This window comes from Ambystoma mexicanum, chromosome 9 (genome assembly GCF_040938575.1).
Source record: "Ambystoma mexicanum isolate Mex_15411 chromosome 9, UKY_AmexF1_1, whole genome shotgun sequence".
NCBI classification, from domain to species: Eukaryota; Metazoa; Chordata; class Amphibia; order Caudata; family Ambystomatidae; genus Ambystoma; species Ambystoma mexicanum.
This window is the reverse complement of record NC_090931.1, coordinates 261,483,934-261,772,291: the sequence shown is the minus strand read 5'-3', so window position 1 is coordinate 261,772,291 and position 288,358 is coordinate 261,483,934. Positions and strand designations below refer to the sequence as shown.

The 288,358-nt window shown below is 46.8% G+C and overlaps 1 protein-coding gene across 1 annotated transcript; it reads right to left on the bottom strand.

The window, feature by feature from the left end:
* Positions 1-66,410: 66,410 nt before the first annotated feature.
* LOC138487941 (RB-associated KRAB zinc finger protein-like) lies at positions 66,411-286,121 on the bottom strand. The gene is made up of 7 exons (XM_069614586.1): positions 285,763-286,121; positions 240,633-240,759; positions 211,629-211,736; positions 173,188-173,298; positions 151,737-151,847; positions 111,881-111,973; positions 66,411-67,754 (listed from the first exon to the last, which is right to left on the bottom strand). Exons 1-7 carry the CDS (start codon positions 285,784-285,786, stop codon positions 67,138-67,140), a joined length of 1,191 nt encoding a protein of 396 aa, XP_069470687.1. The 5' UTR covers positions 285,787-286,121; the 3' UTR covers positions 66,411-67,137.
* Between the last annotated feature and the right edge of the window lie 2,237 nt (positions 286,122-288,358).

The following is a 288,358-nucleotide window of genomic DNA, read 5'->3' as shown; positions in this document are numbered from 1 at the left end:
CATTCTCAGCCTGCTGGCAGTTTCCAAGAACGGTTTGCTGAATAAATGCACTGTGGTTAATAGAATCTAATACTTTAAAGTCAGAGCCTGATTTAACAAAAGTTAGAAGACCCACAGTTGGGCGGCCTCGGACAGCTGTAATGGCCGGATTAAGGAATGTTGCAAAGCCGTCCAGTATATATTTGTTAGTAAGCCAGACTTCTTGCAGACCAATAACTCGGCCACCGCCCAAGCTGTCGACACCGTTTTCATCAGATGAGCCAACCTCCGCGTGTTCCATGAAGTTAGCCTTTGGGAGGACAGCTCTGAGGTTACCCTTTTTGGCTATTGGGTACTTTCCGGCATAAGCGCCGCTGCGAGCCAAGACCAAGAGCTCTCCTCCGGTAGCTCCAAGGGTTTCATTAGCTCAGATTCAGTAGCTTTATCAGGCACTGATTTCCAAGGCCGAGTTATAGTCAATATAATATTCGATTGGGAAAAGTATGGGGGTATAACCGTAAATGGGTGTGCTATGACCTTCAACCTCTTGTTGTGTGGTATGCTGCAGGTCGGCACTATGAGATATTCCCCTTCACCTCTCATTCCAAAAATGTGCAAAGTGTATGTGCTGGCGGCTTACGCTAAACCACTCTAAAATAAGTACACTTGTGTGTCAATTAAGATTTGCAAAAGTCTATAGTTCTGGAGTCATTTATTGGTACTTTCGATCACAGCCGACATGTGTTTCAACACTAGGTCGTTCTCATGGCTGTTTGTATGCGTCACGTCAGAAGATGCATTCATACAGCATAACATTGTTAAAAGAGTTGCATTATAGATTATATGAAACATTGTGTACAAAGAAATAGTTATTACATACACAAATTATGCAGGTGGATGGAGCAAAGCGGTAACAGACAAGGGGCCTCATTACGAGTATGGAGGTAGCCATGGTGCTATTAGCGCCATAGCTACCCCCATACCGTATACTGGGTCCGGGTTCTCGGTATGGGGACTTACCGGGTCATTCCAACCTTGGAAGACCTAGTAAGTCCCCATTCTGAAAACCATTCCCCATTCCCATTCGAGCCCCCGTATGGCTCAATGGGAATGGGGAAGGAGCTAATAACGGGCCCGCAAATAGCGGGCCCGTTATTAGCTCCCTGGTCCCTTAACGGGTCCCGCTAAGGGCGGCTGGTAAAACCAGCCGGCCTTAGTGGGACCGGCTAAGGGACCTCGGAATGTGGCGGTAGGGGGTTAACGCACCGGTATCCTTACCGGTGCTGTTAACCCCTTACCGCCAGCCTCGTAATGAGGCCCATGGTATGGGGCCATATTATGACACTGGCACTCCCGGAATAAAGGGGGCCGGTACGGGACCGGCCCCCTTCATTACAGGAGCGCCGATTACAAGCTTCTCTTTGCGGGACCCGGATCAGACGCCTGGTAAAACCAGGGGCCTCATTACACGGTATGCGGTAACCATGGTGCTGTTAGCGCCATGGTTGCCGCTGGTATTTTACCGTGTCCGCCTTGGTGGATGGCGGAATTACCGCCCTACTCCAAGGTGAGCGGGGGCGGTAATTCCCCATTCACGAAGGCACTTCCCCATTCCCATTTTTGCCCCCATAGGGCTCAATGGGAATGGGGAAGGAGCTAAATACGGTACCGCAAATTGCGGTACCGTAATTAGCACCAAGCTCCCTTTACGGGCCCGTTCCTTAACGGCTGGTAAAACCAGCCGTTGAGGTCGGGTCCCGCAAAGGGACCTCGTAGTAAGGGTTTACTGGAACCGGTGCCCTTACAGGTACCGGTAAACTTTTACCGCATTCCGTGTAATGAGGCCCCAGGTGTCCTTTCCGGGTCCCGCGAGGGGAAGAAGGAGGTAATAACGGTCCAGATGTAATCTGCCCGTTATTACCTCCCTCCCCATTCCCATTAACCCCTATGGGGGCTCAAATGGGAATGGGGAATGGTTCCTGCAAGGAGGAATTACACGGTCCTCTTATGTCGGAATGACCTGGTTATTCCTCATTGCAGGAACCCGGTAAAGGAGCCCGGTTTGGAGGCATTCTTGGGGCCTCATTAGGAGTTTGGAGGTAACCATGGCGCTATTAGCGCCATGGCTGCCTCCAAACCCTTACCGACTCCGCCCTGGTGAATGGAGCTATTACCGCCCCATTCCAAGGTTGGCGGGGGCGGTAATTCCCCATTCACCAGGGCCCTTCCCCATTCCGATTTGAGCCCCCATAGGGCTCAATGGGAATGGGGAAGGCGCTAATAACGGTATCGCAAATTGCGGTACCGTTATTAGCTCCAAAGTCCCTTTGCGGGTCCCGTCCTTAACGCCTGGAAAAACCTGGCGTTAAGGGAGGACCTGCAAAGGGAACTCGTAGTAGGGCGTTAAGGGATTACCGGCACCCGTGCCCTTACCGGTGCCGGTAATCCCTTACCGCCCACCTCGTAATGAGGCCCATGGAACTAATAGCTCCATGGCTACCTCCAAACTCGTAATGAGGCCCATGGTTTCATTAGATTGTTCACACAAAATTAAATGTGCATTACATCATTGTCAGTGTTAGCGAAAGGGCGCCCCTTAGCCCCTCTTAGTGAACAACAGCGTTGTGTGGTCCTTTAGAGTGTCGTTTAGGGCATTGTAAAGTTTTGTGAAGGGGGCCAATGCAATTGTTACCACCGATATGTGGCTAAAGACATCCTTGCCAGAATGTCTATGGGTGGTTGTTCCACTTGGCTGCGGTCTCAATATAGATTCCTCTTGATTAACGTGTGATGGGTCCAAGAACGCGAGGGTCAGCACTTGCTTTCTCGCAGTTCGTGATTGCTTTCATTTTTGAGTCGTCTCTCCTTGATTTCGGAGTGGATGTGTTCTAATTACAGAAGTGGTTTCCATTGCAGTATTCCCAGAGTTTATAAGATCTTCCTCCAACACGGCCCCTGCGTTTGGCATCAATCTCTGGCTTTTTACAGTCTCCATCTGCTTTGTGGAGGCTTGTGAGCACGTCTATCTTTTTATTCAGCACATTAACTATTGAGGCAAAGAGCAGCTCTTCTCTGCTGTTGGTTGGGCCTCGCAACTCCACGGGCAGTCCATGACTTCATCACTGGGGATTGCGACAATGGTTGTGAGGGTGGGCTGGTTTTCCTGAATGGTTTCCGATGTTAAGGTTCTTGAAGGTGTTGAGTCTATACGTAGCCTTTTTTGTGCAGGGGCTCTAGCCCCCATAGAGTCTACACCGCATTAGAGTCCAGAAGTTCGCCATCAGTAATTTCCCTACCACCCGCTCCTTCAGCTGGAATAAAAGTCCTGGGGACCTAAATCTACTGGATGCCAAGGTGATTTAGGAAGCACCCCACTCAATCGCCCAGAAACACGTGTTGAAACCCCTTTCCATCTCCATTTGGCCTGGGGTTTTCTGTTCTTATCACTGACAAAAAAAAGGGAACATTTTGTTTCCACACTGGGCATACCAGGGGGTCTGTCCTTTTCTTCCTGGCTGCAAAGGAGGTTAGCTCTAGGACTCCACAGTGCTTTGAAGGGGTTGCCATCCTCTCTTCAATTGTCGTAGCGCCTGGATCTTCATGTATAAGGGGGAGCACTGTTGCAGTTTGAGTCATTAAAGCTTCCTCCACACAGGGGAGATTATCAGATAATTGTCTGCCATTATCGTTTCCACTCCGGGGTTTAGGCTCTTTATTTAACTGCAAGTCACCCGGGCCTATCCTCAGCTCCTTACAAGTGGAGACCTGTGCTTGAAGATGGAACAATTTCGGGGTGTTAGGAGCGGCCCCAGGAGAGCCGTCGCTGGGGTGATAATTCGAAAGCCTCGATACATTCAGGGGCATAGTTACTGACCCGAACGGGGGAGGATTTGGAGTGCAGGCACTGGGAAAACCCACCCCCACTCCTAAGACTTAATCGCAGGGGACCGTAGACTGCATTTTGTACCCCGCGCTCTCTCCTCCTGTTCCATCAGGTGTAGATATAGGTGGCACCGCTATCTGCAGCGCCATCGAAGTTATGACTTCGACAGGCTCATCCGCCGGATAGCAAAACAGAGAGGAAGTAGAATCGCCCATGTCGGGCGTTTGCCCGACTAGGGTACTCTCCTCAACTTGGGGATACAAGTCACCTACCTCTACCACATGCGTGTGTTGGCTGCGCTGTACATGGCCGCTCCAGAGGCTCCTTACACGCTCTGTGTTCTTAGTCATGTTTCCCACTTCCCGTTCCTATCTGGATGGCTTTCTTAGATTGCTGGATGGCTTTCTTAGATTGCTTGGGGGGGTTCGGGTCCATGGCACCCTCTACCCGTCTACTCAGTGACAGTCGGTTGACTAGCGAGTGACTAGACTCTGTGAAGGACTCACCGTGCAGGTGCTCCGCACCTCCCCTGTGTTGATATCGTTTTTGTAAAAGGGGTAGCGTTCAATAGCATTCTGCAGCATTCGGCATTCAGTGGCAAAGTTCAATAGTTTCCTCTTGAAATTGCATTACTCTCGAATTCTAAAAAGTAGTAAGTATTATGTTGTCTGTTCCACTACTGGGGTAACCTAGGAGTGGACCTGTGCTGCTGAGTCATTTTTAGTGGTAGTGGCTATTCCTTTGGGGTTCGTCCTCTATCACAACCTCTGCCACACCTGTATTGAGAATGAGCTCCTCAGAAGATTGTGCTTTGAACCCTGACTGCTATACGACATATTGGTATCTATTGGGTATGTTATGTGAGACAGGCATGGTATCAACAGAGACATAGACTGGAGGATAACATTTTGAAAACCTTTTATTATGAAGATTGTTAGGGTTGGTGTAATGCCTAACTAGCCCTAACTCTAATGGGGTTGTTTCCTCAACTGATGTTTCTAAGGAGAGTTGATGTCCGTAAGTCCAAAACCAAAGTCTGTCTGTGTCCAACCTATGCCTGCCCTCACTCTTAAAATAAATGTGATGTTGGGTCTTCTTAAAAGAAAAATGGTGGTTCAAAAGGAAATGTGGATCAAGGCTGGATTTCAATAGCCTTTCCGTCAGAATTAGTTCTGCCAGTTCAAAAATAGTTCAATTTAAAAGATTTAAAAGGGGTGCCCCTGGGATCTTCCAGGTAGGGCTTTGCAGCAAAACAACATAGATCACAATGAGGGTAATTCATGGAATTAAGCGCAGAAGTGGCGCATGCGGCTGGCCCATAGAGTGTGCGTGCAGCAGCTTGTGCCAGCCGCTTGCGCCAAAACCCATTTCGACGCACAGCGTATTCATGGATTTATACATCCATGAACAGAGTGGCGCAGCGAGTCTGCAGCAGCGCCAGTTACGCCCCCAACCCCGCCCCATGCACCAAAAACATTGCACAAATCCCCTACATGGCGCAAACCAGTATACAGCCCCTCAACCACAAAAATGCGCTAAAAACACCACACAGCCCTCATGTGCGATCGAAATCGCGTTTAAAACTCTGAGTGCACCCCTCGGAATACGCATACCCCGCTAACGCCAACGAAATCGAGTGTAAAACTCCTTGCGCACCGCTCGGAATACACGTACCCGCTCGCGCCAGCAAAATCGCATGAAAAACTCCCTGCTCGCGCCAGCGTAATCGCGTGTAAAACTCCCCGCGCACCCCTCGGAATACGCGCAACCTGCTTGTGCCAGTCCTATCGCGTGTGAAACTCCACGCGCACCCCCAGAATACACATACCCGCGATAGGCCTGGCGCGAGCGGGGGTATGTGTATTCTGGGGGTGCGCAGGGACTTTTACACGCGATAGGCCTTTCGCGAGTGGGGTATGTGTATTCCGGGGGTGCGTGGGGAGTTTTCCATGCGATAGGCCTGGTGCGAGCGGGGTACGTGTATTCCGAGGGGTGCACAGGGAGTTTTACATGCAATTTGGCAGTGTGGGCCCTCCCGGGTGTGCCCTCCCTCCCCATGTCCCGCAGGCAGCCCACCCCACAGGGGACCACCCCTGGCCATGCCCTGCAGGCAGCCCACACCACAGGGGACCACCCCACACCCCTGGGCATGCCCTGCAGGCAGCCCATCACCCCATACCATGCCCCGCAGGCAGGCCACATGGCACTATGCACTTGGGAGCCCTGACACATGTCCCCCACCCCACCCCCAGTGACGGGCACCTGCCAGCAGGCCCTGACTCATGTCCTCCACTGCACCCCCAGTGACGGGCACCTGCCAGCAGGCCCTGACGCATCCCTGCCGCTTTCCTCCACAGCACCGTCTCCGCCCTCTTCTTAACTCGCTGCTGTGTAAAGGGAGACATTGAACACAAGCATCAGGGTACTGTACAATAGTCCCCTAGACAGGAATCAATAGCAGGTGAGTGGCACTGTCAAACGTCGCTTCCATCATGTCCCTCCACAACACATGGGTCAGTGCAGGCAACACACATGCAGAAACAGGCATGGCACATGCAACGAACATTTGCTTCCATGTCCAAGGCACCATAGATGCATCCAATGGTGGGCTGAAACTCACATGCATCATGGGACATGCTGATCACATGCACACATATCACCGGAGGGTCATGCATCTGGCCCCGTATACCCCCAGACACAGTGGATACAAGGATGACTAGGCTGTATCAGTGAATCAACACATTGTCACGGTCATGTCATGCATCCATGGCGTTGACCAGTCACTCACACACTACTCAGGCATTTACACCATGCATGTCCATGACAGCAGCACCCATCTCTCACACCCCAAACATGTCCAAGTACAGACACAGGCATGCATACATGTGTGCATTTCGCATGATGCATTGTAACACATACACCATCCATGTGGGTCACGCCTGACTGGACTCACATGCAGCGCCATCATGTCCCTGCACACACAGATCCATACATGACCCATGTCACACATACAGCCATGTAGCTAACTACCAGCACACTGCAACATGCACTGTTTAAAATGGGAATGCATGGGCACTTACCGCTCGACCCCAGACGGGCCTGCATCCTGAGGATCTGCTGATGAAGCACTGGGCGAATGCACTCCAGAACCCTCATCTGCTGGGTGGTAAGGTGGACCCGGCGCCCCACTGGATCCACTGCGTCCTGAAGAGGCGCCGGGCCTTCTTGAGGGTCCTGCACTTCTAGTCCTCCCAGCACTTCTGGACGTTTGATGTCACGGGGTGCCACCCCGTCCGTGTTGATGGCACCCACTATGTCCTTCCAGATCCTCTTCCGTCCTTCCTGGTCAGCGCGCGATGATGTGAAGAGGGCATCATAATGCCCCAGGACTTGCTCCACCAGGATGCCAACTTCCTTATCACTGAAGCTGGCAGCCCTCTGCCTCTGTGCTGGAGGGTTGCCACTGGTCCCGGATGGTGTTGAGTCAGACATGGCAACCCCCAAGGCAGGTGTGGGTGGGCAGCTGGGTCCTGGGACTGGGCTGTGGAGCGATGGAACTGCAGTGGGGAGTCTTCTGTTCCAGCAGGGGTGGTCACAGCAACTGGACCCCTGCAGATGGCTGATGTGCAGGCACCAAATGACAGGGCACTGTTGGCAGTAGGCAGGCAGCAGCAGATGGCTTGTAGGAGGCTGCTCGGGGGTCTGGGGGGGCAGTAAATCAGCCTCCTGGGCAGGAGCGTGGTTTCCATGTGTTGTTGCTTGGCCAGCTTGATACAGAGGGATTTGGCATGTGAAAAAACAGCACGTCAGCGTGTAATTCGAGGAAAGGCCCCCAGCGTGTAAGCGCGTATGTGACGTAACACACACGGGCATTTCCCTCGGCACGGGTTAAAGGTCTCACGTGGGTTTCTATCACTCTGTACGTGTTTTTCATGGAGAGCGGTGCGTGTGTTTTCCAGATGTTGGGGTTCACCAGCGATTACTTCACATCGGCTACAGTGCGTACTTCTTCTTTTGTCGGGGGTGTTGCCTACGCATTCTTCTTCTACACGCAAGGCAGACGGTGAGTCGTGCATGCTATTTTTCCCACTGCAGGTGTCCTTGTTTGTCGCATACCCCTTTTTTTCGGTCATACTAGTCCGCGTGTTGACCACGTATGCATTTTTTGTTTTCCTGGCTGCCACAGCGTGCTGCGTGTGTTTTTTTACACGCACGTGGGCTACAGGGGTCGCGTATCTCTTTTTTTCTTGCTATGTTGGGATACCTGAGCGTTGCGTGACCCGTCATTTTTCCTAAGGGGCCACAGGCAGCCTTGCAGGAGCACAGGGGTGCTGTTTGCATCACGTTCCTTGCCCCCCCCACCTAAGTTGCCCAGGACAATTGTTGTGTGCACCTCCCATTGGTACTAGTACATCTGTGCCATGGTTGGGAGGCCACAAAAGGTGAGGGGCACCTCAGTTGGGCGGCCGCCATGTGCCCTTTCCCCTCACATGCGCAGCGCATGTGCGTGTGGTTGGGGATGTCGGGGCACCACCATGTCCACCGGTACACCCCGCCGTCTTGCAACATTGTGCAGGACACATGCTGCCACAATGATCCTGCACACTACTGGGGGTGAATACAGTAGCTGCCTGCCAGAGCGGTCAAGGGACCAGAAGCGTGACTTGAGCACTCCAAATGTGCCCTCCACTATGAGCCAGGTTGCAATATGGGCTGCGTTGTACCTTACCAGGGGTGGGGTGGTGGTGTTCCGTATTGGCGTCATCATGTGGGTGCTCAGAGGGTAGACTCTGTCCCCTGGGGAGGTGATAATGATCGTCATTAGTTTGGTTTGTGTATTTGTCTGTGTGTGACATGCATGCATGTGCACAGGCATTTGTACTCACCAATAACCCATGTGTCGCCATGCTTCACAGCTCCCAGGTCCCGGCTCAGGGCGGACATTCTGTATATGAAACTGTCATGGGTGGACCGAGGATAGTTAGCATAGACAGAGGTGATGATCCCCTGCGAATCGCATTCAACCTGCACGTTGATGGAATGCCAGTGCTTGCGGTGGATATTTTCCGTGGACGTAGGGCCACATGGGTGCAATATAGGGCGCCGTGTACTTTGGGAAGTGTGGCACCCTGTAAAAGTCCTGGTCAATGTCCTGCCTTTCTGCGGGTGTTCTGGGCATATATATGTGCCTGCAAATTGAGGGTCGCCCAGTCATGATTGCCAACACCTGGTGTAGGCAGCGTGACTGTGTGGGCTGTGAGACCCACCCCCACTATGGCAGTTGTCCGTTGAAATGACCCAGTGGCCAAGAAATGCAGTACAATGAGAACCCTTTCCAAGGGGCTTAGTGCTTGGGAGCACAAGGTCAGTGATGTGAGGTCATCCTCCCACTCCTGGACCAGGTCTAGGATGATATGAGGTGGAAACCTATACCTTCCATAGACCTGGTCATCAGGCATCCCAATAAGACTGGTCCTGGACAAAAAAAATGCAGGGCCTGGCTATTCTCCTCCTCCTGCGGTGTCCCATGATCAGTGCTGCGAGAAATGGGACATTCATCGTAGCTGTATATACGTGTTTGTTGTTTGCGCACACTTTTATAATGCGCGAAGATGCTATCGCCTGCCTTCTTGTGGCAAATGTGTTTTAGGCCTGTGTGTCTTTTGCCGTGCACGGGGTTCCCCTATTAGATTCCATGAATACGTGTAGTTTGCGTGCGTGTGGGCGTTCTGTGTACTTCCCAGCAGTACTTCGCCAGTTACGCCCTTATTTTCACGCGTTGTTCCCCATTCCGCGTGTTCCGCCCCCTTTTTGGTGTGTGCGCTAACGTTGTGCGCGTCGCGCACGGTGTTCGGGATGTTGCAGTGACGTGTGCGCCGCGCGTGGATTTGGCACACATCCCGGGGAAAACACGCGCAGGGCCTTCCATGAATCGCACGCATGCACTTGCTTTTCCACGCTTGCACCAGCTTGCACCACAAATTTCAGCGCACATTTGTTCCATGAATCGGCCCCAATGTCTCTGGGCCTCTTAGGGTTCGGTTTCACAGGCTTAGGTCCCTCTGGTTCCAAAAGAATATTCCCAGTTAGTTCAGGCCTTTCAAAGCTCCCTTCCACAAGCCTAGGCCTTTCTCTTTACAAGCAATTTCTCTCACAGTTTCCTTTGGGCCCCTAGGAGTTCCCTTCCCAAATCCTAGGCCCCTTCTTGTCTCAAAAGATTCAATGAACAGTTAAAAAAAAATCACAAAGCACCAAACGTTCACCCTGTTAGGACGCACCTCTCAAAATACAGTTCCTTCTGGTGGGGTTTCAACAGCCTTTCCTTCACTTTGGGGAATGTCACTACTAATTTGCTCTCAGTTTAGCTCCCCGTTTTATTACCTTCTCTCAAGTGGCACTGTACACCTTCTTTGTTCACCGCTAGGGCAATATCAGAAACTTCTGAGATTGCAGGGCTTTTACTCCTCCCCATGCGCGACCACTCTGATACATGGCCCCCCTCCTCTCCTTGTACTCTTTATCTTCCTTCTATTTCTTCAGGCACCTTTTTCCTTTCCGTACTCCAAGCACACTCCATTGGCACCTTCTACCTTTCCCGTGCCCCCTGCACACTTCCTCTGTCTTGTCGTGCCTCTTGTACATTTTTTCTGTCTTTTCCTCTTCGTGCTGCTTACATGCGCTACTTTCTTTCTCTCTCTTTTTGGCTTCGTGCTGCTCACACCTTTCCACTTTCACTTTACTTTCTTCTTTTGGGTCGCACGCACCCTCTTTTCTTTATTCTTTTCACAATTCACACTATTTCCTTACTTTCCTCGCGCATCTTTTCCTTCATTTCTTTCTCGCTATCGTGCTGCTTGCTTGTTTCTCTTTAAATGCTCCCGCTCCAGCCTCCCGCACGCTACTGAGATTCTCCCCTTTCCTTTGAAACTCACTAGTGGCGCTGGCAGGTTAGCCTCTTCAGGATGTATGTGTTGAGGTCAGGGTCTCGCCACCTGCCCCTCAGGCACCCCTGGGACCTGGACACGTCCTGGGGAAATGAGCACTGGCCTAGAAACGACCAACAGGACCAAGCACAGCCCAATCCGGCTCCATAGAGACACTGCTCTCCCACCACGCTGCAACCCCTCCGACACACCGGGTCAGCATCCCGTTTCCCTACGGATTCCCCGGTCTCCTCCAGCTGCAGCCTCCTATCCTTCCAGCAACCCTAACTCGCTCCTTTACTCTGGCAGAATTGGAGTCAGGTGTTTATGGTTAGTGTCAAGTGCCAGACTCTGCTTGACTTTATTACATGGACATGTTAGTGTAGAATGTAGGCCTCTCCACTCATCTTCCTCTTCACAGTACCTTTCCCAGAGGAAATATTTATACCTGTCGGTTGCCTCTTCCTTGTCCCAGTACATGTTGGAAATGGGGAGGGGGGAAACAGGATGAGACTGAAAATACCCTATAAAAGCTGAGGGAGAGTGTGATGGCGTACAATTGGGAAAGGGGGAATACCATGTCTCACCCTTAGGCATGCTCTTCCCAATCCCCTGAGACCCGCCAACTCAGGTGATCCTCCCTCGCTCGTCCATCCCCAAAGTAGGGATCCAAAAGCGATGGCCCATCCCTGGCCACCTGAATGGAAGATCCTGGGGGAGTAGGTCGGAGAATACCTTCAGGTTTCTCACAGTGTACTGAGCTGTGGACTGTGAATACTGCTGTGGAAAAAAAGTCAGTTGACTGGAGGATACTCCTCTGTGCTGAAAAGGTTTACTTGTTAGAGACTCTTGATTGCCTCATGTCTTGATTGTCTCATAGCCGTTTCAAATGCTTCATCCACTCCATTCCAGAAAAGATGACTTTCCTCTACAGAGGTGTCTAAAATAATTGCCTTTGCTTTGGGTGTGAAACCAGAGCTCCCAAGCCATGCATCCCTATTTATGCTGCTAACAGTCACCCATGTATTTCAACAGTCTATTTCTTTCTTAATGACTCCATTTGCAGATTGTTTCCCCTAAAACATTGCCTTATTCAGGGCTGATCTCAGGAGGTTCAGGGACTTTCTTTACAAGATCATTCATTTGATCCCACTGTGCCCTATTATACCTTACTATTTGTGCAGTTGCATTAGCAATGCACACATCATATGAAGCCGAATTGAATACCTTCCTTCCAAGAGCATTGATCTTGTTGCTCTACTTATCTGCGGGATACAGGTTGGTAGACAATGGCATTGCACCCCTTTGTGTGTTGTAGTGACAACTACAGAATCCGGGGTTAGATGTTCCTCAATTTAGACTGGGTCACTAGGTGCAGGCTTCTATTTTCTTCTCAATACAAGCATGGACTACCTTGTTAAGAGCTGGGTTAGCCAGTAAAGGAATGTACATGCTTTTTTCTCTTTAGGATGTCTTCAATGAAATCAATGGGCCTCATTACAATTCAGGTGGTAGCCGTGCTGGGAAATAAACGCCACGGCTGCCGCCGAGTTGCATTTTTACCGGCACGCGCGAATAGGCAAGAACTGGGTCATGCCGAGTTTACCGTAATTACCCATTTGCGGGTGCTGGCAATAAGGGACTCCCCATCCCCATTCGGCCCCACAGGTCTGAATGGGAATGGGACGTTGGATGCACCAGCACCATTCAGAATGGTGCCGGTGAATCCGACGTGCTGTGCTTGCGGGTACCGCTCTGCCCGTCAGGTCTCAAAAAGATGCTGTATAGACACTGATCATCTGTGGTGGGGGATGACATCATAAGTGACTCCACCACATCTGGAGAAGGTGAAGGGTAATCCTCAGGTTGTCCTGCTCTACATCCAGAATTACTTCTTCATGAGTATAATCTTCCTCGTGTTCCAACAGGTCCACTTCGATCTTAGTTTATTTTTATGGGGACACTACCCTCTGTAAAATCTTGTTTCCTTTTTAGGGGGTGATTTTCAATTAATTTTGTCAAGGGAGACCTCTTGTCCCTAGTTGTTTGCATATTTTTTCTGTGGCTTTACTGATGGACCCTGATCCCCGTGCTCTATGTCGTCATCATTTATAAGGCCTTGTTTCCTGCATTGATGCAAAAAGGGATCCTTCCCCTTGAGACGTACCAGTTGAGTGTGATGTCTGATGTTTTTGATTTTCATGTGTTTTGAATCATCTTACCATTTAGAATAGATGATTCAGCCCAGTGTTCATAAGTCTGCTTCCAGCAGATGCCATCCAATTTGTGTTTTGGCAACGATGCAGAATTGGCTACGCTCGCCTTCAAGTGACTGTTGTCCATCTTAGATTTCACAGCATGCTTTGAGGCTTCAGTGCTCAACTTCGAATGTACTAAGTCTGTTTGTGTTTTATGTGCAGTCAGATGCAGTCTCCACAGCAAGACTTGATGTTTTCCCTACAGAGCTGCGGGCCGGCTTCACTTTCAAAATCGATGGTGGTTTCCGTGACTTCAAGCATAGAATACGCAGCCCAGACTCTTTTTTTCTACTATCCTCTAGTGTTTTAGGTTTGAAAAGTCCAACAAGTTTCCTTCGTATAGTCCTGCAAAAGAGGACTATTGTACACATGGTGCATGCCTTTCCAGGGAAATTTCTTATTACAGATGGGGCAGAACTTAAAAGTTGCATTCTCCCTGAGCGCCGAAGATTACAAGGGAGCTAATATGCAGGGAATTTAGTGGATGTAGAGGTATTCTATAGACTGCCTGTATGAATGTGAACTTATTTCTTGCTCTCTGCATACTGTTAGCATTTTGGCGTGCAGTCATCAATCTTAGTCGCCAAGATGCTTTAGCCCAGGGTTGTCCAACTCCAGGCCTCGAGGGCTGGAAACATGTGCATTTTCAGAATACCCCATATTAATACTATGATATAAATTTGCTTACAATGATTCTAAATGTATGAAAATGTGTCCTCAAGACTATGGAGGCATATTCTAAAAACCTCATGCCGGTTGGTGAGTGGAAAGAGCAGATGCAAAAAACATGTTTTAAAATTGATTGACCCCCCTGCCCCCCCCCTTAAGAATATGCTTTTGTTTGTCCACATTTGTGTGTGAAAGTGTGCCCTGAACTCCATGTTGCTGATTTTTTAAATGGCTGCCAACTGAAAATTAGGATGGAAAGCTAAGGTTGCTCCAGTTTCCTGGCTGGAATGTGCCTTAGGGGTAAACAGGAGTTTTTTGTTTGCCAGAGAGTAGCACATTTGAATACACCTTTCCGACCATCTTGCAATAGTTGCTTTAGTTACTGCTTCTCCTCTATCTACTGCCATTGATACAAAAAATGTGCCTGTCTTCCGTAGTTCTTTAGTTTTGGCTAGTACAGGTATCTGCAACATTTGACTCTTCAGATGTTTTGGACTATGACTCCCATGATCCCTCACCATTGACTATGCTGGCTGAGAATTATGAGAGTTGTTGTCCAAAACATCCGGAGAGGCTAATGTTGCAGACCGCTGGTCTAGTACATAGCTGTCTGATGAGCATTGAGCATGTGTAAAGCCCTTTCTCCTCTGCTTTGTGGATTTTGAAAGCAAGCTGATAGCTCAATGGATTGATTTACATGGAATTGAAAGATGAATTTCAGTGAAAATCTAGTAAGTGTTCTTAGTACTACTTTGTTTGTGTAAAGTTACAAAGGATTCAGTCACTGACCATGTTTGTAACCCACTAATCCTTCCGATTGAAGTGATGGCAATAAGGAAAGCTACTTTATAATAAAGTTATTTTAATGGGTCTTTATGCATAGGCTTAAAAGTGGGGGGGGGGTGGCGTATAGCTCAGAGTACAATGTTTAAATCCAACCCTTGTAGTGAGTGAGTCACCAGAGGATAGATATGTTTAACCCCTTACATGATGGCTTTAACTACTGGTACCTTGCTCCATGATATCTTTTGTTGTGATGTGGTGTGCACTGTTAAAGCTGCTAGATGAATTTTAAGTGAATTGTAAACTACTTTCCACTTGTTGAAACAGCAGTATCTGGTGTTTGGTTTTCTTGCTTCCCACCATATATCCATAAATCATGTGGGTAAATGGCCAAATTCTCTGACCCCAGAAGTCAAGCTTTAAAGTTGGTTGTATGTGGACTTGGATGTGTTATCTGCTTGTGTCTCTGTGTAAGCAAATTCTGGATTGGATGTAGTTGGATTGGTGAGCAGAGCGACATGTTTAGTATGTGTGAGTACCACGGCTGTCTTGCCCACATTGGTGGGATGAGAATCATTGTTAGACTCTCCTGATGTAACTTATGAATTATCTTGCAAATTAGTGATTTCAGGGGGAAAGCATTTGCAAATATTTACATGTATATATTTATATACAGGAAGGAATAATGCTCTTTTCATCACACAATAATATACAATAGATAAGAAATCAGATTTGACGGGAAGCAGTGAGTTTCTTACACTGGGGTAAGTGTAAGTGATATTATGACCAGGTTAGGGAGGGTAGTAAATGGAACAGTCACCAAGGACAATACATGGTTGGATTTACATATAATACAGACAATCAACATTAGACATTTTTAAGTGCAGATAGGCAGTAGACCAACTGTGTTAGGGATGTGACAATGGAGGATGAAGTGCTAGAGTGAAGGCAGAGAAAGTGAGGGACAGAGGCAGGTTAGAGGCAAGGGAAAAATGTTAGCTAGGAGGCAGAGAGGTAGGTACGAGGTTAAAACTCAGTCAGAAGCGAGGAGGTAGGCTTTTAGTTTGGTTTTGAACAAATTGGTATGGACTGTTTCTCGGATATCCAGGGGAAGGGAAGTCCATGGAAGTGACGTGAGAACAGAGAAGAACAAGTTACTTTCTTACCTGGTAACGTTCTTTCGATGGGATGGTCCGACGACGTATTCCATATCTATGACATGTAATCACCACAGCTGTGCTGCTTCGGAAACTTTTTTCGGCGTCTGCGTCCTGCGTCGATGACGTCGATGCGCCGTCGTCGAGGACCTCCTCCGACGTCCAACGTCATCCAATGTGATAAGTAGGACGCACGACGCCCGTAGCCTCAGTTGTAGTTTTTTCCCCCAGAACGTGTGACATTAGTCAACTGCCAGCCAGACACAAATCCTTGCGGAACGTAAGCTGCAATCGCAAAAGAAATTCTGCAGCGGGGAAGGAGTTGATCGTCCACTCTGACCCGGGACATGCGTGAAACATAAAAGCTTAAAGCTCTCCTAGGATCAAGCCTATGGAGCCTCTCCTCTTCCTTACCAGGAAGAATGCCGGAAGAACAACCTTCTGGGCCAAATGAAATTCCGTCACTACCTTCGGAAGAAAAGAAGGACGAACTCTAAGGACAACCCTGTCCTTGTGAAATACAGTGAAGGGTGGCTTAACTGAAAGTGCCTGTAACTCACTCACTCTGCGAGCGGAAGTAACCGCAACTAAAAACACAGTTTTCAGAGTCAACAGCCTCAAAGGGCAAGAATGTAAAGGCTCAAACAGAGCACCCATAAGAAACTTAAGAACAAGGTTTAAATCCCAACCGGGCACCAGGAAAGGTGACGGGGGGAACAAATTAGTGAGCCCTTTCAGAAACTGTGAAATTAAAGGGATTTTAAAGTAAGAACACTCTTCAGACGAGCGGTGAAAGATGGACAGCGCCGCCAGGTAACCTTTAATGGTACCCACTTGCAAGCCCCTCTGGGCCAAAGAAAGTAAAAAGGACAGAACCATGGGGATGTCACAGGCCAAAGGATCCACATTCTGAACTCGGCACCAGTCGCAGAACTTACGGCAACGGTACAGAGACTTAGTTGCTGGCCTTCGGGCTGAAAGCAACACCTCCATCACGTCTTTAGGGAGGTCCCAATCCATATACCTCAACCTTTCAGAAGCCAAGCGTGAAGGTTGAGGGATCTGACCTCTGGATGGAGAACCTGACCCCCCTCCCGTGAGAGCAGATCGTCTCGGTAGGGAAGACGACGCGGAGGGCAGATGGACAAGTCGAGAAGGTCCGGGTACCACGTCCTCCGAGCCCACGCCGGAGCAATGAGGATCATCCGGGAACCGAACTTCCGTAACCTCCGCAGCACTTGCGGGATGTCGGGGACTGGAGGAAACGCGTACAGCAGCGGGAACGACCACTCCACCACAAACGCGTCTCCCAAGGCTCCTTTTGGAGGAAATTCCCTCGAGCAAAACCTTTCGCACTTCCGGTTGACACTGGAGGCGAAGAGATCCACTTGAGGGGTCCCCCAAAGGGCGAAGATCTCCAGGAGAATCTCCTGAGCCAACTCCCACTCGTGAGAGATCGTGCTCTGCCTGCTCAGAGCGTCCGCCGTCACGTTTTTGTCTCCGGCCAGATGAACTGCCGAGATCGAAACTTCCTGCTGGATGGCCCAGAACTCGAGCTGCATCGCCTCCCTGCACAGAGGAAGTGACCCTGCCCCCCCCTTTTTGTTGAGGTAGTGCATGGCCACTGTGTTGTCCGTCAGGATCAGGACACTCTTTCCTCGCACAGTCGGCAGAAAAGCCTTCAGGGCTAGCCTGACGGCCCTCAGCTCCAACAGATTGATATGGAGTCTGGACTCCGACGGAGACCAACGACCGCTGACTGTCAGCCCGTTGGCATGAGCTCCCCAACCCGTGAGGGATGCATCCGTCACGATCGTCACCTCTGGCCAGGGAAGCCAAAAAGGAGCCCCCTTCATCAAGTTGCCTTCGACGGCCCACCACAGAAGGTCCCGGGCGACCGAGGGCGGCACCTGAACCGGGTCCGACATCCTGCCGGAGGACTGCGACCATTGCGTCTTGAGCGCCCACTGCAAAGATCTCATCCGCAGGCGAGCCTCTGGCACCAGAAGAATGCAGGATGCCATGAGGCCGAGCAGCCTCAAGAACTCGAACGCTGGGAGCGTCTGGGCATGCTGAAACTTGTGCACCATCTGCTGAATGTGAAGAGCCCTCACCTGGGGAGGAAAACACTGCCCCAGGGAAGTGTCGAGCACTGCTCCGATGTACTGGAGCCGCTGTGTTGGCGTCAAATGGGACTTCTTTAAATTGAGGGAGAAGCCCAGCCTGTGAAGGGAGTGGCAGGCGACGGACAGATGATCCAGGACTTGCTCGGGAGAGCTCCCCCTGAACAACCAATCGTCCAGGTAGGGGTAGACGTGAATCCCCCCTTGCCTGAGATGCGCTGCCACCACCACCATGAGCTTGGTGAAAACCCTCGGGCGGAGGTCAATCCGAACGGCAGGACCCGAAACTGAAAGTGCGAGTCACCAACCGCGAACCTCAGGTACTTCCTGTGCTTGGGATGGATCGGCACATGGAAGTAAGCATCCTTGAGGTCGAGTGACACCAACCAGTCCTGAAGCTGAAGGGCCTGGAGGACTTGAGAGAGAGTAACCATCTTGAACTTGTCCTTCCTGAGGAGTTTGTTCAAACCGCGCAAGTCCATGATGGGTCTCAATCCCCCGTCTTTCTTCGAAACCAAAAAATAAGGGGCATACCATCCCATGTTTCTCTCCGCTACAGGCACCAGTTCTATGGCGCCTTTCTCCAGCAGGGCTTGAATTTCCTGCGCAAGGAGATCCGGACTCTGCAAAGAGAGGTTCCCCGGTGGATTGTCGCGAGGCCTGTGCCGAAAAGGAAGACAGTAGCCGTGGGTTATGATCTCCAGAACCCACACATCTGAAGTAATGGCTTGCCACTCTACAAGATGCTGCGCCAGCCTTCCCCCAACCGGCGAACCATGGGACATGGCCTCATGACTGAGTGGGAGCGGCCGCGGCGTTACCTGAGGGCAAAGAGGCAACTGCCCGAGCGGCCTTGGCACCACGGGTACCCTGTCGTCCACCTCTGGCACCCCTGCGTTGGCCTCTTTGACTGCCAGTTCCTCTCGCTTTACTGAAGGACGAGTAATAGCGAAAGGAACCACACCTCCACTGCTGTCCCCTAGGACGAAAAGGCGGAGGTTGGCGAACTGCAGCGCCCAACGACTTCGCTGCAGCTTTCGAGGTGTGCAACCTCTCAAGGCTCTCGTCAGCCTTGCGGCCAAAAAGGTGTTCACCGTCAAAGGGCATGTTGAGGAGCCGAGACTGCACATCAGGAGCAAACCCCGACTTCCGCAACCACGCAAACCTGCGTATCACGGTGCTCGCCCCCATGGACCTACTGACGCATTCAGCTAAGTCCAAACCCGACTGAACGGACTCACACATGGCATCCTTACCATCCTGGACCATAGCAAGGAAACCATCCCGTTCGTCCCCTTCGGGAATATGTTCAGCCGCTAACGCAACACAGTTCCACAGAGTGTGTGTGAAACGAGACAAGGCACAAATGGAGTTGGCCGCCTGAAGCGCCATACCACCAGAAGAAAACACTTTCTTCGCCCAGCCATCAACACGTTTGTCGTCCCTATCAGGAGGGATGGTAGGGTACGACGCCTGCTTTGCCGGGGCCGTGGCCGCCTGCACCACCAAACTCTCCGGAGTAGGGTGCCTGGTCAAGTAGCAGGGGTCGCTACTGGCTGGACGGTATTTTCGCGACAAGGATCTGCCCACCGCCGGGAGACTCTCCGGAGCAGTCCAAGCCGCCGCCACCCTTCTCTGTAAAGCCATATGGAACGGCAGTACCGGATCAGTTGGGGGACCAACATCAAGGATGTCCGTCAGATCATCCTGCACAAACTCCCCTGGGGGAGCAGACCATCCCAAGTACTCAGAAACCCTAGCCATAAGGCGCCGGTACGAGGAATCGGCATGAGAGCCAAGCTCAGGCCTACAAAACTCCACCTCCGGAGAGGTGTCCAGTCCACTGGCATCATGCAGTGACTGTCTCAAATCGTCAAACTGACTATGGCCCGAGACAATTTCATCTGGAACCTGACTAGGAACCAGGCCATCAGAATCCTCATCCGCCTCTGAAATATAGTCCAGGTGGCGAAAAGAAGGCACCCGAGAGTGCTTGCTCTTAACCAGAGCCTTCCTAGGGGGTTCTCCCGTGCCACGGGGTACCTCCGACACGAAAGGCGTCGATGGCGTCGAGCGAATCGGCGCCGGTGTCAAGAGAACCGGCATCGGTGCCGAGAGGATCGGCGTCGAGGAAATCGGCGTCGACGTCAGATGCAGCGCCTCCAGCAACGGCGGCGTCGACACAGCCCTCGAAGCCGGAGCCTCGAGCGTGTCCCTCGACGACCTGAGCGTCGATGGCTTCGACGACGTCCTCGGAGCCGGAGCCTCGAGAAAGCCTGTCGACGCCCTCGACGCCTCAGACGTCGATGTCTTCCTCGAAGACCTCACAGGTGCACGCGGTCTCGAACGCGTCGAGGACCGGGACCTGGAACGGGTACGTCGAGAACGAGTCTCCTTGTCCGAACGGGACCTCTCCCGTGACCCGTGCCGACCACTCTTGCGAGCGGTGTCTATCGACCTCTCACGGCCGACCCCACTCGGGGGGCGCGGACGGCATTGTACCCTGCGACTCAAGAATCGCCAGCATTTTATTCCCGAAGGAAGCCCATTCCTCCGGCGTCGCACGGCTGGTGGGGTAACCGACGCGCCGGGCAGAGTCCTCCGAAGAGGACCTGGAAGACGACCGGTGTCGGCGCTTCCGAGAATGCCTCGAAGAGGCTGAGGAGTGGCGAGACCGACTTCTAGAAGGAGACCCACAAGACTTCCAACGATGACGCGGAGAGTCACCCCTCGAATCATCCGTCGAAAGCCCCGCAGACTTCGACTTCCTGGGCTTGGACACCCGACCTACCGACAACTTCTTCTTACGTTCGCGTAAGGCTTTGGACGTGAGCGACTGGCAGTCGATACAGTCATCCGTGTCGTGGGCCTCCCCGAGGCACCAGAGGCAGGCGTCGTGCGAGTCCGTCACCGACATCTTGGACCCACACTCCCCGCACTTCTTGAAACCCGGACGCGGGGTCGAAGACGAAGTAGAAGACATCTTCACACGAAGGATTTTCACAAAACGAACAGGTTCGAAGAACCGAGAAGAACAGAACTCCAAAGAGTCGAGGCGTGAACCGAGAATCACGAAGCAACACGTTCGCGGAAAAAACGTAACTGAGGCTACGGGCGTCGTGCGTCCTACTTATCACATCGGACGACGTCGGAGGAGGTCCTCGACGACGGCGCATCGACGTCATCGACGCAGGACGCAGAAAAGTTTCCGAAGCAGCACAGCTGTGGTGATTACATGTCATAGATATGGAATACGTCGGAGGACCCAATCCCCTCGAAAGAGCAAAATGAGAGGACGCACAGTGAGGGTGTGGTGGCACAAGAATAGTCGCGGGTGAGTGGAGATTACGAGATGGTTTGTAGAGTTGGCTAGCGGATAGATACGGTAGTGCCTTACCATGGATAGATGTTTGATTCAGGAGAAGCCATTTAAATATGGCCCTGTTTTGCATCATCAGCTGTTTTGGTGTGTCAGAATGACAGAGATGAGGGTCTTCCATTTCAAGGGGTTTTATATATAAAATAAACTCCTAGCTATCCCTAAACTATGGGTTTTCCCTACCTAACACAAACTAACTAGGGTACTCATCAGTCGTCGTTGAGTCCAAAAAAAAGAACTGTCCTCTGTCCAAATCTATTCTACTATGTCCCTACCACTATTCAGAAAAGAAATAAGGCACAGGAGAATTACTCCCTTGTCCTGTGTTCTGCTTCTCAGCAAAGTCACTTTAGTAGTTGATCCTCATGTAGTTCTTGGCAACTACTTTCACTAGTTCATACAGTTCAGAAATAGGAATAATTCTTCAGCTTTTCTAACATCCCTTGATACTGTGCATTTCCCTTCTAAGGTTCCTTCTCGGGTTTCTATATGAATTACTTTCTTTTTACTTAGGGCCTCATTACACGTTGTGCGCTAAAAACCGCATATTAGCGGCATGGCGTTATTAACGTGTCCGCCCTCGTAAGAGGGCGCTAATTACGTACCATTACGAGTACGCGGACACGAGCATAACGCCATGCCGGTAATGACCCTACCGCCATGCCGCAAAAGTCCCAAAAAAGTCCCTTACCGGCTTTGACGAAAGTGCAGATAGCACCTCCGCCCTCACGCTACATGCAAATTGCGGTGACCGCCATTAGCGGTGACCGCTATTAGCGGTGACCGTAAAATTGCGGAACCGGAAATAGCGTCATCGCGCCGGAACGGGAAAGAGCCCGGCGGCCATCTTTAAAAACACAATCCATTGCCATCCTCTGCCCCCTGGACCTGTATTGATTCGTGAGCCGTGCCAAACAATTGTGGACACCTGCATCATGCCTAAGGCACTCAAGAAATCAACTGACAGGCAGCGCAAAGAAAAATACACCAATGAGGAATTGGTGATGTTGACACAGACCCTTGCGGAGAATGCTGAGGTGGTCTTCGCGAATGACATGCGCCGGCCAACCCTGTTGAGGAAGAAAGCCATCTGGGAGGAGGTCGCTGCCAAAGTCAGTGCAGTGGGCACCAGCACGCGCACTGTGCGCGAATGCAGGAAGAGGTGGGACGACCTCAGGCTGCGGGTGAGGGGCATCCTGGCTGAGAACCACCGCATTGCCAGTGCTGGTGGAGATGGATCCCCAATCCGGATGAAGGAATGGGAGGAGACGTGCGCTAACATGATTGCCGTCGAGTCAATAGAGGGAGTAGGCAGCATGGAGCTCGGCGTGGGTACCACTTCTGATGGAGGTGAGTGTACACATGACAGGATGCGATGTGAATGTACTGTACCCCCCATATGTGAGCACAGACTCCTCTCATGCATGGACACACATCCACACATGCATCCATCCCTCACCATGCCTGTGTCAGACCCACACACACACACATGCACACAACACCACAGACAAGTCCCAAACACAACCATGCATGGATGAGGCACTGAACTGGCACATCACCTGCATCCACAACCACTAAGTCCCAATTGCCACAACTGCATCATTCATGTAATCTGCATCAAGTATATTGAAACGCAACCAATGCCATCCCCCGTCTCGTCCCTGACAGGATCACATACAGATGGGGAGGATGCCGCTGATGCAACACAGGCAACAGCTACATGCAAGAGGCCAAGGGCACAGGAGCCGGCGGATACCCCAACAACATCAAGGGGCAAGGGGGGCAGGCCCCACCAGACGAGTGCCAAACTTCGTCGGAGTGCCACTGCAGTACTAGCTGCACCACCAACTGCGGCCCCACCACCGGTGGTGAACCCACCCGCACCGATGCCAGCCACCGAGGGCCCACCATCAGCTGCGGCAAGCTCCACTGGTGAGGCAGCCGCCACTGCCCCCCTATCCGATCTGGAGGACACCCTAGACCAGGCCATGGAGATGCACACCCCAAGCCCCCCTGGATCACCAGAGCCAGTGCCATTCCAGACCCCTGCGTCTGATTCCACAGTTGAGGACACCAACCCTGCAATCATGTCCCCCATGTTGGCATCACCTGCTGTAGTGGATGCATCCGAGGGCACAGCCTCAAGTGCACAGTCACCCAGCACTGGCCTCAAATTGACCACCATCCTGCAGCGCCAACAAGAGCTGTCTGTGCTGGTTGGCCAGCATGTTGAGGAGGCTGCCAATCGCAGTGAGAACATCGTGGAGGCGTTGAGGCACTCCACAGAGCGGATGGACGCCAACACCAACAGGCTGTGCGATGAGATAGGGAGGCTCAGGGAGGTCCTGGTACGCATGGCTGACACTATGGACCGCCACATTTCCCAACAAGGCCAGTCTGCCCCATCCTCATCTTCTGGGTCGAGACAAACAAGCCCCCTCCGTCGCTCAACGCGCACCACCAGGCGCACATCTGCCAGCCCTCGGAATCCCCCAGAGGACTATTGAAAATAGGGGGTCGATAGAGATCCCTATGTGTGCATAGGCCAGGGCAAACTTGGCAAACACATGAGGGACTGTTGTGGGGGGGGGTGGGAAGGGTGTTATGGGTCTGTTGTGGGGGTGGGGGGAAGGGTGTTATGGGTCTGTTGTGGGGGTGGGGGGAAGGGTGGTGGGATGTTTTGGGACTTGCACTTTCACACCTTAATGTTACTTAATACACTGGTTACTGATCTAAACACTGGCTTGGACAACTTCATTGTGTGTGTGTACTTTATTGGGGACAGGGTCCATTGTGTGCTCGAAAACATACACCAGTGCATTACTCCCCATTACCATGTGACAGTACGAAAACATGTTCCTCAGAATATTTGGTTGATCAGATGCTGTCTCACAGCACGTCCCTCCTGCCCATCCCCTCTTGCAAGACCTGCATCCCCTTCACCTCCGTCCTCATCACCATCATCAACCTCATCAGGTGCTTCTATTTCAACGTCAGGGGGCAGTGGCACATTCCGTCTGATACACATATTGTGCAGCATGACACATGCCATGGTGATCTTGGCCACCTTCTCATGTCCATACAGGAGAGCACCACCAGACCTGCTAATGCACCTAAAACGTGACTTCAAAAGTCCAAAAGTCTGCTCGATCACGATGCGGGTACGGGTATGTGCACGATTGTATTCCTCCTCTTGCCTGTTCTGTGGGTTCCGTACAGGTGTGAGGAGCCAGGTCTTCAGGGGATAGCCCGCATCACCTGTATGGGGGAATGAACAGGGTCCTGTTACTGTTCACCTCAAGAGCGGCCTGTTCACATCACACTAATTGACATTGCATTGTGATTCAAGTACTGAATTGACAGCATACATGCAGATGGTCTGTGTGGCAGCAACGTGCAAGGGGGAGGTTGACCCTGCAAGTAGTAATGCAACATTAATGCCTCCAACAGTATTTGACATGTCCTGGGTGAGGCCAGGTCTTAGGTGTCCCTGTCCCAGGCAAATTTGGTACCACACTGCGAGTGTACTGACATTCTGACACCAATGTGGCCATGCTGTGAGGCATCACTTCAGTGGTGCTACAGGTGTGTGGTTCAGTGCTATGTCTAGGGGTGATCCCTTTGCATGCATTCAAGTGCGCATTGCTGGATTGATGTTGTGCTGCGCTGATTGTGTATTACTATCTTGACGCCATGTTGCAGATTCGTGTGAAATGTGGCGTGGTAGGATGTTCAATGTGGATGGATGTGTGATATTTAGCAACCTGCATTGTTGTCGATGTTGTGCAGCTTCAAAGTGCATGTGGGTTCTTCTCAAGTACATCGTGGCCTTCCCGGATGCACATTGGTGTACATCTGTATGTCCATTTCTCCTACGGACGACAGTCAACACCCAGTTGCAGTATGTATCCCCCCCCCCCAATCACTCCCAGTTGCAGTATGTATCTCCCCCCCCAATCACTCCCAGTTGCAGTATGTTTCTCCCCCCCCCAATCATGTTGCCATGTGCTTGCCCTGCTACTCACCGAGTAGCCACAAACGTTGTCCGGGGTGTCGCTCCATGTAGCGTGGGATAGTTGAGTTCCGCAGGACCATGGAATCATGTGTTGATCCTGGAAATCTGGCACAGCAATGTGTGATTATCTTGTTGGCGTCACATACCATTTGGACATTGATAGAGTGGAATTGCTTCCTGTTTCGGTACACTACTTCATTGTGATGTGGGACCACCAATTCCACATGTGTACAGTCGATGGCCCCAATGCAACTTGGGATGCCTGCCAGTGAATAGAAGCCAACTTTTGTGTTTGCAATCTCCTGGCCAGTCCGTGGCATGGATATGTGTTCAGGTGCATGCTTCAGGAGTGCATCGAGTACCTGGTTCAGCGTGCGTGAGAATACTGGTTGTGAGATGCCATGCATGTGTCCCACTGTATGCTGGTAGGTGCCTGTGGCCAGAAAGTGGAGCACACTCACCACCTTCAGTAGCGGGGGGATGGCAGTTCTGATGTCTATGAGGCTCACAATGTCGTCGTGGATCATGTCCACGATGCTGGTGATGGTAACCCTGTCCAGACGGTACAGGGTGTGTATCTGCTCAGGGGTTAGGTTGAATGGACTGGCTCTGATCCTGGGGATTGGTGGGTGCCTCTGTGGTATGAATAGGTGCCGTTGTGGTGCTTGCTGTGCCTGTCTTGCCTTCCTCCTCCTCCTGCGTCTCCTTTGTGCTGCCTGTTGATCAGCTGCGCTGCAATGAGGTCCCCCAGGCCATGTATTGCTGCCAGTATTGGAACCATCTTTGTGTGGGAAGGGGTGTGGGAAGGGGTGTGGTGTGCTCCTTTTGAGCTGCCACAGTCTCCATTGCCTCCACCTGTGCTGATTGTGTCCACCTGTGGCAGGTGGGAACACTGCTCATTCCTCTTAACGGGTGGTCCGCGATGCCGGTATTAGCACCATGGCGGTAAGGGGTTTGGGTGGATTTACCATGCCGCTATTAGCATGTCCACTGGCCTTGTGATGCTGTGCTAATAGCGGCATGGCGTAATTTACGGGATGGAGGGTCGCGCGCACACGGCCTGCCCGCTATTAGTGGCACCGTAATTTGCGATGCCGCTAATAGCGGTGTGCCGGGTCGTGATCCGCATGGGGATTTAACGTTACCGGTATTCCATTACCGGTAACGGTAAATCCCTACCGCCATCCGTGTAATGAGGCCCTTAATGTCTTACCTTTCCCCTGGCTGGGACAGTTAACAACACTTTCAACAAGTTTCTTACTTTGCTTCTATTCTTCTCTTTTACTGGGACGAGTAGTGAGGTTCTAGTAAGGATTCCCACTTGGGTTCCGTTCTTCACTCTGACTGGGACAAGTACGATTGTGCCAGTAATGATTATCACTTGACTTCCACGGCCCACTCTTACTGGGGCATGTATGATTCATATACTCATTATATTCATTATCTCTCCTGGGATTATCACTCAATCACTCTTCTTCTTCCCAGTATTGGCAACATAAGTTTCTCTACAATTAACTACTAGTGTTATATCACAATAGCAAACAGTAGTTTGTTCTTCTTGGCTTCTTTGTGTTGCAGCTGTAAATGGTGGGTTGCAAGTGACTTAGGGAGTTCCTCTTGGAACCAGAGTCCTTGTCCCCAAGGGGGAGTCTCTCCCGGTGAGGTCCCGCTTGCATCTACCCCTAGCGAGTATATTGCATAGCGGGCTCACCTCCCTAGCCTCATAAGGAATGGCTCCCCACACCAGAGAAGTGACTGAATCCCACGTTTCATCAGACCATCCAGCCTGGGGACGGTACGAGGAAGTATGTGTGCAGTGAGGGAGTTCAAAGAGAGCCCTGGCTGTGAAGTTAATGATCACATTGAGAGGGCAAAAAAACATAGTTGGAGAGATCAAAGAGGATGCTGGCACAGTAGTCCCGCTTAGAGAAGATAAGAGTGGTTAAGAGATGCTTGGTGGTGTTGAAATGGAGGAGGTGCCTGATTTTCATAATATTTAGGAGGTTGAGGCGAGCTTAGGAGATGAAAGTAAAGAAGGTGTGAGAAGGGTCATAGATGACGCAGGGGTTTCTAGCTGAAGAAGAGTTTGGGGACAGTGTCAGGTGGGAAGTGGTGAGGCAGGGCAAGAGATGAGAGAATATTTGGTAGGGAACAAGAGCACCTCTGTTTTGGTAGTGTTTAATATCAGAGAGTGCAAAGCCATCCAATATTTAATGGCAGTGAGACAGTTGTATTGAAATGTTGATAGAGGGATCAGATGAGAGTTCAGGAAAAAAGATGATGATTTGGGCGTTGTCCACAAAGAGTTGGTACAAGAACCCAAAGGAGGAGATTAGTGCCCCAAGAACAGGGGTGTATAGAGTAAAGAGGAGGGGACCCAAGACAGAGCCTTGTGGAAAATCAACAGTTAGAGGAGCGAGTTGAGAAGTGTTGTTCCAGGAGATAGAGAATTGCTGAGGCACCAGCTAGCATTCATTCCAGGCAAGGGCACGATTGCAAATCCCCCAAAAAAGAGAATATTAAGGAGATCAGAGTGATCGACTGTGCCAAAGGCAGCAGACAGGTCAAGGATAATTAGAATAGAGGATAGGTTGGAGTACTTAGCAGAGGCGATGAAATTGGAAACATTCATGAGAACAGTTTCTGTAGAGGGACAGGAGCAGAAACCTGTTTGTAGGGGGGGTCTTGAAGGTGTGGATGTCTAAGACATGTGTAAGATGGTTAAACACAGCCCTTTCCAGTAATTTAAAGTAGTGCGGAAGGAGCGACACAGAGCGAAAGTTAGTTGGTAGGTTTGTGTCAGCCCTTTGCTTTTTTTGGAAAGGTGGGACCATGGCTGTTTTGAAAATAGAGGGAAAGCAAATAGAGTTGAAGGACAGGTTGAAGAATTCAGTGAGGTGAGAGGCCAAAAAAGGCAAAAAAGGGTAGTCGGCTTGACTAGCTGAGGAGGAGGAGGGTCGCGTGCGGCACAGGAGGGGTTAGCCTTTATCAGTCGAGATGGGACTTTCAGTATTAGTCTGACTAAAGTGGGAGATAGAGGTAGAGGATGATGGTTGAGTAGGCAGAGTGTAGGAGGTAGGAAGAGGGTGTGCAAGGAAGGTCAGCAGAGTATCTAATTTTGGAAATGTTTATAGCAAAGTATTCTGCTAGGTCATTGGCTGTGAGAGTGGAGTGGATAGCCATAGGTTTAGGAGTGAGTTTAGGGTGCTCTGTAGCATGGCGAGTATGGTTAGGTTGGGAGTCAAGGAGGGTGAGGTACAATCCTGTTTTTGCTCTATCAAGATGGGACTTGAGAGAGTTGAGGGCAGAGAGGCAGAGATGTCCCATCTCGACTGATAAAGGCTAACTCCTCTTTTGCCCCACGCGACCCTCCTGCTCCTCAGCTAGTTGCAGGTTGCCATGTGAGTAGATACTGTGAGGGCATCATGAAACAAGACACAGACAACCGAAAAACTTAGAAATAAAACCGCAGCTTAAAAACGTTGTATTTATGTTTGCGGTCGCTTTTGAAGCGACCGCAAACATAAATACAACGTTGTGTTGGAAAACGCTGCGGTTTTTCTTTCCAAGTTTCTCAGGCTCCTCCGGCTCGGAGGAGCCTGAGAAACTCAGAAAGAAAAACCGCAGCGTTTTCCAACACAACCGCGTTGTTTCTGCCTGAATCTGCTTTACCATTTGGGGCTCCCCACGGGGAGCCCGAGAGCCCCAAATGGTAAAGCAGATTCAGGCAGAAACAACGCGGCATTGCGGAAAACAACCGTGTTGTTTCTACCTGAATCTGGGAAAGCAGATTTAGGCAGACAACGCAGCATTTAGCATTTCCCATTTGGGTCTCTCGCAGCGTTTTCCAACACAATAACGTTGTATTTATGTTTGCGGTCGCTTCAAAAGCGACCGCAAACATAAATACAACGTTTTTAAAGCTGCGGTTTTATTTCAGCCCGGAAAACTTAGAAAAAAAACCACAGCTAGTGCTTATTTTTTTAAAAAAAATACATAGCACTTACCGAGATTCAGCTGCAGCTTTCCTGCTCTGGTCTCCGGTCCCCGTCCTCCGCCTACAGCACTAATGAAGGGAAAGCCACCCAGCGGTAGCCTTTGTTTACTACAGCTGGCTGGCTTTTCCTTCATTAGTGCCGCAAAAGCAAAAGCCAGCACAGGAGGGCCTCCATTTCACAAAATGGATGCGCCCATGTGCTTGCTTTTGCGAATGTTGAGCTTGAATAGCTCAAAATTTTACATAGGAAGTTTTAAAACAGAGAATGCTAGTATTTTTCTTTTTTTATGTTGCCTGTCTATTTTTTAAAACATTTTTTTTACTATACCATCCCTTTAACTTGCCCTATGCTAAGGTGGAATTTCCCTACCTAAATAAAACTAAGGAAAGTCTGAGTCAAAGAGTTCAACTAAAGAATCTGTCTGTCCAAAACATATACTTGCCCTCACAACTAATCTAAACAATGTGTAGGGATGTCAGCAACTAAAAGAAACCATGTCCAACATAAAGCTCTGGGCCTCTTCCAGCTCTCGGCTTCCTTCCCAAAGTCTAAAGCAGTTCCAACAAAAAGTCAACATTCAGGATAATACAGTTTTAACCAGTACTCCGGGTTCCCTTCCCCAAACTACAAGTAACACAGTTCCAAGCACCAAAAGAACCTTGGTCGCAAGTCAATAAAGGGTTTAAGTCTCAGGGTTTTCTTCCCCAAGACCTAATTTCAGCACAAAAATATCCTTTGTCTCTTTAAAGTTCGTTGTCACTCTTGTGCCTTCTTTGTATGTAGAAATTGTGACTGTGTTGAAATAATCTTCAAGGTTTGTTTCAATATTTCATGTTCCTTTCACTTTAGGATACAGCACAATTGTTTTCACTTGTATGTAAAGTATCATTCATTTTTAGTATACAGTATCTAATGGTTTTACTTGAAATTTGAGTACAATTTTACTTCTGAACTTAGTATGCAACAGTTCTGCTCTTGTGTGAGGTTTCCACTAAGTTTGGTATTAAAGAAACAAAGATTGTATTCAGTTTGGTATTCAATATGCACGGGTTATCCTTGTTAAGATTTTCATTCAGTTCGATATTAAAAAAGAAAATGGTTTGTATTCAGAATGCCTTTCCTTCAACCCATGGTATAATATTTCCCTAACTCACTTCAAAAGTAACATACAACCTTCAGCGACTTTCAAAAACATGTTTTCTCCCACACACGATCACTCAGATACAAAGTAGTCTTAGTTATTCAATATTGAACAGTTCATTCAATCGGAGATCTTAGAAAACATGATTCCTCAAACACGCGACCACTTCGATAAAAAGTATTCCTCAAATATCCCAGTGTAATGCTCGCGCATCTGGTTTGTCATTGGATAGACACTCACTGGTCATGGTCAAAGGTTTCACAGCATCCTGGATCATGCAACCTTCTGTTCCTCACGTCAGGGGTCTCACACCTGCCCCGGAGACACCCCTGTGTCCACATCTCAGCACAGGGGAACAAGCATCTTGAACGCACATAAAAGGGACAACCTCTCCATATGGCTCCCTTCTTAACATTTGGTTTGCTGAACAGAGTCACAGCACTCCCACGCCACACTTGCACTGGCCTTCCTGCTGCTGCTTCCCCACGCATAGGCTTCCCCGTTGTCTCTTATACTGCTGGGCTGGTATCCTTTTATACACCTGCAGCCCCTTGACAGGCTTCAGGTGTGGATGTCCAATCAGCCCTGCCTGACCACAATCAAAGCAAAATGCCTGACCTTTACAGTTCCTAGCAGGCATCTTCTTCGTCCCAGTACCATAGTGGTAAATGAGTGTGGTCTTTATTGTTCCTAGTTGCCTCGTCTTCGTCCCAGTACTGTTAAGTGGGTAGAAGGGTTGGGTTGGTCACTAATATGAAAAGGGGGATACCATGTCTCACCCACGGGCACCCCACTTCTATTCCCCAAGGACCCTCCACGCAGGTGATCCTCACTGGCTTCTCCCCCCCAGGGTTGGGATCCAATAGTGCTGGCCTTTCCCTGACCACCTGCGTAGAGGAGCCAAGGGTTTTAGGAGTAAGAATACCCTCATGTTTCTCACAGTACGTCTCCATTTGCACAGCAGCCGACGCATATCTATGTGGAGACATATGAGTGGGGCGGACCCATGGTTGAGGATGCAGAGGCTTAGGGGTGAAAGATAGCACTTGGAAGTTAGAGGAGAATGTGTTATACAGTAGGGATTGGAAGCTGGCGAAGGCAGCGTTACTGGAAGAGATTTCAGGTGTGAAGTAGGAGAGTGAAAACTGTAGGTCAGACAGTAAGGGAGGAACAGCAGGTTTAAATTTCCCTCAAGTAATAGGTGTGGCAAGTGGTAAATTGAGGTCAGTGGGTGGAAAGGAGATAGTGGTAGAAATAATGGAGTGACCAGATAGGGATGGTGCGATGGTAGTATTAGTGGCTGAGAGGTTGAGATGAATAAGAGATCCAAAGAGTTACCCCTGGTGTGGGTAGGTAGGTTATAAAGTTGAGAGCTGGGTCACTAAGAAAAGACTGAAGTAGTTGGGGAAAGGAAGGTTAAAGTCACCTAAGAGAATGAGGCGATTTTTAGTGGAAAGAGAATCAAGGAGTTGCCCACGTTCATCAAAGAATGGTTCAGCAGGACCAGGAGGACGATAGATGGAGATGATGTAAACCAAGTGAGGCAGAGCAATAGTAGAGATGGTGAAATCAAGAGGTAGGAGAGGACACGGCATTGGAAATGTGTGAAGTATTGAGGTGGGAAGAAAGTAGGTGAACTCTCCCACCTCTGCCAGTCAGTCCAGGAGAGTGAAAGAAGGATAATTTGGAGTCATGTAGGGCCACCGGAAGGGCAGTGTCAGAAGGAGAAATCCAGGATTCATTGATAGCAAGGAAGTCTAGGTGAGGAGATCTGGCGTGAACTTAGTCTGTGGTAAAGGATGTTTTGTTGCATATAGACTGAGCACTCCACAGTGCAATGGTTCAGTTGATGCTGTAAGAAAGAGTAGAGCAGTTGAGTCTCAGAGGAAGAGAGGTGGGATGGATAGGCGTTAGGAGAGGTCTGGTTAGCTTGTGGGCTTTATTTGTTGATAGTAGAAAGTGCAAGAGCAGTGAAGTAGTCAGAGCTTCAAAATGTATGTTTTATGATAGGAAAAAAAAGTTGTAGCGTGTGTAGAGAAAGCGTAGGGAGAGGCGAGTATGATGAGCAGCAGGAACTAATGCATAATAGGCGAGTTCCGTAGAGTAGAGAGACAGCACAGTAATTAGCAAGCTAGGGGTACTCCCATGTGCAGCAGGAAGGAAGGCAAAATCAAAGGCTCATAAGTGAAGAGGCAAAGAGGCTGGTCAATGGCTGGTCTTCACCCTTCACTGTTCCACCCTTAACTGGAACGCCCCTGGCTGGACGCCCATACAGAGTTAAGAATTGATGACACATGCTCTCATCACCTGATCACCTAGTCCATCAGTGGTTGATCTCTCTGATTCTGTCCCTGGTGTTTCTGGGATGAGGAGATTCCTTCCTGCTTGGTGTTCCCATAGGTGTCTATTGTGGCCTACAGCTGGAGATTGGGCCAATTTAAGATGGCCACAGGCAGTGAGGACACCAATCCAAGATGGTGACCAATCCAGGATGGCCACAGGAAAGGATGTCAACAAAGAGGGCCACTGGAAGTGATGTCACCAATCCAAAATATCCACAGGATGTGATGTTAGACAGAAAGTGAAGCCTCAAACCAGAAGTGATGACACACACTCTCATCACCTAGTCCATCAGTGGTTGGCCTCTCTGATTTTGTACCTGATGTTGCTGGGATGAGGTGATTCCTTCCTGATTGGTGTATCAGGACCTTCCTGATTGGTGTATCAGGAAGGAATGACTGACCAACTTATCCAGAGTGCACTGCCTAGGGACCCTGGTTGTGGGAACCTGGATGCAAAGTGTTAGTCGACTTGTTTGCAAAAAACGAAAACAAAAAATGCTGATGGGTCTCCCCATGTTACAAAAATCTGAGTGTATTGGTGTTGAGTTCCATTCTTGTTCTGTCAGAACTCTGCTTAGTGTTTCTGCTAGACATTTGTGTACCCCTTGAAGATGTTGTGCTTGGATGATTGTTTCTTTGTATACACCAGTGCCAAACACTCAGTGCGAGAATGGGCAGTTGTTTTGAGCGTGTTCCACCTTTTTTGTTGATGTAAAACATTGACGTTGTTTTTTCTGTTTGTAGGAGGATGCTCCTTCCCTTCAATTTGATTTGGAATGAGCTTAGGGTCATCTTAATTGCCGGTAATTCTAACCAATTTATGTGCGCCTGTTAGAGATGCCTGTTATTGTCATCTGTGCTGGTGAAGTAGTGAAGGTTCTTCCCTTTAGCATATTGTTTACTGACCACCACTGAAGAAGTTTGTGAATTTTGAGAGACTACCAATAGATCATCCTACGGGCCTGTCTTTTGAGACCACTACTGTGCTAGCTACTGCTGTATTGGGCGCATTCTGAGGTGGTCATGGGGTATTCTTAAAATGCAGTATGCCATCATATCCAGAAGTGACATCACACTTCTGAAAGCATTTGGCCTGCCGTGTACGGCAGGATGAGTTCTTGCAATACCTGTATCCTTTTTGCTGGTTTGTAGGCTGTTGCTGATTGAGCCTCTAGGACTGCTCCTAGAAAAACCTTTTTTTGGATTGGTACCAAACTGGACTTTCTTGTTGATTGAGAAACTCAGGCTGCGGAGTAAATGTAATGTCTGTTGTGTGTACAATAGGCACTTCTGTGCATCCTCTCATGTTATCAGCCAGTCATTTAGGTAAGGATACACTGGAATTGCCTTGCAGCGCAAATGCGCTGCAACGACTGCAAGCATCTTGGTGAATACACGTGGTACTGACACAATCCCAAAAGGTTAAACTTTTAATTGGTAATGCTTGTTCTGTATTTGGAGGTACTCACAATGACCTGCGAACATTGTATGCATCTTTTGTATCTAATGTCCTCATGCAGCTCCTGCTTTTTAGGAGAGGGATGACCTCCTGTAGGGTTGTCATCAGGGGGTGTTGCTAGGTCTGGAAAAGATCTGGGGCTACGGTAATTTTGGGACTGTCGGGACAGGGGGCCAGCTAGCCTTTTTGGGTGTAACCCCTGAGCTTCTATCCGGGCATACAACCAAAAGACCCAGGGCTAAAGCCCCTTCAGAGCCCCCCCTAGCAACGGCTCTGGTTGTCATTTTGAACTTTTGCATATTCGTTTGCCAGTCTTAGATCAAAGAGTGGTCTCATGGTCTTGGGTTTTTTAGGAATGAGAAAATAAACAAAGTAAATTCCTAAGGTTACCTGTTGGACCTTGTTCTATCGCTCCTTTAAAGAGAAGTGCCTGGATATCTTCTTGCACTTGCTTTAGATGTTCCTGAGGTGCTGATCTTGTTCTTTGCAGGTGATCGCATAGCAGCTCAATGCAATACCCTTGCTTGACTGTGTTTAACACCCAATTGTCTGAAGCTACCCCCTCCCATGTGTGGTTGTATGATTGTTATGTGTCGTCCTACTCCAGTTACATGGGAGGGGGGCATTCACCAAGCAGTCATTTTGCAGAGGCAGCTGCCCCTGTTGAGGCATGCCCTCTTTCGCATGCACGACCTCTACAAGGCTGGAAATGGCTGTTCCATGTGAAAAAGCTCTGGTAAATGTAGGAACCTTGTGAGAAATTAGAGTGGCTTGCTGACCGATTTATAGCGGAACCCAAAATGACAATCTCACTGTTAAAACTCCCCTTTGCTGGAACGTCTTCCTAATAATCTGGTCTAGACCTTTAATAGTCTCATGTTATTTCTTAGCCTTTTTAACAGCTTAATCAACAGCATACAGAAACAAACAGCCTTCTTCCAGTCTAGTTAACTTGCTTGAGTCTCACATTTCAAACCTGACCCCCAAGTCATGTATGCCTGGTTACTACAGTAGACCCAGCTATTAACCTTCCAGCTGTATCTGCTGCATATAGAGCTTTTTATGATACCACTAGCAGGTGTACCCGTGCTTCACAATGTAATTCCTACTTCAGTCCTAGTTTCACGTTTATTTAATAAACTAAACCAATGATACTTTGTAGACAATATTGCTAGTCTTACCTGGAGGAGCTAGTGTGAACACATTGTCTGTTTCCAGCTCTGGAGCAAACCACATAAGGCTGAAGCACGAGAAAAGCATGAATCCCGTAAACTGTTTCCAGTTACTTTGAGCTTGAGCGTTGAGATTGCACAGCAACATTATTGGTATCCCGATCTACAGCAGTGACCTCAACATAAGTGCTGTATGTGTAGGGCTGAAGCGTGTAAGCTTCGTACTGTTGAGATGGCATACATTCATCAACTTCTGTGGGAGATGAAGTTTCTGTAATTATCATGAGAGATTTGTCACGATGTGACAGACGTAGTTATGGCAGACACTATTGAAGAGACATGCACCATTTCCTTCACCCGCACCACTACAAAATCACTGTATTGTGTCACCCGCATGACTTCAAAAGTGAGTGGAAAGTTTATTAACAATGAACAACTGAACTTTAGGAACAATGAATGTAGAACTACGGCACTAAGAGCCATATGGCAGGGGTAATCATTGCAGACTGCTTTAAAAAATTTTTTTAAAGAATATGAAAATTTATATTTTATACTTGTTACAGTGTCTACACCATGGAACCTATTCACATGCCAAACTTCAAGTTTGTAGCATGTGGGCAAGTATGCTGAACATTTCAAACAGACACACATATCCAAGCATTGCAGACTGCAAACATGTGCTAAATGTAAATGTTTTACTTTTTACATTGTCTGCACCATGGAACCTACCCACACGCCAAATATCAGGTGTATAGCATGTTGTGAAGTATACTGAAAATTTTGAAAAGAGACACACACGTATCCACAAATTTGCCTTTTATATAGAGAGAGATTTGTAGAATATTTCCCTTGTTATCACTTGGATCATGGCTGATTTGAGTATTTCAGCTACTTGAATAGTGAGGTGTTCTATTTCATCCCACTGATCCAGACTAGATCCTGCCATAAGGGCAGAAGCGTTAAATTCTGAGCGTGTGCTGCCGATTTAGCTACATTTCTACCGAAAGCATATCTTTTTAGCCCCTCATTTCTTTCTAGCTGTAGTGGCTGTTAGTGAATCTACTTTGAAGTGTCCCTTTATGTAAAGTGGGTCACTAGGTACTGGCTGCACAGGTTTACCGGTTTAGTCTGTACTGGGTTGACTAATGAAGGATAACTCTTTTGATTACAGTTTTGAACGAAGGTATGGATTGGGGAAATATCTTATTTCCTTTAAAATATCAACTAAGAAATCTGTTTCCGCTTCGGACTCATGTGTCTGAATACTAAAATGTGCAGCCTTTTGAGGAAGACCGTGTAAAATACTTACATTTTCTGTAGGTGAGCATTTAGTGGGAGGTCTGCCATATCTGGTGATGGTAAGAAATAATCATCCGGATCAATGTTGCCCTCATCCTCTAAGACAATCTGAATACAATTCTTCCTCAGCCATATCCTCTTTCTCCCTTAGGACCTGCTTTACTTATTCAATAATTGTTTTTAGCTTTTTACCTGCAGTGGACTCAACCAATATGTCCCCTTTTCTCTTTTTAGGGAGCTTATCACAAAACTCCACAAAAGCAATATGGTTTCTTCAGGCCAGGGTGTTCCTTGTGGTTTTTCTTGTTGGGTAGATTTTTTTATAACTAACCCTTCTTTCTCTTCTTCTCTGAAGATAATACAGTACTCTTCTCCTGCAGTGCAGATGCTAGAGATCCTTTACCATCTACAGGTGTTTTAGACGTCAGAAACTGTTTGGAAATAGGCATTTCTACACTTCACTTTGAACATTGTTCTTACATCTTGTATTTTGTTTTTGACACAAGCATTCATTATTCAACTGTTGGTTTTCATTTCCGTCTACCCTTGCCATGTTCTACTAGGTGTTCAGATGTCTTGTGTTTCAATGTTACAGCCAATTGTTGGGACGTATGTTTATTTCAAGTGCTGTGATCACCCAAGTGCTGGGGTCAAGCTGTGGAGACACCAGAGGTTGTCTCCATAGCTTGACCCAATTCAGACCTATGCAGTTGGGGGGGATGGCTGCACAGAAACATTTTACTTTTCCTCTATGTCCTGCTCTTCAGTATCACTCTTAAAGCCAATGGCTGCTCCTTCAATCTCACAATCTTGCGCAGTAGGTGTAGATTTGCAGAACCTCTTTTAAGCTTGCATTGCATAGGCTATCCACCAGTCTGTTCAACACTCAGTTTTAGGTTTAAAAGGCTCATAAGCTTCACATTGAGGGTCCTTGTGATCACTTGGAAGACAACTATTGCACAACCAGTGCATGTCCTTCCAAGGGAATCGGATGTTGCATGATGGGCAACATTTAAATGGAGTTTTCTCCATGGGATGGCAAGAAAGCAGGCAAGCTTACTAGTGTAGTGAGGTTAAAGGTATTCTCTATGCTAAACGGACTGTATGTGAGACTTTTTGCTCTCCCCCACTCTCCCTACTGCATCACTTTTCGACGTAATATCAGTGTCGACTGCTGCTGCCTTCAACGATTCTTCTGAAGCGAAATTCCTGATCTCGAAGGAATAACAGTACATTTGTGTTTTGCATCCAACCTTAACGGCAGCAAAAACAATCTGGGAAGGCCAACTGGTCCCCGCACACGTAGGGTAGGGATAATGTTGCAGGTACACCCCGCTCAACATCAAATTTCGAATTAAAAAAACAAGCTGTAATACTCCGCACCAATCAGTAGATGGCGACCTACGCAAAGCATGTGAATCTAGGCAGATTGAAAAAGAGCCCAAATATTGGGCCTCATTAGGACCCTGGCGGCCACAGAAGGAATGGTGCCGGTAAGGGACTGGCACCGTTCATTCCGGGCCGCCCTATTACAAGGTCTGCAGCGGGTCCTGCTAAGGAACGCCTGGTCAGACCAGGCGTCTTTAGCGGGACCCCCTAGCAGACCAGGATGCTTAGAACGGGCCCGTCATTAACAGGCCCATTGTTAGCATCCTCCCCATTCCCATTGAGCCCTACGGGGCTCAATGGGAATGGGGATTAACTTTTACCAGAGCCCAGAAAAGGCCAATTACCGGGTCCACCAAGGTCAGCATGACCCGGTTATTGCCCTTTTCTGAGCCGCAGTAAAAAATCATTACCGGCGGCAGCCGTGCCCTTAATAAGGGCACGGCTACCGCCAGGGTTGTAATGAGGAACACAGTCTTATTTTATTGTTATGTGGTTATCTAAGCCTTGACAAAGTGCACACATATAGGACAGACATTACATACCTGCAATCCTCTTCCTGATGCTTGTATCTCCTGAGATTCACATGCTTTGCATAGGCCAACATCTACTGGTAGGTGTGGAGTATTGCATGACTTATTTTCAAAATTAAATTAAAAAAGGGACATCAGCTGGGCATGTTTGTAATACAATGGCTAGTGGGACGTGTACTGTACCCATGGTCCTTCACACATCAATGTGCTCAGATTGTTTTGTTTTTGACATGAGGGTGCATGAAATGTAAGTGCGAGTACAGGAAGGTGAAGAAAGATGTAAGTTGTCTACATAGCTTCTACTCCAAGAGGGGAGGAAGGGTGGGTGCAGGTGAATCTAAGCCGATACAAGCATCAGAAAGGCTATTGCAGGCATGCAATTTCTGTCTTTTGAGGCTTGTGGATCTGCTTAGAATCACATGCTTTACATAGACTAGCGAGCAGCACTTGTAGTAGTTGGATTGTGAGAGGGTACAACAGGCAAAAAGATGCCTTAGCACTGCCTGACACACTTAAGCATCTGCTCTTGTAGGAGTATCCACACAGTAATGTGTGAAAGCGTGAATGGAACTCCATGTAGCAGCTTTACAAATTGCTTCTACAGGTACATTTGCAATGAAGGCTAGAGTAGCCCCAGTACTTCTTGTAGAGTGTGCTTGGGGTGTCAATGGTAATGTTTTCTTTTAGAGACAGGACCCCTTCCCCTTCTAGCAGCTGAGACACAAAATTGATCAGTCTTCATGATAGAACGCAGGAAGGTCTATGGACTGATTAACATGAAATTTAGAAATATTTCAGAGAAAAATTATGGAGTGTTCTTAACATACACTACCTGGTCTTTATGGCTGGTTACAAATGAGTCTTGGATAGAATAACATGTTACTTACCCTTGGTTCTTTCGACTGGATGTTCCTCTCACATATTCCTCCTCTTTGCTATATTAGTCTCCAGCTGCTTCTGAAAACCATTTCTATGACCAGAGGCTGACTCTGGTAGAAATTGTCAGATTGGAATATTCCAGCTGATTTGCTCTCCATGGTCATTGCCCTGCATAAGAGCACACGGGTTAAGGTAAGACTGGATCAAAAAGGCAGGACTTCTACCTGGATTCCCACCTACCAGGGATGCAACTTTGCTCCCCTTCCTTTTACTCTGTACCTTGCAGACATGGGAGCAGCACTGGCCAATCGATCTCAATGTCACCAAAACTGGGGATCACTCGCATGCAGTGGCTTGGCTACACCGATGATATAGTATTGATGTATCATACGCTGGCGGGCCTCCAGGCATCTTTGGATTGCCTGAGGTCATACTCAGAATTGAACTCCTTAGCCATCAACATTAGTAAGATCAAGGCAATTATCTTTAGCCCTCGCTTTAGTAAGCCTAAGCGGACAAGCTGGCGTCTTGGAGGGAGAGAATTGGAGGTGGTAGAAGAGTATAAATAATTAGGCATTCTATTCGACCATCAATTAACAGGGCAGCGAGATATGGAGGCCTTAAAATTGAAGAGTGTCCAGGTTATAGGCCGCCTAAATCTAGCACTCAAGGGCAGAGGCTATTCGCTGGGAATACTAGCACAACAATATTCTGCTAAACGCCTTCCCATTCTCATGCACAGGGCATAGAGTTGGGCAAAAAAAAATTTGAACGATCTGGCTAGCCTAGAGGGATGCTGGAAACGGTTTCGCCTCCCAGCCCATAACCTGGTTGAAGTGGTATATTTGGAGTTAGGACTGGTTACATGCACGGCGCGAGTACAGTTGTCCAAAACATACAAGCACTGGAAACTGGCTAATGCACCAATCGGAAGCCTCAACCAATCTATCCTTGAGGCAGCTCAAACCAAAGGGGCATGTATTAAGAACAGTAGCCTGACTAATATCCTTTCTGAATCCCTCAACTGGCATTCAGAATTTCGGGAGAATCCATTGACTTATAACCACTCACATTAGAAGCTGGAAATGAAATCCAAGGCTGTTCCTTTCCATCAAGTTACACAAAAGCAAACTCTGCACCAAGAGTAATAGTCTCCACTTTGTGGAATACATCGCAAACAGGCCAGGGGTTCCAGCTAATATCCAGCAGTTTGTTGGAAACCAGCTGGTCTGGGATTACCTAAAACTAATAATCACAACTCGAAATCATGGTGTCTTGGTTCAATATCCTGCATAATGAAAGAATTTGCTGTCTTTGTGGGAATGAGGAGTTGGAATCGGTGAAACACTTTGGATGGATTGAGAAACCTTGTCAGCCATGAGACTGAGTGCTGTGAGATCGGCTGGTAACTGTGATGGTTTGGGGGCTGGGGAGCGATGGGCATGTTTGATGAATGGGAATGACGAGCCTCATATCATATTATTCACAGTTATGTGGAGGAAGATAGCATTGCTCCTGAAAGCGCTAGGAGGCTAGGAACATCTACGGCAGGGGGGGTTGGAGATGTGTGGGGCAAGGTACAGGTTGGTGGGATGACTGATAATGCTATGATGTAATTGCGATGCTGTATGCTCTTCCTTTGGCCAGGCTTCTTTGGTCTTTTTTTTCCGTATGCATTGTGTTAAAAAGCTGACATTGTTCTGCTGTATGGCACGTTAAAATAAATTAAACATTTTTTAAATAAAAACCATTGTCAGCAGAGGGCGATATGCGTCGATGCGGTCAAGTCGATGTCCCTCGAGGGCCTCCGCCCCGATGTCGACAACATCCCTGGCACATACAGCATGCACAGCACCCGTTAGCTTCAGTTCTGTTCTTCTTGCAGAATTACCAGCATTAATATTCACATGGCCGTATAAGACTTGGAAAGAGTAAGGTGCAATGCACGAATATTCAACTGCGGGGTAGGTTGGGGCGATGAGGAATACATGGGAGGAACATCCAGTTGAAAAAATGTAACCAGGGGGTAAGTAACTTGTTCTTGGAATGGATTGTGTCCTCCCACATATTCTTCATCTTTTGATAGACTCCCAAAGCAGTGTCAGATTTGGAGGAGGGAGTGAGAATTTCAGATGTGCTTTTAATATTTATCTTGGACAGAGTGAAAGACCGCCTTCCCAAATCCTCCCTCCTGGGCAGAGAATGAATCCAGACAGTAAAGTTTTGTAAAAGTGTGAATGGAAGACAACATAGCTATCGCACAAATATCATGTATCATCAACCCTCTTTGTAAAGCAGAAGACGTTGCCATGCCCCTTGTGGAATGGGCCCTAAAGCCTTAGGGGGATCTTTATCAGCCAATCTGTAGTATTCCGTAATGCCCAATATAATCCATCTTGACAAAGTTTGTTTTGTGTCTGCAAGTCCTAACTTGTGACCTGTATACCCAACAAAAAATTGGTAATCTTGACACAACACAGCCATCCTAGAGATGTAACAACTAAGTGCTCGTCTTGGATCAAACCTATGTAGCCTTTGCTCCTCGCCGGGATGTGGGGACAGATAGAAAGATAGTAACACAATTTTCTGGGATAAATGAATAATACAATTTTCGGCAGAAAAGTTGGTTCGACTTTAAGAACTATCCTGTCCTTGAAGAAGGTACTATATGGAGGATTACAAGAGAAGGCCTAAAGTTTGCTCACTGTGCGGGCTGACTTTAACGTAACAAAAAGGTATGGTCTTAAAAGTCAGCGATCTTAATGGACAGGAATGGAGTGGCTCAAAAGGAATGCTTATGAGGAATTTTAAAACCAGATTAAGATCCCACTTTGGAACCGGAAACTGAGATGGAGGGAATACGTTTGCAAGGATTACATTCAAAACCCTCTGCATTGTCCACAAGGCTTTCTGGGGCCTGGGTCCAACATACCTTCAGCTATCCCTCCACAAATACCTCCCTTCTCGAGCACTCCGCTCCTCTACCTCTAACTCCCTCAGGGTCAGTCATTTCTCAAAGAAACGAGCTGGGGGTAGATCTCTGTCTTCGGCTGGGGCCTCCCTCCAGAACAGCCTCCCTGCCACTCTAAAACTTGAGGAGAACCATCTCTGGTTCTGAAAGCACCTCAAGACCTTCCTCTTTGCTCCTGCCTTTGCCTCCCTCCCCCTTGCTGATTCTACTCTCCCTCAGCACCATGCACCTGGCCACCCTCTTTCCTCCGGGCCCAGGTACCTGCTCCTCTTGCCGCCCGCACGCACTGCCTCCGGGCCACCCCTTGCACTGGGGTCTGTATCTGTACCCATACAGCCCCCACCCCTTTGTTTTGTTCTTCCTGCACTTATCAGACCTACCCAGCCTGCTGCCTTAAACCCAGCACTGCCACTTGCTGGCTGCACTCCCTCTGTTTGTTGCCTTTTTATTTATCAATTAATTTATTATTATTTTTTTTTTCGATCTTTGCTCCGCACTCTCCTTTTGTTCCCCCTTCCATGCACAACTCCCTCTACCATGCACTTGCACATTCTTAATGTCACTGGGCCTAGTAAGATCGTTGTTTTTGTTTCTCCTCTGTTCCCCTTCCTTTGCCTTTTCGCGCTCTGAAACACTTGTGTATGAGCGCGATAGAAATAAAATATCAATATCAAGTCCCTTTAGAAATTGTATGATTAGCATATGATATGATAAATGTTATTTATAACATGCTTAATACCCAGAGGTTTCTAAGCGTGGACCCAGAGATCGAAACCCGTGTTGCTCCGTGTCGTATGGCTTCCAAGGCGAGCATGTTGCCACTGAGCTATCCTCCTTTACTTTACTTTATTACATTTGTATAGCGCAGCCATGGACCCTAGGGCGTGAGGGCGTTACAAGACATAGGCAACACATAACAGAGATCATCAGAAAATTCACAATTGGGTGCCAGAAACAAAGATTAAAATCATCCTGAGACTTTCCTCCCTAGCAGCATCTTGAAGTAAGACACCTCCTTCCGACGTGCACTTGAAGATTGAAAGCCCCGCCAAGTATCCTTTAATGTTCCTAATCTAGAGCCCCAGATTTGCCAAATGTTACAAAAAAAACAGACAACACCATAGGTGTACTGCACTGAAATGGACCAGGTACCGCATCCTCCAGGCCCAATCCGGAGCAATTAGAATCATGGATTTCTCAAACTTTCTCAACCTCCTGATCACGTCATGAATGACAGGAACTGGAGGAAACGCATACAGGGGTGGAAATGCCCAGTTCAGTACACACACGTTCTCTAGAGCTCCTCTTGGGGGGACTTCCCTGGAGCAGAACAGTTCATACTTCCTGTTGACGATGGTCGCAAACAGATCCACTTGAGGTGTTCCCCAAGGGGTGAAGATCTCTTGAAAGGCCTCCTGAGCTACCTCCCACTGGTGGGAGACTGTGCTCTTTCTGCTCAGAATGTACACTGCCGTGTTCTCTCCAGCCAGGTGAACTGCTGATAGGGAGATTCCTTCTTGAATTATCCAGAACCACAGCTGCATCGCCTCTCTGCAGTGGTAGTGAACCTACGCCTCCTCTTTTGTTGAGGTAGTACTTGGCCACTGTGTTGTCCATCATTATCAGGACATTCCTTCCCCCTACAGAGGGCAGACAGGCCTTCCGCACTAGTCCGATTGCCCTCAAATCCAAAAGTTTGATATGCTCCGATGGAGACCAACGACCGCTGATTGTCAAATCGTTGGCCTGGAATCCCCACCCTATGCTGGAGGTGTCCGTTACTACTGTTATATCCTGCCATAGTTGCCAAAAAGGTTCTCCCTTCAGAATGTTGTCCTTACAGGCCCACCACACTAGGTCCTGTGCAACTCTGCTCGGAACCTGAAGGTCCGACATCTTGCCTGAGAATTGAGACCACAGAGTCATGAGAGCCCATTGAAGGGATCTCATTCCCAGGCGAGCCTCTGGCTCCAGAAAATCGAGGGATGCCATGAGGCCGAGCAACCTCAAAAAGTCAAAAGGCAGGAAGACGCTGGATACTCTGAAATTTGGTGACCATGTGCAGAATGTGTCTCACCTCGGGTGGCGAGGCTTTTACCAAGGATGCATCCAGTATTGCTGCAATGAACTGGAGTTTTTGAGATGGTAGCATGTGGGACTTCTTGTAATTGAGGGAGAAGGCCAGTCTGTGGAGAGTGGCAGGTGATGCAGAGATGTTCCAGAGCTTGTTCGGGAGAATGAGCCCTGATCAGCCAATCGTCCAGGTAAGGGAAGACATGAATTTCCCCCCCCCCCCTCTCTCTTGAGACTCGCTGCCACCACCGCCATCAGCTTGGTGAAAACCCTTAGGTGGAGGTCAGCCCGAATGTCAGAACTCTAAACTGATAATGAGTACAGCCAACGGCACACCTCAGGTAGTTTTTGTGTTTGTGATGGAATGCATATGAAAGTAAGCATCCTGAAGGGCCAATGACACCATCCAATCCTGTAGTTGGAGGACCTGAAGGTTCTGAGGAAGTGTGACCATCTTGAAATCTTCCTTCCAGAGGAGCTTGTTCAAACATCTCAAGTCCAAGATGGGTTGCAATCCTCCGTCCATCTTGGGAATTAGGAAATAAGGAGTACCACCCTTTGTTCCTCTCAGTTCTAATACACCTTTCTCTAGCAGGCTCAAAATGTCCTCCACAAGAAACAGATCTGGAACTTTGAATGAGTGGCTCCCCGGTGGATGGTCCCAAGGCCTTTTTAGAAAGGGGAGGCAGTAACCCTGGGCTACTGCTTTCAACGCCCATGCATCTGAAGTAATAACCTGCCATTCTTGCAGATGCTGTGAGAGTCTGCCTTCCACTGGGGTTTTGTGTGTTAAGGCCTCAGAGAGGTTTTGAGGCAGCCAAACCAGCGGCTGATGGCAAAGTAGTCATTGCTTGGGCAGACTTGGCACCTTTCCCTTTTCCACCACAAGGGAATCTTCTTTGGCCTCTTTGGTCCCTTCGACCTGCCAGTCCTCTTACTCTTCCAACTGAGGAGTAGAAGCAAAAGGACTTACCCCTCCAAGATGATGCACTGGGCTGAGAAGGCTGTGGCTGTCTGTTAGCGAAAGAGATTTGTCTGCAGCTTCTCTAGGTTTTCATCAGCCTTGCTGCCAAACAGCTGGATGCCGTCAAAGGGCATGTTGAGAAGCCTGGACTGCACATCCGGTGCAAACCCTGACTTCCTCAACCACACAAACCTGTGCATTACTGTGCTCGCCACCATGGCTCTGCTGATACGGTCAGCAGAGTCCAGTCCTGATTGAAGAGACTCACACAGTCTCCTTTCCATCTCTTACAATGTTCAGGAAGCCACCTCTTTCTTTCCATTCAGGAATATGGTCAGCCATCATGGCTATACAGTCCCACAAGGTGAATGTAACTTTAGATGAGGCACAAGTGACATTTGCACATTTAAGAGCCATGCTCCCAGCAGAAAACACTTTCCTTGCCCAAGCATGCAAACGCTTATCGAAACGCTTACTATCCCTGTCTAGTGGAGCAGTTTGTTAAGAGGTGTTTAGAGGTGGATGTCGCAGCCTGAACAACCAGACTCTCTGGCGTATGATGTTTAGACAAATAGTCAGGATCGCTACTGGACAGCCTATACTTCTTGTGAGGTTTTTGACTTGCCTCAGATGCCTCCTAGATTGCATTTACCCTTTTTTGCAGGGCAATATAAAAAGGGAGCACCAGATCTTTCTGGAGGCCTTTATCAAGGATGTCGGTCAGGTCATCTTGCTCGAATGGGGGGAGCTGGCCTCTCCCATCCTAGAAACTCTATTACCCTAGACATAAGATGTCTGTATGGGGCATCTGCGCATTTTGTGTTTTGCCCGGTATCGTTTACCAAATTCAAGCTCTGGTGAAGTGTCAATCCCACTAGCTGACTGTGACAAATCAATTTCCGGGTCACCGGTGATCCAGGGATGAATATCTGTTTCTAAACCATCAATCAGCCCCACAACGCTACTACAACAGAAGGGTTCCGAACAGATTGGAAACACATGGAAGTTATAAACCTCCTTTGGTAGAGGGCACTATAGGGCCAACCAAGATGGCGGCTCCTCTGTTGAGCTCCTGTTAGGCCTCCCAATAAATCCTGTTTCATCGCCGCTTCCCTGACAATAATTCATCCTCAGCCGACCTGAAAAGAATAGCAATAACTTATTGCCTCCAACGCACCCAAAACTACTTCTAGTTTTGCCCCCTGCACCCGAGCTCCAGAGCTGATGTACAATCAGACGACGGCCTAGCTGAGGCCACACCTCCTGCGACTTGGAAGAGCCCTCCTACGCATCCAGAGCAACCAACACAGCCAGTACCATCAGTAGACGCAGGAGCCCGAACGCCCGTGTGTCACCGTGAATCTCCTGCCACCCTCCAGACCTCCTCCACAAACACGGTGTTAAGGCAGGGAGACCAACCGTCGCTCCCGTCAGAGAGGCGGGTCGCTGGTGGACGGCGAGGGCAAGCCCACGCATAGACCGCCGGCCTCGGGCAGCCCGGCGCCAAGCATATCTTTCCCTGCAGCGGAGGAGATGGTGGAGACCGTCCTAGTCCAGGACCAGCGGTCCCCCGCACCTACAGCAGGCAGAGGGACGACAACACAGCAGCGACATCGGGAAGGGGAGCGAACGCTCCAGCCCAAGAAACCTGCCAGCTGGGTACACGGCGTGGCTGTGGTGTCCCACACGTACCCCCCCACACCCCCAGGCCGCGCGAGACCAGCGGCAGTGGCGCTAAGATCTGCCCAGTGCATCTCAGCCCCCGACCAGGGTTGCGCGCAACGCGACGAGTGAAGTAGAATAACAGATCCCTGCAGGGCCCGCCTACCCGTTGCTGCACGCCGCCGTGGTTCTCCGGCTCCACCGGAGAGACTGGATGTCACGACCCTGCAGCCCGAAATCCACAAAGACCGCAAAGACGCTGGAAGTAGCAGAAGGCTCCACTCGGCAAACATGATCAAGTAAGCTGTCTTTAAAGTGTTAACCGAGGGGCTAGACCCTCGATTTGTGTGCACAGAATAGGCTCCCCCCCCATACTCCCCTTGCCCGAGGGACAACAAACAATTCACTTTGTAATCCTGCAGTAACTCCACAAGAAATGACATCCTTTTATGGGCTAGCTACGAAAAACGCATGCAATTCCTTTTAATACCAGAACTCAACTACTGCATTTCACATCAATGAATAACAAGCTCAGGGCACAGAGCAGAGAGGGAACTTGACTCCACTCGCGCATTCCAAGTACCTCTCTAATCCCTCGAGAGTGCAAGCGGCTAAGGGGCCACAGCACACATCATTTCCCAACGGGAAGACAACCCACCGAACACAGAAACAATAACATGTGGACAATATACAACTCCAGTGGCAACCTTCACGTGAAGTGAAAGGTTTCAAACCGCAAAGGCATACCTATGACCCCATAGCGGCCACCCATTTTGGAGGTTTGAGCAGAAGCATTAGCTACTCAAACAATTCAAATTAAAACAACGTTGAAGGCCAACAAATCCAACAGCTCCCAAGTTCCAAAAGGCAGGAATTAATGCCCCCGTCTGGACCATCCAGCCAAGATGTAACCAGGCCACCTGTGATTAATCCATCCTGACATCGCCTGAATCCTTCCAGGGTGCGCTTCTTGACCACTTTACGGAGCACCCCGGCAACGCTGTCGGCACCACTGACGACACCATCTCTATCTCCGACCAATAGAGGCGACTCAGTGCCTGCCTGCCTGCCAGACAATCTCATCTTCTCCTCGGCCTCTCACCTGCGAGCTACCCAGCTCAAAGCCAACTGGCCCAGATAAAAGTCAGCTTCATCTCAAAACCCCAAATTACCGGGAACCAGGGCCCTAGCCCTCTACACCATACCATGGGAAAATCTAACAAATCCCAATGCAAATTGAACTTTGGGTCTGGGGCTCTGTCCAAAACCACAAAATCTAGCAGCCAACCCGAATCCCCACAGGGAGAAGCGCCTCAAGAGGACGGGGATAGGTTAGATACAGTGGAACAAAGGGTCTCCAACCTCGATGACAGCACCACAACACTACTGGCAAGAGTGGTGACTCTAGAAGGGCAGATGAAAACAGTCAACGCCAAAAATGAGGACCTGGAAGGGCGCTCCCGCCAAAATAACAAAAAACTAGTCGGGGTCAGAGAACGGCAACTCCAAACCAAAATGGAAGAACACGTCAAGAAAATATGCAAGGAACTCTTCGGGGCAGCGGCCTTGTCTCAACTGTTTCTCATGGAGAGAGACCACAGAATCCCAACCACCAGGCCCATCCCAGGAGCAGCCCCACGGCCCATCATTGCTAGATTGCTAAATTACAAGGATCGTGACACAATCCTAAAACTGGCCAGAGACAAAGGGGAACTGCAATTCAACAGAGACCATACCCAAATCTACCCAGATTTCTCCCCAGCCGTCCAAGCGCAAAGGAGATCCTTCACAGGCGTCAAACACTGGTTGCAAGACAACCAGATAACTTACTCAATGCTCTTTCCGGCTAAACTGCGAGTCCAGCATGATGGGAAGATCCAATTCTTCAACTCGCCAGAAGAGGCTAACTCTTTCCTAGACAGAGTTGGATGCAGGCCCCCCCACCAAAAACCCAGGGTTCCCACAGAGAGATCGCGCAAGAAGGAATCCACCATGAACACGAAACTGCAAGATAAGGTCCACCACAATCAGGGTTGAATCCAAAGCCAGGGAATCTCAACTCCTGACATTACGGGAGCCTCCACCCTTGGGAAGACGCTAGCACTCCACGTGCAGCATTTTTACCACTGCTTAGTTGCTGGTTAATTGAAGGGAAGGGTTGTTTCAAGAATGCGCATGTTGGGAGTTGCCTGTGTAAAAGGGAGGAAGACAAGGGCGAGTTGGGGGTTGCCCAGTCGAAGAGGACTTACAAATTCAAACATGCACCGACCGTGGCCCGGTTACCCGATACCCGACCCCACCAGAAATCTGTTTCACGCCACATCAAGTCGCCAAAGGGCCATCAGCTGACCGACAATAAGGAGACGCCACATCACAAGCACAGACACAGAAGGTACCAGAAACTCCATCAAGGGGATAAGGATCAACCAGCAAATTCAATCTAGCCATATGGAACATTAGGGGAGGCAATCAGCTAACGAAAACAAGTAAAATTACACAATTCCTGCGAAGGCACAAAATTGACGTGGCACTGATTCAGGAAATGCACCTTCTCTCTAGTTCTGAAAATAACTGGGCCCGGGCCTGGGACTGCCATAGATATTTCACCTCCTACTCATCCTTTGCCAGAGGGGTCACCATCTTAATCGACAAAAAAACAAAGTTCAGACTAATATCAACAAAAAAAGACCCGGAAGGCAGGACACTTCTGGTACGAGGGATCATAGAAGACAAAGAAGTCACCCTTGTCAACTTCTATGGACCAAACACTGACGGACCGAATAACTACGACTGGGTGATGACGCACCTAGAACATTGGCCACGATCATCTGGGGAGGTGACTTAAACACACCATTAGATCCCAAGAAAGATACATCTCATAACTCAAAGATCCCTCCCTCCAAAGCCAGTCTGCAAATTACAGAAATATGCGATGCCTACAACCTCAAAGACATCTGGAGGCATAAACATTGGAAGACCCGCGAATATACCGAACATTCATGGGTCCACAAAACCAGCTTGCAACTCGGTAAGGGTGTCCTCACACAGTCAATTGAACTGGGGGCCGTGCCAAATCCTGGCCAGAACTCTATCGGACCACTCTGCAGGAATCCTTGAATGTAACACACAAGTGGCAGTAAAAACAAACCCCATTGGAGGTTCAAGCCAAGAGCCCTCCAAGACCAAGTCTTCACAGACGAGCTGTGAGCCGAGGTACTGTCCTTTATTTAAATAAACCAAGGTTCCGTAGCATCGGCAGGCACATGTTGGGAAGCCCGACTAAAGTACTAGAACACGATTGCTCAACGTCAACTGATCCCCAATCCCTGGCAGCACTCAAAGCAGAACTAGAAACTTTCAGAGTCACAGCTGAGAGAGAAGTGAAATTCCTGACCAGAAACCACAAAATACACCAATATGGCGAAGGACAGAAACCCAGAGCCCTCCTGGCAAGACTTGTGGCGGCTGAGAGAAAAACCTACCCTGGTTGAAAGGATTCGCAATCCAAACGGCAATTTGGTGTACACCAAAGAAACTGTCGAAACCTTTCGCAAATTTTATCAAACGCTTTACAATACCTACTACACCGCCGATCCAATCGACCAGGCCCAATACCTAGACAACATCGAACTTTATTGGACGAGCTCCCAACTCCGTGAACCACTAAACAAGCCTATTACCCTAGAAGAAATCCTCGAAGCAATCAAAGAACTACCCAACACAAAGGCTCCTGGCCCAGACAGCCTAATAGGCGAATTCTAGAAAACCTTTGCACAACTACTGGCCCCACTCCTACTACAGGTATTTGAAGAGGCCCGACTACCGGAAAGCTACCACCAACTCTCCATATGGCCAATATAATCCTTCTACACAAGCCCAGTAAACCAAAAGAAGAATGCGCCTCATACAGACCTATCTCTTTAATAAACCTAGACAATAAGATACTGGCGAAGATCCTATCAAGGCTGTTCCCCCTAATGCCTGCCATGGTACTGGCCGACCAAGCAGGCTTTATACCGGGCAGAAATAGATTGTTCAGCATAAGGAGGTTGTTTGGGGTTATGGAATCCCCCGACCCAGAGTGCCAGCGATAGCGGTACTGCTCGATGCCGAAAAAGCCTTCGACTCTGTCGAATGGCCCTTCCTCTTCACCATCCTGGAATGCATGGGCCTAGGCAAATACTTCATTAAACTAATCGCCCTCCTATACGAACACCCGACGTCCATCATCATCTTGGGAAACTCACGATCAACTGACATTTGCCTACAAAGAGGGACAAGGCTGCCCACTGTCAGCAATACTGTTTGCACTAGTAATGGAACCCCTAGCCTCTGACCTCCGCTCCTGCCATTTGGATAGGGGCCTCTCCCTGGGCCCATACAAGCTGATCATATCCCTATATGCCGATGACGCTGCCCTCTTCCTTCACAATCCAGCAGAGAACTTGAACCCAGTGATGCGTGCAGTGCTCAAATTCGGCAACTTCTCGGGACTGAAAATTATTCACTCGAAATCCATAATTTTTCCCCTGGCCAACAACAATTAAGAATTCACGCATGACTTTGGTTTCCAGTGGCAACAGTTGAAAGTCAGTTATCTGGGTGTTTTCTTGTCCAGGTCCAGCAGAGACATCATGCAAGATAACTACGAGAAAACAGTGGAAGCGATCCAAAGCAAGGTAAACAGGTGGAAGCTCCTCCCCGCTCACACTCGGGGGAATAGTCTCCCTGGTCAAAATTGTCATCCTACCTAAATTCCTATACCTATTTTCGAATGTGCCACTGCTGTTAACACAGCAGTTCCTTTGGCGTATCAGAAGCCTGATCCTCGACCTACTATGGGCAGACAAGGTAGCAAGAGTGGCCTACTCTACACTGATCCAACCCGTGACGCAATGTGGACTTGCTCTTCCAGACCTAGAGCGCTACTAATAGACTGCACAAGCCCAATTCCTCAGCCATTGGCACGCCATGCACTTTATCAGACCCTATGTCCAGATTGAAAGAGGCCTGGCAAACCCCTACCTCCTCAGAGCCGTCATCTTCGGCCAACTACAGGTGCTTCTCACACCGATGAACATTGTCTTTACCACATACACCATTTGGAAAAAGATCGCTCTAAAGAGTAACATGCAAGTCAGATTCTCTCTTATCCCAGCAAGGTTCATACCAGGAATACCCATAACCACAGAAAGAATCTATCTACAATGGACCAACAAACTGCAAATAAAATCACTAAACGACCTCTTCACCGAAGGCCCATTTCTGACACTGCAACACGCTTGAGACAAGGGCAGCGACAATGCCCTGGATATGTTCATCTATTTTAGGCTATGCCATGCTCTCCAAATGAACCTTGCCACTTTCCCTCGACATCCACCCACATGGCAGCTTCTCCACGGGTGATACAATCTCAAGGTGATGAACGACTGGTCTCCAAAATCTACAAGTCACTCCTGACCAAAACGGCACTACCACCTGCAAACCCCAGAAGGAGATGGGAGAAAACCCTAGATACCACAATAGCAGATGACTGGGACTACATACTGCGACTTAACCAGAAAGTAGCTATCAATACAAGATACAAACAAATACACTTCAATTATCTCCACCAAGTATACCATACACCAGCGAAACTCCACGCACAACGCCCAACAATATCGGCAGCCTGCAGCCGCTGCTGGGCCCCAGATGCAGATTTCATACACCTAGTGTGGGCATGCCCAAGCATCTTGTCGTTTTGGAACCTGGAACTTCTTGAGAAAATCTCAGCCATTATAGGAATGGAACTGGAACCCAAACCCATTTTAGCACTCCTAGGCCTAACCAAACACCTGCCAGAAGCCGAACGAAGACTGGCAAACCTGCTAGTCCTAGCACGCAGAAGGATCGCAATCAACTGGGGTCGAGGGCTCCCGCCGAGCCTACAGCACTGGCTAAAGGATGTGACCTACGGCCAAGATGTAGAAACGTGCTTCATAAAGACACTCCCTGTGCATGCCCGCCCACTGGACATCTGGGGACCCTTCCTATCATACTTGATATCCAGTGCAGACACATCTTCACAGACTTCGTCCCCAGTTTCAAATCGCCGTTCTCCTCCACACCGAGAATATGTGACCCTGGTTGTAGCCCAGACATTTGGACACAGATCTAGCTACAGAGATGAAGAGAGGTGGAGTGGGTGTTTTGGGGACTTTACTTCGGCCGATGCGTGGCCCATTTGTATTTTCATGTAAAAAAACAAAGTTTTAAAAAAAATATAAACCTCCTTTGGTAACGTGGACGGAATGGCAGGCTTATCGCCACAAGGTCGTGGATCGTTGGTTAGTTGCAAAATAGCAAAAATACAATTATTACCCAATGATAAAAGGGACTGTCCAGTCAAGGTTGTATACACAGATCTACTTTATTATTATAACAGACAGTTCTAGCACACTAAAAAAATACAACCAACCCTGTAAAGGAACACAGAGGGCAGACAGTTTCACGAAGAAAAGAGATGCACTCTGGTTACTGACAGGAGGGTGGTCGGTAAAGCAATCAAACTCAACTGTTCAAGGTTATTTAGTTTCAGCACCAAGGGAGCAAGGGGTCGTAAATGCCACTAGGGACCTTCGGAGAAGGACTAGGGGGACAGAACCACGATGCACCTGATGCTTGAGAAGATCTTGATGCTCGACTGCGTCGAGTTGGTTCCAGGACGTTTTGCAGCTCCTGCAACAGAGAACAAGACAGGAGACAGCTGCGGGTATCAGGCAGCTCAGCAAGCGAGGCTGGACGTACCGCTGCAGGCTGGCTTACACAGTGGCTCAGGGTCAAGAATCGTCTCTGTGCTGGTTGGCGGATCTGGAACGCTGGTCGAGGTGTCTCAGACGTCTTTAGTGACTGCAGCATGACAGTCAGTGGTGCAGCCGGTCGCAGTTCGAGGGCTCGACTTCCTCAAAAAATGTCCTTAAAAGATGGACGCTGGTTGATGCTTGTCGCGGCTCTCGTCCTAGCTTCTTCGCAGGGCTCATGTCGTCCTTTAAGGTGGACGGCCCAAAGCAGAGTAGAGTGTTTGCAGGCAATGGCCTTGTCCTGTGTTCAGAGACGCTCTGGCACTTCCCACACAATTTCTGGAGCTACAGGACGGGTTCTTTGAGTCCGATATCTCCCTCTGTTCTCTGGGAGATGTTTAGGGGAGGGATCTTGCTTCCCTCATGGAAATCCTGGCCTTCCTTCACTGGCAGAAGATGTAAGGTAGACTGTACTTTCAGCCAGGTATCAAATGAGTCCTTCTTACTCCTTTCAAAGTCGTCGGATGATCTGCTAAGTGAGAGGCCAGCCCTATTTTAAAGCCAAATGGGCCCCAGTGATTGCTGCATGCTAAGTCTACCTTAAGGAATCAATCCTGGGTCCCCACCAACATACTTCTGGTATGCGTGAGGTCAGGACCAGAGTGCTTTGCAACAGGAAAGGTAAGGGGCGACAACATGATATGATAGGTTATTCATAACACGCTTAATACCCAGAGGTTTCTAAGCATGAACCCGGGATCGAACCTGTGTTGCTCTGTCGTCTTGCTTCCAAGGCTAGCACGTTGCCCCTGAGCTATCGTCACCCGACCCCTGAGCTGTACTCCTAAGTCCCACCCCTCTTCCTGTCTGTTGTAGATCAAAGTGTTTCTCTGGTTAACTGAGCCCTCTGTGACGATTGATCAAAGCGCAGGTCTCCCTTGCATTTTTGTAACGCAAGCAGACTTCCTGTCTCCTTTAAATCACCTACTTCTTTGCTCTGAAACGGGTCCTCTCTGCAGGGGATATCTACTGTAAGTAGTGGACCCAGACATGCCATTCACTGCCGTTCATCCAGAGGGGTGGGAGCTAGCTTCAAGTTGACACATTGCATATCCAAGCAGTGTTAGTCCTGCCTCCCTTCTGTCTGTTCTGCGACCAAGCCTAGCGCAGACCTGTTTCAATTAACTCTTATCAGTATGCGCTGCCACCAGCAGATTTAGATAATAGAGCGGCAGATCCACAGAGCTTTGATATTTTAATTAGGCTGGCCATGGCCGGAGGAAGGTGTCACCTTCCCCCTCTGAGATGCTTTTGATGTACCCGTGGCTGTCACATTCCATCTGGACATGACAGGGGAGGATGGTGCCTGTAGGCCAAGTCCTCCCGGAGTACACTTGACTATGCGCTTGTTGTGCGGTGAGCAGGGAAAATGTGTGGGTAATGGCCCCCCACATTTTTGGAAATTGATCTCCCATCATTTCATTTTCATTTCCAAAATTCAATAAAGCCCAGTCGAGCGCACACTCCCCATGCCAGGAGGATTTACATGGGGGTTCTCCCTCCTCTAGATCAATGCACTTTTGTCTTATTGGATATTTTCCCATAAAATGTACAAAAGAGGAAACTTTATCCATGGTTTGTTCAAACCGTTCTTTTGTCCAAATACCTGTTCTAGGTGCATCCTTTAATGGAAAGACTATGGACCTGATTCATGGAACGTTTTCCTATGGGATTGCGCCATTATAAAACACTTCCATGAATTAGGCCCTATATCTTCAGGATGGTGCCCTTGTTCAAAACTTAATGCCTCCAATAAAGGGGCTGAGGCGACACAGGCCAAAGTTCACAATTCCATACGAGTGTGGCACATGCCAGCATTCAGAATCCTGTCTAGATGCGCCGCAGGCTAAGGTTCACGATTTCATCTAAGTGTGGCACTTGTTAACATTGACACGTGTGTTAGTATGCAATGCAAGGCAACATTTACAATCCTGTCATGAATAGATTTAGGCTGATGGTCACACATCTTTCTAAGTATGCCTGGTGTAAGTCTATGGCAGTCTATGTTATGGAAAGGTAAGTTAGAGTGGCGGGGGCTTTCTGGAGTAGAGTAATTGCTCTACACCCCACCCATGCCACATTTAGTTTTTGTTGGTGTCCGTTAACTGCTGGCTTCACTGGCTTCCCCTGCGGACACCTGTAGACCCTTTCTGTGGCCACCTTGTAGGAACCGCCCTTTGCCACAGGGGGAGGGGGGGGGGGGGAGGGTGGGAGGGGGGGGGGGTGTCGGGTAGAGGGCTGCCCTGGGAAGGTGGGTTATGAACAGTGAACCAGCCAATCAGGAAAGGGGGTGGGATGGTGGGCTGGGAGGCGGGAGAAGGACACAGGAAAAGGCTCGGGGAGGCAAGGATGGCGATCGGGGTAGGGGGGCAGCCACAAATGCCCAGATGTCGCCCCCCAGGGCCCAAGAGGGTCCTGGCGGGGAATGCACTCACCTGCTCCTCCAGGTGAGCATGGTGCGGTATGGCCACTAGGCCCAAAAAGACAAAAAACAAAAAGGAGAAAACTCCATCAATCAGGGCAGGAGGTTTGCCGGGAGGAGGGAGAAGGACACGGGAAAGGCTCTGGGGGGCAAGTATGGCGAACAGGGCAGGGGGGGGGGGGGCAGCCAGAAATGCCCAGATGTCGCTCTCCAGCGCCCAGGATGGTACTGGGGGCAGGGGTGGGTTGGGGTGAAATGCACTCACCTGCTCCTCCAGTTGTTAAGGCCATTCCAACTCAATACCTGCCCAACACATATCCTCCTGGGATCTCTTTGAGCTTGTTATATCAAGCAGTAGCATCAAACAATAGCTTGCTAGTGTTCTTCCTAAGCAGTGTGCTTGGAGTTAAATAGATTAATTGCAGCTATAAAGGGCTAATGGTGTAATAAAAATGTCTTAATCAAGTGTGCCTTTAGCCCTTTGATTTATATCTCCTCCATGCACAGAGGTCCTGCTAAAAAAGAAGCAATGACAAAGCCAACAGTTTTGGCTTGAGGTGTTAGATGGGCATTTGCAAGATACTGCCATCATATGCCCAGGTTGAGGCATTAGATGGGCATTTGCCAAGTACTGCCATCATATGCCCAGGTTGAGGTGGTGATGGGCATTTGCCAGGTACTGCCATCATATGCCCCGGTTCCGGTGGTAGATGGGCATTTGCCAGGTACTGCCATCATATGCCCGGGTAGTCGCTCCATTTTTCAGCTGTTGTGATCCAAGGCCAGGTAGTACCATTATATTAGTGCTTAGCTAATGCTATGTCATATCTACTGTGGGAAACCAGACAGTATTCTCCTACCCACTCCCCCAGGAGCTTCCATTCAGGTGGCCAGGTAAGCGCCATCGTTTTTGGATCCCGACCCTGGGGGTGGAGAAGCAAGGGAGGATCACCTGAGTGGAGGGTCACAATGGAATGGGGAGGGGGATACCCAAGGGCAAGACATGGTATTCCCCCTATTACCAACACCACCCCCAACCTACTCTCCCTCAGCCTTTATGGGATATTTTCAATCTCACCCCATCTCCCCATCCCCATTTCCAACAAACACTGAGAAGAGGAAGATAAAACTAAGAACAATGAGGATTACCCATAGGAAAAGCATTGAGAAGCAAGACAGGGCCTACTACAACCTACCAATAGGTTGTCCCACTAATGACTCCTCTCTCAAAGAAGCCTACAAAGCCTGCCTTTCAACCCATCATGCTCATATCAAAACTGCAAAAACTCAGTACTTCTCCCATAAAATCAGTGAGTCTCTATGTCAATCTAATGCTTTCTTTTGCATTGTCAAATCACTCTCCTCTTTTGACACTTACTTACAAAGTTATTCCTACGCAAGAACTACGTAATAGCCTATCCCAATTTTTTATAACTAAAATTGGTGATATTAGGCAGAATATCGAGATCTCGACTACTACTTCCTTGAACGATACAGTCAGTTATGTACCCAACCCCCTCCACCCCACCCACCCTGCTAGAGGGCATTAAAGAATGGTCCTCTTTTCCTATGTTTTCAGAGGACACAGTTATAATGGCGATCCAAAAGATTAAATCATGCTCTCCTTCCGATGCCATTCCGGTGGACATTGTGCAGAAAATTTTCCCCCGATCTCTTGACACTGCGGACTGTGGCAGTGAACAATTCATGTCAGTTGTCAGCCGAAATAGTTTACACACTGAGTAGCACTTTTCAGAGTGATCACTAAAAAGTTTGTGGTTACGCACAGTAGGAGTGTCCCTTCACAGATATTTTCTATTACAGGAAGGGCAACATTTAAAAGAAGAATTTTCCATATTCTTCTGGAAGGGCAGCCGTGACACAGAGTAAGGGGAGTATGTGAATAAAGGCATTCTCCAAGAGAAAAGGATTCTTGGTAAATATTTGGGGTAGTACCCTTCTGGTGCACTACTACAACCTCAGCCTCCTGGCAATAGGGACCCAGCCTTTGCTATAAGTCTGAACTATACAGGTTGGTAGTGTGGCCTATCAGCCAGGCTTATCACAAGAGGGGTCAATGTGAGCAGTAGTGGAGTTACACAGAGATTCCCAGTGACGAGTATTCAAATAAAACAATGATATTCAAGGTTTCTTGATAAAAACTACTATTAATTTGTTTACCAGTCATTTAAACAAGCCTTCTTCAGAAGGAGCAATATAAAAGCAACACTCAAATACACTTCAGAAATGCTCACTCTTAGGTTTCTCAGAATCAGTAACGACCCACTGGGGATGGCACACAGACAGTTCCTACACCCTAAGGTGACTTAACCTTTTAACTGCCATGGGTTCCCTCCTACCCCCCACCGCCCCCCCCGTGCCAATGACTTTTTTTGGTGATTTTGGTATTTCTGTGGTAATGTGGGTGTAGAGGAGCACTCCTGATTAATGATCGATCTTGTTGACGTGAACTTGTAGGGGTTTTCAAGAAAAGGTTATTGTCCAGTTTCTAGATACAATTTAGGTGCTGACAGAGACTGATTCTGGGCTACAGAATCTAATCTAAACAGACAAAATGAAAAGGGTCGCTCAACACCAGAGTGGCCTTGTCTCCGTGCACACTCTTGTGCATATCAATATGCAAATTTGAATATTACATTTCAATTATGGTGTACTCTTATGTAGTTTGGTTAATTTTTTAATGTTACAAAACAAAATACATTTCCAAACCAGATTTTGGTATTTCGCATTCAATGCCTTCTAACGTTTTCTGTTTCATTAACCCCGTAAGTGCCAAGGACGAGCTATCTCGTCCTTGGCAACAGGGAGGTAATCCCAAGGACGAGCTAGGACACTGTGGACATGAATATATTACTGTACATTCAGAGTAGGCTTCAAGAGTGTCAAACAAAAAGGGCTATTAGAACAAACAAGAGATGACAAATATTATTTAAGCAGGCAAATACTTTTGGCCCCCCTATGCAGAGTAAGTTAACTCCTTCATGGAAGGATAGGTGCAACACAATAACAGAGGAGAGAAGAGCCATTCAGGGAACGAGGCTAAGCCAATGGGCAAAAGTCTATGTGGACTGAAGCACTTCTTGCAGCGGAGTAAAAGTCTTTGCACAATGTATTTAGAAGTCTTTGGTGAAAAAGAAGAATCAAATGTACAGCCACAAGCCAGGAGACTTGTGAAGTAGAAGAGCAAGCAAATCTACAATGAGAGCTAAATTCTCTCAGACTTTACAGTACCTCTAGGTTGAAGACAAGATGCAGCAGATGACCTCTGTTCCTGTGCAGCTCTGCAGATCCTTCCTGGGCCTCAGTCGTGGGGACAATAGGGAGGACTTCTGGGGACTCCTGCACCACAACGGGACGGTCACCGACGGCAACCGGCAAACTTCAAACAAGTGGCACTTCGGTGTTTCAGCGTCTCACGACTACTGCAAACAGCAACAATGCAATTCCTGGCTGTCGAGATGGGATTTCCTTGCTTCTGGGGTCCAGCACTCTGTTGAAGTGGCTCAGGCTCAGTCAGTCCTGCTTCCTGGGAGTCCGGAGGATCTTCCTGGAGCTCGGTGTTCCTCTCTCTGGCAATTCAGTTCCAGCAGCGACAGCAACGGAAATTCAACCAGCTCTGTGAGGATGTCCAGGTGGCTTACTTTGGAGTTGATTGGTCCCAACAACTCAAGGGGAGAAGTCGTCTTCGCAGAGCTTCTCCGTCAACACGAATTTGGAGTTTCAGCACAGCAGCAGGGCTTCACCGGGAAAACCAATGGTCCAGGAGTTGCAGCAGGCGTCCTCTTCAAGTTCTTCTTCAGATTCCTTCGTCCAGTGGTTGACTATGCCTTCTAAGCCAAAAAGCCTCACCTTATGCAGCTCGCTCCCATTAATTCCAGCCTAACTGTCAGTCACCCGGACAGCCAGCAGGCCAATCACATAGGAGTGCATTCCTGTCTCCTAGGAGACTAAGCACTGGGAGTTTCGGGTACCTATCTCACTTCCTGCCCCCACCGAACACTCTGGAGCCAGAGGCGGGTTTCACTCGTGAAGCCCGCCAAAGACAAAACAAACAAAGGGACCAAACCTGGTTTGGCACGCAGAGTAAATCTCAAGAAGGACCTAAACAACAAGAAATGGTGAAAAAAGAAGACTGGAGCCATTTTGACAAAAATGGACTGTGATTTCGAACGCAGCCCGCAGTAAAAAGTAACCACTGCCACCAGCCATTAATTGTGTAAAGGGTAACATCAAAAATGTTACATTAGAAGCTAGACAAAGGGGCTACTAAGTAACCCCTCCAGCACCCTATTGTAAGATGTGCTGTGTCTAGAAAATGTAAAGTAAAGTTAATTTCACTTTACTGCTCTTGGAAACAGTAGTAAATCCAAGAGTAAGGTATTTAAACCTTGGGAAATCTAAAAGACTTCCCAGTGTCACTGCACTGAAGGTGGTGTGTAACACAATGCAAAAAGATGGCAATGGAGTTTGTCAGACTCCCAAAATACGGAGTTCAAATCACAGAAAAATACATGAGTGCGAAAATAAAAAAAAAGTCTCACTCTCTCCAGGTCCAAAATTAAAAAGTCCTAGAGTCCAGCAAAAGTGGGTGTGTGGGGGTCTCTAAGGTAGAGAGGAATTAGCAGATTTCTGAGAATTCTCCCTAAAAAGGTTATATAATAAATCCACCACTCTCCCTACTGTGCAGGCATTAGTCTGGTGTAGGCCAAAACCAGCAAGTCTGCAAAGACTGTGGCCAAATTGCTCGGAATTCGTTGAAAGGTCAGCCAGACACCACTTGTAGCGTCTAACGATGGTATGGAAGCGGCTGGAAAATAAAAGTAAGTTATTCATAACTATAAGTAAAGGCTAGAAGCCAAGAAATCTGCATAGAGTGACCAAACACAAGGGCAAAAAAAAATATCTGACGACTTTGAGGCATGAAGGACCATTGTACAGTACAGGTCATACTAGGGATAGTACTACAAACATGCCCCGTTGATGTCCCTTTTCAAATTTCGAAAACAAGTTATGCAATACTCTATACCGACAACTATTGTCAGCCTATGCAAAGCATGTGATGCTAAGCAGATACACACGTCTCTAAAATATTTTTACAAACACAGGTCATCCAACAACTTTGTGTGATTTATGTGTAAACCTACAATAAAGAACATATATGTTTGAAATATCAGCATTTGTGTTACCTATTGGGACCAACTGTCCCTATTCACCAACCTTTTCCCCCTCCCTGGAGTGAAGCCTGACTGCTCTGCTATTGCTACCCAAAGAGTTTGGTCTATCTATTGGTTGAAACCCTGTCTTGCCTTTAGGATAGATGGTTTCACACACCTCACTAGAGATTACCTTTAACACAAATATTATTCACAGACCAACGAAGTTTGAAATTCTGTGCTCTACCATTTCGGAAAACACCGACCCGATAACCGCACTCAAGCTCAACGAACGGTGCAAACCAAACTGAAGCTACCAACAGGACACCACAGCTCTCACTCTTGTATTCCGACTACACCCTACTAACCCCCCACTCCACAACCCCTCCTTTTTCCATCCACCAGAGAATCCGGAGACCACTCCGGTGGTGACAGTGCACGGTACAAATACCTTCATCATTAACATGGAGGGGAGTCCTTCCAGCTTCTGCTAATCCTCCATAGGTGTCCTAACACCTTAAAGACAGATCCAAGGCATGGCTTCGACTATAATGCGATCTATGCTGGGCTCTCAGGGAAATGTGCTGCACTGCCTACTTGTACCACATATTGCCACAAAGCCGACCTTTGGCATGAAACACTACAATCACCCCCAACTTACTTCATTGGCCATCTGCAAGGCAGCAATCTTACTTTCAGATACTCTGGCTAACACAAAGGATTCTTTGGCCCCCACACAACAGCAGAGTATTCCCACTTTGCCAGGCACCTCAGGGCAGCATCCCAGCACCAACTTGCTTTCTGCCAGCTAAGGTACAATATGTTTGGGGCTCTGAAGCAGTCTGCATGATAAACAAAACCATTAATAAAATTAAGTAGCAGAAATCCTGCAAACTGAGATTTAATTTTGGTGAGTGGAAAAAACCCAGAAGCATAGTAGTGGCAGGTTGAATAGATGGGGGACAAAGGAGGGACCTCCCCATAAAGGACAGGAGGTGGTATAGTTTAGAAACAAAATTCAGCCAGCGGTCATGTGAAAAAAAAACAAGAAACAATTAGTAAGAGAAGTAAATTGTACTTTTGTTATTTTGTGGAATGGTCATGAATTTTCTGCCAAGCTGAACGCAATAGCCATACTGCACTGCATTGCGCACCCAATGGTGTGCTTTCCCAGATGGAACTATGTTTCATCACAACTGTAGATTTCACCCATAGTTGAACTGTCACATGGAAGAGTATGGAAATCTGTGTTTTGACAGGAGGGTATTCTTGCCTGAATCGCCTCTACCTCTAGAACAGACACACTCAAATGATTCTCTATATATGCATATTGCTACAATAGTTGTAGTTGCATCTGAAAGCAGAGCCCATACGACTGAATGCTCTGTCTTTACAGAGGGTTTTCTCCCAATTAAAGTAGAGATATCTTGGCGTTTTAAGGTACATTGTTATAAGAGCTGCCACTACCTTTATTTATTTGTCCTTGTTTGACCATCACTGTGCCTTCATTAGAAAGCTTTGTCCACATTTCCAAAGAGTACAATGCTCCCACATGGAAACGTAATGATTTGTGCATTAATTCTGTTACAAAACAAGACTGAACAACAAGCTTGCAAGATGTTCTTGCTGCAGTTTCAGCAGCATCTAACACTAATTCCAGTGGTAGAGGTATTATGACCGGCAAATGTCCTCTGGAAAAATAATTGCTATGTTTTCCCTTCTGTTCCACTGAATCCAGTTTACCCAGCTAGTAAAGGTGGTATGGTAGTATCTTAAGAAAATGGACTACAGCGGTAACTATCCTTCTGCTGAAAACCTTTAGTCTGTGGTTCTCATCGTCACGAGGCAGGCCTATATGGTGCTATGTTTGGGTGGTTGTGAAGTTGAATATGAAAAATGTACCTATTCTTTGAAGCAGCAGGTGTTGTGTTATACATATGTCCTTTCCATCGGACACCAAAACTGGCAGAACCCCAAGTAGGTTTCCTTTGAAACAATTTTCTCAACCAACTGGAGAGAGCATGCTCTCAAGAGTTGGATGAAGGGTCAGGGCCAAACATGGGGAGGTTGATCTTTTGGAGATAGTTAATTTTTAGGTGTCTAACAGCAGAAGTCACTGGGCCCTTTTAGACACTTCAAATGACTGGTTCCACACTGTACTGTGTTTGACTGAACCAGCACCCCCTTTAAGTACTCCATGCTGCAGAATTCTTGATAGTGACACAGTTTTGTGAAGATTGCATGGTGTATGAAACACAAAGCAAGTTCAGTTGTTCCCATTTGTGTTTCCTACAAGTGATGTTCTGTTCTCCCTGTAACTCCAGATTGCAGAGTAGTTGTAGTTCATTGATCAAAGGAAATCTGCAATTTCAAATCAGATAAAACTTTAACGGAATCTCTAGATTACAGAGAAAAAGCAAAGGGCTAGTTACTACTGCACAATGTGCTTCAACGCTTCAGTTTTGACAGGGAAAGTCTTCTCCAAGCCTGCTTCTCTTCCGTGCTTAGTCACCTACCAGACTTTCCTCCACATTCATTTCTGCAACAGATCCAAAGGTGGAAGAAACAATCTAAAGTTGGCTTAAAACACCATTATAACCCTTGGAATTACTTAATTTTCTCATTGAGCAATCTGTGGGCTACACAACCCAACATAGCCAGCAGATTGGTTTGCATGTTTCACAGTTTGTGCAAAACACAAAATTCCAAGGCTACCAGCAACATAGAGCGTACACACAACCAATCCCCTTCTACTACTCAGACAGGTGTATGAACTATATGCTTAATACAATCAACAGCGGTGCAGTGTCGGTTATAAGAGCTTTACGATTACCACCATCTGGGCATTAATCACCCATAAACATCATTAAACATTCTTGTGGCACTCAAGCCTTTAACCTGATCTTTAGGATCCATAACAATGGTACAGCCCTCCGTCCGAATCTACACAGCATAATTATATTGGGCACATTTGTGAATTAAATTAATCTTTTTATAAACCTTTTTCTATTAATACTCAAGGAAAGGTACTTACGTGGACACTTCCAAAAGTTACACCTAAGGCAGCTTTATATTTCCATATCAAAGCTTACAATGCATTCTAAAACTATGTGGGAAAATTGCACGCATCAGATTTCAGTAGCGCAATAACATACCAATGTTTTAGTATGCAAACTTTAGGGCAGTGGCTGACGTAAAAGTCTCTAGATGCTCAGGAGTGTTTTTTTTGTGAAAAATTTAGAATTGGGGTAGGGTTTGTTAGGCTTGAGACAATATCCAATGTCATCCATCAGGATCAACATAAAAATAAACTTGTGGTCATGGTGAAACCCACTGGTTAAAGTTTAGGAAGACAGCCCAAGTTATGGTTGTGCTTTGGTTGCACCCAGTGGTTTCCAATTAGGTAATGTTAGCCAACGTGACCAACAAGGGGAAATCATCTGGTTGGAAGTAACAGCAACTGTTAAAATCAACATGCAACAGGGGAGGTGCATGGCAAGCAGGTAGGAACCTCAGTTCAAGTTCACTGGACTACATTGATGAATTGCAGAAGGCTGTGGGATAACACGCAGCTTCTTCAATAGTTGGGAGTGCAGTCTTAGTAATCAAAGCGATGTAGGTGTTGGCCCAGGTAGATTGCAGTTACGGATAACAGATCCTACTTAGTGCCAATCATTTGCAGGAGCTAATTGGTTCCAAACATGAGGTGGGCAGGGCACCAGAGACCAAGTGCTATTCAATGCAACTCGTGGTCCTGAAAACGGATGGCTCACCTGTGCCCACTGATTCAAGCATGGCTCACAATAAATCCACTGCCTTTTTGATTTTTCCCTCAAGGCTCGCCAATCACCTTTTCCCATCGAGTGCCCATCACAGGCCTCATTGGATAAGCAACACGGGGTATGTGCACCAAGTGTCCCAAAGGAACCATGTATAGCAGGTCACCTGCTCAGCTCCTTGTACAACTCATTGTGTTCAGAGGCAGGGCTAATGTGTTTTTAAAAGACGGCCCACTGATGCAGCCAGTTTAGGCACAGGGAACAGAGGCTTGTTCCCTGCTGGTCCAATTGCCACCTACATTTAGAAGTCCTGTGAGACTACACAATGCCATTGTGTTTACCTGAAAAGCAAAGCACTGAAACATGTGGGTGCCAATGCAACTCAGTGCTGTCAACTACGGCCTGACATCATTCTATATGTAAAACTGTATTCAATGTATTCTTGTTGATCAAAGAGCCTACCAACTGTAATCAGTTGCTTCGGGATTATAGTCATGTGTCAGTTCACTGCCATAAGAGTTAACCACATTACGAGGCAGTACTGTTACCCAAATTCGCGTTCTCCTGCCAGACATCATTAACTGACAAAATAAAAAAAACACACTGCACGGTTCTCACATAACTGGTAAAGATAATGTTACAGTACTAGCTATGTGCTGCACAATTGATCATATTGCCTTTAATGCATTTTTTTCAACTAATGGAAAACGCCATAACTTGAATGCATGGCTTTGCAACAGGTAGCCGAGTCTCAACTTGCTTGCTCCACTTTAAAGAAGCACCCTCCCATAAGATTCGCAGAATCGCATGACCACATTTTGTTCTTATGCCTGCAAGCATGAATCTACTGACCTAGTGAAACACAATGTACTCCCCACAAAACAACTGTTAAAGGATATGTTTATAATGCTAATCATCTTTGCAAAAAGAGTTATTTTTCTGCAATGTAATGCGTAGTTCAACTTCTTTGCACGCAATGTAACATTTTATCATGTGATTTCCAGGTAACATACATTGTATCAATAAATGTTTAGCCTACAGGCTACTGAATTCCCAGACAACCTACAGCACTTCAAGGACATAATGCCAGTTAGGTGCTATGCAAGTGTCGCATAACTCGTTAGACAGAACAAAGGAATTCAAAATAGTCTAGTCTTTGCATATTTTAGTAAACAAGGTATGGGAAACAATCAGTAAAGCTGATAGTAGATTGTACACTGCATTGAAACTGCGAAATCTCAGCAGGCATAGTGCTTGTGCATAAGAGAAATGCACATTCCAAAGAGGTTAAGGGGCCACAATAGCCTACTTGGCCAACAAAACATTATTGGATATGTGTAGAACAGCTACATGGAAATCTATTCATACATTAACCGAACATTACTGTGTTGATACACAGACACACCTGTGGCACAGGCAATCATAAGAAACATATTTTACACTGTTGCAAACTCAGGCGATTAACCCAAAGGAGTTTAAAATACTACTTTATAAACATTGCAGAGCATGTGAACATATGGCAGATTCACACTACAAAAATGCTACTTACCTGTTACAGTAGTTTTGCAGCAGAATATCTGTTATAGATTGACTTATGAGCCACTCAGCATCCTCTTGATGTAAAAAAATAAATAAAACTACACATCTTCAAAAACATACGTAAAAAATAAAAGCCAGACATAGTGTAGAGTCATTGTGGAGAGTTAGCCGACCTCAGAGGGGTCTAATTTCAGACAAGCCCAAGTCAAATCCTATGGTTTTCAATTTAATTAGAAAAACAAGAAACAATTCCAGGCCTGGCAAAATCAGATGGCAAGCTATGCAAACCATTAGAATCTCTATCAGATGAATGCTGTAAAAACCTCCTTTTTAAAGTCATGGTATATGAAGATAGTCTTCCACATTTTTTGTAATGTGTGTTCTCTGATGTCTATTGAGAACTCCCTTCTGGCTGAAGCGTTTGTTGCATCTAGTACAGTGATAAGGTTTCTCTCCAGTATGTGTTCTTTTGTGCACAACAAGATACTCCTTCTTTCTAAATGTTTTTTCACATTCAGCACATTGGTAAGGTTTGTCTCCCATATGCGTTCTTTGATGCCGAATAAGATATTCCTTTTTGCTGAAATGTTTGTCACACTCGGTACAAGAGTAGAGTATCCAACTGTGCTGTAGGTTTTCCGGACATGTGAGAAGATTTGCATAATCCAGATCCATGTCCAAGTTATTATATGTTTCTGATCTCTCTACTTTGAGGGCTGGAGGACTTAAAATGAAATGCGCTGAATTACTAAATCCTTGTTGATTAGCAGTCTCCTGTTCAAGTTCTTGAATAAGTTCAGACCATAACCGACCACTGGAATGCATTCCCTTTTCAGAGCTATGAATCATCTCCACTTTGCCATCATCTTCTAATGATGCATTACATGATGTGGCTTCTGAAGTAGGTTTTGCAGCCTCTTTGACTTTACATTTTCTGTTCATGGATTTCTCACCTGTGAGAATAAAAAGAATCCTGTCAATGCATTCAAAAATAGCTAACACTTAAAATTACACTACACACAGCAGAAGAGACCGCTTTAATGAACACTCATAGCAGCTTTTATGCTTCCAATTGGCTAACAGCAAGCGTCTATAGATATATAGTGTGGCGATCGCAGCAATATAGTTTACCAAGTTCAGGAAACCCAAAAAATGAATTGCTAATAACTTAACTCGTACAACGGATTTGGCTGGCATTTTGCAAACAAACTTGTACTTATGCACCCCTCCCCCCTCCCCTCCCCACTCCCCCTCCCCTCCCCTCCCCTCCAGTTTTGGCCTAGTCAGTGGGATATCTGGAAACCAAGTTCAGAACCTGAAAGGTTTTGCATTTTTTTTTGGCAGCAAACTGCACCGGGAATACAATTATTTCAGATATCCCAGTGAGAAAGTAAAGGGTTTGAGGTGCTCGATACTGGTCTTTTCATTCTAGAAAAAGAACTGATTCGCCTGTCAGCGCCGGATCCCTGGAGGATATCACTGGATTGGAGTACCCTGGAAAGACCCCTGAACCGAAGAGGGGTGAAGTTGATGACCCTGAAATTTGTGATGATGATCCGAAAGAAGTTCCATTAAGTCACGAAATGGAGGAGTTCCACCAAGAATGGATTCCTGTGTGATTTTTTTATTTATTATCACAGACTTTTTTTTACTCTTTTTATCATAAACTATTTTTACTGATATCATGAACACATTTTTACTGGTTTTTACATCTGACTGAGGCTAATGGCACAGTTTTATGGACTTATGTTTTCTGGAAATATTAATGTTTTTCTTTGTTTAAAAAAAAAGAAGATAAAAACCATCACCAATTAAAAGAAGATAAAGGTGATCAAGAGAAGATCCCAAAACAAAATCACTAAAAAAAATGAATAGATCACCAGTTACAAAAAAAAAGAGAAAGGTAATCAAGAGATAAGAAAGATGTACATTCTTAAAAAAATAACGATTTTTTTATTCTTTTCTTAAAGATGTTTGTTTCTTTTGATTAAGAATCAAGACTCTTTTGCTCAAGACTAGTGGTATATACAGAATATTTCTCATGTATGGAGATTACCATTTGTATGTTATTTATATTCGATTATTAAGATGTGGTTACTTGGAAATTCGCTTTAGAGCATATGTGTTTGCTTTTCCTGCACTGATTTCGGGTTATATATCCCAGCAGTAAATTGATTCTAATTTCAACATTATGACACTACATTTCAACAGTTACTCACCATTTCCGCATGCACATTTTAGCGAGGGTTGAACTTCAACTGGGGTCCATGGTGTGAAACTCATTGATGGACTCAAGAGTGTGAGTCACAGTGAGAATTAAATAGATGCCAATGCACAGAGCACATGCTTGCTTGAAATTGCACTTTGCTTCAGGATATTATTCCAATGAACTGAACAGCACTGAATATAATACTAACCTAAATTTAACATATTAATTAAGCCAACCCATTTAACATGCAACAGATTCCCATAGTAATATTTAGTTAAATTAGCTCATAAAATAAGCTGCATGCAGAATGATGAAAATGCATAATGATCTCAAAATGGGAAACGTGCAGGCTGAACCTGCGCTGTGTGGTAGCTGAAAAATGTGAAGTTCCATTTTCTAAAACATAGCTTTATTTTGGAGCAGGGGGCGCAAGAGACGAATGAAACCGGTTTCTCTTCAGCAATGCAGTGAGCACAATAAGGAAGGCACAGAGAAAGATCATGTGATGTGGGTAGGTCTGGACAAGGGGAGTGTTAGGCAAGAATTGGAGTAGTAACCCTGTGGGAGACTACACCACCCTTGTCCTCTTGGTGTCAGGTAACCCACCTATTGGTATAGGTCTGTACTACACAAGTTGGCAGCGTGACTGAGTAGCCAGACTTAACTCAAGAGGGGTAAATGTGAGCTGTAGCCATGAAATCCACCAATACAAGTATCCAAATAACACTTAAATAATACATTTACTAGAAAACCTTGAGTTTAACGGTCAGTTTTAAATGAGCATTCTTTACAAAGGTCAACGTGCAACAATAAAAACACACTTAAGATACTCTTCAGAGAAACTTCATACACACTTCCTACACCCCGAGGTGATTTCACCAACTAGGACAATATTGGCATTTATATATCACTTTTGTACTTGGTAAATTCTGAGGTTGGTAGAAAGGAAAGGTTAAAATAGGGGAAAGCGTTGGTTCTCAGAGCATGCATGCACTTCAAATCTTCCAATGAAGTCTAGATAAAAACCTTTCCCAACAATATCAGTTACAAATCAATGTATCACCTATGAAGGACAGTAAGAATCAAAGTCAATGGAATAGAAGAGTCCGCAGGGAGCCAGGAGTGCCAAAGTCAATTGAAGCAAAGTCTATGGAGCTGAGGCACTTCTTAGATAGTAAATATCTTGCAAAGTTAGAGTTTGTTGAAGAAAATCCCTTTTGGGTCACAAGCTGTTTTTAACACAAAAAAACGGTTCTTTGGGAGAACAAATCTATGTGGTCTTTACTGTGAGTTAACTCCAAAAAAGAAAATGAAGAAAGAATAGCATGGCTGTCCCTAGTGGAAGAACACCCTGTCCCCGACACGAGTGCCTGGCCCTAGGCGACGGATGGTGCACCGCCTATCTAATAGGGATAGGAAAGAAGGAACTGTCTCTCAACCTTATTGCTCAATTTGAAAACAAATGAGTTCACATAGTTGAAAAAGAAACCGTAGAAAAACACATTTGCGCTGTGTATGTTGTTCAACAGGCAAGACTGGATTTTAGATCTTGTACCCTAGGGAATTGCTTGAAACCTGAGGATTTTATGCTACTTTTATTCACCCATATAGGTCAGACTTCCCAAAGCACAATTGGTATGTTCCAACGTTTCATGAGTAAAAAGCCCATATACTCTCACAAGGTGCGAGTAGATCTTGGTGTTATGATATAGTATCCCCTTTATTTATCTGATCTAGTGGGCTATGACCCCCTTCCAGACAAGGGATGGAATGCGCACAACTCCTGCGTAAAATCAGGCTCAAACTATTTCTCATATATGACGTTAGAGAAACAAGATGGGATTGGTTTACGCCTACCTTCACAGTTCTACCCTCCGCCATGTACAAATTCTCCTGGATCTATTACATTCGAACAGGCACTACAAAAAAGGATTGAAGAACAAGGCGTCCCATTTATCCACAATAATTGCTCTAAATTCCAACGGACAGCCCTTGCAGACCTGGCAAAAAATACTGAGATTACCATCAAACCAGCTGATTAGGGGGGCGCCGTAGTTGTCCAAGACACTTCGGGCTAGAACAACAGGGTACATTCCCTCTTAGATGATCAGATGAGCTAACTGATCTTATCAACCGATCCCACTGCCAACATACAAGCACTCATCGCACACCTAATAGAGGAAGCAGAGGGGCACATTAGCCCAAGAGAAGCAGCATTTCTGACCCCACGCATCCCTGTCTGCCTGCACTATATGCACTTCCAAAAATTCATAAAGGCCTCACCCCTCCACCTGGTCGCCCTTTAGTTTCTGGGATCAATTCTGTTCTGGAACCTCGATCACAGTATGTGATTCCAAAAATGGAATCATTTGTAAAAGAATTCCACCACCATGCTCATCCTCCTCAACACCTTGGAGTTTAATCCGGATGAAGATTGTCTTGAAACGATGGACAGAGTCCTTATATACTAAAATTCTGCAGCAAGAGACTATCAATGGTCCAGAGATTGTTAGAATCCGGTATTGACCTACATGGCGTACCATCTGGTTTCATCAGCGAACTGGCCCACGAGGAACTTTTTCCTATTCAACGATACATTTTACCAGCAGATATCTCGAACGGCAATGGGAGCCACGTTTTCTCCCAGTTGGCAAACCTTTATATGGACTATTTCGAATGGAGCCATATCTACCCTCCCACCAATCCATTCAGGCAAAAGTCGATAGTCTGGCGAAGATATATTGACAACATTTTTTCAATATTTAAAGGATCCAAGGACGATCTTATCTTTTTCCACCAGGGGCTTAATGAACAAAATCCCAACTTGAAGTTCACTTTGGATATGGACAGAAAGGAGATTCACTTTCTTGAGCTCAAGATTTCAGCATGCAATGGAGGTCTGTATTCAAAAGTTTACAAAAAAAAGAACTGACGCAACTCCTTTCTGTGCTATTCCAGCTATCACCCTCAGGCACTCAAAGATAACCTCCCTTTTGGGCAATTTCTACGATACCAGACATTGTGTACAGCCACCATGGAATACACCACTCGGGCAAAAATCCTCAAAAAACAACTCATCGAACGGGTATATACCACCAGAATAGTGAGAAATACAAACAAGACAGCTAAAAACATTCGCAGAGCAGTGACCCTGGAACAGTGCAACAATAAACCACATCAAAACAATGGGATACTGCTGTATTCAGTTATTCACCATTGCTTAATAAAATCAAAAGGGAAGTTAAAAAGCTTTGGCCTATCCTTAACACAGGCAAAGTGAATCTATCTATATCACGCTTTGCACTAAAAAGAAGACAGAATCTCAGAGATAAGTAGGTGAAAACGCTCCCACACTGGGACCCAGAAAACCTAGATACAGAATATGCCATGGAACACCAATCCAACCACGGGGCATTCCCCGTGTGGCTTGTGCTCCCAAACTAAAAGAAGCACCCAAATTGACATAGGATGGAAAACACTGTGGGTGCAGAGAAGCTTTACAAATTAATTCTAAAGGCGTCATTTATATGATCACATACCCGTGTCATCTCAAATACATCAGGATAACCACAAGGGAAGTGAAGAAACATGATCAAACACAAATCTTGCCTCAGGACTGGAAAATTAACTGCCCCTCTGGTGGCCAATTTTTCATCTTCTCCTGAAGACTTCAAATGGACGATCATAGAAAAAGTGAAGTGCCCCAAAAGAGGAGGCAATTACCACAATATACTACTAAGGAGAGAACAGTCTTGGATATTCTGTTTAGACATCTGTCAGAAGGGTCTAAACAAATCAATACAAAGCAAGAACTGGCAGTCATGCCACGTTAGGAGGTTTACCACTTGAGGTAGGCAGGCCACAGTCCATAGCATATTTCAGCTCCATCAGCTCTTTCACCGCCAGTTCTAGTTCCCTTGATGTACAGGGATATGCAGCCTGTGTGTTGCACCAACCATCATTTTGTGACGACAACCTTCGCAACCAGCACTTAGCATAACCACATGCATAACTATATGCATTGTCCTCCCCCCACCCCAAAAAACAGCACCTTGTAAGATAAGTAGGGACTTCCTTACACACAGAGGACATGATCCCCTGCCTTTGCAATAAAAGAGTATACATATCTGCAATCGCGGGATGACACTTTTAGCCTGACAATTTTGCCAGTAATGAGCCCATTGCATATATATTGCTTGGTCTCCTTTTTCAAACAGACCACGTAATAACATACAGGGTACGAAACCTCGGTCTTTGAAAAAAATGCATTTCAGTGACCTTTATTCCACCAACTATCTGGCACTAACGGACCAAAAATATGCCTGTTTCACCGACATGAGCTATATTCATTCCGCAATATGCAATACTCCTTTTAGTTAAGCATAACCGTTGGAATATCGGAATTCGTTTAGAATAAACTTGTAGATTATTCCACATCAGCTTTTCAATCACACACAAATTAGAACTTTACCAACTTTCCAAGATGGCCGCCCGCAAGATACACTGCTGCAACATTGCCATACCAAAACCACGCCTCTGTGACGAAAGCGGAACGAACAAGTTATTTACCTGTAACTGTTCTCCAGCATGGGTCTGGCATGGATTCAAATGCTCATGAATATTCCCCGTCAGGCTGGGAATCCTCGGTAAAGAAAAAAATCAGTTTAGTTTCTGAACTGTCTTTCTACTAGTAACCAATCACTGGTCTCTGGGTCATACTGCCCCCAGCCAATGACTGCCCTCTACCTAAGCCCCTCCTCTGTCAGCCATCTTCAGATTTGATAGCACATAAGTGGCAGTATGACCAAGAGAAGAGCCGCAGAGGGGGTGGAGGGAGGGTTCACATGTGAATCCATGCCAGACCCATGCTGGAGAACAACAGTTACAGGTAAGTGACTTGTAACTTCTCCAGCATGGGGTCTGGCATGGATTCACATGCTCATGAATCCAAGAATACATAGCAGTACACATGCACAACCACGGGAGATGGCAAGGCTGAACATTAAGCATTTCAACAACTCAACATTAAGCATCTCTTACCTACTCACCAGTCTCACCTTCAAGCGAACAGATTGCGCAGCACTGCCTGGCCGACTCTGGACTCCTCCCTGGGATCCCGGCCACGCAGTACAATCTTGTGAAGGTGAGCGGTGACCTCCATGTAGCAGCCCTGCAGATGTCCAGCAGAGGTACACCAGACAGGAACGCCATAGTAGCAGAGATCGCTCTGGTTGAATGGGCTTTCGGCCTGCCGGGCAACAGTTGGTTTGCCAACCGGTGACAGTGCATGATGCAGCCGGAGAGCCATCTGGAAATTGAAGCCTTCGAGAGGGCCTTCCCTTGGTTCAGAGGGCCAAAGATCACAAACAGCTGTGATGTCTTCCGAAAACTGCGTGGTCCACGTAGAACTTCAGCGCTCTAGCCACATCCAGCGAGTGCAAAGTCCTCTCAGCCGGCGACAGGAAGAAAAGAGGTAACACCAAAGGCTCATTGAGATGGAAGTCCGACGGCACCTTGAGCATGAAGGAGGGGTGCATCCTCAGCACTACCCTTGTCTCATGGAATGTCAGATATGGAGGTTTACAGGAGAGGGCCTGGATCTCTCCCCACTCGTCGTGCGGAGGTGATGGCCACAAGAAACACCGTCTTCCACGATAGGAACTTCAGCGGTGCTGAAGGCAAGCGCTTGAATGGGGGACCCATTAGCTTGGTCAGCACCACGTTGAGCTCCCACGCCGGGGCCGGAGCCTTCACCGGCGGGAACAAGCGGAGGAGTTTGTTTGTTTGTTTATTCATTTGTTAAGCGCACCAGACTCGTAAGTAAAAGGGCGCAATGACAAGGAAATGCAAGGCTTACATGATTACGTATACACAGGTTACAGACAGGATATATACAATATGAACAATAGGACTGTGGCAAGTTTGCATGATTACGGGATATATACAATATGAACAATAGGACTGAATCAATATTGCATGATTAAAGGATATATGCAATATGAACAATAGGACTGGAGCAAGGGTGCAAGCACTAGGATATAAAACTTATATGGTTACAAATGCATGGGCTGCAGTATTTACATAAAGAAAGAGTATAGCAAGATATACTGTTTCTTGATTGCAGGATAGTGTCCTCAGGGAGAGGGTGCTGGGGAGCTAAGGATTGGTGGCAGTGATATGCTTTATTAAGTTTTTCCTGAAAAGTGGATATGGTTGGTCAGCTCTCAACTCCTGGGGCAGTGAGTTCCAGCTTCTGGCTGCCTTAACAGTGAAGCTGTTGCCCCCGATGGTAGTAAGTTTGTATTTGGGGATATTTAGGCAGTTAGTGTCCCCCGTTCTAATGGGTCTGAGAGAAGTTCTTCTCTGAAGTTTGTCTATAAGGTAACTGGGGGCTGCGTTGTTGTGTGTCAGAGAGAGTGTTTTTAGAAGTATTTTATTGGATGTGGAGAGCCATTTGTGTTGATGTCTCAAGGCAGAGATGTGGGTTTTCTTATTTATGCCAAGGGCTGCTCTTAAGGCATTATTCTGTAGCGTTTGGAGCTTATTAGTGGTGGATTTGTTAGCCCCAATGTAGAGGGCATTGCAATAGTCGATTCTAGAGAGTATAAGAGCTCTAGCCAGGATCAGACAGCTATAGTCAGAGAGGAACGGTTTACCAGCTCTAAGAAGTTTGCATGTGTAAGCCGTAGACGAGGTAAGGGATTTGACCTGTTTGTCAAAGGATAGTGTGGAGTCCAAGTAGAATCCCAAGGTTTTTACTTCCTTGGAGACTTTAATGGTGTTGCTGTCAATATTGAAAGATGAGTATTCTTGACCTAGTTTTTTAATATTGGCCTGCGAACCCAATATTATTAGTTCAGTCTTATCATCGTTTAAGCATAGGCCGTGTGTGGCCATCCATGCTTGGATGATAAGGTAAACTTTGTTCACTAGGCCCGTGTCCGTACCGTAATCCCAAGTTCTTTCATGAACTCCTTCACCAGGCGGTGAGACCACAGCAACGACCGCCCCGAAGTTCTGGTGTAGCGGGAGATAGCCGCCAGGTGGATTCTTGATGGAGGCATGTGCCTGCCCCACCTTGTTTTATTTATTTATTACATTTGTTACTCGCCCAGACCCACAGGTATCACGGCGAAAATTCAATAAATTGAGGCATTTTTATACAGTGTTACAGTTACCATCACACAGAACAAATGTAACTACAATACAAATAAAACATATGATCACATTTCTTATACTCAATTCAGTTGGTCAAGGTAGCAGGTCACGTGTTATTTGAAAACTTGTTACTAGAGGCGAGCCCTAGGGGAGCATGAAGGACATGGGTTACGTTTGCTCTTTAGATTCAGGGAGTGCGGTGACCCAAAGCATTCAGTTAGGTTAATATTTATTAAATAATCATGTTTTCAGAGCTTTTTTAATCTTAGTAGGGAGTCCTCATTTTTGATACTAAAGGGTAGTGCGCTCCAGTGCAATGGGGCTAGGACTTTGAAGCTACTTCCTCCTGCTCTACTATATTTGTATTGGGGAACTTCCAAGAGGCCCAGTTTATTGGATCTCAAAGTCCTGCAGAAGGTTTTTTTTCTTGATGGTGTGATTGAGATAGCTAGGCGCTTCATTGGTGATGCATTTATAGACGGTGCTGAGTGTTTTGAAGATAATTCTAACTTCAATTGGCAGCCAATGGTTTTCTCTTCTGATGCTAGATATATGTTCTCATTTCTTTAAGCCTAAAGCCGCTCTAAGGGCTTTGTTTTGTAGTAGTTGTATTTTATTTAAGTTGGTTTTGGAGGTTCCTAGGAAGAGGATGTTACAATAATCCAGTTTCGTTAAGATCAGCGCTCTGGCCAGAGTGATGCAGTTTGTGGGGGTGAGGAATTGGCGGCTGAGTGCAATAAGTTTTGTGTAGGAGGAAAGGGCTGCTATTTGTTTGTGCATAGTGAGGTTGGCATCTATATATACCCCAAGCGTTTTAACTTGTTTGAGTACTGGGATCTGTGTACCGTCAATGTTGATGTGAGAGTAGTTAGCATGGAGGGTGCTTATTCTTTTTTGGGAGCCCACAAGGAGGACCTCCGTTTTCTCATCATTAAGGCAGAGGCTGTTTAGTGCCATCCAGTTTTGAATTATGGAATACACTTTGTTGATAGTGTCCGTGTCCTGGGTGTAGTCACCTGTGATGCGGATGAGGATCTGGGTGTCATCCGCAAAGTTGGTTTAGATGACACCCATATCGTCAAGAGCCGAGAAAAGGAGTTTAGTATATGCATTATAGAGGGTGGGCGAGAGGCAGGATCCCTGGGGGACTCCTATGGATACTACTATATAGTCTGCTGCATGGTTACCGATGGCAACTCTGGATGTGCGGTCCGTTAAAAAAGATTTAATCCACTGAGTAGCGTTAATAGAGAAGTTGACGTCTTTTTTTAGGGTGTTGCAAAGTTTGTCATGGTCTACTAGGTCAAATGCTGCTGATAAGTCCAGTAGCAGAAGGGTGGCTAGTTTGCCCGAGTCTCTGATGGAATCCAATTGGATTTTCAAATCCAAGAGGGCTGTCTCTGTACTGTGGTTGGGCCTAAATCCAGATGGTCTGGCTCCTTGTAGGTTTTTTTGTTCGAGATGGGTTTGTATTTGGTTGTAGGCTATTTTATCTATAATTTTAAGAAGGAAGGGGACAGTCGTTATGGGCCGGTAGTTCATGGGTACTAATGGATCTAAAGTTTTTTTTTTTTTTTAGTAGAGGTGTGACCCACGCCGCTTTAGTGCTAGCTGGGACCTGATTGGTATGGAAAGAGGCATTCACGAAATTGGTAATTATGGGTGTGAGAGTAGGGGCACATAATTTGATTAGGTGTGCTGGAAAATTATCTCCTTTGCAGTTTGAAGCTCTAAGTTTAGTTATGGTATTAAGTACTACATCATGTGAGACTGATGAGAAGTTAAAGAGTGGGGTGGTGTCTACTATGTTCATGGAGATTTGGTTGGACGTGGACGGCTTATCGGAGAGGAGCTTTCTTTTGGAGATGATTTTATTTTGTAATAGTTTGATTTTGGATGCCAGCGCATCTTGAATAGTGGTGCACCATTCTTTACTTGGTTGGACTCGGTTGATTATGGGGATCGGGTTCACCAACTCTAAGTATGGTGAACAGTTCTTTGCTGTCAGAGGATGCATTACTGATTCTGGTGTTAAACGCATTTGCTTTAAGGGTAATGATGGCTGATTTATAGATTTTGTTTAGTGTTGAAAGCTTCCAGTGCTTCTAATGTATGGGTTTTATTGAGCTGGTGTTCGAGCGATCTTTTAATCCATCTAAGAGCGACTAGTTCCTCGTTGAACCAGAAAGAGGATTTTTTTATCCTTGCGTTTGGTTTTGTTGGCACAAGGTGCTAGGGTGTCAATTGTACTGGTAAGACAATTGCGGTAAATTTCAGCTATGGCAGAGGGGTTTTCAGTATTGATCTTTTTATTATTGAGAGAGGTGGCTAAAAGAGGGTTGAGATTTTCTGCTGTAAGTTTCCGGATGTTTGTTACATAAGATTCCTCAATGATAGGTTAACGTGGGTCTGGTTCGTTGCACAAGATAGAAAACTGTATACTGTGATGGTCTGGCCAAGGTATCGGGTTAATGGAATCTATGGATACTGTGGTATTGAGTGGTAGTATCCAATCTAATGTTCTCCCTTTTGTGTGGGTATGGGCGTTCACTAGTTGTGTGAATGCCATGTCATTGAGTGCACTATATAGTGCGGCTGCTTTATGGTCTTGGGTGTCATTGAATCCTAAGTTCAAGTCTCCTAGGACTAGACATTTTGTATTTGGTTTAATAAGTGGTGTTAGTAGTAGACGTATATCTGATTCTGGCTGAGATTCAGCATTAGGTGCTCTATAAATAGTTATGATGTTTATAGTGGTCTTATGATTGGTAGCTAACTTGGCTAGCAAGACTTTGTAACCGTCTGGGTTCTCGATAGGGCAGGTTCTTATTTTGAGATGGGTTTTAGCAATAATAGCTACTCCCCCCCCCCCCCTACTGATTTTGTTCTGTCTGTCCTGAGGATGGTGTAGTCTGGAGGAATGGCAATGGAGAGTGAGGGTCCTGATGCTTGGTGGAGCCAGGTTTCCGTCACTATAAGTAGGTCAAGTTGTTGTTCAGTGATATAGTCATGTATTTCTGTGGCATGTGCAGGTATGGACTGTGCATTAATGAGAGCTGCTTTGAAGTGTAACGGAGGGGGTGGTTCTTGTGGTGGTGTGTTGATCTTTTTGGGGCATTTAGTGTGGGTTTCTAATGGAGATGTGTTTCCTATGGTGGTAGAGGATGAGGAGGCACTTATGCTAGGATAGTTTAAGAGTCGGGATCTTAGTCTTTGGGTTCTTAAGAGTCCTAGTATTAGGATTTGTTTTGTTTGCTTAACTTTAGGGCAGTTTCTGATCGGAGGGCATAACGTGGTGGCGGTCCGAGATCTAAGTCTGTCACGTCTAAGTGAGCTGAGGACAGGAATTGTCACTTTAGGTGGTTTATTGGTAGTAGTTGTGAAGGGTGAGCTTGTTCTTTGTGGCTTTTGGAACCCTATGTGGTCTGTATAGCCATTAATCAGGTGGCGATCTTGGGGAAACGGATTGGTCGGGGCAGGAAAGGTGTGGGACAGGGGGTGGGGTGATGGCGGGGGCATGCTACTCTGGAGAGGCCATTAACCTGGATAAAAAAGTGGGAGCCTGTGCAGGGTGTATCATATGGTACAATGCAGAATGGAAACATCGTGAGTAGTAACCAACCTGGCATGGTTTGGTTAAGTGGGGAAGACTGGCTGGGTGTCAACTAGTCGTAGTGTAACTGGAATGTCACACTTATACAGTCCAAGCAGTCTAGGCGACTGTGCAGCTATGTGCTGGATAAGGCAATACTAAACACCTCAGGGCAGTCTGTAAACGACTGTGCACTGGATAAGGCAATAGTGGGATTGACTAAGCACATCAGAGCTATCTAAGTGCGACTGTGCACCTGTGTGCTGAGTAAGGCAGAAATAGAACTGGCTGAACACATTAGAGCAACCTAAAAGCGACTGTGCACCTGTGTGCTGAATAAGGCAGAAATAGAACTGGCTAAACACAATAGAGCAACCTAAAAGCGACTGTGCACCTGTGTGCTGAATAAAGCTAAAATAGAACTGACTAAACACATTAGAGCAGTCTAAGTGCAGCTTAGCACCTATGTGCTCGAGATGGCTACAGAAACATGGCTTACTTAAGACCTTGCAGACATGCTGTGTACTACTGTGTATAACGCAATTGCATACTTTAGCAGTAACATAAAGCGAGATGGCGGTGCTGTATTTAAATGTAGTATGAAAGGCTAAGCGGCACGCTATGGCGTTTGTAGTGGTAGAGAGCATGTTCAACTAGTGAGTACACCACATCCATGCCTAGGGCGGAACACATATGGGGTACAGAGGAGGTGGAGCAGTATAAGTAGTATGCTTAGTTGAAGAAATTTGAGTCACTGGTATGAATGGAGAGGGTTTCTAATATCATACAGAGTTAGTAAGCATCTGGAATTGTTTGTTGCCATTACGGTGAGACACGCTACAGACCTGGAAGGGGGAAGGTCAAGGCACACGGGAGCTTAGACCTGAGCACTCCGCAATTCGGCACGCTCGGTCAGCTCAGTCAGGTGCCTTTCTTCCTGTGCCTTCCTTCGTGGGCTGGCGTTCGGCTGTTGGCTGGTTAGTAGAACTGGCTGCCAATCACAAGGCTCCTAGATCCAAGGCATTGGCTGGAGTGGGTGCAAGAGGCCTGGGCGGCCATCATGGAATATGCAAGGTCCTCGTGGTGCACAATGGCGGCTGCACTCGATTTTGCAAAAATAATGGAAAATCCGCGTTTCTTTTTAAAAGGCTGCAGATGGGATTTGCAACAGCAGCGAATGATTATATATTTATAAATTGGGTCGCAGAAGGGAGAAACATCCGCGATGTTCGCTCAGGCTCTGTAATGGTGCCCAGAGCTTACCTTGGCATCCGGAGGGATGAAGGTGCTGGTGGAGCTGCTCCTGCAGCTGGATGGGTAGACAGAACTCCAGCTCTGGTGTGGAAAGGACTACAGGCAGAAGGCTCAGTCAGGTGCCTTTCTTCCTGTGCCGGCGTTCGGCTGTCGGCGAAGATGATTGGCTGGTTAGTAGAACTGGCTGACAATCCCAGGGCTCCTAGATCCAAGGCACTGGCTGGGGTGGGTGCAAGAGGCCTGGGCGGCCATCATGGAATATGCAAGGTCCTCGTGGTGCACAATGGCGGCTGCACTCGATTTTGCAAAAATAATGGAAAATCCACGTTTCTTTTTAAAAGGCTCCGGATGGGGTTTGCAACAGTAGCAGATGATTATATATTTATAAATTGGGTCGCAGAAGGGAGAAACATCCACGATGTTCACTCGGGCTCTGTAATGGTGCGCAGAGCTTACCTTGGCATCCGGAGGGATGAAGGTGCTGGTGGAGCTGCTCCTGCAGCAGGATGGGTAGACAGAGCTCCAGTGACAGCAAGTACGGCAGCACTTGGGGGGGGCCGTAATCCGTGGAGGGTTGATCTTCTATGCACGGCACCAGACAGAGAACCTTTTCCACTTATGTCCATAGCACTTAAGAGTCGAGGACGCTCTGGCCTTTGCAAGTACCTCTTTCCAGTCTGCTGGGATATTGTAGCCTCCAAGCTCTAGTGCTACAGGAGCCAGGCCTGCAGGTTCAGCGATCCCGGGTCGTGATGTAGGATGATGCCTCCTTCCCTGGCGAAAAGATACGCGTCTGTCGGGAGTTTGACTGGGGGTGGAGGTTACTGACAAGTCCTGAAGGTCCGGGAACCACATCTGCCTCGGCCACGCCAGTGCGACGAGGATCATCCTGCACCGGGACCGTCTGAGATGACTGATGAGTCGCAGAAGCAACAGCAACGTTGGGAACGCGTACAGGAACAGGCCGTCCCAGGGGACGGAGAATGCAACGCCCATGCTCCCCTGCTGGGGAAACTTGCTGGCGAACCTCCAGCACCTGGTGTTTTCTGCCGTCGCGAACAGGTCAATCTGGGGACTGCCCCATCGTCGGAAGAGGAGATCCACTTGATCCTGCCGAAGCTCCCACTCGTGGCAAGAGCGCAGCTCCCTGCTGAGTGAGTCGGCGACAGTGCTTTTCACTCCTGCCAGATGAAAAGGCACCAGGAACGTCCCCTGGGCGAGAGCCCAGTGCCACAGATCCTGCACTTCCTTGGATAGGGCTGGGGATCTGGTGCCTCCCTGCTTCCGGATGTAGAACATCAGGGTGGTGTTGTCGGTGAAGATCCGTACCACTTTGCTCTTGAGGGACGGAAGGAAAGACCCGAGGACCCAGAACACGGCCTGGAGCTCCAGGACATTGATGTGCAGGGACCTCTCCTCCGGGAGCCAAAGGCCTCTTGCGTGGAGATCTCGGTGTGCGCTCCCCAACCCTCCATGGAGGTGTTCGTCATCACCGTTTCTTGGTGCATTGGGGTCTGGAAGTCCATGCCCGCCACGAGATGCGCGCGGGTGCCCCACCATCGTATCGCTTGACGGAATGTCTCGTTGAGGGAGATCTCATCTTCGAAGCTCCCCGTCACTTGCTTCCAACGGGCATCGAGGAACTCTTGCAGTGGTCGCATCCGCAGCCTGCACAGGAGCACGAGATAGATGCAAGATGACATCATGCCGAGTAGGGACTTGAGGGACCTCATCCTGGCCACTTCCATGGTCGACAGCTGTTGGACCTTGCCCAGGATGGCCTTCGTCCTCTCCTCCGACTGTGACACAAACAGCGCCACAGTGTTGAGTCTGGCGCCCAGGAACAGAGCGTCCTGCGACGGTACCAAGTGGGACTTACCAAAGTTGATTGAGAATCCCAGCTCTGTGAGCAGGCGGACGGTCTTCGATCTGTGTGGTCAACGGCGAGTTCTCTTGACTTTGCTGGGATGAGCCAATCGGCCAGGTAGGGGTAGACGTGGATCCCCTGCAGGCGCAGCCACGCCGCCACTGGTGCCAGGCACTTGGTGAAGACCCTTGGGGCCGACTTCAACCCGAACGGCAGGGTCTTGAACCGGAAGGGCTGCCCTTGGACCACGAAACGTAGGAACTTTCGATGTCCTTTGTGTATGTGGATGTGACAGTAGGCATCCTCCAAGTCCAGCCACGATAGGAAGTCGCCTTCCTCCAGCTGTTCCAGCACATGCTGAAGGGTAACCATCCGGAACTTCTGGGCTTTGATGCATTTGTTGAGGCGCTGAAGGTCCAGGATGGGTCACCAGCCGCCAGTCTTCTTTCGGACGAGCAAGTACCGCGAGTGTACCCCGGAGCCCGGGAGCCTCTTTGGGATGAGTTCTATCACGCCCTTTCTCAGCCTGGCTCGTACCTCCAGAAGCAGCTGTGGAACGTGGTTTTCTTTCCTGGCCACAGGAGGGAAACGGGGGCACCTACTTTGAAACTCCAGAGTGTGCCCATGGGCCAGGGCATCCAGCACCCAACTGTCAGTGGAGATGGACTCCCACACGCTGACGAAGTTCGCCAGCTGGCCTCTCACCATGGTGCTTAGGTGGGGGCCAGACGTCATGGCCAGTTCAATCCTGTTTCGCCAAGGCCTTGCCACCCTGGGCTCCTTGGCGACAACGGCAGTATCCACTGGTCTTGCTGCAGCCTCTGTAAACTTCCTGCGACGAGGAACGGGCAGCTCTGTGGTATGACGATAAACTGCCACCGAATCCTTTGGAGGTGCCTTGAGATTTGCCTACGGAGGTCCGAAAGGACAGCCGTCGTCGATGAAGAGTGCCTAGGGCACAGGCCGTCTCGGTGTCTGCTTTGATGGCCTGTAGCAACTCGTCCCCAGCTTTCCCGAATAGGTTGTTTTGGTCGAAGGGCATGTCCAGTACCCTGATCTGCACGTCCTGACGGAAATCGGTGGCCTTGAGCCAACCGCACAGGCGTAGGCAAACGCTGTTGCCCATCTGGAGAAAGCCGGTGTCAGTGATGTCCGTGGCCACAGTGATGGCGTGGTTCCGACGCCGCCTCCTCTTCCTGCAGGATTTCAAGGGCTTCTGCCCTTTTGTCTAGGAGAAAGTCCAGGGGGGGGGGGGGGCGATCTTGAACCACAGCTCCCTGTCGTAGTCTGCCACGATCGCGAGGGCCGCCTTGATGGTCGTCGCTGCCGACGAGATTACCCCGTCGTCCCATGGCGTCCAGCTTCTTCCCCTCGGCGTCCGGTGGGGAAATGGAAGTTGATGCCGTCGCCCCTGCCGATTTCTTCTTGGCCGCCACTGAGACAACCGAATCCGGAGACGGCTCTCTGAGGCACATAGGAGCGGAGTCTGGGACCCGGTACTAATTCTTGTATTGGTCCCTCTTCGCAGGGGCTGTGGACGGGTTCTTCAGCAGGGACAGTCCTTCGTCCCAGATGTCGTCCAGTAACGGGACTGAGAGGACGGTCTTCCTCTTGGCCTCCCGTCGTTGGTAGAGGAAACCTTCCTTCTGCTCTTCGGGGCATAACTGGAAACGCTCTGATGCCCTGGCATATCATTAAAGGAGCCAATTTTGAGGTGGGGGGGGATTGTCCCGTCGTCGCCACCATCGTCGTCCGTCCCCGCCGTCGGTGGAGGGGATGGTGGTGAAGGATGGAAGGGAGAGGGGAGGGGAGGGGAGGGGAGGATGGATTCGCCTCCGCGCGTTCGGTGGGCTCCCGACGGTTCAGGCGCTGCTGGATTGTCCACTGGGGGTAAAGTCAACCTTGTCCTCATCTCCGTACACAGGGTCTGCAAAGCCATCAAGATTGCTCCTGAAATGCCCTGTGGCGTAGGCATCGGTTGCGACGGCAGCAACGGTTGGGGTGCGGAGTCCTCCGCTTCCTCCATGGCCCGCGCCTCCTCGTCTGCTCCACCGTTGCTCTCCACGTCCGCCTCGTCGGGATCCCTCCGGTAGGCCTCAAACTTCTTGTCCAGGATAGCTTTGACACCAGCCAGCTCATCCTCAGAGGTAGTATCTGTGTCCGTTATGGCTACCGTGCCCCGCCCTGCCCCCTCTTCCTCGTCCCGGGGTTTAACTGGGGTCTTCTCGATATGCTCGAAAGATTACTCCCTCCGGGGTGGCAGGAAAACTCTAGGCCCAGAAGTCGTCTCCACTGGGGTAAGCCAGAGCCGCCACAACTCCTTCAATCGAGGCCTTCGCCGGGTGAATCAGGGCCTTCACGATCTTGGGCACGTCTGAGGCCTTCACATTAGGGGGAGGGTCACAGCCCCCCCCCCCCCCTTGGCTTTCTCTGTTGGGATCGACCAGGGCTTCTCCCGAAGCTTACCCAGGTTCTCAAACTTCCTTTTCCCCCCCCCGAGCCAGAGCATTGGCTCGTGGATGATGGCGTCGGTGACATTGCGCCCTGCTTGGCACCCGAGGAGCCCGAACCAACAGCGCGTCCAGTGCCCGCGGACTCGCGGTGCTTTGCCTTTTGTGGGTGCTTTGCCTTTTGTTGGGCCCCCGTCGCCAGAGCACCCTCAAAGGTTGTAGAAGACCGGTCTGACCTCTTCTCCTCACCTGCTGCTGGGCTCTTCGTCTCCAGCCAGTCAGCGAGTCGTATACGACGGTCCTTCATCGTCTGGACGGACATGTTCTTACAGAACGCAGTCCTCCATGTGCGACTTGTCGGCGTGTAGGCAGTACAGGCACCGAGAGTGGTCATCCTCCTTAAAGACGTTCTGCAGTCCACATCCTGGGCAGTACCTGAACAGTTTAGATCCAGTAGGCGCCGAATCTCCTTTGTCCTGGGCCATGTCCGAATGAGGGTAGGCCTCAAAGGTCTTCTGGAATCCTTCAAGAATTATAATTCGATGAAATTCCGCCCTTGAGGTGCATAGAAAATTCCGAAACGGAAGGAGAGGAGAGAAGCGAGAAGCGAGAAGAAGAGAGAGAAGCGAGAAGAAGAGAGGAGAGAGAAGAGCGAGAGGGGAGAGAAAAAAAGGAGAAGAGTAAACTCTTCGAAAAAACGCAATACGCAGTAAAAGCTCAAGAGCTACAGCACGAGGACTCCCAACACTTGAACGTGCGGTAAAAATCTGAAGATGCTGCCAGAAGAGGGGCTTAGGTAAAAGGCAGTCATTGGCTGGGCAGTATGGCCCATACACCATTGATTGGTTACTAGTAGAAAGACAGTTCAGAAACGAAACAGACTGTTTTTCCATTACCGAGGATTCCCAGCCTGACGACTGGGAATATTCATGAGCATGGGAATCCATGCCAGACCCCATGCTGGAGAACAGTTTGTATACACTGATCGCAGCTTCTAAGGGCAGAACTCCAGCGCCACTCCAGGAGACTAGCAGTCGTACGCATCACGGCCAGGTAAGCAGAAGGTCCTCAGCAGTTGCTTTTAGTTTACTCGTCTGCTCCTAAATCAAAACTAATGTAGTACCATTCTGCAGTTCGGCACCCAACAACGTGGCTCTTTCTTTATCTCCACAATGCAGAATCGTGCTAATTGGTTATTAAACAACAAGGAGCACTTTTGCTCTGCAACTGCGCTGCCCTTGCCTCCCTGTCAGCAGCACCCTTTGCTCTCAGGTGGGTGAGTAAAAGGTCTTTCAACAACCTTGTGTTTTATGTCTACTTGTTTTCAACATAGGCACCCAAGCTCCTCATGGGTTCACAACACGACCCATAGGTGCGATCCCACCCTACTTTCTCCCAGCACCTGCAGCGAGTGCCCTTCCCTCTAACCCCCCCCCCCCCACACCCCCACCCCCCATCCTCTTTAGCAGCACAGAATGTGTTGACACCTTGAGGCACTAATAAGTCATCTTTATTAGTGACACTTTTGCACCACAGAAACTGTAAAACAATGCAGCTGTTATGGGCATATGGGCTTTTTACTCCTGAAACAATAGAACATACCAATTGTGCTTTGGGAAGTCTGACCTATATGGGTGAATAAAAGTAGCATAAAATCCCACGGTTTCAAGCAATTCCCTAGGTCACTTGTGATCCAGGCAATATCTAATATCCAGTCTTGCCTGTTGAACAACATACACAACGCAAATGGTTTTTTCTACGGTTTCTTTTTGAACTATGTAAACTCATTTAGGTTTTCAAAAAGAGCAATAAGGTTGAGGGACAGTTCCTTCTTTCCTATACCTATTTGATAGCCGATGCGCCATCCATCACCTAGGCCAGGCACTCCTGTCAGGGACAGGGTGTTCTTCCACTACGGACAGCCAAGCTATTGTTCTTCTTTCATTTGTTTCAAGTTAACTCACAGTAAAGACCACATAGATTTGTTCTCCCACAGAACCATTGTTTTTGTGTTAAAAAAAGACAATAACGTAGTGAATGCATTCACGTCCTATTAGATATTCAACCTAGCTCTGTTGCAACTTCCAGGGTCACAAGCTGTTACACTTGTGAAAGTTAGAGCTCAACTCTAGAAAAGCAGTTACTGCAAGTCAACTGAGGAGAGCAAGCTACAGACATTGAGGCAAGTACCCCAAAGTCAGAACAGTACCTTTGGTTAGAAGAAGAGGATGCAGCTGGCTTCTGTCTGGTTGCAGAGATGCAGATCCTGGGTTCCTGAGCCTCAGTCGTGGGGACAAGAGGAGGGAATCTGGAGGACTCCTGCACAGCAATCCAAAGGTTGGCGGCAGTTCTGGGCGTTCTTCGGACTAGCATCACTTCGCAGTTTCAGCGCTCGGTAAATAGCACCACTACTGATCTTGGACACCGGTTGGGCTTCCTTCACTCCTGGAGTCCAGCAATCTGGTGAGGTGACTAGAGTTTGGGTCGTCCTGCTTTGGGAGGGTCATCAGGAGACTCCTGGAGCTTTTGGCCAGCTTACAGACGTTGCACTAGACTACAGATTTCTCGACACCTGGCACTCGGCTCCAGCAGCAGCAAAGAAGTACAGCCAGTTGGGGGAAAGTCTTCGAGCAAATGTTTGTCTCAGGGTTAGTTGGTCCCACTAACCCAAGGGAAGAAGTCTTCTGCATGGAGCTTCTCTTGACGATCAGAAAAAGGAGTGCTTCTCCGGGCATTTCAACAGTCCAGGAGGATGCAGCAAGCTTCGTTCATGGTTTCTTCGTCAGTTGTTCTTCCCGGTGGTTGACTCTTCCTTCAGTCCAAGAAGCCTCGCCTTGGTTTCTCCCATTCATGCACAGCCTAGCTGTCTCTCACACAGCAGGGTGGCTGTCATCCAGCCAATTTGGACTCGGTGTATTAAGGTAACCATGGAGAAAAAGGACAGGGGAGTTTCAGGCACCTCCCTCACTTCCTGCCCTTCCAGACACACTGGAGCCATAGGCGGGTTTCAGTACTGAAGCCCGCCAAAGGCAAAACGAACAACGGGCTTAAACCTGGTTGGTGCGCAGAGTAAAACCCAAGAAAGACCTCACAAACAAGAAAAGGTGAATTAAGAAGACTGGGGCCATTTTGACACAATTGTCACCCATGGGTGCTATACTGCAGCTGAGGATTCAGCATGCGGTAAAAAAGCACAATGGTAGGAAAATTAAACCACTGCCACCGGCCATTTAAAGTAGTGAGGGTAACAGAAAAAATGTTACATGAGTAAGTAGGAAAAGGGACTACCAAGTAACCCCCACCCCCAGCACTCCACATAAGATGGGGTGTGTTGGACCTACAAAGAGAAAAAGGTAAGTAAAGTCAATTTCACTTTACTATTCTTGGGAACTGTAGTTCAGCCAAGAAAAGGTATTTAAACCTTATGAGAAATCAAAAGGATATCTCTGTGACACTGCACTGAAGGTGCTGTGTGTCGCCATACAAAAAGTAGATGCCTATGGAGTTTGTCAGACTCCAAAAACAAAGTAAACAGATAATCCAGATCAAAATACATGAGAGAGAGTGAGAAAAAGGGCTCACTCACGCCAGGGTTAAGAGTGACAAGTCTGGGAGACCACCAGGGGGCACAGACGCGATGGCAGCCTAAGCCATTGTCCCACTCTCCAGGCTAAAGAAAGCAGAAAAATTATCTTAAATATTGTACAAGTATGAAACTCGGACCATGGATTATTGTTCTACAACACTTCAGGCACCTCGAGAGAATGTTTGAAGGGAAATAGCAATGGACTTCAGGGTGAACTGAGCTTTGCAAGAAGGGAACCTGATCCCGAGGAGGCTGCCTCAAGATGGCGGACAAGGGGAACGCTCTGTAGTGCAAAGGAAAACAGAGCATATATGCGAGTTACAGCCCTCCCGAGTGGAGCAGACAGCCCGGAACGCCACTGCGATGTGGGGCCTCGCTGCACACCAAGACGAGTATTGCGGGTAAGGAGAGGGGAGGGGAGAGGCACACAAGACCTGCATATCGCTGGGGAAGCAGTGAGCACACCCCCCCCCTTATCTCCACACTATGGACCCCACATCCTACCAGAACCAGTCCAGCAGTTACCCCGCTTGCCTTGGGGGCTGTGAACAAAGGACGTCTGAATATCGCACCCAGCCCCACCCCACGACCTACATCTGCCACCCAACACGCAGTCTCATTTCCCCAGGGGCCATCCCTTAAGCCACACGCGGCAGCCGAAAAAGACTCCTGCTGGCCCGGGATAAGAATAAAATGCACTTTCCCACACGTGGTGCGCACAATACAGCATTAGCACAAGACTCCAGTACAGGCAACAGGAGGGGCGCATCAGCCAACTTACATCATCCACGGACATAAAGCGCTCTGAAATCCACCGAATGTACACTCATGCAGGATCCTGACTACGCACACCATGCCACCACATTAAAGTCATGTTAAACCAGACACAGCAGCATTGGCACGGGCTAACCTGCCCAGACAGCAACAACTCATCCCCATCCATTTCTCACCTCAGATCCATGCCTGTACTAGTTATGGCAGAGACACAAATAGTAACAAACCTGCAACTGGTGTGAAAGCACTTCAGAAAGGTGCCCTCAACAAGCCTATCACCAGCAGGACCAAGGCAGTGGGCTTGGGGGGGTGGGAGGGAACAAAATCGTGCCCCTCCCACCCCCACAGTGGGGAAACACCCTGGACCAGCCAGTGAGACCCAGCTTCAGAGGCCTGCAGCCGAGTATGCTGTGCCACGTGCATAGGGGAGGGAAAGCTAACCAAGGCACCACAGGTCAAGCGGGGAACAAGGACAAAAAGGGCAACACAAGGTGCAATGACAGAAGAGGATTCCCTAACCAGTGAAATCCCAAAGGCAACCGCAAAACTCACGGCCCGCCTCCCCCCCACTGCACACTGCGCAGTGCGCCAGGTCTGAACTTGGTGATCCTGACACCGTAAACATCAGCCTAAGACCAGGACTCTCACAGGACACCAACGCTCGTACCTGCCTTCTCCGGAATGCACCAGGACCTGCGCACCCCCAACAGGCAGTGGATGCCCAACCAAGTATCTAACTGCGGGGTCTTGTGCTCTTGCAGCCGTGGGTGGCCCTAAGACATCATAAGGGATCACAGCACCCATCAACACACTCAAGCACTGCGTAAGGTCTAGCTCGAAACATCATCCTACCTCCCAATCTTCAACAGCCAGCACGGGAATAAGACTTTACCAGGCACAGCGAGAGAGGGTCAGAGCGAAAGGCTACATAGAGTGCAACCACAAGAAACCAATAAAGGGGAGGACAATCCCCAAGAAGCAAAGCGGGGTGACAGGAGTACAGTGAGGGACAGGAGCCCCCCAATCTGTGGCATTCCCAGAGCCATAATCCACACTAGATTGAACTGTGGAACACTCCACCTCACACTGCGTCATCCCAGTACGCCACCGCTTCCTACAAAGAATCAATCCGGGCACCAAGGCCAGTCCCCTCCAGTACCAGGTGATCCTGGATCCGCGCACCCTGGACAGGCTGCGGTCGTTCAGCCACACGCCCAAAGCCATGGAACAAGAAGAGATCCAAAGCGCCACAGAGATTCCAGGGAATGATTGCAAAAGTGCCACAAAACCGGATATCCGCCTCCTGCTGGGGGAAATCCGTTCCAACAAAACTGGCTTGACAGACTGCCACTGACTTACAGGCAAGAATGGCCAAGATGGAAGATTGAATGGAAGCTGTGCAGCACAACAAGCAGTCCGTAGACATAACGGCGATGTGGTACGAGATTCCAAGATTTGGAGCAAAAAGAGCACAACATGCATCTCAAACTAGACGACCTGGAAAACCGGGAAAGGCGGACTAACATTTGCATCATGGGCCTGGCAGAGAACCAGGGAGAGGCACCGGCGAGCTTAGAGATCAGAGCAAAAGCACTGATAGCCTCACCTGAAGCCTCCTCCCCCGCTGCCATGGAGTTGGCTAGGATCCATAGAGCTGGTGGCCCACCGAAAGGCCTGTGCTGCATCCTGGTGAAATTACATCATTACAAACAGAGGCAGGAGATACAGAGAGCCAGAAATCAATCGCCCATATGCTTCAAAGGGTCAAGCGTCAAACTATTTCAAGATCTCTCCACTATAACACTAAGCTTGAGGAGGGGGTTGTTGCCCCCTAACAGCATGGCTACAACAACAAGGGATTTGGTACCGATGGGGCCACCCCTTCTCGCTGAGCTTCGAATATGATGAAGAAAGCTTCAGAATGACCTCAGAGGACGAGGCCAAAAGAGCCCTTGAACACATACAAGCGAGGACTACAAACTCAGGAGGGGGAAACTTCCAGGAAAATCATGGGCCCATCGCAGAAAAGGGTCGAGCCCCAGCAAAGTGGAAATACAAAAGGCTGAACACCCCATGAGAAAACAATGTGCCCCTGTTTTTATTTGCATCCTGTAATGCCCGGCGATAGGGCAACAAGGCTGGGGGGCTCTTGCCCCAATTGATGGGGGACAATATCGCCAGCGATTGGACCAAGCGAGATGTTGGTCATTAAGCGCAAGACACTCCAGCGGAGCAGTCTTGTAACTCAGAATAATAGAGGAGGTTACAGTTGAGAGTTTATTGCATGACGTTCTTTGCTGTAAAGTTTTTAGAGATTAGTCTATTGATAAGTTTGCCTGGAGAGGGGCCCTTGTAGTATGTCCCTTCTGTTTGGTTTTAAGGGCGTCTCCATCATTGTAAAAAGCCTGAAATGGTATTTTTTTATGGGGGAAGTGACGGGGGAGTCAGACAATTCACACAGAGGAAGAAAAATGTTGTGACCACGAAACAGCATCTCCACCCCCACATTACGGCCCACCATGAATCCAGTCACTACCTATCAGCATAACGACAACACAACCCCAAGTGCTTTCTTTCAGCAAGCGGATACGGCTACGCCACACATTTTAAAATGCCCTCACATGACAGAACAACAATTGGGTCCCTCAACGTCAAGGGCCTAAATTTGCACCACAAACGCTTGATGCTAGCAAGGCTATTATCAAAATTGGATGTACTGTTTGTCCAAGAAACTAAATACACACAGGGAGGGGAGCGCAAGATACTTGGCAGAGACATTGGAGATGCCATCTGGGCCTAAGGACTGAAAAGTAAGGGTGAGTTGGTATCCTGTATAGGAAATCCCTCGGCCTCCAAATACAGCATGCATACAGACACAATATAGGCAGATATGTGGCCCTCAAGGGCACGCTGCGGTCACACACTATCACCTTGTGCTCAGCCTATGCCCCAAATCAAAACCAATTACAATTCAGTGAATCCTTGCTAGATTTCCTCGAGGGTTGGGGAGAGGGTACACTGGTCTGTGTGGTGACCTTAATATGACAGCAGACCCCATCCGGGATTGGGAATCAGCGAGACTGTGCGCCCAATGGCCAAATACCACACAAGGGGAGAAATTCCTGAGCCAACTAAGGGAACACCACCTTACAGACTCCTGGAGGGCAACACACCCGGTATGTCGAGCCTTCACTTTTTACTCCCCACCACATCGAACACACTCCCGAATTGACTACTTGCTAGTAGGGGCGGAAAGTGAACACCTGGTGCGCGACGCCTCCATTGAGATAGTGGCACGGTCAGACCACAAACAATGCACGTTAAACTTGGACCCGCCCCACAGCACAGATCGGAGATGGGTGTGTAAATACTTCCTTTGCAAAGACCCAGTGTTCAAAGACACACTCACAAAAGCGATCAAAAACTTTTAAACAACACTGAAGAGATTCCAAAAAACACGATATGGGAGGTGGCAAAGGCCACACTACGAGGAGTACTGATATCAGAGCTGGCGTATAGGAAAAGAATCGAACTAAAGAACAAGTTACTTACCAACTGGTAATGGATGTTCTTCCAACGTATTCCACATCTTTGACATGCAAGGTCCACAGTTGTGCACTTTGGAAACTTTTTTCGTCAGAAGGCGTCCTGCGTCGATGGCGTCGGGTCGATGTCCCTCGCATCACAGGAGGTTATAAATAGGACACACGGCGTCCCTAGCCTCAGTTTATGTTTTTTCCCCCCGTAACGTGTGGCACCAATCCAATGCCTACTTGACTGCACATAGCCGTGCGGAAACTTAAGCTGCAATCGCATAGGAAATTCTCCAGAGGGGCAGGCTGGGAGGGCGATGTGGAATACGTTTGAAGAACATCCAATCGCAAGAATGTTACCAGTTGGTAAGTAACTTGTTCTTCGAATGGATTGTGTCCTCCAACGTATTCCACGTCTTTGACAGACTCCCAAAGCAGTACCATAAAATGGAGGATGGAAAAGAATTTAGGAGTACCCAATCAGATGGAAATTAACAAGGGGGGTCCTGGCAGTGTCTCTGCCAGACATTAGTCCTGGTTACGAGAGACTTACCCAGAGTCTTTAGCTCACTATCTTTCACAAAGAAGAAAGATCCCAAACATATCAGTCTTTGTCCTGCCCTGGGGCAGTCCAGCACCGAAATGCTAGGCAATTCTCCTCTGAACAAGAGTACCAACAGCATCCCCAGACACGTGTTTCGGTCTGGTTGGACCTCATCAGTAGGGAGGAGCTGTGCCTCTCTAAGAGTACTGAGCAAGAGTACTGAGCCACGTCTGGATACCCCTAGTAACTTAGGGTGAGACCCAAATATACTTGAATATGCAAATTAACAAGGGGGGTCCAATCAGATGGAGAAATAAAGAACCGCCTTCCCAAAGGCCATATCTTGACCATGGATAGAATCCAGGGAATAATGTTTAACAAAGGTGTGGCTAGAAGCCCATGTGGCAGCATCACAAATATTCCTAATAGGAACCCCCGTTGTAAGGCTGTGGAAGTAGCCACGCCCCTAGTGGAATGAGCTTGCAACCCTTCAGGAGGGTCCTTACCCACCAATCGGTAGCATTCAGTAATGGTGAGGATAATCCACCTGGACAAGGTCTGCTTGATAACAGCCTGGCCCAATCGGTGTCCAGCATATCCCACAAAGAGTTGGATCATCCACTTTGACCCTGGCCATCCTAGAAATATAAAAGCTCGGAGCTCTCCTAGGATCCAACCGATGGAGTCGCTCCTCTTCCTTACCAGGATGAGGAGGATACAAAGAAGGAAGTACCACCTTCTGGCTCAAATGAAATTCAGACACTACCTTAGGTAGAAAGGAAGGACGTACCCTTAGTACAACCCTGTCCTTGTGGAACACAGTAAAGGGCGGCTTAGATCGAAGTGCCTGCAATTCACTCACTCTGCGAGCGAAAGTAACCGCAACAAAGAACACGGTCTTGAAGGACAATAATCTCAAAGGACAAGAGTGCAAAGGTTCAAACCGAGCACCCATCAGAAATTTCAAAACCAAATTCAAATCCCAAACCGGCACCTGGAAAGGGGACGGCAGGAACACATTAGTCAGTCCTTTCAGGAATTGAGAAATCAAAGGAATCTTAAAGTAAGAACATTCTAAAGACGAGCGCTTAAATATAGACAGCGCCGCCAGGTAACCCTTAATGGTACCAACTTGAAGGCCCCTGTGGGCCAAAGAAAGTAAGAAAGACAAAACTGAACACGGAAAAGGATCAACATTGTGTCCTCTGCAACAGTCGCAAAACTTACGCCAACGGTACAGGGATTTTGTTGCTGGCCTTTTGGCCGAAAGCAACACCTCCATCACATCATCCGGGAGGTCCCAATCCTTATCTCAACCTTTCAGATACCAAGTGTGAAGGTTGAGAGTCCTGACCTCTGGATGGAGAACCTGACCACCGCCCCCTTTGTGAGAGCAGATCCTCTGATAGGGAAGATGGCGTGGAGGGCAGATGGACATTGCTAGAAGGTCCGGGTACCACGCTCTCCTGGCCCAATCCGGAGCAATGAGGATCATGTGGGATCCGAACCTCTCTAATAACCTTTAACACTTGAGGAATGACAGGGACAGCAGTGAGAATGACCAATCCACTACGAATGTGTCTCCTAAGGCTCCTCTTGGAGGAAATTCCCTTGAGCAGAATCTCTTGCACTTCCGGTTGGCACTGGTGGCAAAGATCCACTTGTGGGGATCCCCAAAAGGCGATGATCTCCAGAAGGACTTCCTGAGCCAACTCCCACTCGTGAGAGACTGTGCTCTGCCTGCTAAGAGCGTCCGCCACCGCATTTTTGTCTCCAGCCAGATGAACTGCAGAGAGCGAAATTCCCTGCTGGATGGCCCAGAACCAGAGCTACATTGCCTGTCTGCACAACGGGAGTGACCCTACCCTCCCTGCCCCCCCCCCCTTTTTTGTTGAGGTAATGCATGGCCACTGTGTTGTCCATCATGATCAGGACACTCTTCCCCCGCACAGATTGCAGAAAAGCCTCCAGGGCTAGCCTGATGGCCCTCAGCTGTAACAGGTTGATGTAGAGTTTGGACTCCGACGGAGACCAACGACCGCTGGCGGTCAAGTTGTCGGCATGAGAGCCCCATCCTGTGAGGGAAGCATCCGTCACTACAGTCACCTCCGGCCATGGTTGCCAAAACGGCTCCCCCTTCATCAAGTTCCCTTCGTTGGCCCACCACAGAAGATCCTGGGAGACAGAGTGGAATCTGAACGGGATCCGTCATCTTGCCTGAGAACTGCGACCCCTGCATCTTGAGGACCCATTGCAGGGATCTCATCCTCAGCCTGGCCTCTGGCACCAGAAAAATTCAGGATGCCAAGAGGCCGAGCAACCTTAAGAATTCGAAAGCTGGGAGAGACTGGGCATGTTGAAACTTGTCCGCCATCTGCACAAATGTGAGGAGCACTCACCTTGGGAGGAGAGTACTATACCCCCCCCCCCACTACACCCCAAGGATGTGTCCAACACAGCCACAATGTACTGGAGCTGTTGGGAAGGTGTCAGATGCGACTTCTTGAAATTGAGGGAGAAGCCCAGCTTGTGGATGGAGCGGCAGGTGAGACAGAGGTGAGCCAATGCTTGCTCGGGAGAGCTTGCACGGGTCAGCCAGTCGTCCAGGTAGGGGTAGACGTGAATCCACCCCACCCCCTCGCCTGAGATACGCTGCCACCACCACCATTAGCTTGGTGAAGACGCTCGGGCAGAGGTCAATCCAAATGGCAGGACCCGAAACTGAAAGTGTGAGTCACCAGCCGCAAACCTCAGGTACTCTGTGCTTGGGATGAATCGCCACATGAAAGTAAGCATCCTGTAGGACCAGAGACACCAACCAATCCTCAAGTTGAAGGGCCTGGACGACTTGAGAAAGAGTGACCATCTTGAACTCGTCCTTCCTGAGAAGATTTTCAACCAACGCAAGTCCAGGATGGGTCTCAATCCCCAGTCTTTCATTGGGATCAAAAAATAAGGGGAATACCATCCCTTGTTCCTCTCCGCTACAGGCACCAGTTCTATAGCGCCTTTCTCTAGCAGGGTCAAGATATCCTGCACAAGGAGCGGATTCGGAAGCTTCAAAGAGAGATTCCCCGATGGATTGTCGTGAGGCCGCTTTAGGAAGGGTTAGGCAGTAGCCGTGGGCAATTGTATCCAGAAACGATGCATCCAAAGTAATGGCTCAAGATGCTGAGACAGTCTGCTCCAACCGGCGAACCATGGGACATAGCCTCATGACCTTTTTGGAGCAGCTGCGGCAGCGCCTGAAGATGCAGCGGCCTCAGCGTTTTTGGCACCTATTTCCCCGACCACCACGGGTACTTTATTATGCTGACCCCTTTGACGGGTGGCTCCTCTCGTTCTCCCAAAGGAGGAGTAGTAACGAAAAGAACCTCCCCTCCACTGCTGTCCCCTAAGACGAAAAGGCAGAAGTTGACGCACAGCTGCGCTTAAAGATTTCGCTGCAGCTTTTGACTTCCGCAACCTCTCAAGGCCCTCATCAGCCTTGCTGCCAAACAAATGCACGCCATCAAAGGGCATGTTCAAAAGACGGGCTTGCACATCCGGTGCAAAACTTGACTTCCGCAACCACACAAATTTGCATATAACGGTGCTCGCAGCCATGGATCGGCTAACAATGTCGGCCGTGTCCAAACCAGACTGAAGGAATTGACACATGGCATCCTTGCCATCTTGCACGAGGGCAAGGAACCCATCCTTTTCTTCCCCCTCTGGAATATGCTCAGCCGCAAGAGAAACAGTTCCACAGAGTGTGTGAAAATCTTGCTAAGGCACAAGTGGAGTTGGCTGACATACTCCCCACAGAAAACACCTTCCGTGCCCAAACGTTGAAGCATTTGTCATCCCTATCGGGAGGGATGGTAGGGTACACCGCCTGCCTTAAGGTGGTCATAGCCGCCTGAACCACCAAACTCTCGGGAGTGGGGTGAGACGAAAGGTAGCTGGGTTTTACCACTGGAAGGGCAGTATTTTTTGGTGAACTATTTGTTAACAGCCAGAAGAGATTCCGTTGACTGCTAAGCAGCCGCCACCCTTTTTTGTAAAGTCAGATGAAAAGGTAACACCGGGTCAGAGGACGGACCTGGATCTAAAACGTCCGTTAGATCATCTTTCACAAAAGCTTCAGGAGGACTGGAACAGCCCAGATACTCCATGGCCCTAGCCATGAGCCGCCTGTAGGACTACTCTGCATGAGACCCAGGCTCTGGCTTGCCAAATTCCACTTCCGGAGAAGTGTCCAACCCACTGGCATCATGAAGAGTTTGCCTCAACTCTTCCAATTGACTGTCTCCAGAAAAGACAGGAGCCACATCAGGCTCAACAGGGTCCATATCAAAGTCTGACCTTTCCTCCTCCTCCTCCTCCTCATATGTCATCCAGAGGGAGGTAAAGGCCCTGCCTCGGCACAGAAGAGGGTCTGGAGTCCACCACCGGCCTCACAGACTTAGAAGTAGCCTTCCTAGGAGGATCCACAGTATCAGGGATCGCCAACGGTAAATTTCAGGCAAAAAGCCCCAAAGGTGTCGAAGGCGCTGAAGGCTTCGGCGTCGAGAGCGCCGACGGCTTCGGCATCGATAACAGCGCCGAGGGCTGGAACGAAGGCAAAGCATCGACATCGGTATCCAGCGGGCACGGCGCAGACAGAGTCAACGCGACCATGAGCCCTTGCCAGGTTTCTGCGGTCTCGCTGGAGACGAGGGCCGAGACATATAAGCACATCTCTTGCGACTATCCTGAGCCTTGTCCGAACGGGACCTCGAAGGTTCCCGATAAGCGCTGTGTCGAGGACCCGAGCCCGAAGGCGTGCGAGCCACAGTACGAGACCGTTCCTTGCTGGCTTCATCAGAAGGCACGGACGGAACTGTGCCCTGCGATTGGAAAAAAATGCCAACATCTGCTCCCTAAAGGCAGCCCATTCCACTGGAGTCGAGGACTTCGTCGGGCAAGCCACTTTCCTCGCAGCTCCATCCTCCGAGGAGGACGGGAAGGTGACCGGTGATGGCACTTCCTAGAATGCTGAGACGAGGACGAATGGCGGGAACCACTCCGGGACCAAGACCCCCGGGACTCCTCCCAACACAGAGAGTCGCCCCTCGGATCGTCGGTGGACATCCCATTGGACTTGGATTTACGGGACTTACTGAGTTTCGAACCCCTACCTAACTGAAGCTTTCCTTTAGGCTCCCACAAGGCCTCAGCAGTTAGCGACTGGCATTTGGAACAGTCGTCTGTGTCGCGACTCTCACCTAAGCACCACAAACAAATGCAATTCAGGTCGGTAATCGACATTTTTTACTTGCTGTCCCGGCAAGCAAAGAAGCCAGACCGCAGAGTCAGAGGGGTTGAAGAAGACGACATATTCACAAGGAATACACGAGACGCGCCGAGTCTCCGAAGCAAACAGGTTTGCGGAAATAACGGAACTGAGACTATGGGCGCTGTGCGTCCCATTTAGAACATCTGGTGACATCGCCCTCGACGGAGGCCCTCGAGGGACATTGACGCAGGACGCCCTCTGCCGAAAAAAAGTTTCTGAAGTGCACAGCTGTGGACATTACATGTCAAAGATGTGGAATATGTTGGAGGATACAATCTATTCGAAGAGGGAAATAGAGTAGAAAACTGAGATTGCGCAACAAAAGTGAAAACTTTGCACTCAAAGCGGGGGAAGACGTAATTTTGGATCAGTCACAATGCTAAGGGAGGAGTTAAAAGATATTTGGCAGAAAAGAGCACTTACACAATTGAGACTACTGAAACAGAAATTTTACGTGAGAGGCGACAAGGCGCACACAACGCTGACCAAACGCTTACGGAAACAAAGGGCAGATAGAGCAGTTTATAAAATTAGAAGCGAGCAAGGCCAACTCCTGACCAGCCCTAGAGACATTACAAATCGCTTCTCTAGATTTTACACTAGCTTATATTCAGCTGAAAACCAGAGCACAAAATCGGAAATCGAAGAATACCTGTCAAACCTGCCCCGATCCCCAATAGCACAAGACCACTTGAAGGCACTCAACACCCAAATATCAACTGAGGAGCTAAAGAGGCCATCTCCAATCTCAAGGCGGGCTCAGCTCCTGGCCAGGACGGGAACACTCCGGCTTTCTATAAAGCAAACTTCAGTGCCCTCACTTAACTAAACTCTTCAATACAATATTGAAGACTGGTCATGCCCCTCCGTGGTTTGCAGAGTCAAGAAAAGTCGTTATCCCCAAAGAGATCTCTCTTAAATGTGGACGCCAAACTCTATGCCAGTATCTTAGCATCCCGACTGGCTCAGGGTCTCCCCCAACAGGTCCACACAGATCAAGTAGGCTACATAAAGGGCAGTCAAGGGGCTAACGTACGGAAGACCCTAGAGCTCATGGCACACCCCAACAAGGAGGAAGATTGTCCCACCTTGATGTCCATTGACGCCAAAAAGGAGTACGACCGCGTCAAATGGCCTTTTCTGAATGCAGTAATGAGATGGGCTTGTCTGGGTGAGGTATGGGCCAGGGGTGCAAGTGCACTATACCGCAATGCGTCAGCAAAAGTCCTTGTTAATGGTATCCCCTCCGGCTCCTTTGCCTTAGCCTGAGGAACGCAACAGGGGTGCCCCTCTCCCCTTTATTGTATGCCCTGGTAATCGAACCTTTTTCACAGAAAGTGCGGTCGAACCCCCAAATACACAGCATGGTAAGGGGAGGGGAAAGAATATAAATTAGCGATGTTTGCGGATGACATCCTGGCATATCTAACACACCCGTTGGAATCCGTTCCTGCCCTCTTTAAAACCATGCAGGAGTATGGTAAGCCATCAGGATTCCGAGCTAATTTAAAGAAAACAATAGCATTACCCCTTACCACCACAGCTCACTGCGAGGTGGGGATTCCAAGTGCAAATTGAGGAGATTAGATTTCTAGGGGTGAACATCACATCGTCCCTAAGCAATCTGTTCCAGGCGAACTTCGTGCCCCTGTGGAACACAGTTAAGTCCGATTTGAACAGATGGTCCAAATTATCACCATCTTGGGCAGCAAGGTTTACATCCATCAGAATGAACATTCTCCCAAGATTCCTGTTCTTCTTCCAGTCCCTACCAGTCGTCGTCCCAGAGACATCCTTGGTAGAAATCAAGCGGTCATTGCTAGCTTTTTAATGGGCAGACTCCAAGCTTAGAATTCTATATAGGACTCTAATCATACCAAAAGATGAGGGAGGCACAGAGTTCCCCGACTTCTCGGAATACTACAGAGCTCTCAATTTAGGATTCTCTCCGACCACCTCTGGGAAAACTCAGAAAAACAGTGGGTTTACCTGGATAACACTCTTCGGTCACATTGGGAGAATGGTTGTGGGTTCCATGCACCGCCATGCCCTGCAGGGCCCGGGAATACCCTGTCCTGACCGTATTGTGAACTATATGGCGCCACTCACAATCCATGAAGGGAATAACAAAGTGGCCGCTCCCCCCTAAGCTGCATATGGTGCCTCCCCAATACGAGATTTCATTAGTGGAGTCCCGCGCTTCCAACCGTTATATAAAGAGGGTTTAGTTAGAGCTGGGCAAATGTGGAGGGAGGGGGTGTACCTCTCGAAAGAAGTACTAGAACACGCGCTACATGTTAAATGGAAACACAGGTTTTTCTTGACTCACTGATGCATCCATCGTTTGACGTGCCAGGTCACTATAGCAGTGCATCTAATATGTGTTACTGATTCTTGTCTTACTTCATGTAAAACCAATACAAATTTATTTAAAAAGAGTGACAAGTTCTAAAGTGCAGTGGGTCTCTAAGGTTGAAGGGAATTAGCACAGAAATGAGAATTCTCCCTAACAGCTTGTGTCCCTTTTTCGAGTCCAACAGGGTCTCCAACGTTGTGTTCATTCTTCTAGCATCCTTACCTAGAGACAAAGTATCCACTGGAACATTTGCTGTCCTGATGCTTTGTAAGACTTTGAGCCTCTCCGAACTGACTTTGGCATAGAATTAGGGATCGGACTTTTAAAGCTGTAGTTTGCCCAGAAAACGCCTATAAAACCTCAAGCTCTGCTACTGTTTGACTAACCAACCTTTTTCTTCCTAAAAGATCTTCTCATGTGATTTTGCTAACTAAATACAATTACTGTATATCTTTGTGCACGATCGTACCGATAATAGGGTAGAATGGTCATTAGTGTCAAACTAACAAATGTAACCGCAAGCAACTACCAACTAAGCAGCAGCCTTTTGAAAAATATCTAAGTAATCCTGTGTTTGTTGGTTAAGTGATCCAAGTATTTTAGGACAATTCTTGTGAATATAATATATATTTTAATATACATTTATAAGTGTGTTTCTTTGGACTACTGTACTAACCGGGTTCAGTGCACTTACCTACAGCTCGCATCTTCCTCTCTTATGATAAGCCTAACTGCTCTGCCACTCTACCAAGGTACAATGAGTAGTACAGACTGATAATAAGAGTTAGGGACCTGTATGCCATTGGGATAGAATTATGGAGTCTTAACGCTAGTGGACATTAGGAAAACTCCCCTAACAGGTGTGGTAACCCAAATCATATTTCCTAAAAATACCCATCAATGGTTGTAGATATACATTAAGCAAGTTGTGACAGCATCTATGCCTTAGGGATCCCATATTAGAACTGAATCATATTTGAGATGTACCCTGCCATTTTAACGCATTGATAAAAATTGGCTAAGAAAGATTTAAATCAGGATAATGCATGATTAGAAAGTCCTGCCACCATGGTCATTCTAGATAGTATGCTATGATCAACTGTGTCAAACGCCACGGAGATATCAAGCATGACCAACAATGTGAGGATCCCCTTTGTCCGTAATTTCCAGAATATCATCCCACAGAGCCACCAGAGTAGACTCTTTGCCATGAAGGTGGCAGAATCCCGATTGGAGAGTATCGAGCAAGGATAACTTCTCAACGTGTTCCTGAAGTTGGAGTGTGATTTCTTTTCCAGTATTTTGGCTGGCCATGGTAGAACTGCCACTGGTCTATAATTCTGTGGATCCAAAGGGTGACAGTAGGGACTATACCTTGGGTTATGGACTAATTAAGAAATGTAGTCATAAATTGAGCTAAACAAGAAGCGTGCGACTGTGCTGAAAAGGCAGACAAACCATAAAGCATGCTATTAGTCGTTTCGAATTTAAATAATTGTGATCTGAGAAGCTCAGAATTAGTTGGTGAGAAGTCAAAAGGTCCTTCTGGTCAAGACACCAATTCAGTCATAATGCCTGTCTGCACTGGTGCAATCTTCTCCTGAATGTTTTTATTTTATTTATTTTAAAAAATGTGTTAAATCCATTCACTTTTAGAGAGAAAGGGGCATTGTAAGGGGAGGCACTGATGGGTTTGATAAAATAGTAGTAGATGGTTGAAAAACGTTCTCTAGGCTTATTCAACATTATTGAAAGTGTGTTCTATAAATAATTGGCCTTGTTGGGGAGACTTCTCATTTCTGTGCCGATTCCCTTCAACCTTAGGGACCCCCCCCCAGCTCTTTTGCTGGACTTGAGGACTTTTTCATTCTAACCCTGGAGTGAGTGAGATCCTTTTCCTACTCACTCATGTATTTTGATCAGATTTTGATTCTGTATTTTCTTTGTTTTTGCAGTCTGACAAACTCCATAGGCATCTACTTTTTGTATGGTGACACACAGCACCTTCAGTGCAGTGTCACAGAAATCCTTTAGATTTCTCTTAAGGTTTAAATACCTTCTCTTGTGTGAACTATTGTTCCAAAGAGTAGTAAAGTGAAATTGACCTTACTTACCTTTTTCCTATGTAGGTCCAGCACACACCATCTTATGTGGAGTGCTGGGGGGTTACTTAGTAGCCCCTTTTCCTACTTACTTATGTAACATTTTTTGTTACCCTCACGACTTTAAATGGCTCGTGGTAGTGGTTTAATTTTCCTACCATTGTGCATTTCTACCGCAGGCTGAACCCTCAGCTGCAGTATAGCACCCATGGATGAGGAAAATGTAGTTCCTATTGGTAATAGAAACTCCAGTCCCCTGCACACCATTCGAGAGTGGAAAAGCAATTTTCCAAACAGATCTTAATATTTTCAGAAATTTCAAATGTTCGATGTATGACTCTTTCAAAAAATTATTTGACCACAATCAACCTCCAAATGCATTGAAATCAAGATTCAGTCGACAACTTTGCACCTTAAGAGTGATCGTTTTTTTGCTGGTGATATTTAACAAAATTTTATGAAATAAATGCGTAATTTCTTTTGGAGTTCACTTCACTCAAACAGCTTCAATTTGACAAATTACAAATAACCTAAAAACAGTTGTTTTTCAAAAAAATTATACAAAAGCTCAACGCGTTTCGAGAGATTTAACTCTCTTCTTCAGGAGCAATAACTCACTTTTACCTATTCTCGTAGTCACTCATTTTTACAATTGTTCATAATAGTCTCAACAAATGATACTTCAATTTAGAATGAGAACACCATCTCCTTTTAACAAATGAACACTTCTTCAGCATTTTTCAGTGGCAACTATTCCGTTGTGAAATGATGGAAACGTCACCTTTCTGTGATGCCCAGTTCGTTTTTAATTCTCTGTAAATGATATAATATGTATTTATATAGTATCAATTTAGTGAAGTGATAAATGATTGTATTAGGCACTACGTAGTATAGAATTGTACCTGTGCATTTCTCTCCTCTCCACTTAAGGATGAATAAAGCTTCTTCCCAGTTTTTCAATTGCCAATCCAATTTCGGTGTTGTGCTCAAAACCCGGTCACCTTTACGGTATTTGGAAGTATACTTTAGTTTGTGTCCGTATCCTCCCTGTATGTTAACAATAGTTTTGGTAAATGCACCGTCTAATTTTCCCACATTTACGTGTTTTCCCATTTAAAAATTAACATCCTGTTTTTACCTGAGACGGTGACTGTACAGCCACTGATGTTTCCTCGCTCACTGCTATTTTTCAATTGTGTTGCCGTGTCGCCGTGAATGTCTCCGCCTGTTTGGAATGCTCACTGTTAACATTTTTTTTTTTTAAACTGTGCTCAGCGTGTGAATTATACAAGTAAAAATCGTTTCTATTCTACCTGAATTAGCTGTTCTGTCGTTCCTGAACTCGTTTCTCCTCCTTCCAAGACAAACCGTTTCCTAGCAACGAGTTCCTTTGTACTCATGTGATCCGGTCACATGATTCTTAGGAATTGTGGGAATCGTAGTTTGGGTTATGCTTTTAGCCATACGTCTATTCTCATTATAGTGGAGTGCAGTCTTTTTCCAACGACTGTGTGTTGTGAAAATAGTGATTCTCCCTGCATCAATTGCTTCCGTGCAATTTTACACAAAAAACGAAAATGATCGCGTCTTCGTGAAACAGTTCAGTGTGATGATCGAAGCCACTATTCATAGTTATCATGATGATTTGTGTAGGGTCATGTTTTCACCTGGGACTAGTAGCTGCATATTAATTGATGATGTAACTTTTCTCCACAGTATATGTCATTTAGATCGTCTTCCATCAATTCACAATGTAATTTACATTATTGTTGCTCTTCCCTTCAATCACATTGCTTATTTTTTTTAAAAGGCATCTACTGTTGCCCCCATTTTTTGTGGTTATTAATGTTCTCGTGGCTCACTTATGCCACCCGTGTAGTGCTTCTAAATCACAATACTACATGTAACTCTCTTCATAGAAATGAACTTAAGCTGTATTCTTCGTTCATTCCTCTCGGTTCAAGAGCATCTAACTTATGGATCCAGAACATTTCTCTGCGTGTTAATAGGTGTTCTAGATTACCTCCTCTAGCTGGTCTCATGATTACCTCCAAGATTACAAATTTCAGTTGTGAGATTGTGTGGTGTTGCTCTTTGAAGTGTCTTGTAACCGGTGATTTTGTGTTTCCAGTTCTGATATTGGATTTATGTTCTGAAATTCAATCTTTTGCATGTCTAATGGTTTGCCCAACGTAATATTTGCCACAAGGACAAATTAATCCATATATGACGCATTTATTCTCACATGTAGCGTAATGTTGTAGGTTGATTTTTTGTCCTGTGTATGGATGCCTGATTGTCGGACCTTTTTGTATGTTGTTGCATTGACTGCAATTCAGGCAAGGGAACGTTCCCTTTTTCTGTTTCCCAAGAAATCGTTGTTGTATCGTGTTGACTCTTTCTGCTTCTACTAATGAGTCTCGTAAGTTCTTTCCTCTGGTGTATGCCATTAGTGGTGATTTAGGGAAAAGACCAGAGTTGTGGGTCTAATCTTGTGATTTTCCATTTTTTTTGTAATGTCCTTTTGATGTGTGCACTCTTCGTTGAATATTTTGTTAGGTAGATCAGTGGAGGATTGTTTCTATCTTCCTTCCGTTGTTGTTTTAGGAGTTCGGTACTTTTCTTCAATCGACATTTCTCTTTAGCTTGTTTTGACCATGTGGAGTACTCAAGTATATATTGAGTTTCAAAGTGGAACATGAAAATGTTAGCATATGCTGGGGCCATTGCTGACCCCATCGATGTGCCAGATGTCTGTAAAAAATATTTGCCTTGAAATCTAAAATAATTGTTGATCAATATTGTTTTTGCTAATTCTATGGCAAATACTTTGTTTGCCGGAAAAAAATCTTGTTGCAGTAATATCCATTCTAGAGCTTCCAGGCCTTCTTCATGTGGAATCAATGTGTACAGTGATTGAACATCTAGTGTAAATAAAATCCAACTGTCATCCATCTGGTTGATATTGTTTAGGACATTCAAAAAATCTGTCGTATCTCTCAAATATGTGGAGGTGGTTTGCACAATTGGCTGAAGTAGTTTGGCCAAATATCTTGATAATGGGTCGAACACACTCTGTGGCTGCCACGATTGGCCTAAATGGAGGATTCTCGAGATTTTTATGGACTTTGGGAAGTCCATAAAATACTGGCAAAATAGGATTTTTATTGATCAGAAAGTCTTTTGTTTTCTCTGTCATCCACTCATCTGTGGCAGCCTTACTGACTATTTCTTCTACCATCCGTTGAATTTCAGAAGTGGGATCATGATCCAAGATCATGTAAGTGTTGGTATCCTCAAGTAGAGCTAGACATCATTGTTTATATAGATTAACATCCATTATCACAATTGCTCCGCCTTTGTCTGCAGGCTTGATTTCTATTGTCCTGTCATTTGCTAATTCCTTCAAGATTCTCAACTGATGTTTCCGGAGATTTTGGCTTTTCATGTCCATATAATTGTAGGTCCTTTTTCATCTTCATTTCGAAAAGATCCAATGTGTTATTTTTGACATTTCGACTAAATGTACTTTTAGCTTTCATTTCTAAGCTGTCAAAGGTTACTGATCTTTCCTGCATCAGTGGTATTTAATAAAAAAATAGCTTCAATTTCGTCTTCCTAATGAACTTAAAAAGATTTACCTCTTCGTTGAAAAGATTTGTTTGATTTGTTGGTACAAAGGATAACCCTAAACCTAGGAGATCCAGTTGTTGTTTCGTAAATGTTTTGCTTGAGATATTTATGATCAACTTTGGGTTTTCTTTTTGCTCCTTAGGTTTCTTCCTTCCTCTTCGCGATCGGCGTCTTCTAAAAAAGGATCTGGTAGGTTACTTTGATTTTCTGGTGTTGGAGTTATGGATGCTGTTGTGATTCCCGATGTCGAGGGTACTGCTATTGTTGATTGGCTGGGCCTATTCTCTCTTCCTTCACAAGATGCGTCACTTGATGGATCTGTGCTTTTACTTCCTCTTCTAGGTGTTTTTTGAAAAGGTGCTCGTTTTTCTTTATTTTGAAACTGTTGATTCTGTTGTTGATAATACTCTTGCCAAGTATACACTATGTCTCTTGAGTAGTTAGACACAATCTCTGCGGTATTTTTGAATTTTCCTTTGTTCAATATCTTTCTTGTAAGAATCAAGTTTCTGATTCGTTAAGGCTAATGTATTCTTAAGTTCTTCTGCAGATGTTAATGCAACTAGTTGTTCTTTCAGTTCTGATATTTCTGTGTCCAGTTTAGTTAGTGATGCTGCAAGTTCTTCGATTGTTAAAAGAATTAAATCTAATGAGCACTTAATTAGGATACGTTCCCATCTTGCTACAAAGTCACTGTTATCTTTACAGAGAGTCGGTTTCAGGTATATTCTTAGACCTCTAGGGATTTTTTGGGATTTGTAGTATTCTGTTAAGGTAGTGGCATGCAGTTTTTCAGCACTCTCTCTTCTGATTAGCTTTTCTAAATTGTTAATTATTTTATCTGGGTTTTCTTGCGTGGTTGTTGGTTTGCCTGTGCTTTTAATTAGACCCAATACTCTAATTGCTTCTTTCTGTGAAAAAGCTAACGTTTTTGCATGTTTTGTAGTTAATGCATTAATTTTTGAGAAGGACATATTATCCGGGTTTGTTCTGATCGATTCTTACTCTGGTTGGGGTGCTAACCTCTATATGATATCACACCAAATTAATGGGATTATCTATAACCAGAAAAAGAGTAGGGAAAGCGCACCCTGTCTTGTATGAATTTTCTGTATAATACTTTTCGTGTTTTTGATATTTTCTAGTCCATTGACTCTTATACAAAACAGTTTTTTCTGGGTGCCGGGGAGAAAAAATTGACTCTGGTATCAAAAAGTCAAGAAGAATATGAGGAAAATGTAGTTCTAATTGGTAATAGAAACTCCCGTCCCCTGCACACCATTTGAGAGTGGAAAAGCAATTTTCCAAACCGATCTTAATATTTTCAGTAATTTTCAAATGTTCAATGTATGACCCTTTCAAAAAATTATTTGACCACAATCAACCTCCAAATTACTGGTGATATTTAACAGAATTTTATGAAATAAATGCGTAATTTCTTTTGAGTTCACTTCACTCAAACAGCTTCAATTTGACAAATAACAAATAACCTAAAAACAGTTGTTTTTCAAAAAACTCCAAAATTATACAATAGCTCAACTCTTTTTCTAGCACCCATGGATGACCATTGTGTCAAAAGGGCCCCAGTCTTCTTTATTCACCATTTCTTGTTAGTGAGGTCTTTCTTGGGTTTTACTCTGCGCGCCAAACCAGGTTTAACCCTTTTGTAAGTTTTGCCTTTGGCGGGCTTCAGTACTGAAACCTACCTCTGGCTCCAGTGTGTCTGGCAGGGCAGGAAGCGAGGGAGGCACCCGAAACTCCCTGTCCTTAGTCTCCTTGGTTACCTGAATGCAGCCTAGTGCCGATTGGCTGGCTTGCTGTCCTTGCAGGACAGCCACCCTGCTGTGTCAGTGACAGCTAAGCTGTGCATGAATGGGAGAAACCTGCATAAAAGGCCAGGTTTCTTGGACTGAAGGCAGAGTCGACCACTGGACGAAACATCAGACGAAGGAATAGTGAAGAGAAGCTTGCTGCATCCTCCTGGGCCGTTGAACTGCCTGGTGAAGCCCTGCTGGTGTGCTGAAACTGCTTTTCCAAATCCACTAGAGAAGCTCTGAAGAGGACGGCCTCTTCCCTTGGGTTAGTGGGACCAACTAACCCCAGGACGAACTTTGCTGGAGGACCGTCCCCAACTGGCTGTACTTCCTTGCTGCTGCTGGAACAGATTGCATGGGGTCAAGAAATCCATAGTCTAGTGCAGAGTCATTAAGCCGGACCGAAGCTCCAGGACCATCCTGAGGACCTTCCCGAAGCAAGCTCGAGTCACCTCACCAGAGTGCTGGACTCACGGAGTGAAGAAAGTTCAAGTATTCAAGATCCATGGTGGTGTTATTTGCCGGTAGTTGAAACCGCAAAGTGCTGCTGAACTGAAAAGAGCCTGTGGCTGCCGCCGACCTTCAAACCACAGTGCAGGAGTCCTCTCTCTTGTCCCCACGACGGAGGCCCAGGAACCCAGGATCTGCAAGGCTGCAACCAGAACAGAAGCCAGCTGGATCTTCTTCTAACCTAGGGTACTGAGCTTACTAAGGGGTACTTGTGTCTGTAGCTTGCATTATCTCACTGGAGACTTGCAGTAGCTGCTTTTTGCAGAGTTGATCTCAGCTCTACCTTTCACAAGCCTAACGGCTTGTGGCCCAACCGTGATTTTCCACAAACTCTAACTATGTGCAAGACTTTTGTGCTATCCAAGAAGTGCCTCAGCTCCATAGACATTGTTCAAATTGACTTTGGCTGTCCTGGCGCCCTCAGACTCATTGACTTTGATTCTAACTGCCCCTCGTAGGTGATACATTGGTTTAACTAAATATTGCAGGCAAAGATTCTATCTAGACTGCATTGGGAGACTGAAAAGTGCTCACATGCTCCGAGAACCTTTTTCCTTCCCTAACCTTTTCCTTTTGCACAACCTCAGAATTCTAAGCGTAAAAAGTGATATATAACTGCCAATACTGTCCTAGTAATTGAAGTCACCTCAGGGTGTAGGAAGTGTATATGAGGCATCTCAAGAGTATCTACTTGCTTATCTTGATTCTGAGAACATGCTATGAAGTGTATTTTTATTGTTGCACATTGCCTTTTTTAAAGAATGCTCATTTAAAACGGACCGTTAAATAAATAATTTTTTTACTATTTTACTAGAAGACCTTGAGTGTAGGTGTTATTTGGAAACTTGTATGTGTGGATTTCGATGCTATAGCTCTACAGCTCACATTTACCTCTCTTGAGATAGGTTTGGCTGCTTGTGTAATACAGACCTATACCAATAGGTGGGTTACCCAATACCAAGAGGACAAGACTGGTGCAGTCTCCCACAGGATTAATGCATCAAATCTTGCCTAAAAGGCCTCAAATATGCTTTTGATATATCTTAATGGCACCATGCGCTTTTTCCTCGGTCGGCATGGATTTTATATTTCCTCCATATTCTTTTCTGTTAATGATACAATTGTTTCAAAGTTGGGAGAATAACCAGGGATTTGTCTTTTTTTGGCATTCTAGATTTGGAGAGAGCTATACATATTGAATTCAGTATTCTAGTCCCATTATAAAAAAAGAATTATCACACTGACTTAGTCTACATAACTGCCAAGGCAGTTGCTAGGTCGGGTCCTGAGATTGTGAGAAGATCACTGATGGTCTTTGGAGCTTCCCCTCCTGTTGAATAACTTTAGGCAGATTCCTGGTTGTGATAAAAGAAAAACAAATCTAATGAAATAGTCTGAACAGGTGGTCGCCTCTGTTATCCATCTGAATGTCTATACCATGCAGTAAAGTATGAAATAAGGCAGGAGAGGAATCATTAAATAAGGTTTCTGTAATAAATAGAAGACACAAGTTATGCAATTCCACCAAATCAAGCAGCTGAGGTCCAGGAGCTGGAGCTGACCTAGCATTAATCAGTGCCGATTTAATTTGCATTAATTTATGTCCTATTTTGTTATTTTTAATAACTGGTATAAAGCCATACATTTTGTTGCCCCTGATTTTATGTAAAATCTCAGCGAGATGGAACCTGGATTGTGTCTAAGGGATAGAAGTGTGTTGCTGGAATATTTATTTATTTGGATTTGTAAGGCGCACTAGCAGCCAATAGGCATTGAGTCGCTGTTGCAGGAAAGTGTCTCAGTTACAGGAAGATTACTTATTGTCTCATGCTGTGAAAGAGATGGAGAGCAAAAGATATCTTACTGATGTTCACAGTCTTGAGATTGATCGTGCTCGAACAGTATCCAACTACCTTCTGTGCAATGAATCTAGAAGGCGCGGGTTCAAAGTCTGCCTGTGTCCAGAGAGATCCCCTTTCAAACCGGCAGCGTCTCCAAAAGGAATACCCACAACAGGTCAAAACAGGCTTTGCATCAGCGCTTTTTGCTGATGCAAGTCTGTTAAGGCCTGCTGTCCCCAGACAGCGACGCAACCACGGTGCGCGCCAAAAAGTTCTGTTTGTTTAGAAATATCCGATGTCCTCCAAGCAATCACATGAAATAGAAGGGAAGGAAGGGAGAAGGCCTGCCTATAATGGGCATAAAAAAGGAACAAAGTTTGTCAGAGAATGAATGACACTACTGGAACAGTGTAGATTGACAGAACTTTGTTCACCGCTGCCAGAATAGATATATAACTTCGATTTGCCCAGGTGGGATGGAGGAGTTGACTAAACAGTATTATTTGATTGCAATTAGCCGAACACCATTTACTCACCTATGCGGCTGGTAGTGCATTCCGTTTGCTTGCTGTCCGGATGGTCAATGAAATAGGTGTCTTCTTCCTCTTCTTTTATGCATAAGGAAACAACTGTTGTGGCAACCATGAATAGCATTACAAGAAAGAAAAGAAAATGTAAGGTTACAACACAACAAAACATATTATTCAACAGTGACCGGGAGGGCATGGGGGTATTCAATTGTATTTGTCTTAAGGTGCTATGTGGGTCAGTAAAGGATCCAGAAAAGGGAAATTTGGATCCAGAAAAGGGAAATTTGCCTGCACAGCTGTATTTAACGGCGTGGCAGATAACCTCTGTCCATGCTCGCGCTTGAGTTGCCACAGACAGGGGAAGAGTTGCTCATATGTGAGCAGAGTTGAGGTGTGCTCAACTAAAATTAGCTCAAATGCAAGCCTTTTTTCCCCAGGAAATTTTCTTTGCCCCAATGTTCCAATCCCAAGGCTGTCAGAACTATACTCCACTGATGATCTCTAATAAGGGTGAAACCAGCTATCTAGTTCTCCGGACAGCCTTTCAAAATGTCGGTCTTAATTGAGCCATGTACAAAGTAGCACTGCCCTTGGCAAAGAATGGAGAAAAAGGTTTGCATTTGGGCTAATTTGCATACTCACAATCTCTTGCTGATGTGACTCAGATCTGGAGGGGAACATCCAGCCATGGATACTAGGTGGCATTGGGGAATGTGTGACTTGGCTCAAATGGACTATGCTACTTTCATACTGATGAGAGTATTTTTCAAGTTTTTTAAAAATCAACCATAATTATTTAGCTGTTTTATGTGTACCTATATATCTATCAAATACACACAGTTCTAGTGAGTTTAAAGGGCTTGAAAAAATAAACTACCACCTGTAATGGTAAAGCCTCGCACAACACAGGGCACCCAGTAGCCATCATTGGAAATTCACCTCAAAGTAAGAGCCAAATAGACAATGCATTAGGTGTATGTGTTAGTGAGATGTTTGCCCAATCCTCTAGTGAGGGCTGTGCAACCAACTCACGTAATGATAGAACAGTATTCCACATACAAGGAAAGACCAGACTCTCCAACAGTATCTGTAGCAGAGCAATCAGGCTTAAAATCGTGAGGGGCGTGGGGGAGAGCAAGCACTTTATTAACAAGGCCACACTTAAAATATTTACATTGGGAAGTATGCAAGTTAGACATAACCCCGAGCATAGTGTGGGAAGCATTTAATGGTCAGTAATGGCCTAACTCACTCTTTACTCTAAAATGTAAAACTCATACCCAGTGGCAGACAAAAAACATATAGACTTACTAGATGCAAGTTAAAGAGTAGACTCCCTAGACAATATTAGCACAGTAATTATCACCAGGTTAAGAATCCAGGGAGTAGACACATACCTTTGAGGTTCCCTGCTACACTCTATGTTCACACAATACAATTATAGCATGACCAACACAACCGGAACGGCTACTAAATTTCGGGATATATTTTTGTAAGACAGTCCCCTATGCCCAGAAGGGCCTATTGCACTTCAATGAGGGAAACAGTAGCAACACTCGATGATGCATTGTATACCCTAGGTAGTGGCGTGGGAGTCACTAAATCTCCAAAGCTTGATGGAGAAAGTTAAGATGGAATTCTAGAATCTGACCTGGTGGACAGATTTTAGGAGGCCATCAGTGTTAGTGGACAGGGGGACCTCAGAGGTTAACCAAAACCCAATTAAGGTAGCAATGGAGAGCAGTCAAGGCTATTCTCAAGAGAGTGAGTGGGGTTAGAGTTCCACAATGAGTACACACAGTAAAGCACACAATTCAATTTAGACAGGAATGTATAAAAATACAATATTTATTCTAGGTAACTAACAAACTGGCGACCAAAGCTGTGGCTGCAAACACGTACCAGTGACAATTCTAGCAAGATAGCCCACTGGAGAGCTCGTCAGTCCACCGGGTGATCCAGAGATACTTCTGAAGGCTCAGGTGGCTGGATCCTCAACAAGACATCTAGAAGACACCCCTTGAAGAGATCCAGGACCAGGTTCAAGAGTCAGAAGCCCTGTGAGGAGATGCAGTCCAGCAAGATTCAGACTCAATGCAACTCAACAGGAAAACGCTGTTGGAAAATACCAGCAGATCTCTTCGTCCATGGACAAAAGGGACCCCTGAGGTTCAGCATCACAAATAAACCACCAACCAGGGGCCCAGAGAAAGGTATTTAGTTCTCAAAAATATGGTCTCAGTAGGATGACACACCCTGATGAGTACAGCTCTTCTTTTTGCAGGGCGATTTAAGGGATCCAGGGATTTGAACTCTGTCCCAACAATGACCTTGACAGACAAAAAACAGAAATAGCCATTCATTGGAGTGGGACCCACTAGTCAAAAAAAAAAAAAGGAACAACTGAGGTGGCTCCAGGAGTATGAACGTACCTGGCCAAGCAGGTTCTGCTGGCCTGATGAACAAAGGAAGGCAGCCCACCCACAGCAGACTGTCCCACAAAGACTATGGTGGGTGCGGACACAGGTTGGCCTAATTGACCAGACGAGGCAGGGTCTTGTGGTCCCAATACTCAAGGCAACAGTAGCTTCTGGCATGGGAAGCCTGGCCCGGCAAACAAGTATGCCCGGCAGGAGGATGAGAAAGGCAAAGGAAAGATATCCAGCATGTGAACCGTAAGAGTGCAGCAAGTATAGCCAGATCGAATCCTAAAAATGCAACATGTTCAAAAAAGGCACAAATCCATCAATAGGTAAGTATTGAAGGTGCACACTATGAATAATCCCTGTGATATGTCGTCTTGTTCTACAGTGTTAGGTATATTTTCCTTCTTGAGTGAAATTCTCCCCACTTTGCGAATGCGCTGCATTTTTGCGCGACTATTGGATTTTTTGACCGATTCTCCTGAGTGAGTGGTAACTTTTTTCCATACTTACTCATTCTTTTACTCTAACAATGGGAACCCTTTTTACCCCTTTTTGGTACTTTTTAAATGGAGTTATGCTTTCCTCCATCTTTTCTGAAATCTACCTTTTATTATTGCAGCACACAGCAACTTCTGTGCAGTGTTGCTGGTAGCTCCTTGAGCTTCTTTTTTTATTTTTCCTGTGTTAACATAAGTTACCAGAGCAGGAGGACACTTTCTATCCCACCTGTAATTTATTTAGCGAGATCAGCACACCCCACCTCAAGTGGAGTGCGGAGAGGAAAGAATGTCTCCCTTTTCCAGTAACTTTCAGTGACTGTTCCAAGTTTATCTGACAGGCTGGTGGCAGTGTACCTTTTTGCATTACTTCTGTGGACTTTTGTTGCAGGCTGCCTGCACAGCTGTGGTAGGGGATACAAGGGTCACCATTTGCCTAAAATGGTGGCTGTACCTTTTAAGCCCTGTTCTTGCTGACTTGGTCCTTTCTTGAGCCTTCTTCTACCTGCCTGTGTGTGGGGGAGGGTGGGGGGGATCTTGATGGGTCTTTTGTCTTTGTCGGACTTCCCTTGGAAAGCCTGCCAAGACTCTTGAGTGCCTGAAAAGACAGAAGTGGGGGAGGTAACCCAAACTCCCCTGGTTTTGTTCTGCAGTGCTCCTGCATAGAACCAGTTTGTGCTGGGAGTCTGGATATCCCCAATGGACAGCCCCCACCTCCAAGTTTGAATGGATGCAGGTCTCATGATTGGTGGGCTCAGCTGGTTTTTCTGCATAAAAGGCGAGGGACCTGAAGCAGAAACTCGAAGTCGACCACTGGACTGAAGAAATGAAGATTAATTCGTAGGACGACATGCTTAGCAACTTGCAAGCAACCGCCAGAGCTGTTGAGTGATTGCTGTTGACCCATCCCTGAATTCCGAGCAACAGGGAAGATCTCCTGAAGACCACTTCCTCCCATGGACAGGCGCACCTAACCAGCCTCAAGACCATCAAAAAATAGTCATAGGCTCCACCTCACTGATGAGGTCCAACAAGGCTGACATGTGTCTGGGGTTGCGGTTGGTACTCTTGTTCAGAAGAGAATTGCCATAGCATTTCGGTGCTGGACTGCTCATGTGGGCGGGACAAAGACTGATATGCAAACGCGTATTTCCCTTCTGTGAAAGGTACAGTGAGCAAAAGTGTGGCTGTGGCCTCTGAGTGGGTATCTTCCCGAAGAACAGGTAATTTACCAGTGTTTGTTCTCGCAGAGGGGCGCCTTTTACTATTTTTTGACAGTCTCAAGACCAGCTGCATTTTATTTACGCCATCCCTCGAAGAGCTGCAATCGCCTGGGCCTGCAAACTCCCAATACCCTGGGACCTGTGCCATTTTGCAGTGCATAGTCTTGTGAAGCGTGGTTTCAGCAGAAACATTGTGAACATCCTTCTGGGCGTGCAGTGACTCTTTCCTGCTCCTAGAAGTACCCTGAGCCATTTTGAGGACTGAGAACCGGAGAGAAGTCTGCCGGACGACACCAGTCGTCGTTCTGAAGTCTGTGAAGTGGTCCAACGAGCCAGTGCTGTGAAGATCCTCTGATTGGTGTCCCACTGCAAGAGTGCAACTATCTGATCCCTCCAAAGTTCCTTCAGCCGCCAAGGTAGAGAAACCCGAACCAGGGCCTGCTGTCACGTCACCTTGGGGACCGTCCTGTGGCGGCATATTCTCAATTGAAAAGTACTGTCCCGTTCCTAGGTACTTATCTGGGGCTTGCTGCGTTCTTTTGCTCCTGGGTGCCGCATTCTATTAATTTCTTACCTTGAGCTTTATTTGGGTGGACAACCCACTGTGCTCTATCTTGCCTTGGCACTCTGATCATTGAGGCAATCAAGCTAGGGAATAACCAGGTTACTCACCGTAGTGACCGCCTTACTCCTAGTCCATAGTCCCCTTTCCTCCATACTTATGGGACATCTCTCCGTCCTGTGGACTTTGTAAAAAGCATCAAAAAAAATGTATTTTAAAAAATCTGTCCTTCCGCTCTTTCTTGCGCGGGGCCCGGCATACGGCCGTAACCCCGCCCACCTTGGCTCCACCCTGTGCATCGCCCATCAGTCCTTTTCTATCGCCAGGTCAGAGACCTATTAGCAATAACAGAGGAACCTTGTTAGAGGGGACGGCGGGTGGGCGTATGGAGGAAAGGGCCCTATGGACTAGGAGTAAGGTGGTCACTACGGTGAGTAACCTGGTTATACTCCTACATCCCGTCCGCTTTCCTCCATACTTATGGGAGATTCCCAAGCACTCCTAACAGGAACTACGGGCGGATGGAAATACCCCTTACTGAAAAAGGTTCTTCAGCACCGCCTGACCAAAATGAGCATCAGCTCTTGAGCTCATGTCAAGACAATAATGCTTACAAAAAGCAGATGGGGAGGCCCAAGTAGCTGCCCTAGCGATTGACTGCCAGGGGACATATTTCTGAAAAGCAACCTCAGCTGCCTTGCCCCACACCAGGTGTGCATGAATACCCTTAGGAGGTTTCAGCCCATGGACGGTGAAAGACTAATGCAGGCGGCGATCCACCGAGAAAAAGTTGCCTTAGACGCCTGCTTACCCTGAGGGTTACCAAAAGTCACAAACAGTTGAGAAGAACTCCTAAGCTCGGCAGTTCTGTCCAGATAGAACTTAAGAGCCCTTCTGACATCGAGACAATGCAGAACCCTTTCTGCCTCTGAGTTAAGGTTCGGAAAAAAGACCGGCAGGGAGATCAACTGATTCAGATGGAATTTAGTTACCTCCTTCGGCAGGAAAGCAGGATTCGTCGGTAGGACCACCTTATCCTTGTGAAAAACCAAAAAGGGATGCTACACCGACAAGGCCTGGAGCTCACTCACCCGCCTTGCTGACGTAACGGCGATCAAAAAGGACACTTTCCAGGACAGGTACTTGAGATCCACTGTGGCCATTGGCTCGAAAGGCTTATGACGACATCAGGACTAAGTTTAGATCCCACGATGGGTGCGGACTACGAATTGGAGGATAGAGGCGTGTCAAGCCTGCAAAATGCCTCTTAACCACTGCGTTACTCAGAGAGTAAGAGCATTGGTCCGTAGAAAGGTAAGCAGAACCCGCTGAAAGGTAAGTCCTGCATGACAGAACATGTACACCCGACTCTGCTAAGGATACAAAGTATACAAAGGACAAAACCGTGTCAACTGTAGCCCCCCCCCTTGGGTCCAACTGAGCCATTTGCTTCTGTACTGGGACCTAGTCGAGGGTTTTTTGGCTGCCTGGATAATACGCATGTTATCTGCAGACAAGTTAAGATGTTCTAAAGCCTTGAACTCAGGCACCATGCCGCCAAGCTGAGCGATTGTGGGGAGTGGTGCCACATCTGCTGTTCCCCCCCGATGAAGATCGGGGGTCACTAGTAACCTGATCGGCGGATACACCGACAGGTGTTGAAGTTCCGAGAACCAAAACCTGGCCGGCCACCACGGGGCTATGAGTAGAAGGGGACAGTTCACCGAGTTCTTCAGCTTCCAAATTGCTCAATTGACTAGAGGCAGAGGCGGGAAGGCGTAAGCTCTCATGTTGTGCCATGGAATCTCGAGAGCATCCCCCAGAGAGGAGGCTCCCAGCCCTCCTCTGGAGGTATACTGAGGAAGCTTCTTGTTTACCGCCGTAGCGAAGAGGTCCACCTCTGGTGTGCCCCCAATGCAAGAAAATCCATGAGAGGACCTCGCCTTCAACTCCCACACGCAGCCGACCACTGTCTGCGGGCTGAGGGCATCCGCTGCGACATTCAGCTGGCCCGGGGTGTGCACTGCAAGCAGCCAAACATCATGAAGCACAGCCCACTCCCAAATCTGGATGGACAGGTCCACGAGAGGGGGAGACTTGGTTCCCCCCTTGCTTGTTGATGTAATACATCGACACAGCATCGTCCATGCGTATGTGGACCACCTTGTTGGCTAGGATCGGTCTGAATGCCATGAGCGCTAGGAAGATCACCAGAAGCTCTAAATGATTTATGTGGAGGAGCTTGTCCTGAGGCGACCAGAGATCCGAGACCTGAAGAGGAGCTAACGTCGCACCCCACCCCAGGAGGCAGGAGTCCATCGTGATCGTCACCGTAGGGGCTGGGTCCTGAAACCCTGCACCCACCGACAGGTTGCTGAGAGATGACCACCATTCCAGGTCCACTATCATGGAAGCCGGAATCCTTATCAGCTTGGAATCCGGGTCCACAGCCTGACGCCAAGAACTCCGAAGAGCCATCTCAGTCCGCTTCATCTTGAGACGAGCAAGAGGAAGAGCCAACACGCATGAGGCCATGAGGCCCAGAAGCCTCTGGAACCACCAGGCCGACTTACTCTCCGATTGCGCAAACATCTGACAAGTGGCTAACAGAACCGCCATTCTGTCCCCGGTCAGGTACACTCTGCAGTCGATCGTGTACCAGCGAAAACGCAGGAAAATCAAGTCCTGCGAGAAAGGCATGGAGGATTTCCGCCAGTTCACCATCAGCCCAAGATGGAACAGGAGCTGAAGGAGACACTGAAGATTGCCCACTGCTTCCAGCAGGCAAGGACTGCGTAAGAGCCAGTCGTCCAAATACAGATACACATGGATACCCTGCAGACGAAGATAGGCCGCAATCACTGACATCTTCGTGAAATCACGCAGCGCCGAGCTGAGGCCAAAAGGAAGCACTCGAAACTGGAAGTACTCCTCTCCCAAAGAGAAACAGAGGTATCTCCTGTGTGGATTCCAAATCAGAATATGCATGTACGCATCCTGAAGATCCACCATGCTGGGCCAATCGCCCATCGGCAAGGAGGACCGTATCTGACCGGGCGTGATCATCTTGAATTTCTCTTGGGGTAGGAAAAGATTGAACTGGGAAAGGTCTAGGATGGTGCGCATGCTAGCCTGGTTGGGTTTGGGCACCGTAAACAGCCGGGAGCAGAGGCCCTCCCCTCGCTCCCCAAGGGGAACGGGTTCTACAGCTCTGAGGTCCAGAAGTTTCTGAACCTCGGCTTTGAGCGAGGGCGAGCCCGACAGCTGAAAAGGAGGGTTGGAAGGTGGGGTAGGGGTAGGGGTAGAGCAAGCAGAAGCCCGCCCGAGCAACAGACAAGACCCATCTGTCTTCGGTGATGGTCTGCCACGCCTCCCAATGAGACGCGATGCGTCCTCCCACTGGGGTATCGTGCAAGCGCGGAGAACCCTCATTTTGTAGGTTCCTCGGTGGTGTTGCCACCTGAACCTGAGGAGGAGGCTGAGGAGCGGGAGAAAAACCGAGTCCATTGTTGCCTCCAGCGGTTATTCCCCGAAGGGGTATCCACTCTGCGAGATTTCCGGTCTAGGAAGCCCCTAAAGCCAGAGGAGGGTCGGCTTTGCGACAACAGTCTCTGGGTTTTGAAAGGGGCTTTAACAAGGACTTCGCTGTCCGAGTGCTATCCTTCGTCTTGGTCAGCTCTACATCTGTTGTAGAATGAAAGAGCTCCTTACCATCAAACGGAAGGTACACCTTGCCCTGCACTTCTTTTGAAAATTTGGTAGCATGCAGCCACGCCTGCCGTGAGGTATCAACCCTCCAGCATAAGGCCCCGAGCCGAGGTGTCTACGTGATGAGCCGCAGCCTCCAGGAGATCCTGGGCCAAGACCCTAGCGTCGGATAATCCCGCTTTGAAGTCTTCCAGCTTCTCGACCGGAATGAACACCTCAAACTTTGACAGACCTTTCCACATCCGCATATTAGCCCCCGCTAACACCGGTTCGGCATTGGCCTGCCTGAGCTGCAAGGCCGAGTTGGCGAAAATCTTTCTCCCAAGGGAGTCAAGGAGCTTATCCTCCTTTCCCAGAACCTGAGTAGCTGTCATGGAAGAGGATGCTGCAGGCCTGGACTGCAAAGTGGCCGCAGCCACCACTGTTGAGGGAGGGGGCCGGTGGGGACAAGACGACAGGGCCACCTCTTCCGAAGAATGCAGCCTGTATTGTGCGTCAATTTTCTTATTGACCAAAAGTCCAGATTGTGGCTTTTCCCAGACCCTGCGGACCTCGGCCAGAACGTCCTTCTGCAAGAACAGGCTGGTACGCTCCAAAGGAGACAGGGTGAACGCCCCAGAAAGCACGCCCTCCTGCGGAGCGGGTGCCTCGGGCACCGGAACATCCAAGAAGCACATCATGTCCAGTACCCGGTCATGAAAAGCTCTGATAGAGCGGGGCAGGTCCTCGTTGTCCTGATCGCTTTGCGCGTCATCCGACAGGTCAGGATCCTGGTGAACCATGTCGGGCGCTGCCTTGTCCACGGGGGACAAAGGGGGAAAATGCGGAAGAGTCGGGGAAGGCACCATAGGCAATGGAAGGCGCCGGCGGAACCACCGGAGGTATGGGTGGAGCCACGGGCAGACATATCTCCCTAAAAAGCTCTTTGAAATATTCCCTCATGGGGTCGGTACGCATGAGCGTTTGAAATTTGCCGAAAAAGGCATCCTCCGGGGACTGTTTTGGAACCAGAGGAGGCCTCTCATGAGGGGAATAATTCCAGGGATGTAACAGGAAAGGGTGCCACACCCGCCCCTCCATTGACGTATCCACATAAATCAAGGGTGCCGACCCTGCAGGCAACAAAACATTGTGCGGAAGGGGCATCCGGGCATTCCAATCATAAACTGGCCGATAAGGATGTGCACAAGGAACTCTATGTTCACCCACGGAACCAAGCCCTACACCTGAGGCCAATGGCGTAGTTGTAGGGGTAGCACCCAAAATGGCCGCCGCAGTTGTGGCGGGAATGGGCGCCATTTTGTCATCGCCTGAGGGGAACTGAGGCATGTGAGGAAGTGAGGCAGGGGTCCCCGTCGATGGATCAGGGGTCTTAACTTTAGCCTTGACACAAGGAACCTCAGCAGAGCCGGTACTATGAGGCCTGGAATGCTTCTTCGACATACCAACTGCCAAAATAGCCTTCCCAGGAAGGTCCTCGGCACTGCCGGGGTAAAAGAAGAATTTCCCTTCTTTGCCCCCTCAACAGATCTGGTGTCGCCGCAAGAGCGGGAACCGTGAGAAAAAACCTTCACCGATGAGGCCTTGTCAGGCCTCTCAGAAATGTTGGTAGCATTAGCCTCCGTACGAGGGACCTCAGACCCAGGTCCGGTAACAGCCTTATTCGCGCTGGAATCGAACATCCGTTCGGTGACACCAAGCCCCATCAAGGCCTCGGGGCGCACCCCGGCCTTATTTTTGAGGGAAGCCGATAGAGAGGCCTCAGAGCTAGCTCAGGTACCCCACGACTCAGTAGAACTGGGCCTACAAGCAGCCCCCACAGGAGGGGCCTCGGAGTGTGCTCCGGTATCCACAGGCCCCTTACGGGGAACCTCAGAGAAAACTCTGGTACAATTATTAGGCCCAACGGGCACCCCACGGCAATCCACGGTGACAGAGCGATCAACGCCCCTCCTGGCCCGGGAGGAACCCGGAAAGGTATCCCCCGGCCAGGGTGCTCTGAAAAGTAAAGAACTTAACGGGCATTTCTTCTTTTCGTCGATGAACGCCTGAAAATGCAAAGGAGGAGTTCGTCGAAACACCTCCTTCCACCGCTCCAACCGACATTGAAGTGCCCGGACCGAAAGGGAATCGCAGTAAAAACAGGAGTCCCAACGGTGATCCGGACCCAAACACTCTAAACAAAGAGGGTGAGGATCTGCCCGCGCGAAGCGTCGGTGACACGATCAACAATCTGGACAGTCTAGTTTGAACGACAGACTAGTACACGATCGCTAGCGAGAGCCAGAGAGGAAAAAGCTAAGAAAATCTTCCGCGGATACAAGTGCGTCCAGTCCCGAACGAGCGGAGAAAAGGACCGATGGGCGATGCAAGGGGCGGAGCCAAGGTGGGCAGGGTTACAGCCGCGTGCCGGGCCCCGCGCAAGAAAGAGAGGAAGGACACATTTTTGAAAAAAAATGTTTGGGATGCTTTTTACAAAGTGCTCCGGTCCCGTCCCACAGGACGGAGAGATGTCCCATAAGTATGGAGGAAAGGGGACGGGATGTAGGAGTAACTGTTAATGACCTTGCCAAAGCAAACCTGACTTACCAACATGCAAACTCAAAGTGTTTTCAGCTGGACGCCTTTGATTCTCGAACTCTGCTTTCTTGCCTTGCCTTCCTCAGCCCATGGTCACTGGTGCCCCAGTGTCCCCTCTGATTTTGTGAGACTCACCCGAGGAAGGGTTGGACTTTCTAAGATAGGCTAAGCTTAACTTATAGGCTAAGCTTAAGTTATAACAAGTTATCAAAGTTTCTAGACGTTTGTATATATGTTTCAGGAGGTTTGATTATGTGATTTGTTACCTTGTTCCTATGTATTATTGTGGTATAGTACTCACCTTACTTGAATGCTACAAGCCTTAGTGTATATAAATAAATGCCAATGTTGTATATAACTCCACGTGTGTAAGAGTGTTCAAGTATGCTCTCGAGTTCCGTGTGCCTCACTACAGCCCACCTCCCTCCTAGACTAAGCCTGGTTGCTCAGCCATTGCTACCAAACCTTTGGGTAGCTCAGGCTAAACCTAAGGGGTGTAACCCTGTTCATCCAAGGTAGGCTTTCTAAAGTCGTGTCACAGACAGGTCTTTGGCAAACCCCCCCTTCAACTGCATTTCCTCTTTGATGTACAGTGGGACCTGAATCCTGCACGGTTTCTCTGCTCCTCGGGCTGCTGATCTAAAACCCAGTTCGGGAAATGTATCAGTTGTATGCTTAATCGCCCTCTCCTTGTGAGAACCCCAGAACGTTTTGCTGGACTTCAGGACCGTTTTTCTTTTATTATCCTGAATGAGGGGACCGTTTTTCCCCCTGAATCCTTATTTGCTCTGACTTTTGGGAACTCTGCTCTTTTTGTTTCACCTTATTCTATGGAGTCTGCTTTCCTCCATATCTCACTTTTGCAGCACACAGCACCATGTGTGCAGTGTTGCTGGGACCCCTTTGGGTTCTACTTTTTATGTCTTTCTTATTTCCTTAGAACTACTGTTCTTAAGGAAAGAGTGATACTTTGTATCCTTCCTAAAAGGGTATACTTAGGAGAGAATAGCACACACCACCTAACATGGAATGCTAAAAGATAACTAGTATTGCCCTCCTCTCTGCTCCTGTGACTTTTTAGTCTAATCACTGTGACAACCCTACAGTTATGGCTGGTGGCAGTGGAAATGTTCTACCAACTATTGTGCCATTTCTTTTACTGCAGACTAGTCAATGCACAATAGGTTTACCTATGGTCCAACATGGTGGCTCCTTTCTTTTTGCCATTTTTTGTGTGTTTATCCTTCGTTAGCCCTTCTTCTACCATTCTGGGAGGGGGAGGTCTGTGTTTTGCCTTTGGTAGGAACCCCTGGGTGTGCCCACCTAGGCTCCAGTGTGTCTGCGAAGGCAGGCAGTGGGAGGGGAGTTTAACACTCTCCTGCCCTTTGTCTGACAGCGTGCCAGAATGGCACCAGTTCACACTGGCGGGCTGGCTGTCCTGATTGGACAGCCACCAGACCTGTTCAGTAAAATGCTGAGAGTTTGCAGAGGTGAGAGTGGGAAGACCAAATAGTTGGTGAGGTTCCTGAGGTAGAAGGCAAGTGGACCACTGGAACAGATGACCGAAGGTGAAGACCAAAGACACCTGCAGACCCTGAAGCGACCAATTCTGTCCTGACCCCCATTTTCAAAATCAACAGCGGAGCTCCAAAGAGGACCACTCCTTCCCTTTGGCTGGCGGGCCCAACCAGCCCCAAGAACTACAAATCGAGACATCTCCTTAGGTACGGTCACCTTGAAGGTATCCATCCAGAACTTTGCTGGGCTCCACTTGGACCTCCAGAGGCACAATCCCACTCATCTAAGTCCACTCACCAAAGTGCAGGACTACAGAATCGATCAACTGGTTGATAATCTTTTGTTGAAGCTGATAAAAACGGTGCCAAAACTGCAGACTGACCAAGGAGTCTGAAGAACTCTGTTCCAAGGATCCTCTCTCACGACAGCAGCTGTGACATCCCATTCAGAGTCCTTCCTTTCGTCACAAGACCGAGGAATCAGGAGACTGAGTCCGTCGTTGCTGCACAGGAGAGAATCCAACTAGCTTTGCTTCTTCTAACACAAGGTACTGTAGGGCTAAGGGTAGAACTTACCTTAAGCCGAAGAGTCGCTCCAGTGTGACTGGAGTCAGTAACAAGATGTTTGGGTGACCTCCCATACGTCTGGCCCAGGTTTTATAGCTTGTGACCTTTAGGGTATCCCTCGCAGGGTCCCTATTACCTTGCTAAGCATTTTTATTCTAGTGACTAAAGAAACCGGAGGAACTTTGCCTTTCCAGCCGCTACATAAGACTTTTCATTCACTCCTACACTGACTTTTTGCTAGAGATTCGACTTATAAAGCATTAGAAGCCTTAAAAAAAGTGTTACTAGAACGTCTACAACTGCTCAAGTGTGTATAACCATCCTTTTCCTTCACCCAAACTGTCTGCTGTGTCTTCATGATCTGAATGCCATTACCGTTTATCTATATTCTATGTGAGTGTGCGTCTTTCCTAGTAATACGGTAGAACTGTCATTAGTGTCATTCTCTGTAACAATTGTATATTGTAACCGCTAGCAACTACAATTGAAGCAGGCACCATTGAAAAGTATTGTTGATATTTCCTGTGTGTTTTGATGATCTAAAAAGAGTATTTAGATACCTGCCTTGTGTACATAAAATACATCTATTTTGATATAAGTGTATAAGTGTTTCTTTGATAATTGCATTGGCTGGGTCGAGTCAACTTGCCTACAGCTCACATCCTCCTCCTAAGATAAGCCTGACTGCTCTGCCATTCTACCAGATCCTTTGGGTAGTACAGATTGTTTGGGAGAATGTTCAGCCTGTGCCAATTCCCTTAGACCCCTTAGCACCTTTGGAGGACTTTTCTGACAGTTTTATTTATTTTATTGTTCATTTATAACGCACTTAATACCAGCAAGTGCTTTCTAAGCACGGGATCTGGATTCAAACCTGTGTTGCGCGGCGTTGTCTTGCTTCCAAGACAAACGTGCTGCCCCCGAGCTATCCTTCCTCCCCAAAGTTCCCAAGAATAGGAAGATAACTTCCATCTTACTTACCTTTTATTTTGTGGGTCCGGCACACACCACCTTATGCAGGGTGCTGGGGGGTTACATAGTAACTCCTTATCTCACTTCTCATGTAACTTTTTGTTACACTTACTAACATAAATGGATGGTGGCAGATACAGACCATAAGTGCCAGGGAAGCCCGGAGGCAGTGTGAGGCCAACTGGACATGCAGGAGCCTAGGCCAGAGTTCAGAGGGTAGCCAGGTGACCAGTGCATGGAGTAGTCGGGACATCAGCAGGGGCGAGGGAAAGCGGAAGCAAAAAGGAAGGTCTTGCATTGCTTCTGGAACCAGAGTTGGTTCTGCTCAAGTTTGAGAGAGACAGGGAGGCTGTTCCAGAGGGAGGCCCCAGCGAAGAGCAAGATCTGCCCCCAACTCTCTACTTGGAAAAGCATCCGACCCTCAGAGTTCGATGTGGATGAGCGGAGAGCTCAAGAAGGGAGCTGTTTAGCAAGAGCGAGTTGGAGGTAGTGCGGTCCAAGGCCCCAGAAAGCACCGTGGACGATGCAAAGGGTCTTGAACTTGATCCTTGCTGGAGAAATACGATCCCTAGGCTTGAAGCCAAGGACAAGTCTCGCAGTCCTGTTCTGGATAGGTTGTAGAGGTCAGAGTGTAGAGACAGGCAGATTTAGAATAACAAAGTTACTCACTGTAGTGACTACCTTACTCCTAGTCCATAGTCCCCTTTCCTCCATACTTTTGGGACGTTCCTTACATCAGGTCGGGACCGGAGGACTTTTGAAAGATCAAACTTTTTGTCCTGCTTTTATTTTTATGGGGGGGGGCCTCTGCACGTGACTGTAGCCCCGCCTTCCTGAGCTCCACCACGCGCATCACCCTTCAGTCCTTTTCTATCCCCAAAGTCGATGGACCATTCGCCAAATAGAGGATACTTATTAGAGGGGGTGGCGGGTGGGCGTATGGAGGAAAGGGGACTATGGACTAGGAGTAAGGTAGTCACTACAGTGAGTAACTGTGTTATACTCCTACGTCCTATCCCCTTTCCTCCATACTTTTGGGGGATTCCCAAGCACTGACCAAAGAAACGGGAGGATGGAAATTTCCCCTATTGGAACAGGTGCTTAAGAACTGCCTGGCCGAACTGGGCATCAGCCCGGGAGCTCAGGTCAAGACAATACTGCCTGCAAAAAGCCAAAGGGGAAGCCCAGATAGCAGTCTTGGCTAGGGACTCTCAAGATCATATTTCTGGAAGGCAACAGCGGCTGCTTTGCTACAGACCAATTGTGCATGGTTTTCCTTTTAGGTCACCAAAAGTAACAAAGTTGTGTAGAACTTCTAAGTTCGCTTGTACTGTCGAGTTAAAACCTAAGAGCTTGGTTGTGTAGAACCTTCTCTGCATCAGAGACCGGATTTGGAAAGAAAACCGGTAAGGATATTGATCGATTTAAGTGGAACTCCGAGACAATTATTTTGAAGAAAAGAAGGATGAGTGCGAAGCACAACCTTATTCATATGGAAAAAAGGGAACAGATGTTCGACAGAGCTTGAAGCTCGCTTATTCTTCTCAGAGATGTTACTGCAATTGAGAGGGCCACCTTCCAGGAGAGAAACCAAAGTTCCAGAGTGGCCATTGGTTCAAATGGCTTGTGACACAAAGCTATAAGGACCATGTTTCAATCCTGTTTTGGGTGATGAGGCCTGACCGTCAGAAAGCCAGCAAAATGCCTCTAGATTACTGTGTTTGTTAGAGAAAAAGAGCAATTATCTGTAGAAAGATAAGCTGCAATGGCTGACAAATATGTTCTGCACAATAATACGTTGATGCCGGAGGCTGCAAGGCCAGATATAAAAGACAAGACAGTCAACAGAAAGCCATTTACTTTTGTACTGCGCCCTTGTAGAAGGCTTGCGCGCCTCCTGCATTATGAACGCGTGGATTGAACTGCCATTTTGTCACCTCCTGAAGTGATGTGAGTCACAGGTTTTAGTGAGGCCATTGTCACCATTGTAGGGGCTTCGTAATTAATTTTAGCCCTCTGGCAGGGACCCTAGGCAGATCCATACTAGCAGCCCCGGGGGCGCTTTCTAGTCCATTTAGTTTCTGCAGACGAAATGGCCCTAAGCGAGAGCGGGCGTGGCTAACCGCCATGTAAGCAAGTCGCCTTTCAGTGTGCTCCGTCTGATGTGACCATTATACTGCTGAATCCTAACTGTTCCCGAAGGTTTTACCAGCTACGAATCACCACCATCGCAGCGGGCCATGGTAGGAGAGCCCTGCTAAAATTTCGAGCTGCTGAGACCCTTCCCCGCCGAGAAGCACCGAGGGAAGGAGAGCCCGCGGCGCGAAAAAATGGCGCCAGCTGCGAGATAAACAAACGAGGCACCGTTGATTACATTGACACTGCGACCTGCACTACGCGAGCCTGCAGACTCGGCGGCTGGGAGTGCGGCCTGCGGCGGACGTCGGGGGATGCAGGGCACGGACAGTGCCGAGGTCCAGCGCCGCTGGTGTGCAGCCCGCGGGCGCCGAATAACTGTGTGCGCTCTGCCCCGGGGCCCCTGCGAGGAGGCTGTGCCTGAGGGGCTGGCCTGGGAGCACAGGCGGGCCATGCGTGCGCGGACCGCGCAGCCCGGGAAACCACTCGGCCACGGCGGGCAGCGTCCCGCATCCAGCTAACTGAAACGGCCCCAAGGGGGGGGGGGGAGCAAAGCCGCATGGAAGCGCCGAGACGCTGAGCTGCCCGGAGGACCCTAGGCGGCGTCAGGTGAGGCGCGGGCGGGAGGACAGACAGCAGGGAGGAACACTACCGCTGTGTGCGGCTCCCCCCCCCCCTGGCCCAGTAACTACAGGCGCCGTATTTGTATTTGTATTTATTTATTTATAAAGCGCAGCCTGGCCCGGGGGCATAAGGGCGCATAAGGTAAAGCTGGTTACAAAGATGGTTACAAGTGAGCGGTTAAGCAAAGTTACATTGCAGTTACAGAGGTGTGCAGTCAAGACAATACAGTCGGCCAAGTTCCAAAATGGTTACAGGTAGGAACTGGCATAATAAGCAAGTGCATGCGCGGAGATAATAATTCCAGGAGAGTGGCTCAAGATCAAGAGGCTAAGTTAGGCTGTCAGAGGTCCGTGTTATGGAGCCAACACTTCGTGCTCTGTTTGAACCGGTTAAATGAAGGTTCTGCACGAAGATGTGGGGGGATGGTGTTCCATAGTTTGGATGCTTGTACCGGGAAGCTGGCTCCACCTGAGTTGTGGAGTTTAAATCTTGGTATGGTTAAGGTGTTGGTTTGGGCTGCTCTAAGAGGTCTCGAGGCAGAGTGAGGTCTGAAATGGTTAGTGAGGTATGCTGGAGCAAGGTTAGCCCTGACTTTGTGTGTTAGGGCAAGCGTTTTCAAGGATATTCTGTGCTTGACAGGGAGCCAGTGTAGGTTACGTCTGGTCTCGGATATGTGTGCTTTTTTGGGAATGTTAAGGGCAGCTCTGATAGCATTGTTTTGTACTACTTGTAATTTATTAATGTTTTTGAGGCTGGTGCCCAGGTAGAGGGCGTTGCAGTAGTCTATTTTGGAAAGGATTAATGCTCTCGCGAGAGTGATACAGTTAGGTGCAGAGATGAATGGTCTACAAGCAGTGATAAGCTTGCAAGTGTAAGCAGCTGATGAAGCTACTGCGTTAGTTTGTTTAGAGAGGGATAAGGTAGCATCAATGTAAATACCAAGAGTTTTAGTGTTATTAGAGACAGAGATGAGATTACCATCTATGGTAAAGGCTTTGAATGCAGGGTTGAGATTTTTAAGTTTGGCGTGAGTGCCCAGGATGATCAGCTCTGTTTTATCGTCATTGAGACACAAGCCATGGTGTGCCATCCATGCTTGTATAACGGAATAGATTTCATTGAGGGTCGTGCTGTCTGTTTCATAGTCACCCGTGATAGGAAAGAGTATCTGGGTGTCGTCCGCATAATTGGTGTACGTAACACCCAGATAGTCTAGGATATCGAAGAGGGGTTTCGTGAATATATTATAGAGTGTCGGGGACACGCATGAACCTTGCGGGACACCACAAAGTACTGGGGCCGGCTCGGCGGAATCGGTGGGAGAGAAGACCCTCATGGTTCTGTTCACCAGAAATGAGCTGATCCATGCCGTGGCTGCATCTGAAAAGTGGGCTGCGGATTTCAGGTGTTGACAGAGTGTTTGGTGGTTAACCAAATCAAACGCTGCTGACAAATCAAGCAATAAAAGGAGTGCAAGTTTGCCATGGTCTTTCAAGGTTTGGATCTGGGTGGTAAGGTCAATGAGTGCAGTTTCCGTGCCGTGTCTTGGTCGGAAGCCTGATTGCCTAAGCCCTAGGAGGTTGTTAGCTTCTAGATAGGCCTGTATTTGTAGGTAAGCTGCTCTGTCCAGTATTTTTAATAGGAATGGTACCGTAGTTATAGGTCTGTAATTAGATGGGTTGGCTGGGTCAAGCGTAGGTTTTTTGAGGAGTGGAATGACCCAAGCGTCCTTAAGATTGTCCGGAACTATTCCAGATTTGAACGAGGCATTGATGAGATTGGTAATGAAAGGCGCCAGATCGTGTGCAGCTGCTTTAACAATCGGGGCAGGGCAGGCGTCACCTTGGCAATTTGAAGGTTTTAGTTTCCTGATGATGTTTTCTACTTCCCACGTGGAAAGGGGAGAGAAGCTGAAGGGTTTACAGGTCGTGTGGAAGGTTGGAGGTATGTTAGGCAGATGTTTGTAGTTAGAGTCTGCAGAGAGCACAGATTTTTTTGCGTTAATTTTGGATTGTAGGCGAGCTATTTTATCTAGTAAGGCTTTCTGGATGTTGCTGCACCATAATGCGTCAGTGATACCTTTGTCGATAGGGGTAACAGGGGATTCTAATTCTTTGAGTATTTTGAAAAGTTCTTTAGTATTGGATTCCGCTTGTGTAATCCTTTTGTTGTAGGAGTCTTTTTTGGCGCAGAGTATGGCTTCTTTGTAGCTAGAGGATACTAATGTTAGTTCAGATTTGTTATGAGCTGTGGGGTGTTTTTTCCAAAGTGCCTCAGCGGTTCTTTTGGCTTTGCGTAGTTCTCTCAACTGTGGTGTGAACCAAGTGTTAAGGTGACGCTGTGGTTTCGGTTTCCGCAGTTTTAACGGGGCAATGGAGTCCAGAGCTTTAAGTATAGCCTGGTTGTAGGTGTCCACTAGAGCTGTAGGGTCTGTATCTGAATCAATGTTATTCAGTATGGGGAGTAGTAAAGGTAGGAGTTTGTCAGGAGTGATGTCTTTCTTGTTTCTCGTTCGGATGGCAGGGGCGATGGTAGGCGCTGAATGAGTAGTGTAAGCTTTGATAGCAAAGGTTAGTTTGTGGTGGTCTGACCAGATGCAAGGGACCGGGCCCCGGCTGGGGCCTGAAGCGCGCACCGCAGACCCCCGCTTCCCCTGAACACCTTGGAGGACCCCATAGAGCCAGCAGTGGGGCCATATCCCTCGTGGGAACAGCGTACAGCCTGTACTGCCCGAACCAATTCGAGCGCTGCCCCGAGCCCCTTCCATCGCATCCAGTGATGGGCCCCTTACCAGCCACACAATCTGCCCTGGGCTCTGCCCCACCACCACCCAGGGGAGGACTGGGAACAACCGTATAAGCCGGATGCCGCCAACACAGAGGCACGAGGCACCGACTGCAAGGCTACCAAAAGAGGCCCCAGCTGGCCCTCCCCTCCCCCCCGGACTCCCAACCCGCCAGGTTATGCCCGCAAAAACTCCAAAAAGCAGGCAGAAGCAGACCACAATGGACACCTACGCGGCGGGCGGAGTGGCCAAACCAGAAGCCTACCCCACCGGCCCTGCGCCGGCACGTGTGGAACTCCCGGAGAAGCCAGCAGAACCTGCAAACTCGCAACTGATGGATGCCATTCTAACCCCCCAAAACCCATGGAGAGCAAAATTGACGCAGTGGCAATTGATCTGAACCTGCTTAGACAAGATGTCCGCTCCATAGCAGGCAGGACTGAAGCCCTTGAGACCCAAGTCCGGGAGAATACCGCAACTAAAACCCAGCTCCTGAGAGATGTCGATGCACTAACCCAAAAGGTGAAAAACCTGGAGGACAGTGCCGATGAAGCCGAAGGGAGGGCACGACGAAATAACGTCAGAATTATTGGCCTGCCAGAGGGCGTCGAAGGAAGCGACCCCACGAATTATATCGAGAACCTCCTGCTGCAAGAGATTGGGCCTGGGAAGCTAACGCAGGGTTTCTCCATCGAAAGAGCGCACCGCTCGCTCACCAAAAGACCGCCTCCGGGGACGCCTCCTACGCCTGTGATCGCGAAAGTGCTTAATTACAGGGACAGAGAGACTATCTTGGCCTTCTCGAGATCGGGAGGCTGCATAGAACGGGACGCGGCAAAGATAGCTATATACCCTGACTACACCTTCCAAGTGCAGATTAAAAGGGCCCAATTTATACAAACAAAAGCAAGACTGAAGAAAGCAGGTCTGCGCTACATGCTACTGTATCCCGCCAGGCTGAAAGTACTGCAAGACAACAAAGCGCACCTGTTTGACACCCCTGCGGAAGCTACGGAATGGATGGATAGACAGCAACTCCCGTACCTTGACATAAGGGAACGCAAACCACGACGAACAGTGAACGGAACTACGGCCCGGAGCTAGGGTACCTGCATGTACAGGAAGGAGAGAGACAACAAGTCAACTCACAACTGGGAACAGTAACTTAGATCCTACCAGAGCTACACTGAACCATGACCGCAACCACACCTCGACGGTCGAGCAATGCCTTCTGCCCCCAGGAGGAATTAGGGTATATTAAACCCGCCCGTAGGGCACCAAGAGACCACTCCGAGGTCAAATGGAGCAGAAACGGGATAGTCAGAACGGGGGGAACCCCGCTGGACTTGTTACATTACAGGGAAGTTTACCGTTAAAGGGGGGAGGGAACCTGGGGTTATGCACCCACGGTTGGGTTAGTTGTTTTATTATACCAAGACCACTCAGAACATGGAAGGCTGCCAAAACCACGAGAGGACGCACCAAGAGTACCACCCAAGCAAACCGAACTAAACCAGACCCATGGCAGACACCATTAGAATTTTGACTTGGAATGTCTGAGGAATGAACAGCTACATCAAGCAGCACCAGATCTACGCATTCCTAAAGCGCAACAAAGTCAGAATCGCCCTTCTGCAGGAAATGCATCTCAACGCACTAAAGTTAGCCTCCTTGTCCAAAATCTGGAGGGGGACACTGATCGGATCCTCATACTCAACGTACGCAAGAGGTGTCCTGATCTGGATAAACCCCACCATCCCCGTGAGGTTGCTGAACACTAAAACGGACAATGAAGGCAGAATGGCTCTAGTGCATGCCAACATTGAGGGCAAGGACCTCTGCTTAGTTAGCACCTATGCACCCAACCACGACGCCACTGTCTTCTTTCGCTCCCTATTTAAGCGCCTTAGCCCATTCAGGGATTGTACCTTCATATGGGGTGGGGACCACAACTGCACTCTGAATCCCACTGTAGACAGATCTGATGACAAGTACACCTGCCCGACCCCACCCGCCAATATCTTGAACACACTGACACAACAACTAGTGCTTAGAGACCTGTGGAGAGAAGGTCACCCAGAGAAAAGGGAGTACTCCTACTATTCGGCCCCACACGCTGTCCACACTAGAATTGATAATATCCACGTAAGCAAAGAACGCCTAGCCATGTTTAGGGACACACAATACCGAGCCAGGGTGCTGTCAGGCCACTCCCCATTGATAACGTGGTCAGTGTTTGCACCGAGACCTCCTGTGCCCACTTGGAGGCTCAGGTCTGAAGCCTTGCTGGATGAGGCTTTCACCGGACAGATTAGGGAACGCACTCTAGACTACTGGCAATTAAATAAGGACAGCGTACGGCTCATCAGCACGGCCTGGGAGGCATATAAAGTAGTCATAAGAGGAGAGATGATCGCAGCAATAGGAGGCGCCCAGAAGTCCATACTCACCTCACTAACACGCAGCAAAAGCGAGCTCAAGGCACTAGAGGACAATGCTCCTGCCAACCCGACCATGTGCAGAGAATAATAGAGCTTAAACAGGTCTGCCTTGAGCTCTGGGCTAAACTAGGGAAGCTTAGTTACACCAAGCATATCGAGCGTATAGTCAAGCCCTTGGTGATAAGCAAGGTAAACTGCTAGCATGGCTCTACAAAAGGGGAAGCCCCTAGGACGCCCATCTGCCAAGTCCACACCCCCGACGGCGAACTGGTGCATACGCAGGCTGATATAAACTCAGCTTTTGCCGGTTATTACCAGGCACTGTACACTGAACCCCAGTCAGCTTCCGATAGCGAAATAGAGGATGTCTTAGACATCATAAGGCTGCTCAAACTTGACAGCCAACTAGCCGAGGCCCTAGACAAACCCATTACCCCAGAGGAGGTCCTGGTTACCATCAGATCCCTCCCCTCCGGCAAGACTCCGGGAACCGATGGGCTCCCTGGGGAATTTTACAAAACATTCCAGGAAACGATGGCCCCGCTCCTGGCCCAGGTGTACAATGAGGCATATGAAACTGGCACCCTCCTTGACACCATGAGGGAAGCAGTGATTATCCCCCTACTAAAACCGGGCAAAGATAGCGGCGAGTGTGGCTCGTATAGACCCCTATCCATGCTCAACGTAGATAATAAGATCTTGACGGCCCTATTGGCTAGGAGACTGCGCAGAGTGATCCCCCAGTTGATACACCAGGACCAGACGGGCTATGTACCCGGCCGAACCATCACTGAGAATATACGCAAATTACATCATGTGGTGTACAGCACCAATGGCAAACCCGGGAAATGTGCGGTGGCGTCCCTGTACGCCACCAAAGCATTTGATTCAGTCCGATGGAAATGGCTGCATGCCACCATGACCAAGATGGGGATAGGGCCGGCTTTCCTAAATTGGACTAAACTCATTTACACCGACCCCACGGTTAGGGTGCGCACAAAAACATACTCGGCAAAATGGAGCCTCTACAGAGGCACCCGTCAGGGATGCCCACTCTCCCCCCATGCTATACATTATTGCAATAGAACCTGTGGCGGCATACCTAAGGCAGGAATATGGGGACGGGGGTATCATGATTGATGGAGTGACCCACCTGGTCTCCATGTATGCAGACGACACACTCCTCTACTTAAACAACCCTGAACACTTACTGCCCTACATATTGGAGACACTAGATGGGTTTAGCAGATACACAGCAATACTACGCGAAACCAGCGCAGATGGACTCCCAGCCATGGCCTTTAGATGGGCAACTACCTCCTTCAAGTACCTAGGGATAGACATACATCGAGACCCTAAAACAGAGCACACCCTCAACACAGAGAGAGCCAGAGATACCTGGAAAAATCTATGACTTTCTGGGGAAAACTCCCGCTTTCTGTCGCCGGAAGGGTGGGCCTGTTAAAGATGGTGGCGCTACCCCTCCTACTCCATTTTTTTCACCAACGTTTCCTACAACATCCCCCAGAGGTTCTTTAAGGACTTGAACAAACTGTGCAGGAGATTCCTGTGGCAGGAGGGGCGAGACACATTGGCACTGGAGGTGATGCAAAGACCCTACAACAAGGTGGTCTAAATATCCCCAACTTAGAGCTATACTACTTAGCCGGCCAACTAAAGCATGTGATTCAGTGGATGGCGGACGAGCCCACCACCGACACTCGCCTTTAACAACCAGCCATCCCCCACATGCTACTCAGAGACCTATTCTGGGTCCCAGACGGAGCGAGCCAGCACACACCTCACTTAATGAAGCTGGGAATCCAGATCTGGAAAAGAGCCTGCAAGATCATAGGGCTAAGCGACCCATACTCACCCCAAATACCTATCGCAGCAATCATGGCAAGCAGACCAGGAGGCCTGAAGGAGATCAGAAGCACTTGGGAACCCTGGGGGGGTCGCTACCCTCCGAGACCTCGTGGACGACCAGACCGCTTTGGCGTTCTCGCAATTGCATGAAAACACCGGATTGCCGGTAGGACAGTTCCTGCTCTACGGAGCAGTGACAAGGAAGCTCGCCAACAGATGGCCTGATGTGGAGGACCCAGAACATGGACTCGATACCATTGAAAACATGTTAAGTACAGCTGAGGGCGGACATGAGATCTCAAGGCTATACGAAACACTTGTAGACAGCGTAACCAGACAAGATCTCAAATGCAGGTCGAAATGGGAATTGGAGCTAGGCCAGCAATTTGAGGACAAAGAATGGGATTCAATAGCCCACTACCATAAGAAAGTGTCCAGGAATGCCCGGCTCCAACTAATACAGTTTTATATCACCAACAGGGGGTACCCCACACCTGAAGTTATCGCCAGATTCAAAGGAGCTAGATCATCGGGGTGCCCCAAATGCAACGAGCCCCATGCGGGAATGACCCACATGTTCTGGGACTGCTAAGTCATACGAACATTCTGGTCACAGATAGTGGCGAAGGTCGCTAACTCGGACATTATCGCGGACGTAACGTCACCCGGTGCGTGCATTCTGGGTAGATACAAAAGGAACAAGAAGAAGAAGAAGAAGAACAGGCCCCTGTGTAGGCTCAAAGATTTGATAAATATCCTAGCAAAACGATGCATAGCCATGGGGTGGAAGTATCCCAAAACCCCCAGCATAGCATCATGGTGGGAAGATCTCCGCAAGTGGACAATTGCCGAAACAGGAGCATGGGAAAACGCGCAGAAGGAACAGAGACTCGACATCAGTGAGGACTTTCAACAATGGGTGGCGCTCACGGTGTCATTATTTCATCCACCAGCACCTGCTGCTACCTCCGAAGATAGCGGCTGCCCTTAAGGCAACCCGATCTTGAAGTATCACTATGGAACATTTGTGGTCTTAGAAAGTTGGGATGGGAGGGAGGAGGGAAGGGGGGTTATCTGAGGTTTCATTTGATGCAACAGTGATGTTAACTGTTTATTTGTTCAAAAACCAATAAAAACATGTTAAAATAAAAAAAGAAATGGCCCTAAGCGAGGGAACCTCAGCAGGGCCGTTGCTTGAAGACTTGGGGCCCTTGCGCTCCTTTGCCCCCTCAGCAGGACCCAGGACAACCACAAGATGGTTTGTGGGAAAGCTTAGGGTCACATCCGGAAGCCAGAGCCCCTACATAGGCCCTACGTTCCTGATAGTTTTGATTACAGCCCCTGTTTCGGGATCCTCGGGATTACTCCCAGTACCTTTGTTACTTTACAGGAAAACTAGGCCCCAGACATTGCACTGGACTGCCCAATTCCCCCAAATCTGGATAGCTAGATCCACCAGAGGAGGTGCCCTGGTGCCCCCCGTTTGATGGCGTAGAACAAGCTACAGAATTGTCAGTGCAAATTTACACCACTCTGTTGATAGAAGACTGGAAAGCTTTCAATGCCAAATAAACTGCTAAGAGTTCTAGGTAATTGAATTCTGTCCTGTTTAATCCAATCGTACACCTCGAGGTGACCCAACGTCGCTCCCCAACCTAGGAGGGAGAAGTGTGTTGGTGGAAAGGGCTCCTGGAAGGAGGCTGACCACCTTTGAAGATCTGCCGTTATGAAGGATGGAATGGGAATCCTTTTGGAGTCTGGGTCCAAAGCTTGGGACCAGCAGCTCTGCAGCACAAGCTGTGTGGGCCTCATCTTCATTCCTGCAAGAGGTAAGGCTAGGACACATGAAGCCATCAGGCCAAGGAGACTCTGGAACCATCACGCTGACCTGAGTGAGGAGTTCAGAAAAAGAAGCATGTGGTTGATAAATCTGTAATTCTGTCCTCCGCTAGGAAGACTCTGCCATTGACCCCAAAGGTAGGCCCCACTGTACCAGCTGTTGAGAACGTTGGTGTCGAAGAGCTTGTCAAAATGGCTTCTTCAGGGAACCTTAGCTGAGCTGGTACTAGCAGACCTGGAGCACTTTTCAGCCCTTTCGGTTTCTGCATAGGAATTAGCCCTCAGTGAGGGAATGTCAGCAGGGCCGGTGCTTGAAGACTTAGGGCCTTTGCCCTCTTTCTTTGCCCCCTCAGTAGGACCGATAAAACCCCAAGATTGTTTGTGGTAAAGCTTAGGGCCATGTCTGGTGGCCAGAGCTCCTAAAAAGGAGCTCCTCGATCCCGCTGGTATTTGATAAAGCCCCCGATTGGTGATCCTAGGGGTTATATCTGGTACTTTTAGTCACTTGACAGGAAACCTCGAGACTAGGCTTGGTACGTTTAGTCCCAGACTGAGAAACCTTTGGGAATCAGCCCGGTTGAAACAGCCCCAGAAGCGTTGGGCTTAGTCTTAACCCCACCCAGATGGGACGTACTCCCAGCAGAGTCTCGGGAGACCGATAGAAAACATTTAGATGGTTTATAAGCGGTCTGACAGCTAGTTCCTGAAGAGGAGGCTGTTGACCGAGAGAAAAACCAGCTACCTTGCCTTTGCTGCTTGCGGCGAGGACCACCAGCAGGAGCGTCCGGCGGTCCTGAAACCCTCTGAAACAAGAGAAGGACCTTGTTTGAGACCCCCAACCTCGAAGTATAAGCTGTCTTAGAAGGGGTTTTTGCAATAACCGACAATGGTTTAGCAAACTGTGTGCTTGCTTCGTTTTGGTGAGCTCCACATCAGTGGAGAAGTGGAATAGTTAATTACCTTTGGAGGGAAGATCAAGTACTTTGTCCTGAACCTCATTCGAGAACTTCACAGCATACAGCCACACTTGCCGGGAGAAGTCTACTCCAACCATAAGGGCCCGAGCAGAAGTGTCGACATGATGGGCCGCGGCCTCCAGCAGGTCCCAAGCCAGAACTTTGGCATTGGATAAGCCGCACTTAAAATCTTTGAGCAGTCAGGAGGAATACACTCCTGAAACTCGCAAGCTCCTTCCACAGCTTGATATTAGCAGCCGCCAAGATGACCTCTGTATTAGCCCGTCACAGCTGAAGGGCCGAATTGGAAAATACTTTTCCCCCAATGGCGTCAAGAAGCTGGTACTCCTTGGAAAGGACTTGGGATGCTGCCAAGGGGTATGTAGAGGATGGCTTAAGACTGGGACGTAGCTGCTACCACCACAGTCGACGAGGGGATTAGACATACAGTCAAGGATAGGTCGTCAGGCACGTATAGCTTGTAGCGAGCGCCAACTTTCTTGTTTAGGTGCTGGCCAGAATTAGGTTTTTCACAGACCTTGCAGGCTTCGGCCAGGGCATCCTTTTGAAGGAAAAGGCTGGTGTGCTCATGGCTACTGAAAGTACACCTTCCTGTGGAGTACGAGGTTCGGGTACTGGAATATCTAGCAATGCCATCAAATCCACAACCCGGTCGTGAAAGGCTCTAATAGAGCAGGGCGGGTCGTCGCTATCCTGTTCCGCTTGATCTTCATCCAGTGCAGGGGGAACAGAATCCTAATCTGCAGCACGTGGCACCTCAGGCCCCGTGGGCAGACCCGACTGCGCAACCGGAGTCTTTAGCACGGGTGAAAGTGGGGGCAGAGGAGGTGGGGGCCCCACTGGAAGTGGGGAGGAAATAGCACTACCGGGACTGCAGAGGAATTGCCGGAGCAGGATGCAGTTCAAGTAGCTTATGATACATTTCCTTGAATAGATCCTTAAAGTATGCTTTTATAGGATCAGAGTGCATAAGCGTCTGAAATGTGCCAAAAAACGCATCCTCAGAAGAATGCCTAGGCACTGAAGTGGGTAGAGGCCACTCTGAAGGGGCATACCCCCAGGATTGCCAAGAGGATGGTTGCCAAAATGCCTCTCCACCAACTGGATCCACGTAAACCAAGGGAGCAAGACTGTGTGGCAGCGGAAACCAAGCACGCCAATCCATTGGAGGGCAGAACGGATTCTTATTATCCACATGACAAGGAAAAGGCTGCTCAGCCCCAAAAACAGGCCCTTTGGTACGTTGAGAACATTGGTATGAGAGAGGTAGTCAAAATGGGCACCTGAGACCGCGGGGGTTGGACCACCATTTTGTTACTGCCTGAGGTGAACTGCGTCACAGGCGTCAGTGAGGCCGTTGGCACCACAGGGGTATCAGGGGACTTATGTTCCATTTTAGCCCTATGACAGGGAACCTCGGGAGAGCTGGTGCTGGCATATCTAGAGCGCTTTAGAGTCTGCTGGAGCATTAGCCCTTAGTGAGGGAACCTGTGTGGAGCCGGTACTTCAAGACTTAAAAAGGTCTTTAACCGTCTTCTTTGCCCCCTCACGAGATCGGTTCGACCACAGGCCTGAGTGTGGGAAGGTTTAGGATCACCCCCTGTTGCCAGAGCCCTCAGAGGGGGTCCCTCGATCTTTGCGGTCTTAGATATAGCCCCGGGGATCCTCAGGGGCAACCCTGGTGCATTTAGTCGCCTTAACGGAAACCGAGACAAGTCCCAGTAAACTTATTTCCAGATTTGGAAACCTCAGGAATTTCCCCGGTGAAAATACTGGGCTTAACTTTAGCCCCCAAATGGGGAACCTCGGATGAAGATCCGGTCCTGGCAGCCCCCATACAGGGAACTTCAGAGGAAACTCTGGAGTCCAGGTTAGATCCCTTTCGGGACACCTCAGGGAGATCCCTGGTACCAGAGTCATTTGGGCCCCTCCCAGAACCACAACACACCGGGAAGGTCCCCTAGCCGGGGTGCCCTAAAAAGGAAGGAACTTACCGGCCTCTTCCTTTTCTCTTCAATGAACTGCTGTAAATGTGGAGGAGGAATCTGCTGGAACACCTCCACCCACCTGACAAGCCGACGCGGGAGTGCCCAGACGGAGAGGGAGTCGCAGTAGAAGCAAGAGTCCCATCGGTGTTCCGGGCCCAAGCACTCCAGACAGAGAGAGTGGGGATCTGCCCTCGCGAAACGACGTTCGCATGTAGAACAGGACACAAATCCCAGACGCTCTGGCATAGACGGAAGAAAGAAGACCGTGGAACTGGAGCAGGAAGATGAAGGACAAGTGAACAAAAGAAAAATATTCCCTAAAATGCAAGGAGCTCAGGAAGACGGGGCTACAGTCACGTGCAGTGGACCCGTGTAAAAATAAAAGAAGGACAACGTTATTTTTGATGCTTCAAAAGTGCTTTGGTCCCATCCCGATAGACGGAATGTCCGAAAAGCATGGAGGAAAGGGGACGGGACATAGGAGTAAGAGGCTGTTGCAGTAGTCCAGCCTAGAGAGGACCAGAGCTCTGGAGACAGTGAGCTTCTTGGGGGAAATGAGGAAAGGAAGAATACCTCTGAGGAGGTGCAGCAGATAGTTTGACTTGTTAGAGATGTCAGATGTGAGGAGAGAAGGACAGGGTGGAGTCAAAGATGACACCAAGGTTCTTAGCCTCACTGATAGAAGCATGTAGAGGGCCCACAGTTGGCGGCCAGAGAGAGAGGAAAGGAGGGAGCTGGTGTTATGATGAGGATCTCAGTGTTACTGCCATTAAGGCAAAGATCGTTGGCTGCACACCATTCCTGAATTGCGGCCAGACAGTCTGGTGTGCGAGAAGGGGAAAAAGCGGCTGAAGGGAGCCTGGAAGAGTGCTGGGTCTCATCCGCATAACACTGAAAGTTGGAGCAGAAAGTAGCAATGCAGTGGGCAAGAAGTGCCAGGTAGTGGCTAAAAAGCCAGGGAGAAAGGTTAGACCCCGACAAGTAGAGTGATAAAAGAGGAAAGACCCCAGTTGGATCCGAGAGGGTCGGTCAGTGAGGCAGGAGGTCAGCCAGGCCAGGGCCTGATCAGTGATACCCAGGTTTCCATGGAGGCGAATGAGCAGGGTGGCATGGTTGACAGTGTCAAAAGCAGAAGAAAGATCGAGGAGAATGAGGACAGAAGGAAGGTTAGGTTCAAGGTTAGAGAGCATGTCTTCACAGGTGTTCAGTAGAGCAGTTTCCGTGCTTCTGGCAGCTCTGAAGCCAGACTAGTGGTTGTGGAGACAAACAACAGATTCAGTGTGCACATTAAACTGGGAGATGGCCAGCATTTCCAGGAAAGCTGTTTGCAGTTTGCCCAGGAAAGGCGTGATGGAGATCGGGCAATATTTAGCTGGAGAGAAAGGATCGGCAGAGGGCTTCTTTAGAAGGGGTGCACAAGGGAGGGCTTGGGGGGGGGGGGTCGGAGGGGGAAGATTCCAGTGGCAAACAAGTGATTGCAGAAATCGGCCAAGGCTGGAGCCAGGGTGTCAATGTGGTCCTTGATGATTCTGGATGAGTAGGGGAGAACCTGCTTTGATGAGACTTTCATAGATTGGACTACTCTAGAAACATCGTCTGGGGTAAACAAGGAAAAGGAGGAGGCGGCGGCCACAGGCCCGCCAGGAGTGGAGGAGGAAGAGAGGGTGGACAGGATGTCCTGAGTTTTAGCGATGAAATGAGAAGCCAAGGCCATGCAGAGGGCTTGGAAGGAAAAACGGAGAGGCAGAGACTGCAGCAGCTCCTTGCAGATTTTGAAGAGTTCTGCCGAGTTGTTAGATGCCGCACAGACACAGGCTCTCTTCTTATCGAGGATAGAGTCTGTATTGCCTTTGGAGCAGGTGGCAGACCAGTTTGTCAGCGGGTGTGCCCAATGCCTTCCACATCCTTTCAGCCACCCTACACTTGCATTGGTGTCCAGTCATTTAGTCGAAAATAAAAGATCGAATGACCATTTGGTCGAATACCAATTGGTCGAATTTTTTTATTTATTTATATTTTTTTTTTCGTTTTTGGTTGGTAAAAAAAAAATAAAGAAAGAAAAAGGGGGGTTACGGGGAACCCCCCCTTAAAAAAAAATATTAAAAAAAAAAAAAAACCGACCATTTTTTCGACCATTTGGCATTCGACCAAATGGCATTCGATCATTTGGTTTTCGACCAAATGACTGGTAACCACTTGCATTTAAGGGTGACAAGGTCTGAATCGTACCAAGAGTTGCACTTGGATTGGGGCTTCAAATGGATCCTCATGACAGGGGCAAGGACATCAAGATTGTTAGAGATAGAGAGATGAAGGTTAGATAGGGCTGTGTCGGGGTGTGGTTCAGCCAAAAGGTGCAGACGGAGAAGCCCAAGTAGCGGCGAAAGCCTCAAATGACAAAGGCTTCATGGGTCGGATGATCGAGAAGGTAGGTGGCGAGCGAGAAAGAGCCAGCGAGAAAGAGCCAGCGAGAAAGAGCCAGCGAGAAAGAGCCAGCGAGAAAGAGCCAGCGAGAAAGAGCCAGCGAGAAAGAGTAGTCCTGCATAGGAATGATAGAAGCGGGGATCCACTCCTGGAAGATCAAGGCTACATCCCCACCAGGATGGTTTGTTCTTGTAGCCATCAGGAAGGAGCATGGAAAAGCTTGCGACAGAGTTGGCCGCGAACCAAGTCTCTGAGACAGAGTACATCCAAATCAAGTTCTTCCTGGACACAGCAAATCAGGAGTGTTTGAGAGCTGATCGATAGTTGAGTAGCGATGTGGAGCATGTTGCCCCCTTTGAATGACTTCCGCGGAGGGGTACAGGTCAGAGGTAGGCTCAGGTGCCCGATGATGGGCAAAGGAGCAACGAGGAGAAGGCAAGGTAGCCAGGGAGGAGGAAGCGGGTGCCAGAGGAAGGAGGCAACAGGGTGGCTAGAGAAGCAGCAGAGTGCCATAGAGGTGGCAGAGGAGCCAGATAGGGTAAAGAACTGATTGCAGGAGAGGAAAGGAAGTTGATAAGGCACAGGAACCATCCATCAAAAAGGAGGTTAGCCTAAGGACCCTACAATAATACAGTGCCATTTAGGTCGACATTAATGATGGTCTTGGAGGAGTGGAAGGGGGCCAGGAGGGCCTCCCACCGGGTGCCACCATTAATGTGAGAAGAGGAAAAAGGAGAGGGAACAGACCATATGGGGAGGGGGGGGGGTTTCCAAAGGCCTGGAGAGGGAACGACACAGAGGATATCAGTAAGTGTCTGTCTGGAGGAAGCACTGGTGTAGGTATCAGTGATAGGGAGGCCTAGGTTGGAGACCAGGATGTCCTTTTTGAGCTTCTTCCTGCCAGACTTGGTGAGAGAGATAGGATAGTCGATAGCAAAGCAGTTGGAGAAGATCGGTGAGACAGGCATAGACTGGCATATACCCGTCATGAAATAGCATATACCTGGGTCTGCTCTTCCTGGGCCAAGCTAGTGTAAAACGAGGACACTGATGAGAGCCGTATATGGTAATTTCCTAGCTGAGCCCTGTGCAGGGACAGCAGATCTGCCCAGGTGAAGCGTGAATGTGTCAGTGTAGGGGGCTTTGATTGGAAAACACACTGCAAGGTGCGGGAACAAACCTGCCAAATTTGAAGGGGTAAGAACTCAACACCCCTTATATTTGTGCCCGTCTGAGATTCCCTCACAGCACCCAATTCCCTCTAACTAGTGAGGAGCTCTTGGATAACTTCAGTCATCTCAGAGGACAAATCCCTGAAGACAGAAGAGTAAGATTGCAGGCCTGGCCGATAGTGCGGAAGCTCTGCTGTTGTGCAGTGTTGTTCTAAATGCTTCGTAAGGAAAACGTATGACTTCTGCCTCTTGAAGTGGACAAGGACCCTGTGGTGGTGTCTTGTTCCAGTGACTGTTGGGGCCAACAATGTCAAATTGCCTTCTGCCATTTCTGACTCGGATGAGCCTGCAGCATGTTTCCCTGGTTGGGAATATCAACACAGGAGAAGCCACAGAAATGTATGAGTAGTCTACAGAAGGTTCAGAATGTAGCAGCCAAATCTCTGCTACAAATTTGCAAACTTTAGCATATATGTTCTGGTCTGGCATCTTTACACTGGCTGCCATTTGTGAGCTGGGTCACATTTAAATATTTGTGCTGCATCCTTAAGGCACTATAATTTGACAAGACAGTGCTCACACAGTCTGAAGTGCTATATTCCCATTAGATTTCTCTGATCACAACATACATATTCTGTTGTACTGCATAGATATAGGAAAACGATTGGTGGAAATATTTCACAATACTGGCTTTGAGAAATTAGAATGAGCTGCTAGCACAACCTGCAAAGGAGTATGGTCATCTGAAATTTCAACAAACTAAAGACCTTCCCTTTTCAAGAGTAATTAGAAAAAACGGTTTGTGGGTCTCTTGCTTCAACAGCAAAATGCCCTTTGTGGAATTCTAGCACTTTATGATCTACTCCCGAAAAGTACAAATGTAAGCAAGAGTTACCCGATAGATCATCAGATCTGGAGCTATTATTACAGAATGCAAACTAAAGACAAAGATCAAGAAATTGAACTTTGATGCATCGTGGGACCTGTTAGACACTGAAAACTCCTCCATAAGTAGCCTGAACTTGCAACACACAGTTTGCACGAGAACCTTGCTGCCCCTTAGGAACACATTGGATTTCACTGGTTTCTGATGGAAACTCTAAACTGTTGAAAGTTGCCAGAAGAGTTTCCATAGGAGAACATAGGCCCAGAGAAAAGCAGTGGCCTAGTTAGAACATTGGATAAACCATCATTGCCAACTGCCAAAAGCTGGCACTTACCAACAGCTAGACCAAAGTTGCAGGATGCCAGCAGTCGCTCCTGAGGATATGGGAAGACATTATCGGGCACAAGAGACTTTAACAAGTTGCAGTTATGTAGGTCACTTAGTCACACTTTACCTACCTGATGCCCAGGCAATTAAGCACATGCAACTCAAACTTGTGCGTACAAGCTCTTATTTAACACAGTATACTGTTGTACTATATTTCTGAAGTCGTGCTTCCCTCCATAGGGTTGCGACTTGGCTGCTCAGCCACTGCTACTATGGGTGAGCTATAGGACATCTGAAGGAATACAAAGCTCATCTAAATCAGGGTGGTGATTTTGGAGCATGAACACAAACCTCAGAAAATCCCTGACAGTCACCCAATACTTCTTCGTTACATACTTATATTGAATATATTTACTTACAAATTTAAATGGCGCCTCAATGTCGCCTTACCACTTTTCAGCGCTTTCTGTACATATATCAGGGATCTTACACGAAAGAACATAAAACCAAAAAAGGTAGTTCATTAGCATAGGTATCTGTCTGAACTTGTGTGGACCCAAAGGATAAGTGTGGCAATGGGGAGACGAGTGAAAGGTTTAGAAAATGGGTGTCTGCAATTTGGGTCAGTTTTCTCAAAGTTCTACACTGGCCGAGGGGGTTTTATTCATTTCATCTACACAACCAGTTCTTAAAGTAAGCAAAATTACTCTAAACGGTTCTGCTTTTGACATCTGTTAAAGGTGCGGTAGCTTGGTTGATTTTTCAGTGCTTTCAGGGTGATCAAACATCTGGGTCTTTGTACCCTTAGGTAATCGCCTGCCTCCTCATTATTGAGCATTTGAACTTCTGTTGGCAGATTTGCAGTTAGGACTAATCCAGGTTTGAGAGAATATTGTAATGGCTTCAGCATTGTTGTTAGGGAGAATTCTCAGAAATGTGTCAATTCCCCTTCTACCTTAGAGACCCCCAGCACTTTTGCTGGATTTTAGGACTTTTCATTTTTAACCTGGAGTGAGAGACCTTTTTCCCCCCACTATCTTGTGTATTTCTTTCTGTGATTTGAACTCGGTTTCTTTTGGTTTTGGAGTCTGAAACTCCATAGGCATCATCTTTTTACATTGCGACACAGAGCACCTTCAGTGCAGTGGCACAGGGAAGTCTTTCAGATTTCCAAAAGGTTTAAATACCTTCACAGTAGTTGATCCAAGAGAAGTGAAATTGACTTTACTTACATTTGTAACATTCTAGACCCAGCACACACCATCTTACAATAGGGTTCTGGCGGGGTTACTTATCCCCTTTGTCTAATTTCTCATGTAACAGTTTTATGTTACCCGTTCTACAATTAATGGCTGGTGGCAGTGGTTTACTTTTAACTACCGTTGTGTGTTTTTACCGCAGGCTGCGTTGCAGCTGCAGTAAGGCAACCATTGGTGCCCATTTTGTCTAAATGGCCCCAGTCTTCTATTTTTGCCATTTCTTGCTCGAAAGATCCTTCTTGAGATTTACTCTGCACGCCAAACCAGGTTTGGTCCCTTTGTTCGCTTTGTCTTTGGCGGGATTCACAATTGAAGCCTGCCTCTGGTGCCACGGTGTCTGGCAGGGACAGGAAGTGAGGGCGGTGCCTGAAATTCCCTGTGCTTCCTTGGTTACAGGAATGCACCCAAAAGGTGATTGGCTGGCTGGCTGTCCTTGGAGGCCACCCTGCTGGGTGATTGACAGCTAGGCTGGAATGAATGGGAGAAACCTGCATAAAAGGCAAGGCTTTTGGTTTGGAAGGCAAGGTCGACCACTGGACGAAGGGATCAGAACTTGGAAGAGATGACTGCTGCAACTCCTGAACGTTGGTTTGCCCGGTGAAGCCCTGCTGCTGTGCTGAAGCTCTGAATCTGCCTCGACTAGAGCAGCCCTGCAAGGACGACTTCTCCCTTTGGGTTGGTGGGACCAATCAACCCCAAAGTGGACTCGTCTGGAAATCCTCTCGAAGCTGGCTGTACTTCAACTGGGGCTGCTGCTAGAACCGAAGTGCCAGGGAGAGGAACACCAGATTGGGTGCATCACTGTTAAGTCGGACCCGAGCTCCAGGAAGATCCTCGGGTCTCCCAGGAAGCAGGACTGACCAAGCCTGAGCCACGTAAACAGAGTGCTGGACCCCAGATGCAAGGAAAGTCCATAGTGGTAGCAGAGAACTGGAGTGGTGCTATTTGTTGAGAGGCGAGAAGTTCCTCCCTCTTGTCCCCACGACTGAGGCCCAGGAACAACAGGATCTGCAGAGCTGCACAGGAACAGAAGCTAGCTGGAACCATTTCTTCTTACCAATGGTACTGTAAAACTAAGGGGACTTACCTCTTGTTGTGTAGCCTTAATTGTTCTCAGATGAGAATCGTCTTGGTTGCTTTTGCAGAGTTGCTTGAAGCTTTTGCACCTCACAAGCCTCCCAGCGTGTGGCCCTACATTGATTCTACTTTTTTTTTTCTTTTTTTTTTTTTTTACAGACTTCTAAAACATTGTGCAAGACTTTTACTTACCTACAAGAAGTGCTTCAGCTCACCTAGAGTTTTGCTAACTTAACATTGGCTGGCCTGGCTGCCTCAAAGTCTTGATGCAGGAGGGGGGAGTCGGGAACCAAAGTTATGTATCTATCTAGCCCTTACTAGAAGAACACCCTCTCCCTACTCAGGGGTGCCTATCCCTAGGCAGCGGGTGGTGCGACGCCTATCTCAATCTAATAGGGATAGGGTAGGAAGAAAACTGTCCCTCAATCTACCAAAAATGTGGGTGCCCCGACCTGCATTAAGGGGTTCTGGACACGGGATGTAGCAATGAAGAGCAACCATAAAAACACCATACCCCTCCAATGTTTTAGTGCGACAGAGTTGCTAATTAGATCACTGCCCAGCACAGCTAAATAGCTTACATGAGTGTTCCAAAGAACATGGGATTTTCTTTGTATATTGTTTTTACCCTAAGATGTTAGCTAAGCCTCATGTTGGAGTGTAAATGTGATTAACATATAAAAGGGCAATTGGTGTTGGTACATCAATGCCTGTAAGTGTAAAACACTTACAAAGGCTCACGGTGTGAGAGTAATGAGCGTGGATTGTATCATTTGTAAAGTATCACCCCTTATTATTGGGGACATCTACAAGATGGCCATGGTACCACCCATGGCCAAGAGGGTGGACCAGTTTCAATGGAGTAGGATGTTTATACAATCAAGCGTCAAATTTGTCTTCCAAAGCGTTGCCGAAGCTTGGGGCACAATATGGATGGTCTACTCCGTCTCCTTACTTGCTAGTAACTTGAAGAGCATTCAATTGCGGTGCGCAGCCAGGAGAAAGGCTCTTGTGGCCAACCAGGTACTGCATGTAGATAGTGCAGGAACTAAGGGTAGCATGCTTTGGATTGAAGCGCGAGCTACGTGAACCGATGAGCCGCACATAGCGAAAGACATGAAAGGCTGGTTTATGTCAAGGAAAGATTGAAGCCGCAACAGTGTATCTCACAATTGAAGGTTGCACGCATGCCAACGAGACGTGAAAGAAAGCAAACCAGCAATGAATGTTTAAGTTACCAATAACTGTGAAGCCAGCGATACAGAGTAGTGGTCCGACGAAAGGAAACAGCCCACTCGAAAAAGTCTTGGCGAAATGTATGTCTTGTTATAAAGCGGCAAAGTGAACAAAATCTAAAATGCGCAATGGTCAAGATTAACCCAGACGAAAAGGGAAGCTAAAAGGTGAATGCTTGAAGAGGAAGATTTCTTTGAACTGTTTTGAGTGTGGTATGGGACTACCAGTACCAAGAAACATTGGGGCAAATAACATTAAGGGAGACCTGAAGTGAAAGTCCAAGTGGTCCTGCAGAGGTCTATGGTAAATTCCTAGCAGATTTGAAAGTCTTCGACATCAGTGACAAGGTCCGAGCCCGACAGAGGGAGACCAAGAATATGAATTAAGTTGGGGGAAGGGAACCCCAACGAGTGTGAATAAAGTTTGGGGAGGGGAAGGGAACCCCTGAAAGTGCTTTGATTACGAGGTCCGAGCCCAGCAGTGGGAGATCTACGTTGAATCTAGTACTTTGTGGTTGAAAGGTCTGAGCCCGACTGAGGGAGACCTACATGAACTTTTGTAAAGCTGTGAAAGAACTTTTGAAAAGCTGGAATAAGTTACTTTAACGTGGAAGGCCAAGCGGGCCTCGACTCACGTTTACGGGGGACGCCTTACTCCTTGCTGTCCAACGTGGGGAGGAGAGCTGACTCAGCTACCTTGATCCTTTACGTTATACCGACTTTCCTTTGCATACACATTTCCCTTTACACACTTTCTGTATAAGAGTTAGGGCAGGCATTATGTTTTGTTAGTATAGGCCATTTTGATTTGACAAACTGACTAGGACTGCGTTTTCTTTATTATTTGATGGTAGAGACTACTCCCATCATAGCTATAGGGCCACGTAGAAAAGTTTTGAAACTCATATCTTTTGTGTCAGTGTCATACTTGTGGTACCACTCCTTCCTTAAAGTATCCAGCATTAACTGTTGACTATGAGCTACCACTGGGAACAAAGTTTAGCAAAACTAACTTCCAACATATAATTATGTCCATTATGTATGATCCCCTTATAATTTAAATGCTGTATGGATGTATTGTAATGTTATTTTCTAGATAGTAATAAAAGCAGAGTTAAATTTACATGGGCGAGTTTCTTCAGAATCAGTTGGTATGGGGAGACAAAAAATGGCTCCTGGTAGCAGCTAGTGTGAAGCTAACCAGGCTCTTTTAGCCTGCAAGCAGGAGCTAAATAGCTCCCACCTCTCCCCAACTTCAAACCTTCATATGGATTGCAATAGTTTATGTATACCTCTTGAACCTGAGCTGGTGTATCTCAATTAGTTGGGCCAGTTGACTCGTATTCTTTAAATAGATTGCAGGGGGCGATCCATGTGAAGAATAATGGGCCACCGTCCTCCAAGAGGATGTGGTGGTCTCCAGTGCAATGTTCTGCATGTAGTTGTTAAGGAATGACTTAATCCATTTTAGGGCAGAGCCTGTTCTTCCCAATTTAGGCTGCTGAAGTTCTCCACATTTTGGACTACAGCTCCTCTGATCCCAGCATTGACTATGCTGGCTAGGGCTGATGGGTGTTACTTTTCAAAACGAAGGTTGCACACCACTGGTGTAGGAGGGTTTACACACTCTGATGGCCTTCGTCGCCAGCAAGTTCTCTGCTTATCTTTGCTACCTTTGTTTCAGTGTCCTGATGACTGGTGGTCATGGAGGAATTTATGCTGTTCCACAGGTTTCTGAATTTGTTTCATAGCTCCTTTGTCCAAAGTTTTGTGTGGTTAGGGGATGGTTGAAGATTGCGCTGCATTTTGCTAGATATATTGGGATTGGCCAATGCCTTCTTCAGGAAACTGGGTTATTTCTAGTTTCCTTCAGGATATCAATGTATTTCGGATTGCCGTTACTTCTACGGCCAATGTTGGAAAGACATCCTTGATGCATGCTGCAGGGAAAGGTTCATCTGGAATACTAGAGGGTTTCATTGTGTTGGATGCTCTCATGACCTCTTCCAAAACTTAGTGGTTAGAAGGTGATTATTGAAGGACTGGAGCATTTCAAAATGTCCATATTTGTAATTTCTACAAAATTATAATAAAAAAGGTGTTCAACAGGTCAATGGCTATTTTCTCTAAATTGCCATTGGACAGCATTGACATTGGTGTTCAAGGTTTTTATACCTGCCTTTTAAAAAATGCTTAAGATCTCTATAAAACAATGTCTTTGTAGCATTCATATCATCTTTTCTTTTGGGAGATGTGAAGCATGTATCTAAATCAGTATACATGTAGTGATTTTGATTGCAATTTTCATTTTAACAGAACATCTCCTTGCCTCCATAATTATAAATAAAAGCACACAAAATTAAAGAATTCTCTTCTAAATCAAATTATCGCACAACGCCTCACCTAATCAATACACATTACACACAAACCCGCAGACGATAAAATCAACTTTACATTTGGTCCCATTATACATAGTCAATAAGGGTTAATGTCTTTCAAATACACTTCTATTGTTGTCGATAAATGAAGTTGTGGACAACAAAATGAAAATGTAGGGTATCGATGCCCACTTGTAGAAAATGGAGAAGAAAATAAAAGACAAAGAATGATACAAAAGTATACAGTACTGGTGTAGTTTTGCTTTTTCTGAGCAGAAAACATCGACCACGGAGTGCAAACCCATTATATACCACAGCAGTGGGACCACTATTGATAAGTGAAGGCATCACTCGCTCAACAATTGCAACAATGAGCCCAGTCAAGTACCTTACCTGATTTTGCGCAAGTGCTGCTTTCCCCGACCTCTGCACCAAGATGATCAATGAAAATTGAAACTGGCTCCTCGTTTGTTGGATAAACGTCACTATTGAGCAATGGAAAGCCTGCAGAACAAGTCCAAAACATCATTAAGAAAAAGAAAGTGGCTGAATTTTAACCAACGCAAAAGATGACATTTTTGAAACTTTTTTTTTATTTATTTTTTTATTTTTTTGAGAAGCACTGATTTAGATACTTTGAGGACAATGCCTTGCATTCTACAGATGTACCTATGTGCATGTTTGTGCGCAATCAGATTTGCTGCTTTGTAGCAGTGCAAATGCAGAATGCAGGTAGGGCCAAACTGCTGCAAAGTAAATCATTTCCCTGATTCACAAAAGGATGCACCTATTATCTGGTGTAGTGTCTGCTCACATTCTCCCTCGCAAAAAAACCTCAACTGTGAGAATCACAGCACCAGAAAATAGACAATGGTGTAGGGGGTCTTTTCCAGCCTCTGGCCGCATTTTCCAGAATCAAATACAAATGCTCATGCTTAGAATGAACATTCCTGTTGGTTTTTTGTACATTTCCACCTCTGACGTGACAAAGGTTTTCATATGACCTATGTTCTAAAATATTTTTTAAAATAAACAGGAAATGTAAATAACTTTATTTTAAGCCCCTTTGATTTAGAGCAGTCGGCCAACGACTCCTTATGTGGTCCCTTCCTTGTGCCAACCTTTCAGTTAATTTAGAACAGCTAATGTTAGTAAGTTTTAACATTAGAGCTAAATGTACCTCACTGGTGAGAACCCCAGAACTTTTTGCTGGACTGGTAGATTATTTTTCCCTATACCTCAGTGAGCGGGATCCTTTTTCTTTTTTATGGGTGTCATTTCCATACTGTCCTTTTAATTGTATCCCCTTTGACAACTTTTGGTATATACCTTTTTATTGTTACAGGGTTGCCCTTTGGGCTTTCCTTTTCCTTTCTCTGGCTAAACTTGTGAGACCTACAGTTCCCAAGGGTAGAAAGCATATTTCTATCTTTTCTCTCTCTTCTACATTTTGTTAGGTGAAAGCCAGCACACCACACCTTTTGAGGAGTGCTGGGGAGATACAATGTATCCCCTTTCTCACTAGCACTAACAATTCTGCTATAGGGACAAGCTTACCTTAAATGGCCGGTGGCAGTAAACCTTTTTACAAATTTGTTGCACCTTTACTGCGGGCTGTTTTCACAGCTATGCTAAAGGCACCCATAGATGCCCATTTTACCAAAACGGCCCTCTTTTGCCATTTTCGCGCTTCTTGTGCCTTCTTGGATCTTCCCCTGCCCTCCAGGTAGGGTGGGGGGGGGAGCTCTTTGTGATTTTTATCTTCAGCGGGGGACCTTGGTCATGCCCGCCCAGGCTCCAGAGTGTCTGAAGGCAGGTAGCGGGAATATAGTTCAAACTGGGAGGCTGGCTGTCCGGAAAAGGACTGTCAACACCCACCCCCTGCGCTCTCAAGTTCTAATGTTGCACGTCTGTTTGATTGGCTGGGTTCCTGCATAAATGTTTGATCCTGGAAGCTGAAGAGGTAATCGACCACTGGACCTGAATCCGAAGAGTAAGATGATGAAAACGCAGCCGAGATGATTTCAACGACCGGAGAGCCTGCTGGGTAACAGGAGCCTGCGGTTACCCTTCCTGCTATCCAAGTGACCTGGGGACTCCGAAAATAACAGCCCAGAGACTGGTGAGATCAACTAGACTCAAGAAGACCTGCATTTTGAGCCATCCCATGTCGTGCTGATACCTTGCGGGGCTGTAATACCCCAATGCCCTGTGTCCTTGAGCCATTGTGCGGTGGTGGACCGTCTTCCGAATCGAGATGCAACTTTGGTGGCATTCTGCTGGACCTCCAGAGGCTTGATTCTAGTCCTTGAAGTCCCATCACCAGAGTGCTGGACCAGATTAGCAACACAAATTCAATCAGCGATATTCTGTCTTCTTCTGGCTCCTGAAAAGGGCGCCCAAATCAGTGCTGATTCCAGTCGCGAAGAAACTCTTGCCTGGAGACTTCCCTGTGGATCCTTGCTGCAAAATACCTTCCAGAGTCCTGTCTTCCATCTTCATGACAAAGGAATCCATCCATCGGGTTTTGGTTGCAGATCCTGAAGTCTCCCCTGCTGCAACAAGTGCTGAGGTACTGTGTTGGCTGGGGTATTTACTTAACTTAAGCATGTGTGATTTCTGTAAAGCTTTGGGGTTTTCTTTTGATTGGGAGTCCTCTCATCCAGTTCTCAGGCCCACTGCTGGAATCCTCTAGGGCACCTTCTCAGAAGTCCCTGGACCCGTTGAACCTCTCTAAAGTGAGATACGTACCTGTTTGAATTGTCTTACCTGGGGACTCAGACTTTTAATACTTCTGTGCTTATCCTGAACTACCTGTTGACACAAGAGACCTAGTGACCACCCGCACCCCCCCTTCTGCCATTCTGCCACTGAGAACACTCATGCTCCAAGAATAAAGGAAATACTTTCTATGGATTGGGCCAGTTGCAACAAGTGTTTAAGAGTTTACTTACTTGTAAATGAGTGAGTTGGTAAATAACTCAGAGTGAGCAGTTACAAAGGTTCTTACTTACCTTGAATTTGTGTTGTGCCATTCTGAAAAGTATATGTAAGGTTATTTTACTCACCTATGAATTGGTTGTGCCTCTTCCCAAAAGTAATGCTGTTGGCTTCACTTACTATTTCTTCCAGAATATTAGTGTGTAAGTTCACCAACTGGGTCTTGGCCTAACTGTATTTATAATAAACCTTTATTTTTATAATATTTCAGGTTGTAGCCATTTCTATTGAACCCTTGGTATACTACAAGTTCTTTGTACCTTCCTACAGGCCCCTCTCCCTCCTAAAATAAGCCTGGCTGCTCCATCTACATTACCATATACTCAGGTGGTACAGCCTTATACTAAGAGTGGAGTCGTGTACCGTCTCAGTTGAATGGTTTTACTAAAGCCCTGGGATGTCTTGAATAGAACGGTTTTAGAACCTTTCCAGGCAGATGTTTAAAAATAGCATGTTGCACAGTAAGAGATCTCCTTATAAGGACAAAAGTCCCACTTTGTACTCTCTGCAAGAGTCCCAGAGTGCTGTGCTTTTTCTGGAGTCATAATGCTTCTCCTAAATGACCCCAAACACCAAACTATCATCACAGTAGTTTCAGCTGTGGGAAACTTGCTTTACAAGCCTCAGCATTTCTTGCTGAACACCAACTTTGGCCTTTCATTTGCGGCTAATTTGCTCTTTAAGATACACTGTGAGACTACACAACACTCATCTGCTTGGTATTAGGTAACCCACCTGTTGGTATAGGTCTGTACTACACAAGTTGGTAGTGTGACTGAGCAGCCAGTCCCATCTCAAAAGGCTGTAGAGCTGTACAAATGAAATCCGTAAATACAGGCAGCTAAGTAACACCTCCACTCATTGTTTCTGTTATAGTTATTTAACATACATTTTTAAATAAGCGTTCTTTAACCTCTTAAATGCCAAGGACGAGCCATCTTGTTCTGGACATTACCTCCGTAGTGCCAAGGACGAGATACCTTGACCTTTTTGGCAATCTGTTCTGGGAGATCCCTGCAGGGGCAAAATTCAAGAAAATCTGCTCTGCGAAAAGACTTGGGGTTACCAGTGTTTTAGACTTTTCCCTTTGCGCCCAGGTAGGTGAACCCACACATGTGATGTACCGTTTTCGTAGGGACACCTGTGGGAATGCGGGAAGGTAGGCCATGTGTTGTTGGCGGTGTGTGTCGGTGGGTGACCGGAGTGAAATGTGCGGAAATCGTGTTTTTTTCTGTCATTTTCCCCCAATTTTCCCCCAAACCATGGAATTTTTCCCTACATAGTTGTTGCCTGATCTGTGCAAATCACGCCTTTCTGAACTTGGAATTTTGTCTACTTTTCAGAAATGTATGCCTTTCTGGCTTCCCATTCAGCTTTCCTACCCTTTTCTTCCATTCCGTCGACGCATGTCCTATTGTTCAAAAGGCCAAAATCGCCTACCTCTCACTTAGCATATCAAAATATGTTGTTTTGGTTTCCACTCAACCTGTTCTTGAGTGCCTGGAAGATGGCGAATTCAGCACAGCAAACCATTTGTTCCTAGCTCTTACAAGGAAAAAAACCAGACTTCTTTGTACATTTTATTGGCATTTTCTGAAAAACCCCAAAATGTTCTCCCTTTTTGGTCTCACCCCCCTAAAGCAAACTAGGATTCTAGGGTGGCGTTACGGCCGCCTACATGTGGTAAAAAAAAGGAGCCAGATTTAGCAGAGATTGCTCATGTATCAAAAAAGTTAAGGGATTGAATTGCGACATACAGAAATCACCAAAAAAAGGCCTTGGCACTGGGGAGGGGAGGGGAAGGGGGAGGAAACCCATGGCAGTTAAGTGGTTAAAAATGCAAATTGTGTAACAAGGTAAATATAATTGAAAGTTACTTTTCAGAATCAAAACAAGTCTGTGGATAATCTTTGGATATGCTTCTTACACCCTGAGGTAACTTCAATCACAAGGACAGTAACAGCATTTATATATCATACTGGTTATACTTTGCAGATTCTGAGGTTGCAGAAAGGAAAGGTTTAAGGAAGGAAAGGGGTTAAAACAGGTTCTCCGTAAATGTGGGGACAACTAAATCTCCCAATGAAATCTACACAAGCCTTTCCAGCAGTAACAGTCTTAAACAAGTGACCACCTAGGAGGGACAAACGACATCAAGGTAAATGGACTAGAAGAGTTTTCAGGGAGCCAGAACAGCCAAAGTCAAAGTCAATTGGAACAGTGTCTATGGAGCGGAGGCACTTCTTAGATTAGAAACAGTCTTGCACAAAGTTAGAGTTTGTAGAAAGTCACTTGTAGGATCACAAGCTGTTAAGCCTGTGAAATGAGTTAGACTCAACTCTAAAAGTAAGCTAATGCAATTCCCAAGTGAGAAGAGCACAGTTAAAAAAACAATGAGGTAAGTACTCCAAGTCTAAACAGTTAGGTACCAATTGACTTCAGAAAGACACAATGCATTTCAAGGCAAGTAATTGACACATTGGGACATAACCATCCGCTAATAGCTAGTTATACCAGTATAGTTTTAAGAAGGGCATAATACAGTTTCTAAGTTAAGGAAGAACGTTATGAAACTATTTTAGAATAGCACCAAAGCAATACAGGGACGCAAATCCCAGGTTTACAAGTTTAGAAGAGCAGCAGCTAATCAAAGTGATGAAGACCTATACACTTTTTAAAGCAGCCTCCAGCTACGTAAAGGTATGTATAAACCCGAAGACTGTTTTAGATCTGTATGAAGTAGACTAGGGAAAGCAAAATTCAATGGTACACTTTAAGAAAGACAATGGGCCTCATTACGAGTCCGGCGGTAAAACCGCCTGGTTACCGCCGGACTCGTATTACCCTTCCGACTCCGTGATTCCCAGAATTACCAGGGCATTACAACCCCGGTGACCCGGGAATTCCAGAGGCGGAATGGTGTAAATCCCCATTGAGTCCCATAGGACTCAATGGGAATGGGGATCATGGAAACACCGGCACCATCTCGTGATGGTGCCAGTGTTTCCTCCTCCGCCTGCAGGCGGGCGGTGTTAAACCCGCCAGGTCAGACCAGGCGGGATTGATGCCTCCGCCTGCAGGAGTAGTGATCAGGCGGTCCGGAATTAACAGTGGCGGCGGCCACCACTGTTATTTCCAGACCGCCCGACCTCTAATGAGGCCCAATGTATTTCAAGCCAGGTAAACCCTATTGGTAAGCTTTTACACTCATTCAGTTAAGCAATGATAAAGCAATGATAAAACAGTACCAACACTTATTACTTTTTAGAAGGTGGGAACGCCATTCAAAGTTGGTAAGTTATACCGTTTTTATAGGGGCAGAATACAACTCAAAGAGTAAACATACTTAATGACACTTTGTAACTTCTTTCACCGAGATACAGTAAACACTTTTTATTGGCAAGTAAGGAACAAGTTAGTTACCTGTAACTAGCATGGGGTCTGCATGGATTCACATGGTCATGAATATTCCCCGTCGTCAGGCTGGGAATCCTCGGTAAAGAAAAAAATCAGTATCAGTTTCGTTTCTGATCTGTCTTTCTTAGTAGTAACCAAACTCTGAACTCTGGGTCATACTGCCCCCAGCCAATGACTGCCCTCTCCCTAAGCCCCGCCTCTGGCAGCCATCCTCAGATATTTACCGCACGCTCAAGTGTTGGGAGTCCTCGTGCTTTAGCTCTCGAGTATTTGCTGCGTTTTCGTGCTTTTTCAGGAGATTTTCGGAATTCTTCTACGCCCCTCAAGGGTGATGTTTTCGTCAAGTTTACGCTTCTTGGAGGATTGCGGAAGATCTGCGGCCTACCTCAACAGACATGGCCAAGGACAAGGGAAGCCCGACGACCGGATCCAAGCTGTTCGGGTGCTGCCCTGGATGCAGATTACAAAACGTTTTCAAGGTGGACGAGCATTCGCGATGACTCTACTGCCTTCATGAGGACAAGACGCACGTGGAGAAGGACTGTGCGTTCTGCAAGAACCTTTTGGAACGGACCAAACACGATCGTCGTTCCCGCCTCGCCGCCTGGCTGGAGTAAGGCACAGCAGGTGAGAAGGTGAAGAAAAAGTCTGAGTGGGCTTCTAAGTCCTGTGAGGGCGCCCCGGCGACGGGGGCCCAACAGAAGGCCAAGCACCGCAAGTCCGCAGGCGCCGAAAGGTCGGGCTCTTCGGCTGCCAGGCAGGGCGCGACTTCCCAGGCACGTTCAACCACGAGCCAGCGCTCTGGTTCGTGGAAGAGGAAGTCTGAGAACCCGGGTAAGCTGCTGGAACAGCCCCGGTCGATCTCAAAGGGGGAGCGAGGCGCTGACCCTCCCCCCAAGGCGAAGGCCCAGGACGCACCTAAGGTGGTGAGGGCTTTGATCCAGCCGGCAAAGGCCTCCATCGAAGTGGTCGCTGCGACCCTGGCAAAGCCGGCTGAGACTACGCCAGTGGAAATGGCCTCTGGGCCCAGAGTATTCCTGCCACCGCAGGGGGAATCCTCTTTCCAGCCCATCGTTAAGACCCCTGTGAAGTCCCCGGCGGAAAAAGAGGGGGGGAAGGGGGTGGTGGCCATTACAGAGTCGGAATCAGCCTCTGAGCCAGAGCTAGTGGAAACCGAGAAGGGCCTCAACGAGAGGTTCACAGGCCTCAACGAGGGGTTCGAGAAGGTTCGATCCCAGGGGACGGTCCCCGCTGACGTGATCGAAGATATCGACGATGGCGACAAAGAGGGCCCAGTGGAGCGGCCATCCCGTCCGTCGCAGCCATTACCCGAGCTCCAGGATAGCTCGGCGGCCATTTTGTTGGCGATCCAATCCTTATGTACCGAGATAAGGACGAGATTACCACAGACCCCGACGGAGGATCCAGAACCAGGCCTGTCGGGAAACCCTCCGAACAAGCGGAAGAGAGTCCACCCCTCTCCGCCCTTCGTGCCCGCGTGGCCTGTGGAACCCTCATGACACTAGAGAGGATACAACGACGGATACAGCGACGGGGACGGACGGCGGCGATGACACAGCAGATATTCCCGTCATCACCCCCCACCCCCCCTCGAAATTGGCTCCTTCCACACCATGATAACCAGGGCATCCAAGCTCTTCCAGCTCTGCCCTGAAGAACAAAAAAAGGAAGGGTTGCTTTACCAACGACGAGGCCAAGACGGTCCTCGCGGTGCCTTTGCTCGACAACATCTGGGACGAGGGGCTTGCTGTCCTCCAGAACCCTTCCACGACACCGGCCAAGCGGGACAGGTACGAATAGAAGTAACAAGTCCCTGATGCCGCCCCCTCGTGTCTCAGGGCCCAGCCCACGTCTGACTCTGTCGTCTCGGCAGCGGCTAAGAAGAAAGCAGCGGGTGCGGCGGCTTCAACTTCCACTTCCCCGCCGGACAGCGAGGGCAAGAAGTTGGACTCCATGGGACGACGAGTCATCTCATCGGCGGCGACGACGATTAAGGCGGCCAATGCCTTAGCGATCGTGGCCCGCTACGACAGGGAGCTCTTGTTCAAGATGGCTCCCCTGCTAGACTTCCTACCCGACAAGAGGGCAGAGGCCCTACAAATTCTGCAGGAAGGCGAGGTGGCGTCGGATCACGCCATAACGGTGGCGACAGACATTGCCGATACCGGATTTCGCCAACTGGGCAACGGAGTTTGCCTCCGACGACGAGGATGGGTCAAGGCGACAGACTTTCGCCAGGACGTCCAGACCAGAGTGTTGGATATGCCGTTCGATGGCAACAACCTTTTTGGTAAGGCGGTGGACAAGTCTCCAGGCCATCAAGACCGACTCGGAGACGGCCCAGGCCCTAGGGGTACTTCCAACAACGACGGCCCTTTCGGAGCTCCGGAGGCAGACAGGGTGCCTCCAAAGGATCCAGCGGTGGCTCCTCCACATACCGCCAGGCGGCCCGCTCCTCTTCCCAGGAGGCCTACAGAGGTCGCGGCAAGCAAGGGGGATCCCGCCGTCGTCGCCAAGGAGGCCAAGGCAGCAAGGCCGCCTCCAAGCAAGACTGACCCGTCCGTGTCGTCGGGCCCCCACCGAAGCATCCCGTTGGGAGGCCGGCTGACGAAGTTCCTTCCGTTGCCGTTGCTGCTCCGCCTCATCAACCAGAGAAGTACTTTTACAGGCAGAATCCTTTTCTTATCCAGCCTTTCTCTAGTCTATTGCATGAGTTCTCTCGGAGGCAGAAGAGAGACCCTAGTGGTCTAGGTGCCAGCTGTAGCCAGGTTGAGATAGGGCTAAGTTGCAGGAAAGTCAAAGTTCCATAGGAGAGCTTCTTAACCAGTATTCCCTTTCAGTTAAAGTGTTCAGGGACTTCAGAGAATTTTCCATGTATGTGTTCCAGCATTAGGCCTGGGCAGGTGGTATGGGAAAACTCCCAACCACACCAATCACCCCATCAGCCTCACGGGATGCACACCAGACTTAAGGTGAGTAACATTACATTTGGAGAAAAGAAGAGCTTCTGGGTGGATGCCTTCAGGAAGCAGCAGCACAGGACCCAGTCCCTGAATTCTTGGTCTGGAGACAAAAGAACTGGACACTGGATGGGCACTTGCAGCAGAAGTCATTAGAAGAGGCGTCCAGCAAAGGACTTGTCATGCAATCTCGCAGCTCTGTGGATTTGGCGCCTTTTTACAGCAGCCAGATGAAGGACGTATGTATATCACTGGTTGGATTCTCTTCACTCTCCCGGTGCTGCACTCTGGTGAGAGGACTTCAGGGATTCAAATCGTGTCTCTGGAGGTTCAAGAGGAGCCCACCATAGTTTCAGACTGATTCAGACTTTAAAAGACTATGCACCACACTCTGGCTCGAGGTCCCAGGGTATTGGTGGTTTGCAGCCTAACAAGACCACAGCACGTAATGGGATGGCTCAAAATAACCAGGTTACTCACCATAGTAACCACCTTACTCCTAGTCCATAGTCCCCTTTCCTCCATACTCATGGGACATCTCTCCGTCCTGTGGGACGGGACTGGAGCACTTTGTAAAAAGCATCCAAAAAATATTTTCAAAAATGTGTCCTTCCTCTCTTTCTTGCGTGGGGCCTGGCACGCAGCCGTAACCCCACCCACCTTGGCTCCGCCCCGCGCAACGCCCATCAGTTCTTTTCTATCTCCAGGTCAGAGACCTATTAGCAATAACAGAGGAATCTTATTAGAGGGGACGGCGGGCGGGCGTTTGGAGGAAAGGGGACTATGGACTAGGAGTAAGGTGGTCACTACGGTGAGTAACCTCGTTATACTCCTACGTTCCGTCCCATTTCCTCCATACTTATGGGAGATTCCCAAGCACTCCTAACAGGAACTACAGGTGGATGGAAATACCCCTTACTGAAAAGGGTTCTTCAGCACAGCCTGACCAAACTGAGCATCATGTCAAGACAATGCTTGCAAAAAGCAGAAAGCAAAAAGCAGATGGGGAGGCCCAAGTAGCTGCCCTAGCGATGGACTCCCAGGGGACTTATTTCTGAAAAGTAACCATGGCTGCCTTACCTCGCACCAGGTGTGCATTAATACCACTAGGAGGTTTCAGCCCTTGGACGGTGAAAGACTCCGTAATGCAGGCGGCGATCTACCGAGAAATAGTCGCCTTAGACGCCTGCTTACCCTAAGGGTTACCAAAAGTCACAAACAGTTGAGAAGAACTCCTAAGCTCGGAAGTTCTATCCAGATAGAACTTAAGAGACATCGAGACAATGCAGAACCCTTTCTGCCTCTGAGGTAGGGTTCGGAAAAAAGACCGGCAGGGAGATCAACGGATTCAGATGGAATTCAGTTACCACCTTCGGCAGGAAAGCAGGATTCGTCCGTAGGACTACCTTATCCTGTGATAGACCAAAAAGGGATCACCCACCTCGCTGACGTAACGGTGACCAAAAAGGACACTTTCCAGGATAGGTACTTGAGGTCCACCGTGGCCATTGGTTCAAAAGGCTGATGGCACAACGCCATCAGGACTACATTTAGATCCCACGGCGGGTGCGGACTACGAATTGGAGGGTAGAGGCGTGTCAAGCCTGCAAAATGCCTCTTAACCACTTGATTACACAGAGAGTAAGAACATTGGTCCGTAGAAAGATAAGCGGAGACCGCTGAAAGTTAAGTTCTGCATGACAGAAGGTGAACACTCGACTCTGCTAGGAACCGAAGGACAGCACCGTGTCAATCGTAGCCCCCCCTTGGGTCCAACTGTTTTTCCAAACAACAGTGACAGAACCTGAGCCATTTACTTCTGTATTGGGATCTAGTTGAGGGTCTCCTGGCTGCCTAGATAATACGCATGTTACCCGCAGATAAGTTAAGATGTTCTAAAGACTTGAACTCAGGCACCATGCTGCCAAGCTGAGCGATTGTGGGGAGGGGTGCCACATCTGCTGTTCCCCATGATGAAGAAGACCGGGGGTCACTGGTAACCTGATTGGCGGATACACCGACAGGTGTTGCAGTTCTGAGAACCAAAACCTGGCCGGCCACCACGGGTCTATGAGTAGAAGGGAACAGTTCACAGAGTTCTTCAGCTTCCAAATTGCTCGATGGACTATAGGCAGAGGCGGGAAGACGTAAGCTCTCATGTTGTGCCATGGAATCTCGAGAGCAACCCTCAGAGGAGGAGGCTCCCAGCACCCCTCTGGAGGCATACTGAGGAAGCTTCTTGTTTACCGCTGTAGCAAAGAGGTCCACCCCAACGCAAAAAAATCCATGAGAGGACCTCCGCCTTCAACTCCCACTCGTAGCTGACCACTGTCCGCCAGCTGAGGGCATCCGCTGTGACATTCAGCTGGCCTGGGATGTGCACTGCAAGCAGCCAAACACCATGAAGCACAGCCCACTCCCAAATCTGCATGGACAGGTCCACGAGAGGGGGAGACTTGGTTCCCCCTTGCTTGTTGATGTAATACATCGACACCACATTTTCCGTGCATATGCGGACCACCTTGTTGTTTATGATTGGTCTGAACACCCTGAGAGCTAGGAAGATCGCCAGAAGCTCTAAATGATTTATGTGGAGGAGCTTGTCCTGAGGCGACAAGAGATCCGAAACCTGAAGAGGATCTAACGTCGCACCCCACCCGAGGAGGGAGGAGTCCGTCGTGATCGTCACCGTAGGGGCTGGGTCCTGAAACCCCGCACCCACCGACAGGTTGCTGAGAGATGACCACCATTCCAGGTACACTCTCATGGAAGCCGGAATCATTATCAGCTTGGAATCCGGGTCCACAGCCCGACGCCAAGAATTCTGAAGAGCCATCTGGGTCCGCCTCATCTTGAGAAGAGGAAGAGCCAACACGCACGAGGCAATGAGGTCCAGAAGCCTCTGGAACCACCAGGCCGACATGCTCTCCGACGGCGCAAACATCTGACACGTGGCTAACAGATCCGCCTTCCTGTCCCCGGACAGGTACACTCGGCAGTCGATCATGTCCCAGTGAAAACCGAGGAAAATCAAGTCCTGTGAGACCGTTATGGAAGATTTCCGCCAGTTCACCGACAGCCCAAGATGGAACAGGATCTGAAGGAGAGAGTGAAGATTGCCCGCTGCTTTCAACGGACAAGGGCTGCGTAAGAGCAAGTCGTCCAAATACAGATACACATGGATACCCTGCAGACGAAGATAGGCCGCAATCACCGTCATCATCTTCGTGAAGACACGCGGCGCCGAGCTGAGGCCAAAAGGAAGCACTCAAAACTGGAAGTGCTCCTCTCCCAAAGAGAAACGGAGAGATCTCCTGTGTGGATTCCAAATCAGAATATGCATGTACGCATCCTGAAGATCCACCACACTGAGCCAATCGCCCATTTGCAAGGAGGACCGTATAAGGCTGGGCATGATCATCTTGAATTTCTCTTGGGGTAGGAAAAGATTGAACTGGGAAAGGTCTAGGATGGTGCGCAGGCCAGCCTGGTTGGGTTTGGGCATCGTAAACAGCGGGGAGTAGAAGCCCTCCCCTCGTTCCGAGGGGAACGGGTTCCACAGCTCTGAGGTCCAGAAGTTTCTAGACCTCGGCTTTGAAGGAGGGCGAGCCCGACAACTGAAAAGGAGGGTTGAAGGGTGGGGTAGGGGGTAAGCGGAAGCCTGCCCAAGCGACTGACAAGACCCATCTATCTTCGGTGATGGTCTGCCAAGCCTCCCAATGAGATGCAATGCGTCCTCCCACCGGGGTCTCGTGCGAGCGCAGAGAACCCTCATTTTGTAGGTTTTTCGGTGGTATTGCTACCTGAACTTGAGGAGGAGGCTGAGGAGCGGGAAGAAAAACAGTCCGTTGTTGCCTACGGCGGTTATTCCCCGAAGGGGTATCCACTCTGCGAGATTTCAAGTCAAGGAAGCCCCTAAAGCCAGAGGAGGGTCGGCTTTGCGACAACAGTCTCTGGGTTTTGAAAGGGGTCTTAACCAGGACCGACAAGGATTTAGCTGTCTGAGTGCTATCCTTCGTCTTGGTGAGCTCTACATTTGTTGTAGAATGAAAGAGCTCCTTACCATCGAACGGAAAGTCCAACACCTTCTCCTGCACCTCTTTTGAGAATTTAGTGGCAAGCAGCCACGCCTGCCGTGAGCTATCAACCCCCAACATAAGGCCCCGAGCTGAGGCGTCTACGTGATGAGCCGAAGCCTCCAGGAGATAGACCAAGACCCTGGCGTCGGATAATCCTGCCTTAAAGTCTTCCAGCTTCTCGACCGGGATGAACTCCTCAAACTCCGACAGACCTTTCCACATCCGTATATTAGCCCCCGCTAACACCAGTTCGGCATTGGCCTGCCTGAGCTGCAAGGCCGAGTTGGCGAAAAATGTTCTCCCAAGGGAGTCAAGGAGCTTATCCTCCTTTCCCAGAACCTGAGTAGCCGTCGTGGAAGAGGATGCTGCAGGCCTGGACTGCAAAGTGGCCGCAGCCACCACTGTGAAGGAGGTGGGCGGACAAGACGACAAGGCCACCTCTTCCGAAGAATGCAGCCTGTATCACGCGTCAATTTTCTTATTGATGAAAAGTCCAGAGTGTGGCTTTTCCCAGACCCTGTGGACCTCGGCCAGAACATCCTTCTGCAAGAACAGGCCGGTACGCTCCAAAGTAGACAGGGTGAACCCCCCAGCAAGCACGCCCTCCTGCGGAGCGGATGCCTCGATCACCAGAACATCGAAGAAGCACATCATGTCCAGTACACGATCATGAAAAGCTTTAATAGAGCAGGGCAGGTCCTCGTTGTCCTGATCGCCTTGCGCGTCATCCGACAGGTCAGGATCCTGCTGAGCCGTGTCAGGTGCTGCCTTGTCCAAGGGGGACAATGGGGGCGGAAGAGTCGGGGAAGGCACCGTAGGCAAGGGACGCGCCGGCGGAACCACCCAAGGAACGGGTGGAGCTGGAGGCACGGGTGGACATATCTCCCTAAAGAGCCATTTGAAATATTTCCTCATGGGGTCGGTACGCATGAGCGTTTGAAATTTACTGAAAAAGGCGTCCTCTGGGGACTGCTTTGGAACCTGAGGAGGCCTCTCATGAGGAGGATAATTCCAGGGACGTAACGGGGAAGGGTGCCACACCGGCCCCTCCACCAACGTATCCACATAAATCAAAGGTGCTGACCCCGCAGGCAACAAAACATTGTGCGGAAGGGGCATCCGGGCGTTCTAATCATAAACTGGCCGATAAGGATGCGCACAAGGAACTTTATGTTCACCGACAAAACCAAGCCCTACACCTGAGGCTGATGGCGTAGTTATAGGGGTAGCACCCAAAATGGCCGCCGCGGTCAGGGCGGGAACGGGCGCCATTTTGTCATCGCCCGAGGGGAACTGCGGCATGTGAGGAAGTGAGGCAGGGGTCCCAGTCGATGGATCAGGGGTATTAACTTTAGCCTTAACATAAGGAACCTTGGCAGAGCCGGTACTATGAGGCCTGGAATGTTTCTGCGACATACCAACTGCCAAATTAGCCTTCCCAGGAAGGACCTCGGCACTGTCGGTAAAAGAAGAACTTTCCTTCTTTGCCCCCTCAACAGATCTGGTGTCGCCGCAAGAGCGGGAACGGTGACAGCCTTCACCGATAAGGCCTTGTCAGGCCTCTCGGACATGTTAGTAGCTTTAGTCTCTGTACGAGGGACCTCGGACCCAGGTCCGGTAACAGCCTTATCCGCGAGGGCCTCGAACATCCTTTCAGTGACACCAAGCCCAACCAAGGCCTTGGGGTGCACCCCGGTCTTATTCTTGAGGGAAGCCGAAAGAGAGGCCTCAGAGCGAGCTCCGATACCCCACGACTCAGTAGAACTGGGTCTACAAACAGCCCCCACAGGAGGGGCCTCGGAGCGTGCTCCGGTATCCACAGGCCCCTTATGGGGACCCTCGGAGAAAACTCTGGTACAATTATTAGGCCCAACTGGCACCTCAGGGCAATCCCCGGTGACAGAGCGATCAACGCTCCTCCCGGCCCGGGAGGAACCTGGAAAGGTATCCTCCGGCCGGGGTGCTCTGAAGGGTAAAGAACTTACCGGGCGTTTCTTCTTTTCGTCGATGAACGCCTGAAAATGCGAAGGAGGAGTTTGTCGGAACACCTCCTTCCACCGCTCCATCCGACGTTGAAGTGCCCGAACCGAAAGGTAAAAACAGGAATCCCAACGGTGATCCAGACCCAAACACTCTAAACAAAGAGGATGGGGACCCGCCCTCGCGAAGCGTCGGTGACACGATGAACAATCTGGAAAGTCTAGTTTGAACGACAGACAGACTAGCACACGATCGCTAGCGAGAGCTAGAGAGGAAAAAAGGGAAGAAAATCTTACGAGGATGCAAGTGTGTCCAGTCCCGAACGAGCGGAGAAAAGGCCTGGTGTCCGATGCATGGGGCAGAGCCAAGGTGGGCGGGGTTACGGCCGCGTGCCGGGCCCCGCGCAAGTAAGAGAGGAAGGACACATTTTTTGGATGCTTTTTACAAAGTGCTCCGGTCCCGTCCCACAGGACGGAGAGATGTCCCATAAGTATGGAGGAAAGGGGACGGGACATAGGAGTATGCAGGTCTTCTTCAGACTAGTGGATCTCACTAGCCTCCAGATAGGAGTGGTTGCATTCGGGACCCCCAGATCAATTAGGAGTGCTCGCATCAGGCTTCTGTTACACAGCACTCCCGTTGCTGGAAATCACTACAGACGTATTTTCTTCATCTTCCTCTTCGGATTCAGCTGCAGTGGTCGACTTGGTCAGCAGCTTCCAGGTTCGGATTATTTTTCAGGAACTACAGCACAATCTCTCCCTGCAGTTTACAGAAAGGGGCGGTCTGGCTGTCCATCAGGACAGCCAGTCCACACCATTGAGACTTGGTTCTTTTCAGGCAAGGTGATAGACAAAGGGATGCAGAGTTTTGGACTCCTCTCTCGCTGCCCGTCTTCTCAGACACTCGAGCCTGGGCGTGGAAGACAAAGGATTCCCTTCAAAGACAACACTTCCACTTCGGTAGTTCCCACCTAGAATGGCAGAAGAAGACCTCAGAAATTACAAGCAAACAAGAAATGGCAAAAAAAAGGAGCCCACCATTTTAGCAAAATGATTTAACAGCCTGCAAGTAATAAGACTAAAAAGTCACTAAGGAATACCACTGCCACCAGCCATTCAAGTAAACTCGCTATTGCAACAGAAGTGCTACAGTTAAGTAAGCAAGGGGATACATGTATCCCCCAGCACTCCACATAACGTAGGGTGTGCTGGCTTACTATATAAAATGTAAAGGGGGATGAAAATTCCTCTTTACTCCTCAGCAACAGTAGTTCACCCCAGTACATTAAAGAAAAATTAATAGGGAAGCCCAAAGTGGCAACTCAGCCGAAGCTCAAATGTTTGAGGAAACTAACTCCACCCAAACACTATGGAGACATAAAAAGGTCACCAATAAAAAGAGTAAAAGACTAGGTGAGGGGGGGGAAAAAAGATTTCCCTTCACCTAGGGACACGGGAAAATAATCACCAAGTCCAAATAAAAATATCTGGGTTTGACACAGGTCAAGAAGATTTATCACAAATATGAAAATCTTACCAAACAGTCTCCATGGAGAGAACTCAACTTCCTGAGGGTAGACTTGAACAAATTGAAAGCCCTCCTTGAGATATTTTGCCTCGAGGGCTGCCCAAAACCATGCATAAGGTGCCTGTATGCTATCGACATAGGCTTTCACTAACTGATCTGTAAGCAAAGACACAGTTCATTTTGTGGCAATTTATGCCACAATGACAATTCACAACCAGTATTCACTTGGGATATAAATGCTTCTTCACTGGTGGTATCTGTGAAAGCCACTGGGGTTCAGAATGGCTTTCAGGCCCTTGACAAAGTTGTCCATCACTCCACCCTTATGCTGCAAGTGGAATACAACATGCACCGTTCAGGGCTATTTTGAGTTTGCCATAAATGTGTTTGAATTGGCCATTTCAAACTCTATTTTGGGGACATCTCGGCTCACGTTCTGCATGAGAAAACCTGGCTTTCAAGTTTCATCTTGGAAGCCCAAGGCAGCAATCAGAACATCAAAATCCCTCATCCATCTGACCAGCATGAACATAGGTGACAGGAATCCAAGATGTTGAAATGCATGGGAACTTGAAGCAACATCGGTCTTGAAGCAAATCCTAGTGTCCACTAGTGTCAGGGGAGGTGCCTCCACTGGATGACATGGTGAATAATGCTCTGTGAAGTGTGCTTTGTGCTAGGAAACAACAGCACTCCTGTTGGTCAACCAGCTCGAGAGTGGGCAGCACAGAGCAGTGGAGTACCATTTTTGAGGACCCGAGCAGGCTGTGAAATAGGAGAAAACAGTTGCGGCTGTGCTGCAAGAACGCACTTCTCACTTTACGTTTCCTTGAAAAAACATATGCACCCGTCACCTGCATAGAATGAGTAACTTCAAGGAACTGTAAACATGCCCTACCAAGGTACCAATCAAATGGGATCGTTTTCAACTGGAGCTTATGCTCTTCATGCGACATCCACGGCTGTGTGGGACTCAAATGTCTGTCATTCTATTGAAGGCAATAAACCGCGTACCCAGTCTTCTGTCTGCAATGTAACGTTGGGCATGAACCAAGGGGATGCAGGAGATCGAGAAAATGGCCAGCCACTGTTCTGTATTACTTTCTACAAAGTGCATGCCAGACTCTCATCCCCACACTTAATTGTTCCTGCTACCATTTCCAGCCACGTGATATCCTGTGCAACACTACCACTGATATAACAAATGAGGAATTAGGGTTGCTATGCAGTGAGCCACCTCCCATTTCAGAAGAGTTCTGTGATTTCGGTGCATGGTGTTAAATCTCTAGTCAACCAAGTCTTTCTCTTCCCCCTTTTCCTGAAAACTACTTTCAATTCCGTGGCATTTGCATTGCAATTTACTGCCTCAGTTTGGGTTGTCTGAATTTGGTAGACCGTGGTCTGAACATTTTATGATAGACTGTACAATACATTGCAGAAAATAAATGTTTGGCAGGGATGAGTAGTACTGGATGTAACATTACATGTGTTGGACAGGGAGTAATGGGTGTATTGCTAGGTTGAATGAATTACTAATTGCTGATTAGATTGTGGGACTCCACTGTTTTTGGGATCCTACGCTGGAAGGTGAAGCAGAAAAAAAGAAAACCCGACTTGTCTACCCCAAAGCAACTGACTGCAGTTTAGTGCAAAGCTGTCATAGAAAAGACTTTACAGCACTGCACCCTTGTTTGAGAGTGCAGTTGCTGCACAGCTTAGTGTCCCCTTAGGGTGTGGTACAAGTTAGGAGGATTTTAATATCACCAATGTTGTGGAAGGCCTTTAGGTCCACTCCAAGTTGTTCTCAACTCTCACTGACTGATGCAAAAAGGCAGTAAGACTTTACTATTTGCAGGGTTGGGTACAGGTATAAAAAGGTGCATATCACTAACAAGGGAGACCAATGAAATGATTAACTACACAGTATGTACTGTAAAATAGGACATTGTTCGTTAAGTTCAACTACAAGTCAAGCAACACTAAACATTATTTTCAAAGGATGTCTGTGCATTTGGACTAGGCGTGCATACAATCAGCGTATCCTTACGCTGAGATTTGGCTTCCCATAAAGTGCCTCTTCTAAAGTTTCTAAAATGTTGGCCTAATTAGGCCCTCTATCTTTGCTAAGGAAAAGGAAGCAGGACCACCATCAGACCAAAACGGAGCAGCAGCAATTTTATCCTCTAATCCAAATCCTGAGGTTAACCAAATGAGAATTGATTGTTTAGAGGAAGTATTTAAAGCCATTATTACACAGGCGGCTCAAAAAAAGCCCTGGTCCTGGGGTTATCCTGGTACATCTTTTTTGGTTAAACGTAGATCTTTGGCCTCCTTTTTGGGCTGATGGGGTGAAAAGGGGGATTGTACACTGCAGAATCAAATCTGCCAATTTAACTGTTGGAAATAATTAGTAAGCCATTTGGTAAATTGCTGTGTGTCAGATTAAAAGATTGGGCGTTCGCCTGTGGAATATTAGCAGGATCACAAGGAGGGTTTTGCCTGGGATTGGGCATAAGAGAGCAAACTCTTATTATTTTAAGTCTATTAGTGGCCCAATATTATTACTTCTATAAATACCAAATATATTTGGCATTTATGTATCTTACTTCTACATTTGATGTGGTGAACAGGGCAAGGCTCTTCAGACACATCTTTGTTTAATTGAAGCTCATGCATTCTGATACCCAGGTCGCAGAAAGGTACAGATCTGGCGGCAAGAGCACCCAGTACTTCAGCATAGGTAGCAGTGTGAAAAAACCCTCCTAAGTTTGGAAGAAGTTTTCTTCAATCACTTACATTCCCCTGAAAGTCAATGCATAAAACAAACAGAACAGTTTCAACATTTTTCTCCTTCATCTGCCAATTGTCCTGAGCCCAAGGCACTGTGGGAAATGAACCAGCATTTCTGCAGAATTAGAAGTTGGGGTTGGACAGTTCCCATTAGTGAAGGAAGCATACATATGGATGGTTCCTTCTTGTAATGGCGCGCACACAGCCTAAAGACAACGGAATGGAATGGAAGCAGCCCAGAGAAACCAGGGATTATGAATGATTCAAATGTTTTCATCAATCTTGTTTTGGTGTTGATCACCGATATCGCTGAATGGGAGGGAGTATACCCACATGAGTCCCTTACTTGTAACGTCTAAAATCAAGCTGCACAACTTCAGATGCCCAACAAAGCAGAAACTCTTCTGAGACGGTTTGTATTTCTGTGACGGGAGTAGCCTTCGAGTTCAGGGTGGCCCGCACCCACTAGAGACTAGACCAAGAAGGTGTCAAATGGCTAGTCCCTTTCTGGAATTCAGTGTATTGGTTCAGGAGGATTAAAATCAAAGGAATGGTAGAACCCGAGAGGAATTGCAGTGGTTATATTTTCAAACCTTTGCATCAGTTCATTTGTAGTGTCTATGCAAAGATAGCGCTGCAGAAACACAAAGAATAGACAATCATGAAGATTATTCTGAAATGCTGAACCATCATAGGTTTGCGGCATACCCGGTGACGCCTCCCCAGACCTGGAGCTGTACCCCCACACTGAAAACCATTTGTGAAGCTTCAGAGATGGCTTTCAATGTGTGAATGTGTGGGGCATAGATCTTCAGCACCATGGGAGAAATAAAAGGCATGCTTCCTCCCCCCCTCCCTCCCTCCTCTGCCTTCCAGTGAAGTCTGTAGAAATGCAGAACACATTGTTGGGGAGGCTTAACTCCCCAAGACAATGTTTATTAGAAAACTGCTAACCTAACCACCAAATAAAGTATTCATGGGCCTCACAAGCCCCTACTGAATCAATAAGCCCATGACAAACAAAAAAGGTGGAAGACTGATTCAAGCAGAGTACACTGGTCCTCTGAACATTGATGTTAGAACAAAAATATTGTTTTTAAGAAAGTGAAGTTAAACTATCTAATTACTGTCCTTAATTTAAAGCGAATCAGATGGTCTGTCAATTATCTACAAGTTTACCGAAGATTGCACATCAAGAGTCCAGTCCCTTAGATCACTGCATCTGACCTGCATCTTCCGTTTGGCAATCACCTTTTAATACTCTCTAGCTTTTTGTGTAAACTGGTCGGCATGGAAATGGTCATGCTCTGTACAGAATATGCTGCTCATCATTTTGGGCTAGACCTACTGCTTCTATGCAGCTTATAGGAGCCTCAATGAACTTTGTTTTTTCACAGTACTCTCTCCCCTCCACCCAACCCACAGTACCGGACTGTTCCATTTCTCCGTCCAAGAAGTTGGCCTCTGCATCATCTTCGATAGATGAAGAATGCATTTTCCAGAATTAATACAGTTTGTCCATATATGTTTATGATTTTTGAGGTGAATCACTTGCAAGCAGCTTACAAAGTGTTGACAAGCTATACTGTCAAAAAAGAAAGACCGGGTCTGGTGTATCAATCCAAGGGTGTAAGATTACAACTGGACAAAACATGCACCTGGTCCACACTGCCAAAGGGAGTTTAGAAACAAAGTAATGGAATTCTGGATCCCCTTTCGAAACCTCACCAGCATGTCTTGTATCTCAAAAAGAAAGTGTGTCGATATCCGTGGTCTTTACATGGCTCGATATGAAGTATTATTTGACCTCCTTTGTCTCTTTGGGAAAAAAAGAGGGAGGAAAAAAACCTGTATCTAAATATGGTGGTTACTGCAAGCAGTTTCGTTGGAGGCTGGTCGATGTCATACCGGGCATTAGATTGGCCCTTGATGCCCGCTCTTATTTATCAGAAAAACTAGCACACGTCTGCAACCAAACACTAGACAGCAGCATGTGAATATAACAGATTTGTTATACAAGAAGTATTTTAAATCAGAACAGCACATATTTTAAAACAAACTCTTCACCTGTTCTATGGCAATCCCGCGCTCGTCTTTCCTCTGGGTCTGGAGTATCACTCAGCTCTAAGCTTTCTTCTCCATTTACCTCGAAAAACACATCATCGGCAACCACATCAACTAGTGCACAAAAAAACAAATTGGTGATTTAGCACACACTTACACCACTTGCCATTTACATTAAGTTTCACATTTCATTCATTATAAACCTACAGTTTTCTTTATGTGCGAACCAACTACTATTCCATCTGAAGAGGTTTAAGTGATACTAATTGTGAAATAAAATTTTTTTTTAAAAAAGGGCCTCATTAAAATTTTGCCGTGCAGAATTAACATGCCGGCAATTCCATTTACAAGCACATTGCGACACCGGTGGGGTGGCTGGAATTACCTCCAGCCAGGAGCTGGAAGTAATTCCGCCACACCACCAGCAAAAAATGACAGTATCACAGGTATCCGGTAGTCACGGCAAACCCCCCCATGGAGTCATATGGGACTCCATGGAATTGGGAGCAACTGCCCTTACCAGCACTTGTAATCTGCTGGTAATTCAGGCAGACAAAGTGCTGGTAACGGTAATTTCGATTGGTGACATACTGCCGAATTTACCAGCAGGATACCACCAAACTTGTAACGAGGCCCAATGACTTTAGTTCTAAAAATGTGGATGCAGGAGAAGCATTTTAATGTATTTAGCTTTTACATATAGTGATGCTTATGTACATTTTATGTTATGTTTTTGTACTGTGCAGAAATCACCACTGTATTCTTTTCGGTACTACCCATTTTGACCGATAATCGATCTGGTACAATTGGACCAATTTCGGGCAGTACCATTCGATCGATTTTTAAAAATACCAAACAAGTGGAGCAGGGGTGTTCTTCGCTCCACATGTTCGGTATTTTTGGACTTCAGGGTTGCAGGGTGTAACCGGCTTCCTCGAAATTGGAGGCGGGGGACCAAAAAAAAAAAAAAGTGGCCATGCAGCGTTGGATCCAACCCACGTCAGAGGGACGGATCTGATGCCGCAGGGGAAGCAGCGGCGTGCAACAGATAAGTAGGGAAGGGGGTGGGTGTTTAGGTACATTTTGGGTTGTTTGGCAGTCAATTTTGCCACGCATAATTACACGGTCAAACAACACAGATTCTTTTCTATACGCCAATGCGTGTGCCCCTTCGTGAGGTAGCAAGACATTATGTTTCAGATGATGACGGAACCAATATTTTGTCATAAACATGAACAATGGAACAACCCCACTGATAACACTAACGTTATGTCGGTTTTCAATACTCTCCTTGTTAACATCATGGGTGGCAGAGAACATGTTGATTAACTAGATAGGAGTGACTGTAAGGTGATTTATTAGTATTGAAATACACATAACCCAAAGATCACCAGGTCTGTGAGGAGACCACCAAGGGAGGAATAGGTAAACATTATTGTAAACAGACAACCATTGATAATCCAGTAGCCACAGCATTTCCAGTAGGTAACAAAACAGTGTGTTGAAAAGGGCCTCCTAGATAGGCAGGCAAGAAGTCATGCTAAAGGAATCCTAGATGCAATTAATTGTGCACTATGCACAATAGTTATGTGCACTATGCACAGTACACTTTTCCTTCCTTCCTTTGGGTAATAATAGTTTGAAGAGTTAGGGCAGGGTGCAGTTATCCCCACTCTGTTACACACCTGGAGAGAGCTGCTGGAAGATACTTTTGGAGACATGCAAAAACATAATGTGCCACACTTGGACAGCAAATAAATCATGCTGAGCCAGGTAATGCGCAACTTTCTTTCCTTTATTTTCTGTTGCTGAGTCTTGGAAAAATCGTGAGGAAGAAAAGAGGGGTCGGGAGGGATGAATTAGGGAGAAGGAGGAAAGGGGGAACCAGCTTGGTATTGAGAACTGGGCTGGGTCTTCTTAATCCCATCTTGTCAATCCTCCCAAACAGCTGTGATAACTGCAGCCCTATTTGTGAATTATGTTCCCCTTTATAAAGGACGCCAAATATCCAAGGTACAGTAGATGTCCTGTGACTGTATCCTGCCGACTTCCAATTATACAGGTCCATGCACTCATGTAGTCAAAAAGTTCACCTGGGCTCTGCCAAGATCCACAAGGCATTGCTGTAGCTATGGTGTGTCATTGGCTCGAACCGTTGATGGTATGAATCCAAGATTAACTTTTGAGATGGTGCTTCTTAGGAACAAACTATTGAGCTAGGTATATAGTACTCCCTGGTACACTGGAGATATTAACAATTGTATCTCACTTTTACAGGGCATAAAGGTGGAGCCTGAAGAGCAATGTGCTTCTGAAGTGGAGAGGCTAGAAGACTAAATCGGACCACAGCACAGGATGCATCGGCTATTGAGGATTGAGTCTACAGGCAGCCTTGCTCCTGTGGGAGAGAGTCAGACTCAAGAAAGACTAGACTCCAGCATTGTCCCATTAGAATACTGCGTCTCTCCTATGGTATTCTCCCAAGGGCAACCCTGGCCTCACCCAGGAGATCCTCCCTTGCTTGTCCGCCCCCAGGTTTAGGATCCAAAAGTGATGGCCCTCCACTGAATAGAGGATTCTCAGGGTCTACATAGGAGAATACACCCTGGTTTCTCACACCTGCAACACCCGATTATCACAGCTTCCATCCTTTGGTTGTCCGACACTCACTTGGGAACATCAGTGAGGAATCTGGAGTGAAAAGGGAGTCCAAGGATTCCTCACTTGCACAGTGGCATCGCCAATGATATCAGCACCAATGCACAATTGAAAGCTGGACGGTCAAATGAGTCGAACGCCTCCAATTAACAGGGTGCCCAGTCAACGTTAATGCAAAACAATTGGCCCAATTTCTACTTAACGCAACATAGCCACATGTGGTGCACATGTCGGTTAAAAATAAATTGGCCGCTATACATGTACATTGTAGGGGACACTTTCATGATGTATATACATCACCCACGATGGTTGAGAAAGCACCGAAGAGGTATACTTCAACCTACATGTTTAAAAAAAAAAAAAATATATATATATATATATATATATATATATATATATATATATATATATATATATATATAGTGTATATAGTGTATATAGAGTCAAATGCATTAATAACAGTAAATATGTTGATTTTCAATTTATGAGTATTCTCCGCATGAGGGATGGGAGTACAGTATGTGACTAGATTAAACAAAGCCCAAACTAGAGAATCACCTTCAGGTCTCAAAGCAGTGCTGCCCAAGGCCATCAAATCATTCACTCATTTCATGCATTCTGTACTGTTCTAAATTGAATGATGGCGGGTGGACACCAAGACTGGGTTCTGGCTGCGTAGGGCCTGTAGGACGATTATGATGTGTGCAGCTAGGTCGGTTTGTCATGGGATATAGCTGCGTTTTATTAGATGAATGAGGTGTTTATGTGTTGATGTTCGTATGTGAGCAGCTATGCCGAATTTATCGAGGGGTATACTGCACTCTAATTGAGTGATGGTGTATAGAAGAGAGTAAGCATAGTGATGTGGGAGGGGATAGTTTGGGTTGAGTTAAGATCTAAATCATAGGCAACTATATTACACAACAATCTTGGCCGGCACTTTCTAGTCATGAGTCGAGCGAGAGCAATTCTAATTGTGCAGCGCATGCAAGTGAGTCACAGTGCTATGTCAGGAGGTACTTTCAAGATGTGAGTTAAAGTAGTTTTCTAGATGTGAATCAATCTTGCAAGAACAATTCTTAAGCGTGTAAATAAATCACAGTATCATCATAGCGTGCACCTCTAGATTTGAGTTAATTGTAACAAGATCAGTTCTAGGAGAACGGCACGGGCAGGCGACGCAGACTAGTAAATTCACAGTAAGGTCACAGTGGGCACTCTCCAGGTTTGGTTCAACGCAATGCCAATAATTTCTAACAATTTCTAAGTGTGAGTCAAGGCAACACTTACAATTTCCAGCAGTTTCCTAACTGCAAAGAAGACAATACATTCACAGTACTACCACATAACTAACCCTGAATTTTGAGAATCCTGAGTGGTGGGAGAGGCCTAGATCTCATAATACACAATGTTTCACCATACAATAATAAAAAAAAACAAAGAAGTAGGCCACACCTAGATTTCAATGTTCTGCAAAGTTGTGAAGAGGACTAGGTTTCATAGATTACATTTCGACATATATCAGACAAAGATATGAGAGGCTATACCTAGATATGAGAGTTCTGTAGAGTGGGAGAAAGGTCTCAGTTCTACAATAGGTGGGTCTTCACAAACACCAGACTGAGGTCACACCTAGATTCGAGAGTCCTGCAGAGCGGGAGAGAGGCCTGGGTATCCTAATACATCATGTTTCACCATACAATAGACAAAGGGGAGACTAGACCTAGATTTGAGTGTCCATGTTTGCTAACATTCACAGTTCCATCCAAGTGTGGCACCGCCAACACTCATGTTACAACAGATGTGTAAATGGTCGTAGCAGGCAAGAAGTCCAAATCCAAAACAAAGAACACCAACCTTCTACACAAGTTTACCCCAGTATATCATAATTTTGTATGCAACACAAGGGGTTGAAGAATCCTTACCTTGAATTAGAACATTCATACAAAGCAGACACAACTTTATCGTAAGACAAGCAGCTACCTTGAAACCATTTAGATGATGCACTGCCTGGTCCTACAGACTCAGGCAGACATTCAGGCAAGACAGAGTATAAGAGTGCTTCTATTACAAAAGGCATTCTTTGGGAAGTGACATAAAATTACAGGCATGTGGTCTTTAGCCTAGGATGCTGGTTGGTCTATTTCTTTGTAGTTTCCTTGATAGCAATAAACTAGGAAGCGGATTTAATACAGAATACAGAAGGTACAATTATACAAACTCAATGAGGAAAAGGTTTCAAGACAGAAGGTGCGATTGTAAATAAAAAATGTAAAGTTAAAAACTCAGGTATAGCGCAATTTTTTTTTCTATTTAAAAGCCATCTAAAGAGAGGGTCTAACCTCAATATTGTTATTTTATACTTAGTAATACGGCCAGTTAGTGTAAGTTAAACAGAAAATCAATCTAAAAAAAATGAGTCTTTCAAAATCAGAACTCTGAAGAGTGTGTTTAAAAGTTGTAAGAAGTGCACAGATTCTTTTGGGTCAGCAGTCAGCCAAAAGGAGGCATTTAACAGGCAAAAGGCAAATTCCCAGCTCATTGCCTACACACCTAAAATAAAATCAGATAAACTTTATTTCAGCAGTGCGATACAAAAGTCAGCATAGCACAGTATACAGTATAGTAAAATCAGCCAAGAACAATACAGGTTCAACAGTCAAAATGTAGGGAAAAAAAAACTCTACAGAAGCCCACCCCAGTAGCCATGCGAAAACCAGCTAGATGACACACTTCGTGTCTCAAAGACCAGTTGGTATCAGAACCAGCAAGTTTCCTCTAAACTCATCTATTCACTGGTGGGAAAACAATCTTTAAACAAGGTCAGTTAAATATGCAGACCTTTTCAACCATACTCTAAAAATATATTTGGATAGAGCAAAAACGTTTGGAACATTATCAGATTTTGTACAAAGAAACATGGCTTCACTAGTTGTCCTGATATCAAACTCTCGAAATCTCGGTTTCAGGTAACTCCTTCTGTATGATAAATACAGAGGGCAAGCAGGAAGAAAATGATCTACAGATTCAATCCCTTCCAAGCAATATGGGCATTTGTTACATTAAGGTTCCAGGCATTGCATAATGCAGCCACTAGTAAAAAAAAAAAAACATAACCTGAATTTTATGTACAACGACTAATAACATCAGTTGCATGCTGTCCAGATAAGTTTAATAGCCTCTACAACGCTTGTGTTCCCAGTATATTCTCAAGGCAGAGGATTACTGAGCGCTACTCTGAATCTCCATTTCAATTTTCTGCCAGTAGCTGGCTGGAACTCTCCGCTTATCACTAGATTCAATGACAGCTGAAGAATACCATAGATTGTAGTATCCTAGGACCCGTAACCAGGTTTTGACATGTGGGAACCACTTCACGGATAAACCCCCACATTGACCCAAAATTTCAATAACAGCATCTTTAATCTTGAGGTGATCCTCACTACCCCCACAGTCTAATCTAATGGAGAACTGGCATAAGGGCCACCACATCCCCAATGTTAGTTAAACCGGTTTGCTCATGGATTAAGACTGTGGATGTCCCAGCTAGGAGCCACAAGTTGGTCTTTAAAAATCCATTCTCAGCCGTATAACAATTTGAATCACACCAAAATACAGCACCATATATAGCAGCTTGTCTAGCTTGAGCCTTATACAGCAGCAAGAGCGGTCTAACTGATCCATCTCCATTAGTGAAAGAATATTTAGTAATGGCCCCACTATGTCGCAAGAGTGTATTTTCCGCTCTTGCAAGTTGCTGGTCCCAGGTACATGAGGCAACAAATCTAAAACCAAAAGGTAATTATAGTAGTGAACATGCTCTAGGATCTTGTTATTATTTAAGATGGATTTCAAAACTCTGACCTGGTCGGCAGAAGTTTAGGAGGCCACCCTCGGTTTAGTGAAACAGGGGAACCTTCTGGACAAGCCAGACCAATCTAGGTAGCTAAGCAGGCGGTCAAGACCAAGTCTCAGGTGGGGTGAGAGTGATCGGAAGCCCACAATGAGCACAAACAGTAACAAACCACAAATACACATACACTCAGACAAGTGTTTGTGATCTATACATTTATTGTCGGCCGGACCAATAGACACAAGTAAACTTTAGTTATATCAAAACAGTTACCACACAATATACTCTACTATATAACATATATACAATAAGTTTCCTAATGCGACAAATGAGTAAAACACAGCCACAACCTGTAACGGTAAGGGTGCGTTAACACACTAGGCGCATTAGATAATCGTTCCCCAACTTTTGAGTCCAGCCTTAAGAAGTGGGGAGCCTTGTGCTCAACATTACAGTTGTGCGTAAAAATGCACGATTGCGCAGGAAAGAACAAAAAGCTGGTCTTCTTGGGAGAGCTGGAGCAAGTCAGGAAAAAACTTGAGGCGATGAAGAATTGGTTCCCACTAATTGAGTATGATCTGCCCTTGGCGGCAAAGCAGTTTTCAAAGGGTGAGAATAGCTAGGGAGCGCAGGCTAACCCAGCCAAAAGCAAATAACTTTTAAGGGATATTTGTGCGTAAAAGAGATCGGTTGTGCCAGGGGGCCACCGGTAAGGGATGCAAGTACTCACCGACCCTCGGCACAGTCTGGACCGAACTTTGCCAGTTTAGTCGAGGTCGCTAGAAGGTTCGAGTCCAACAGTTTTGCGGTGCTTCGGCTCTAAGCGGCTACGGGATAGAACGGTTATCCGAGCGGGACAGTAAATGCTGGTGCAGCTGGCTCCAGGGCACAGGAGAGCAGATCAGCAAGACACCTACAGCAACCGTCACCAACAGGTAGTTACGCGGGATTCACAGATGTGAGCAGTGTTATGCACTCTCCTAATTCGGGACCCACAGGAGGTAGGCCTGCGATATTTGGCGGGAGAGGGCACGGGTCCACAAGCAAGCGAGGTCCCAAGTCTCAGGTCTCAACTCGAGACAGCAGCAATTCTGCGGGATACCCTGAGGTAGGGGCTCGTTCGGTAGGTAAGCAGGGGGCACAGAGAGTAGTTGTTCTCACTACTCCAAAGGGGACGAAGCACCGTGGCAGGCCTTCTTGATCGATGAAGAAAACATGGGTCCGACAGGACAGCAAAGGGTCCAAGATGCCAAACCTTCCAAAGCGTCACTGGCGGTTCCACAAGTGTTTCTTCATTGCAGGATACTTGGTTCCTTCTGTAGTTCGGAGACAACTCGGGTGATCGACCTGGAATGGATGCAGAGCCCCTTGTCTTATCGAGGATGTCCAATCAAAGATCTGCTCTCATGCAGGCATACCAGTCATGGACCAATCACGGTCCATGGTGGTCCCAGTCATTCAGGCACTCCAGACATCCTGGCACCAGTAGTGAGGATTGGACCAGACAGTCCTAGCCCGCTTTCTGGGCACACACACGTGACATGCAGAAGCCTGTGAAAGAGATTGTTTTTTGCGGGAGGCTGCATGCCCAAATAAGGAAAACCTGGGTAACTCGATCTGGGTGAAGGCAGGGGACAAAATGGCCATGGGACAGAACAAAAGACTTTGTGGCTCAGCCAATTTCAGACCTGGCCACAGACCTGAACCAAACACGGTAAACAAGATGTGATTCAGTAAAAAGTAAAACACTTATTAAAAAAGTAACTGCTGCCACCAGTTTGTCCAAGGCACACTCGAACAATCACCAAAAATTCCTTTGAAGGTGTCTAGGGCCATAAAACAAAAAGGACCTCAGCACACTGTACTGGAAGGAACATTGTGCACTGTTAAAAAGTTATCAAGAAATGGCAACATAGTCGAAGACTAAGGGAAACAGTTTCCCAGAACTGACAGTCTGAAGGACGTGTCCGTTTGCCCATTACAAGTGAGCAAAAGCCCAGGGGAGCGCAGCTGAAGGTTTTGCTCCACTGGCAAAAGTCAGGATAGGCTAGCCAGACAAAAGCAAAATGTTTGGGGGGGTCCACAAATGGAAGGAAAATTACACATTGGTGCACTCTTTGCTAACAGTCATCAACAGCTATTTTACATTTGGGTTTTTTCCTTTTCTTAGTAAAGGTGACGGTTTTAGTCTTGTCTGTGTTTGTAGACAAGCCCAGGTCTTTACATAATTCTTCAAAAACATTAATTTGAATTTTCAGACCTGAAATGAAGATAGCATGGTCCGCAAATAGTAAAACCCCAGCTATGACGGGGGCACCTGTTGGGCTGTTCAGGCGTCTACCTATTAAACCAATAATGTACAATAAAAAGAGGGTTGGGGCTAACACACACCCCTGGCATACTCCCGTTTGCACCTGTATAGGATGTGTAGCGTCACCCAGCATCCCCATGTTAACACTGTTTTTTTCATAAAGCAGTAAATGGCAGATAACTCTCCCGTAGGGTTTCCCTGAGCTTAACATGTGGGACCGTACCAAATGCAGTAAGTAAATTTACGACTGCTGCATATATGGTTGATTTCCTTATTTCCATGTATTTATCGAACATTAGTTTCGATCCCTCCCTAAAGCCTGCTTTCCGATGGTCAATGTTCCACGAGGCGACCCAAGTTTTAAGATGGCCCAAAATTACTTTTCGCAAATAATTTTCCTGCAGAATCAAGCAAGGATATGAATATGTAGTTACCCAGCTGGTCTCAACCACCTTTTTAATATACAGGAACTATCTTGGCATTAGACCAGGATGCTAGTGCCATGTTTGCTGTTGTCACTGCATTGAAGCATTTCAGGAAATATAGAGCCGAGATCTGCATCTCATCTTTAAACCTATCACCCGGGAACTTTCCGGGCCGCAGGCCACAGACTTCTGGGAAAGGATTCTTTGGGCCCCACGCCATTCAGGCCTTTTTCGGTTTCTTGGCACCGAGTTCACAAACCAAAAGGGGTCTTATTCAAAATGAGATGTTCTAACGTATTCTTATAAGCCTCTGATATTTTAGCGGACCATCTCATGTAGTTATGCACCAGCAATCCTCTGGTGATCTGTTTGGGTCTCGGTTTATATCCTACTAGGTATTTTGATTTTAACAGGAAAAGGGGTCCACAAGGCCTTCTGGGGCCTGGGGCCAAAATACCTTCAACTCTCTTCCTAAATATCTTCCTTTTCGAGCGCTTTGCTCATCCGCCTCCAACTCCCTCGCCTCCAACTCCCTCAAGGTTAGCTGCTTCTCCAAGCAACGAGTTGGGGGTATAGCTCTCTCTGCGGCAGGGGCCTCCCTCTGGAACAGCCTTCCTGCATCCCTGAAACTTGAGGAGAACCATCTCCAGTTCCGGAAGCACCTCAAAACCCTCCTCTGCTTCTGCTTTCTCTCCCCTGCTAAATTCCTACTGAAACTGCACTGATTCTGCAACGGGGCCACTCTCACCGATCTCGGTCCTTGGCCCAGCCACTCTCCCCTTGCACTGCCTCCCTGGCAACCCCTGAACTACGGGACTGTCTCTGCATCCCTACAGCGCCCCTTCCCAGCACTTGTCTGCACTTACCTTACACTTGCCACCAGCTGGCCCTTATTATTTATCTTGTTATTCTTCTACCCCTGTACTGCATTTTCCCCTTCCCCCCCTACCCTTGCACTTGCGTGATCTGAATGACACCTGGCCTAGTAGGATCGTTGTCTGTCTTCCCTTTGTTCCCCCCTCCCTGCCTCGTCGCGCTTTGAAACACTTGTGTATAGGCGCGTTACAAATGCCATATCATATCAGGGGTGTTTGTTCAATTTCACAGCTTCCACTTGCCTGTTTTCTGAGAGTCTCTGGTTCACTTGTTCTGCCATGTATTCTGCAAATGTAAAGATTTCTACTTATGACCTCAGTGGACTTCCTGGTATACTCCTCTGCCAGGAATCCCTTAGTAGGTTCATCAGATCCCTGTTGTACTCTGCCTGGTATCTTCCCACAATGTTAACAAGCTCATTTAACTTCAACTTGTCTGGTGCTTGGACTGCCAGGACTTCTTTTCATCTGGTTCTTATGATCACTTGGTATACTCTCCTGCCAGGTATCTGCCCACAATGACGAATTCCTCTGTATTTCAAATTGATTGCCTGGTTTGCTCCCCTTCCAGGAATCAGTTCCTGGGGCTTACAGATCCCCTGGTATGCTTTTGTGGCAGGTATCTTCCTCCCCAAATATTCACTGCCTCAAGTGTTTTTCACCAGGGTTTCTTTTAATTTCTCACCGTTTTTCAGTAGTGAGCTGCATTCCTAACGGTCTACAATTCCTTGGCTTGATGTACTACTTGTTCCAACTTTCCCCACAATGATATCTCATATATGGCGACTTGTTCAAATTCTGTCTTAACTCCTTCAGTAGTATTCATTGGCTTGTGACAATACTTGCTCCAACCTTCACCCATATTGAAATCTCATACATGAGGATTTGGGCAAATTCTATCATTTGGTCAGTATTCTAAACAAGTTCTTAATGTCTCACATGCCTGTCGGCACAACCCCAGGGTCCCCAACTTCTCTGGGCAGACTCACCAGTGTCTGGTAGCGTTCCTTATCCGTGGCATGTTGCTAGAGTGAAGCTTTCATTCTGGGATGGCGTTTCCCACTCTGCAGACCTTCTCCCTAACTCTCCTGCACCCTCCGGTAAGCCTCCTGCTTCTGGACACCACCGTGCTTTGCTGTTGCTGCCAGCTCTCCAGCAGTTCTTACACAGTGCCTGCAGTTACTCCTGTGGCCTTGCACCACACCAGTAGATACCGATTGCGAACGGCAGTCTGAAAGTGCCTGCTTTTTTCAGCATGGTCCGTTTCCATGCTGCCGCCTTTTCCCTCGGTTCGGCTTCTTCTTCCGTTCGGCTTCTCGCCTTTCCTTCAATGTGGACACCATTTTTAAATGTCCCACACACTTGGGCCTCATTGCAACAACTAAACGGCATGTTCAATTTAGGGTTTCCTTTGATCCAGATTAACTCCTTCCTCTTCTTCGTCCTCGTCTCAGTACTTGGATGCTTTGGAGTCCATAGGATTTAAAAGACTTCTAAGGTGATTTTGTTTAGGATTTTTGGTTAGCACAAAAACATCAGGGACAGGAAAGGTTGCGTGTTATGTATATATGAGGTGTGAATGGTATTCTGCCTAGAATGTTTTGCAGGAAGGGAGTTTGGGTTTTACAATGGGAGGGATTTGTATAGTGATAACTAGCCATTAAGAGTTTAGAAATTATGAGTTCTTCTCTGGGAAGAATACAGCGTCCCTCCCGATGGGGTCACCACCTTCCCCCGACAGCCGTCTACTGCTATATGTTCCTCCCTCACAATACCACCCCCAGGGTTAGGATCAGGGGGCAGTTGCCGTTGCCTGGCCATATGGGAGGCGATCTCTGGCTGGGGTTCAGTGATGACTCCAAAGAAGTCATCACTCTAGGATGGGGCATACATTCTACCTTGGATTCCCTATAGAGCTCTCTGAAGTGTTCAGCCCAACATGGAGAGTGACTGCTGCCATGGATGATACTCCCAAGTGATCCTTGGCAGGCGGTGATGAGCCCCCAAAACCTGTCAAAATCTTTATTTTTAGCAGCCATAAGTAGATCTTCCCAAATCGCTTTGGCCTAAAGCGCTATATAAATTCAATAAACAAACATTTAGATGACTCAAAACCACTTTCTTTTTTAGAAGCAAGTAATTTCTTGTAGTCAGATCAAGCTTTACAACACCCCTATTAATGGCAGTATGATTCTTAGCCGCTAAGATTAAAATCTTTTTGGCATCAGGACATTCATTGAGATCCATATCTAAGTTGGCCCATTTAACCGCCTTCCTCGATTGTCCAATGATGACCATCGGGACTGAAGTATCTACCCTTCCACGCTGTCTCAATACCGGATCTGTGTTAGTCAATGTGAGCACCAGAGGTCTTTAATAACTCTTATTCCTGGGTACCACTTCACAATTAACCACTGAGCTCCAGACATCAATATTGAAAACGGCATAATTAATATGTTTTGCACACCTAAAATAATCTCGAGAAGGGATTACAAAATTCTTCTCATCCATGCATCTTGGGGAATAGGTAATAGAGGAAGTGGGCAGAGAGTAGTACCAGAGGAGCCAGTAGAAAAGCCTTCTCAACCCCTTTCTTTTCTCCCCTGTAGTTCTTCAACCAAATAGCACGAGAGGGAATGTTGTACTATTTACCACTTCCATTTCCCCCCCCACCCCTCTCTGCCAAGAGCGTTCCGACTTCACCCGAGAATCAACAAGGTATTGATGGTATTAGTCTGCAGGGTTCAGTAGCTTCGGAAAATGTTGAAGTTAGGACCAGGCATGCACCACTTTGAAGTCTCATCTACATACCATGCTTAACTTGCCTACATCAAGTGTGCAGGAAATTCCTACGAATAACCAACTGGAACAACAGCAATGGAAGACTAACTTAAAGAGCGCCTTTCACCATGACACTGCTGGGAAGTCAAGGGGCGTCTGGTAAACTGCAAAAATGAGAGAACAAGGATATGATATTTTATTTGTATCGCACTCTTACACAAGTGTTTCAGAGCGCGGTGAGGCAAGGGAGGGGAGCAAGGGATGACAAAACAACAATCTTACTAGGCCCAGTGACATTTAGAACGCGCAAGTGCAGGGGAGAATGCAGGGGGAAAGTGCAGAGGGGGAGGAGTGGAAAGTGCTTAACACAGGCTAAAACAACAACTGGTAGTGCAGCCAGCAGGTGGCAAGTGCAAGGTTAAAGCACAGCCAAGGAGTGTCAATAAGCGCAGGTAAGGGGACTGTAGGGTTGCAGATACAGAACTAAGTGAAAAGGGTTGCCAGGAGGCAGTGCGGGTGTGTGGCTGGGTGAGCAGGGACCTGGGCCCGAAAATCAGAGTGTAACCAGGTGCCTGGTGCCGAAGCAGACAGATCAGCAGGAGAGAGGAAGAGCGAAGGCAGAAGCAAAAAGGAAGGTCTTGAGGGGCTTCCAGAACCGAAGATGGTTCGCCTCAAGTCTCAGAGAGGCAGGGTTGCTGTTTCAGAGGGAAGTCCCAGCCAAGGAAAGACATCTACCCCCAAACTAGTTGCTTGGATAACCAACTGACCCTGAGGGAGTTGGAGGTGGAGGAACGAAGAGCTCGAGTAGGAAGATATTTAAGGAGGAAGAGTTGAAGGTATTGTGGACCCAGGCCCCAGAAAGCCCTGTGGACAATGCAAAGGGTCTTGAATGTAATCCTTGCAGCCACTGGGAGCCAACAAAGATTTCAGGGCTGGAGGGATACGATCCCAGGGCTTGAGGCCAAGGACAAGTTTCGCAGTCCTGTTCTGGATGAGTTGCAAAGGGCGGAGAGTAGAAGCAGGTAGATTTAGAAAGAGGCTGTTACAGTAGTCCAGCCTAGAGAGAACCAGAGCTCTAGAGACGGTGAGCTTCTAGGGGAAGGAAAGGAATACCACCTCTGAGGAGGTGCAGTTGGTAGTTTGACTTCTTAGAGACGTCAGAGATGGGAGGAAAAAGAAAAGGAGAGTGTAGAGTGAAAGATGACCCGGAGGTTATTAGCCTCACAGGTGGGAACAGGAAAAGGGGCCAATATTCACATTATATGTGTGATGCTGGAAATGCATCAGAGGGACAGGGCCTCCGTAACCTTGTCCTTTATTGCTTTTTATTATGTGTTCTGTATTTTTTCCACGCAGGAGTTCATGTGGGACTCCTGGCGGTGCGGCTCTTCCTCGTTTTGGTGAAAAGACCCTTGGGATGTACGAGACTGTACTCCTAGTATATGCTTTTGGGCACCTGTGTGTGGCCCACAGAGCAGGGTATGGGCGGGTGGCAGCTCCGTGTTGACCGGAGACTGGGAGAACGAAGAGAAGCACTGGACAGCCGTCCACCGTCGACAACCGCCTTCGCCGACCGGAGCCGCAGTGCTCCCTTTGCCTAAGAACAACTGATCCAAGGACTCCCTTGCTCATCACGTCAACCGCTTTCGTCCTGCTGGAGAAAGTCAAGGCCGCCGCCAACCGAGGAGAATCTGCCGGTGGGTTTCCCGCCACCCGAAGACCAAAGAGACGCTGACGACCCCAAGCCCTTGCTGGGCCATAGTTCTTCATCGCCTCTTTGCAACAACGAAGACTCGTCATTGCGGTGCACTTCACGCCTCAGGTTGCTGGACGTTTTCAACCTATTGTCAACGAGCACCACAAGAACTGAAATTGCTGCCGCAACGACAGGGCTCACCTTTTTCTTCAGACTCGATGACCCGTGGCTCCTGCCTTAAAGGGAGTCTCAAGAAGGGTCCGTCGACGACTCACCAAAGAACTCTACCAAACAAGGTACTTTGGGAATGTAGAACCTTTAGAAAGAATCGAGACTATATTAACCATAATTGGACTGGGCTTGTCAATAAGCTTTATTTACAGGTTGCCCAGGTGTGGTGTGGGGAGGAGGAGCGGGGGGGAGATCCTCGCACAGAACTGTCTCTAGGTAGACAGGGGACTGTTCTGCTATTGCTCGATTTAACTAGTTTTCTTCCTGTGTCTATCGTTGATTCATCTTACAATCCGATTCGTAAGTTATTTGGGGCCGTTAGCCGTGGACGCATTTTAAAGGAATCGATAGACAAGAGTGGTACCACATAGACCTGTATATATTTGCCATTATAGTATTGCCAGAGTACAAAGTGTGTTATTGTGATTGTGTATATAACCTTGAACCTTATTTATATAAAGACTGCTTTCACTAACAGTGTGTGGTCATTCCTTTGCGAGTGCTTGGGGACTACACTGTACTTAAGAACCAGCCCGCATCAGCTCCCGAGAGCTTAAGCCTCGATTGCTCGTCCATTGCTACCACAGAGAATCTTGGCTGGGGTGCTCTGTGCCTCTCCTCTACCATATAGAGAGCAGGAGTAAAGACGACCCCCCCTCCGGTGCTTTACAATGGTGGCAGGGGAAGGATGCTTATGGTTTTAAGAATCAGTGTGTAACCTTGCCACATACAAAATATCTACACTTTGTTAAACTGAGGTTTAGTTGTGTACAAGATAACTACATTACAAACAATGGAATCTATTGCAAATGGTAAATTGACTCGGATGAGCTTAGAGGCTCTCCAGAGTGCTTGTGAAGCCAGGGAGTTAGACTTTGAAGATAAGTCTAGGGCCGAGCTGATGGCTGCCCTGGTGGACTACTAGACTGATTGCAAAGTTCTTGAAGGGGGAATGTAACCAATAAGGACCCTGCCCCTGGGTCCGTTCTTGAATCAGATTCTGGGAACGCCACCATTCCTGCTTCCTGTTCCGACCTCCAGCAATGTTTCTTCAGGGAATTCCTTGAAACTTGAATTATTAAAGGATGAAATTGGCCTTTGAATATAAAAAGTTGGAAATAGAAGGTGAGCTTAAGAAAGAGGAGTTGCCACAGCAAGTGATCCTTAAAGCCAGGGATCTAGAACTGAAGGATATGGATCTTGAACTTAAGAACAAGGACACTGAATGTCAGCGAATCCAGCTAGAGAAAGTTAGATTTGAGACTTCAGTGAAACCAGTTGAGTGTCAGGTCCCAGCCACCAAGTTTATGAAAGATTTGGTTGGTGTGCATGCAGAGGGTTCCGATATCCTCCAATGGATTGAATCGTTTGAGATGGCTTGTGGAATCCATGACGTTGATGAGAGATTGGGCTAAGTGTTTGTGAAGCATAGAGTGCGACTGGATAGGACTGTATTCTGAAGCAGAGCATGAAAGAAAGGGGTCAGTATGAGTGCATGAAGTCTGCTTTGATTGCCAAGTTTGGCAATACACAGACCCAGTAACTTAAAAGGTTCAGGGAATTTAAGAAACAAGACACTGTCTTGGATTGACTGGGTGAGTGCTGCGCACATGAACCTGATGGGGTGGATGGATGGTTACAAAGTGAAAACGTTTGCTGATTTGTCGCACCTTTTGTTTTTCGAGCATTTTTCAGAAGCCTGTTCACCGGAGCTGTGTTAGTATGTTGCTGACCAGAACATTTTAGATCCCTTTAAGCTGGCCAGGCTGGCTGACAAGTGGGTCTCCCACCGGGTGTCCCCTAAGGACTCCAGTGGGAAGGACAAAGAAAAGGGGACCTTTCAGAAGTCTAAGGACTCCCAAAAGCAGTCAGAGTCGGATAAACCAAAACCTAAGAAGCAAAAATCTAGTGGAGATAAGTCCTGAGTGGGTGGGAGTAAGCATAGTGGTCCGCCTGCTGCAAAGTAGGGTCCCAGTGGCTCCAGTACCGTACCCCGCACTCCAGGCACTTGTTGGGACTGTGGGGCACTGGACCACAAGAAGGGTGACCCCAAGTGTAAAGGTAAGGCACTTTGAGTCCAGGCTGTCAGCCTGACCTACCCTTACTCTGTACCCGAGGTGGAGGCCACTGTCCCTCCCCTGCCCCCCCACTCCCCCTACTCTACTGCTCCCGTAGAGATTTCCCTAGTGTCCCTTGGGGCCTGGGACAAGTACGCAGAAGTACTGGCTACAATCCCACAGAACACCCGTAGGTTTTTGAGAAGTGTCCTCTTGAATGGCCAGCCTTCTAATGGCTCGAGAGACACTGGGGCAAGCATATGGTGGACAGGACCCTGCTCAAGCCAGAGGACTATGTAGGTGTAGGTGCTCCTTCGAGAACCACCAGGTTAGCTGGTGGGCCTCCCAAATTATCACCTGTAGGTTTAGTCAACATTACGATTGGAGCGACAGGACATCGAAACTTCCTGTCCTGGTTCAGGACAATGTACCTGCTAACATTTCGTCAGGAAAAGATTTGGTGGAATTGGGGATGATCACGGACGGTCTACCCATGACGGCTGTGGCAGTCACCCGATCACAGGTCACACCGGGTCCGGCTGTGAATCCGGTACCCATGTCGACGGGGAAACCCAAGGCACGAAGAAGACAAAAGAGTAAGAAAGCCACCTCTGCGAAGGGGGGCCCTTCTCTTCCTGCTGCTTCAGCAGCACTCACTGGGGTTCATGCCCCGGATGGGCTGGGTCCAGTGGAAAACCCAAACTCTCCTGAGGGAGAAGTGATCAACCCAAAAGGACCACCCCGACCTTCAATGCCTGTTGGCTGAAGGGGGACCCTCTCAAGGGTCAGAGAAAGTGCCACTCTCTCGAGGGTGTGAGGAAGCAGGCCCTGTCCCAGGCACAAGGAGAAGTGCTTAGGACAGTCCGGATTTATTGGAAGGGTGAGCTCCTTGTTAGGGTGCCCTCAAGAGGTTGGTGGTACCGCAGGTTTACAGGCCCTTCCTACTGCAGTTGGCACATGAGGTGCCCTTAGGTAGTCATCTTGATACCAGGAAGACAAAGCAAAGGCTCTCTGCCCAGGTCTACTGGCCCGGATGGGAATAGAAGTTGTGTCCCATTGCAGGACCTTCCCAACTTGTCAGTTGTCTGGCAAGACTGGGGGCAGTGTCATTGCCCCACTGCAGCCGTTGCCATTTGAGAGGGTGGGTGTCGACATTGTCAGTCCCCTCGACCGTCCCACTTCCGGTGAACATCGGTTCATCCTGGTCTTGGTGGATCATGCCACCAGGTACCCTGAGGCTATACCCCTTCGAACTGTTACTGCCAAGGTGGTTGCTAGGGCTCTCCTGGGCATTTTCACAGTATCTGGTCTTTCCATCTAATTCATTTCCAACCAATTTTGATCCATCTGAATGTATTCTTTGAAATGCTTTTCCATCGAAAAGCATATTCATTGAATGAATTTCGATGGATTTTAGGCAAGTGTTAGGGCAAGGGTTAGAAATAGGGTAAGGGGGTGCCCTTGGGGTTAGGGGAGGTTCCCCTCCTCCCAATAAACAAAAACTTACAGGGAGCTGTCCAGTGCTGAAATACATTAAAGATTTCAGCACTGGGCAAGGGTTACATTTTGAATATGGGGGTTGGGTGGGTGGGGGCAATAAATACCACAATTTAGAGGGAGCTGTCCAGTGTTAAAAATGACATGCATTACTTACCGTAAAAGCATTTCTGATGATTGTATCTGCTTAGATTCACATGCTGTGCATATGGTCCGACATCCAGTGTTAACTGCAGAGTATTGCATCTGGTCTTTTGGGGGACCGAAAGGGGACGTCGGCATAGGCGTGTCTGAAACACTATCCCTATCGTGACGTGTGCAGTACCCAAAATCCCTCACGCGCTGAGGTCCCTCCCATTGTATTTTTTCTGCCCTGAGGGAGCCCAAGGATATAGTGAGTGAGTACATGAAGAGAGAAAGTAGTAAGAAGTCTATGTTCCTTCCACCCCGAGCGGGGAGGCAGGGAGGGCGCATGTGAATCTAAGCAGATAGAATCATCAGAAATGACGGGAAGTAATGCATGTCTTCTGATGCTTGTTAATCTGCTTAGAATCACATGCTGTGCATAGACTAGCGAGCAGTACCCGGAGTTGGAGGTGGGTTGTGAGAAGGAACAGTAGAAAAAAGATGTCTTAGTACTGCTTGTCCCACCTGAGAATCAGACCTAGAATGAGTGTCTAGGCAATAGTGTTTTGTAAAGGTGTGTACAGAACTCCAGGTTGCCGCTTTGCAAATGGACTCTAGGGGAACATTTGCAATGAATGCTATGGATGCCCCAGTGCCTCGAGTAGAATGTGCTCTAGGCTTGAAGGGCAGTTCTCTCTTTGCAAGAGTGTAACATAGTGTGATGCATTTGACAATCCACCTTGATATTGCCGATTTAGAGACCAGATCCCCTTCTCTACCAGCTGCCACTGAAACAAAGAATTTTGTTTAGTTTTCCTCAGTGGTTTAGTTCTATCCATGTAGAACATGACTGCCCTGCGCACATCTAGTGTGTGAAGGCTTCTTTCGGCCATGTTAGTAGGTCCCTGGAAGAAGGTGGGTAGTTCGATTGACTGGTTCACATGGAACTTCGAAATAAATTTCAGCGCAAATCTGGGATGAGTGCGCAGAACTACCTTATCTTTGTGGACTGTAACAAAGGGGTCCAAAACCGAGAGGGCCTGTAGTTCGCCAACTTCTGATAGAAGTGATAGCTACTAGAAAGTCTGTCTTGTAAGTCAGGTCTTTCAGACTAGCTTTATGCATAGGCTCAAAAGGGGGTCCCATGAGCCTAGTTAAAACCACATTTAGATCCCATCCAGGGGCTGGGTGAGTGATGGGGGGGGGGGGGAATACATTATTTTAACCCCTTCCATAAAGGCTTTAGGTATTTTCCACCACGACACCTTCTGCTGTGACGTGGTGTAGGCTGACAACGCTGCTAGGTGAACCTTTAAGGAATTGAAGACTAACCCAGAGTCCAACAGATGGGTTAGATATAACACAATGTGTGAAGGTGAGCAATCGGTGGGATTGACGCCTTTGGAACTGCACCAGATGACAAAACGTTTCCATTTGCTGGCATAGCAATAACGTGCGTTAGGCTTTCTTGCCTCCCTCAGTATGTCCATGCATCTTTGAGGGAGTTGCAGATGTCCAAACTCCATGACCTCAGGAGCCAGGCTGCTAAGTTCAGCGTTTGTGGGCATGGGTGCAGAGTCTCCCCCCTGTCCTGAGACAACATGTTGTACAGGCAGGACAGCTTGACTGGTGGGGAGATGGACATTTCCATCAGGTGCGCGAACCAAGGTTGGCGGGCCCACATGGGAGCCACCAGAATTATGGCGACTGGTTCCTGGTGCATCTTGTGTACTATCTTGTTCAGATGGGTAGTCGGGAGGGGGGGGGGGGGGGGGGGGGGGAGGAGGAGCGTAGACAAATTCCCCCGACCAAGTTATCCAGAGACTGTTCCCCTTGGATCGGTTCTGGGGGTACCTGGTGTCGTAATCTTGGCATTGGGCGTTCTCCTGAGTAGCGAACAGGTCGATCTCTGGAACCCACCATTCTGCTAAGACGTTGGATACAAGGTCTTCGTGCAGTCGCCATTCGTACTCTTCTGGCAGAGGAAAATCTCTGCTGAGTACGTCTGCCAGAAGATTGAGTTCCCCTGGAACATGTTGGGCTATCAGGAACATCTTGTGTTCGAGAGCCCATATCCAGATGTTTTGGGACAGCTTGGATAGCCCTGGAGAGTGAGTGCCCCCCTGTTTGTTCAGGTAATACATTGCTGTTGTGCTGTCGGTTAGGACCAGAACTGTCTTCCCTTGCAGTTGCTCCTGAAAGGCTTTCAATGCTTTGAACACTGCTAGTAGCTCCAGTAGGTTTATTTGGTTGGACGCTACCTGAGGGGACCACACTCCGTGCGCTGTCTGTTGAAGCAGGTGAGGCCCCCCCCCCCCCCCCCCCCACCCCACCCTGTGAGAGATGCGTCTGTCGTGAGAGTGGCTTCCACTGCAGGGGTGGTGAAGGTCTTCCCCCTTCAAGAGGTTCTCCCTCGACCACCACTGCAGAGAGAACGAGGGCTGGCGAGACAAATAACAGATCTTCCCATTGTCCGCTGGCCTGACACCACTGGCTGTTGAGCCACTCTTGCATGGGACGCATGCGCAGCCGCGCGTGGGGAACCAAGTATATGCATGACGCCATCATCCCTAGCAAACGCAATGCTTTGCGTACCGTCACCTCTCGACTGGCTACATACTGAGGAACCTGAGAGATCATGTTCTGAACCCTCTCGCTGGAAGGGAAGACTAGACCGTCTTCCGTACTAATTAGAGCCCCCAGGAACTGTTTTACTTGGCTGGGGACTAAGCTGGATTTCTTTTCGTTGATAGAAAATTCCAGGCTGAACATTAGGTCTACTGTCTTTTGGGTGTTCAAAAAACAAACGTCGAACGAGTCCCCCGTGTCGAGGTAAGGGTAAACTAGAACTGAAAGTATGCGCAGGGGTGCCACTGCCACAGCCAGGACCTTGGTAAACACCCTTGGCGCTGAGGCTATGCCGAAGGGGAGTACTTTGAACTGGAAGTGTTTGCCCTGAATCACGAACCTTAAGAATTTTCTCTGCGCTGGCAGCATTGAAATATGAAAGTATGCATCTTTCATATCCAATGTTGTCATGAAGTCCCCCTGTTTTAGCAATGGGATCACCTCTTGCAGTGTTACCATGCAAAACTTCTGGGGCTTTATGAACTTGTTCGCTGGGAGCAGGTCTAGAACAAGATGCATGGTGAGATCCTTTTTGGGTACAAGGAAGTACACTGAATAGATACCCTGCTTTACCTGAAGAATCGGGACGGCTTCTATGGCGTCCTTTCCCAGCAGCGCTTCCACCTCTTGGATCAGGATCTGCAGATGTTCCGGTGAAAGGCGTCAGTGTTTCGGCGGTCTGAACTGTGGAGGTCGGGCGAATTCCACGCAGTAACCATGGGCAACCGTCTTTAAGACCCACTGGTCTGAAGTTATCCCCTCCCATGCCTTGAGGAAAGATGTTAATCGCCCCCCGACCGGGGAGACATGGGAGGGGACCTGAACTTGGTGGTCATTTCTGACCCGAAGTTGATGCTCCTCTGGAATTGGAGCCTCTGAATCTATTCTTTCCGCGCTTCTGACCCCTCTGGGGTTAGTAAGTGGGGCTTGCAGCAGGTTGAGTTGAAGTTGTCCGTGCCGAAATTATTTTGAGCGGCGCGGGCTTGTCCTCGAAAGGACCGCCGAGAATTACTGCCACTCTGTGAAGAGGGTTTTTGGGAAATCTGGTGCAGCGACTTAATAGTCTCGTACTCCTCCTTGGCTGTCTCCAACGCATCGTCTACCGCCTTCCCGAAGAGGTTGGCCTCTTCGATGGGTTTGTTGACAATGGATGCCTGGGTCTCAGGCCTGAAGCACGACGTGCGCAGCCACGCGTGTCTCTTTAGGAGAGTACCCTGTGCGAGAGACCTGCCTGCTGTCTCTGCGGTGTCAAGGGTATTCTTTAGAACATTGTGATTGGCAAGTTTGCCCTCCGAGACAATGGCGAGAAGCTTGGCTCGGGTTGGTTCCAGAACCTTCTGAAGGCCTTCCTGGAGTAGGTTCCATTGGGCGTCGACGTAGCTTGCCAGTAACGTCGTGTTATTGGCAATCCGGACGGTATAGGCCGCCGCCGACGTAACCCGTTTGCCTAAGGCATACAACCTTTTGGACTCCTTGTCCGGGGTGTCCCGTGGCAAGGGGAACCCCTGCTCTCTTGCGAGTGTTGGTCACCACCAGCGAGTCTGGGATTGCGTGTCCTTTGATATAAAGTGGGTCGGTGGGGGAGGGCTGGAAAAGTTTCGACCCTTGGGTTCACAGCCCTAGTCTGAGCGGGTGTGAGTAAGGAAGGGGCCAGCCGTCTCTTTACAGAGCTCAAGAGAGGGATAGACTGGCTTGCCGGAGGCTTTTCATTAATAATGTCCTCCGCGAAATCTTGTTCAGGCAAGGCTTCAAGCATGGCAATTTTAAAGAATTCCGCTGCTTTTTTCAACATGTTGTTGAAAGCCATTTGATCATCCACCGGGGAAGCTTGTCGAATCGGGGTGGATGGGGGAGAATCGAGGCAAACGATATCAGAATTGTGATCATCCTGCTGGGTGTCCTCCCAGTTGTCCGTTGCCCCTTGATCTTCCCCATAGTTGTCCAGAAAAGAAGCCTCCTCTTCTTCTGTATAGATGTCTCTATACGTGTCCCTCTGGACATCTTCTTGATAGTCAACATGGTGTTGGACATCTAGGTGTTGGGCATCTTGTGTTTGAGGGTTTGGGTCTACCCGAGCTTTTTTCGGCAGAGGTTGATCAGAAGCCCTGAAAAACTGCTCCAGCCGATCCATACACCCCTCAAATTGCTCCGTGGTCCACTTGGATGATCCAAATGGACCTAGCCGAGTAGGAACCGGGTTCTCCGCCCGAAGGCGTTGAGAGGATCTCCTCAGGGTGCTTGAGAGGGGTACCTGGCTTTCTTCGTAAGAGTCTTCGGGATCGTCTTCCAAATCCGTGGAAAACCTTTTGGTGGATTGGCCCATAACTGTGGGCGGAACCAGTACTAGGCCCACCACCATAGCAATCCTATTGATGCTCTTACGGATAGTCACCGAATCTTCGGGAGACAACGCCTCCGATGATGTGTCGGCAGTGAAAATGTCTTCCGCGGCTCCAGAAGGGCCAGCGGATGGCTTCTCGGGTAGAGGTCTACTCGCAGTTTTCGGGCCTGTGCGGGCCTTGGAAACCTTGGAACCCGTCGAAGTTTCTTGTTCAGAAACTTCGGCGTGTGTAGTTTGGGGAGTAGCGCCCTTGTTATGTTTGTTATGCCCAGTCGTCATGCGCTGCTGCGGATGCGGGGAAGGCTTTGGATCAGATCGATCCGATGGCGCGTTCGCCTTCTTCGACGAAATCGTCGAGGAGGGTGCTTAGGTTGTGTGCTTTGTGCGGTGCGATTGTACGCCCCGGTCACCGGGTGTGGTCCCTGTAGCAAGATTGGAGTAGCGCCCGGAAGGGTCGGGGACGGGCGTGGCGGCTCTAGAATAGTCCGCCTCAAGGTCTATAACGTCCGCATTGGACGTTCCGTCATCTGATGTACCCCCGTCACTTTTGGCTGGTGTCGCGGCAGGGGAGGGAGGCTCCACGCGTGACATTCCGTACGCGGCCCACAGCTTCAACCGGCACTCCTTAAGGGTTTTAGGTTTAAGGAGTTTACACGCCAAACACCGCTTCTCGTCGTGCTCTAGGGGGAGACGAGCGTTACACGACATGTGCTCGTCTTTCCACGGATATCTGACCCTACACACAGGGCAGAATCTAAATGGAGTCCTTTCCATAACACAAGGGAAGGGTGACCAGACCAAAAAGGAAAGAAGTGGAAAAGAGGAAAGACGACATAGCAGTATGGCAAACCTCGAGCCCACTCTCCCTACTGTGTAGGCCTGCCAGAAGGCCCGACCACGTGGAAGTCTGAATACCGGATCTTAGGCGCCGGAACCCACAGCGGTAGAAGATTCCCCCGTAGTCTTCGTCGAAGATGTTCTTGATGGGCAAAGTGACTTAACGGGATTAAACCGACAATTCGGTAAGATAAACAATGTCTTATGAAGAGCTCCGCTATAGGGCGACCAGTTATCTGGGCGGAAAAAAACAATCTGAGGGACCTCGGCGCGTGAGGGATTTTGGGTAATACACATGTCACGATAGGGATAGTGTTTCAGACACGCCTATGCCGACGTCCCCTTTCGGTCCCCCAAAAGACAAGATGCAATACTCTGCGGTTACCACTGGATGTCGGACCATATGCACAGCATGTGATTCTAAGCAGATTAACAAGCATCAGAAATAGATTTTTGCATTGGACAGCTCCCTGTAACGTTATGTTCCATCGAATTCCCATGCAAGTGTTTATGTAAGGAAACCATATTCGATGAAAGGGTATCGATGCATTTACACTTTGCACTTGATGTATAGGAATTTGATGGAATAGTTTTTGAAGGAAATAATTTGATGGTACTTACCTTCAATGGAAAATCTTCGCTGGAAAGACCATAAACCCATTTTCACCAGAGTTGGATTCCCTAAAAGGAGGTTGTCTCTGACAGAGGATCCAACTTCATGTCGAGCTACATGAAAACAATGGGGAAAGCATGCGGGGTAACCTACAAGTTCTCCACCTCTTAACACCCCCAGACCAATGGTCTGGTTGTGAGATTTAACAAAATTCTCCAGGGCATGCCGTGTGCTTTGGAAGACCCCCTAAGGAAAAAAATGGGATCTCCTCTTACCATGCCTGCTGTTTGCTTACAGAGAGTTACCTCCAGAGGGTGTTGGTTTCAGCCCCTTTGAGTTACTCTTTGGACATCCTGTGACGGGGCCCCTTGCCTTGATCAGAGAAGGTTTGGAAGCCACCCCTCCAGGTCCTGCCAAGCAAGTGGGGGACTATGTTTTAGGCCTCAGACGGAGGATGACACAGATAATGGGCCAAGCAACAGCGAATCTTAAGGCAAACCAGGAGTTCAACAAATACTGGCATGACCTTAAAGCATCACAAGTCAATTTGACTCCAGGTCAGGAGATTCTTGTGAGGAGCCTACCAAGCCCCACGCTTTGGCAGATAAGTGGACTGGACCCTTCAGGATAATCCTCAAGATGGGCAAGTCAACTATTTGATTGACATGGAGTCCCTGGGGTAGCCCCTCAATTATTCCACGTCAACAGGCTCTGGCCTTTCCAGAGGCAAGCAGAAGTCTCATGCCTCTTGCTAGAATCAGAGCAATAAGACGCTGAGTGAGCCCCTTCCTGACTTGCTGCATAGCAACCCTCAGGATGGCTCAGTGGAGGGCATGCATCTCTCTCCAGATCTGACTCCAGAGCAGCAGAGAGTCTGCAGGGCTTTGCTCCAGCAGTATGCGCCTCTGTTCTCGCTGACAACAGGCCTCACTCCATGGTGCAGGCACGAAATTGACACTGGCGACAGCGTCCCTGTCAAAAGCAGATGCTAATGTCAGACACTTAAAAACCACATCCAGGCTGAGGTGGACAAGTTGTTGGATCTGGGTGTAATTGAACCCTCAACCAGTCCCTGGTCCAGTCCAGTGGTCCTTGTCCCCAAGGCAAGTTCCCAGGCATGTACCAAGGATTGGAGGTTCTGTGTGGACTACAGAGGAGTCAATGCCGTCACCAAAACTGACATGCACCCATTGCCCAGAGCTGATGAGCTCGTGGACACCAGAGTTGCTGCCAAATTGGTGAGCACCTTTGACCTTACCTCCGGCCATTGGCAAATAGCTCTGACGGACAATGCCAAGGAAAAGACTGCATTCTCAACACCTGAGGGGCTCTACCAGTGTAGAGTCATGCCTTTTGGGTTGGAAAATGCACCTGCCACTTTCCAATGTTTAGTCAGTACTGCACTCAGTGGGCTGGAGGCCTTTAGTGTGTCCTACTTAGACGACATTACAGTCTACAGTTCCACTTGGGAGGAGCATTTGTCTCACTTGGATAAAGTGTTGCAGGCCTTGAAAAGAGCCAACGTCACTATCACAGCCACCAAGTGCCAGATAGCTCAGGGGAAAGCCACGTATCTTGGTCATGAGGTAGGAGGAAGGGGGGAGGGGGTGGTGAATCCAACCTCTCCCCAGTACAGTACAGGATGTACCTGACTGGGAGACTCCCACTTCTCAAACCCAGTTGAGAGCCTTTTTGGGCCTCACTGGGTATTACCATAACTTCATGGCAGATTATGTAACCATAGCTGCACCTCCGACGGCTCTGACTTCGCCCAAACCACCAAGGAAGGTTAATTGGACCGAAGACTGTCAGAAGGCCTTTATTGGCTTGAAGGAAAGTCTGTGTAGGGCACCTGTGTTGTGTGCGCCTGATTACAGCAAACCCTTTATCGTCCAGACGGATGCTTCCGACACCGAAATTGGAGCTTTTCTTGTCCCAGTTAGATGACAAAGGGAGGGAACATCCGATCATATTCATCAGTAGACAACTCATGGGTAGAGAACTTAGGTGGGCTACTGTTTAAAAGGAATGTTTCAGTATAGTTTGGAGCCTTAGGCGTTTTAGGTCCTACCTGACAGTGTCTACCTTCAAGGTCCAAAAACCATAAGCCCTTAAAGAGGCTTATGCAGATGAAGGGTGAAAACCCGAAACTGCTCAGGTGGTCCATTAGCCTGCAAGGGCTAGACTTCACCATTGAGCACAGACCAGGGAAAAGTCATGATAATGCAGATGGCCTTTCCAAAAGGTATGTTGACCGTCTGGATGAGGGTGTCAATCTCGTGGGAGATTAGACGCCCTAACCTCAGTCTCGGGGGGGCGACTGTGATGCTGGAAATGCATCGGAGGGACAGGGCCTTCGTAGCATTGTCCTTTATTGCTTTTTATCATGTGTTCTGTATCGTTTTCCGCGCAGGAGTTCATGTGGACTCCTGGCGGTGCAGCTCTTCCTCATTTTGGTTTGGTAACAGACCCTTGGGATACCCTTATGGCACTCATGGGTAGGAGTACGACCCTTTACTCCGAGTGTATGTTTTTTTGGGCACCTGTGTGGGGCCCACAGAGCAGGGTACGGGGGGGGGTGGCAGCTGCGTGCTGAATTGATAGGTGCCCGAGCATCCTCCATTTTGGGATGACCAGGCCCTGTCGATGGAATCAGTGGATTCCTGATGGAGACAAGATGGCCCCCGTGGCCTCTTGGTTTCCATCGCCTGTTACCTTGTTTTTCCCGAAGTCCCGGGAAGCCCTGATGTCCCTTCCACCTGACTGGCTGTTGGGTGGAAGTTCCATATATGCTATTGTGGGGGAAATCCAGGCCAGACTGGCTGGAGCCTTTCCAATGACTGTATGTTGTGGGTACGCCAGTGGGGTGGGACCTAGGTGAATGGAGTGTGTGACGAATACACATTTCGTGTTATGGGTGTCTAGTATCAGGTGTGTGACACAATGACTGAGAGGAGTGCTGAATGGCTGGGTGCTTGTTCGAATCCACATTCCGTGTTGCGAGTTTCTGGATGGAGAAGAATGGCCTGAATGCACTATGAGCCCGATTGGCTGCCTGCCTGAATGCCCTTCCGAACGATTGCCTGAGTGTGACCCAGCAGAATGAATGGGAGATCAACAGTATACCTGGGGGCCTCTCACTGATGGAAATCGTTCACAAGCTGAAGTTGATACTTGATGCTTAACCTTGAAGCCCACTGGAAGAAGAAGAAGAACTGTTGCTGCTAGGAGACCTCTTACCGAGCTACGAGGGACCATCATGCACCAGCTGATCTTTGCCAAAGCTCCCTGGTAGTTAGACCTACGAAAGGCTGCTGACCTGAGACTGGGACCGCCAAGGAGAACAGAGAATCACCGGACAGCTGTCCACCGTCGACGACTGTCGGCACTGACCGGAGCCACAGTTCTACCTTTGCCTAAGAACAACTGATCCAAGGACTCCCTTGCTCATCACCGTCAACCACTTTCGTCCTGCTGGAGAAAGTCGAGGCCGCCGCCGACTGAGGAGAATCTGCCGGTGGGTTTCCCGCCACCCGAAGACCACAGAGATGCCGACGACCCCACGCCCTTGCTGGGCCAAAGTTCTTCATCACCTCTTTGTGGTAACGAACACTTGTCGTCGAGGTGCACCGCACGCCTCAGCTTGCAGGATGTTTTCGACCGATCGTCAACAAGCACTGCAAGAACCGAAGCTGCTGCCGCAACGACAGTGCCCACCCTTTTTCTTCACCAACTCCCGATGACCCGTGGCTCCTGCCTTAAAGGGAGTGCACTCATGAAGGGCCCGTCGATGAACTCTACGAAACCAGGTACGTTGGGGATGTAGAACCTCTAGAAGGAATCAAGACTACATTAAGCATAATTGGACTGGGCTTGTCAATACGCTTTATTTACAGGTTGCCAAGGTGGGGGGATCCTCGCACAGAACTGTCTCTAAATAGACGGGGGACTGTTCTGCCATTGCTTGATTTAACTTGTTTTCTTCCTGTGGCTATTGTTGATTCATCTTACAATCTAATTCGTATGTTATTTGGGGCGGTTAGCCGTGGACGCATTTTAAAGGAATCGATAGATAAGAGTGGTACCACATAGACCTGTATATATTAGCCATTATAGTATTGTTAGAGAACAAAGTGTGTTATTGTGATTGTGTATATAACCTTGAACCTTATTTATATAAAGACTGTTTTCACTAACAGTGTGTGGACATTCCTCTGCGAGTGCTTGGGGACTACACTGTACTTAGGAACCAGCCAGCATCACGTCCCGAGAGCTTAAGCCTCAATTGCTCGTCCATTGCTACCGCATAGAGAAGCTTGGCTGGTGTTCTCTGTGCCTCTCCTCTGCCATATGGAGAGCCGGAGTACAGACGCCTCCCTCCAGTGCTTTACAACAGACAGGCAAGAGCACAAGAAGCTGCACAGGGAGCATTACTTGGAGGAAAACAAGAAGAGGAAAGGCGCACCTAAGAGTTTAGAGGTCACAATCCATGAATGTTCTCACTTCTCTTTCATAGCTGTGACGATTGAAACTACACCATCTTAAACTAAAGTACTAGGTTTACTGTTTGTCAATTAGTGATTTACTGAAAGGTGCTGTGCAACTTTTAACCTTTTTATGTAGGCTATCACCATCTCCAGTTATGGAAAAATAGTACTGCCACCAATGCCCACAGAGCTCCTCACTTTCAAACAAGCCTCCAGATAAGGGTTGTATCAGGGTTTTTTGCATATTAAAATTTTGTAAATATGACACCTTTTGTTTTTCTGGTCGTTTCAGCATAGGGCAGTGCAAAGATTAGGTCACTTGACAGAAACCAGAACATCTGTATTTTTACCTGCCTGGATGAAATTGCATGCTGTAGAGAAGCAGCCTGAAAACAAGACATTTGCTCTCTGATCTGTGTGCATTTAGACTTTCAGAAAGAAACAGTGCACAGTGTGACAATGAAAGGTTCTTTTGTTCAACTTCTGCTCTGTTTGGCGTCTGCAGATGTGGAGAGGAGCATTATGTATGGATATTTATTTTCCTAGCATGTTATGGTTCTATCAGTAATGCAATGGAAAACATAGGTACAACTCCAAAGTATCCCTTGTAACAAACCAATTCTATTTTAAGTGAATGCATGGTTCCACTATACAAAAGTATTTTTGTAAGTTCCTGTGTGTTGGAAAAGGTTTTCTACACATTTTATAAATTGTTCAAAGCCAGATCATTTTGCTACTCAACTCTGTTTTACTGCTAATGTGTTCTATTAGTTTTCAAGATAGTCATGTTTTGGTTGCCCGTCAAGTACGTTTTACACTGTTGTGTAGGCAAATCTTTTTTACTCTTACAAACACTCGAATTATAAAAAAGGGGGTAGTGAGGAACCCGAGGGCGTCCTCACTTCTTTTCCTCCTGTAAGGAAATCGGGGAGAGAACATCCGTAGGAGCGACATGGTATCCCCATTACCTTTTCATAATGAACCCTATATCCCTCAAGCCCTTCTAGCGACTGTCAAGCCCTTTCCCTTCTCTTCCCTCCAAACTGTCCCCCAGAAACACCACCCAAACAGTGAAACAAGGAGAAGACAACAGACATTCCCAAACACCACTCTGGAACTGAAACGAAGAGGGCTATGGTGGTATACAAGTGGAGTTTCCCCATAGTCAGAAAATTGGATTTAATGACTGGCCACACCTGAGGGTACGGGCTGGTAGGGGAGACAGAGAAACAGAGAAAGAGACCGGCTGCTAGAGTGTCTAGAAGTCCTGCTACCCACCTTATTGGGTACACGGAGCAGAAGCTGTGGTACACCCAAGAACCCCAGCCGAGAGCGAGCAGTGCTCTCTGCGGCTGCCGCGAAGAAAAGGCAAAGCTTGTGGAAGCCGAAAAGCAGAATGAGGAGAGTTAAGAGTCTCGTCACAAAGGAAAAACAAACGGAAGGGAGCTGCCGTGTGCAACTGGTGAGTGGAAACTAGGGAAACACTCATACTGGGACACTGAGAACTTGTAAAAGTTACCTTTTGAACATCGAACTTTGTATCAAGAAAGACTTTTGCAAACTAATGGAAGATATTGAAAACCACTGCCCACAGTAAGGGGAATCTGTAAAGCTGTGGAGTAACAGCAAGTACCTGCGAATATCGATCTGAATGAAAAACAGTGCTATTGAAAATAATAATAGCAACTTTAGAAACTCTGAAACAAGCATTGGCAAGAGCCATTGGAAACTATGTGAAACTTTTGAATAACAAACTGAAAGTCATTATAAGCACTTTTGAATCCCGCACAGAGTAAAAGCAAGTTTTGACTCTCGTGAGTGGAGTGAAAGAAAAGGTGGTGCATGTAACAGATACTGCGGAATGTATTGTCTGAGACACATGCATTGGCAAAGTCAAAAGAATACCAAGAAGGGTATGAGATGAGAAACCTAGTATTGGCCAAAGCTAAAAGAGTTCAATAGGAAACTTGTATTGGCAAGAGCCAGAAGAATACAGAAAAGTGTAACGAAGTGTATGTTGGCCAACCAAGCCATGGCACAGTGTTGGAAGAGTGAGACACTGGTAAATAAACCAAGCCTCACTGTCAAAGGAAAGCAGTGGCCAATTATTGATAAAACGCAGTCAAGAAGGGGTATCGGTTGCACGACATGTAATAGATGGAACTGCGCCTAGACCGATTGCCCCCCCTGTATGGAAAAGCCAATGAAAGTATCCATTAAGTGAATTCCTCCTCATCAAGCTAGAACTCAACGACCAAACCAACATAGTATTCCTCCTGATCAACAGACCACTATCTTACAACCGTGGCCCCCATTCTATCAACCTACCACCACAACCTAGTCATACTGAGAGACTTCAACATCTGGTTGAAAAAAGAAATCGAATCCACAGTAAACTCATTCTGTGCACTCCTGGAAACTTTACACTTCAAACAAATAGTAAATGGATCCACCCACAATGCTGCACACACCCTGGATGCAAAGGTTCTTCAGAGAAGGACTATGCGCATCTGCGCCACCTACACCGATCGTAAAGAGCAACCACTAATAGATATCATTCTACATCACATTCCAAACCTGCCTACTGGCCAGAAAGGATGCACTCCATGCCAGCAAGAAAAGAAACAGAACCCACCGAGACAACCCTAGCGAGAGATGATAAAAAAAAACTCATCCTGCAAGAATTCCACCTTCCTGACACAAGCACTTTGTGCCAACATCACCAATCACCAAGATAAAAAATAGACAGTCCAGGAGACCATCAACAAAGCCCGGGAAAATACAACCACAACTGCTGGACCACAGACACCAGGTGAAACGCAGATTACAGAAAAACTCACCTGCCTAGAACCGATCACAGAAGAAACCTTAGCCACACTGATCAAGGACACCAACCTTGCAGGATCCCCAAGGGACCCTTACAGCCCCCCCCACACCCCTCCCCTCTCCCAACAACTTCAAAGGAATCTTCAACCACAGAACCCTGGCCACTCGCTTCTGGAACCTAATGAATCTATCGCTCGAAAGAGGATTAGTACCATCCACCTTCAAATGAGCATACATCAACCACTGATTAAAAAAAAGAATCAGAAAGTGCAGAAGACCACGAGCAACTACAGACAGATATTCAACCAGCCCTACCCGGCAAAGATCCTGAAGAACCATGTATACAAGATACTACTTCAATACGTTGAAACAAAACAGAATACTCAACCGGTCACAAGTTGGCTTCAGACCAATCAGAGGGACAGAATCAGCACTCCTATCAATATGGGTCGACCTGAAAATAAACGCAGACAACAACGCCCAATCGTTCCTCATACTACTGGACATATCGGCTGCATTTGACACAATGTGCCACGCATCCCTAATAAAAAGATTGATGGAATATAGCATACAGAAATCCGCACTAAAGTGGCTTACCTCATTCCTAATAAAAATCGAACCGAAAGAACCCACCTACCAATGTTCACCTCAAACACTGAAAATATATTCTGCGGAGTGCCTCTGGGATCTATCCTCTCTGCTCTACTTTATAACATCTACATGTGCCCACTTCTGAAAATAATTCATACCCACAAACCTACCACCTACAACTAAGCAGAGGACACACAACTGATTGTGAAAAACAGAACCCAGGAACACAATAACCACCTCAACAACTGCCTCACAGACATCTACAATTGGATGACAACGAACAACCTTCAACTGAACCAGGCAAAAAACGGAAATAATGCACACCTGCAGGAGACAGAAAGGAACCACCAATTGGACTGGCCGGCCGGCATGGGAACTCAAAAGGAAACTACCAACATAATAAATAAGCTAGGAATACTAATGGACAACAGACTATCCCTGGAACCGCAACAGAATCACTGAAAAATGCTTCTTTCTCCCAAGACTGATCAGAGAATTACTCCCCCCCCCCCCCACCTCTCCTTCCCTCACAGTACCCTCACAATCATTTCCCGATACTCACAAGAATGGACTACACAAACAGACTGTACCTTGGAATGCCAGAAAAACTAAGCAAGAAACTCCAAAAGGGTGCAAAATACAGCAGCCAGGATCCTATTAAGACTAAACCGAAGAGAAATAACGGCAGCACTGAAAATCCTACACTGGTTAACAGTATAAAATTTTTTAAAAAAGCATCAAATTCAAAGCCCTCTGCATCTCTCACAAAGCCTTGCACAGAGAAGGAGCTACATTCCGCCAAGACGAGCTTAGCCGGTTCCGCCTAAGAAGGCACACAAGATCCAGCAAAGACTCACAAATAGAGGCAACATTACAAAAAGGGAAATTCAGCAGAACAGGGTTCTCACATCTAATTGCTAACCTTTGGAACTTCATGCCCAAAGAAACTAGAACCACAGAAGAACACATCACCTTAAGGAAACTACTCAAAACCTGGTTATTCAACTGACAATGAAAGCCGCAAAGAGACACTGGCGGCAATACCACCACAGATAAACTAGCGAGGAGGCAAGATGGGCCGACGAACCACAACCAAGAACCTGGGTAGATACTATCAGGCAGCAACCAAAGAGTCACACTAGAAGCTCCAACAAACCGACAGAATTACTAACCAACTTCTCCTTCCTTCTCCTTCCTGCTCCACCAACATAACCAACGCCACTACTCCATACCTTGGGCTAGCCACACTACACAAACCATGAATCAATTCTATGTTCACACCCACCATCTCGGAGATGCTGGAAACACACCTAGAGTGAACCATCCCACACAGTCGATAAAAATCAACACACAAGTACATCCCCAAGACACCAGATAGTCTTACAGCTACGGACACCCGCGACTCTGGATCCCTAATGGACACCATCTAATCAGTGCGCACAACCTACACAACACACCAACACCAACCCTAGCACACACCAGAGGCACTGAGTCTTACCCATACAGTTGCAATGCACAAGGCCTTCTGCACAAACTCCCACACGCAAAACAACACTCACAGATGCCAGTTCCGCCTGGTTCTAAACCAATGCTCTCACCCTATTCTCACTAACCTCCGCACCCCCCTTTTCTTCCAGAGCCACACAAGCACCTGGAGACTGCCCCTGGGTGGTAGCAGTGTGCGGTATACATCAACATAACATAACAAAGACGCTTGTGTTTTGCAACAACCTCTTATGTGATTTTGGAGTCAAGAAACAGAATTGCCTATGTGAACTAGTGAAAAGTACTGATGTCAAAAGAGCTGTAAAGTGTCTCAAGGAAAAGCTGGAAGATTTGAACTATATTTTGAACACTATTCATTTTGATGTCGACATCCCTACACATTGTTTACAGTTAGTTGTGAGGACAAGTATAGGTTATGGACACAGACATTTGATTGGGACTTCCTGACAGACTATCTAGTTTTCTTTAGGTAGGGAAATCCTACCTTAAACATAGGGCAAGTTAGGCCTTACTCCATCCTGCCTTTTCAGTAAATAAAACGTTTGAGAAACTTGAACCTGTTGTCGATGTCCGTCTACTTCATGATGCCTTCACAGTGTACAATATCCATGCATCAAAACCATATCGAGGCACAGGCGAGTATGGAATGTCTAGTTTAAAAATGTACGGTCCTTAACTTGGAGCCAATGTGGTAAATGGTACTATAATTGGTTCGCGCCAGCAAGGTCTTTGCTCACACTTGTCATTACACCAATCACAGGGTTCACAGCATCTTTAAATTTTCAAGACTAATTCTAACATACAAAACCTGACACTCCAGCCAATGTTTGTAATTGAAACAGAAATTAAGCAAGACATGTCCCTGTAGAGGTAATCCAGATAGTTAACGTTATGTACTGGTTCATGCAGACTTCTTTCAACTTCAAAGCACTGTAATAATTATTGCCTCAGGCGATAATTTATCGACCTCTGAAGTATGTAAGGCTAAATGTCCAGCAACCATTTGAGCACGAAATTCAGTGCATGCAAAAGGAAGCTGAGCGATAGTGCACATCTCTGCAATTGCTGAGAGGGTGCTACTTCACTCTGTGCTTATCCGTTACTGGACTGCTGACACATGAGTATCATTTCCACAAATGCATGCATGCGTCAGCTAGGTGTCGCATACCTTTTATACTCTTGTGTTTACTCTCAAAGTTTATAAATAGAGAGCAAAATACTCCCACCTCGATATCTTATCTGGAACACTGGTTTCAACCAAGAGTGGTCACAAATAGCATACAGACTTTGGTTCCCACACACAGCAGCCATACAACATTTTCCAAACTGGGTGGTCAATTCTGGGGGGTTTAGAGGGTATCTTTACCCGATGCCGCAGCAACCAGTGGGCCTTCTACAACCAACTGAGGGCTTAACATATACCATATGGTAGCTGCATTGGAAGGGGCCCCCAAAAACGTTGATGTTGGGTAAAGATTTGTGGGTAGTACCCTTTGGGTGCACTACAACAACCTCAGCCTCCTGGCAATAGGGAACCAACCTTTGGTATAAGTCTGAACTACACAGATTGGTAATGTGGCCTAGCAGCCAGGCTCATCTCAATAGGGGCCAATGTGAGCAGTAGTGGAGTTACACAGAGATTCACAGTGACAAGTATTCAAACAAACACTGATATTCAAGGTTTATTGATAAAACAGTTAATTTACCAGTCGTTTAAACAAGCCTTTTTCAGAAGGAACAATATAAAAGCAACATTCAAATACACTTCAGAAATACACACTCTTAGGTTTCTCAGAATTAGTAAAGACCCATTGGGGACGACACACAGACAGTTCTTACACCCTCAGGTGACTTAAATAATTAGGACACTGTGGACATTAATATATTACTGTACATTCGGAGTAGGCTTTGAGAGGGTCAAAGAAAAGGGTTATTAGAACAAACAAGAGATCAAATATTCTTCAAGCAGGCAAATACTTGTGGACCCCCTAACTTCCAGGATGTTAACCCCTTCCTGGAAGGATAGGTGCAACACAATAACAGAGCAGAGAAGAGTCACTCAGGGGACCAGGCTGAGCCAACGTCACTGGGAAAAACTCTATGTCGACTGAAGCACTTCTTGGAGGCAAGTAAAAGTCTTTGCACACTGTTTTTAGAAGTCTTGGGTGAAAAAGAAGAATCAAATATAGGGCAATAAGCCGGGAGACTTGTAAAGTAGAAGAGCAAGCAAATCTACAGTGAGAGGCAAGTTCTCTCAGACTTTACAGTACCTTCAGGTTTGAAGAAAAGCTGCAGCTGATTACCTCTGTTCCTGTTCAGCTCTGCAGATCCTGTTGTTCCTAGGCCTCAGCCGTGGGGACAAGAGGGAAGACTTCTGGGGACTCCTGCACCACAACGGGACGGTCACCAACCGCAACCGGCAAACTTTCAAAGAAGTGGCACTTCGTCGTTTCAGCTTCTCGCAACTACCGCAAACCGCAACACAGCGGTTTCTGACTGTCGAGATGGACTTTCCTTGCTTCTGGGGTCCCGCACTCTGTTGAGGGGGCTCAGGCTCAGTCAGTACTGCTTCCTGGGAGTGCGCAGGATCTTCCTGGAGCTCTTGCACAACTTAAAAGCAACGCACACAAACTGGTGTTCCTCTCCCTGGTTATTCGGTTCCTGCAGCGACTGCAAAGGAAATTCAACCAGCTCCGAGAAGGATGTCCAGGTGGCTTACTTTGGAGTTCATTGGTCCCACCAACTTAAGGGGAGAAGTCGTCTTTGCAGGGCTTCTCGGTCGATACGAATTTGGAGCTTCAGCACCGCAGCAGGGCTTCACCGGACAAACCAACGGTCCAGGAGTTGCAGCAGGCGTCCTCTTCAAGGTCTTCTTCGGATTCCTTCATCCAGTGGTCGACTCTGCCTTCCAAGCCAAAAAGCCTTGCCTTTTATGCAGGTTTCTCCCATTCATTCCAGCCCAGCCGTCAGTCACCCAGCAGGGTGGCTGTCCTTGCCTGACAGTCAGCCGGCCAATCACTACAGAGTGCATTTAGGTTTCCTAGGAGACTAAGCACAGGGAGTTACGGGCACCTCCCTCACTTCCTGCCCCCACCAGACACTCTGGAGCCAGAGGTGGGTTTCACTCATGAAGCCCGCCAAAACAAAACGAACAAAGGGACCAAACCTGGTTTGGCGCGCAGAGTAAATCTCCAGAAGGACCAAAACAACAAGAAATGATGAAAAAAGAAGACTGACGCCATTTTGACATGGGTGCTTTACTGTGGCTGCCCGTGGTAAAAACAAAACACGGTAGTAAAAAGTAACCACTGCCACCAGCCATTAATTGTGTAATTAGATACTAAGTAACCCCCCCCCCACCCCCTCAGCACCCTATTGTAAGAGTGTGTGCTGGGTCTAGAAAGTTACAATGTACAGTAAAAGTCAATTTCACTTAACTGTTCTTGAACTGGAAACAGTAGTTAATCCAAGAGTAAGGTATTTAAACCTTGGGAAATCTGAAAGACTTCCCTGGGTCACTGCACTGGAGGTGCTGTGTGACACCAAGCAAAAAGATGCCTATGGAGTTTGTCAGATTCCAAAAACACAGAGTTCAAAAATCACATTAAAATACATGAGTGGGAAAAAGGTCTCTCTCTCTCCAGGTTCAAACTTAAAAAGTCCTAGAGTCCAGCAAAGTGCTGGGGGTCTCTGAGGTACAGAGGAATTAGCACATTTCTGAGAATTATCCCTAACAACTGACATTTATGATTCACTCAAACTTTATCAAGTCATGTGTACTGCTTTGGTACCTTGATGGTGGGATGTAGGTAGAAATGTGAGTCCACACTCCTCCCACCAGTGATATTGCAGATTTTGCTAAATGGCTCTTAGATTTAAAATTTCCCTTTGACCAAAAAGGCACTGGGCACCTGGGGCAGGTAGGGAAGAACATAACTGTGATCCAATCTTGCTGTTGCTAATCATGACACTAGCCAGATGCATGAGGGAGGAATGCGTGGGATTGAATTGCAGTGTGCACATGCCTGTGTGACTGGTGTTTGCAAGGGAAGAATATCCTGGCCTTGTTGGCTGTTCACACACGACTTAAGGATATGTGACTCACTTGGGGAATGTTTAGCATGCCTTCTTCCAGAGTCCTCGCTGTCCACCGAGCAGAGCTCTTCTTTTTCTTTTGTTCTTAATGAAAAGATAGTGGTGGCAATAAGAGGACCTGTTATGAAAAGCAAACAGATATAAACAATGCAGTTTTTTAAAATGAAATGTATATAGATGCACAGAAGGAAAACCTTAATATAAATGAAGTTTGTATAAACTATTGATTTACAATATGTTTACAAGTTTAAACAGGTTTTGTCTAAATACCAGAAATATTGGAAGTGTCAACCCAGGGACAGACCGAATAGGCTAAGACATAGGTGCTACAATGATGTAACATGGGTAATGGAAGAAATACTGCCTACAAGAGGAGGTGCAAAGCCAGGAGAAAGACCTAGAAGCATATACGACAAAACAGTTCACAAATGTAAAGAGTTGGACCTAGATCGAACAATGCAAATGGATCATACAGTTACATGTGCAGTAGCAAAGGACATGCGTGTAGAAAAATACATCTTTATAGCCTTAGAGATGGGCGTATAGAAAAAGCAAAGCACTCAGTCTTACAGCTATTGTCTTTCAATGTTAGAGAGAAAGAATAAGCGTAAGAAAAAAGATCACAAGCTATAAACACAGAATACTTAGCGCATATAGTAATGAATCTTCTAAAAATAGTATATTCAATGCTCTGTGTGCAGCAAAATTAGGAGCAGTTTGTGGTAAGCCAAGCAATCCGTTACAAAAATAGTTTTAACTGCACTACAACTTTCTTTATAAATTCTAGCCATATGGCCCGCTCCCTACAAAGCATTGATTTTCATTTTAGCAGAATTAATTTGACTGGTTGAGCTAGAGATGCCACCAATTGCCTGCACCATTGTGCATGCTTGTTTGTTCAGGTGCGTATTTGGGTTAAGGGTCTGATCAACTCAAATAGCCATATCATTGTGGCATGCTTTTGGGATTGGCACCTTCCCACTTATGAACAGCTTTTGCTTTCATATCATTTATCCGCAGAAAAACAGACAGTAGATGGTGGGTGCAAAACACATACCTGTTGACAGTCCCTCCAAACCTTCCCACCACCACCATCCCCCAGAAATAGACTACTAAAAGATGGAGAGAATAGATTGCATGGATTTGAACTACAGCACTGTGCTACGATGATATGATATGGCATTTATAACACGCCTATACACAAGTGTTTCAAGGCGTGACAGGGCAGGTAGGGGGAACAGAGGGAGGACAAAAAAACAACAATCTTACTAGACCTAGTGACTTTGAGATCCTGCAAGTGCAGGGAGGGGAGAAGTGCCGGGGGGACTTTAACTTTATTAGTATAACCAATACATTTCTAGGGACTCAAAGTTTTCTATTAATGATGTTTTAAGATCCATAAATGCTACATGAAAGATTCTCCTTTATGTTATGTTGATTTTTACCGTGCACTGCTACCACCCAAGGGCAGTCTTCCAGGCACTTACGTGGCTCTGCAAGAAAGAGGACAGGGTTGGTGAGTGAAGGAGGAGGGACGAGTGATATGAACCAGAACCAGGAGAAACTGGCATATGTCTGTGTGTTGGCTTGCAGATGGTTGGGTGCATGCACTGGCTTTTTGTATCCGTGTGGGTAAGGTCCAATGCTTGGGTTGTTTCTATGCGACTTTTGTAGGAGTGCGTTTGTGTTTTATGTGTAGATTGGATGGCATTTCAGGTTGTGCGCACTGGCTTGTTGTATCCATATGGGTAAGGTCCAGTGCCCAGCTTTGTTGTTAGAGCTTGTGTGTTAGTGTATAGGGGTGGCTAGTCCAGTGGGTGTGTGTATAGTGTTTGGTGGTGTGTTGGAGGAAGCAGGAGAGGGGTGGTTACTACATTGGCTACTCTCCAAGTTCTTCTGTCTGGCTAATCTACACAATTCTATGTAGTGATACGCATGGTTAATTTCACAGTCTAAGTGTGACGCATGGCTAACCTTCAACAAATGTATCTACAAGTGCTGCATGACTAATCTTCACATATCTATGTAAAAGTGCCACATGGGGGCAGTGTGGCATGCAACGGAGTAGCATCACTCCACACCGCTCTGCCCCGAAACCACGCTAAGAGGCCGTGAAACAGCAGACTTGCAGAGCTCTGTGCCACTAAAATAAACCCAACGCTGTTGGAACATCTGCCTTCCACAGTCAGAGTCTGAGGTGAAAGCGCGGCGGAGTGAAAGAGCAGCATCCGTGCCGGTGCAGGCAATCTGCACATCGCTCCGTCGTCAGTACTATAATTCAGCATTGAATTATAGCTACTAATTATAAAAATAAGTATCTTTACAACTGAGGTGTGGTACTTACATATTCTGTTTTTTTTAAAATGAACGTTAAGAGGGGATACTTGTTACACGTACCCGTTCACCTGTATCTGATGACTATGTTTTGGGACACTACTGGAATTTCTTAAAAGAGCTGCAGCAAGCTAAAGTACTGAGCAAGACCAATGTCTGAGCTCTTCCCATCGGTTTCACTAAAAGAATCCTGAATCACATTACTGCAATGTTGAAAACCTTGCATGGAAAACAACACATTTCCCCCAAAGAATAGATGGGTGGAGGTGTTGGGTAGGGGTATTTAATAAAGTGGGTGCATGTGGAGGGGGTGTGCTGCGAGTGTCTCCCCTGCTTTAAGAAATACAGAAACTGTGTTTTACATGTGGGATTTTCGATCTCGCAGTAAGAAATTTGGTATTTTTACGTAGATCCTTCCCACCACCATCCTGAGCAGGTGTGATTCACACTGGCAGACAGTGAGAAAACATGTCAATGCTGTCATATACTTTAAGACCTCCTACTCTGCCTTGCGCTTTTCAAAACTTCTGCTTCTCCCATGTCACATTACTGAGTCCCACTACCAAAAATCTAGCACATTTCAAAGCCTCATTATGAAATCTACTGACTAATGTAGGATAGTTCAAACAGGCTGAGACATTTTGATAAGCCAGTTACGTAATGCAAGCCTCACATGGAACTGCCAGTGCGCTAACCCTATATGCCTTTCCAAGTCAACAGCCTGTTGGGAAAGGTAGCTCAGTTGGTCAATAGCCATGCTGCAGAGATAATTTTGTAACCTGTTAATTCAAATCCTGTTGATAGGTGAGCTAATGCGTCTGCATTAGAGGTATGTGTTTAAGATGCAGGTAACATTCAATTGTAACAGAGCTGACTTAGCTTTCTACTTCTCAAAAGAACTACTAAATGTTCAACGATTCAGAACACATCTCCCATCGGGATCATACAATTACTGCGCCTTTTTTACGGTGACCACTGAAAATGTTACTTTTTTATTTCGACCCCGTATATATGTGGGGGGATGGGAACAGTATATTATGAATGTAGGGGATAGCAGGGGGAATGTGGGGGGGTCTCCCCCCTGCATATATATGGGGTGAAAAGGGTGTTTATATATTTTGTTTTTAGACCAGCATTTTTGTTGGTCGCATTAAAAACGGCAGTGATCATATATGGTTCCTTTCATCAGGCATGCTATACCTGTAATGGCTCAGAACACACAGCTCATCTGGGCTCTTATACTTGTATTGGCATACAGTGCTGGTAAAGCATCTGCATTCAAGAAAGTACTGCATCTGGTGAGGCACACCTCTAACTCTATAATGCCCAGCCTTATGGCCAAAAGAAGGTTGGCACACATCTAAAAAAGGAGCACCCAATGATAAAGCTGCACTGGATTTGTAAATGGAAAAAGCATTTTCTGCTATATTTATTAGTATAGAGTCTATCCCAGGGGACTACAGAAGATGTGTAGTGCCTCAGGAGAGAAGACACCAGTTTCTACAGTTGGCCCATGAGATTCCTTTGGCTGCTCACTTAAGCTTTAAGAAGACCAAGGAAAGGATTTTTCTTTACATCTACTGGCATGAGTTGGGGTCTGATGTAGATAAATTCTGTAGAAGCTGTCACAGTCAGACATCTAGCAAGAGTGGAGCCAAGCATGTGGCACCTTTGGTGCCTCTGCCACTGGTGGGAGTTCCTTTTGAGAAGGTAGGAATCGACATTGTTGAGCCCTTAGATCCTCCAACCTCTTCAGGCAACCGATTTATATTGGTTTTGGTAGACCATGCAACCAAGTATCCTGAAGCTATACCTATGAGGACTGTTACTGCTCAGGCAGTTGGTAAGGCCCTACTTGGTATTTTTACCAGGGTAGGTTTTCCTAAGAAAGTCATCTCTGACAGGGGAATCAAACTTTATGTCCCACTACATGCAGGCCATGTGGAAAAACTGTGGAGTGACTTACAAGTTCTCAACTGCCTACCATCCCCAGACCAATGGATTGGTAGAGGGGTTTAACCGAACAATTAAGAGCATGATAGGTGCTTTAGAGGAGCCCCTTAGAAGTGGGACCTTCTACTGCCATGCCTTCTCTTAGCTTATAGAGAAGTCCCTCAGGAGGGAGTTGGATTTAGTCCCTTTGAGCTCCTCTATGGTCATCAGTTAGAGGCCCATTGGCCCCAATTAAGGAGGGGTTGGAGAGTGCTCCTTCCCCCAAGACAGTGAGAGTCATCGACTATGAGTTAGGTCTGCGAAGGAGAATGACACACACATGATGACAGAAGCTTCTGAGAATGTGAAAGCAGGTCAGGCTCTGGTGAAGCATTGGCATGACCAGAAGGCCAACATGGTTGAGTTTACTCAAGACCAGCTAGTTCTAATTATGGTACCTACAAGGCAGAGGGCCTTACGGGAGAAATAGATTGGACCCTTCAAGGCTGTGGGAAAACTTGGAGGTCAATTATTTGGTGGACTTGGGCAATCCTAAAGAGGCCCCCAGGGTCTTTCACACCAACCATCTAAAAGACTGTCTCTAGACCAAAACTGGGAGCTTTGCTTCTAGCCTCTGCTCAGGAGGAGAGTGAACCTCTACCTGGCCTCCTCAGGGGACAACCTTTAGGATGAAGTATAGAAGGAGGTAATCTCTCTTCTAATCTGACACTGGAACAACAGGAGGAGTGCAAATCTCTGTTAAATCAGTTTGCCTCCCTGTTTTCACTATCACCAGGCTTGACCCCTTGGGGCCAGCATGATATTCTCACTGGTGAGTGGTTACCTGTAAAACGCAGAGGTTACAGAACGTCAGATCACGTAAGACCCCACATAAAGGAAGAGGTCAACAAGAAGCTTGATCTCAGGTTAATAGCGCCATCTAAAAGTCCTTGGTCTAGTCCAGTTTTGCTAGTACCAAAGCCAGAATCCAAGGAGTTGAGATTCTGTGTGGACTATAGAGTCCTAAATGCAGTCACAGAGACGGATGCCCATCCTTTACCTAGGAGAGATGAAACGGTGGACAAGCTTGGTTCAGCAAAGTACCCAAGTACATTTGACCTAACCTCAGGCTATTGGCAAATAGCTCTGACAGACCATGGCAAGGAGAAAACTGCATTTTCGGCCCCAGCAGGCCTCTACCAGTTTAAGGTTATGCCTTTTGGATTAATAAAACGCACCTGCTAAGTTCCAAAGGATGCTGAATCAAGTTCTGAATGGGATGGAGGACTTCTGCATGGCATACTTGGATGACATTGCAGTGTTCAGCCCTACTTGGAAATAACATGTTGACCACCTAGGATATGTAGTGCAGGCTCTTGAGCAGGCCCATCTGACCATAAAGGCAAGTAAATGTCAAATCGGTCAGAGCAAAGTGGTCTACCTTGGACACGAGGTAGTAGGAGGTGAAATAAGGCCATTGCCTAGCAAAGTACAAGCTGTACAAGAATGGGCTACCCCTACTACTGAAACCCAAGTGAGAGCCTTTTTAGGTCTCACTGGTTATCATGGGAAATTCATAGAGAAATATGTGACCATAGCTTCTCCCTCGAATGTTGTCTCCTCACCCAAATTCCCCAAAAAGGTCAGGTGGAATGAGGAGTGCACTAAGGCATTTGAAGGACTTAAGAAAGCCCTTTGTCAAGATCCAGTCTTAAGAGCGCCTGACTACAGCCAAACCTTCATTGTGCAGACAGATGCGTGCAACACAGGTATAGGTGCAGTTCCGAGTCAGCTGGATGAGAAAGACAGGGAACACCCAATCTGCTTCATCAGCAGGAAGCTGAAGGAACCTGAGACAAGGTGGGCAACCATAGAATGTGAGTGTTTTGCCATCGTGAGGTCTCTGAAGTAGTTTAGGCCATACTTGCATGGATCTACTTTTGTGATTCAGACAGACCACCAACCCTTGAGATGGTTAATGCAGATGTAGGGGGGAAATCCTAAATTGTTAAAATGGTCAATCCGACTACAGGGGTTTGATTTAACATTGAACACAGGTCAGGGTGTAATCACTAAAATGCTGAGGGTCTCTCCAGAATGTATGACTGAGTAAGGAGACTCATCCAGGGGTGGATTAAATCCTCTGGTCCCTTAATATGGGGGGTTGGGGGGGTATGGCGAGTGTTAGGGTGAATTCTCAAAAATGTGCTAATTCTCTTTTTTTATTTATTTGTTATTGGTTTTATATCACCTTTACAAACGTATTCATACAATTTTCACAATAAGACATAATAGATGTTCCACATCTAGTTTTGTGCAAATTTAGCAAAGATGAGTCATATAATATACAAGTTTTAAAAAGGATACAAAGTCGTGGCAGTACATAACCTAAACAGATTAGTCGCAAAAATGGTACATGATACAGAAATCTAAACGATCAAAAACAATACAACATATTTAAAATTCTATTGTTAAAACAGACACCCAAGTATAGATAAAACACTATTCATCACATTCTAAAACACAAATATACAAAATTATATACTATATATAGAAAAATACTATCCACTTATAATAACTCAATTTCTTTTTCAATTTCCTTTAAAAAGGCTACCAAGGCAAATATCAGTACATTCCCACTTCCCAACATAAGACGATTCAATAGTGATTTGGTACAACCATGACTCGTAAACTTCAATAAATACTTTGTTCTAGCTTCACTAAAATAGATACATTCCAAAATAAGATGTTCAAGTGTCTCATTTGGTTCATTGCAATTCAAAAATCTGCACATGGTTGAAATAGCAGTTTGATTCCTAGGAGCACCCCAGAATCGCACACGTTCTAGGGTGTGAAATTGGTTCAATTTAAACCTTAAATAATATATCCGTGTGGACTTACATGGAAAGATAGTAAGGTATGGACAACACCATTCCTGGTTTCTTATAAACTTAGCATATTCATAATATGTACTATATTTCGATAAAGCATTAATGGTATTTGTCCAATCACGTTCATAAATTTTCTTTTTTTTTTTAACGTAACTTGGGCGAACTGTAAGATCCCACTCCAAAACACCTAAATCATGCATTAGAGAGTTCATTTTTCCAATATAATTCATATATGAACTGGAACTGCACCCTTAAGGTCCTGATACAGCGAATTCTCTGTAGCTAGGAGAATTTTAGAGTAGTTAGATAGATCTCTCCAATCTTTGCGACATGAAAGAAGAAATACCCAATTCATGTCTTATAATACAATTTGGAATCGAGAGAGCTAGATTCAAAGCTGATTTTAAGATTCGACCTTGAATTACATCTAAATAAGTATTCATTTTGATAGTGCAAATATCAAGGGAGTATAACATTACTGATTCAATCTTAAGGGTCATAAAATCTATTACAGGTATAACAGAAAATTTACAGTATTTAGCATATATGAATTTCAATTGACTAGCAAGGGGTCTTATTTTAACATTAATGTAGTTTGTCCAGGATTTAGTAGGGGACACATTGCTAAGATGATATCCCAGATATGTTAGATCATCTACTTGTAATAGGTACACACTCCTGATAATCCATACATATACTTTTTTGTTTTTTGCCCGCTTCCATTATCATGATATTCGTTTTCGCTAAGTTCGGGACCAAATTGTGATTAGAAGCATACTCAGAAAACAGCTGCAATTTAACTTGCAATCCACTAGGTGGAAGATCAAATAATATAATGTCATCCGCAAAAGTGATCCAATGAATCCTTAGAGAGCATATCCTACCTGCAAACATATTAATACCCTTCCAAAGCTAATCTATTTCGCAGAGGTATAGATTGAATAGAGTGGCAGCAAAATTACAACCTTGTTTAAGTCCCAAGTAGGAATTCATCGATTCAGTAACAGCACCCCCTTTTGTGATCCTAATTCTATAGGATGTGTTTGAATGAAATGTCTGTATCCAATAGATAAGATGAACAGGAATACCTAGCAACTCCAATTTGTTCCACAAAATGCTTCTCACCACTGTGTCAAATGCAGAAGTCATATCAATAGAGGCTAAGTAGAAAGTACCAAGTTCATTTGATTTAGTTCCCGAGAGTAAATGTTCCATTATTGTACCATTAAGAGTAGTTGACATCTGTTTTCTAAACCCTACTTGATACTTAGAATATATATTATTTGAAATCAGATATGCATCCAAATCAACTATTATTAGAATAGAAAATACTTCGCCGCAGCATCTGTTAAGGAGATCGGTCTATAATTGACCAGATTTGTGGGATCACCTTTCTTAAAGATGGGGATGATTGTGGAAGTCAACCAAGTCACAGGGAGATACACTGTTCTCAATATATAATCACATTTTATTTTTAAAATACCTGCCCAAAAACCTCTATCAGCTTTGTAAACCCATTCAGGGATACGATCAGGCCCAGAGGCTCTAGAATTAGACAATTTATCTATTGCATGTTCAATATCTAAAATAGTCCACTGAAATTTCTTAATAGTTTCATGTGTGAAACATCTATGCTCAATATATGCAAATCTAGCTGGTAGTTGGTATTTTAAACCAATATACTCTTTCCAGATTTCAGCAGGAATAATATTCTCCTCTGTGGTTGTGTTCCCATTATAGCCATTTTTAATCAGAAACCAGATATTTCTCGTATCATGTCCACATATGGATTTGATCATATCACAGTTCTGTTTTGAATATACTGATAGATCTAAACCTTTGACTTTAAATTTGTAACTTTGTTGAATCACTTTTTTTAGATATTGCTTGAGTAAATGTCAATGAATCATTGTTTAACTTACAAATGTCCTTGTTTTTTTTCTAATTTCAACTTTTTAATTTCATAATTAAACAGATGTTTATTGCAGGAAACATTGGGTTTCTGGATTTTATCTAAAAATGCCAATGCTCTCACAACATTATCTGCAATAATGTGATCCATATGTGGCGGAAAAAAGGAAGAATATTAAAACCTTTGTCGAGTAATTCTTGGTGAATTCTGACGACACATTTTTTACATAGTTGAGGGTTCCATCCAAGGGAACATTCTCTAGTTTTGTTTCAAGTGCAGTTAGAAATTCATCAATTGGTAACCTATTGTGCCTGATCAACAGACGTGTACGAATTGGAACGTGGTCACTATATTCCATTGCATTTGATTTAACCATATCCATGGAAATAATTAAAGAGTTTGATAGACAAAAATAATCAATAATGGAACATGATTTACCTTGTTTCCAAGAAAATGTAATAGCTTCATTTTCAAACTTAAGAAATGACATATCATGATCATCGAAATAGGAATTCCACACATTACCTCTATTCAATAATCTATTTGGTTTCTTAATGTAAGATATAAAATTATCCGAATCATCCAAATAGCAACTCGAGTTAAAGTCTCCACCAATAATAACCTCAATTTAAGAATAATTTAGAAAAACATTTTCCAGGCACTCATCTATGTCATCTAATATAATAGATATGTCTATATTGGAATCCGTTAAAATATAATATATCAGCAGTATCAATTTGTTGGTCTTTGGATTTAGAGTTAAAAGTACAGCTATTAAATGACATGATGAATAAATCTTCTTTGCCATAAAATCCAAGGAGTTCTTAATTCCAATAACCAGCCCTCCAAAAGATCGCCCTTCATTACCTTTTTCAGCATGTGAACAAAAAGGTACAATATTCAGGGAGAACTAGGTCATCTTGTTTCATGGTCTCCTGAATAAATATAACATCAGGTAAGGCACACATACTAAAGGAAGCCAACCAGCACATTAAATTCGGTATCCACATTAATTCCATGAATACAGGACTAGGTTACGTACATTCTATGAGTTCTTGGCGCCGCCTTTTTATTGATAATACAGTTTTTAGAAATGGTTCAATCCAGGACATTTCACTATTTTTGCTGGCTATTGTAAGTAATTGCGAGATATTCAATTTATCATCATGAGAACTACTCACCCTATTCTCAGTTGACGCTATTAAATCTTGGTGGTTAACAACTCTATCATCCAAGAATTCTTTAACAACATTGGCATTGTTAAAAGTATGTAAAGTGAACCCTAAGTCAAAAAGTTCTTGTCTAAATGACCATATGATTGAGACTTGCTCAGGATTAACATGGCATGTCATTCGATAATTATTATGCAGTGCTAGCGATATAGAATCGAAATCATTTGAAGTAAGTATTCTCAATGAGGGAATTGTATATAATGATCTTAGTAGATACGTCCGATTAATTTGGGATTTTCCTACAATGTCGGCTCTCCCTACCAAACCCATCATGTTGATATTTTTCCCAATATGTGCATCTTCCGTAGGTTTGTTAACCTTTGGTGACATTGGCGAGTCGGAATTATTGATCTTTAACTGCCATGGGTATTTCCCCCCCAAGTGCCAGGGCCTTTTTTGGCGATTTCGGTATGTGGCCATTCAATGGCTTGCAACTTTTTTGTTACATGAGATATCTCGGCCAAATTTGGCTCCTTTTTCCCCCCCACATGTAGGCAGTCGTAACGCCAACCAGGAATCCTAGGTTGCTGTAGGGGGGTGAGAGAAAATAAGCAAAAAGGGCGAAAATTTGGGATTTTTTCTAAAAATGCCAATAAAATGATGTACAAAGAAGCCTGTGGTTTTTTTCCCTGTAAGAGCTAGGAACAAATGATTTGCTGTGCCGAGTTCCCAGGTTGAGTGGAAACGAAAAAAAATTATTTTGATGTGGTTATCAACCGTTTTGTGAGAGGTAGGCGATTTTGGCCATTTTTGCCAATTGGACATGCATGGACGGAATGGAAGAAAAGGGTAGGAAAGCCGAACTGGAGGACAGAAAGGCGTATATTTCTGAAAAGTAGACAAAATTCCAAGTTTAGGAAGGGGTGATTTGCATAGGTCAAGCAACAACTAGGTAGGGGAAACTGCCATAGATTGGGGGAAAAGCGGGAAAATGACCGAAAAAAAAGTTGTGTTGGACATGGTTGGCTTGGTACGGCAATGGCTTCTATGAATTATGAGAAAAGCAATGCTCCGCTACATTCCCCTGACTTGCAGTTAGGAAAGCACACATTTTTTGTAGTGTTTTACAAAACATGCAATACCACAAGCCAAACACTGAGCCATGGTATACAGGAGTTTCATGCTCATGGCCTGAACAGACGCACTTAACATGTGTAAATTGAGAAAACCAATGTGGTGAGGAACGGCAAGCATCCATTTTTTGAAAGAGCACAGGCAGACCTTTTCAAGGGTAGGTGACTTGTGCAGTTTACAAAAGTGTATGGTGCCTAAAGCAGCGACTAAATGTAGGTCACATTTGGGAAATGAAAGGGTTGTGTGACAAAGGGCACCAGCAAATGGGTCAAAACGTTATGAAAACCACACAAACACAACAAATGTTATACCTTCCTGCGTTCCCAGAGGTGTCCCAATGAAAACGGTACCTCACATGTGTGGGTGCACCTACCTGGGCGCCAAGGGGAAAGCCTAAAACACAGGTAACCCCAAGTCTGTTTTCACACCTGAATTTGACACTTTCTCCAGACAAGCACAACATACAGATATGGGCCTCGGGTGTCCAAGCCACCAAGGAAAACAGGGAACCCCATGCATTTCCGAAAAGAGGACACCCGTGGGAATCCGCAGAGGTACGATTTGTACAAATCGGCCCAGAATTTATTACCCAGACACCCCCGCAAAGTCCGAAATGTGGGGGGAAAAAAACCGCATTTTCCGCACATTTCACTCTGCGCACCCATCGAAACACGCCGCCAACAACACATGGCCTACATTCCCGCGTCCCCACACGTGTCCCGATGAAAACGGTACCTCACATGTGTGGGTCCAAAAGGAAAAGGGTAACCCACTGACCATTTTGTTCATGTGGGCAACCTACAGATTTGGGCCTAGGGTGTCAAAGCCAGCAAGGAAAACAGAGAACCCCATGCATTTCACAAAAGAGAACACCCGTGGGAATCCCCATTCAAAGACATCCCTGTGTCTAGTGTGCATTGCCGAAAATGGCTGCTGCGGTGAATTTACTTTCAGTTTCACGCCAACGTGCTTTACGCACGCCGATGTGAAACTGAAGGTAATCCAGCCCCCTGGCAGCGAGGGGGGACCTCCCCCTCACATAGCCCGGGGGTTGGATTACAGTTTTGAGCGATCCCTGCAAATCAGGGATTGCTCAAAACAAGGTGCCAAAAAGGACAAGATATCTCGTCCTTGGCACTGTAGGGGTTAATACCTGCCATAGAAGTTGCAGCCCCATGTTCGACTATACTTCCAATACTACTACAGTCAGGTCTTGTGGTTTTTGGCGGGCTTGTTGAAACCAGACTACTGTTTGTCTGACAGCTAAGTAATTTCGGAACTGCATCAAGTGATAAATGTCCACATTTTATTGCTTTTGGTAACAAAAATGCTTATTCTTTACCAGCAGACTATTATTCACTAACAGTGCAGAAGACTCATTCTCTGGTAAACTCACATCTTGACTATTGGAATAGTCTGATGATAGGGATTCCAACGAAACAGATGTTGAGACTTCGGAGGGCACAGAAAGCAGCAGTTAGGCTTATAGCCCACTTAAAGAAAAGAGACCACGTTTCAACATCCCGGAGAGCACTCCACTGGTTTATGGTGGAGGATCGAGTAAAATTTAAAGTGCCATGCCTCATGTATAAGTGCTACTATAAAATTGCACGCAGATACCGGACCACAAGAATTCACCATCATCAACCAACCAGAGATCTCCGGTCAGGATATAAACTTTTGGTGGATGTTCCACAGACCAAATGCACCCGATAAGGCGACAGGAGGTTCTCTGTATCTGGCCCAAAAGTGTGGAATGAGCTATCGTCGCCATACGATCATGCAAGTCTCTAGAGGGTTTCAGGAAAGAATTGAAAACCTACCTATTTAAGTGAACCTAACTACAGGGCAATTATAGCCTCCCACAGCTAAATGTTGATTCTTAGCTAACAACTGCGCCCAAATGCAGTTTGGTCTGCCTGGTGCGCGTTTAGAAATAACCAAAATCAAAATCAAATCCATACATTTGACATTGTTTGTAGTATCTTTCAATCCAACGGGTAGTTCACAGTATTTACCAGCACCCCTATGGACTACCTCCAACTCATTTGCAGGACTAACCATACTGGCTAATAATTCGACCGGTTTGGCACATTTTACAGAATATAGTTCCTTTTGCACAATTGGATTGTTAAAAACAGGAGCTAGGGGTTCAATTACTCCCAGCTTCACTAATCAAGTTAGACACATTGGACATAGATGCTCTTGTAATACTTTTCTTACCCTTACTTGGAAAATAAGTTGCAAGCGTCCTTTGTGATTTGTCGCAATCAGTACGCAACATAGTTTTCTTTTTACCATTTGAACTATTAGATTCGACATCAGAAATCTCACTAGTTTGCATGAAATTTGTCAGTTGAATATCAACTGTTGGTTGTGAACCGTTTGCCGCTGTCATACCACTTGATTTAATAACTATTATAGTGGGATTTAGATGGATTTGACTTTCTTTGGATAGTTGTTTAAGATCGATATCATCTTCATCTGTCAAACTACAAGAAGTTGGTTCCTCATTGTTTTCATTGGTGCAGTCAGTAGATAAAGTTTTTTTCCCACTTTTTAATAGTAGTTTTTTTCCATTCGCTGACCACCTCTTCTTTTCTGCACGTCTGCACTGAACGCTGTTTGTGATATCTGCGTGAGAGGAATATGGTTTTATCTGGCGGCAATTCACCAGATTGATCTGTCAGTATTCCACTATCAATAATATTAGTCAAAGCGGTCGGGCTATCAGGTAGCTCATCGGACCTATGATTTGGTCAGATGTCAGATAATGTCATTCATCTCTGTGCTGCGGTTTTGTACAGCAGCGATGGTAGTTTTTAATTCCTCCATCAATTCACAGAGAATATTATTCATATTTGTCTTGGACAAGAACTCCTCCTGACAAGAACTATTATCAACATTGTTACTATGTTGGATACCCTGCTCATGTCTAATTATCTTTTTTGTTTCTATAGGGACTGTAGTGGTAGGTATACAAAATTCTCTAGCGGTAATGTAGCCTTCTAATTTACACAGTTTGTTGGTTATTCCTGTTATAGAATATTTAAAGTCATGTAACTCAAGATGCGTGACATCGTGACCTTTATCTAATAGATCCAGTATCCTAATAATAACAGGAAACGTATATGGCTCTTGGTTATCTGGAGTAGATATGGGTATGGAGTTAACCTCACCGTTCTGTGGGAAATTCTCACTACTTATCTCGTATTGATTTTTTTAACATTTCGTTAGTAGACGGTAAAGGTGAACCATATCCAGATATTTCATTTACATAACTTTTTATCATGCTATTCACAACTACTTTCAGCTGGGGAGAGCTTGTATTATTTTTCATCCTAGGTACCAATGGGGTCAGCATTCGTATTGATTTGCGTACTTTTTTATTCAAATCAGCCATTTCATTGAGTGCGAAGTCACAGCCTAAAGATTTAGTGGGTGAATCAGACTTATTTACGTCCTGAGCACAAGTAGTAGAATCAATATTATGGTTAATTTCCTCATTAAGAGTTGTATTAGTAGTTGTATTAGTAACCGCATTTACTAGGAATTAATCATTATCAGTTACTGACAGCACGTCGGTTCCCTTGCTTATGTTATTAGGCTCAACTGTTGGTTTCAGACAAACCATGCCGTTAGCAACCTCTAACAGACATTTACTGACTTTATCGCCGATTCCATCAGCGTTTCGTTCAGCCTGTGTAGATTTAGTTTCAATGTTAAAGGGTTCTTCAACAATTATACCCTTCCCACTTCTGAGTCCACTCGCCATGCTTAAATAAACAGGGCAATATTAAAATCAAACACAGAGTAGTGAGTTCATGAAGGCACCAACTGACAGAAAAATAAAAGAACAAAGAAACTCAAAAATAACTTACGGGCTGCTTTGGGTAAATAGTATAGCCTCTTAACCTTAACCCGCACACCCAAACACCGCAACACCTACACTTGACACACTTGATGTGCGTGCTGATGCGCGTGCACAGGGTGTTTTGTTGAATTCTGGGAGCAATGAGGGCAAAGCAAAGTGCCGCCTTGAATCCAAGAAGGAAAGAAAGAAGGCACTCTTATTACGTTGCAATGGGTGGTGATAAGGCCGAGTTGGTAAAAAGAACGTTACATAGACCCAACCCACAGCCCAGCCCACCTCAGAGAAACAATTAGTAACAGCCCACAACTCTCAACCCACAGCCCAGAACAACACACGATCGGATCGTGCTATAGTCCAAAAAAAGAGTTCATGTAATTACTTTGGGACACGTAGTCACAGAATACGGCATTGTAGCGTTTGCCTCGCTTTCACTGACAAAACTTCTTGTCCTTACGCATGTTGAAGAAGAGCAGCAGAATAGCAGAGTTCTCTCGCCACCTCAACACCTACACTTGATGCTAATTCCCTTTACCTTAGAAACCCACCCAGCAACTTTGCTGTATTTTGAGGATGTGATTTTTTTTACCTTGAGAGAGTGTGACCCTTTTTCCCCCCACTCTCTCATGTATTTTGATATGTGTTTGACACGTGTGTTTTCTTTGGTTATGGAGTCTAACCAACTCCATAGACATCATCTTATCATTTGTGTCATACAGCACCCTCAGTGCTGTGGCACAAGGAAGCCTTTCAGGCTTTTCTAAGATTTAACTACCTTATCTGAGATCAACTACCGTTTCCCAGAACAGTGGGGTGAAATTTACTTCACTTAGCCCTGTAAAATTTCTAGACCCAGCACACCCTATCTTACAATAGAGGGCTGGATGGGTAACTTAGTATGCCCTATGTCTAGTTACTCATGTGACAGTCAAATGTTACTCGTTCCTCTCAGAATGGCTGGTGGCAGTGGTTTTACAACAAACTACCATGACTTTTCCCGACCGCAAACTATTCGTAGCTCCGGTAGCGTTAAATCGCGGGATCCATGTTTTTCAAGATGGCGTTTGAGCCTCCTTTGTTAAAATAGGTCCCGGTCTTTTTTCGTCATGTCTTTGTAGAAAGGTCCTTCTAGGGTTTTTCTCTGCGCGCCAAACCAGGTTTGGTCTCTTTGTTCATTCGCCTTTGGCAGGCTTCAGGAGTGAAGACCGCCTCTGGCGCCAGAGTGTCTGGGGTAGGCAGGAAGTGTGGAGGTGCCCGAAACACCCTGTGCTTAGTCTCCTAGGAGACCCAAATGCACTCTGTGATGATTGGTCGGCTGACTGTCCGGCAAGGACAGCCACCCTGCTGGGTGAGTGGCAGCTAGGCTGGAATTAATGGGAGATAACTGAATAAAAGGTGAGTCTTTTGGCTTGGAAGGCAGAGTTGACCACTGGAACGAAGGAACCGAAGAAGAGCTTGAAGAGGACGACTGCTGCAACTCCTGGAACGTTGGTTTGCCCGGTGAAGCCCTGCTGCAGATCCAAATCGCCAAGTTCACATCGACAGAGAAGCCCTGCTAATAACGACTTCTCCCTTTGAGTTGGTAGGACCAATCAACTCACAAGTAAGCCACCTGGACACCTATCTCAGAGCTGGTTGCATTTCCTCCGAGTGCTGCAGGAAACCTTAGAGCAAGGGAGAGGGACACCAGATTGTGTGCATTACTTGTAAGCTGGCCAAAAGTGTTTGAAAGATCCTCCAGACTCCCACGACGTCGGACCGACCGACATACCGACCGTCCGAGCCTGACCTGCCTCAGCCGAGTGTGGGACCTCGGAAGCAAGGACAGTCCACCTTAACAGCCAGGACCAGCATTGTTACCAGTGCAGTAGCTGAAACGCGAAACAGCCACTGAAATTGAAGTTTGTCATTTGCGAGCTTGGACCAGTCCCAGAGCAGGAGTCCCCCAACGTCCTCCCTCTTGTCCCCACGACTGAGGCACAGGAACAGCGAGATCTGCAGGAACTGCCAGGAACAGAAGTCATCAGCTGCATCTTTTTCTTCATTGTAAGGTACTGTAAAACAAGACGGAGAGAACTTATCTCTGACTGTGAAAGTGCTTGAAACTTTTGCAACACGCAGGCCTAATCAGCTTGTGACCCAACATATGATGATTCATTTTACAAACTACTTCTAAGAACGTGTGCAGAGAGCTTTCCGTTTAACTACCAGAACCGCTTTATCCTATCCAAGACTTTATCCCATTGACTTTGGCCTAGCCTATTGAATTTACTCTTCTGGTGAACTCAAAGTATTTGCACTGTCTGAGAATAATTGTAAGCTTTTATGTTCTAATAACCTTTGCCTTTTAGTCCTCTTGAAAAGTATTCTGAAATAGTATTGAAGTGTATTTGTGTCATTATATAATTGCCTCCTAAGGAATGTTTTAGAACTGACAGATCAATAAATTAATAAGTATTTATCAAAGAATCCTTGAGTGTAAGAGTTTATTTGAGCACCTGTGATTGTAGTTCTCTGTGTAACATCATTACTCACATTTCCCCTCTTGAGATAAGCCTGGCTACTCAACACGCTACCAAAACTGTGTAGTACAGACTTATACCAAAGCTTGGTTTGCTTACACCTATAGTCATAGTTGTATGTAGTATTCCCAGGGGCTACTGCATACAAACTTTGCCTAACAAAGAGCAACTCTGAACTTAAGCAATACAGGAGAAACTGAGTGCTGGGGGAGAGGCCACGAGAACAAATGTATTAGGCAATTCAAAACAGGAATTCGAGCAACAGGAAGAGAGAGACCAATGAGCTACAGAAGAGAGCAACAAATAAAGTGAGAAGGGAAACCGAGGTAAATAATAGGACACACACACACACACAACAGGGGTGAGGGATAGAAGCAAAGCAAAAGAGACATATAGAGACAGTAAAATAAGAAAACACAGAACAGCAGCAGACAGGGATATCTGGAAATAGAAAATCCAGATTAGAGAAAGGCAGGCCAATAACATAAGAGGCAGTGCAAGAAAGATAATCAAAAGAAAATGAAAAAACAGATTTAGCTAGAGTAATGGCACGAGAGAGGAGGAGGAGGAGGAGTTATATCAACGGATACAGAACAATGTAGGAGAGAAACAGCAATAATAGAATGCAGGGATGGGAGCGTAAAAGTGACAGAGCAACAGACCTCAAAACGTGGCATAGCAAGAGTGAGGCAGAACATCAGAAAGTGAGACCGGGGGAACAGAGCAGCAAAGGGAAGGAGGGATGGAGAAAAAACATGGTGTGGCTGTCATGTATTGCCAGGCAGAAACAGTAGGCCTGAAAGGCAGAGAAGTGATGCTGGTAGAATGAGGGACTTTATGATGCAACTAGCTGGCATCTATAGTAGTTCTTAACAGAGTTTTGGTGTTCTAAGTATAATGAAGATAAAGCTGGGTAGTATGCATCGACAAGTTCTTTGTCACTAATGTTTTCAAACAGTTTTTACGCACAATTTGGAAAGTTGTCAGACACTTTTTTACTCTTGAGAAGGAAGAAACTCATTTGTACTCTTTGAAATTGGATTTACTCTCCAATTCTAAAAACTGGGAGTAAAATACTCTCACGCCAAAATCCTATCTGGAGCACTGGTTTTGGCATTTGTAGGGTCTAGAGCAATAAACTAAGGAGATATTTCCAATGGCAGCAGGAGCGTGAGAGAAAGGGCGCAGTGACTGATCCACGAAGTCCCCCACACTAGGTCCCGACTCCACGGGTACTGAGAGGGGCAGTTGTTTGTTAAGCGGGCAACAGATGTTCCTAGTTGTGGAAAGGTATAGGGGGGGGTGGGAGTTCAGAAGGGGACTGGAGATGAGAGGTGGGAGGGGAGTTTGGTTTGATCACTAGCTGCCTACACCAGAAAACTAGGGCACCCGCTGGCCGAAGAAGGCACAGGGTCTTATGCATGGGGAGGTAATTTAAGATGCTCAGATGCATGACGTGGAATGTCAAAGGCATGTTAGACAAGATCAAAAGGGGACTGGTTATGCACTATATCAGGGACCAGAAAGCAGAGATAATCATATTGCAAGAAAGTCATGTGATGGGGACAGTGTGCCATTGCTTAGGGAAGGGGCAGTGCAACATGCAGACTACCACAGGGGCTCCCGATGGGTGGCAATACTAGTGCACAAGACCATTCCACTTCGTAGTAAATAGAGTAATATGAGATGGGGGGGTGATACATAGGGATTACGGGCTACTTGTGGGGGAGAACCGGTTTTGATTTGGAGTGTATATGTGCCTCCAACGCTACAGGCAGAGGTGTTGGTTGAAATACAGGCACTGGTCACACACGGGGCAGAGATCGAGATTATAGGTGGGGACTTTAATGACTTTCTATAGGAACTTCGATAGACGGTCACAAGGAACAGCACCAGTTCTAAATTTGCATCGTCACTGACCGTGACAGGGTAACAAGATGTATGGAGGGAATTGCACCAAGAACAACACTTTTCTCACCAATCGTGGCTCCCAACTCCCCAGTCATGACTGGACTACATAGTATTGCTTTGCACATCACTTGACAGGATGGCCGAGGCTAGATACCTGCCATGGGGTTGTTGGATCACGCGCTGTTGAGCATTCAACTGGAACAGAAAGACAAAGCCGGGAGGTGGGAAATGGACACTGAACGCGTACTACCTAGGGAATGATGAGATCAAATAGGCACTCCTGGGGGGGACAGAAGAGTACTTCACTTTGAACAGAGGCACGGTTAATAGCTGTATGACGCTATGTGGGGCATATAAAGCAGCGATTAGTTAGGGGGGCTGCTAAATGCGCGCTTGGGCGCATGATGCTGCGATAAGGTTTAAATTAAGGGAAAAGGAGAAAGCAATGGATGAGGCCGAAAGACACAAACAGGCACCAACGAACGAGGCGGGCCCTCACTAAGGCAGAAGGGGAATTCAAAGAACAGGCATCAAACGAGGCCAGATGGGGTATTTGGCCAAATGGGAGGGGATATATTAAGGGGATAAGGGGGGGTGGATGTTCGAGAGGAAGGGGCAAGATGGGTCCGAGCCATACGGGATGGGAGAGTGGGGGGGTGGGGGAGATACAAGGAGGGCGAACAAATATCCTGTGTCTTTGCAGATTATTATCAATCTTTCTATGCAGAGGTTCCAGGGCCATCACCCGGTGATTTAGACATGGTATCTTGCCACAATAGACTTGCCACGGTTGGGGGATGGCGGTCGGGGGGGGGCAGAAACGCCAAGATCTAAAGTCGGATATAACCAAAGAGGAGGTCCTGGGGGCCTGCAAGAGGGGAAAGCTCCTGGCCCGAATGGGTTCCCAGCAGAATTCTGGCAGTGCGTGTGGATCAAGGTGGGACCCCATTTTGGAGATGTTCTAAGAAAGTCGAGAGAGATGGCCGCTCCCCAAAGACAGCCTACATAGTAGCAATTCCTAAAAAAGGGATGCAAATGCGCCTCCTATCGCCCAATTTCATTATTAATGGTGTACCTGGGGGATACAGGGATCTCAGACCCACAAACCATTGAGATACTCCAGGAGTCTTGGTGGTACTGCGGGCTGAATATAAACTGGGGGAAAACAGTGGTTATGCCGGTAAGGGGTGGGATGGAGGCAGTGCCAAGAGACTGCCCCCTACAGATTAACATGGAGGGCTTCAAATACATAGGGATAGAGATACAACAGGATATGGGGAAATTCCGAGAGAACAACCTAGATCCAGTTGTCAACAGGTATCGGGAGGATGCCAAGCACTGGGCAACACTGCTGGTGATTATGTTGGGGAAGAGTTTATTTGTTGAAGATGCTAGCACTTGCCCAACTACTATACGTATTGCAGAATACTCATGTGCGACTCCCGAACAGGCTCTTTGATGGAACAATGCCCTGATATCCGATTAAGGGGAACAAACCCCATGCATAGGCCTGCACATATTGACGAGATCAGTATGGGAAGGTGGGGTGGGACTGCCAGACGTCAGGAAGTATTATTGGGCTGCCAGATAATAGCGAATGACTGGCTGTTTTGGCGTGGGGGGTGCCTCCCACACACAAGGCTAGATCTGGAAGCCACGTAAAGCACAGACCCACTGCAAATATTGTAGGCAGGGGTGGGAGCAGCTTCCTCTGGTGGGGACGAGGCTGATGTGTATAAGGGAGAACATCACAAGAGCGATGGGTTGGAAAGGGAAAATGACCAGACTCCAGCTGTTGTGGGGGAACCCAGGGCTGGGGGAAATCCAGAAATTGGGGTCCAACACATGGAGCAGTGCAGGGATTACTAAAGTGGGAGCCATGATTGAAAACAATGTTTTAATGACCTTGCGGGGTATAAGAGAAATATGGGATGGGCTCAGAAGAAGCATACACACATGCGGCTGGCACATGCAATAACGGAACAATTCAGAGGAGATCTTGACCTCCCAGAGCGCAGCCCGTTGGAGATTAATCTTTTCACAAAGGGCCTGCCAAAAAAGGGGATATCTATATTATATCGGACGATCAACAACTTCTCGCCCCTCCGCCCCCGCCCAACCCTGCTGCTGTTAAAAGAAAAATGAGAATGGGACCTAGGCCCCCTGGAGAGGGAGGATTGGGTGGAGGTGATGGTGGCAGACGAAGGGAGGTCTGTCAATATGTCCTTGCGGATGAGGTTGATCCAGTACAAAATTTGACATGGAGTATATTACTCCAGGGATCGGCCCCACAAGATGGCCATGGCAGAGTCTGACATGTGCCTTAATCGCGGGGAGCACTTTCTAGCACCTGCTGTGGGCATGCCGGATGATTTCGGCCCTATGGGATGGGGTCATTGGCAGGATGACCAGGATCCTAGGTAGGGATGTAACGGTATAACAGTATACTGTTAAAGATATCATGAACCACTTAATTGAACAATAATAACCGTCACATTGTTTATACCGTTAAGTGTGCTTTTCAATCTGATTTGGAAAGGCTGCAGTAAGCAAGTGCTGCGCAGTCTTGGTCTAGAACGGTTGGATGTGCCATCTGCCAAGTAGTTTCAGTTCAAGCAGTTTTTAATGCCATTCCATAAACCACATGTGCACAACACAAAATCAGTATGTTAGCAATAGGAAAAATAAATACAGTGCCAAGAAGGAAAAGGGTTTACTTTGGGTTGGCGGCTTTGGGGTTTATATAATTATAATGGATAATGTTTGCTAAACATATGACAATGGGGGATTTCCCTGGTTCTAATAAGTCACACTGCGAAATTCACTCATCTCTGTGGGTATTCTCTGCTGCCATACCAAAGGATAAGATGTCCGTGATTACTGAACACCTTTTGGCCCGCAAGTAAACTAAAGCTGTAACATAAAGAGTGTGTATACTACCATCAGTCTCCATCCATCTGTGGCATGCAGGTTATAAAGATGGCAACATGTTCATCTTCACCAGTAGCCAGTGGGGGAGCTAAAAGCCTTAATGATCACTTAAAAACTCCTCCTCCCCCCCTCCTCCCCCCCCCCCCTCCTCCCCCCCCCTCCTCCTCCCCCCTCCTCCTCCTCCCCCTCCCCTTCCCCTTCCCCCTCCCCCTCCTCAGACACCCCCCCGCCCCTCCTCCGGTTTGTGTTTGGTGGAAGAAAGGGGTGGCATTTCAGTGGAAAGTATGTTGAAAAGCCCAATTCTGGCCCTGGGTGCCTGGTTTTGTTTGTGATGATAAATCTGACAATTTATGGACTTTTAGAAAATTTGTTAAGATTGGTTAACTCCATCTGCGATACCGTCATTTGGCAAGAAGGTTATCGTACCATCATAAAATAATACCTTGACACCCCTAATCCTAGGCAGAACAGTCCCCAAGGAACCCAAACATTACTTTTATATGATAATTGGCCAGATGGGAAAGCAAGTGGATTGCAATTGTAGGAATGGTGGTCAAGAGAGACCTTGCGGTCAAGGGAGGATCCGGTGACATGCCAACAGTTGCTAACTGGGAGGCAGGCATGGACAATTGCCGCAGCACGGACAACATTAACATATCGGACAAGAGGGATGCAAGGGTAATACCTAAAAATATGGGTGAGATGGGAAGAAAGGTAGGAGGGAGGACAGGGACCTTTGAAAGGGGATTGATATGGAACACTAGAACTACGACATGGGGCAGGGGCAGGCGGGCGAAGGGAGCCCATATAGTGCAAGTGTTTAATGCTGTTTAAACATGAAAAGGTTAATGAAAAGAAGTTAGAAAAAAAGAGAAGTACTGCATGGCTAAACTTATTCTATCTGAGTAAAACGCGTGGGTGGTCCTTGCATTTGCTAAATGCAGTGTGTGGCTACATAACAATTGGGCTAACAGCAGAGAATTGCTACCCGACACAGTTAGGCTTAAAACAAAATGTGTCTGGCTGGCGCTAACTGCATGTAGGCATATGATATTAGTAAATAGGAGAGAGGAGGTTTTACAAAAATAGGGTAAGTGTGAGATATGGCTGAGTAACACAAATGGGCTGTAGGCAAGGTGAGGCTACCCTACATAATTAGGATAAAAGCAAAATATGGATATGGCTATATAGGTAATAAGAGTGGTGGGGTACAGTAATGCCAGTAATTAAAATATGCAATTTAAGAAACTGGATTTCAGTACGCAACCCTTCCTGAAACTCCAGCTGGGCTTCAGATATTATATTATTATTGTTCTGAACCCACTCCATAAATCATGCAAGCACCATTTCACCAAATAGTGTCGAACAGGAGGGGCGACCTTTTGTCACCCTTTTTAAATGCTGGGCAAATACTGGTCTCTTTCCTGAAAGTCCTGATGGAATAATAACATGTGTTACATAAACAAAGGTGCCCATAAATAAGACAGCTTCAAAGATTGAGCTGGTTTAACATTTGGATCAGGGCTTTTGTTGAAATGTTACTTGGAAATTATTTTACATACCTCAGATACTAACAAGGATGCATTTGCGGCATTGGAACCTGTAAAGAGATGGCACTGCACATTTGGTCAGAAAGTCTCTGGGTCTGACATAGGTTCTTAAAATGTTCAATCCATGCTTGGTGATACCCATTCTCAAGGCCTATCATCATTTCTTTTTGGGGCCATTGACTACAAGTTCCCAGAAGCGCCTTGGATTCTTGCAAGCATTTTTAATACATATTCCCTTCCTGCTTTTTATTCAATTTCTTATACCCTTCCTCAAAGTTGGCCACCTTCCAGGCTTCTCACACTTCAGATTTTAGCTACACAATTAAGAAAGATTTAGCCAATTTACAAATACAGTTTTATAATCATTACTTACGTTAATGATTAGTCCCACTTAGCAGGGGTCCACATTCAAAGGCAATCACTCCTCGGGGGAACAGTGGTGAATGACCAATTCTCAATCCCACCATGGTCTCCAAGAAGAGACGAAATAGTGTCTTTCTACAATTCTATCCCAGTGAAATTTTCAATGGCTGGTTGGGAGGTTGCCTTTCAATACATAACCATTTGGTTAATACGATCAAAGATCACATGTAAATGTAACAAAGCTGAATGGTCGCTATCCTTGGACAAAATTACTTTACATTTTCTATTGATTTCCTGTCCTTTGTGGTTGCAAAAAAAATAGTCACTTCGAGATCCATCATTATGACTTGTAAACATACATTTTGCTGGTAGATCTTCAAAATCAAAAAGAAAATAGGAGGGAGAAGGTAATGCCATCTATAACCCCCATGAAGGCCCTGAGGGCGAAAGTTGCGTTTGTTCTCTTTAGCACCCCTAATTGAGCTTTATAAGCTAAAAGTAACTGCAACGCTAGTATATGGGTGCGTGTGGATTTCATTTAAAAATCGAAAATTCCTAGACTCCCTAGAAGGAAAAATCTGTAGGGCAGTCCTGGGTCTTCCTAAATGGACTCCAATTAGTGTTATTCGTCTTGAGCTGGGCAAACCATCATGGTGGGTCCAGTATATGAAGCGCAGCGTGTCATTGCTTTATAAATTATCATTAGCAGATGCGCCTAGACTGGGGTTCCATCTATATGAATGTTTAACAAATAGGTTGCATTCTGCCGCTTTTCTGAGAATCTTTCATCAACGCTGTAAGATTTTTTGAGGAGCAGACCTGGATCAAAATGACCGATTCTGATTATGTAAAGAAGAATAAGATCTTGCAATGGGACAAGAGCTCAGATGTGACAGACCTGGAAAGATTGAAACTGTATAGGGACAAACAGCTACACTACATTCACAGGTCCACCCCAAGACGTTACATTCTCAAATTTCCATCCCAAAAGTACAGAGATTGGCATTTCAAATTTCGGCTAAATGTATTGCCAACAATGGAAGTCATTGGCCCCAAACTGGAATTGCCAAGGACTGTGTGGCCGTCGGGCCTGTGGCGACCCAAAAATGTAATCCTTGTTTCACTTAGTGCCAAGAAGTACTGCCTTTAGAAAAGAAAGGAATACATTATTGGGCCCCTTCATTCACTCCATTGATCAAGTTTTGACATTCTTGCTATGGAATAGGCTTACGACTACTTCTGAGGTTTTGAAATTAGCCTTGAGCAAACTATTAGAATTTTCTTTTTTAAAGGAACTGAAATTGATTGTACAACAAGGGGGAAAGGAGTGGCGCGTTATCTAGGATTAAGGTGCTTTTGGAGTCATGTATAAAAGGTAGCTGCAACATGTTTTCTGTTTGGTTTTGATTGTATTTGTTGGTTTACCTTTGAATATTTCTTTTCTTTTAAAAATTGTGTTCGATCAGAAGGAGACTGTAAAAAGTTTCTTTGTAAACTGAAAACACTTTCTTAATAAAAGAAAATATATGGTTTGGATAGACAGATACATGTATATGTGAAATCGTTCTTATGAACTAATATACGCATTAAATTTAAAAAAATTAATTATTGGTTGCTTTTAACATGCTTTTCTAGTGGTTGAGGTTTCAATGGACTACGTTTTCAATAGATTGAATTTTATACATATTCTCCATCTGAACACTTTCCTTCTAGAAAACCGATAAGTTGAAGCAATAGCCAAGAGACTCTAGTTTTAGTGCCTTCGTTAAAGAAAATGCAGTCTCTTAGCAGTTATCACACTAGATCGATAAAGTATTTTGTAAGAGCATGTTGGACTAGCAAGCTGAATCGGATTTAACAGAGGATTACTGGTGGGCCTCCTTTTGGATTAAAAATAAAATAAAGAAAAAGGTCTGTGGCCCTTGGCCCTTGGCATTGGTGCTTCATATTCTACATCTTCTATGTAGCACAAATTCAGTCACAAAATATTATCTCCTGTTTAAGGACTTTAGAGAGACTTAACTGCCTTTGATAGCGTCAATGCAACAAATATTTCATCGCATTCTAGAGTCAATGTGGGCTCATCCACTTTCATTAGACTTTTGCAAGCGACAATACATGAATTTGACTGGCTGGTTATGGTTTGGCCCTGGTTTTGCTGCAACCTCCTGCTACCCTGTGACCAGGAGGGTGAAGCAAGGATGCATTTCCCAAAACTGCAAAGAGGCCAAAGTATATTCTCACCAAAGGAACTCATACCTTACAGAGAAGTCCGGTCACTGTTTCCAAGGGCATCCCATTGGCATTATTATGAAGTTGCAGGATGCAAAAAATAGACCATTTATGAAGGGGCAGGGTCTATGGGGCTTCTCAGACTGTGTGCCGTTGCAGGCCCAATTGTATTGTTCACTGCTTGAGAGCAGTTCTTTGTAAAACAATGGAACCAGTCTATACACTAAATGAAGCAATGGAACCAGTCTATACACTAAATGAAGAACTTGGAATTGCCTTCTGAGGGACCGTATTGCTATGTTGCAAAATCTGTGTGAACCCTATATCCCTCTAACAAAACGTTGGACTTCTTGATGTTGCCCCAAAAAATCTCCTGGTTTGCATACAAGTTAGGTCTGGACGGTTGCTTTAATGACCCCACGCCACTTCTGACCCTTGATCAATGCCAAGCGCAAAGATTTAGAACTTGGGCAAAATGCATAGGCTTACTTTCCCTTAAATTGTGGATATGGTGATGGAAGATAACAGATACATATTAGGACAGCCATATCGGGCCACTAGCTGAAAACTTTGCCTGCAATTTCTTCCCCTTGCCAGTCACCGGAAACTTGACAGGAAGCGCTTGCCAGAAATAACACCTGTATGTGTGAGTTTATCAAACTAGGACCAGCTCTCAATTTACTTTTGTACAGCTAATTTCATCATCAATTACAGCGGAAGCAATGTAGACACGTTCTTTTTACTGTATCCTGTTACATAGCCCTTCTAAAGCAATGTATGAAATAGCTACATTTTAAATCCATGTTTATTTTTCCTCTAATTAAACATGTATTTTAACTTGTACTAATATATGTGTGAATTTCATGGATTGCGTGCATTTAAATTTTACCAAAACGTATTATTAAAGTGTGCTTACGGTAGGAGTGAGTCAGGGAGAGGAAATCCAGAGTAATTCATCCATAGTTATGCAGAATTGATGAATTTGAGGGAGGTTGGTTATTTTTTTGCTTTGCAACCATAATGCTCTTTTAACACAAGTACCGATTATTTTTATAGCATACTTTATTAGTGGCACGTGGATAACTGACTACCTCAGAGACAACCAGAATTTTAGAATGCAGTCAATAACTACTGGTATTGACTTCATTCCAAACAGGCTAAAGAGGACAGTGAAACAGTTTATCTGCATTCAAGAATCAGCAATGCAAATTTGCCAGCAAGATTTCTTTAAAGACACTCGCTCTTCTGTTAGTATTTTTTCACTGAACATTCAATGTGGAAAACATGCAATTGAAAGCGCCAAAATGAAAGCTAGCTAAAAGAGAACAATGCTTTCACTTTTCAATGGATAAATCATTACATTTTACACCAAATCCATGTCATTTTTAAGACTGTTACAGTTCAATCAAGCTTACAGCTAAAATTCCTAACTTATAAATACTACCTTGTTATTTAAATACTACTAACTAAAACCACATTTAATTTATTAAACTTTTTTTCCATTTACTTCACTTTGTATTAAACCACATTTTTTTACTAAACCACCACATCTTCAAATCCTATGTTGACATCACCTCTATGTGCCAATAGCCTTAAAAGCCTTGTGAGGAATATTTATCGCTTGGGTTAATTACCCTTCAAATTATGGCCCGAGGCAAATTATCTCGCAATGATGACCTGCTCCTTCCGTCGATAAGTCTATAGTAGAGCAGCAGGAATTCTATTAAGAGTTTTTTCCATTGAGAATTTTTAGAGTTGGTCTCGAGGATCATCATCTATTTTAACTAGTACAGGGCACGCCTTAGGCCATGCTCTTCAGGTACAAGGTCTTGGGACAAGCTCCCGGTGCAGTACTTCTAACTGCATATCAGGTACTGCCACGTCAAGAACATGAATCTCATGCATTATTGCTTTTAAACTAATCAATCAGCTGATATGATCAGCACCATCTTCCTATAGGCTATCCTACACACTGAAATACTGAGAGCATCGGACGGTCAAGGACAGATAAATTATATTCACAGAGTCCTGAAATAAGAAGAGTCCATCCTAGATCTAAACATGCAGTTATAGCCAGACTGTTTGTATTGAGGGTGTCCAATCTACAGGGAATTGGGTGTGCACTGGGAATGGGGTTTGCAGCCATGGGTAGACATTTTTTTGGTATAACAATATGTTGAATCAGTATAGCACAAACACTACATGTAAGCAGGAGAGTATTAAACTGATGAGGAATAAAGCCGTCCAGTTTAACTTTACCCAAGGCAATCAAGGCTTGGTGAATTTCTTTCATCACGTTCCTGTAAAGATCCTTTTGCCATTCGTGCAATGGTTTCCACTCTTCTTCCGGAAAACATGCAGCAACATCAAGGAACGCCACCTGCGTCTAACAGAGCAAATTTGAAATTTCTTCAGTGACAAACAATATATCAAAGTGGCACGACAGGGCAAGGTGCCAAATATTTGATAAATAAACATTGTTCTAGATTATATTACACATGTTAATTTGATGGGGAAAAAAAACAGTAGGGCTGGGCGAAATTGCTGAAAATGTTGCAAGGGAAGAAAACAGCAGAATTGGTGGGAAATCCACCAACCATGTTTTTTTGAGGGGTTGGATGCCACACTGGATGCGAAAGTCCAGTTGGATTCCCATGTTTTAGCCTCAGATTGTCCTATAGGTTTGCAGTTGTTAAGCATTAAAGCCAGCAAAAAGACACAAACTTGCAGAAATATTCAGGTGGATGCATGAAGCGTGTGCTACATCATGCATTTTGCAACCGCAGTTTTGGCTCGTGAAAGCCTGCTTATGCCATGAAAACAGCAAATAGAAATGTGCAGCACAACAGGCATCTTTCGTTTCACCTGCATTGATCACGCCCTGCCTTACTAGTTGCTACATCATTACCAGTTTACCAGCCTTGAAATGTGCACTCGCCACTAGCTATTGCCGACTGATTGACTCTTGGCGAGTTAAGGGATAGTGTGAAGCGTGCATGTGGAGAGCTGCAGGGGAATGCATAAATTTGTATGCTTGGTTCATAGTGTCAGAAATTTGCTCCACAAGGTGGTTTCAGGCCCTAGCCTGACAGCAAGACGGCAATCAGCAGTGGACAGTCAAAGTGGTCATTCCCCAAAAATACAATTCCAACACAGAATAAATTGACACTGATGGACACACCGCAGTAGGGAATGAGACCAGGAGAAGGATTGCGAGTGAAAACAAAGGGTGCTTTATAGAATAATAAAGTGAGGCGTGCAGAGGACTCTGCTGCTCCGAGAGCGCTCTGCCAACAATACAGAAACATTACATTTGAACCACAATTCTCATCATCGATGACGATTTCTATAAGTGTTACATGGTGCCACTTCATTGGCTCATTTACCTAATACATTATACACTATACACTATATGACGGTGCTGCTTCATTGGCTGGTGCTGAACTTGTCGCTTCTTGTGGCATGCGGGTCAGCTGGGCTCATCTGGGAGGGGTGAAGGTCAGGCTGAGTCCACACCGTCAGTCGTCTAACTAATCTAAACTACACAGTGATTACTGACATGCAATGATAAATAGAAGACAAAGTTTATTAAAAAAATCCAGGCTCATCTATAAATTGTAGTAAAAGGCGCACATTCTTGACATGGGCCTCAGTGGGGACAGGGTGGTCCAGGTGCCTTATCTGAGAGTCTCCTCCTGAGATTCATTTGCATAGCACCACATGGTTCAAACGAGTGGATAGATAGGTGTTAGTACAGGGAGAATATATGATCACTCTGGATTAGTTATCTGGGGGCAATCTAGGGTGGCCTATGGAGATGGGCCCCACAGCCTGCTACATAAAAGGACCACAGGGGCGCAAAGGTTACACAGGCAATCATTTCTAAAGGTGGGGGCTAGAAGGAGCTTGGGCATGTTTGTGGGGACACATGATTTACGCAAGCCAGTCACACACAGGGCAGTGATCTCAGAGGAAGAGATACAGTGTCAGTTTGCAACAATTCGCGCCCAAGCTTCCGTGAGAACAGGGCGGCCGTGGCGCAGACAGGGGAGGAGGAGGAGGAGGTGGGGTTGGTTGGGCTGACTGCGCAACACTGGAAGATGGGGGAGAGGGCTTATTAGGAATCATTGTGCAGCCTAGCAAAAGATGAAGTCAGGATCAATACAGAAATGGAGTCTGGGGACGTAAAAAAAGTAAGTGTGTGTATGTGTGTCATGCAATGGCTTCCACGCTCCGTCAACAGGAGCCCGGACAAGGGATGTCTACAGCAATTGAATGAGCATAAGATTCACTTCATACAGAATGAAGGGGGGTCAAAAAGACCCTTCCTCCCATACATCCACCCCCTTTCATTACATCTAAAGTAACAAAGATGCTAGGGCTCTCAAACGCTTTCGTTCTTCTGCCTCTAACACAGCTTCATCCCAGGCTGGGGTCCCCTTGATGGGCATCCATGCCCTGCAGACAGATCTAAGGCTTTGTCCTTCCTTGCATACTCATCAGGGGTGCAAGTCATGTAAATGCACCCACCATCCCCATCCAGTTCCACCCATACCTCCTTGTACCATTCTAATTCATAGGGTTCTTTATTAGTGGTACGATGCAGGTTGTCTACCCTTTCCCCTGTATTGTACACCGCGGTCATTCGATATTTAGGTGCAGGGTCCTCTACTGTTTGCACTTGGATATCTTTTGCAACCCGAGGCACCTTTGCTGGGCTGCCCATTGTCACCATCATTATTGCGCTATAGGAAATTGACTTTGCACAGCATCGAACCCCTACCTGGCACACAAAATTAGCAGCAAGAATGCCACAATTCTTATTATTATTATTATGTTATGAAGCAGTAGCTTCATAACAGTCCCAAGCCACGACGGTACCCACTCAAAAAGTGCATCGAACCAGTTGCTTGACTGTACTCGCCCTCATTCTTCATCCTCTTGCCAAGACCATGTACTGCGGCCATCACGTTTGAGAACGTCCCACTGCCAGCATCGGCAGAAGGCACGAACGTGCAACATGCGCGCCCGATTTTTCGGCAAACACTGCCGTCCATTGCGGTCAGCAGGTCCAGCACGTATCTATTCTGCATGGTCATCAACCTTAGGACTCGAAGTTCCACCTTGATGACGTTGAACCCTTCCTCAGTGTCATTTGCCAATTGGATCAGTTCCCAGCAGACATTTGCAGCAATTTGGCGCTCACCCGAGCATGGATACTTGGTATGAGTGATACAAAAAAAGTCTCTGCTGATGTAAAAACCTTAAATCTGTCAGGTATTTGTGCGAAAAGTTCAGAAGAGTCTGTGCAGATGTAATTCAAGGCTCTCTATTTTTGAGACACTGTCATGCAGCTGGTCTTCCGACAGCATGCCATACGTAGGGGGGGGGGGGGGGGGGGAGTTCTTCGGTTGTTGACTGGCGTGCCCTAGACATCTTGGCTAGCACCCTCTCTCCTTAGATATGACTCTCAGGAATTACCATCAGGGCCGAATGCAGCGTGGCCAGTGCACAAGTACCTCTCCATGACGGCGGGAGGTGCAAGTACGCCTGTTTGCAGCATACCCAGTAAGTGTCCATTAAAGCTGCTGTTCCTTTCTTCATGCCAGGCAGGATAAGTGTCTTGTTGCAATGTTTGTTTGCACCCATGGGCACCTTTCCTTCTCTGTGGAAACTAAGTTCGTATTGTAGTTCACGTTGGATCTTAATTGGTTTCTCGAGAGCTGTTACCCAGGTTAGTTTGGCAATGTGCTGAGACCAGGTTGGAGTGCATGTCCTTTCGACCCATTGGAACTTTTCATCAGACAGTCCTCATAATGCTTCTGCTTTACACATCACCGTTTCTTCCTGCCATCGGTTCACTGCGAACATTGTCCCCGTTATAACAAAGAACGGCTCCTTCATGCAGAGTACATCTTGAGGCTTGATGTGGCAGGTTCTCATTTTCAAGCAGTTGTAACCAGACGGTGTGTGCTTGGAAGGTACTTCGAATTTGACACAGTGCAAGATGAATAAGATGCTTGGCATCCGCAATAGGCCTTTCTTGGGGTATTAGGATTTTAGGTGTTCCCGAGGGGTATTAGCGAGCACACATAGCAATTCTCATTAGTTGCTTGCTTAGCCATGGTGCTCATGTCGACGTACCATCTATTAGATTGATCTGAACGGCAAGGGTCTATCTAGGCCAAGACCATGGTATGCATCATATTGCTTCCGCCGCCCCCCCCCCTTCTTCTTGTCCTGCTACTCCCCCCTAGGTCATTATGTAACTTCATTAGCCCCTGGTAGTGAATGGGGAAAATGCCAGCAACCACCTTTGCACTTTGTTCGTCACTTGGCTGCCCATATTGTGTGGTGGGGTAGGCGAGTGGGGTGAGAGAGAGTTTCAAAGTGCATGTAATTGCCACTTGAGGTAGGTTCTAAGGCTGTCTGTACATCAACACGTGGCAACATTAACGCATCAGGAGTTAGACTGTCTTCATTATACATATTAAATTCATTCTCATCAGTATCGATCAATGAGTGGTCAACTAATGGGGCCTTAACAGTTATGTTTTATGCAGAGTGGTAAGATTTGTGGAAACATTGTGGGCCCAAATCAGTTTAAACCCATCCCACACTAGGTGGGTTCCTTCTCGTATCAGTTTGACCCCCTCCCTCCCTTCTTTTATGCTGTCAAAAATAAAAATAAAAATACAGTCCTAAACATAGTAATATTGTTGAGAACATGATTGCAGTAACACAAGCCACACTCATGAGTATGCTCTAGTTGCACTAATATTTCCCCTACGGCCAACTACAGGCGTGGCGTTGTTATTGAGGGCCTTCCTTTCTGCCATGTCTGTACCTAGAGAGTGAGATATAAGTAGACATTCTTTTACATCAATGACTTTTTATTTTCCCTGAGAGAAAAAGGACGAGATGTCATAAATGAAGGCAGTGAAGAACAGACCACGAGGGAGAAGGAAATTCAGAGAAAAAAGCACTTTGATGAAAGACGAAGAGGGAGATAATCAAATAGGTACATCGTGCACTTATGTAAACATTTTCATACTTATTATTCTCAGCACTTTTGCATGTTACTTTCATAAGTCTATAGTTTCATATACTGCCGGCTTTTTGCAACACTGTCCTGTTTTGCTCACTCATTTTATTTTCCCTTAGGGTACAGCTGTGCTTGTGTGTCCTTGCTCTTCACCTTCTGACATTGTACTGCTGTGTGCTTTTCTGACATCTCAGAGGTGTATCCAATATTTTAGGCCCTCAACCTTCACCGCTGATGGTGTGCTATACACTACTTCATAAGGCCCATGAAATCTTGGAGAATTCCACCTCCTCACGTAACTTCTAATGTACACCCAGTCACCAGGCAACAACTGTGTGTTTGTGCCATCTGTTAATGCAGTGTTGGTATCAGTTTCACTTTCTCGTGTGAAGGGGGGTGCAACCTGTTTTGCTATGCTTCTTACTGCAAGTGTGAGTTGTGTCAAATCATTCTTAAACTCTTCACCTAAGACTGTGGCTGTTCTACGTGCGTCAGATCCTCTCCCAATTGGAGAGATTGGAGTTTGCATGTGTCTCCCTGTCACTACTTCGTGTGGTGACAAGTGGTTTTTACTTGGTTGTGTGCGCAATTGAAACAAGGCTAGTGGCAGGCAATACACCCAGTTGTTCTTGAGGGTGTGGCAACTTTGACAATCTGCTTTTAAGGAGGTAGTTTATTTTTTCCACAAATCCGTTGACTTGCAGGTGGTAAATGGAACATAACTTGTGTTTTATTCCTAGTAGGGACGTTACTTCCTTGAATAGGTCATTTACAAAGTGGGTCCCGTTGTCAGAGCGTATGACATCACAGATGCCCCATCACGGGAAAACTTCTCTCATCAAAAATGTTGCCGCACATTTTGCGTCTGGGTGGGCGCAGGGTCCCGCTTCCACTCAGCGTGAAAAGGGGCATACCATCACAATAAGATATCTTGCTCCATTGCACCTTTCTCCCATGTCTGCGTAATCAATATGCAGTTCACAGAAGGGTCTGATGGGGCAAGGCAATGTCCCTCGCAGTGTTCTCAAAGTCATCCCACAGTTGTAGGTTTGACATGTTGTACATTCAATAGTCATTTTCGCTATGTGTTTCTGTAGCCGTGGGACGAACCAATCTTCCTGTATATCTGCTATATTATGTGTTGTTTTGCGGTATCTGCAGGGACGTGCAACTGTTGAAAAGTGAGCTGTAAAAAGCTCTAAGGGCATCACTACCTTACCTGTGCTGTCTTGGCACCACAAGATGTCTGTCGCGGACTGTGCGCACCCCATCTTTGACCACAGCTCTTGTTCTTTATATGGTCATTTTTCTGCAAATCTATTATTTGGGAAATTGGCATCAAGTTGTATTCTAATTCTTTCTCCTCCTGTCCATCTCCTTTCAGTATATACTCAGCTATTTTGGGGTTTTTGAAAATATGCTGCCTCTTTCGCAGCAGCATCTGCTGCCGTGTTACCCAATGATATGACGTATTATTATTGGTATGGGCCGGACACTTCACTAAGGCCACTACTGATGGTTCTGCTAACGCTTCTATCAGTTCTTTCAAGAGTACTGCGTGCTGGAGTGGGGATCCGCCTGCTCTCCTGAAGCCCCTTCTTCCACACCTTGACAACCCACCGGGTACTGTTGTGGTCATGCACGCTGAATCAGAGTATATGGTCACTGCACACCCTTTTGTCGCATGTAATGCTTCAATTAATGCTACAAGTTTTGCTGCCTGCGCTGAAAAATGCATTGGTAACCGTTTCTGCACAATCGTCTCATACTCCCCATCTTCCAACATGACAACTGCTGTTCCCACGTGTTTTTCCCCTGTCTCTGGACAAATTGAAGCTGACCCATCCACAAAGTACACCTCGCCTTCCTCTAGGGCATTCTCATTTGCTTTAGGAATGTCATCACCCTGCCCCTCGTATGTGGCACAATCATGTTGTTGCACGTCTTCCACTGTGCATGGCTCTGTGATAAATGTTGCTGGGTTTACCGTTTTACAGAGTAATACATGAATGTTGAGGCTAGAGAGTATAATTTTGTACGCTGTTGCCCTTTGTGTTGTTAGTGTGGACTTAGATCTTTCAATAATTGCAAATAAAGAGTTCTCTACGAACAAGGTCACTGAACAGCCCATCACAATGGTGGCGCTTTTTTCAATAGCAATGGCGGTGGCTGCAATGGCCTGTTCGCACGCAAAGTGTCCATGCATCACAGCGTCAAGTGTGCCGCTGTCGTAGGCCAGAGGTTTGTGCCCTAATGAGGTCTTTTGAGTCAAGACTGCTGTCATAAGGGTCCCAGCACAGTGTGAGAACAGGGAAAATTCCCGTTCATAGTCTGGAGTGGCTAGAACTGGGGCTGTTGAAATGAGATATGTCAATGTGTCAAAGGCTCTGTTCATCGCTTGTGTTCATGCGAGTGCTGAGTTTTCTCTCAGTTTCTTTTAGTGCCTGCAGTAGGGCCCTGGTGTATGCTGCATAGTCGAATATCCATGCTCAGCAATAATTGCATATGCCTAGAAACTTTTGCATCTCTTTTACAGTGCAAGGTCTAATAGTTTGGCCGCACTGCTGCTGCTCTGTCTGGTAGTATTCATTTGCCATCCTTGGATATCAACTGGCCTAAGTACAGCACTTCTGTTAAGCAATACTGTAACTTCTCTATGTCCACTTTGTACCTGTTTTCTGCCAATAGGTTTAACAATGTAATAGAGTCCGCCCTGCACTGTTCTTCACTTTCACCACAAATTAAGAGATCTGCATATTGTATCACAGTGCTTATGACATCAATGTTGCCAATGTCTTCATGTAGTATTGGTAGGCTCACCTGATCTCCACGGGGGCGTCGCACGAAGCTGAGCGATGAACGTCTGCACGTGTCTTTCTCCGTCTCACTTCTTTCATGAGTGGGCATTTGCCTAGAATGTTGAACGGAGATGTTAACCTGCTGCGTTGGACAGGCAAGACTCCCACCTCCCTTAACCTCCTAGAACTTCCCTCTGTGCTTATGCCTCACCTCAGGTCTTTTAATGGTGGGCTCTCAGTCCTGCATCTGAATGCTGGGGCACGTTAATGTTCATAGGCTTTTCTCTGGATCGAGGTGCGTCACTGATCCTGCGGCCTGTAGAGGAATCCAGACCAGCTGTGACTCCGTAGGTGAGTCTTTGTACCAATCGATTCTTGTTATCAGTTTTGCTTAGGTGTTCTTTTGTTGCTAAAGTTTTCACTATTATGCTTATTCCTTTGCAGATGTGGTTTTGGAGGTGCCAGGCGAAGAATTAGACTCCTCACTACGACACTGCGCAGTATTCCTGCAGGTGAGTGTTAGCGCGAGAGTGCAGCGTCAAAATGTATTTAGAAATGTTTCTTTTTTCCTTGCGCAACTAACTGGATGTTTCGTTTTCTCTTCTGCAGGTGCGGTGTGTCTCCGGAGCGGCGATCACATGAACCGCTTTGATGGATTGCTGGAAGACTGTAGCCTCCGGGTGAGTATTAGCTCTCCCTTCTTGTGTCTCTTTCTGCAGCTGCAGTGGTTCCCAGGAACGGCAGACGAGAAGGCTGTTTCGGATGGACTGCTTCTCAGTTAAGGACACAACCGCGGTTCTTTCTTTTCTTTTCTCCAAAAGGTGCTGAGGGTCTGTGGTTCCTGAGGCGCGGCTGAAGACCGGGTAAACTGGAGCTGAGTAGACATGGTGAGCGTTACGCTGCAGGAGTGCAGAATAACGCGAAGCGTGTTCCGTCCTTTGGGTGTGGTTTATATAGCCTTGATCAAATAGTCCCAGGTAAAGTATTCCCAAGCCCAGCCACAACCTGGAAGCTAGACTATATGGCTCAGTTCCTCCAGACTAGGCTATGTGCGCCTCCATGTTCACTGAATCCTTGTTCACATGAGGAAATAATATGAGCTTGGCACCAACGGCGCCAGGACCGACTCAAGGAAGGCAACGTTTTGGGGCCTTAAAGGTCCACATGGGAGCCTGGTCTGATACTGACGTCTGGAGGCATGCATCATGACAAGTATTCTGTTAAAAATGCTTGGGCTTTCGCAGTATCCTTGGGGCAATCTACAATGCTCATATTTTCCCTCCAGGGTAAAGGAAGTCAAATATTAGGAGCTTTGATCAAGTGGTACAGAGAAAAATGTATTTTTCAAGTCTACCACTGTGAAGCTTGTGGCTGATTTTGGAAGTCTGCACAAAATGGATGCAGGATTTGGGACTAGGGGTGTCACAGTATTGGTTTTATGGCGGTATGATAACCATGATATACCATCATTTGGCAAGAAGGTTATCGCGGAGTAGCAGGTGGAGTTAACAATCTTAAAAGATATTTTCTTTTGTCAACATTTTGAAACTTGTCTGCACATTTTTAGCTGATCCTCCAGGAATCCCAGGCGGCTGCCGATATGGTCTTTCATGGCGCTCACTCGTTGATCGCCTTGAATGAAAGAGTGACTAGTGGAAGTGTTAAAATGCAAATTTTGAGCAATGAGCTTGCTGCTCAGTCACAGGTCATTGGTTTGAAAATCGGCCTCAACCTGCATTATTTTGGAACCACATGGCATGGGCATCATGACCCCTCGCTGCGAATCAGTCATAAAAGTTTGTTTTGATAACGCTTTATCGCATTAAAGGGAGAAAAGTCACTCATGTAAGGTCTGAAAGTCCATTTTATTGTGTTTCTTTTGTCAAAATGTCATAGCCAACACACACTCACCGAAAGGTTGCATATCGATCAAATCACTATAGCTTATTTACCATCTGCCTGGTGTATTATAAAGGTCTGATGTTGGAGTCACCACTGACCATGTAATCCTAACAGGACATCGTACAGTGGGCGCTGTTGATTTCTTTCTTGATTCTTGCAATACATGTTCATTTACCTTCTTAAAGATAGTGGCACAAAAACCTTTTGAAAATGACAAAGTTAAAATACATATCGGCACAAATATGGCCTAGACCACCACATCACCACAGCCCCATCACTACCATTTTCCCCAGGCCTGACCGCATTAGGACCCTTGTCATGTGAGTCGAGACTGAAAAATGCTTTCATGGGTGATGTCACAAATCGAGTATAGATCTGAGAAATATCTTACCCCCATTGCTCTGGATACTTCAAATTGAATTTTGAATCTCTACTGCCCGTTTGAGTCCAGTGCCATATGCAGAAGGCAGGTGAAGGATCAAGCAAAGCAACAACTCTAGTGCCAATGTGTAAATCTACACGGACAGTAGGGGGGAGGGGGCAGTTTATATACTAGCACAAAGCACTGATAGGCCCAGTGTTCATACAGTCTACAGAGCTAACGTTTTTTTGTGGACATGCATCAGAAGGGCATCCAGTTCATTCCCCCCCCTTTGAATTCTGGGATGTGTAGTTCCCCATCTTTCAAATTGGTGGGAAAACTACAAATCGGCTGATCTTTAACCCGACTCTACTGATCACAGAGAAAGAGTGGTCAAAGCATCAAATCTGCATTTACTACTGTGGCCTCACTTTCCCAATGCTCTTGTCTGCCAAACGCCACATCCCACAGTGCAAGATCCAGAATGCGCAGCACTTGCTTATTGCAGCCTTTCCAAATCAGATTGAAAAGCTCACTTAATAACTGCAGGTCCTAAAACGGTACACGTGATGGTTATTATAGTTCAATTAAGCTGTTCACGGTATCTATAACGGTATACCGTTATACTCCTATTTGGGACAAGGGGAATCTCCTTCTGTATGACGTCATTAAGTGGTCTTGAGTCCTGTATCATCCTCGAAGCCCCACCCTTTGCTTTTTTAATCAGATAAAAGGCCGTATTACCCAGTGAGTTTGATGGCACAATGATACCCTGTTGTGTGTGTGTATGGTCTCTTAGCTCTCCTTCTGCTTCTCTTGACAGGGGGTATCATTTTACTCGGGGCAACATCACACCAGGTTTGAGTTTTATTTTAACAGGTGTCACTCCTTGCAGGAGCCCTACATCATGATAATTGGCTGTCCATAATCTGGCGGGTACCTGTTGCATGTCTTTGTTGAAAAATGTTGGGGGTGAACTGACAATGGCCATGAGGGGGTTTGTTACTTGTCTGTGCTGAACCAGTATATCACAGGGCATGCAAATCACCAATATTATCTCGCCATCATTGTCAGTGAATAGCTCCTCATATGTTAAATTGCGCAGCACTATGTTGGGATCGATGCATAGGACTGTTCTCCACTCACATCCATTCGTGTCCAAACCTATCACCGCAATGCGTTGAGCCGATACCTGTACACCCTGTAAATCTAAAGACAATATGGTCCCAGGTACTACCTAGGGGGCAGTTAAGGGGCGAAAGACAAAGTCGGACGGTATTCTCCATTCTTGTAGTGTTATCCCAGGCATTACTCTGGCCAAAAATACAAAAAAGGTAGCAGGCGCCCCTCTCTCGAAAGAACACGGAATGATGACCTGTTCAGTTGTTATTAACCACTTTGAGAGTTCGCAGTCATCTGCTTTTTGCTCACTGTACCTTTCACAGATGGGAAATAATTATTTGCATATCAGTCTGTCCCGCCCACCTGGGCGGGACAACACCGAAATGCTATGGCAATTCCCTTCTGAACAAGAGTACCAACAGCAACTCCATACACATGTTTCAGCCTTGTTGGGCATCATCAGTGAGGTGGAGCTGTGCCTCTGAGCACAAAACTGTATTCCATACACGAACATGTCTGCATCAATAGGCACTCCCCGGACAGTTGTTTCATTTGCAATTGCGTTAATTAATAACATTGCTTTGAGGGGACATATTCCGGGGGTTGAATACACTATGCCTCCTTCAGTAAAGGAGACAGTCATATTGAGCTTGCTAAGAAGGTCCCTCCAGAGCAAATTTATTGGCGAGTCTTCGTGGCACAATAGGGGTGCGCGCACTGTCTCCACCCCCGCAACCCCCCTGTAATGTCCAAATCTTTAGTGTATTGAACCGTGACCACAGCCCCAGAAAAACCTTGCGTTTCCAACTTCCGGTCCGAAGCAGAAACCGGCCTACCATTAGGCACGATTTTTCTGCCCGAGTCCATCATAAAGATGAACTGTCTATTTCCTATCTCTGCCCCCACCAGTGGTTCCTCGTCTGGATGGTGAGTAGTCGATAGGATTGGACACTCACATGCTCTCCGTGGGCTGTCCTAATCTGGATGTACATTTGATCCCAGGAAGGAAAAAACATTTTCCCCAATCATGGTTGTCCCCCAGAAAGGTGCAGGCGCGCCATTAGCAGTGGTGATGAAAGGGTTAGGTTCCGACACGCTGCGCCCCTTGTGGTGGTGCTTGTGGTTCTTGCATGTGGCGGGTGTCACCCTGTTCTTCTTGTCTGTATCTGCCCATAGGTAATCCATAGGGTCTTCCTGGGTGGGGGTGACCACACTGTGGCTCATTGTTCAACCCTTGTGCATTTTGATAGTGTGCCAATGTGACGGGCGCAACATTCTCTTGCAAAATGGCCCCACCTCCTATATGACCAGCATACTCATTGGCGCCAAGCGGAAAGCCTAAAACACAAGTAACCCCAAGTCTGTTTTCACACCTGAATTTCACACTTTCTCCAGACAAGCGCAACATACAGATATGGGTCTCGGGTGTCCAAGCCACCAAGGAAAACAGGGAACCCCATGCATTTCTGAAAAGAGGACACCCGTGGGAATCCACAGAGGTATGATTTGTGCAAATCGGCCCAGAATTTATTACCCAGTAAGTCTGAAATGTGGGGGAAAAAAAAAACGCATTTTCTGCACATTTCACTTAGCACACCCATCGAAACATGCTGCCAACACCACATGCCTACCGTCCCGTGTTCCCACAGGTGTCCTGATGAAAACGGTACCTCACATGTGTGGGTGCACCTACCGGGGGCGCGAAAGGAAAAGGGTAACCCACTGGTAACCTCAAGCCTTTCGCCACTGACCATTTTGTTCATGTGGGCAACCTACAGATTTGGGCCTAGGGTGTTGAAGCCATCAAGGAAAACAGGGAACCCCATGCATCAGGTGTACTGGGGGTGCACATGTTGGCCCATACAAACCTTTAGGATCATAAGGGGCAGGGGGTGCTGCTGTCGACGTGGGGGGTGCACTTGGCAAATACAGTGGCTCACAATATCTTTGAGCGGGTTTAGTTAACAATGGGTACAACCTTTTGTGTTTCTCTCCCTGTCCCTTTTCTTCCCCTCCCTCGTCTTGCATTACTGTCACTGCAGGCTGTGACTTGATTGGGACCTCTTCGAACATACGCCAGAGGTCCAATACTTCTATTTTGGAGCTGCTTCCACTTGTATTTGATAGATAGGTATGTTGCCACAAGATCTAGTACTCCTTTAGCAAAAGACCCGCCATCTGGCCATATTTGGGATGACCCATTGCTCACGATATTTTGTTTTTTTATCTTTCTCACTATACAATGGAAGATGTTGACATATGTGGAGGAGAGAAAGAGAGAAAGAGAGAGATAGAGAGAGATAGAGAGAGATAGAGAGAGATAGAGAGAGATAGAGAGAGATAGAGAGAGATAGAGAGAGATAGAGAGAGATAGAGAGAGATAGAGAGAGAGAGAGAGAGAGAGAGAGAGAGAGAGCTTGGTTCCTGTATCTCCTCTTATTCTGTCACCTTATATAAAAATACTAAAGGCTAATTTTTCTTGCAATCGATACTCACGTGTCCGTGTTGATCCGAGAGCCTCCGTGCACGGTTTATCCACAATCTGGGAGCCGCCCCCAATCAAGAGCCAAACCCGGCTCCGGCAAGCAGTAGGTTAGGTATTTGCAAAGCCGGGACCCATGGAACATTTTCAGAAGCGTACAGGTTTAAAAATACCAGTCAGCTGTAGGTGGGCAACCTTGTTGGGGTGCCCCGGATCTCGCTGCAATGGTCGGGGGTCTTCACACATCAAATCACACGGAGGGGTCACCAAGTGAAAGGGGTCATTCCCCAAAAATACAATTCCAACTCAGAATAAATTGACACTGATGGACACACCCCAGTAGGGAATGAGACCAGGAGTGCGAGTGAAAACAAAGGGTGCTTTATAGAATAATAAAGATAGGCATGCAGAGGACTCTGCTGCTCCGAGAGCACTCTGCCAACCATGCATAAACAGGACATTTTAACCACAATTCTCGTCATCGATGACGATTTCTATAAGTGTTACATGGTGCCACCTCATTGGCTTTTGCTAATACATTACACACTAAGGTGATGGTGCTGCTTGATTGGCTGGTGGTGAACTTGTTGCTTCTTGTGGCTTCGTGTGGCATGTGGGTCAGCTGGGCTCATCTGGGAGGGGTGAAGGTCAGGCTGAGTCAACACCGTCAGTCGTCTAACTAATCTAAACTACACAGTGATTACTGACATGCAATGATTAATATAAAAATTGACAAGGGGGGTCCTGGGAGTCTCTCTGCCAGACATTAGTCCTGGGTACGAGAGACTTACCCAGAGTCTTTAGCTCACTATCTTTCACAGAGAAGAAATATCCCAAACATATCAGTCTTTGTCCTGCCTTGGGGCAGTCCAGCACCGAAATGCTAGGCAATTCTCCTCTGAACAAGAGTACCAACAGCATCCCCAGACACGTGTTTCGGTCTGGTTGGACCTCATCAGTAGGGAGGAGCTGTGCCTCTCTAAGAATAGTGAGCAAGGGGTCCACGTCTGGATTACCCTAGTAACTTAGGGTGAGACCCAAAGTTACTTAAATATGCAAATTGACAAGGGGGGTCCTGGGAGTCTCTCTGCCAGACATTAGTCCTGGGTACGAGAGACTTACCCAGAGTCTTTAGCTCACTATCTTTCACAGAGAAGAAATATCCCAAACATATCAGTCTTTGTCCTGCCTTGGGGCAGTCCAGCACCGAAATGCTAGGCAATTCTCCTCTGAACAAGAGTACCAACAGCATCCCCAGACACGTGTTTCGGTCTGGTTGGACCTCATCAGTAGGGAGGAGCTGTGCCTCTCTAAGAATAGTGAGCAAGGGGTCCACGTCTGGATTACCCTAGTAACTTAGGGCAGGACAAAGACTGATATGTGTGGGATATTTCTTCTCTGTGAAAGATAGTGAGCTAAAGACTCTGGGTAAGTCTCTCGTAACCAGGACTAATGTCTGGCAGAGGGACTCCCAGGACCCCCCTTGTTAATTTGCATATTTAAGTAACTTTGGGTCTCACCCTAAGTTACTAGGGGAATCCAGACGTGGACCCCTTGCTCACTATTCTTAGAGAGGCACAGATCCACCCTACTGATGAGGTCCAACCAGACCGAAACACGTGTCTGGGGTTTCTGTTGGTACTCTTGTTCAGAGGAGAATTGCCTAGCATTTCGGTGCTGGACTGCCCCAGGGCAGGACAAAGACTGATATGTGTGGGATATTTCTTCTCTGTGAAAGATAGTGAGCTAAAGACTCTGGGTAAGTCTCTCGTAACCAGGACTAATGTCTGGCAGAGGGACTCCCAGGACCCCCCTTGTTAATTTGAATGATTAATATAAGACAAAGTTTATACAAAAAATGCAGGCTCATCTATAAATTGTAGTAAAAAGGCACACATTCTAGACCTGACCCTCATTGGGTACAGGGGCGCGATGGTTCAGGTGCCTTATCTGAGTATCCTCCTGAGATTCATTTGCATGGCGCCTCACAGTTCAAACGAGTGGGTTGATAGGGGTCAGTACAGGGAGAATATATGATCACTCTGGATTAGTTATGGGGGGCTGGTAATTTGAGGTGGCCCATGGGGATGGGTCCCACAGCCTGCTACATAAAAGGACCACAGGGGAGCAAAGGTTACACAGACAATAATTCCTAAAGGTGGGGGCTAGAAGGAGGTTGGGCATGTTTGTGGAGACTAATGATTTTCGCGAGCCAGGCTTTGGCCCGGTCACACACAGGGCAGTGATCTCAGAGGAAGAGAAGAAATACAGTGACAGCTTGCAACAATTCACGGCCAAGCTTCAGTGAGAAGAGGACGTCTTTTGTATTGTCGGGAACAATACAAAAATGGAGTCTGGGGACATACAAAATTAATTGAATATGTCTCATGCAATGGCTTCCACACTCCGTCACCTGGAGCCCGGACAAGGGACGTCTCCAGCAATTGAATGAGCATAAGATTCACTTCATACGGAATGTAGGGGGGTCAAAAAGAACCTTCCTCCCATACAACACAACAACTATTAAGCTTTAGCAGTTGTCAAGCTCAATTGTCAGGCCCCAACCAGCCTCAGACAGCCCCTGACAGGACTTCATGTCTGAGAACTTAGTTATGTCATTTGCATATTACTTGACGTATCACCAGGGAAAACACCCACATTTGTACCAGAGCAGTGGGTTTTGCAATAGGATGCCACACTTCACCAGCACAGTACGTAGTTATGTACCAATATTGCTACAGCACCAACATTTGCAATCAATACCACCAGCACGAAAGTGGTCGCTGCAATGGTTCTAAAGCCAGCAATTCAGACCGGCCACAAACTTAGTCCCAGATGCAAACCTCAGTTTCACAAGATAGATCACAACATGAAAGAAAATTTCATGAGCTCTCCTGCAATGGCTCATCATGTCAGGATACACCATGATAGGTAATGCGAAGTGATGTGTTAACAGGGTGTAAAATGTTACATTGCAAGCTATGAGCCAGGCATAAAAATGGCACTTGTCCCAGACAGGATCACCAGTTACCTGTGTGTGCATAATTTCTTACTGCCCAAGAGTGATGATCACTTGCTATGGCTAGTCGGGAGTAACATTTGTGTGGTTTGTTGTCATGCTAGGTTTTCTGAAAGGGTATGGTATGGCATGGCATGGCATGACAGTACCATTCCCAGTAAGCACTCACTAACGTCCTGGAAAGCTTGCCATTCCCAGTGAGGTTCCAGGTTGCCATTTCTAGCAAGAAAGAAAATGTCACATTCCCAGTTTGACACACACAGTAAGCTCCCAGTTTGACATACCCAATACGTTCCAAGCATATACATTTCTTATCTACTGGACTGAAAAAGTCCCCAAAAGGAGTTCCAAATATCATGCAGAGCGAAGTACCACTAGGGAACTACTGCTTTTACAGACTACACCTCACAGCACGCAACGGCAAGCAGTCTGATGAGGCACTGGACAAATTGCAAAGAGAGGAGGCTTTCCAAATACTCTGGACACAATAAACATCTACGATTCAATAAGGCAACAGGTTTTTTTTTCTTTTTTAGTGGCCATTACTGAATGGGTATCAATTTAGCATGCCATCTTTATATCATCCTCTGCTATTACCTAATCTTATTTTCTTTTCATAATGACAGCAATACATTCATAAGGCAAAAGGTTGTAATGACTAAAGAAGAGCAAAACACATGTGAAAGTAAACTGAAAGCCGGAACGACAATTCATACACTGCTTGAGGAAATGTCTTCTGTATGATCAATGATTATATAGATAAAGACTGCATAAACAATCCTTATAGTGTGTATGGGAAAGGCCTTCTAGTTTAGGTTAACAGATTTTTTATACTGTGCCAGTCACCATCATAGTGGTCTAACAGCACCATGATTTGCCCAAAAAGTCGATTTGTGCCACTAAGGATTATCCAGACCTTAATCTGCAGAGGAATGTAGAAGGGCATGCGAGGAGATGGAGGATAAAGGGGAAGCAGCGAAAACCAAACATTCAGAAGGGACATAATGCAGGGGTAGAGATGGTGATAGTATACAAATCTGTTAGTGAAGAGAAATTAAAACATACTGCTGGTTAGGAAAAGGTTAACTCCATAATGCTCCTGAGAATGCTGTATAACACTTAGGGGCACTTGTAGGGCCGTAAAAAGAGTACAGAAGTCCATCTGAAACACTTGTGTACGAGCGCGATAGAAATAAAATATCAATCATCCATCAGTAAGTGGTTCCATGATGGTATCGACTTGTGCTCCAGCATACCCTTGAAGCATGGAGGTTAATTTGACAGAATGAAAAATGTGCAAGGTGAATGTAGTGGACACGAGCAAATGAGGAACAGGGAGTGTGAATCGCACATCAGAAGGTCATACCTGCATGGCCACATGCTGGTTTTCGGGTGTGAATGGGATGGAATTGTGAGATAGACATTTAGATCAAAGAGGCTAAAACCCAAATAAATTAAACCGCTGATGAGCAAGCTTCAGAAAAGTCGATCTGGTTGGGTGGGTGTGGGGGGAGGGCAGCAAGGGGTGTTAGGGCATAATCACGCACCGAGTTGAACCCATAGTTTCCATGCATTCAGGAAACATTCTGCTACATCTGAAAATGACAAGAATAGGCTGCAAGAGGCTCTGGAGACAGTTGACGGGGGTACAAATGTAAAGTTGCAAGTTAATTGCTAGTCATAAAAAAGGTCACTTGCCACCCCAATTCCACACACACACACACACACACACACACACACACACACACACCATTTATTACTCAGCAAGAGTCATTTGCACTAGCCAACGGGTAGTGGCAGATGCAAATTTTGATCAATATGGAGAAAATTTCAAGACTGAAAATATAATGGGAAAAATCAAATAGTATTTCCGGTCGCGGGCAATGCCAAATCAAGATTGCGTAGAGGGCACAGGACTGCAGTGGCTAGACCACCACATCAACTATCTAGTTGTGAAAGCATACCCCAATGAAGGAAATACAACATGCCATCACAACACTACTGAAAGAACTACAGAGCGACGTTGCAAAATGGATGTAATTCAGGATTTCCTTAGCAGGCAAGAGTCGTAATACAAATTGTGATCCTTCCAAAATTAATAAACAGGTTTGCCAACGTACCATGTGATACACCCAGACAAATATTGAAAGATACCAACAGGGAACTTCAAGATGGCCACCGTGGGAAGACGTTGCAACCGAGAGCCTCTCCCCACAGGGCCGCCAACCTAGCAACTACTTAAGCAACGGTTACACCGCTAGATCCAGCAAATCATCCCGGGAAATAAAGCGACCCTATGGCATACCGCCGCACAGGCGAAAACGGCACATTCCCTCACATAAACGAGGGAAAAGCAACGAGCGGCCACAGCAACCCTTACCTCTCACAAACGAGGGATAATCAGCAATCGGCCTGACCCGCGGTGTGGGACGAGCAGGAGCAACAAGTGGCGACGCCCTCTGGGGACAGCTCCAATAACGTGCCTGACCCCACGAATCCCTCGTCCCGTTGTGGCGTCACAGAGTTCCCCGCCCCTCCCCCCAAACACAACGTTCCAGCAGCACCCCAGGCCGTGCCGGGCAACGCGAGGGACAGCGGCTGCCCGCCTGCCATGAAGGAAACACACAAGCCGAGGCAGCGAGACAACCATCCCGCAGGGAGGGACGGATCGAAGCCGCGAGACAGACAGCAGCCCAGAGGGAGAAGCCTGACAACGCGGTAGGGCAACCAACGACAACAAAAGGAAGCTGGGGGCCCGCAGTAAGAAGCGCCCCCACCCCTCCCACCCAGTGTAGAAATAATAGAGATAGCGTGAGGCCCGCCACAGAGGAAATACAAACAAAGAGGAACGAGGAATGGGAAACCCCCCGTTCCCCTGCCGAGAAGGGGCGGGCTTCCCACTGCAATAAGGGGCACCCCAGAGTGAGAGCCAAGAAAGGAACACCAGCCCAGAGTAACGCAGGAGGGAGTGGACCGTCGGTGGACCGCCGTGGGAAGTAGAGCCACGGTAGGCAGAACAGACTGCCCCCAGACAGTGAAAATTCATGAAGTATACAACAGGGTGGGGGCATACAAAGGAGACAACTCCAGCAAGAGTGCACAAGGAGCCTCACAAGCGCAGAAGTTCAGCCTCCAGCAAACACGCAGAGAGGGTACCAAAGAGGGCAACGCCGATCAAAACAAAGCAAGGCCGGGGGGTGGGAAGAGTTGCCATAAGGGATCCCAAACTAAGTAGGCCACAGACTGCCACATGTCACGACCCCCACCCTTGGAAGAGAAAGGCAGCCTGGCGGGCAAAACATAAGGCATCAATAACGGACACCAGAGGCAAGGAGCATCAACAAATAGACAACTTTAAGGGGAGAATCTCCCAACAAAGCAGCAACGGATATCCAGAAGAGCACTACGAAGCCCTGAAGAGACCTGCAACTGGGTCCATGACGATCCCACAGAGAATAAACTACGGAGCAGGAGGAGCTAAGAAAGTGAGCGCTCCCACGATACCGAAATCGCCATAAACCAGACTGCCTCATGTCAAAGACCAGGGGGAAAACGGTTGCGCCGGCACCTCAACATACAACCTCCACAAAACAGACCTCCAGCATAAAGGACTGGTGGGGCACAGACAGGATAGGATACACAGAGTGGGCACAAGCAGAACAGGAGAACTTGAGGCATGACCCGAGATGTTCTGGTGGCGGTCACCTCGTATGAAAAAAAAGAGCAAATCCTGCGCAGGGCGAGACTGGAGGGCCAAGTTCGTATCAACAGTGAAGAACTCCAACTTTATCAAGAACTGGCCCAGGTCCCCTTACAAAAGAGAAGATAGATGGGCCCCATAGTGCGCTTCTTAACGTCAAAGCAAGTGCGATGTAAAAGGGTCCTTTACCTTCCGGCTGCTCTTCACATGGGAAGGTAATCAGCACAGAATCACCACATGCGAGGAGGGAAGAGCACATTCTAAACCTACAAGGAGGAGGCCAGGGAGCAAGCAAGGGCCCAGGGAGAGGAGAAAAACCCTGCAGGAAGCCGTGGGAATGGAAGAAGGTCCCGAGCAGCGGCAAGACAACCAACAAGAAATGAAAGGGGAAGGTAGCCCGACTGAGAATACGAGAGCACATGGTGGTCCGGTCAAGTAAGGAGGGGAATGGAGATGCCAGGAACCACAGGGAAGAACAGAAACTATAACCATTACAAGGGGAGCACCCTTAGTGGGGCGGGGAGAGAGGTGTTAGATGGAACATATAGTGGCGTTTAGGATTCCCTATGACGAATTCTCTGGGTGGACTGAGGGCCAGGAGCAAGGGAAACCACCAGGAACCTGAGCCCACCTCAGTAAGATGGGGGGTGGAGTTATAAAGTCAGGAAAAGGAAGGGGGCCGGGGGAGAGTTGGGAGTCTTCCAACAGGAGTAGGATGTAGAGTCAGGACTTGGAAACCAATAGAAACATTAAACCCCAATAAAGAGGACAAAAATCGAACAGCTGACAAGGTGGATGAAGGCGAACATAAGGATATATCAAGAGACTCACATCAGGGCAGCAGACATAAAACTGATGAAGTTAAGAGGGTTCTCTCAGATATATCAAGCGAACGCAAGGGAGAAAAGAGCAGGGTGCTAATACTGATACAGGACGGTTTAGGAATACAGGTCCAGGGGTCCCTAGCCAATGGGGAAGGATGCCACATATGGTAACCGGAAAATAACACTGGCCACAATATATGCCCCCAACACGGGACAGGACAGGTATCTGAGGGGGGGGGGGCGCTCTCACGACTAGAAACATTTGCCATGGGGGAGGTGATACTAACGGGTGACTTCAACCTTACATGGGACCCATCACTAGACAGAGGCACCACGGACACCGGGACCATCAAAGGCACTTAAATGGAAAATGGAAATACTAGCATTCTACGACATATGGACGGAGTCTAGGGGACAAGCACAAGGTTTCACTCACTACTCCCATGTCCACACCTCCCAATCTAAAATAGATTACATCTGGGTTGCGACAGGGATCGTGGGGAAAGTTGTTGAGATATAACTTGGGTCCATTTCTCTATCGGGCCATGCCCCCATTATGGCGACACTCAATTGGGGAAACACCAAGGGGGGGGGGGGGGGGGGTTGACTATGCAATTGGAACTTCCCCACGGATCTACTACAGGACCAGGTGATGGTGGAATCCATGAGGGGAAAAATAGAGCAATACTTCACTGAGAACGACACAGGGGAGTCAGTGTTTGAGCGGTCAGGGACTCATTCAAAGCAGTGCTGAGGGGGGACCTGATGGCGCTAAAAGCGGGTAAGGATAAACAGAAACACAGGTTGGAGGAGGAATTAGAAGGGAAGCTGAAAGAGATTCAAGGTGATCTCTCCAACAAAACAAAAAAAAGTTGTAAAAAGCTACGGCTAGCACCGAGACATGTTCCGGCCCAGCTGAACACCCTCCGCACCAAGACGGCAGAAAAGACACTCCTTTACCCAAAACGCTGGTACTACATAAGGTCAAACAGGGCAGACAAACGCCTAACCAGCCAGCTTAAAGCAAGGGAAAGGAATACGACCATAATGAAACTTAGGGACAAAGACGGCCAGCTCAAGACCAAAGACGAAGACATGGGGGAGATCCTAAGGGAGTACTACCAGACTCTATACACATCAGACAACCCTAAAAGGGACAGCCAGGACAAATATCTATAGAACCTCACCCTCCCCCGGATATCGAAAGAGGAAAAACTATCCATGAAAGGAAGTGACAAGAGCAATCAGAAATCTGCCAAGGAATAAAGCTCCAGGCCCTGACTGATACCCGGAGAGCTTTTACAGGAAATTTCATTATATCCTAGCCCCTAAACTAACAGCACTATACAATACATTTAAAACACAAGGAAATATCATCTAAACGATGAACAAGGCGAAATTGGTCGTCTTCCCCAAACAGGCTAACAATCCAGAACTCCCAGGCTTATATCGTCAAGTAACCCTAATAAACTTAGATGCAAAGCTGTACACAAAAATACTGGAAGAAAGGATCTCTTTCCTTCTCCCAGCACTCATTGCCCCAAACCAATCAGGAAAGATACCAACAGCAGGTGTGCCCAATATGGGCTGGCTAGCATTCTGCAATAAGAATGGACACATTTGCTTAGAGGGAAATCAGCATTGCTCGAATAATGTCATCACTCTGCAAGCAGGAGCTACCTCTAGGGAACCAGGAGCTGGCACACAGCGAGTCACAAATCTAACTTCCACACAATAACTTGCGTGGAATATGCTTTACATGATGAAATATACTTTCCATGCCTTCTATATGCTCCTTTATACACATTCCGAAACACAGAATTGATGTCAGAAAGATATGTTTGAATGGCACCAGCTAGCCTGGAGTCAAAAGAAGCTCCTGGTAGCTATTTCTATGAAGCTAACCAGGCTCTTCTAAGCAACAAGCTCCCAGCACCTGGCAATTTAAAACCCTGCGGACGGCACATGTACATATTGAGAAGACAACCCTCCCCCTTGGAGAGCAGCAGTACTTGGCGTTCCTGACAATTTGAGTGATGGGAGTTCAGCACAAGTTACAATAACAACATCGAAGACTGCACTGAAATACACTGGGGTGGGGATACCAATTTCCCACAGGCGGAATTAAAAGGAGGTGCAATTGACATGTACCATAATGATCAGTCTGCAACGGGGAGTAGTGCAGCAAGAACAAATTACCACAATGGTTGAACCGTTTCAAAAATAAAAATCTTTGCAGGCTTCCCCCAACTGACCAAAGGATTTAGAAACAGTGGTGTAATAGCGTTAAGGCAAGCACAGCTATAATCAATTAGGAAAGGCAGGGTCAGGGAGTTCCGTTAGTACACAGCACCAAACCAATGCTACATTACGCAGCAAGATGCAGGCACTTGGTAACAACCCCATGCTGCTGTACCATAACAGAATGCACAAAAGAACCAAGCAGAGCTAAACCAAAAACGTGAAAGTGGGCATTCATTCAGATAACAGATTAGCAATGGCAAAGGTCACGTGAACAGACAGGTAGGATGATGTTCAACAACAGTTCTAGTACTAATAATGTGTTATAGAGCCACAAACTGGTTGAATGAAACCTCTAGATATGGACTTGCCCGATGAAAGGTTCACAGCTACATATAGTTTCTGACACTTATATTTTTGGGAAAAAAGTGCTAGGGGGAAGGAAAAAAATAAATAAAATAAATTACAACAATGTTTTGTAAACAAATCCCAATCACTCCATTACTACCTACACAACTAGGCTTGCAGCCCAACGCAGGGGAGATTTGTGGCTTTTGTGAACCGGTTAATGAAACATTGAATGTGTTGGATGCACCCAGTGCTCCAGATAAGATTTGGAAGTAAGTATTTTACTCGTTATTAAGTTCGGAGTACAATGATTCTTTAGGTAGTAAATGTCCAATTGGAGTATTTTATAAAGAAGTAAAAATATGTTTTAAATGGAAAAGTTATACCCATTTCGTTTCACTTATTCATGCACATTACAAGATATAGGTTTACTTCTTCCAATCAGGCGGTAATAACGGTTTTCATCCTGTGGTACTAGGTGCACTACTTGTCCAAACATATCCATAGAGATGTGTGGGAGAGAAAGTACGGGCATAAGGTTTTACATGTCTGCTTCCTATTTTTGTTGGGAGTATTACTCCGCATTTTAATTTTGTGGGGAGTATTTGCCCATTATTATGTAGTAAAAGTGGCCGATACACCCTTTATCTGTGGGGCTGGATGCAACCCATAAACCCAAACTATATACAAGTAGTATAAAACGTGTTTAAATGTAAGGAAATGGAAGAAGGGTATAGGGCCATGGTTCATGATGTTGTTCACCACAAGGACATATGGGGGAACTTCAGAATGCATCCAAGTGAAAGAATCTTGTTCATTCTTACACCCTCCCTGCGCCTCAGATCACGGAGATGCGGGATGGTATACTCCTGTTTTTTCCTTTCGTACTGCTGCTGCGCTTACCTCTCTTCCCCCTTTCGAATATCACTAGATCTCTTTTCCGAGACCCTATCCTCAAACTTTTCTTGTAATCTACCTTTCTCCTGGCCCCTCACCTCTGTGTGACAATGTGCATGCTCTTCGCACATCTCCCCTTCTGTGCTGCAATCCCTTTATCATCTTGGGTGACTAACTTTCACTCTTCACTTACTTTGCGTCCTATTCTTGATTCCCATTACCTCTCTCCTATTCCTACTACCCACTCTCAATTCTCTGGTTCCCACCTCGATCATATTTTATCCTCGGCACCATCTACTACTTCATCTCAGCGTCTCCCATCTACTCTACTGACCATAATCTTATTTCCTCATCTATCATTCCTCCTCCCCAACATCCTCCTGCTCCCGTCCCATCTCCATACTTACTATCGTCAAGACTTTGCTCTCTTAATAGCTCACGTTTCATGTCTTCTTGTTCCCCTCTTCACCCACGGCCTTGGTCTCTTTTTCAGCTGAAAATGCGGCTGCCTCTCTTCCTCAAGTCTCATTCTCTACTCTGGACTTGCTTTACCCTGCTTCCGCCTTAGCTCCCACTCGCAAACCCTCTCAGCCATGGCTTACACCTCAGCTTCGCTCTTTGCGGCGTACTCTTCACCGACGCTAGCCTAAATCCTACTCTGACCGAGACTCACTCCTTCCTACATGCTACGCAAAACCACCTTCTCTCGTGATTCTTCTGGACTGGTCAGCCTCCCTCGACACGGTTTGTCACTCTTCTTTCTTCCCTTGCCTCTCTTGGTTTTTCTGGGGCTGTCCTGCACTGTATACAATTCTACCTGTCTGATCTCCTTTATTTGGTTTTCTGGCCTGGCAAATCTTCTCCTAGTCTCCCCTCTGCCACGGCATCCCCCAAGGCTCTGTGTCCTGGGCCTGCTTTTTTTTCTCCCTCTATACCGGTCATCTTGCCTCCATCATTACTTCCGTTGGGTTGTGTCACCATCTCTATGACACTCGGCTCTTTCAATTTATTTCTACATTCGCCAGCTCTATCCTTGCTACTCGGACCTATTGCCTTCTGGTCATCCAATCTTGGATGTCAGACCACTCCCTCGTTCTTAACTATCCTAAGAACAAGGATCTTTTCTTTCCCGCCTCAAGCATTTGCACCACTGTCATTGGGACCAACCTGTTCCAAAGAACAACAGTTACGCTGTGGAACCATGGACCCACAATGACAACAGGCAGGCAGGGACCTAAAGTTCAGAACATTATTTTCAAAAGTCTTTGTCTTGGCTTCGTTACAGTTACCTCATACCTGATAATCTGTCCAGGCACAGGGGAGTGAAGTCCTAATTGTGGCATCTAGGTTTCTAGCTCAGGAAAACACGCCACTTGCTCTCAGAGCACATGGGGAGTAAAACCAGTCAAACGCTATTGCCCCCATTGGTCACTGTCGCAGTGGTTTAAAAAAAAAAAAAGGGGGGCTCACACCCAGGAGAGCAAAAACAAACAAAATAATAGAGTGGACCAGCTAGATCACTACAGAACTTGCGGTTCGGGGAGGGGAGGGGCTGCTGCCTCCAATGGCAGGGATGCCTGCAGTGAAACATTAGACGCCACCCAAGCAACTGGGGCTGACTTTCGTACTTGGTTGGTCTCTTGCTTGGCGCCGAATTGTGCATTACAAAGAAATCCCAGGCATTCTAGACCCATTTAGTCGGATTCTACACAAGGCCTCAGTCAGGAAATAACCATAGAAGACTCACTTATACCCATCATCATTGTGTGCTAGCAGGGCTGGTCGCCATGGCTACCTGTCACTAAACTGGTCCACCAGGGAGAGCAACCGATGCCTGCTGTCATTTGCTCACACACCTACATATATTGCAAACAAAGACTGGTGCAAGTACACTGGACTAAATGGGTTATGCTCAGTAGTGCCTTCCCCAGGGTACCTTTTGTACTATAAATGGAGTAGCCTGCCACCAACCCTGAGGTACTCTACATGCAGCAGTATGATGTTTGCCCACTAGACCAGATTTCACGATGCATGCGCCCTGGGAGGCAAAACGATCTGTCTGATACATCTTTTCACATTTGCATCCATTTGCATCCTAGGAGTAGCCATGAAAAAAAAGAAAGAAAGGCAGGCAGGCAATATACAAAAATGATCAGTGCTTTCAGTGAGATACGGTAATCAAGTTAATATAACCATATCAGCTGGAAGGAAAAAAGATGGCTCGTTAACATTTTGATTCTATTCGCCAGTTTTGATTCTATTCGCCAGAACATGTCTGGATGTTGTGGGGCTAAAACACGGTGGAAACAAGTGACTGCAAGCAATGGGAGGTGTTAACTTTATCTTTATTTGATGCAAAGGTATGAGGGCCATCTTTCTTTTAACTACACAACAACCTTTGTTATCCATGTATCAAACGATGCATAGACAAAAGGCAGTACTGTACATCCCATAAGGGTACACTGGAGATACAGAAATACACATTAAAAAAAAATCAGATACCCAGTTGTTTCTCTTCCCAGAGTACTGCATCTAATCCGTGAAACAGTCTGTAGTTTATTGGAGCAGGAAAGGTGGTTATCATGCTCCCGCTGCTCTCTACCAAACTCCACGCATGCCACTGCCAATGGGATGTCAAAGAGAAGCAATTAGGACAAAGAAATTCATATGTTGCTGGGAGCTAGCTAATTTGAATTTTTCAATTCAAATGTGATGATGCTGCAAGAAACAGCAAAACATTCACGAGATATTGTACTAAGTACATTGTACTGCCTTATTTCGAAACACAAACCCAATTTTCTTTTACATTTAAGTTCCTGACATTTGTATACATTTTTGCATATTTTGCTTAATTGTCACACATTTGTCACTTTTGGGGAAGCTCCATAAAACAGTGAAACACCTCGAAATGACTCGAGAGGATTTCTGAAATTGCCTCCATACCCCATAGTAATTTCAAGTTGAACACCCACAAATGACTGGATTGATTCATACGATCCTATGCAGCTCAAAAACGGCCAAGAAAATACTAACATCATAATATCAAACAACCCCTCTGACAAACTACCACAGGCAGTAACAATTACAAAAACTGCATGTTCGCAGTACCTGTTCATCATCCAGCTAAAGAATACTACTCAATAACATGGTTGTGCAAGGAACTCAAGTTGCAGCCTCGCCCCTTGTACCGTCTAAAGTGTCCCAATGAACAGCTGAGCAAATATATATTTAAATCTACGTTTATTATACACATCGGGAGGTCATTTAACGACCAGGTGTAAATTGCCTGGAGGGGACCCGTTACTTTTGCACTTCGGTGCAAACAATTCCTCTGTGGCCAATTTTCATCATTTGATGGGGTAAAAAGTCAGATTCCATAGTCCATTGGTTTTATGCCAACATGAAAATGCCATGCAGACTTAAAGCAGTGGATTTTGTAGCTGGAGAAGAAAAGAGGCGGAAACGTAACTTCCGTTCCACCCCCAGCCTTCAAAAACCATGCCCCAGAGCTTTTTTTGTAATTCGATCTTTTGGGATACGTTTGTTTAACGTACATCCATTGGAGAGCACTACAATGGTTTCTTTCTGATGAAGCACACTTAATAGCATATCTCGGTTTTGTGATATGGGGCAGTGTCATAGCCAGTTTAAAACAGTGCTCTTTTACCAAAGAAATGGATCACAATGAGGGAGATCACAAATGGAGTGCAGGGGTAACAAAAAGGGGCATGGGAGGCCGGGGGTGAGAGAATTGTCAGATTGCGGTGTTGAAAGGTACTCCCATATCTTCACACTGCTTCTCTCCTTGTCCGTGCATATTTTTCTTCCTTGCAGACAAGCAGGCAAAACGCCTTCTCAGTTTTCCATACCTTCAGTATTACTTTCTTGGCAACTAGGATTGATAGCATGATAAACCCAGAGGGAAGACTCATGGGCTAGATTCAATTGTGGACCCCCCAATAAATAATATTGTGGTATATGTTTTAGGTTAGCACAAATATTCAACCGGCAACAACCATCGATGTCTGAGCCCAGCTCGACTTCCCAGCTCCGTCAGTGCCAATCCTTATGCATTCCATCTTTCTCAGTTATTCAGTAAGTGGATTCCAGGTTTTCCTTTTTCCTGAAGTTTTACTCCCCACCGCCCTGCCCCATCAGTGCCACAAAACTAATAATCCCGCCTCTAAAAAAAGGCTTTAGAGCACCCGAGAACACAAAGAAATCTGCTAGCAAAATAGTATTTACCTCAATGAGCATGGTAGGGTTGTGTTGCTTCGATCATTAACAGAAATTCCATGACGGACAGAAGGCAAGACTCAATCTCCAGGGTCTTTTCACCTATCTGGATGCAGAGATCTAAATCCAGAACAATACCTGCGTGATTGGAGACTGCAATTTCACCCATGTCAGTGTGCATGGAGGGTATCAAAAAGAGGTTTGTACAGAAGTTACGAGTCGAAATTCAGATTTCAGGAGCAAGAGCTGAAACTAGCCCCTGGGTATCCTGCATTGCCTAGCAGGCAGGATCTACCCGCAGAGAACCGGGGGTTAGTACATAGCGTGCAGAAAATCTCACTTTTTGCCCATTATATACAATCCATGATGCTTTAAATGCTTGTTTAATACACATTCCCAAATACAGAAAGTTAATATCACATGGGTATGCTTGATGGAATTAGATGGCCTCTGCACCCAAAAGGTAGCTCCAGGTAGGAGTTGGTGCCAAGCTTACCAGGGATAAATTCAGGAGCTAAATAGCTCCCAGTAATTTCGACCCCTGCAGTGGGTTACAGTTCCAGGAAGGATCCTCAATGTTCAGTTACTGTTTAAAGGGCAATACATCGCAGTCTGACATCAATATATTGCTATTTCTATCAAGTCTTGGGTCATGGACTATGTTGAAGACTAAGTAAGAATAAGCAATGTTCCTGACCCTTCATTAAGTGTGTTGAGTAAGAAGAAGTCAATGCCCCACGCAATTGGGTGCATAGACATTACTCAATGTCACAGACCTACCCTCAAAATGTATGTCTGCTAGAGCAAAGAGGCCCTCATTGTCACCTACAATTGAATCAATTGTTTTAAAAAAAAAAAAAAAACATAAGATAGCGACTCAAGATCTCATGGTTATACTTTTTGTTGAGAATGCAAACTCTATCCTACAGTAGCAAATGGGCCTCTTGCAAGACGATTATGTACCCGCTCAATCTTAATATGGTTCAAAGTGAACTTGCTCTTCACTGGCCTATTTATGGCTTTGCCCAGGGATAAAAATGTCATTTTGAAAGCTAAGATCCTGGCATAAAGATTCACTCACCCCCTCATTTGTTCAGATACACGCAGCACACCTTTTGTAATTTTGAGTTCTCACTAGCCAATGGATAGTGGCAAGTGCAAATTCTGAGGCCTGCTTTTACATTCCAAGATGAGATCCTTATCCCTGTTTCCCTATGCCCATATACAATATGCATATTAGTTTGAATATCAGATACCAAAGCCCCATTAACAGTAAGAAAGGAAGGTCTTGGTGATCCATCCAACAAAGAGACCTATGCCTGATCAATTCAATAAAGTAGGCAACATGGGCAAGTCGAAGAAACACAACTTAAGTCATGAGATCTGCAAATCCATAAAAGACTGGGAAGTGGGAAGATGAAGAGACAAGACAACTGCATAACCACTATCCTTTGATTTACAAATACACCAGATGGACCTAGCAGTGACCACCCATCTCGCAGAGATATATATCTATATCTGAACTACCCAAGAGGTGAGAGGAGAGAAGGAGATCCAGCTACCACAGTGCCACCCCCCCCCCCCCACAATGCACAGGATTTGCTAAACCTACATGTTACTATGTTTAAAGGGCACTGGAACCCCAATTATTACAAGTCCCTTTGCCTGACCACAGACTAACCCTGCAGCCCTTGTGCTGAAAATCAAACCAGTTATGAGAGGGAATCATCCACTCTGTATCACTGTATGTAAGCATTAGTGGTCCCTGCGTTTTTCCATTAATGGAATGACATCTTCCCACTTGCTTACCCTGGCAGTGAGGATTTACACAAGTCCCATTCCCCACGGTTAGCTTTTGGGCACATTAACTACCCTCCCACACCCACTCCACTCCACTCTCACTTCCCCCCCCTATAGCCAGCAAACTTCAGCCCACTTCAGTCGACATACTCAAATTGGAGACCTGTGTCAAGGGCTTCACAACACCCCCCCCCACCCCCACCCCCTCCACACACACACACATCATGAACAGCTGAACAGGCATGAGACATGTAAGGTAGTAGCATTAAATATAGTGTGTTGACCCAATGTAACTCCCATCTACAATCACTAAACCATCAGCACAATGGTCCCTAATCATAAGGCATTCTCACGCCAAAGGTATTTAGCTCCTGCTTCTAGCATAGTAGAGCATTGCTAGCTTGAAACCAACAGCTACCAGGAGCTACGTGTGGCTCCTAGAGACAACTGGAACCTTCCAAACATGTAAATAAAAGATTAACTGAGTATTTGAGAATGTTAATAAAGAACAATTAGATCACAAGTAAAACACAGTTAAACACAGTGGTTCATACAAAATGGGACAGGTTTAAGGAGCATCTCTGGTAGCTCCTGGTTCCCCTGTGGTAGCTCCTGCCTACAGGGTGATGCCGACACAGAGGAGCTTGTTTTAGCTCCTGCTCATCAAATCTCAAAATCAAACCCTGCGTTATGATGAAAATCCTTGTTAGCCAGAGTGGAAGGGAATGCTATTAATTATGCAGATGGCTCTAGGACTGTCTGAGCTGGAATGTGGATGCAGGGTCCAGGAGGATCCCACTGCACGAAAAATCTGGCGGCAGCAAACAGATGGAATCACAAGATTGCATAGGTCTTATGGGTTCTCTGCTTGGGCATGGGTCCACCTACGGCATAAGAGACTAGGAGGCTTGTGCTCTGGGTGGGGATGCGGTGTCCAAGCAAAGTCCCGCCTGCAACTAACAACCGACCATAAGCATCATTCACCATAGGTGTCAGACCCTCTGCAGTTCTGCATCATAGTTAGTTCTCACCATGTGCTGCTACAACATTTTGATTCAACTGGGAGGCTGTAGGATCTAGGCATTGCCCGTCACCCCCTCCACCATGCACCAACCCAGCAACTACCACTGATCCTCCCATGTCGTTTCTGGTCATTTCTGGCATGGAGACCACACTCCATCTGTTCAAATCCCCCTGTCCCAGGAAAGCTACAACTGAACATTACGTGCGACTATTGTCCTGGAGACTTGAACAGATGGTTAGGTGTACCAAGTGACAAGGATGATAAGGACCTAGAAAACCTATTAAAGTTTGCTAACTTTAAAATCCTGAAAAGTGAACCAACACATCTAGACGGGAACAATCTTGATTGGGTTATCATTGGGAGCCTTTTTCCCCCAGGAAACTGTCTTTGTCTTAGATGGCAGTGCTACATTATAATAGCTTAATCAACCCAAAACAGACATTTTACAAGGCTTTCAGGACAACTACATACCCGGTTTCGCCCTTATTAGGGGACATCAGTGCAAAGTATATCTTTTTAACTGAAACATTTCACAAACTGGAGAAATTCTCTTAGGTTGGTTCTGGGCTCAGGCCTCCAGATATGCGTCTTAACAGGCCCTTTTACACATTGGAATCTTGCAAATACGATACGAGCATAGATCACGGAAAAGTGTAGGTTTGGCAGAAACAAGAACATATGTTTCGATTAATCTGCATGGATGAAACTGCAGGCCATGAAGGAGCAGTTCAGACATTATTCTCCGAGCTGGGAGCTGGTCAGTGAGAAGAATGGTTTCTTTTCAATTTCTGCTGCCTTTTGTCTGAAGGAGAGAGGCATTTTGCATGCATATTTAATTTCCCGAGCATTTTAGGATTGTCACAGTACTAATATGGACAACTTAGTTACTATCAAATATTGCTTTTTCAGTGAATGATTGCTTGCATTGCACAAAAGTATTTTTCAGGGTTACTGTGTATTGAGTATTTATCATAAAGTTACATCTATGTGGTGTGTTCAACACATTCCCGTATAGAACATTTTCCACAAATGTCGTATGTTTGAAGCCATTTTTGCTACATAAGCATTCTGGTTAGGTGTTGTATCCATTTTTAAATTAAGTAATGTTTGTGAGGGGTCAGAAATGTGAGGCGGATAACTTGGTAGAGGTTTTTCATAAGATGCTATTTTATTAACTCAAAAGGTTTTGACAAACGCCTCACTATCCCCTACCCCGGTGACAATTTCCCTGCCTATCAAAATACACTAAATGAAACACTAACAAAAGGAATCTGTCCATCACACTTATACATACAACACGCATAAAGGAATATATGGGAATTCCAATCTAATAGAAATAAAAATTATGTTCAATATAATTCGATAACTGTTTCTCCTTGTAACCTGGGTGAATTCCCCTTCCCCAGACACAATCAACAGTTCAAAATAGAAAAGCTCTCTCTTGCAACACAGTTCTAATGATAAAGTTCTTCTTGCTCCAAAAAGTCCCTTACTTTGGATATTGACCAAACAGTAAAATATTAAACAAGTCTTTATCTTTACACTTGTAGCAGAGTTCCACACAACATCTTTTTAGAAAATGAGAACACTTCCTCAATTCGCCTAATTCAACAATGATGCTTTCGTCAGGATGGTTCCACAACAGTTCACAGCCTTTAACCACACAGTAATTCAATGACTTTTCCTGGTCCACTCACCTGCCGGGACAACTTCTACAAAGTCCCTTTCCCTCCTATGCTCGCCCGACAGGACTCGATGAAAAACTCCTAACACAACAAGTACTACTGTGGTAAAGTTTACTTAAATAATTTAGCAAAGTCTTTTGACTTCCCATAACATCAGTTTGGACTACTACTTCTGGGAAGACATGAAAGACATTGGTTCGGTTTGTTCCACACTTGTGATTGTCACATGCAATGTAGGTTATGCTCCTCTCTTCCTGAATACTTTATACCAGGAGGGCAGCTCTACTGCCACTATTGTATTCCCGCTCTTATATTTACCAAATGCTGATAATGGCTTTTTCTCACACTTGCTCTTCTTTGGCTTTGACAATGCTTGTTAAGGTCGTTTCCAAATATTGATTCTTTCTCACTATGGCAAGAGGGTTTACAATCAACTTGTTTCTAAAGTGCCCTCACTTGGCTCTGGCAATAATAGTTCTTGTTAGCTTCTTGTAATATTGCCCTCTCCAGCTTTGGCAATTACTTTGACTTTTATAAGTATAATGATACCCATCTTGTCAGTTCTCATTCTGCCACTTTTGCTTCTTTGTATCGGTATTCAAAAGTGGTATTATTCTGCCACTTCAATTTCTTTACACAAGTTCAGAATTCAAAACAATTAGATATGGCCAGCGGGCGATCAAGGAGCGTTCCGGGGTGCGCATTCGCATGCCCTCACTTCACTGCCTCCATGCCTTCTGCTTCCTCTGCACGACAAACTGCTTCTCTTCACTTCCCACGGCCCACACCGGTCGGGAGAGGAGTGTTCCTCACTCCAGGGACACTCCAGTGCTCTCCTTCTACTGGAGCCCAACTCACAATGGTGGAAGCTTTTCAAATTAACACTTCCCGCTGCGCAACCTCTGCATTCATGGCCATCAGGGGAAAAGCTTTCCAAAACAACGCTTCACACAAGGTCTTCAAAGGTAAAGACCCTCGCAGATCCAGCATCTGCTTTGCAAATAGCAGTGGTTCCGGTGTATCTGCTTTCCTTCAACTTCTGCTGCAACTGCAACGTGGATTTACTGCAATCACTGCACTTCCCACTACTCCTAATGGCCTGCACCTGAGGGAGCCTTTTGAACTTCCCCATCCCACTCAGGTGTGGGTCATTAGTACTACTAGATTGCAACTTGCAGCCCAGTGCCTCTGCATCTCTCTTTATCCCAGTACGTTGGGCATTGTGGGACTTGAAGTCCCCAATGTTCAAATTACCTATTTTACTCTGAATATTGTTTCCAAATGTACTTACTTCACTTCTATCCTTAATTACATCTTCTAAAGGAGTTGTACGAGGACTCCACGAGTGGTTCTGATTTACAGCAGAGTTAGAGTTTTCAGAACTTAAGATGTTCATATTTTTAGATTTGCATTTAACATTATCCCGTTGACCAAAAGAGCTGAGGGGGTGGGGGTTTTGCGCCAAATAAATGATTATGACAGTTTACCACCATCAAAAGTAGTAGTTTTGGGAAAGAAAACCTTCCTCCGTCAGCATTCCATTACATATTCTGGTATTACTGACATTTCTTCCTCTGAGGAAGAAAATACTGTGTCTCTCCCAATAGGGTGCTTCTGTTCCCATGGGGCCCTTCTCCTCCCGGGTGATCCTCCCAGCCAATACCACCCCCGGGTTCAGGATCAGGTAGCAGCTGCCTTCCCCTGGCCACCTGGGAGGAGACTCTAGGTAGGGTCTTTGTGAGGACTCATTACATGTTCTAGTTGCTCATCGCATATTATTTACACTCTTGCTGAGGCAAATTATTTTTACTCTTAGAATGTTTTATTTTGATAAAACAGTGTGTAAAATACTCCCCACCCTAACACCTTACGTGCGGCATTGATTAGTGCAATGCCTACTTTAAACATCTCTTTAACCTAAACTTGGAGTCAAAGTGGTAAATGGTACAATAAACGGTCAGCGGCAACAGAGCCCTTGTTTAAGGGTTGAGTGATTGCCATGACACCAATAACAGGGGTCACCAGCCTCTTTCAAATATGCAAGACTACGCTTAAAACATTCAAAATCGGACTCTCTGACCAATGTCATGAAATGGTTGCATTTGCAAATGAAATAGAAACTCAGCAAAAATGTCCTTCTAGTGGTAATCCAGATAGCAGGGATCAAAATTAAGATTGGGTAAACAGGAGCAAAAAGCAGCTCCTGGGTATCTAGCGTTAACTAGTGACCAGGAGCCATCACTTTAGACCTTCCCTCATATTCTCTGGCCACCCTCCATGGGCCCCCTCCTCTCCCCCCCTCCCCTCCCCATCGTCTGAAACAAAAACCCTTGGTCATCTTCGGCTCCTCTCTCTCCTATATCGCTGACCTTGCCAATAAGGCCCACTTTCAGCTTCACCTCCTCAGAGGCATTCTTGCTTCCCCCCAGAAACTCAATGTCTCTAGAGCTCTGGTTCTCTCCAGGTTGGATTACTGTAAAAGCCTCTTTCCTCCCTCCGTCCTCTTCAATTAATCCAGAACAGGACAGTAAGACTTATCCTTCGGCCTCAAGCTCAGGACCGCATCTCTCCAGCCCTAAAAAACCCTCCACGGGCTCCCAGGATCAAACTCAAGACCCTCTGCATCATTCACAAGGCTTTCTGGGGCCTGGGACCACACTACTTCCATCTTGCTCTGCCTAAATAGCTCCCTGTTAGAGTCTTTCGGTCCTCTAGCCCAAACTCTCAGCAAATCAGACGTTTCTGTAAGCAAAGAGGGGTGGGAGGTAGATCTCGTTCCTCGGCAGGAGACTCCGTCTGGAACGGCCTCCCTGCCCCGGCCCGACTTGAGCCGGATCTCCTTAAGTTGTGGAAGTTTCTCACGACCTTCATTTTCTCCCCCTCCATTCTTCTCCCCCTCCCTTGCAGATTTCCACCTGCCATTGGGACTGGTTCCCTGTGTCGCGTATGAGTGTTACTGCTCACAGGCCCTCCCTTAACCAGTCCTCCTCTCCACCCTTATCAGCACTTGCATCCGGGCACCCTTCCCTGACCAGCCTACTGATTGTGATCCACCACAGTCCTCTCACTTAGCTTACCCCTACCCCTGGTTTCCCAGGCACTTGCCCTCCTGTGCTCCCCCTAGCACTTGGGGGCCCCATCCTCATTTCCCTATCCCATCCCTCTTCGCTATCCCCCCTCCAACCTCTCTGCATTTCTTGTTACTGCACATGTACAATCTGAATGTCACAAGTGCTAGTAGGACTGTTATTGTTTTTTTCTCCCATTTCCCCCCCCCCCTTTGTCTTGTGGCACCTGGAAAAACTTTCTGCTGTATAGGCACCATACAAATGTTCAAAAAATAAATAAGGTAGTCCTGATAACTGTTCTGTCAAGTTAACCACACTCTTCTAGGCTACAAGCAGGAGCTAAATAGATCACAGCATCCTCAATTTCGATCCCTAAGATATGCATTTAATTTTGTATGTTGCGCTTCATGCAGGATTCCTCCAACTTCTAAACACTGCAATTATTATTAGCTCAGTTGATAGTCTTAAACTAACGCGCACAGCCAACATTTGACCATGAGATTAGCTGCAGATTATAGCATTGAGCACGTGCCTCTCTACGCTATTGTGTCACAACACCGGCATACCATTAAGCATTACTAGTTTCAGTAAATGAGGGCTTTCATTAATCATCAACAAGCCAACCTGATCCTATTCTATGTCATTGTAGCTTGCATTTCTGAAGCTCTTCGTTTAACTGTTCGGTGAGGGGGTGCTAGCACTGCTCCATCCTACGCAGTTTCTTCTCTATGAGAGTGGAACCTCTACTGTAACCAACTTCACTGTGGTAATCTTGTACCGTTGAGACCCATGAGGTTCCTGTTACATGTGAGGAGAAAATGATTTACTGAGGTCGTTGGCATACATTTCTATATTAGATGGGGAGTGTGCACACCTGAAGCCTATGTTGCACCTGTTATATTAGAGCCCATTCCTAATCTGTTCTCTCTGCGCAGGGATCAAAATTGAGATTTGTTGTCCAGGAGCAAAAAGGAGCTCCTGGGTATCCAACATAACCAGTTAGGCAGGAGCTACCTCAGGGTAACCATGAATTGGTAAAGACTGCACAACAAATCTAACATTGCGCAAGATGCAAACCCTAACTTTGTCTCAATTTCATGTTATCCAATATGCGCTAAATGTCCCTTGAGTATATTCTTGATCGTCCTTATATACATACCCACATACATAGTTAATATCGCATAGCTAGATTTGTATGACACCACTTGCCGCAAGCTAACCAGGCTCCCCCTTGGCTATAACCAGAAGCTAAATAGCTAAATAGCTCCCAGCAAGCTTCAACCCTTGCTTAGTTTGCATGGATCCACTGCACATGTTCTACATGTTGAAAGATTGCATTGCTGTTGACCCGGTTAACTTTCTCTTTACATGGCTTGTTCTGTGTGAATAAAGCTTTACAATGTTTATTCTGCAATTGTGCCTATTCTCGCAGAGGAAACTGTTAGTGCTCATCTGTTCCAGTTGTGAGACGGGGGTTGTTCTACTGCACACTGCAATATATCTGTTAATTTCAGAGAAACATGCTATTCTGTCATGATGTGAACTGCTGCTTTATAATGATTTTATACAGTTAACTTTTTAGATGTGTCCGCTGGATTTTCACGTTTTTGTGGTGGACAAAATTCATTTTTACTCCTTTAAATCGCATTTACTCTCAAAGTTTAAAAATAGGGAGTAAAATACTCCCACCTCAAAATCTTATCTGGAGCACTGTCTGGGCTGATGGTTCCAGAGACTGACAATTTTAATATGCAAACGGATCGCTTTTGTTAAAAGTGAGCTCTCAAAAAGGCATAAAATAAGCTGTTTTGCATAGCAATTTGCTATGGTAAATTTGCAAATAAAATCATGTAGCAAAGCTAGCTATTTAGTTGCTATGTTCAATCAAAGCACAGCTAGCCCTGCATTCCTCTCTTGCCCTCAGTGCTCATTTCACTCTCTTTTCTCTGTTCACTTCAAATGCTAACGAAGAGAAAGTGTAGCAGTAATCAACTCCTCCAAGTGCCAAAGGTCTGTGTGGGAGTGCTGCCAATAATTGCATTTTCTCTTTTTCAAATAATTGCAAACAAGAAGTAATCGAGATGATACTTTTATTAAGCTACCTATATCCTGTCTGGCAAAGACCAGTATCTTTTAACTAAGACTGGTCATGTAATTCCATTCCTAAAAAAAAGTGAGTTGTTACATAATGCATAATTACGGTATTGACACAGTAAAACTCAATGTTTTACAGTACAGTTGAGGTCAGTGTATACAAATCTCAGTCAACTATATTTCATTTTGTTGGGGAAGATGCATCATATTGACGAGTGAACACTTTTGAAAATGTACAATTCATGTTTTCAATGGAAAACCTAGTTCTTAAGCAAGCGTGCCTTAAGCCAGCCACTTAATTCGTGAGCAGCGTTTGTGTCTTTGCACTGAAGTCCTTTTAAAAACAAGCATTCATTGGCAAAGACAACAGTTTAGGCCTATTTCTAGTTATTAGTCATTGTCAAGTACTGTTCTCATATGCCCAGGTACTCACCCCATCTTGCAGCGGTTTTCATCTCATGACCAAGTAGCACCATAAGGGGAGTGCTTAGGAAACATCTATCCCGTGCCTACACAATAGCCAACACTTGTGGCTTGCCAATGCTTGTTTTGATGCTGGCCCCACATCTGTTATTGTTAAGAAGCAATTTTATCCTTTTTTATTATCAGGTTAGGGCAGACAAGTGTGAAACGAACGGTGAATAGCCGCTTTCTCCATTAAGTCACAGTTCAATGGGAAGGGACCATTAGCATCCCAAAGACCATCAGTCTGTGAATACTCTACAGAAATCACATGCACTACATAAACCTATTTATGTAACTAACCAATGCTGACTAGAATGATGTGTAATTTGTTGGCATGAAAAGAATTTGTCAAAAGTATATGCACAACAACACATTTTATTCCCACGGTGCACGCTTATGTGAAAAAATGACTTCTGCAATGTGATGACATGGGCATGTACAGGGATGTCTATTTGTCTCATAGGAGGTATGAAATAATCAGCCAGTCCTGGATTTCAGGCTAACGTCATAATCCTGGATTTCAGGCTAACGTCATGTATAGTACTTGTGGCCCTGCACTTATAATGCAGTTTTGCAATTGTCAATTAAAGAAATCGCACAATGAACCGCGTATGTGTATTCCTAAAACCAAACATTAATCAAAAAGGAGGAATCATGGGGAGAAAGTGGTGGTAATTAGCATTTTTAAGCATAAGGGTTGGATGACTTATGCTTTCAGTGTGCTAAATGATTTTTGAATTTGGGCTCCCTCTTGCTCCGGATGCCCATGACTGTTCTGTACTCATCTGCTAGGCCGCCTGGTAAATTCTATCGTTCACTGTGCATCTCTGTTCCTCTCCCTCACCTGTTGTCCTCATGACCCCCCCCCTTGCTTTGTCCCCATGGTGCTCGCCATCTCTCCTATCTATTTTAACTGTTTTTCCATCACCTATCCTCCCTCTCTCTCTTGAAGTCTGGTAGAAAGAAATTCAAGAAGGCTCTCCTGTTCTCCAACCCTGGTCTGCCCATTGCCGACACCTCCATCAATGCTTCCTCCAGACAGACTATCACTAACATTCTCTTTGCTGTTCCTTCACCTGACCTACTGACTCCCCACACAGTTTCTGTCCTCTCCACTTTTTCTTTCTCACCAATTATTGCTGGTACAAGATAGGAAGAACCCTTTCCTTACTTTGCATCTTCCAAGTGCATCATTAAGGTCTTCCACAATGGCACTACCATGGCCCCGGGCTCTCAACACAGCCTCCGCATCCTTGACAGGCGTCTTCCGTCTCTTCAATTCCCCTCCCACCCCCCTCTCCTGCCACCCCACCTTCTCCCATTCCCCCAGTGGTGGCACCCCACACCTGTGCCCCCCCCTCAGAAAACAGCAACCAGCTTCACATACCTACCCTCAATTACTTGCTCTGCAGTCAAACACTCCACTACATCGGTCACCTCCTTCACAACCTTAATGTCCTTGCTCTCACCGAGACGTTGTTCAAGGCCAGCTCCGTCACTGCTTTTGACAATATTCTCCCCGAGGTTTACACACTCTTGTCCAACCCCAGGCCCTCCCGGTCTGGTGGCAGAGTGGATCTGATTTTCCCCGAGTGGGTTCCTGTCACCATCAACCCCAATCAATACGACTCATCCTTTCAATGACTCATCTGTAGACTGTATCTGCTACCCTCTCCCTTACTCTCGTCACCATCTACAGGCCCCCCAGACACACCCCCTTTTCGTCTCTGGATGGGCGCACCTCTCCTCCTCTCGCCTTACCTGCTCCCCCAAACTGATCTTCCTTGGTGACTTGAACATCCATCTTGAACTTTCTGGATTCGGCCGCTGTACCCTTTCGCTACCTCTGTGACACTTTACCTCACTATTCTTCCATCTGGCCCAACCCACTCTGCCGGCACACCTTGGAGGCTCTTATCTCAACAGACATCCCTCTCTCCAACTACCCCCCTCTCCTGGTCTTACCACTCTCTCCTCTCCTCCCACCTTGAGCTCCAGTCTCCCAACTATGCCTCTGCCAGTCTCCTCCTCTGTCATTCGACCGATGAAGCTTGTGTCAGTTGCTGCATTTGCCTCTACCTTCATCCCTCGCCCTGCCCTCGACTCTCCTTCAGGCTCTGCTCTGGCTAAACTCCATCTCAAACACCTTGGACATCCTTGCCCCTGACATGAGGATCCACATAAAGCCAGTCTCCAAAAGCAACTCTTGGTAGGACTTCAACTTGGCAGCTTTGAAACGCAAGTGCAAAGCTGCCGAGTGGAAGTGACAGGCCTCACACGCATCCTCTGACAAACTGGCCTGCTGCCTGCTCCAAAGGCAATATAGTCTTGCCATCTGCTCCAAGAAGAGGGCTGCCGTCCAAGCCTGCATCATGACTGAACTCGAAATGCAAGGAACTTGCCGATCCTACTGCAACCTCCTCCTCCCTCCCATGCCCTCTGCAATGGACTGGACTTTCACTTCTCCAAAACTCAGGGCATCCTGTCCTCACTATCATCTACACCCCACCCCTCCCATCTTCTCTTTCCTCCCTTGGCCTCCATCTTGCCCCATCATGCTCACCTCCGTCTCACCCACTACACCAGAGAGGTCTCTAGAGTTGTCTGCTCTATGAAAGTCTCCTATAAACATGTGCTCCCCTGTTCTTCCAAAACCTTCAAGACAACATCACCTTGCTCGCCCCAGCCTTGGCTGACCTCTGTAACCATTCCTTTGCCACCGATTTCTTCCCACAACCCCTCAGGGCACTCGCTTGTGCACCCTCTCCTAAAAAAGCCATCTGCAGACCCCTCTTGCCCAGCTAACTATCTTTACCATCTGATTCTTGGGCAAACTCTTGGAGAAGCTGGTCATCCCCAACTGACCATCCACACTGAAGCAGCTGGCTGCCTCCATGACCACCAGACTGCTCTCCTGAACACCCGTGAAGACCTGCTCTCGAGCCTGGAGCCTAACTCTTCCTCTGTTCTGATCCTCCTTGACCTTTCTTGACAGTCAACCACTCCATCCTAATAAATCGTCTCTGTGATACCCCAGGCATCAAGGACCGGGCACTGGCGTGGTTGACCTCCTTCCTTTCAAAACATCCCCTCCGTTTCCTCTCCTCCACCGCACTCTCTACCTGTGGCATCACTCGGCTCTATCCTATCGCCATAGCTCTTCAGCATCGACCTTACCCACTTGATCTTCACCTTCTTTTCACATTTCCAGAGTTACACTGATGTCACACAGCTCTCCTTTAAGCTTCCATCCTCTACCTCCACTCCTTCCTCTCTCATACCCGACTGCTATTCAGGCGTGGTTCTCTGCCAATGATCGCTGCCTTAATGCCAATAAAACATAGATCCTTCTCATTGGGACGCCTGTCACGCTCACCTGATTCCCACAGAGGCGCAGGTCTGGCTTCGAGTGCTGATGCTTCTTCTATGGAGAAGCGCAGGACTCTGAAGATGGACTCACTGGCTCGCAGGAATATTCCCCTGTGCGTGAAAAGGGTGTATTACCTACTGACGGAATAATGCTCAAGCCTCCCACTCCCTTCCAACCCTCCACGATACCCTTCCTCTATTCCCTGTGAAGTCTCACCTTAGGGTCTGGAAGGATGAGTTCTCCATCCTGCTTCTGATGCAGGGGCGCGTTGAAACCCAGTTACTTCACTGGATTGAGGTTTGATGGGAGTTCAAATAAGCTTGACTATTCAGGTAAGGCGCTGTAAGAGTTCTGTAGCAAGTTCAAAAGTTCAAGCCTTATAATAATGTTCATTGTCTTATTGCAGCAAGCGCTAATCGCTTATGTCTTTTTTCCCCTTAGGGGCCGGGGTTCGGAATGCCGGAGATATGGCGCCGACCCGAAGTGAAACGTGCAGTTCCAGTAAATGACAGGTAAGTTCTGGATGAGCGTTCGGGTAATGTCTTTGCATTCGCTCATTCAATGTCTTTGTCTTTTTTCCCCATAGGGGCCGGAATGCCAGGAAGCGGCAGGACCCGAAATGAAATGGGAATGACCCAACAGGTAAGTCTTAGAAGGAAACTGAGCTTTTCCTATTCCCTTCCTTCTCTCACCTTGTGTTCTTGTCTTTTTCTCTCTAGGCTCTGGGAAGTGGCTGCGGATCCGGATGATCGCTGCTGAAGATGGAGGTGCCCAGGAAAGGTGAGTGAAATGCAGCGCTGCAGCGATCGAAGCGAAATGCTTTTAAAATGATGTCTTCCCTTTCAGGATCGTCGGTGTGAAGTCTCCGTGATGCAGCTTTAGCAGGTAAGGTTTTCTTTCTATCCAATTCTCTCTTAGCAGGTGACCCAGGATGCTGACAGGCGTGGCTGAAGTCCAGATGCAGGAGCTGACACGGTGAGCGTCCAGCTGCGAGGAGCAGAACAACGCGAAGCGTGAGTTGCTGATCGGGCGTGGTTTCAATAGCTTTGGAAGAAGTTCCAGGTATGTATCCTTCCACCGATCAGGTATGTATCCTTCCCCGACCACACCCAGGGGAAAGTAGGTCCACAGGTAAAGTAGTTCCATTCAGGCCTCAAGAGGGCCTGGATGTAGCAGCATGGTCTGCATCAGGTAAGTGCACCTTAAAACACTTGAACTCATGTCTAGCTTTATGAGCCTGGCGCCTAAGGCGCCAGGACTGTGCTCAAAGGGCCCCATTGGTCCCACTGGCACTTCCCTGGGGGAAATGATGCCTGCCTCTGGGGTTGCTGGGTCGGACCTGGCTCCTTGGAGGTAGGCATCATGACACGCCTGCTCCCCATTCTCCCCCCACCCCCACTCTCTGGCCATCCTCCTTGACCCCCTCCCATCCTATCAACGTCTTCCGAGGCAAAAAACCTTGGGGTCATCTTTGACTTCTCGCTCTCCTTCTCTCCACACATCTCAGACCTTGCCAAGAAGTCCAACTTTCAGCTCCACCTCCTCAGAGGCATTCTCCCTTTCCTCACCTTCCCCCAGAAGCTCAACATCTCTAGAGTGCTGGTTCTCTCTAGGCTTGACCACTGCAAGTGCCTCTTCCTCATTCTGCCTCTTTCCTCCCTTCGCCCCCCTACAACTAATCCAGAATAGGGCTGCAAGACTTATCCTTGGCCTCAAGCCCAGGGACTGCATCTCTCCACTGGCTCCCGATGACTGCAAGCATCAAATTCAAGACCCTTTGCGACTTCCACTTCTGGGGCCTGGGACCCCTCTACATCCAGCGTTCTCCCTCTAAATACCTCCCCCACTAGAGTTCTTCGGTCCTCTATCTCCAAATCTGTGCAGGTTAGATGTTTCTCTAAGCAGAGAGTGGGATGTAGATACCTTTCCTCTGCAGGTTCCTCCCTCTGGAACAGCCTTCCTGCCCCCCTCAGACTTGAGCCTGATATTCTTACATTCTGGGAAACTTCTCAAGACTTTCCTTTTCTCCTCTTCCTTCTCTCTCCCCCTCCAGTGCTAATGTCCCCCTGCCGCTGCGACAGGTGCCTGGTCCCTTCTGGGTCATACAGGGGCCAGACCACCCCTGACCATTCTCCCCAGCATCCCTTTCCAGCACTTGCCCTTGGGCACCCTCCCCGGACTAGCCCAAATCTGGTCCACCCTGTCCATCGCACTTATATGCCCTTCCCCCTTTCCCTCATCGGCCCCCTCAGCATTTGCTCAACCCTGCACTTCAGCCCCCCCAACCCTGCCCCCTACTCCTCCCTCCCCTACACTCATTACTGTTTGCCTTTGCACAGTAGGATTGTTACAAGGCCAATATAACCGTCACTGTTGTTTTCCCTTTCCTATGTCCCCTCCCCCACCCCCATTTTTGTCTTGTGGCACCTGGAAACACTTGTATATAGGCACCATACAAATGCCCAGTAAATAAACTCCTGGGTTTCGAGTATAAGGCTTAGCTAAAACGAACGTCGTATGTAAGGGGGGTGTTTTTAACACAAAAAAACGTGGACCAGCATGCTTACATATCACTTGGGAAGAGTACCACAATCGGTAGAGGGACTAAGCACAATTAATTAAGTGATTGGAAATTCAGAGGCCCACCTGGACATACACATTTGTCAATCTGAATTGTGAATGCGTGACAATAGGGCAGTCACTGTAGAACGTGAAACTTAGATACCAAGGGTTTCCACAGTTAGAAACTGGTAAGAACAGTATTAACGTTTCCTTCTACATACATACACGACTGGCAGGAACCACAACGACCTCCTCTCCTTCTCTTACAACCCTACCGTCTCTATCCACCTCAAAGTCGCTAGTTCAGTCTAGTGCCCACACTCGCTATAATATTCATGCTACTCACCGCCTCCGGCCTTCGCCCGGACATGGCTATGATACAATCGGTGATCCAGGCTCAAGGAGCGGTAGGGATGCTGGGGAGACTTCGCAGCTTCCAGTTGGACAAATGAGAGACAAGTTCCCATTAGAGAAAAGGACCCGGCAACGTGTTTTCATCACGTGACATATCCATTACACTCTATGCAGCGTAATTTCTTCACAGTGCTTCAGTTACGTTGCGTTAAGGTCCGTGAGCTGCAAATTGAATGGCTCGAATCATACACAAGCGGGCATCCCTCCGAGAGGGACGTCGCCAGTTGAGTTGTAACTTGTGATCCTTTGAGGCCACCTATTCAATGCAGGGCAGGACAATGATTTGTGTGTCCCCTAATTTCCATATGTACTGCCATCACAGAAAATTACATCACAGAAAATAATGTAATTGATTGAGTCTTTACTCATAGCTCTCAACCATTTCTGTTGCAAAGGCGGGTGAAATCACCTGTTGTGGCCTGAATGGACGACAGGACGCAGTAGGGTTTCTGACAGTCTTTATTGACTGAGAACAAGGGAGAATGTCTTAAGGCGGACTGGTGGCGCAGGGCGCTTACTCACTGTTAAACTGACCAGGTCCTGTGCTTCCCCAGTTACTTCACTGAGGAAGGGTTGTGCTCACCGGTGGCACGCCGTAAACTCATAGGGCCCCCATGAAGCCTCCAGTGGCTGTGGCATTATGCCCTATGAGCTGTAGTGATGGTTCTGGAGTTGATTCTCCTTTCTGTGTAATCAGGAGCAGCGCTCCTGTACGACCGCTCTAGCTGGCAGGGCGCCAACTCTGAAGCGGGAACGTTTTCCCGCGGAGCGTGGGCTCGCGAGATCCCGTGTATCGAGATCTCGCGAGAACACGCTCCCGCGATCACGTGATGTCCCCACACACCTCCTCTGCTGGGAAAAAGGAATGGGAGGTCACTCCATGATGAAGTCCGCATATTTCCCGGGCTTCCTTCTCTCTCTCTGGGGCCTGCCAGGATCCGGGTATGTAGCGGGATCGATGAAGTGTCCTTGGGAGGGTGCTGGTGAATCGGGATCTCTTTGTCCAGCTCCTTGCTGTGATCCCCTGGGTGTGGTTGGGAAAAAGGAGCTTGCGAAGTCGTTGCGATGTTGCGGCTCTATGATGTCTCCACTCGGGAGATGATGGTTCTCGTATGGCTCTTGGCAGACCTGATCTCCTCCAGTGTCTCCAGGGGAGTGTACAGTATCATCTTTCCTGCGGTACATGGCTACCCTCTCTAGATTCCATCTCCTGCCATCGCTGGTGCGGATGTGGTTTGTCCCTCTCTCCATGACTTCTATGGGACTGCTGTATCTGGAACCTGTGGTGGTGTCCTTGTGGGGAAGTCGTATCTTCACCAGATCCCCTTTGTTGACTTGTGTGTGTCGAGCGGCTCGGCGCAAGTCCCCCTGTGCTTTCATTGCTTCTTTGTTGCGCTGCATACGGCACGTTACGTCAGCCATGTCGACGTCTTCGTCGGCCCTCACTTGCTGAAGCCATGGTGGTACCAGTGAGGATGCCGCCCTTCTCCCCCTCAGCAGATGGAACGGAGAAACACTTGTGACGGCGTTGGGGGTGAGACGGTGAGCCGCTACGGCTTCTTTGACCGTCTTGTATGGGTCTAGGCCCGAGGCGTGGGCCAGTTGCAGCGCCCCTTTGATGAAGCGGTTGGCCCGCTCGACTAGGCCATTTGCCTGTGGGTGGTATAGACTTGCTTTCCGCTGTTTGATGTTGTTAAGCTTGAGAAATTTTTCCATTTCCCTGGATACTAGTTGGACTCCGTTGTCAGTGACGAGTTCTTCGGGCAGGCCCTCCCGCTGAAATATGGCGGTGAGAGTTTCAATGACTGTTCCCGTAGTGATGTCCGGGGTGAAGTCAGCTTCCACCCATTTGGAAAAGTAGTCGACCAAGACTATCCCGTATCTGTGCTCAGGGGGCATGTTGTCCAGCGGCCCTATGAAATCCAGCCCCAGTTTTCGCCACACCCCTTTGGGGACTTCGGTGGGCAGCATGGGGGCTTGCCTCACGGCTAGGCGCTTGTCGCTGTTGGAGCATTCGTGACACCTATCAACCATCTGCCGAACGTCCTGGTCCATACCTGGCCACCAGTATGCGTCGCGTATCTTTCTTCTGGTCATGTTGCACCCTAAGTGGCCCGAGTGTGCTCTGCACAGTATGACTTTACGGATTCCGCTGGGTGGGATGATTTGATCACCTCTGAGAATGAGACCGTTCATGGCGGTAATTTCCTCATTCACCTTCCAGTAGGGACGAAGGCCTTCAGGGATCGCTCTCTCGTTGGGCCATCCATTTCGAACCCAGGTGCTTACGTGCCTTAGAGCGAAGTCCTGCTCGAACTCTTCTTGCCAGTGGCGCTCGCTCATTTCCATGTACTCGACGTTCCTCAGGTCGCCGATGGACGCAACGACACATTCGTCTTCCAGGAATGTGGTGCCGGGGGCGCTTTGGTTGAGGAGCCTGGACATGCAGTCCGCTTGTGCGTTTTTCCAGCCCGCAATGTGTTGTATCTCGTAGGTATACTCTTGGAGCTTCGCGGCGATCCTGGCCA

Excerpts from the sequence above, each read along its gene's own strand:
- LOC138487941 (XM_069614586.1), bottom strand. The coding sequence starts at position 285,786 with ATGTCCGGGCGAAGGCCGGAGGCG. Across the intron at positions 151,848-173,187 it reads GCGGGATTGCCATAGAACAG|GCTTTCCATTGCTCAATAGT; the intron begins GTGAAGAGTTTG and ends CTTGTTCTGCAG. Across the intron at positions 111,974-151,736 it reads CAGCACTTGCGCAAAATCAG|TTGTTTCCTTATGCATAAAA; the intron begins GTAAGGTACTTG and ends TTGCCACAACAG.